Source organism: Cupressus sempervirens, chromosome 3 (genome assembly GCF_028749045.1).
Source record: "Cupressus sempervirens isolate cs-2001-9-10 chromosome 3, ASM2874904v1, whole genome shotgun sequence".
Lineage (NCBI taxonomy): Eukaryota > Viridiplantae > Streptophyta > Pinopsida > Cupressales > Cupressaceae > Cupressus > Cupressus sempervirens.
Window position 1 is genome coordinate 780,193,191 of NC_143120.1, and position 276,208 is coordinate 780,469,398.

Below are 276,208 nucleotides of genomic sequence, written 5' to 3' on the forward strand. Positions count from 1 at the left end.
TGACTTCTCTATTCAAAGGGTTTATGGTCTTGTTTAGATATAGTGCAATCAATATTTCAAAGTCAATATCAAAGTTTACAACACATGAATAAGATGGATGAAGCCATGGGTCTAATTTATTTGAGTGTTTTAGATAGCTTATAGTTTCATCTTGATGAGTATTCCACTCCTCAAGAAATGTGGGACAAGTTTAATGACTTTTTTGGCACCATCAATAAGTTTATAACACTTTATATTGAGGTAGAGCTTACTTCTCTTATACTCGATGATTTCCTCTCTATTGAGGACTTTCTTATGAGGTTCAAACAATATAGAAATTTATTATAGTTATGTGGGAAAGAGAAGGTAGATAAGGAGTGTATCTATCTGATACTATCAAAGCTTCAAGAATTTTTTTTAATTTTCTCTTCTACCTTCCATTCCACTATGGATACCTTGGGTCCTAGACTTGTCATGCCCACTTTTGAGGTCTTTAATGATCACTTGACTAGAGAGTAGTCCAAGCTAACATAGTTGGATACTATCACCAACTCAAAGATACAAGCATTGGTTACTTAGATATCTACAGGGAAGCTGAAGTAGAAACCAAAGCACAAGATAGATTCAATAGGTAGTGAGACTTCCTCCAAGCTTACTCTTAAATTAGATGCTCATAAACCCTCTTTGAAGGGTAAATATTTTTAGTTTGGTGAGTCTTCCTCGAAGACTAAGAAGTACACATGTGATCATTGTAGTTTTTGTGGCAAGGAAGGAGATCCAATTTCTAGGTGTTGGAAACATCTTGAGGCTTTAGAGGAGGCCATGTAGTATCACATTATTAGTTCTCTAGAGCCACCACCTCCTCCTTCAAGGAAAGGATATGCTCTTTCTACATGAGCATTTTTTTTGATAGCTACTTGGATTCTTGATTCAGGAGCTTCACACCATATGACACTCTTACCTAATTTGGTTACCTTACTTGCTCAGAGGTTTACTATACATATTGTAGTTAGTTATTCTATACAACTTTCAGTCATAGGTTTAGGAACTATCTCTTTAGAAGGTGGTTCACTATAGTATGTTCTCTTGGTTCTTGCCATTTCTATGAACCTACTATTTGTCTTTCAAATTTTTCATTTTGGCTCTAGTAAGACATTTGAGTTCTCACCACATAATGTTGTTATTCGAGACGTACATGATCCTAACTTGGTTTTTGCTATTGGAAGTGTTGATCTTCAATCTCATTTATATTAGTTTTATGGCTTTGAGAGCTTTGATTCTACATGTGTTTCTCTCATTTCTCATGTAGACATAGTGAACAAGCTTTGGCATGAGCATTTTAGACATGTCAACTAAAAATATCTACAATAGATGAGTACATAGGAACTAGTGATTGGGCTACCTTATATCTCTTGTACTGATAGTTTGTGTCAAGGTTGTGCACTTGGCAAGCATCACAGACATCCATTTCCAGCAAATAGATCCACATGTGGTAAGGCACCATTGGAGTTGATACACAATGATCTTATGTCACTTCCAACTCCATCTTTTTCAAGTGCTTGATATGTGCTCACATTCATAGATGATTTCCCATAAACATGTGGGTGTACTTTTTGAAGTACAAGTCAGATGTATTTGATTTATTTCAAATATTTTAGATATTTTTGGAGAAGCAGTTTGGTCTTTTTTTTAGGTGTATATGCACTGATAATGGGGCGAATATGTGAACTAGATTGATATTTTTGCACTTAGCATGGTTTACAACATTAGTTCACAGTTCCCCATAACCCTCAGTAGAATGTGGTTGTAGAGAGAAAGAGAAGAGCATTATGGGAGATGGCTGATTGTATGATATAGTCTCGAGCTATGATTTCTTTATTTTTGGCTAAGGCTATCAATTGTGCCAATTATATTCAAAATTAGATGCCTAATAGGGCATTACAACACATGACTCCTAAGGAGGCTTGGACTCATGTCAAGCCAAATGTTTCCACTTTCTACATTTTTAGTAGTGATGTAACGTAGGGAGGGATGAATAACTACGGGCAAAGGCACACCCAACTATCCAAACCACCTTGCAAGAATTGACATAGTGGAAAAACAACACAAAGAACAATAACCAAAGGAGGAAGAAGAGAAGACACTTATTGATTTATCAAATAATCAACATACATGCCTTGCTCTAAAGCCTTCTAGGTTACAACTAGATACAAAATATATTCAAGATCAAAGATCCAACATCAAATTTGTAGCTCTAGATACATATGCAACAAACTTTCCAAACTTTTGTATTCTACTCTAGAATCCCTCAAAAAATTGCCCTAACTCTAAGCCTAAACACTCTATATATATTTGCCAAAATGGCATATAGATCATTCTAGAACATTAAATAAGAGGAAGGCTGACCCAACAATGGTCTAGACACATCCCAAGAAAATATCTCAACATAAATGTCACTTATGAAATAAATCCTGCAAGTTGGCTCACAAAAATCACATCCAAATGTTGAAACCTGGCATAAATAGGAAAACTCGACACATGAAGGGTCACTCGGCATACACTAGGTAACTACAGTAACTTGGCATCCACTAGAGCTACAATGAATCAACATCCATTAGAGCTATAGTAACTTGGCATCCACTAGAGCTATAGTAACTCAACATCCACTAGAGCTATAGTAACTCGGTATCCATTAGAGCTATAGTAACTTGACATCCACTAGAGCTATAGTAAATCAACATCTGTTAGAGCTATAGTAACTTGACATCCATTAGAGCTATAGTAACTTGACATCCTATAGAGCTACAATAACTTGGCATCTATTAGAGCTCTAGTAACTTGTCATCAACATGTAGATTGAACAAAAATAAGCAAGATAACAAGGCAACCTAGGATGCTCGTGCATCAGACAACTGGGGTTGAAAAAATGATTCTCCTAAATCATGTCACAATTTGATTTGAATCCAAATAAGATTTAGAAATCTATGAAGCATCTTCAATAGGCCTATTCTTCTAGTTCACCAAATATTCATAGTAATCTTTTCCTCTTATGCTCTTTCCAACTCTCTAATCCAATATCTATTTAACTTCTTCTATCCGCTTCTTATGATAATCTTCTGATACAACAACTTCATCATATAACTCATGATACTTATACAAATCAAAAATATTTAATATAGGATATATATCCATGTCATCAGGTAACTCAACTTTATAAGCATTACCACTATCAAACTTCTTCAAGATCTTACAAGGTCCAAATTTGTTCATCTTCATCTTACTGTATGTTCTGATAGGAAATCTTCCCTTTTAAAAATAAACCATCACCTCATCACCAACTTCAAATTCATGATGTCTTCTAGACTTATCAACATTCTCCTTATACTTTTGATTATTTTGTTCCAACCTCAACTTCACTTCCTTATGCAAAGACTCCATAAAATTAGAAAATTCTTCTCCTACAATGCTTCTCTTTACTTCACGAACAACATCTTTCAAATTTGATATACCTCTAGGGTGCATTCCAGTAACAATCTCAAAAGGTATTTTTCCTATATTCCTATTCACATAATTGTTATATGCAAACTCAACTTGTGCCAACACTACTTCCCAATTACTTGGCTTATCTCCAACTAAACATCTTAGAAAATTAGCCAAACTTCTATTCACAACATCTGTCTATCCATTTGTCTATGGATAGAATGTAGAACTAAACTTCAACTCAGTACCCATCTTCTTCAACAAAGTCTTCCAAAAATAACCGATAAACTTACTATCTGTGTCAGAAATAATACTTCTTGGTAATCCGTGCAATCTCACAATCTCTTTCAAGAAAAGTTTAGAAACATGCTTAGTATCTATTGTCATCTTACATGGTATGAAATGAGCCATCTTAGAAAATCTATCCACCACAAAAAATATGCAATCATACCCCTTCATTGTCTTAGGTAATCTAAGAACAAAATCCATACTGATGTCACTCCAAGCTTTCTCAGGAACAATAATAGGTGTATACAAACCAGTATTTTGACTCACTCCTTTTGCAATTTGAAAAACTCCACAACTCTTTACAAATTTTTGAACATCCTTATACATTTGTAGCCAATAATACTTCTCTTTCAACAAACTCAATGTCTTATCAATTTCAAAATGTCCAGCCAATCCACCACTATGCTTTTCTTTAATCAGATTCAACCTCATAGAACTTCTAGGAATACACAACTAAATGCCTTTGAACAACATACCTTCTTGAATGAAGTACTCATCATACTTATGCGATCTGTTAGATTTGGTGCTCTACATTCTCTCCATGCCTCAAAAAAATTAGGATCAACATCATACAACTCTTTCATTTCATCAAAACCAAGAACTTCAACCTTTATTTTAGGCAAAAAAGAATGTCTTCTACTCAATGCATCAACAATTCTATTAGTAACTCCACTCTTGTGCTTAATTAAAAATGTAAAATTCTAAAAATACTCAACCCACTTCATATGTCTCTAATTCATTTTATGTTGACTTCCCAAGTAATGTAAAGTTTTATGATCAATATACAACACAAACTCCTTAAGAATCAAATAATGTCTCCATTTCTTCAAAGCTTGAACAATAGCATAAAATTCTTGATCATACATAGAATGCTTCCTTTTAGCATCATTCAACTTTTCACTAAAGAAATCAATAGGTTTACCTTCTTGACTTAATACAACTCCTATTGCATTACCACTTGCATCACATTCAACTTGAAATTCTTTGTTGAAATCTTGCAAAGCCAATACAGGTAATTTAACAACCTTTTGTTTCAAAGTCTCAAAACTCTTATCAGTTCCATGTATCCACTTGAATTCCTTTTTATCTCCCCTCATTGTCTCAGTCATAGCATTACAAATAGAACTAAAATTTCTTATAAACTTTTTGTAAAAACTAGCCAAACCATGAAATGATCTTACCTCACCCACATTCGCAGGTGTAGACCATTCCAAAATTGCTTTAACCTTCTTTGGATCCACTCTCAAACCATCAGTTGAAATCACAAATCCCAAATACACAATTTCCTTTTGCATAAAAGAACACTTTTTTAGATTAATCAACGACTTTTCCTCTTTCAACCTCTGTAATACTTGTCTAATATGCTCAAGATGTTCTTCCTTGGTCTTACTAAATATCAAAATATCATCCAAATAAATAATCTCAAACTTATCCAAAAATATTTTCAAAACTTCATTCATCAACCTCATGAAATTACTAGGTGCATCAGTCAAACCAAAAGGCATAACCAACCATTCATACAAACCATCTTTTGCCTTGAAATTAGTCTTCCATTCATCACCTTCTCTAATTTTGATATGATGATAGCCACTCTTCAAATCAATCTTTGTAAAATACTTTTCTCCTCTCAAAAAATCCATCATGTCATCCATACTTGGCATAGGAAACCTATATTTCACTGTGATCTTGTTAATAGCTCTACAATAAGTACACATTCTTCTTTCTCCATTCTTTTTAGGCACTAATACAGTAGGTAAAAAACATGGACTCAAGTATTCTCTGATCAAACCCTTCTACAACAACTCGTGCATTTGTCTATTAAGTTGTTCATTCTTTGTAGGTGTCAATCTATATGGTGCTTTGTTCAAAAAACTAGCTCTAGGAATTAAATCTATATAATGACTTATAATTCTCATTAGAGGTAAACCATCAAGTATATCCTCTGCAACAATCTATTTATACTCATTCAACAATTCTGCAATTTGTTTTGGTACTTGGTCAATACTACCAGCTATCATTCAGTCACCACTGATTGGCACTTGGTTAACACTATTTCTAGCACTTGGTTACTATTGACACAACTTGGTTTCTTTGGAATTATAGAAAAAAAAACTTGATTCTTTTTCATTTCCTTTTCAAATTGTTTCCCACTAACCATGCAAATTTTTACAGCAGTAGAATTAACCTCATCTGGACTTTTAATTATAGGCAACAAAATTTGTTTCTTCACATTCACCCAAAGAGTATATTGATTCAATCTTCCATCATGTACAACATATCTATCATATTGCCAAGGTCTACCCAAAAAAATAAGACAACAATCCATAGGCATAATATCACACAAAACTTCATCAAAGTAATGTCTAATTTTGAACTTTACAAGGCATTGCTCACTTACCAATATCTTATGTGCATCTTTGATACATGAAACATGATAGGGTTTACGATGCTTTAGCCTCTATAATTGTAACTTTGTAACCAGCTCTTCTGATGCCAAATTTGTAGAATTTCCACTGTCAGTGATCACTTTGCAGTATTTTCCAACCATCTTACATTTTCTCTTGAAAAGACTTCTCCTTTAAATATGTTCTTCTCACCATTAGATTTTCTCCAGCTTGGGGTCCACTTGGTGAACCCTCATCATCTTCTTGAAGCACAACATTTTTGTTACCTTTCCCACTTTTAGAAGATCTACATTCAAAAGATCTATGTCCCTCTTTACAACATCTGAAACAATTACCATGAAATCCACCTCTAGAATAAAAATTACCTCTTCCTCAGTAAGAATTAGTACCTCCTTGGTAAGAATTACAACTTTTTCCATTCGGTCTTGCATTTTTCATCATTCTTCCACTCAGATTTGTCTTTATCCTATACAAATTGTCAAATCTGCCACCTTCACCATAAGATCTACCTTTGCCTCTCTAGAATCTACCACCTCTACCTCTTTGTCTTTGTTCGTGCTTCTTTGTCAAGATCTTCTTAGTCTTCAATGCATATTGGTATACTTTGTCCACACTTTCCAACTTCACCAAACTTATTTCATCTTGTATTCTAGATCTCAATCCATTTATGTACCTTTTAATTTTCTCAACATCATCATCCACATGTCTAAATATGATGTCCAATCCATAGAATTGTTTAGTATACTCCTTCACACTCATGTCTGTTTGTCTCAAGTTTTGCATTTTTCTCAGAAAGCTAACTTGGTAATCAGTAGGAAGGAATTTGTTCTTTATCTTGTTCACCATCTTCAACCAAGTTTTGATCTTCTCCTTTCCTCTCCTTTGTCTATCAGTTTGCAAATGCTCCCCCCACAGTGAAGCATGACATTTTAGCCTAGTAACTACAATCTTCACCGTCCTATTATCAGGACTATTTTCATACTCAAAGAACTTCTCCATATCAAAGATCCAATCCAACATAGCATTGGTATCCAACTTTCCATCATAAAGAAAAACTTCTACAGTAGGCTTTGAATTTGTACTAGACAACACTCTCAACAACCTTGCTTCATCTTGGTCTTCTTTAGGTTCTAGATTAGGGTTTGGTGCTATTGCTTCATCATCACTTACATCATCTATATGTGCTCCTCTCATCTAGGCTATCTCCACAAAATTTGATCTGGCTACAATTTGTCTCAATGTATCTAATATTACATTATCAACATTTCCTCTACCTTAGACCATCTTCACAAATCAAGTTCCTGCAAGATTGTAACCCTCTACAAGTTATAGGTCAAATCTACAGATCTACAACCCTACAACCCAATTCACTCAAGGTTCTACATGATCCAATCACCACAAGGATGAACCTCAAGCTTTGTTACCACCTAACACATGGAGGGATGAATAACTATGGCCAAAGGCACACCCAGCTATCCAAACCACCTTGCAAGAGCTAACATAGTGGAAACACAACACACAAAACAACAAACAAATGAGGAAGAAGAGAAAATACTTATTGATTCATCAAATTATTACCATACATTCCTAGTTGTAAGGCCTTCTAGGTTACAACCAGATACAAAATATATTCAAAATAAAAGATCCAACATCAAATTCATAGCTTCAAATACATATGCAACAAAATTTCCAAACTTTCACATTCTGGTCCAGAATCCCTAAAAAAATGCTCCAACTCTAAGCCTAAACACTCTATATATACTTGACAAAATAACTTATAGATCATTCTAGAATATTACATAAGAGGAAGGCCAACCCAACAATAGTTTGGACACATCCCAAGAAAAGATATTAACATAAATGTTACAATCAAAATAAATCCTACAAGTCAGCTCATAGAAATCACATCCAAATGTTGACACTAAACATAAATAGGAAAACTTAGCACATGAAGGGTCACTTGGCATACCCTAGGTAACTATAGTAACTCGAGATTCGCTAGAGCTACAATAACTTGGCATCCATTAGAGCTACAGTAACTCAACATCCACTAGAGCTACAATAACTCGACATCCATTAGAGCTATAGTAACTTGACATCCACTAGAGCTACAATAACTTGGCATCCATTAGAGCTATAGTAACTCAGCATTTGCTAGAGCTATAGTAACTCGACATCCATTAGAGATATAGTAACTCAACATCCATTAGAGCTATAGTAACTTGGCATCCACTAGAGCTATAGTAACTCAACATCTATTAGAGCTACAGTAACTTGGCATCAACATGCATAATGAAAAAATATGAGCAGGATAACAAGGCAACCCAAGATGCTCTTGCATCATGAGGCTTGAGCATTTATTCCAAATTCTCAACAAAAGCCCATGGAGAGGAAGAGCTAACCACTCATCTTTTTTGACTACTATGAGGATGTGAAGCTATACATCTTGTTTGATCCTAATTCTAAAGATGTCTTGTTATGGTGAAATTTTCAGTTTGATGAGCATTATCCTTAGATAGAGCCACCATCATTGACTTCTCCCTCACTACCCAGTACTTCCTCTACTACTCCATAGGATTATGCATCCTCTAAGGAAGATCTTGTTATTAATCACCCTTCACCACCTTCACAAGTTATTTCATGAGTGTCCAAGTGAGCTTTTGATATTATTGATGTAGTAGAACCTATGGTAGGTGATCCTATATATTCTCATTGCACTCATGCTTAGACCTCTGGTAGTGGCCTCTTGAGTCATGCCGTTTATGATCCATAGAGTTTTTCATAAGTGACAAGAAACTTACAGTGGGATAGGGTTATAGATGAGTAGTATGCTTCTTTGATGAAGAACCACACATGGGATCTTTGTCCTCTTTGGAAAGGAAGAAAGTTAGTTCAATACCCGTGGGTGTATCATACCAAGTATGTTGTAGATGGTTCTATTGATAGGTACAAGACATGACTTGTTGCAAAGATATTTTCACAGGTTGAGGGTATTGATTACTCTGCAACCTTTTCTCCTATTTCCAAGATGAATTCTATTCTCCTTGTACTCTCTCTTGTAGCTTCACATGGATGGACAATTTTTTTGATGGACGTGAAGAGTGCCTTTTTGCATGGTGACCTTCATGAGGAGATCTATATGGAGCAGCCCCATGGTTTTGTGTAGTAGGACTCTTCATTGGTATGCAAGCTTTAGAGGTCTTTATATGGTCTCAAATAGGCCCCTTGAGCTTGGTATGAGAAAATAGATTCCTTCTTGCTTGCTTCACAATTCACTTGATGTCATTCCAATGCTACAGTTTACATTCAACATCATGGGGTTGACTTATTGATACTTGTGCTTTATGTAGATGATCTCATCATTATAGGTAGCTCATCCTCCATCATACAAAGTGTTCCACAAGCCTTTAGAGAGGAGTTTGAGATGACAAACCTTTGACTTTTGCACTATTTTTTGGGCCTATAGGTGTTGATCTTAGATTGGTTTTGACAAGTGAGTGTCAACACACTTAAGCCATTTACTTAGTTCATACTAGCAATACATGTTGATCACAACATGTAAATATTAGACTATGTCGAGCTACAATGAGTGTCGAGTCACTCATGTGCTGAGTCATTTAGGTTCTGGGCAGATAGACCATGCCAAGTGATTCAAGAGCCGAGTAAACAATGGATGTTGAGTCACAGTATAAAGATTAATGCATGGTGAGCATTAGAGACTTCATATGTTGAGTGACATAGTTTTGACATACTTTTTTGTAATGGCACAAACAATTATGTAAACTATTTTTGAGCTGACTTAAGATTATATTTTGATATTATGAAGATAAGGATGAATCTCTATTTGGATTCCCTATGCAATTACATGCAACCAATTAGAAAATGACAAGCTTTAAGTGGCAAAATGGATGTATCTTAGTTGTAAATTCATACCTAACCCTAAGCCACCTAAGTCTTCTAAAGGAGGATGAAGCCCTAAACTCTTAATGGATGATGATGGGGTGAATGTTGGATGAAATAATTGAAGGAGCAAACAAAATAGTTTTCATGGAGAGCATTCAAGGTGACTTGGAGGAAAGAGTGAATTGCAAAATTAGTTAGAGCAGAAGAAAGGATAGAGAAAAGCATACAACATTGATACATCCGATCAATAAGGATCAAGAAGACATTATGTAGAGGTGATCTATTATTAAGAAAACAAGTGCCAACCATAGGATTTATGCTAATATATTTTAATAGGGTGCTTACTTAGTTGTAAGTTGGAGTCATCTAACCAAGCACACTTCTAATAGGGTATTGAAATCCTCTAACTAGGAAATACCTAATAGTCTTTGTAAGCCTTTAATAGGGTAGACATTTCATAGGGTAGATCATGTTTCATGGTCAAATCGTTGTAACCTTCATTGGATACACTTTATTATCGCAATAGTGAAGATTTGTGGGTGTCATCCCCACCCCAATTTTACCTTCTCACTTGGAAGGTTTATGGGTATTCATATATGGTGTTATGTGTGTGAATGCTTACATGGTTATGTGATTTAGATGCATATGCTTTACATGATTATTTCAGTTTACTTATTGAATGCATATGATGAATGGATGGTGAAATTTTTATGGGTCCTAGTATAAACTACTGATTCAACCCCCTAGAAGTTTACTCTTTCCCCTTGTAATTCCAACAATTGGCATTAGAGCTTTGTTCTTTGAAAGAGAAGCTTTTAGCTTTAAGGAAAGATCTTGAAATGGAAGTCTACAAGTTAGGAAAAACTATTGAGAACTAGTAGATTGACATACATCTCATACTACATCAACTAAATGAGGCAAAAGAGGAACTAAAAAAATCCTTGAAGAGAAGGAAAGAGATTGCTATTGCAGAGAATGATACATTATACAAAGAGATATAATCTACAAAGCTATTTGTAGATGGTGATTCCAATGAATTTGATGCAACAGTTGTAGATCTAATGGAAAAGAATAGAGTCCAAGCTGAGGAAATCAGAAATCTCAAGTTAGAACTAGAATCACAAGCTATACTACTATGTGAAGTGATTAAACAAAAGAAGAAAGCTATGGAAGACGAATCTATGATTGAAGAAGACAAAATAATTCTAGCCAACAAATTGGAAGAGAAGTCAACTGAGCTAACCAAGATTTCCAACATGTAATTGGATACCCTAAGTCAAATAATGAATGCCAACTATGAACTGAATGTCAAGGACATTGAGATAACTACATTGAAGTTACAAGATGAACAATTACAAAGTTCCCTAAAGAGAGAAAAGGAATTTTCTAAAAGTTTCAACAACCAAAATGAATCCATCAAAAACTTTGAATAATTATTGAGATCCCCTAGATCCAACAATGATACATTAGGATTGGGCTACACAAGAACTAAAGAAGGAGAATCATTCAAAGTTGCAAAAGAAAGGAACATCAAAGGTAAGAAATCCAAACCTACTTGTCATAATTGTGGCAAGAAAAGACATACTGCTAATGTGTGTAGGAGCAAAACTATAAATCAAAATATCAACCTAAGAACATGACTCATTGTCATAAGTACAATAAGCAAGGTCATCAGGAACATGAATGTAGAACCAAGACCATGCATACACAAATATTTGAAGGATATTGCTACAATTGTCAGAAGTATGGACATAGAGCTTTTGAATGCAAACCTAAATCCATATGGTCATCAAATAAGCCAACAAAGAAACAATGGGAACTCCTATAATTGGGATTATAATACAAGATATAGTTGTCATTATTGTCAAGAATATGGACATATCTCTAAGAATTGTATTAAAACACACTTCAATGGAAATTACAAAATATGGTTAAGTCAAACTACATGTTTTAGCTATTTGAAGATTGGTCACATCATTGAATATTGTCCAACTATGTCAAAGGCACCGAGTTTTGAATTTGATAAAGGTAAAGGCAAGGAAGATGTTTAACACATTAGAGATGAACAAGACATGGAAAAAGAAAAATGTTTACAACACATAAAATGGAGAAGGGATCACTTCACCCAATGGGTCAGGTGATCACACCTCATCAAACTAGGAAAACAAAAGGTATGTGGGACGAATATTTAAAATTATATCATACATTAGTTCCAAAAGAAGATTGTACTTAAAAAGAATACATTAGCATAAATGAAGATGCAAGATGTTATTAGAAGTTCAAGACAAATTTTTAATTTTTTTTCATGTTGTCGAGTATGAAAAATTTCCAATGTATGCCGAGTGGAATGTTGGTTGGTGCCGAGCTGCCGGACTACCTAGTTGATGCCAAGCCTATAGTAGCTGCCGAGTGATAGAAATATCAATGGATGCCAAGTGAACCTAAAAATGGTTATTGCCGAGCTTACAACTATGTAAGAACTTAGCATTTAATGCAAGGTTTTCAAAGGGTATATGACAGATTTGAGCTCATTTCATAATCATTTCAAATTTGAGAAAGAGAAAGCAGAGCAGAACATGATTTAGAAACCTGTTCAAAGCATTTATAGAGATTTTACCAGCAATTTTATGACAGTTCAGCAGATTCCATAAGGTATTTATTAGAAGCCAAGCTACACATTTTCAATTTTCACAAAACCTAGTTTGACGAGATGACATCAAATTCAAAAAATGTTGAAGGGAAAGAAGTTTTAAATGTTTGGCTAGTCATTAATGAAGTTAAGTAGCCTATATTTAAGGCTATTCTTGACATTTCCTATAAACAAGACCCTTCTAGCGCATTGTCATTGATCCTGCCAAATGTGATAATAGTGCAAGATGTGAGGAAATGCTACAATTGTAAGATAGGAATCATTAGAGACATGGAGATAAGAGGTGCATATAATAGATTGTGTGAAAATGGTGTTTTGAAGGAAGAATACAAAATCATGGATAAAAAGGGTTTGACATGAGCTCTAGATTTTCTAAATGTATTTAAGACTGATTGGATACATATTATGCTAAGCCAAATTCATGATGGTTCCTTGTGGCTAGAAGGAGGACCAATCAAAATAACTGACATAATAATTCATGGGGTTATTGGCTACCCAACCCTAGATCAACCAAAGACACTCAGGAGTAATTCCAAGGAAGTGATTGAGAAGAATACTAGAGAAATCTAGGATAAGAGAGGTATGACTATAGATACCATCACTAATCCATTGCCAAACTTTGTTGTAAGGGTAATCTCACATAAATTCTGTCAATATAGAAGATTGAATAGTGTACCCTGCATAGCTTTGGATGTTGGTTACAAAATTGTAAAGAAAGCTCATACATATGATCTAGTAGAACTTCAGAAACAACAACTCTTGGAGAACCTTGGAGCTATAAGGAAAACTAAGAGTGCATAGTGCAAGTTTGGTTCTGTGTTGGTTTGTATATTCTTTTATGTACATAATACATTCCCCTCATTTGGTACTATAGGATGGAAGACAAATAGATTAATTGTAGTGCAGATTAATGAGTACATTGAATAGCTAGGAGAAAACTTTGAAACTATAATGACTAGTTACTTTGAACATTTCAAAAATTCAATGAAGAAAAGATTGAAGATTCCAATTTCCTTAGTGCAGAAACATTATAATGATGTATGTTTTCTTGTTGCTATTGACTACATATTTGTGCAAGCTGCAACACCAAGGGTAAGATGGTTGAGACGATTAGGTTATGAGGTAAATGTAGATGAAGCCTCAGCAACCATAACAAACCTACTTGTAGAGGAAGTAGATAAGATTGCAATTTTTTTTAGAACTTATGAGATGGTGAAACCAAAGATTTCCATGGAATTGAAAACTACCTCCACAATTAAGAAAAAGGATAAGCTAGTTAAGAAGTTAAAAGAAGAACTTGGAAAAGGTGTAGAAGAGGAAGAGGAAGAAAAAACACAAGAACAATAACCTCTAGCTTTGACTCAAGGCATGGGAGAAGATAAGGAAGAAGAGGAGACTGTAGGTGCTGAGGGAGAATAAGCCAAGGAAGCACCTACTATTGTTGAGTCAAAGAAAAGGAAGGAAAAGGCATAGCCAATGGAAAAGGCAAAGAAGATTGTGAAACCAAGCTAGCCAAAACCTTCTATACCTACTACAAGGGACACTACATGAGAAACTACTCAAAAGGCCAAGGAAAAGTCAAATAAAATAGAGCAAGGTGGACAATAGTAGAAAAGACAGAGAAGGAAATAGTGGCTCAATCAAATTTAGATGAAGAAAAGACAAAATTAGATGATATCAACCAATTCAAGGTGGTAAGTCACAAGCCTCTCTCTGATCTTGAGAATTTGTGTGAAAATGTCAAGAATAATGTTGATTTTTAAGATTTTAGACTTGTTGATTTTGATAAGTTGAGTAAGAAAGAGAAACACCAAGTGGAAGAGGCATTATATGCCATTATGTCAAAGTTGAAGAACACACCACTAGAATTTTCCAACTCTATACCTAAAATTCTATACGACTTAGTTGAGAAAAAATGACATTATTGTTTGAATATGGAAAGACAAATCAAGGAGACAACTTTAGCCCAAGTAATGAGAGAGTTGATAAAGGGACAGACTGCTAAGGCAGTGAAGAAATATGTAGTTAGGTTCACACCTAAATACAGAGCCTTCAACATTCTTCAAAATAATATTGAAGATGTGGTCAAGAAATCAACTCAAATATGGAAACTTATCTATGGGTTAACCATTGTGAAGGAAGGAGAAGCTGACCCTTCAGAGGGTAAACATGATGATAAGGATGATGATAATGATGATGAAAAGGAAGATAATGATAAAAAAAATACAATTGGGGAAGAGACAAAGAACCAAAAGGATGATAAGGCAACAATTGAGCAACAACAAGATGAATAAAGTGTGCATGACACATAAGTGCCGAGCATCAGTCCTCCCCATGACACAAAAAAAATCATTGAAATTACAACTATTAAGGATTTTTTTGATGCATTAGATCAGAACATCAATCCACTTACTATAGAATATCTAAAGAAGATATTGGATCAGTCTACACTTCAAGCTAAACTTTGTGAAAATCCTATTTTGGTTAGTGTAGAAGAACTGTAGAGGGTAGTGACTGAAGTCACAAGGGAGAAGGTGAATCCATAAGAACCACCTTCAATCATCCCTTTAGTTACCAATGTACAACCTTTAATTCAAACAACAGTAGACACATCCACCAAGGTTGATACAAGTGTTAAAATTGATGCAATTAAGAAGAAGGTAGAAGAGGAAGACGCTACTATAGGTCAACAACAAGAAACAAGACAGATAGATTCATTTGTACCTACAACACAAGAACAAGATGCTGTCCAAGTCATAGTAATAGAACAGGGCAAGCCTAAAGAGAGTGAATAAACACCAGAGGTAAAGGAATAAGTGGCCATCCAAGCACTAGTATACTTACCAACATCTACCACTCCTACTCAAACTCTTCAAAGGCCAAGCATAGAAGCCATTCCATTACAAATCTCAGTGCTAAACCCCAACTCATCAAAGGTAGAAAAGATAATTCATTATGGACACATAAGCCTTGATGAAGAAATTTTTATTCCAAAGTATGACTATGATACTATGACATTGGAGGAAATAGGCATTTTGCAACAAGCCTTAGAAAGGAAAAAGCATCAAGAAATTCTTAGAAGAGAACATAGGTAGAAGCAAACACATCAAGATATCAAGGACTTCTTTTAAGATGCATTCAGCCTACCAAATCCTAAAGAGACCAAGCCACTCATAGAACAACTGACTGAAATAGTGGAAAAGGTTACTAATGAAGACCTTGATACAAATGCAAAACTTTTAGAATGGTTTGAAAAGAAGTTTCAAGGCAAGGTAAATGAGAAAATATCCAGTGAGATAGCACTACAACAAGTTGCATGGGCAACAAAGGTTGAGGATGTGAAGAAGGTACTTGAGAATATATTCTCACTATAAATAAAACTATGCAATCCTACACTTTTCACCCAAGAGACCAGAAGTCACATTCTAAGTCTAGAGAGAAAAATATCTACATTAGGTGCAATCCTACCATCAAATCTAGCTCAGAGTGAGAAGCATTTCAAAAGATTGCTTCAGACACAAAGTTTGTTAGTTATCTTAATAGAAAATGAGGCTAATATTAGAGCCAAACTAACAAGCATTCAGGATACCCTCACCCCACATATGTAGATAATGCACAAGGAGCTAGGCTATGCTCAAACTTTGTTAAAGAAAGACCCCAATCTTTCTACTTTAGATGGTCTAGTACAACTTACTGCCAAGCTTGCAATCCAAATTAAATCATTAGATGTTGCATGTGATAATTGTGATGCAACTTGAAGGATAATCATGGAGGTCCATAAATCCTTTTTGGACAAACACACCATAAGTGTATAGCCTATTTGACATAAGTGTCAAAAAAAGGGGGAGAGATGTATTATAGGGAGAGATATATTTTTTAGGGAGAAATATCATATGGAGGAGTATGAACAAGAATAAGAAAGGGGGAGTGTAGCAACAAGGAAAACATAATAGAGAAGAGATATATCAAAGGGGGAGATATACATTTTTGGAGAAAAAGAGACAAATAGGGATAGATATTAGCTAAGGGAGAGCATATCAGATGAAAGAGTATTAGATGAGAGAGTATTAGATACAACATATTAAAGTCAAAGGGAGCATAGATTTTAAATACAAATTAGACACATTAACTCAGGGGGAGTTACAAAATTTTGAGGTATACAAGTTAGTGCAAAATTTTGAAATTTTGAAATTTTTTATATAAGGCGAGTCATGGATATGTTATGCTTGAGAAGATTAAGGATAATATTGTATGTTCAAGTGTTTTTGACACTCATGTCAAAGGGGGAGATTGTTGATCTCATATTGGTTTTGACAAGTGAGTATCAATACACTTAAGTCATTTACTTAGTTCATGCCGAACTAGTAATACATGCCGAGCACAACATGTAAATATTAGACTACGTTGAGTTGCAATGAGTGTCAAGTCACTCATGTGCCGAGTAACTTAGGTACTGAACAGATAGACCATGCTAAGTGATTCAAGAGCCGAGTAAATAGTGGATGTAGAGTAATGCAGAGACTGAGTCATAATATAAAGATTAGTGAATGCCAAGCATCAGAGACTTCATATGCCGAGTGACACAGTTTTGACATACTTGTTTGTAATGGCACAAAAAACTATGTAAACTATTTTTGAGCCAACTTAAGATTATATTTTGATATTGTGGAGATAAGGATGAATCTCTATTTGGATTCCCTATGCAATTATATGCAACCAATCAGAAGATGAGAAGGTTTAAGCAAAAAAATGGATGAATCTCAGTCGTAGATTCATACCCAACCCTAAGCCACCTAAGTCTTCTTAAGGAGGATGAAGTCCTAAACTCTTAATGTATGATGATGGGTGAATGTTGGATGAAGGAATTGAAGGAGCGAACAAGATAGTTTGCATGGAGAGCATTCAAGGTGACTTAGAGGAAAGAGTGAACTAGAGAATTAGTTAGAGAAGAATAGAGGATAGAGAAAAGCATACAAAATTGGTACATCCAATCAATAAGGATCAAGAAGACATTGTGTAGAGGTGATCTATTATCAGGAAAGCAAGTGCCAACTGTAGGATCTATGCTACGACATTTTAACATGTGATTTCAGTTAAATCTCTTCATAGAGTAGTCCTAATAGGCTCTATGAAATCTTTTAACTAGGTGCTTACTTAGTTGTAATTTGAAGTCCTCTAACTAGGCACACTTCTAATAAGGTGTTGAAATCCTCTAACAAGGCGAGTCCTAACAGTCTTTATAAGCCTTTAATAGGGTAGATCATGTTTCATGATCAAATCATTGTAACCTTCATTGGATACACTTTATTACTATAGTAGTGAAGATTTGTGGGTGTCATCCCCATCCCAGTTTTACCTTCTCACTTGGACAGTTTCTAGGTAATCATATTTGGTGTTATGTGTGTGAATGCTTACATGGTTATATGTTTTGGATGCATATACTTTACATGATTATGTTAGTTTACTTATTGAATGCATGTGATGAATGAATAGTGAAAGTTTTATGGGTCCTAGTGTAAACTATTGATTCACCCCATCCCCCTTAGAAGTTTACTCTTTCCCCTTGAAATTTTGATAATAGGTTGTTCAATCTTCAGATGGGATAGCCATACTCCAACATAAGTATGCACTTGATATGCTTTAGAGTTTCAACATGCTTGATTGCTAGCCTACTCCTACACCTTTTTAGCCAGGTGTTGTTTTATCTAGACCACTTGCACTACTCCTACAATGGATTCCACTTTATATAGACAACTTATGGGTAGTTTGTTGTACCTGATACACACACACATCCTGATATTTTTTTTACAATTGGAATTGTCTCTTGATTCTCACATGATTCACATAAGATTCATTGGCAAGCTTCCAAATGCATTTTGAGGTACATTTGGGGTACTACATGTTATGGCATTCACTATACATCAGGGGATCCTCACATTGTTGGTTACACAGACTCAGATTGGGCTAGTGATATTGATGATCACAAGTCTACTTCTGGATTTCTTTGTTGTCTTGGTTCTGGCCCTATCACATGGTATTGCAAGAAACACCATGCTCATGCATTATCATCTATCAAAGTAGAGTACAGGAAAGCTATGATAGCTAGTGAGGAGGTTTTGTAACTTCAAAAGTTGTTGAAAGAGTTTGGATTTCCCCCTGATAGTCCTACCTTTTTGTGGTGTGACAATCAAAGTGCTATACACATTTCATGAAACCCAGTTGAGAATCAATGGACCAAGAACATTGAGCTTCAAATGCACTTCATTAGGCATCTAATTTAGGATGACACTTTGAGCTTGGAGTACATTCCAACTACTAAGTAGGTTATAGACATCTTCACTAAATCTTTTACATACCTATGGTATCTTTAGCTATGTTCTATACTTGGGGTTAAGGAAGTTTCCCTTAGGGGTTCTCTATAATGAGTCCTTCCTTCCTTCTTTTCTTTCTATCTCTTTTTGAAGTAGGCTTTTTCCCACTAATTTTTTTCTATTTCTCTATCTCATAGAGATTTGGTTATTATTGGGTACCTCATTAGGCCTTGTTGTTGAGACCCAAGTTTGCTCTCAACATTACATTGTAGTTTCCTTTCTTTTTCTACATTTTTTGTAGCTGCATTATTGCTCATATCAAGGGGGGGAGTTAGAGTAAAGTGCTAATTTTATTTCTTTTATTAAATTTCCTTTACTCCCTTCTTAAGATTTTACTTCATGCACCTTGCATTTCCATTTAATAATTAATTAGTAATTATTAAATGTCATTTACCTCTTAGGGTTTCCCTTTTAGGTTTTCAATATCCTTCTACAAGGATTGATCTTTTGTAATTATCTCTTATCTTTATAGTTTGATAATATAGTTCTCATATTTTCAGAGCCAAACCCTTGCCTCTTCTTTTGTTTTTCTTCTCTGTGATAGGTTCTTGCATGCAAGTGTTCTTCAGGTTTTGTGGATTTGTATTGCTTAAATCTTTTAGAATCTCACACATAATTTTTGTTAAGATTAAATATGATAAGTATACAAAATCCATGTCATAGAATAACCATGGGTAGGAAATAACATGAAAGAATATACAAGTACATAAGATGACACATGACATAACTAGAATGCACACTCATCCTCTGTACACATCGTAGGGTGTGAAATGCTAAAAGAATATACATCATGATAAGATACAACATCCCATAGGAAAAAATAATCAAAGTACAATATACAAGAATATGACCATAGAACATAATCACGAGATCAAAAGAATATGACTACTGCACAATGTACATCCAAATTTGACATCCAATTGTTAGATCTCAATGGTATAAGAAACACTACCACCTGAATTTTTGGAACCTAAATGATCCATTCCCATAGTGTTGAGGAGATAATACCAAGTTCCAAATGGATAACAATCCAAAAGTCATAACAAGAATCTAGGTCAAGGAATATTGATAACAATTTATCTCAAAGATACCAAGTACATTAATAACATCTAATCCCAAAGGCAACAAAGATACATAGGAAACCTAATATGAATGTGGAAAAATGTCCTCACATTAGTCAACTCTAAGGTCACCTTGGCAGTCTCTCTAGACTCTGACTTCCTAATGACTCTATGCGGCATCAATATCCTTTCTTACAGACAAGGCATACTAACAAGGTGAGGTCACAACTAATCATCCTCTCTATTCTCATCCTAGCCTGTACTAACACTTGAGGCATAGGCGAGGTAATACAATGACTCTTGTTAATTCATTTAAACCCCATTAATGAAATGTTATCACTTATAAATACAACTTACAATGGGTTACCTAGGAAGCCTCTTTAGGGCTTCAACCTCCATTTGCAACCACTTCCAAACATACACATAGATAACCTACCCTAAGCTCATAAAATTATATCTCATAAAATCACAATATTCACCTTAGTCTTATACAAAAAATTGCAAAGCACCAATATATAACTAATTGAAAACCTCATAGGTTACAACAATTAAATCACATTGTATGAGCTTACAAGAAAAAACTCAATCTCATCACATAAACATGTAAATATAACACATTGGTTGGGAATGAAATTATCGTGACAAAATAACATCACATAGCAGCATCATAAAACCATGACTTCCCAATCCTCTAGTAAACAATCCTATTTGGTCGAACTATTGGGTTCCTCACCCCCCCCCGCCCCAACAAAAAAAAAAAAAAAAATGATCACAAGATAAAACACAAAACCTCAACAGTTATATAAAACAAGCGTAGTTAATCAACCATTTTAGTTTTCATTAGAATTTCATAAAAATCGATTCACAATAAAGTTTTCAAGTTTTTGGTTTTGAAGTTTTCCCAGTTGATAAAGGTTTCAAGATTAGATCAATCAAAATATAAGTTTCATGTTTATATCTTAATCGTCTAGGCCTTCCCAAATATTATTATGTGTTTAACAAAGTCCAATGATAATCCTCACGGAAAAATTATCCCATATAAACTTTACCTACGATTCCCATTTAATAATATTTTTAAAAGTCCATCTATAGAAATTAAATAATCATTACTATTAATAACTATTAATTTATTTTTTAAAAACAAAAAAATTAATTTAATATTATTAAACTTATAACTAAAGTTTAATTCAATTAAAAAAACTAAATTAAACTTTAAAGGCAAACTAATTCACATAAATATAATTTTAAATTAATAAAAAAAAATTAATAAAAGAAAATAAATAATAAATAATTTTTTTAACCTTTCTTTTTTGTTTTTGTTTAAAGCCCATAGCTTATTATTGTCACGACAGCTCTGCTAACACAACAACACAGTACTACCCACGACAATACCTACTGCTACGACAACAAAGAGTGTTGTGCAATGGGTGGTGGTCCCCCCCCCCCACACACACATAATGCCCCCCATTTGAAAAAATAATCAATTCTATTTTCTAGTTATATTAAATTATCAGAGTAATATATTTATTACTATGGTAATATATAAATAAATATATATATATATATATATATATAGATGTATAAATGTATATGTATACATATATATGTATATATATGTATACATATACATGTATACATCTATACATATGTATAGATATATGTATACATATCTATACATGTATATACATAAACATATACATATATACATATATGTATATATATGTATACATATATGTGTATATTTATATATATGTACATATGTATACATAAATATACAAATATATGTGTATATATATATATAGATATATATACACACACACATATATGTACATATGTACATATATGTATATATATGTGTATAGATATATATATGTATACATATATATATATATATATGTATACATATATATATATATATATATATATATATATATATATATATATATATATATATATATATATATATATATATATATATAGATATATATATATATATGTATACATATATATACATATACATGTATATGTATATATATATACATATACATGTATATGTATATATATATACATATACATATACATATATACATATATATATATATACATGCATATATATGTATACATATATATATATGTATATGTATATGTGTATATATATACATATACATGTATATGTATATATATATACATATACATGTATATGTATACATATACATATACATATATGTGTATACATATATGTATATGTATACATGTATATGTATAGATGTATACATGTATATGTATACATATATATACATATATATGTATACATATACATTTATACATCTATACATATATATGTATGTATACATATATATGTATATATATGTATACATATGTATATATATGTATATGTATACATATACATATATATATATATATGTATATGTATACATATATATGTATAGATGTATACATGTATATGTATACATATATACATATACATATACATATATACATATATATACATATATACATATATATATACATATATATGCATATATATGTATACATATATATATATATATCTATACATATATATACACATATATGTACATATGTACATATGTACATATATATGTGTATATACATATGTATACATAAATATACACATATATGTACATATGTGTATATATATATACATATATACATATGTATGTACATATATACATATGTGTAGATATATTTATATATACATATATATATATATATTATGCTAATTGTGTTTTTTAATAGATCTGATAGGGAAAATATTTGTAATCAGTCAAATATAGAATAATAATATTTTCTCCATCTCCAAACCCTACCTATAAATCTAATTTCTAAAGAAAAAAAAAACTTTTGATTAAAGTTTTTTTTTTCAAATTTGTTTTCACAGATGTTTCATCTTTGAAAGACAATCAATTTTCTAACAAGGGTTTCAATTCAAGATGTGTTTTTCATAAACAAAAATTGATATAATAGGCACAAAGAAGACAAAAGTTTTCCAAGAGATTTCCTACAATGAATTCTATTAGATTCCTACCTTGATTTGATGCTACAATTTGACAATACCATAATGATTGCAACAATTCATGTCTCCCAGGTCTGTTAGAAATTTTATGTCCTTCAATCTTAGAAATTGCTCCTCCAAAACTTGTGTGTGTAGAAATGAGCTCCAATCTCTTAATAAAGAGTTTAACTCTATCGAGGGTTTCCGATTACGAACATGCAAATGCTTCTCCTTAAGATAAACTTTTATTATTTTAATTCCCTTATGCACACTTTTTGCCTTTAATTTGAATAAACTTTATTTAAATTATTCTCACTTAATTTTTTAATAAGTAAGATGTTTTTAGAAAACATATTAATTTAACTAATAATAACATTTAAAGTCCATTATTTAAATGTAAACTCTATATTTATTATTATTAAATTAAATTAATATAATTGTGCCAAATTTAGTCTTTTAATTAAATCTTTAAATTTAACTCTTTTATTTAATTAATTTCTCAATTAATTAAATATAATAAATTTCAAATTTTCTTTATAAGATTTTTATTTAATTAAATAATTCAAAAAATCTCTTTGGTTGATTTAGTTATACTCAAAAATCATAGCATACCCACAAACTTGACTAAAAAGAAAAAGTACAAAACAAACTCAAAGATTAAAATCTTGAATTCACATCACTTTGACGAATTAAAAAAGTAAAGAACTTAGGTACTTGTCCTTTAGTCTAGAACAATTAGGCTCAATTTTAGGATTTGGACTTGAGAACTATCCCCCCTCTTCTACCATTGAGATACTACAACAGGGCACACTCATCTTGGCAATTTAGGGAAGTTGGTACCAGGTACCTACAATCTGCATAAAAGTTGAACATGCACATATGCATTCATACCTAAACTAAATAGGCAATGTAGAGAGTGGTACATTGTGTAGATCCTGACTAACAGTTTACTAGGACTTCCTCCCTCAACCACATTAGGTGTGTCAAACATAAAGTAAAACATACATGTGCACCATACACATGCAAGTATAGGGTAGGTAACCATAAAACCATATATAAATTATCTATATAATTGTCATCATGAAAGTAATTAAAATCATTGTATGAAGTATGCAAAGCATCATCATCAAAATAATAACCATGAACACATCAAATATCTAAGTTCAAAGTAGTTCATCAAAAATATAATCCAAACATGTAAACATTATCAACCAAATTAGGTAATCAAGTATGACTAAATCAAATCATGTAACCATGTTAAATGGCCTAAAAGAATTCAACAAAATAACATAAAAGAAAACTAGGGTTAGCCACTACATGTTATTCATGTGTGAGATTTAACATATAAGTGCAAAACCTATATACAAAGGAGGGAAAATATATGCCCTCATCCTTACCATGTCTATATAATAGACATGAGAAGGAAGAGAAAGAGGATACCTACTTCATACAACAAGGAGATGTCCTTAAAACAACAATGCATGCTACATTCATAGGAAAGGGTAAAACTATTACAATCTAAGAACATAGACAATCATGGAAATGATATATCACTTATGGAAAGAGGATTATAAAAAGGGAGAAATTTTGAATATAAGACATCTATTGAGGATGAGTGTCTATTTGAGGATAACATCTCCAAAAGAAAGAAGAGGGGAACACAAATTTGGCCATCTAGCTCCCAATGGCCAAGGGAGATAGGAATTTTTCATGAAAGATGAAAATTTTAACCCAAATCAAGGTAAAATGTATATAATGGACATATTTTTGATTGATAAAGAAAAGTTGATGAAAAAATACATACACCTCTTACAAAAGAGAGAATTCTTAATGAGGAAATAATAATGTCACATAATAAACAAGTGCCACTTCAACAGAATGAAGTAGATCCTTAGTAAAAACTACCTTGCTCCTCAAGAGTGAATAAAGAGAGAAGTATATGGTGGATTATATAACAAAATCTTGGAAGACATAAAGATGAGTTTTAAGCAGAAACCCTAGTCGTACACAAAATACAAACATGCTATATCCAACAAGAAGTACCATAGAATAATGCAACACTTAGAGGAATTACAACAAGAAAAACCATAGGATAATCAAGCCCAAACAACATAAAGTGCTAGAAAAGATATCACATATGAAGTAAACTATTGATGGTTATTAAATGAGAAGTAGAGAAATCCAAGGCATGAAAATACATTTTTAGGCAAAGACACTAGATCTCACATGTAACAAAGCATTACATACCCACATACCATAAAATAATGAAAAGCTATAGAAACATGAAAGAGATATGAAAGGATATCATGTTATTCTGACTTATTCATCACAAAAGGATAAAAAAAGTGATAGCATATTCTTAAGAGAAGAGAGAAAAAAAAACCAATAGATTCCTTAAATGGTAGATTCTTTATAATAAAGATATACTTACAAGCATAAGATTGTACTCAGGATGCTAATTCCTGCGTAACACAATAAGTGCATGCAAGAGAGAACATCAAATTATAAAATAATGTGAATGCATAAAGGATATTAGATGCATTACACAAGGGAAGAAGGGTACATTATGTCTCCCTAAGTGGTTTTACTTTATACTAGACATGTAATTTCAAGAAAACATAAAATTGCACTAAGGATGCTAATTTGTAAGTAACATAATAATTGAATAAAATAAAAAATGCCATCATATAAAAGGAAAGCACATTAGAAAAGGGAGATAATGGATCGTATGATATAGATAGAAAGAGGAAATAGGGTCCCTTCCCCCCAAGAGAGGAGACAAGGGAAATGGCTATTATTTTACTCATTAACTAGGACAATGATCCGCCAAAGCACAAGTAACAATGTGAAAAGACTAGGAGAAACATAATAGGAATGTAGATGTATAAAGTGAAATAATCAAAGAAAAGATACCATTCATCATTGTAATTCATACTAGACATAATATATAGGCAATAAAATCTTTATATTGAAGCATATAAAGAGAAGATCTCTTAGGTGTAACTATCTACAAATTCAAAGAGAACTATTCAATATGCATTTTCTGATTAAATAAAGGTGTTGGAGTCACAAAGTCAAAATTTAGGACTAGTGTGAAATGTAAGGTTTCCCAATCTTGAAGAGTTGAGAAGTCACTTATAGGATCAATGTTATTAGAATCCTTATGTTCAAAATTTGGATTGGTGAAAGGGAGGTCATAATGAAGACCTAAATAAATTTCACATGTTTCTTGAAAGGAACAAGAAGAAGCATCAAGTGTATGGTGTTCTATGGCTAAGGCACTCTTAAGAGAAGGATAAATGAAACTCAAAAAGCCCTTATGTATAAAAGGAATATCAATGAAATGCATAGAAAGTGGTTGATCATTAGGAGGTATAATGCTATCATTCAATGTTGAAATATGCTCGAAAAGATCATTGATAAGAGAGATTGTTGAAAAAGGGAGATTGTTGAAGAAGACTATGTGTTTCAATCATTGTTTTGTCATTGATGTCAAACCTACTATTTGATGGTAAGACAAGTACTTACAAGATTCAAGTACTATCACTTAGTTGATTGATGAAGAGGATTTGATCAATAAGATGTAACAAAACCACCTAGAGGAAAGGTTGAGTTATGATTATGTAATGAAGTACAAGGATCAATAAAGATAGTGATGATATGATGTATTGATAATCTACTTAAGTTTACAAATGTTGCCTACACTAAGAAATTTTATAAGAACAAGTTACACAAAGTTTGTCTACCAAGCTTGACTGAGTGGATAGTAGGTACCGAGAAAAGTCAGTGCAAGCTCAGTAGAAAAGTCAGTTGGAGCCGAGTAAAAGAAAATTCTAGTGGATGGCAAGAAAGATAGTTGATGCCAAGTAAAGTTTAGTTGATACCGAGCATTAGTAAACTTTAGTTGATACTAATTGATTTTATAGTTGATGCTGAGCAACGCAATAGTGCCGAGCATCAAAAGGTTGATAATGTTGAGCTGCAGCATTATGTTAAAAATTGAAGATTCACCAAATCCAAGTCGACAAGTTTGTTTTCTTGAAGTTTGTGAACTAGGAGGAAGATAAGGTTGATGGGTTGGTGGCATAGAACTTGATGTAAACCATTTTTAGGCAAATTCAAATGGTTTCTAGGAGAAGTTTTTAGAAAAAGACAAGATATGGGGTAGATACATTGTATCCTACCTAATCCACCCAAAAACCCTAAATTGGATGATAGAAAATAAGCAAGAAAATATCCTAATTTCCTATTTGTAAGAATGTCTAGTCATGAAGAAAATATTGTCATGTGTGAGAACCTAAATAGGAGAAGAAGTTAAGCGTTTTGCTTCATCAAGTGACCCAAGAGAAGAGTTTGTAATGGCATGTTAAGCAACAAGGCTTAAGAAGATGAATTCCTTAAGGGTGAACAAGTTTCCAGAGCTGCAAAGTATGAAGGCCAAGAAAAATCAATGACTAAATAGAGATCTGTAAGCTGCAAGAGAAGTTATAAGTTGTATCATATCAAAGCTCTACTATTACTCTCTAACAATTGTATCAGTATAGCATAAATCCTTTGGATTAAGATTGAGCTAACAATCATTTGTAAATCATTTAATCAGGTGGCATTTCGAGTGAATGGCTAAAGTCCTGATCTAATAAGGCTCACTTCTAATAGGGTGATTGAAATCCCTTAACTGGGTCATATTTAATAGTGTGTATTGTCATATTTAATAGGGTTGGCCTTTCATAGGGCATCACTTCAGAAGAGTGAAAAGGAGTAGCATGTTATTGGTGCTTTTTCCCAAATTGGGTTTCCACATAAATTAGTGTGTTAAGTGTGTTGATGAATCTATTGTGTTTCATGCTTTACATTTCTGCAAGTTGATTTGATAGTAACATACAAGTTTTAGTGATTACATATTCCAGTAAGTTGCATGCAAGGGTATGAATGTTTTATGGGTTCACTAAGCCGTGGAAAGTTTTATTTATACATTTGGACCCCCCGAATTATTCTAAAGTATTCCAAAAATTGGTATCAAAGCCATCTGCTCAAGAGGACTAGTTTCAAGGTACTAGAAGCACAAAGATCAAGATGTCTAAAAGAGAAGTACCCAAGTTCAATAGATACAACTTTCTTGCATGGAAAAGTTTGATGAAGCTACACCTTGGAGGACTTGGAGATAATGCAAAATATACCATTACAGTGGAACATGTTGATGCAGTTGGAGCCCTAACTGCTAAAGATATGAAGAAGAAGAAAGAAAATAATTAGATGATGTTGGAGATTGCCTCTTCCCTAAGCTATGCTGAGTTTGATGATATCAAAGGTCTTGATAGTGAAAATAAAATGTGGGATGCCCTAGCCACCATCTATAGAGGAGAAAAAAGTTCAAAGAGACAAATCTGAGAGTCTCAGAGGTAAGTTTGATGATATGAGAATGGAAGAAGGTGAGAATATTTCTCAATATGTTGCTAGAATAAAAGAAGTTGTTAGTGCAATAAGAGGAGCTACTGGTCATATAGATGATGATACTATGTTAAGAAAAGTCTTGAGAAAACTACTACCTATTTATGCTATTAGATTTTCTGCAATTCAAGAGCTGAGATGGATTCTAGGAAATGATCTAACCTTGAAGGTCTAGTAGGTAGAATCATTTCTTTTGATCTATCTAACTTTGATAATTACAAACTCGAGACTCTTAAATCTACTTTCAAAGCTAAGTTGTTATTGAAGGACTCTGACGAAGTGAAGCAGAAGAAGAAGAGAAAGATAAAATATGTATCTAGTGATAGTGATATAGATGAGGAGGATGTTGAACAATTGGAAGCACTACTGGAAATAAGATTTCATAGAGGTAAAGGCAAGTTCAAAGGTAATTTAGCCATCATTTGTTTCAATTGCAATGAGGTTGGTCATATTGCTACAAGATGCACATAGAAGAAGAACTATAGAGGAGGTGACAAGTACAAGATCAGAAGAGAAGATGACAGCAAAGATTACAAAGATAAAGGCAAGAAGTCATGCTACATTGCTTAAGAGGAAGCTAGGGATGATTCTGATGAACATGATGATGAAATAGTGTATGTTGCAATGAAGGATGAATATGATGAAGATGAGATGACTGCACTTGTGACTTGTGTGAACAAAAATGATAGATGGATTATGGACAGTGGATGCTCACATCACATGACTAGAGACAAAAGTAAGTTCATTACCTTAAATTGTTATGATGGAAATAGTGTAAGATTTGGTAATCATGCACCATGTTTGATAAAAAGGAAAAGCTTCTGTCAAACTCATAGACAAAATTTCATGTGAAAATGCTTACTATGTTGAAGGACTAAACTATAACTTGTTGAATGTGTCACAACTAAACAATTTGGGATGGAAGGTTGAATTTGGAAACAAGACTGGTAAGATATATGACACAAATGGGAAACAAATTGGAAAAGGTTATCAAACCAAAAGTAATCTATTCTATCTTGATATAGAGGATGCTACTTGTCTTGTTGCAAAGTTTGATAATGTATGGCTTTGGGACAAGAGATTATGTCATGTTAACTTGATAAATTGGTTAGTATTATTAATGTTAGAGGTTTTCCCAAGTTGAAGAAACTTGATAATGTAGTGTGCAAATAATGTCAACTAGGCAAAATGATAAAGTCAAGCTTCAAGAGTAAAGCTTATACCTCTAAAGAAATACTAGAGATTGTTCATACTAACTTGTGTTGACCAATTGAAGTGCAAAGCTACAAAGGAGATAAATACATAATGCTATTTGTTGATAATTATTCTAAGATGATGACAGTTATGTTTTTGAAATAGAAATCTGATACTTTTCAAATATTCAAGTGGTACTTGGCAAGAGTTGAGAAAGAAATAGGTAAAAGTCTAAAATGCTTGAGATCTGATAGAGGAGGAGAATTCACATCAAATGAGTTTGAGATGTTATGTGATGATAGAGGAATCAAAGGATAGACATTTTCTCCTAGGACCCCTACACAAAATGGAATAGCTAAAAGGAGAAACATGTCTATAATGGACTGTGCTAGAAAACTCATGATGGAGAATAATGTTGCTCTAAAGTACTAGAGAGAATCTATAAGTACTACTGTTTATACCTTGAACCATGTGCAAATCAAAAAAGGTACTCATTCAACACCTTTTGAACTATGGTATGATTATCCACCCAATGTAAAATACTTTAAGGTATTTGGAAGTAAGTGTTACATTCTCAAAGATGTTAGAAATGGAAAGCTTGATGTAAAAAGTGAAGAAGATATATTCTTAGGATACTCCACAAGAAGCAAGGCTTATAAATGTTCAAATACCAACACTAACAAAATTGTGGAGAGTGCAAATGTGAATTTTGATGAATTTATAGAGGTACATGAGTTTGAACCCATGAAAGAACCAAAAGAATAAAAATAATTTGTATGCTTTTATGGAGGAATGCTTGCTGAGGAAGATGCTAAAAATCAAGCTACAAACCAACAACAAGTTTCAGTTACTATCGAGTCACATCTTTTGAATGCCAAGTTACATTCAAGAACCAAGCTACATTCAGATGTCGAGTTATAAAATGAAGTGGGTGAACATTATAATTTTGAGATTAGTACACATGAAGGAGATGTTGAGATACCTAACAAAGATATACACAGTGATTCTAAAGCTGAAAGACAAAATGAAGAAACAAGTGCTAAACCAAGATTGTCTAAATATGTCAAAAGACATCATCTTGCTGATCAAATCATTGGAGATACAAATAATAGGCCAATGACAAGAAATATATTGAGAAGTGAATCATGTTTGCTAAGCATGAAGGAAACCAAAATAGTGAAAGATGCATTAGAAGATGTGGACTAGTACAAAGACATGGAAGAAGAGATTGGATAGATAGAGAAGAACAAAACATGGAGTCTAGTTCCTAGATTAGAAGACAAGAATGTGATTAGCACCAAGTGGGTATTCAGAAAAAGGTAGATGAAAATGGTGAAGTCATAAGAAACAAAGCAATATTAGTTTGCAAGGGATATGCACAAGAAGGAATTGACTATGGGGAGACATTTGCTCTTGTTGCTAGAATGGAAGGAGTAAGAACCCTACTTGCTTATGCTACAGACAAAGGTTTCAAAGTTTATCAGATGGATTTTAAATCTACATTTATGAATGTCATGCTAGAGGAAGAAGTTTACATAGAAAAACCACAAGGTTTTGTTGATGATAACAATAGAACATGGTATGTAGACTGCACAAAGCTCTCTATGGTTTGAAACAAGCACCAAGAGCATGGTATGAGATACTTCATACTTATCTTGTGAAGATTGGATTTGAAAGGATTGGTGATAACCACAATCTATACATAAAGACTGAGAAAGGTAAAGGCATTTTTCTATTTGAAATATTTGTTAATGATATCATATTTGGAGGACAAGATTTTTTATGTAAGGATTTTATAAATCACATAAAGCAAGAATTTGAAATGTTTATGTTTGGATAAATCAAATTTTTTGTGGGATTACAAGTTTATTAGATGAAATATGGTATACACATCACTCATTCAAAGTATGTCAAATAAATATTGAAGACTTTTGGATTAGAAGATTCCAAACTAGTAAGTACACCTATGGTGAAAGGACACAACTTGTCAAAGAATGATGATTCAGCTGAGGTGAATCAAATATTATATAGGTCTATGATTGGCAAGTTACAATATGTAGTACATAGCAGACTTGACATTGCATAATCTATAGGGATAGTTGCAAGATTCTCTGCTAATACTAGGGAAAATCACTTAATGGCTATGAAGAGAATAATGAGATATCTAAAAGGAACAAAAGAGTTTGTTCTATACTACAAAAAGAATGAAAAGTTTGAACTGAGAGCCTACATTGATGCTAATTGGGCTAGAAACATTGATGACAGAAAGAGCACCAATGGAGGAGCATTTTTCTTAGGCAAGAGACTAGTTACATGGGCTAGCAAGAAACAGAGTTGTACTTCACAATCTACTGTTGAAGCTGAATATGTTGCTGCTGTTGTAAATTGCACAAACATTGTATGGATTAAACAACTACTCAAAGTAATGAAGGAAGAAATCACAAAACTAGTGATACTTTACTGTGATAATAAAAGTGCTATTAATATATCAAAGAATCCAGTGATGCACACAAAGACAAAGCATATTGCAATTAAGTATCATTACTTGAGAGAGCTGGTTCAAGATAAAGAGGTGAAGATGGAATATGTTAACTCAAAGGAATAAATTGTTGATATCTTCACAAAACCATTACCTAAGGATGCTCACAAGTATCTAAGAGGTAAACTAGGGGTGATACCCCTATCAAAGGCTATCTAAGTAACAAGAAGAGTGCCCTGCATCAAACAAGCTAATGTTCATATGATACAAATTAATATAGTGGATCTTACTTTAGGATTTGCCTAAAGTAATCATGGAGTTGAAAATTCAGATCAACCACAAGCAAGATGATAGAGGGAGAAGCTGAAGAAATTGCAAAAGCTTATATATGCATTATTTTAGATGACAAGTTTTTGGTATATGTCTTTGGCATTATTATCAAAGAGGGAGAAAGTACATTAAAATAATCATCATCAAAGGGAGAAAGTGTAATTAGAGAAAGGAGATATTGATCAGAGAGCCATAATTTATAATCATAGAGGGAGATATTCCTTATAAATGTCGAGGGAGAAAGTGCAAGAGATTGTTGTCAAAGAACCTAGAGATTGCTACTAATCTTAGAGGGAGATCAGATAAATATTGATATTGTTGATTAGAAGAGAACACATGAATGATGTAAGAAAGAGGGAGAAATCCTAATCTACCTAGTAAGAGGGAGATACAAGAAGGAGCTTAGAGGGAGTTATAAGAAAGAGTTTTGTAACCTAATCAGAAGATGGAAGTTGTTGATAGAAGGATAAATTTTGATACAAATTTTCTTTTTGGTATTGTCCTACTATTTCAACCTAGTTAATTTGCTTTAACAAGATGTTCATCATTTGATTGACTTGGTTGATCAATTTGGTTTGCCATCAATTCCAAAGAGGGAGATTGCTGAAATCTAATTGAAAAGATCATTGATAAGGGAGATTATTGAAGAAGACTATGTGTTTGAATCATCATTTTGTCATTGATGTCAAACTTTCTATTTGCTGGTAAGACAACTGCTTACATGATTCAAGTACTATCACTTAGTTGATTGATGAAGAGGATTTGATCAATAAGATGTAACAAGAGCACCTAGAGAAAAGGTTGAGTTATGATTATGTAATGAAGTACAAGGATCAGTTAAGATAGTGATGACATGATGTATTGATAATACTTAAGGTTACAAATGTTGGCTACACTAAGAAAGTTTAGAAGAATAGATTACACAAAGATGTATTGATAATACTTAAGGTTACAAATGTTGGCTACACTAAGAAAGTTTAGAAGAAAAAGTTACAAAAATTTCTTCGGCCAAGCTTGACTGAGTGGATAGTAGGTGTCGAGTAGAAAAGTAAGTTGGAGCTGAGTGAAAGAAAATTCTAGTGGATGTTGAGCAAGATAGTTGATGCCGAGTAAATTTTAGTTGATGTTGAGCATTAGTAAACTTTAGTTGATGCCAAGTGATTTTATAGTTGATGTCGAGAAACACAATATGTGTTGAGCATCAGAATATTGATAATTTTGAGTTATTGCATTATGCTAAAAATTGAAGATTCACCGAATCCAAGCCAAAAAGTTTGTTTTCTTGAAGTTTGTAAACTAGGAGGAAGATAAGGTTGATGAGCTGGTGGCACAGAATTTGATGTATACTATTTTTAGGTGAATTCAAATGGATTCTAGGAGAAGTTTCTAGAAAAGACAAGATATGGTGTAGATATATTGCATCCTATCTAATCCACCCAAAAACCCTAAATTGGATGATGGAAAATGAGTGGAAAAATATCCTAATTTCCTATTTGTAGGAATGTTTGGTCATGAAGCAAATTTTTTCATGTGCGAGAACCTAAGGAGGAGGAGTTAAGGGTTTTTCTTCAAGTGACCCAAAAGAAGAGTCTACAATGGCATGTTAAGAAAGAAGGCTTAAGAAGATGAATGCTTGAAGGGTGAACAAGCTATTAGACCTACAAAGTATGAAGGCCAAGTAGAATTAAGGACTAAATAGAGCTTTGTAATCTGTAAGAGAAGTTGTAAGTTGTATCAAAACAAAGCTCTAATGTTACTCTCTAACAATTGTATCAATCTAGAGTAAATCCTTTGGATTAAGGTTGACCTAACAATCATTTGTTAATCCTTTAACTGAGTGGCATTCCAAGTGAATGGCCTAAAGTCCTCTAACAAGACTCACTTCTAATAGGGTGATTGAAATTCCTTAACCGGGTCACCCTTAACAATGTGTATTATAACCTTTAATAGGGTTAGCCTTTTATAGGGCATAATTTTAGAAGAGTGAAAAGGAGTAGCATGTTATTGGTGGTTTTTCCCAAATTGGGTTTCCAGGTAAATCAGTGTGTCGAGTTAGTTGATGAATCTATTATGTTTCATGATTTATATTTTTGCAAGTTGATTTGACAGTAACATACAAGTTTTAGTGATTGCATAATCTAGTAAGTTTCATGCATGGGTATGAATGTTTTATGGGTTCACTAAGCTATGAAAAGTTTTATTTATACATCTGGACATTGGATAACTAATTCACCCCCCCTCACACTTATTCTAAAGTATTCCAACACTCAATTGTATAAATTTTTCTTCGTTAGGAAGGAAGTAATAATTGTCTTCATCTAAGGGTTCATCCCAAATAGTAGAATTATCCAAGGAGGGAACAACCCACATATTAGAGGAGGAATAATCATGACTCAAAGAAGTTTCATAAGAGAAATATTTGTCAATATTCCTATCCAAGGGCTCATCCTAAATAGTACCATTATCAAGGTTAAGAACATCATGATGTGCTAAATTTTGATCAATATTATCTTGCAAATAATTATTCTTTAGAGGGGATGTGAATCAATGAAAGGAAAATCTAAGTTCTTACCTTATGCATGAAATAGAACACCATTAAGATCATGAATGAAACTTGAAAACAAAGATAACAACCCCATTGAAAGTAAATGTAATGATTATGAAAGAAAAAAAATAAAAAATAAACTAATTTTCAATGCAAATATATGAAATTCAATCTGTATGAAATAATATAAATGCAAAGGAGCTCTAAAAACCACTAAAGAAAATACTAGCACATAAAGTAGATCTAGATACACAAAGAATAAATGTAACTCCCATAATCAAGAAGATAAGAATCATTGGGTTCACCAAAATGTGTAGGGGGAAATAAATCCTCTACCCTAAGCATAGATTAAGGGTGAAAATGAAGATTCACCTCCTAATGTTGGCCCTAACTAGTACAATATAAAGTGTCATTTTGTAACCTAATACAAAACAAAAAATTACTTGGAATAAATTCTCCATTAACTCCACAAAGAGAGGGTTTTATGAAGATGAATATGTAATGTCAATCTGAAATATGGAATAATGGAAATGTGTATTGAACAAAAGAAGGAAAGATGACACACCTTAAAACACAGACCTGTAAATAAGTTGTGAAATGTTGTGATTTTTTTTTTTTAATAATTCAGGTTTTGAACATGCAATAAGAGAATCTATGAAACCCATGGATATTTATGCTCTTTTTCAAGGTTAATGTGGATGGGCATGATCAATTTGGAGGAGAAGGATCGATCTAGTAAGGTCATACTATGTCCCTACTTTTTAGTCTCTAAACATGAAATAAGTTTTGAAATCTATGAAGTTCTATGAAATAGGTCAATGAATCTCTGCTATTTTTTCCTTTGAAATTCATAACCTACAAGGAAATGGTTTTTTTAATGTGGGTGGGAGGTGGGGGATGGGGTTTTTCCTTGGTTAAACCCTAGTTTAGGAATTAACCTTGAAAAGAGATAAAAATAAGAGAATGTTAGAAATTAGTAGAAGTAGATCTAGCATGAAGTAATGTAGATATATGAATATGCTCTTAAATTTAATATGTAATAAACTATGTAGATGAAATAGCCTCGACTCAACTTCAAAAACTATAAGAAAGGAAATTACAGTAAATCAAAACCTTCACGAATGAATATTCTTGAAATTTTCCTTTGGAATGAATGTAGAAGATTTAACAAAGGACCTCAAATGTATGAAGGGAGATCTTGATTGTTGAAAATGATAGATTTTACACAAACTTTATTAATAGATTGATTTCTTTAATCCTTGATCTTCAATAGAGAGCTTACTTGAATGCCTTTAGTGCTTAAGAATGCTTGAGGTCCCATGAATGAGCTCTTGATTATGATAGATTGATGGATGGATTGTGGATGTTTGGAATGCTCGGTGATGGATTATAAATGGATCCAAAATGTGGCAAAGGGATGGGCTTATAAAGGGCTCAAAATAAACTTTCTCTCGCCAGCCATCCAGACATAAGATGATCACCTTGGATCAAACACAAGACTCAAGAAGGGGCCCCAAAAATGAGTCCCAATCAGGGAACAATACATCATCACAGATGCACTATATTGTTAGGGACACACTATGCCCCCAATTCCCAGGTCTAAAAACCATTAGAGTTCCCTTGAGGTCCTAGAATATGTCCTAATTTTAGGAAATCAAGTGTAGATCTTAAGAAATCTTGAGAAAACTTATTTATAGAGTGGAAAAGATATTGAGTAATTGGAGGAAGCAAAGGGAGGATCCAAGTGGATAGGTCCTACCTCAAGATTTATGACATGAAATAGGAATGCAAAGGAGGATCTATTAATTCCTAGCCCAATTTCATCTAGGAGGAATGAGAAGAGAAAGGGAGAATAAAAAATACATGGAATTTATGAGGAGATTGCATTAAATGGGAGATAAAGAATATTAAATTGAAGTTATTTCAATTTAAGATGGTATAGTTATAAGTGCAATTAGCCAAATCATGTGTGAAATAAACAAAATACATCTAGTTGAAACAAAACTTATTTAGAGATACTTGTGTGACACAATTGGATTTGGCCTTAGACATTATGTTGAAATCTACTTAAAGTTGCATGGATACACAGATGTTGATTGGGATGTTTGTCTCTTGTTGTTGTTTTACTTTAGGTTTTATTATGATTTCTTGGTATATTAGGAAATAGTCTTTAGTAGCAAAAAACACCATATAAGACAAATATATCACAACATGTATGTGAGATGAAGTAGTGTGACTCTAAAAGCTTCTTGTATGATTATTTGGAAAAAACTTAGATCCCATAATTATATATTGTGATAACAAAATTTGTATAAATATTTCTATAAATCGTATGCTTCATGACAAAAAAAACATGTGGATATCACATATCTATGTCATAGACACGGTGCAAATGAATGCATTTCAATTGAGATACATTAGTACTAATAAAAAAATGATGGGCATTATCACCAAGCCTTTATCCAAATTATGTTTGTGTACTTTCAATGTAAGCCTTATCTGGTAGAGAATGAAGCTCTATCTGAAATTGAGTCTCATCTTCATTACTTTCTTTGTGTTTATATATACATACGATATGTATCTTTTGTTCAAAGATGTTTAAAGTGTAAACTCTTGAATCTCCTTGATGAGAAACTTAAGAGTTAAGCCCTTATTGCAACCCTCTTATATGGTTCATGATGGATTTCATGTATGTGATGCCATTACAACACCATGTGAGATAATTTGTGGTAATCTTCTTGTACTTGCATGGTAAATAGATTTGTGCACTGATGATTTGACACTGATAAAACACTTGTAGATTTTACCATCTTTATGAGGTGATGATCTCATAATGATAGTTGGTATCTCATGGAGTAATGTTTATGGATAGCCATATTGATGGATATCACATGAGATGTTATATGTGGATAAGCCAAAATGATAAACATTACATGTGAAGACATGGAAAAACTGTAATGGTGGATATCACTTGAGGTGATATTTATGGATAGTCATAATGGTGAATATCAGGTGGAGTGATATTTCTATTTAAACCATAATTTTGAATATCATGTAAAGTGATATTTATGGATAGAAATAATGGTATACATTATGTAAAGTGATATTTATAAATGATTCATAATGGTTGATAATACACGAGGTGATATCTTTATCAAATATGGATATATAAACTATGACATGATCTAAAATGGATTCCTCCCTTGCTAGAGGGAGTGTAAAGTTAGCTTCACAAGACAAAAATACTAGAATCACTATAGTGTCTTAAGTGACATTCTACATCACTTGAGACAAAAAATTAATTAATCATTATTTATAAATTATCAAAATCATTCTCCTTCATTAAGGAATCAATATCACTCTAAAGATCATTGATATATATATATATATATATATATATATATATATATATATATCACTATTATCATTTCTATGTAGACATGATACCAATAATCCTCACAATAGATTGATGAAAGTATTAATATTATAAAGTTAACAACAAATAATAAATTATAAATTTTATGTATTGTTAAGTAAGTGATACACATCATGTATACTACTAAGTATAATTAATACCATTAGTACCATCAATCTAGAGGATTCTGTTGAATATATATTAGGACCAATTTTTCTTGATCACAATAGAAAAATATAGTTATCAAGGTGTTATGGCAAGTGTTGTTCATTTATCACCAAAATAATTATTAGCCAAGGGATTTTTACCTTGAGAAATTATGTGATTTTCATAAGTTTGCGATGACAATACTAAAACATGTTAATAATATTAAAAGTTCATATAAAATTTATCATAAGAATAGAAATATCTCTTTACAGAAATATTTTCCCACCCAGGGAACCTTAAAAATATTTAGTACATACAAATCACCTCTTAAAATTAAATTTAATGATCCACGTAATTCCATATTTGATACACCAAAGGAAAAACTTGACAAACTATTTTTGTTAAAATATGATAATAGTAATTATGTGACATGATATATAGTACTTGTACTCAAAATCACAAGTTTCCTATGAGATGCAATGACACAAAGGTAACAACAATAATATTAATCTTACCATTGTATTATCAAGGTGATACTAATAAAATAGTTAAAAATTGTGAAACAATTCCACCATGATGAACCTATAAGAGAGGGAACTATACCTAGATGGAGTTTGTATAGAAAAATATGGCCATGATATATTATGAAATACTACAAGGAAAAGATTAGGTAACCATCAAAATTTAATTTTATATAATAAGAAAGAGGGAACAATCAAATGCATGGATGAATAAATCACTTACCTTTTCATGAATTACATATTTCATAAGGAAGATGCCTCACTACATTCAAGAGGTGAATCAAACACTTTAAATGAGATAGAGCCTTCTCTAAATATGTTATTGATGAAATAAGAATGATAAGACATAGCAATGTAAATGATGAAATAGGAAAGTCACTAAAAATATAAAAATAATATACTATAATAGAGAGACAATAAGTAAAAACTTATAGAAATAGAAACCAAAAGATAGATTTGACCCATGACTAAAATTTGAGCTTAAAATGATAGGGATGTGATGGAAATGGAAATATGTTCCTGATGAATTCATCTAAATTTTTTATAGATCATCCAACTGTATTTGATCTACTTGAATTTAACTTGATAGCTCCATAACCTATTCTTGAACACAAAAAGGGGAAAAAGGTTAGATAAAGAGCTTTTCCTTGGTCAAATATTTGTTTAAGAATAAACCATATAAATAAAATTAAGTTGTATAAAGAATAATAAATGGAAAGGAAAATAATCACCTTGTAAAAACTCTCATAGACAAATGTAGAAATCACTCATATCGATGAAGATTCTTGAATTTTTTGAAATTCAAAGAGTTGACCTTGGAATGTAATGTAGAATCAAGGATTGCCTCAGAAATGCATATCTATTATTTGTACTCCTAGATTTTGAATGTAGATATGCTTGAAAACTACTTACAAAGAAAGAGAGAGAAAATAGGCTAAAACATGGATCTTGTTACTTGATTGAAAATTCCTCTATTTAGCCATCATGGGAGAGATACTTGATCAAAGGGAGAAGATATCCTTTGATTTTAATGACATTGAAGAATTGGATATCCTTATCTTCAACATTTTCCTTTAAATCTTAAATCTAATTTGTCTTGCTTATTTGAAAACTTTATGGTTTGATTGCAAAAAATACTTGCACTTGATAATATATGTCAAAATTAGGAGTGATGGTTTTTTTTACTAATCCCATTATTTTAGGATTCAAAATTGATACAAGCCAACCAAAAAAGAAAAATCCCTAAGAAAAACTTGACATTGGGTCCCGAGTAAAATATGGGCCCTAAAACCTACGGACACATGATTTTTCATGACATGTCCCATTAAAAATGGGATAATTTTTTTAATGGATCCTAGGGAGAGTGAAAGGGTGGTATGTCATAAATAAACTTTTTGAGATCAAGCATAATGAATATTCAGATAATGAAATCACCAAAATGGGTCTAATAGGTCCTAATAAAGCATCTAATCATGAGTGCTAACTTTTTAGGATAGCACAAATCCATGCATAGACATGCTTAACAACTCTAAAAATATTGACACAAACTCATATTAATGATGTAGAAACTAGGACCTAACAAACTACACAAGATGATGTAAGTACTAATTTGTGTAATAGAATAAGGTCTCATTTCCATTCCACATAAGATAATAAAAAATAAGGAATACATGAAAGGTTTCATAAATAGGTAATATAAAACTTTCTACATATTAGAATAATCATAGGTCACTTACACCCATTAAAATTATTTTTAAGGAAAGGAGGTCCCATAAATACTAAAATATGTCTCTTGTTGGCAACGTACATCATGGAAAGACTCTAGAAGTATAGTAAGTTAACTTTGATATACAAGGTTTCAATTAGAAATGAGAAAAAAACCTTTTTAAATTATTAAGACACAAAATGGATAAATGAAGAACATTATTACCTATATGGAATGCATACACTTAAAGAGGACACTAACACCCAAGTGATATAGTCCCACTCTAATAAAAGAGTCCTAATCTAGGGTAGTAGCTGAATCCAAGTATTGTAGATCATGATATGGATTGACATATAATAAAAAATACAAACCTAATTTTGGTCTCATGGAGTGCCTTGCACCTAGGAACTATGTCATAGTACAACCAACAAATAAGGACTCAAAACGTGAAAAAAATTGATTCAAGCCCATATAGATAATTGTATCTCCCATTCACTATGCACCTTTGACACATGAAAGATAAGAAGTGTAGGCACATTATGATACCCCAACAACTCCTACATGATTTCCTAAGAAATATAAGCAAGAGAATAGTAGATACAACACTTTCTACCTGCTCCAAGACCATACAAGAAAACCTAGAATGATATACAAGAAAATACTAACCACTTTGACACTTACAATGCCATAATAAATTAGTTCCTAATATATTTTTGGTGCCCCTAAAAAAATTTAAAGATCCTTTAATCCAATTGTGTGAAAATTTTAAAATACATATATGATAACATACATGCTCACTACCAACACCAACACATGTACAACCATTTATATTACTGGTACAACATATTTATCATGTTTTAAAACCACCTATTTTGAATGCCCAATTATTACATTACAAAATTATGACAAGACTCAAGTGTCATATAAATGCACTTTTGTAAACTTATACAAAATGTAAACAAGTGAGTTGAGAAATTTACAAATATGAACATGATCTTGAAACTCCACTAAAGAACACAGATTTGCAATGGTGGTTCCCATGCCACCCAACCATATGATACTAAAATGATCCTGTCCTCATGTTAGGAGATACTCACACAAGATGCAAACATACTCACCCCACAAACATTGTAAGAGAGATTAAACACACACACACACACACACACCACATGGAGCATACACACATAGAATAATTTAAATCAATAATTAGATGGATCAAGAATTTGAATCTTATTGAGCACAAAACTATTAAGGTAACAAGGAACTTTCATTAATCATATTCACAAATAGATAAAATTAAATGTCATCTTTGCACATGATCAATAATGGCATAACCAAGCATGCTCATTTCAAACAAACTCTATTACGATGTCTTGATTTCCTCCATTTTCAAAAAAGATTTAAAAATAATAATCTAAAAGTACCCTATGGTTTTAGAAGTACATAGCCTATTCTATGAAATAAAAATTATTTTTTACATATTTTTATTTTTTTACACATTTAGGTACAATCTGTGTATTTAAAAAAAAATCTATAATTTTTTTGATAAGTCAAAATTATATACGATTTAATTTTAATTCTAATTTTAGTTCAAAAATACAATAGAAGTATTTAAAAACTATGTGATCACATCACTCTAAAAAATACACAATAGAGAAGAATGAAAGAATTTGTCTTGCTTTTTTGCATAGGCAAGAAAACATTGAATGCAAAATATACAACAACGAAGAGAAGAAATCCAATTCCATGCACACTTTCTTCCCCATCCACATCTTGTTTCTTTGAATAGCCACATGTACATTTCCAATTTCAAATTGAAAATAGATCATGAGCAAGGTTTGAAGAACATATTTTCTTTAAGAGAAAAGAATGAATCAAAATGACATTTATTTTTCTATTTTATTCCATTTTCTTAATGTTTTATTTTAAATTCTATATGTTTGTTCAACAAAAAAAACATTTTCCTCTATTTCTTAGCAATTTATAACCATAAGATAAAATCAAATTTAAATATAGTTTTCAACTACATGACTTTACTTAATTTGATTTTTGCTTAACAATACTTTCTTAATAAGAACAATCCATTAAGCATTAATTTTTTTTCTTATTATATACTTCTACAATAAGAACACAATTTCAAATATCATTTAAATGTTTACATTATGATTTGAATTTAAATATGATGAAAGTGAACATAGGACCCCATCTCATTTTTCCTTATTTTTTAATTACAAATTCTATTTAAATTACCTATTGATTCTGTTTGACCTAAAGAACCCTTTCATAATTTAAAATTCAAACAATATCATAAATAATTCAAATTTTACTCTAAATATAATTAAATCATGCAATAAGTAACTCATAACATATTTTTGCATAGAAATGTAAACTTTAAGGCATAATTTAAATCATGTATATGTTGGCGTTAAATAACATATAAGGTTTCTACAATTATTTGTCACTTGAATCTAGGTCAACATAGGGTTAAGCATGATAGATGTCATTGATTAAGAGAGAATGGTTTCTTTGGATTAGAGAGTATCAAGCTATATTGCATCTTGGAGATCACAAAGATGACATAGCAATGCAGCTAGTAATCCATCACACACTTACATAACCTCAAGGTGAGTTGTCATCATGGATTAGATTGAGATCAACTTTTCTCTTATTATTATATATTCAATAGTCAATTTTTTGAGCCTTGCCTATTAAAAATTGATCTTGGATAAATGAGAAACATTTGTACTAACACTTGATGTCAATGTATTTGCACTATACTGCAAGTCAGATTCTAGCTGATCCATACTTTTCCTTTTGTCCTTTGTATAGGTAGAGCTATCATACAATTTTATGAATATAATATTTACATTATTTGAAACTTGCTCCAAATGGGTCACAAGTTTGGATAACTCAACCTAGCTTACAACTATTTCAGCTGTAACCCTTTCCATTATTCTCTTTTCAAATTTCTTCTCAAACTATTGCATCATTTTTTCATTAGCATCAATGTCTAGATCATTTATTTTCTCTACAATTTTAATCAATTGCTCGATAATCGAAGCATTCTCATCTAAACTATCAATAACAAAAGAATCAAAAAATATATGTTTGATGTCATAAAGTTCCTATTTTTTAGCTTTCTTATGTTTGTGATCTCTCCTCAACTCAATTTGTTTTTCCTTCCTTGCAAATAATTCTCTCAAAATTTTCATTTGTTCTTTTGTTAATGTTGTTGTGTCCCACTATGGTAGTGCAGTATCTTCATCAAGCATAACAATCTCAGCCCAAAATGAACTTGAGGACTGGACCTTCTTCCTTTTAATCCTTTTTCTAAGAGTGTTGGAGCTCAACATAGATATTTTCACAGTCTATGTTGGGAGCTCTAGAATTGTCTTTGTACAATTTCTTGTGTGTCCTCGACATCTTGAGTCTAATCCTTGGCCATTGCAAGTTCACCAATGGAACTTGGTTGCATTGTCTCATATTTTCCCTCATTTAGAGGTCTTGAGACATTCAACCTCTCATTGCCAGTAGTATATTTTTCTACTTGATTCTTTTTCTTCTTCTTTATTATTTATCTCTTCATTTATCGGTCCACTCTATTTCTTGACAACTGCAACATCATGTGCTTCATCTAACACTTGCAAATTGGTTTCAATAGTAACTTGAGATGTATCAATGACACTTATTGTTACTTGTTGAACTTGTTGCTGATCACAAATATTTGGATATTCCCTAGTTTCAAAATAATTAGATTAATGTCCATCAATGCATCTTTTATTGACTTAGGAGCTTGCTCCTCTTTTTCTATCTTGGTAAGCACAATATTTTTTGGCTCTTGTGTATCAGTAGTCACATTAGACACTAGATTATCTAGTGTCTCATCCTCAATGGTGACTACCTTAGTCTACTACAAAATCTCGCATTCCATCTTTTGAACTATTTCAACTAGTTTCTCGACATCAATATAAATATCTTCTTTATTACCTAGCTCCACTTTTCATGCATCCTTTTCTTTCTATTCTACATCTACATGCATTAGTCCAAAAAAATTCTTCCATACTATCTTAATTCTTGAACAAACTCTTCAATTTTATTCCTCAAAATTATATATGCCCTTGTCTTTGGCACAAATTTCTTGGTATAGTCTCTCATAGCTATTAACATATGTTGTTTTCTTAGATCAGGCATAACTCAAGCTAATGTAGCCACTCTCATTTGTCTCTCTATAGTCAAAGCCCATTCCCATCTACCATCTATTTTATTATATAACTCTTTTAGTAATTCTTTACCTAGCTCCTTTAGAGTATATTTAAAGTTCACCATCATGTCTATAACTACTTGTTCTACTCTCTTTATCATTCTTCTCTAGAATGACATAATATTTTTAAAACTAGCTAATCCTGTTGAACTCCTTATATTCTCACATTCTTGACAAATGTCTTGAGGCTCCTTCCTCAACACAATTTGAAATTGGATCATCTCATCTGACTTAGTCTACTCATCATCATCATCCTCGACATCATCTAGTATGATAAATAGCTTTCTACTCAACTTCTTATTTTGTTGTTGGCCTTGCTTGGTCCTTGTAGCATCGATTGTCCTCTTCTCAAAATGTTTTTTCTTAATTGGCCTTATAATATTTACTAGCTCTTTTCTCACTAGCTCAGCAACTGTAGGACTTGCTACCTTATATCTCTACTTGGTGACTCTTTATGGTGTAGAAATGAACTTGGTTGCCTCTTTCTTCAAGTTCTTCTTCACCTTAGGCTCAACTACAACAACTCCTTTTCCTTTGGTTGCCTTAGGCTTAGCAATAACAAGTTCTTTACCTTTACTTTCATTTCCTTCATGATAACCTTCATCACTGCTCAGATCTTCACCTTTAGCTTCAGTAATTTGTATTGGTGTTTCCCCAAGCTTATCTTCCAAGTCTTGGATCATGTTATTTCTCTTTCTATCAATCTTAGGGACCTTGGTTTATATCATCATCTTTATTTTTGTAGTCTCATATGTGTCAAATCGCTTGTCATTCTTGTCAATCTCTTGAGCTAACAAAGTTGTGATGGTGGTTGACACTTCATCAATATTGACTTTATAATGCATAGGTCTTAGCCATGCCACCCTAGGTATAAGGGAATATCATAGTAATGATCAACTAATGACTTAGGTATCTTGAACCTATTCTTCATCTTTCTCTTGAAATCTTCAAAATAACCATCCATAATGGTCTCAAAACTCTCACATATCTAAGTAACAAATTCATTTATCTTCTCAGTCACTAGTTTGGCCTTATCCCAAACAAAATCTCCAATAGTGGGGAAATAACTTTTTACATAAAAAAATACATAACATGAGAGAGCCAAACTTACATGATGTATTATTTTCAAACTTACATGATGTATTATTTTCTTTCCTTATAGCTCCAAGGTTCTCTGCAAGTTGTATCAATTACAACTCAGACAAATCATAGTTACAGTACTTCTTGACTAGTTTATGAATGATGTCAACAACTACACATGGCACACTATTTATTTGGCTTGACTAATAAAAGTTTTGAATGATGAGATGAACTAAAAACTTATCACTAGATCCTCAATAGTGCTGATGGATATACCTCAACCATTCTACTTTGCATTTTTGAGGTTTTCGATCACATTCCTCACTTGGCAATGAATAATCTTCACATAGTCCAGAATAGGATAACCTATCATGTGATGAATGATAGAATTTGTAATATTTATTGGCACATTCTCCAACCATAAGTTCTTGTCATGTATCTTGCTCAATACAATCTTAATCCATTCAAGCTTGACCACTTCTGGGAATATTAGGGAACTAGTTAACCCTTTCTCATCCATGACCTTGTTCTTATCCTTCAATATATCATTTTCACACAACTTATAATAAGAATTCCTCATCTCAAAATTTCCCATCCCTCTAATCTTACACATATAACATGATATGACTATGTGGACCATAATAACTCTAGGTGGAATCATAGATAAAGACCCTAATCAATCCCTTGTCAACACAATGTTAGGGTATTCCATAAAACTTAAGTGAAGGGAATACATCATTACAAATAATTTTTACTTTTCTATCCTTCAATGCTTCCCTCTTCTCACTTTCAAACACAACTGATGCCATGCTTCACAATATAGGGTTTTTCGAGCTCAAATAAATTCACAAATACACAACTTAGTTCAAACAACTTTTCACAATTTACTAGTTAAGCCAATGGCATGCACTTGGATCTCTTTGCACTTTGCACAAATTACTCTAGAAATTGCCTTAGTTCTTCACTCTATAAACCTAATAACCTGGTGAGTTGAAATAAATTTCAAAATCAACTATATGTCTTCAAACGATCAAATTTGGCTTCCCTTAAATGCTTTGTATGATATTAGGTATACATTCGGTGTATTACAACTATCTTGGATCACACAATAAAACTTGATGCATACACAACATCTAGCGTTGTTTGGTCATTATAGAAACTTAGTTCATATTGGCATATTCAATATTGGCACTCAGTCTCTACCAAGTTTTCAACTCAGTACCACATTTCATCAAAATATTAACATATGTCCTTGTGCATCTTTAATCATGTTGATTTGGACTTACATGCATGTAGTATTAGGAACTATTATATGATATAACAATTTGAAACATAGTTCCATACATACCTTGTCATTTAGTTTGAGGTGGGAGAATCACTTTATCCATTGGATTTAGTGATCAAAACTTCTCCATTTGCACTATTGCCTTCATCTGACTTCTTTCTCCATGTTTGATTCTTTTCATTCCTTTTTTCTTCAGTATTGACCTTTTCCTTTTCATTCTTTACCTCAAGATTTTGTGCTGATGCTCGGTTCAAATAGTCCTTTCTTAGATGACCAACCTTTTTGACAATTAAAATAAAATTGGTCCAAAATTCCTCTAGTTACCAAATCTTCCTCTAAGATGTATCCTAGCACAATTTTCTAAAATGTGTCCATACTTTCAACAATATTGACAATTTACCCAAGTATTGTATTCCCAATTTATGGTATTACCTTGCTTAGTTTCTTTTCCTTGACCTTTAGGTGTCCAATCATTCCTTGTCTTAGATCTACAATCTTGTGACTTATGTCCATACTTCTAACATGTATAACAGTAACTTTGCAGTCTAGAATTAGTTGGTGCCTTATTGACCTTTGATTTCTACTCATGTGCTTGATGACCTTGTTTATTGCAATTATAGCAATAACCATTGACTTTAAGTTTAGGATTTGACTTACCAATTTTGCTCCTACACATGTTTGTTGTGTGGCCTAGTTTTCTATAGTGATAACATGTGGGCTTCTTATTCTTTGGACTTGTATTCAAATTTCTTTGTTCTCCTTGCTTTGATGATTCTCCTTGCTTGACACTTGATAAGAACTTAGCTTAGCCTAGTCCAACGGTGTCATGGGGTCTCCTTGGTGCATTCATATGTTCATTTAAGAATATCAAAACCTCTTTAGGTTTGTTTAACCTCTCAGTAAAATATTTTTTAGCTTTCAACTCATTTGTCAATCTACCATTCTCAGATTTGAGATTTGTTATCTCCAACTCCTTTCTTACAATCTCATGATTTGCACTTAGCAATTGATTGAGCATATCAAAAAGATTGTCTGTTAACTTTTGTACTTCTTTGATTCTTTCATCAAGTCTTGTAAGAAACTACCTCTTGTTTTCATTAGCTATTGACTTGTCATCTTTATCCCTTGCTTTGTCTTCCTTGACATTTTTCTTTTTTTTAGTCACTTCACATAGCCTTATTGTTTGGATTTCATGTTCTCTTTTCAATGCTCTGACTTCTTCATTTAGGGTATTGTTCCTCTCCAACAGATCGGTTATTGCTACATCAAATTCACTGGAACTTCCTTCATCAAATAATTGTTTAATAATTTATTCTTGGTATTAGGTGTCATTTATTTGTATAGGAATATCCTTCCTTCTCTTCAAGGATTTCCTTAATATTTCCTTTCTGGCCTTCACTTGTTCATATGCAAGCTAAACATCAATCTTCTAGTTCTCAACAACCTTTCCTAGTTTGTAGGCTTGCATCTTCAAGATCTTTTACTCCCAAATGGTTTAGATTTTGTCAAGAGTGCATTTCTCTGATACCAATTGTTGGAAATCTAATAGGGAAAGTTTGATACTGGGGGGGAGGGGGGTGAATCAAAATCTATAAAACTCCTATCACTTAATCATGAAACATGTTTGATATCACCACATACAACCCTCATTAAACATTCATCTCATATCAATGAAACTAATCTCATCAATATTATATCAAATTGACCTTTTAACTACATAAATATAAACTCATAAATAAATAACACAATAACACATAGATTTGGCTACACAAAAACCTTCCAAGGTGAAGGTAAAACTATGACGGGGATGACAGCCACAATATCTTCACTACTATAGCAATAAAGTGTGCCTATTAAGGCTATAATGTTTTGATCACTTGTGGTGATCTACCCTATGAGGGGTCTTTCTTGTTAAATTCTAAAAGAAATACTAGGTTCTACCTTGGTTAAAGGATTTTTACATCACAATGAAGTGAGTACTATGTTAGGAGATTTACATAAGCCTATTAAAGCTACTATGTTAAGATATTTGAACCTTGAAACACCTATTCAAATATTTTGCACCTGATCCTTTGGTTAGAACTTTAATAATTAACAAGAAATCTCCTTTATGCAATAAAATATCACCTGACTATGATGGATCTCCTCTATTTTTGCTAAAGAATCTTCACTCCACTTCTTAGTCTGTACACTCTAATTCACCTTCAAAACTTCACTCTTCACCTATTCACATACATATAGCTCATCCATACTAAATTAGGTCATAGACCCTCCTTAACTAGATAAATGGATGAAGATCCCAATCAATAATCTAGAATCAATCCTTATTTCATTTGGTCCTTGCATATTTCTTATTGATGGATTGTCATGCCTAGGGATTAATTATCTCCCTTTAAACATGTATCAGCTCCTTAGTTACCTTCTCAATCTTCAAAAAATACTTCTAGTTGGATAAAAATGCTCAGCATAAGATTTAGTGCCATTCCAAACAAAAATGTTAAACTACATTACTCAACACTTATATCACATTGGTGCTCTACATATACTATTTCTTCATGTTATCCCTTCGCCTTTACTATGCTTAGCATGAACTGGATAACTTGGCCTCAATATCACTTGACATCCACTAAACTCTAACTAACTTGGTATTCACTCTAATCTCTAATAAACTTGAGAATCATTGGCTCATTTAGCATGCATTAGAGTACTCGGTAACCATTAGCTCACTTGGCAGTAACTACTACTTGGCATGTAACTTGGAATATGTACAAGTTTTTGTTCCTTGTCTCAACTTGTATAGGATGAATTGGTCGCACTAATGACCGAATAACTCTACCTTGTGAATTACTAAGTGTTTGAAACTAATAGACAACATGGATTAGGGATCAACACTACCATGATGTTTAAGAAGAAAAAGATCAAGGTACCTATTTAAGGAGGCACAAGAGAATTTTTCTAAGGTTGTTTTGTTGTTGATTGAAAATTTTATGGAGAACTTGTGAAGTACATAGTAGGAGAGGAAGAGTGAGTAGATTGGTGAAGTGTGTTTGCCTAAAGGGCTACCAAGAAGATCAATGATGGAGATGTTAATTAAATCCAATCAATGAACTAGAAAATCAACCAAATGAAGTTATGAATTCACATAGTGAGTTTTGTTTTACTGATTAAACCTATTGCTACTTTCTAACCACTACCATACTCAAAATCCTATCAAGGTTGATCTAACAGTCATTTTGTAAATCCTTTAATCAAGGCTACATTCTAATAGAATGATCAAAAGTCCTCTAACTAGGCCACTCCTAACAGGGTGATTAAATCCTTTAACAGGGTCACATCTAATAGTGTGTTTTGTAACCTTTAACAAGATTGGATCTTAACCAAGCTCACTTCAGAAGAGTAAAAAGTGGTAGCACGTTACTTGGTGGTTTTTCCCAAATTAAATTTTCACGTCAAAACATGATGTCTTATATGTGTGATGCATGCTATTTACTATTATTTATTTTATTGTTGGTCGGGATATATTGAACAGAGAGTTAAGTAATAAATAAAATGTTAAGTTTATGATGATATGTTGTATGGACCGAGTGATTTAATGAAATTGTTTAAGCTATTTGAAGTTATTATAAGTTGAATTAGTACATTTGGACCTAAGGATAACTGATGGGACTACTCCTATATACAATCTAGAATGATGATTTACCAATACTCTTGTTGATAGAATTATTGTATGCAAATTTTTCTTGTGGTAAAATCAGATCCCAACCTTTTGTCTGATCTCTAACCAAGCATCTTAGTGAACTCCCCAAACTCCTTCACAACTTATGTTTGTCCATCAATTTGTAAATGATGGGATGAACTGAACTTCAAATATGTCTTTAATTTCTTTCACAATGTATGCCAGAAATACCCAACGAAATTTGTATCTCAATAAAAAACTATACTATATGGCATACCATATAGTCTCACCACTTATTTGAAAAACAACTTTACCACATGAACAACATCACTAGTCTTCTTACAGGGAATGGAATGTGTCATTTTTGAAAAAATTTCAACCACTACAAATATTGAATCATGCCCTTATTTTGTTCTTGGTAAACTAAGAATGAAATCCATGCAAACATCTTCTCATGGCTTCTCTAGTATAGGTAATTAATGATATAACCTTGTATTTTTCTTCACTCCTTTTTCCATTTGGCATACTCTGCAACTCTACACAAAATTCTTGACATCTTGCTGCAACTATAGCCAGTAATAATTATCAACAACCAAAGTAATGGTTTTGTCTCGACAAAAGTGTCCAAACAATCCTCTACTATGCTTCTCCTTAATGAGATTCTCTCTCATCAAACATCTAGGAATGCACATCTGACTTCCCTTGAACAACATACCATCTTGGATTATGAAATCCAACCACTTTCTCATGTCAAGTGTAATAGGTTTTGTGCAATATTTTCAAGCCTTGCAAAAATCAAGATCATCCAAATACAAATTCTTGAGTTCCTTGAACTCAACCACCTCAATCTATATTTTTTTCAGCAAAACTTGTCTTCTACTAAGAGTGTATGCATCTTTATTAGACTTCTCACTCCTATGTTTCAAAAATAATGTATGTTCTAAAAAAAGTCAACCCATTTCAAATGTCTTTGGTTCAATTTTCCTTGACTATTCAAATATTTCAAAGTTTCACGATCAATACACAAAATAAACTTTTTAGGAAGAAGATAGTGTCTTCACTTCTTCAATGATTAAATTATAGCATAATTTTTTTGATCATAAATAGAATAATTTCTTTTGGAAACATTCAATTTCTCACTGAAATAAGCAACGATTCTACCTTCTTGACTAAAAAAACTCCTATTTTAGTACCACTAGCATCACAATCTACTTGAAATACCTTATTAAAATTTGGAAGTGCTAAAAAAAGTTTCTTTGTAACTTTCTATTTCAACAAATTAAAAATCTTATATGCTCCTATAGTCCACTTAAACTCTTTCCTATCTCCTCTCATTATTTTAGTCAAAGGTCCACAAATATTGCTAAAACCTTTGATAAACTTTCTATAAAAACTAGCTTATCTATTAAAATATCTTACCTTTGTTGCACCCCTTGGAGTAGGCCATTTGAGGATTTCCTTCACTTTCTCAAGGTCCATTTTCAAACCTTCTAGTGCTACTAGAAATCCCAAGTACACCAACTCTTGCTTCATATAACTACACTTCTTCAAATCTATCAACAATGTTTCCTCCCTCAACTTATCAAACACCTTATGAATGTGCATCAAATGCTCATCCAATGTCTTGCTAAAATTCAAAATATCATCTAAGTACATAATGACAAACTTACTCAGAAACTCCTTTAATAACTCATTCATGAGTCTCACGAATGTGCTCAATACATTGGTTAGTCCAAAAGGCATGACCAACCATTCTAAAATCCTTCCCTTGTCTTGAAGGCAGACTTCAACTTATCTCCTTCTTTGAAGCAAATTTGATGATACCCACTCTTCAAATCTATCTTTTTGAAATACAAACCTCCACTAAAAAACCCCAAAATATCATCCATTAACATTAATGGAAATATGTACTTGATTACGATCTTATTAATATCTCATGAATCTATACACATTCTCCATTCTTGATTCTTCTTAGGTGTCAATACTACTGGTACAACACATGGACTCGAACTCTCTCAAATCAATCCCTTTTATAATAACTCATGAACTTGTATGTTAAACTCTTTACTTTCTATTGGTGTCATTATGTGTGCTACCTTGTTTGGAAAATTGGTTCCTAGAATCAATTCCATCTCGTCACTGATCTTCCTCACCAAGGGTAATCCATTAGGTACATTATTTGGCACAATATCTGTAGAATCTTTGAATAGATCTACAACTTCTTCAGCTACCTCCTCTACTTCTTCTCTACCATCTTTTTGAATTACAAAAAAACACATATGCTCATGCCTCATATCCTTGAGAAAATTCTTTCCATCAATAAAACATATTCTGGCAACACTACATACATTTTCTTCTTTCTCCTTCTATTATGTTTCACTCCATCCTTTGTTAAAGTGTAGGTATTTTCATGTATGTCATGTACAAAATGTCTACAAATTGTCATGACCTACCCAAAAACATATGACATATACCCATAGGAATGATGTCACAAAACACCTTACCCTAGTAGCTTTCATTCTTGAACTTCACTAGGCATTGCTCATTGACTAGGACCTTGTGGTCATACTAGACCCAACCAATACAGTATGGACATTGGTGTTTTTTCCTCTTAAGATTCAAGTTTGTGGCCATCTTGTCTAAAACTATATTGTCAGTGCTTCTAACATCAATGATCACATCACAACACTTATCTTCACATTTTTACGTTGTGTAAAACAAACTCCTCCTTTGATCAGGTTCATTCTCACCACTCAACAAAAATCTTTTGTTAATTAGGGGTTCTCCTCTTTCAACATCTTCAAAATGTGATGATTTTATATCTTCATCAATATATGCTACTCTTTCTTGGTCGTTATTTCTTCTATCGATCCTTCCTTGGCACTTGAAACACTCAAATGCTATATGCCCTTTTTCTACTTAGTGAAAACATTTTCCACGAAAGCCTTTTCTTCTAGAAGCTTTCCCTCTTCCTTCCTCTCTAATCTCTATTTTCAAATCATGGAAATGGTTGATGTTTTTCCCCTCTGGTTCTGACTACTACTATTAGCAGCATCCTTATTCTTTTGATCATCATTTTGTCCTCCAAATCTTCCACTATGACCTCTACCACTATTTTTGTTATCAAACTTTTTGTTCAAGTTTTCCTCAACTCTTAGGGAAAAACTTGTATGCCTCCTCAATACTGGTCATTCAAAAAAACTCAACTCCTCATAAATTCTTGGCCTTAACCCATTAATAAAATGGGCAACTTTCTCTGTATCATCTTCCAATTGGTTGTCTCTTATAAGAACTCACTAGAACTCTTTAGTATACTCTTGAAAAGATCTTATCGCTTGCTTTAACCCTTGCATTTTCTTCAATAGATCAAGCCCAAATCCATGGGAATGAATGTCGCTTCAATTTACCTATCATCCAGTCCCATCTTGTGATTTTTTCCTTCAATCTTCATGGAGGCATTTTCACACTTCCATTGAAACCCAAGTGTAAAATACCTCATAATTAGATATTTTTCCACACACTTATCCCAAACCACGATCCTAGTGCAAACTATCTCCTAGTCAGTGATCTGTTTACACACTCAAGAACTTCCACTCAAATACCACTTGATGAAGGGTCATGCTTTTAATAACACAAAAAATAGTAGAAACAGAGAACAACACAAATTGAGAGAAAAAAAATGGGCTTCTTATTATTACTGTAAATGCATAATTACAAAATTACAATATGCAAACTCACATGGGTGCCTTCCTCAAACCAATCTGTAGTACAAAGTGTGGGGCCCATTTGCCATTGCACCAAAAGCCATGACTGTTAGTGAACATGGAACACCATATAATTAACCACCTGTGGGCAGGGGAGCGCATCGCATCACCCAAAAATCTCCCCCTCGATGCGCATACCAGGCACTTACGTGGGTCGGGAAGGCACCGGGGAGATTTGAACCCATGACCAGGCCAAAACCTGGCTCTGATACCAATTGTGGGGCCCATTTTCCGTTGCACCAAAAGCCATGACTGTTAGTGAACATGGAACACCACATAATTAACCACCTGTGGGCAGGGGAGCGCGTCGCATCACCCAACACAAAGTGTTGAGTATCACCTAGAAATACCCTAGACAACCTATGGGTCTTCCTTATATATGCACTATTTACCACCCAAAAAGGTTTTAGACACTAAGCCCTATACCTTGAGGCTAAAAAATTGCATATTATATCATTTGAGTACACTTTATTATAAAGGGTTGTCTCAAGACAATTTACAAATTACACTTTTGGATGGGTCCACTTCTAAGACCATAACTAGCAAATCTTTGAATGAATGGACTATTTTAACCCCATTTTGAAATAATTGGTTAGTGATCTACAGAGGAAAGTTACACAAGCTTCCATTAGTCAAAGTTTTGCCTCATTTCAGAGCTATTTAGGCCTTCATCTCTAAACTTAAAGTTTGGATAGCCAAAATTCATACAAAAAATCTGCACTAACAACAATAATAAATATGATATGATAATGAAACTCATCCAATAGGATGACATGTTAAAGATGAAGCTTCACATATGAGACTAGAAGAATTTGAGCATATAATACCAACTTACTAAAACTATCAAGCTCTCACAAATAGAAATTTTGTACAAGAATATCCCTTATTAAGAACAAAAAAAATGGAAAAATGGAAATAGAAATATTGTTTGGTGATGTAAGATTGCCCTTACACCTAAGATTCTCTTGCATCAACTAGTGACCTAGATTTGATGACCCACCAACACTTTGTTGATGATGTTATGCTTTTATGGAAAAAATACCATAGAGGAGGAAAAATCATATAACACAATATTAATTCAATACAACAGTGCAATAGGTCAAGAGATTCTCCTGAAAAGTTGAAAATATTCTTCTTTAATACCCATCCTAATTTGGAGAAACAAATTTTCCAAATTTTGAATTTCAAAAGAGAAAGTTTACCTTGAATTTTAATAGACTCCTCAGGGCTTTCTTTTGGTAGGGAATAGGGGAAAAGAAAAAAAAAATCCATGTTAGCTTCGGACAAGGTATGTAGACCAGAAGATGAGGGAGGTGTAGGGATCAAGGACATAAAAATCCAAGGTAAAGCTTTGAGAGATAAAATAGTATGGAGAATATGCATGAATTGACACCTTAAGTGGGAAGAGATCCTAAAAAAAAATTAATCAATACTAATCCGATCAGCATATTCAAGGAGAAATTGCCCCCTAGAGGATCAAGAATTTGAAACTTCATGATGGATTGTAGATCCTCCATCTAGGTTAAAATAACATGGAACTTGGGGATGGGGTAAGAAACTCTTTTCTAGAAAGACTCTTGGGGAGGATATGGTGCTTTGAAAAAGGATGGTAAACTAGCCCAATTATGGTAGAACCTTGAAGTTAGAGGGGCAAAATAAGTTATAGATTATGTGACCTTTGGGGATGGAATAAACTTATCAAATAGGAAAGTAACTTTAAATTTTGGCAAGGAAAAATTAATGTGGGATGGAAGCAAGAGAGAGGAATAAAACTTGAAGGACTAGTATGAATCCCCTAGGTCTCTTGAGATGAGCACAAAGGACTCTATCCCTACAAGATTACGTTGGAATAAAGCTTGTCTATCTAAGGAAGGATTTTTCACCTAGTTAGTTTTAAATAGGAAGGTCCTTACCTCATAAATATTTAAGAAGATGGGATACCAAGACCATAATAGATGTCCCTTATGTGAAAATGAAGAAGAATCCATTGATCACCTTTTTTGGCATTGCCTTTATTCAAATCAATGCTTAAAATGGATTTGTTCACAATTGGGGTGGGTATCAGCATTTTCAAGAGCTATAATAGATATGATAGATGCTTGGCTCCTCCTTAGAAAGGATAGTGTTTATAGCCCTTTATGGATATCTACACCTTCCATAGTCCTATAGGAATTATAGTAGGAATGAAACCAAAAAAAAAAGGATGAGAAGATGAATGTAGAACAACTTCTAATTAAAATTGAGACATTTGTCATTGAAATTACCACAAGTCAGGTTTTTAATTAAAAAAAATAAGGTTATATTATCTCAATGGGATGAGAAAATGAAAGACAAGTGGATAGGTCTAAAATTACCCCCTTTATAGGAACGCAAGGGAAGCCTCAAAAAGAAAACATCAGGTGTGCCATAGGAAACACCTAAGGAGGGATGGTTTAAACTAAATTTTGATGGAGCTTCAAGAGGGAATCCATGAAGAGAAGGAATTGATTGTAGTACCCATAACTCAGAAGGCATGGAGATAGCAAAGTTAACAAGATATATGGGAATATAAACTAATAATTGGGTGGAGTTGACTACTTTAGTAGAATAACTAGAATTGTGTAAAACGCTTAGATGTAAGAAGCAATAGTATATTGGACCTCTATTTTCAACCAACTTTTTTGACCAAAGGACATTTTGGCATGTTATTGTTTATTTATTTTATTCCCAAAAAGGTCAAAGTTTTGACTAAACTAAAGTTTCTCGTTGAAAGTTCAACCAAACTAAAATTTATTGTCGAAAGTTTGATCAATGTCAAGTATAAAAGAAAAATAAATAAATGAAACTCATTTTATTGTAACACTTGGGTGAATTGTGTGTGCATGGGTGAGAGAAGGGTTTGTCTACATGCACCAGAGAAAGGAGGAGCACTAGAAAGCATGAAAAGCAACATAGGAGGAAAGGAAGAAACAATCTTAAGTTAATCCCATCTATTTGGTTTGTACACCATATTCGACCCATTCCATTTCACTAGTTTGTGTGCGCACTCTTCATTTTCAATAGTTTATCCTTCTTGTAATGGTTAATACATAAATTATAATAAAATGAGAAGTGTGATCGCTATGATTTTGGCACCTACAGTTCATAGTGTGCCACATATTATGCTTGGATTAAAGTCTTTCCAATGTAGTAGGGTTTCATTTTCCAATTTTGTTTGTTGTTTTTCTCTTGTTATCTATGTATCCGAGTAATATTTTTCAATGCAAAAGGAAGACAAGGAAAAGGAAGGGTCTTGTATATATAATGTACTACAAGTGGCTTACATACAACCATGTTAAGGGTCATTGGGAGTAGCAGAAGGCTAGGTTAGTTAGTAGTAGTTGTAGTTGTAGTATTCAAGAACATAATAGAGACATAGATCACAAGGGCATGACAAGAGACAAAATATATATAAACTTAAAAAATCTAATTAGAATTTTCACATACAATACCATAGTTCATAGGAAGAAAATAGTGTTTGAATAGTCCCAAGCCAATGATTTTTGAATTATTAAGTACTAGCAAGTTTAATCAATGATACTGAATTTCTTAGGATAAGAGCTTATAACATGGTATCCTTTTAATTTGATTCACAATGTTGCATTTTATACATACTATCTCTCTCAATCAATGAATCATATCTAGAGGATTTAAGATTTTTGTGATTTTTGAAAGTTTTTAACATAAGAAACTGCCAAGTCATAACTTTCCAATAGTTAGAAATAACTGTAGAGCTTATTGTTTGGGTGATAGGGTTAGAAATAAGTCAACTATACCATGACATATTAAGAAAAATCAATATGATAATATATAAGTTGTGGCAAGTCTAAAGTTGAGCAAGGATGACAAGGGAACCATTGTTGATCCAAAATTGTACAAAAGACTCCTTGGTAATTCAATTTATTTGACTAGCACAAGTCCAATTACAATACATGGCATGAGTCATATTTCAAGGTACATAGAGTCCCTAAAAGACCCTCATTGGAAAGAAAGAACACGGATTTTTAGATATGAAAGTGGAACTAAAAATTAAGGTATTCAAGGTTGGATGAGTTCAAACTCATTAGATATGTGCATTTAATAATTGTGTTGATATCTATTTTAGAATAAGCATAGTTTCATGGACATCTAGAAGAATAACTCATTGCTACTCTTTCAACAATAAAAGTAGAGTATGTATCAAGAATAGGAACATGGTGAGAAATTTGAATAAGAAAAATGTTAAAAAAATTTGAGGCATAAATAGGAAGAAACAAAGATTTATGTGTACCAATTTAATGATTACACTATCTAATATTCTTGTAGTTCACAAGAGTATAGACATCAAATGCCATTTCATCAGAGAATTTATTAAAAAATAAAAATTTATTGGTAATATTGCATGTCTAAAGATCAATATGTAGATATTTTTTCCAAACCATTGAGAAAATAAAGTTTTGGATATTTATGAGATTGTTCAAGTATCTAAAACAATGATAGTTGTGATTATCAAGTGTTGGAAAATATAATCCCAACAACTATACTTACCAAAATCTTTGTTCATCCTTTAGCAAGTAGATAATGTAATTGTTTTATTCAATACACAATTCTTTATGTTTGTTATATATTTTTATCTCTTTTTCCCTCCGTTTTCAAATATCATATTTTGATTCTTGAATGTGTTTTCATTCATTCACTATAGTGGAGGCTTTATTTATGTATATATGAATAGAAACTCTAATTTTAAGGGAAAAAAAAGTATTTTATTTTATATGAAGTCTTATCTATTATTTCTTCATTTCTTTATATTGTATATCTTTGAGTGCATATTTTACCTTGGATATTTAATGGAATGAGTTCAAGATATATTTTGATTACCTATCCCCTATTTTTCTTCATTTATACCTCTCTTCATCATGTTAAAGAGCCTAGGTGGTGTTATGTACCTATCCTCTTGTAACATCCTTTGATTAAAACACTTTACATTTATGATTCAGTGTGATGTATCAATTTGCAATAAATTAAATGTTATTACAAATAGAGCTTCAAAAATATTGTAATTAATTTTTATGAAATTTAAATTCAAATTTTGTTATCAACATTCAATAGTGTAGTTTTCAATTCAAACTCGAAGGTTAATATGTTTGACTCAAAAACTACATAGTTGATTCTTAAGGAATATCACAATTTGACTTTTCATGGATTTTTTTTGCTTTGTAATTGCCTATTTTGGATTCATTTTCTCTCTTTTATTAAACCTCTCCAACTATATAGTCATTATAAAACCCTCAAATATGAGAGTTGTAGAGGGATTTTTCCTCTCCATATTACCTATAGAATTGTGTATCTAAATTATCCCCTTCAACCCCCACTCTTTTTCTTTCCAAGGTTAGAGCTCAATGTATGTGCAAAGTTCATAGTTAGAAACTTATAAGTAAGGAAATAGTTTTTCTAATTTTTTTCCATAGCTCCTTCTATTGCCTTATCTAGCTCTTCTACCTCCCCAAAACATAAAAAGGTATTCTATTGAATATCACCATCTAATTGAATTCCTCCCTAGTTTATCTTCTACTTGTCTTCAAGCCATGTTGCATTGGTGTTTATTATTGATATGTAGGACCCATATTCACTCTAAAGAGTTTGTAGCGCATTGTATACACTAATTTTTCAATTTTTATTTGACCAAATATTAGAGACACTTAGAGGAATTCTACAACATAATCTCAAATATTTTTCTATGCCCTTTACTAATTTCTATTTAATTGAACTATGATGGTGCATGTGCCTAATGTTTTGGAAAATGTTTCTTAGTAAAAAAAATACACTTGACATAAATAATGATATGAACATGTGGCTTCAATTTTCTAAATCAAATTTAATTATGATTAAATAGTATAGGAGATATTTATAACTATAAAGGAAAATATTATGATATTTATTTAAAAAATCAATTAGATGTGCTATGTAACTAGTTAATATTGGGTGGATTTAAGCCATGTGACAAATCCCACAAGATCATGTAAGAGCATGTAGACAGATTAAAGTCAACACTTACCAAGAATATTTTGTTTGTTTTCTATACGATGAACATTTGTTACAATGATTCCCTTTAGGCACATTATCAAGGATACATTGTTTGAGAAATTGAAGAACACTTAATGAAACATTGTACTTTCTTCAAAGCATGATTTCATCACAATTGATAGCAACAATCAAGCTTTGGGTCAATGCCTAAGATAAACTTATTATTCAATTTGGCCAAAAATATAATGTAAACCAATAAAACATAATGTAAACAACATGCTATCACTTAATCAACATACACATATTATCAAGGCATAACATTAAAAACACCTAATGGTTACATATTCTTGTACATTTGTACTCTATTTTCTTGACAACTACAAAGAATTATAATTTTATACATAGCATAAAACCAAACTACCAAATCTGAGATACAAGTTCTTCTACCAACTATCTTCATCATTCTTCAAAAGCAACCCAAAATATGCCAATGGGCCAAGATATTGGGTCAAACACCAAAACACAATTTCTTAAATTGTTCATTGGAATAATCGTGCTTATATACCATTCAAAAGTTTTTCCAATAATCAACAAATGCCTATGAATATATAAATGTATATTCCTAATATTACAATGCTCCCAAGAACCTGTAGAACATAACTTCCATACACTGTACATCTTCAAAAAGTAGTATGACCAAACAAAATACATACCCCATTGTTATAACACATAACGAAAAACCTTAAAGTGGATCATGATAGATCTCATAATATATTATCTCATGAGAAAGGTTTTACATAAAAAATTATAGGAAGGGTCATTGTTGAAGTGTCATTCAAATTTGATGTGGTGTTCTGACCATAGGCTCTTCACTCTCTCTTCTTTACATACACATAGATCAATGATAAAGACAAACTAGGGGGATATACAATGGAATTTTTTGTTGAGTTGGGGGAATGGAAGGGAAACAAAAAGTTATTAAATTGAATAAGTTATAAATTATTCCCCCACCTATATTTTCTAGTCATTCATTCATTAAGGATTCAATAATGAAGATATATTTTGTATCTTGTTGCACCCTTGTGATGTATGCCTCTACATTGATCTTTTTCTGATGAAAGGTTTTCTTATATATATATATATATATATATATATATATATATAGTATAATTCATTTAATTTGTTTAGATGTCACCCTTACTGAAGAGATAGTAATATTTTATTATTTTTTATTATATACAAGATACTACTAATGCTTGTATGTTTACATTTGATATAATTTTATAGCCTAAATATTTACCTGTGAAGAAAGTCCATGCCTAACAATATGAACCTAGAACAAAATAAGGAGACAATTATTAGATTGTGGTCTCAGCTCAAAAGAAAAGGTGATGGAAAATGTTATTGTCCTTGCAAATAATGCAAGGGCTTAAAGAATCGAAGAATTCTAATCACAATAGCTTAGAGACATTGTAGGCAACATGATCACATTGAAGGGGGAAATGATTTTCATCCTTTGGTGAATGTGGAGTTCCAATTAGTGGAACATAGAGGTCTGAATATCGAAGTAGAAGGTAATGCTCCCATGGAAGAATATGATCTTAAGGAAGAGAACACAATTAAAGATGTTGGTATTGGTACAATTGATCATGTGCTAGAGAACAAGATTGAAGAAGATGTGACTAGCACAATTGATCAAGATGATGAAGACGATGATAGTATCACATCTAATGATGATGATGAAGAGAACCTTGATATAACTATAATTGAAAAGGTATATGAGCCCCTGTACCAAGGTTCCAAACAATGCTTCTCTATGATGTATTGTTGTTGGTAAACTTCAAGGTTATGAATGGTATATCCAATGTAGCAATCTCACGTATGATAAGGTATGTCATTTTTATCATCTTTCGTACCATTAATGTGCTTTATATTAACAATTTTTTTTTCATAGGTTGATAAATGAATGTTTTTTACTACCATCAAATTAACATTCTACCTCGCTCTTACTAAGAATTTGTAATAGAATGCCCTAATTGTCACATTAGTAGATATTGATTAGATCAAAAAATAAAAAAATGTGCCTCGCAAGGTTCTTCGGTACATTTCCACTATTCCATGTCTGCAACAATTATTCAAGTGCATTGTTTTGACACAATTTATGGATAACCATGCACACAATAGAAGTCAAGATGACATTATGCGAATGCAGCAAATGGTTCTACATATATGGACATAGAAGATAGGTGACCACTATTTAAAGAAGAACCTCGTAATCTAAAGCTTTGCAGTAAACAGTGTCAATCCATTTAGAGAGATGAGATCTATTTATTTGGTCTGGCCTATTTTTGTTATTAATAGTAATATTTCTCCTTGGATGTCTGTAACATAATGTTGGCAATGATTGTACTAGGTATTTTTCTATTTAATAGTCATCTAAATTAATTATAAACATAGTTTCAAAATGGCCATAATAATTATATTTTGTTTATGTTCATTCAACTAGGTAAGTACCAAGTGAAAGATATGAACGTATATATTGAGTCCCTTGTTGATGAGTTATTTTAGTTATGGAATCGGATCACTATGTACGACATCTCTAGACTAATAGGTGAAAGATAATTTCAATTATGTAAAATGCTTGTATGGACAGTACATGATGCCCTTGGGCTAACACATTTTTGTGGTATGTAAAACTCTTAATGCATATTTTTGGTATGTAATAAAGCTAACACAGTTTCTTTGTGTGTTTAAGTTGTACATGATAATTGTAGATATGAATCTTCTACACATGCCATCCAATTATACACGATCTTCTAGGTCTTCAAATAAAGGGAAAATTTTAATGTCTAATTTGTGTTCCAAAGATGAAATCTCGTCATTCAAATTTTTTAGAGAAGTAGGTGTTTGATGAGAATAGGCACTTTCTCCAAAAATCATAAGTATCAAATTACCAATAGACATATTTTCAATGGGAAAGAAGAGACAACATCAAAGCCACAAAGAAAGACACCTAACATATGAAAGTTGAAATACATTAAAATGAATCATAGAGATAATGTCATTCCATCTGATGCAAGTTTTCTTATGAAATTTATATTTGGATACTATGTTTTGTTTAATAATTATGTAATTGATGTTTGTGAAGGTCATCAAGCCATTGATGAGCAACTTTTAAAAGCACTAAAAAGTTATCCTAAATAATTTAGTAGGTTGTCGTACTATGAGAACCTCCCAATTGTGCATTTGTTTGATGCTATGCCTATTGGAAAGAATGTAATAGAGACACTATCGAAAATATTGGATGGAAGGCATGACAAAAAAAATTTGGTTAAAATTTGTAATGACATTCATGAATCCAATCATGCATTAAAGTTTTTTCATTGAATCAAATAGAAATGGAAACCAAATTAATGTGAGTGTCATTCCTTGGTTATTAACACAACAACAAATTAATGCCATTTTTGAAGCCATAAAAAAAAAAACTAAATTCCCCACAGAATTTTCTCCAAACATAAGTAGTATCATATCAAGGTAAGTCATGTTCTTCTCTATTTACAATAAATTTGTCAAACATCATGTACTTTTCATTTTTTTATTTTATAATATATTGAAAAGATAATTTTATTATCATTGTAGTACATTTTACCTCTATCTCACCCACACAACTTCAACAACATGAGTGTCAAACAAGTTTTATATGATCTTGGGAAATACATGAGGTTATAAGTGTTATTTGTTAGATTTTTTGTATAGATATTATTTTTTCATCTTGCTTTTATTTTTCTGTAATTTATTGTATAATTTTATGTAGAATCTTGTTAATATGTTTTTGCATGATGAATATCTTCTAGGTGGTTGTCATCTAAAGAAATTGATAAAAAAAAAGACATAAAACATTGGAAGAGAAAATTTCATCAACTTTTGTGTGAGATGCAAAAGTGTTTGCCTTCAACATTTTTCAATGCGCAAGAACACTAGCTCATACATCTAGTTGAAAAGATTGAATTGTGTAGACCTATACCAACTAGATCAATGTGGATGGATGAGAAATATTTGAAATTTTTTGTAGGGCTTGGTTCAAAAAAGAACACGTCCTGAGGGTTCAAAGGTGGAGGGATATATAGTATACCAGACCATGGTGTACATTAGTGAATATCTTCCCAAGTCTGCAACAAAGATCCATGCAGATCGCAATTGGGATCCCAACTCCATTAATAGATTCAAAGAGGAGCACTTGATGGGGAAAGGTAGATTGAGGAAAGTGAGAGGTAATTAATAAGATGTTATTGTAGCTCATTAATTCTTATCCATCATCAATATAAGTTGTTTCTAACTAGTCTATTAATTTTATACAGTTGCTCGTGAGTGGAATGCACTTCATTTGTATATTGAAAATAATTTTGATTAGGTGATGGTATGGATTGAATGATCTCAACAAAAAGGTCACTCATTAACATAGGAAGGTGTTTCTTCATTGGTTAGAGAAGCTCATCATAAGTAGATTCCAATGTTATGCCAAAAGTAATTTATTTGGAAAATGGTTTTAGAGGTAGAAAGGTACGTATGAGTAAATTTGTCATGATCCATATGTTTAATATCAAATCATGAATGGAGGCATAATTTGACATGTTTGAAAAATAATAAGTCAAGCACCATAAAGCTATGTACTAGAATGGTCATAAATTTTGCATAAAAAAGTTGGATGACATGAAGAGAACTTGTGATTTTGGGATAACTGCAATCTTTGAGGTCACTAATATTTCATCTAGAAACATCATACATCCTCAAAAATTTGAAACAAATACTATGGAATTTTGGATGATATAATTGAGTGTGAATTTGATTCCTTCAAACTAGTTCTATTCGTTGTCAAATGGTATAGGCTACGACTAAATCAAAATGATCCTTATAGAACTATTATTCAACATGATAATGGATTTACAATGATTAATACAAGGTCATTTGAGCCAATTGGAAATGAGCCCTATGTTCTTCCAAGCCAATGTGAGCAACTATTTTACTTTGGCATTCCACATAAACCAGGTTGGTCATTTGTTGTTAGACACAATCCAAGAGAAAAAGCGATTAAGTATAATGTGATTGAAGAAGAAGATATGGAAGAAGTGGAAGACAAAGTAGATGATGATGATGATGATGATGAAGATGAAGGAGATGATGATGATGAAGATGAAGGAGATGATGATGATGATGGAAAAGATGTTCATGATGATGGTGATGGCATTGATTATGACGTTGGTGGTGGTGGTGATGCTGGTAGTGGTGGTGGCGGTGATGGAAATGATGATGATGGTGGTGATGGTGATGGTGATGGTGATGGTGATGGTGATGGTGATGGTGATGGTGATGGTGATGGTGATGATGATGATGATGATGATGACAATGATGATGGTCATAGTGACGATCATGATGATGATGGTGATAATGATGATGTTCATGATGATGAGATGGACCAAGAAGATGATCAATGACATTATCAATGGAAATGTATTAGGTGTGAAAATATGCACAATAAAAAATAAAAATAATGTCTAGGAAAGGTGTGAATATAGACAATGTGAAATTTGAAAGTGGGATGAAAATAGCAACCATGATAATGTGAAGTTTGGTAAGTGTATCAAGGATGTTATGATTTAAAAAACTAATTTATAGCCAAAAGTGTTGGAAAGGGTCTTGCATTAGTGATTGCATCAAAGAAGCCCAAACTAAAGTCATCAACACAAGTGATGCAAAAAAAAAAAAAAGGAAAAGCATAGCTGTATTAATTTTTCTCTTCCATGCATCAACATCACTAGATTATTCTAGCTGCCATATAATAAGGTCTCACATATCATCAATTTCCAATATAACTCAATGTTGTTTCTTCCAATAGACATTAAGAAACTTATCAAAATATTACTCCCAACATAAACCATTGACGAACCTTCTACTGCTTTGAAAATAACTTTAACATGTATAGAATTTGAAAAGCTTGGGTTAGTCTTTTGTCAAATTTTGTGTTCTATGTTTTGTCTTGGCGCTATGCTAGCTTTATGCTCATATAAATTGATCAAATCGTCTCCTTACTTTGTTGGAACTCCCTTAAAGGAAAAACACTCCATTAGTAAGATCTTAGTGTTCATTCAAATAGAAAATATGCCCCAATTGCCTTCATCAATTTGGGTGTTGGTTCTTAAATTAGCATAGATCATGATGCAAAAAAAATACAAGACTTCGGCTAATATGTCTTCATGTTTCCAATTTGTCATTATTAATAACTAGTAATAAAATCTTCCATACTTCTTTTCATCTATGTCTCTCTACGCGATCTCTGCAACCCATATATCAAATTTTGCAAAATGATAGAATGGAGACTGTCAAATCATTATATATTTTTATAATGTTTGTGTGCAGATTGGAGTAAAGATTCAATAATGACGTCCTTTCTTCTATGTTACAAGCATGATAGAAATGACATACAACTACCTTTTCAAATTAAGCATATGTCCCAATGGTCAAGAGCACATGACACATAATTTCTAGAGATATATTTTAGATTTCATTTTCAAAGGCTAGGCATTGAGAACTCTGTGACATGTTATAGTCTTCTCTTAATGTTTTCTATGTTAGTTTTCCAATGCACCTAGTGGATTTCTATAGACTATGTATCTAATGAAACATCATACATTACAAAAAGAATAGGTCTGAATCGTGATGCTCTATCATTGATCAACATCCCCTTAATTCACACTCAACTCTTCCTTTTGACCTAAGGCTTCCCTAAACACATCCATCCATCTGGCTAGTGTCTCATTTCAAGGACTCATTAAATGCAAATCAATATTCACTTAGCAAAATTATCAAAATTATCATAGTAACAATATTGAGATCCTTTACCCAAATAAAATAAAAAAATCCAAAGTCAGGCTATTGTCAAAGTTTTGATGGCCTTTCATTGATCTTTTGACGACATCGGTCCTTGATGACATAAAAACGTCATCAAAATCTCCTAGGATTTCATCATAGTCTTGACAATGTTACATAGAGATTTTGATGGGGCTTTACATTGATGGCATGACAACCTCATCGAAAACTATTAGAAATCATCGAAGTTTCGATGTCTATTGCTAGATGTTTTGATGCTTGTGAGGTGAAATCAAATCATGCTCGACACTACCTCCTACCAAAGATTGGGATAATTTTTGACAATGTTGTTTATCAATAAATAAACAACCTTTTCCTGCGTCAAAATTTTGATGAAATGTTTGACCATTTACTGTTGAAAAATCAACCAAACCTCATTGAAAAATAGGTCCAAAATTCCTAGTGAATGTAGTTTTTGAAAGAGATTCTAAAATTATGATAAATTCTATAACGAAAGGATCCGTCATTGATTGAAGACTGCACTCAATTTTATCTAGAGTCCTCTCACTTTGTCACGCATTTGACAAGATCATAATGAATCATATGCACTGAGAGGGCAATCAAAGAGTAGATGAATTAGCTAATAAAGGTATAGAAGAAGGTCAAACATAGGAAGTCAAATTTTTGATATAGGGTCTCCATTTGAATTAGGGATGGTTTAGATTTTTTAGTATTTCAACCATATAGTTTACATATCATTATCCTAGGGAAGATTCAAGTGTCTTACTTCAGCTTTTACCTACTCTCTACATCTCACATCCAAGGATAACTTTAGTGGCTAATATTCGCCAATTAGCTAATCTCGCTCATCAGGGACCCCAAATTTGGCTTATTATTTTACACTTTTGGGGTGGCCATGTTGCATGCACTTTACAAAAGTACTTGTATTTTAGTGATGAATTCACGAACGCAATATATTTTTTCCAAGTGGTAATGTAATGCCCCACCTAGAGATCCTTGGAACACAACGATAAAACATGCAGTGAATAATTTTTTTCTTAAGATAAGTTACTTCACAACAACATTAAGTAATCAAGTGCAAGAGTGAAACATCAACAAGATGACAAGAATAGGGAACATGGCAAGACTCACATGTTCACCTACACCAACGGAAGTCTTACATCTACTCCCAAAAATCTCCAAGCTCTAACATGAAATTCACAAACTAAGACCACACAAATCATGACAATATATCGATGGGATGTTCTCTTTCAAACCCAAAGTAAAAGCTCCTAGAATGGTTAGACATACAACTCTATATCCACTAAACATATCATAATCAAGAATTACAAGTAGAGACCAACAATGATCATGTAGAAGATGAGCCTCAAAGTTACAACCACTCATCTACTAAACACCATGTTGAAAGATAATTGTTGACTCCTAAAATTTCCTAGAATCTATCTTAAATTGGAGAGGTCTCAAACCTATCTCAAATGAATCATCACATTTATTAAAATATATCTTATGTATAAGGAATTAAATATACGTCAACTTATACTCAAACAATATATTTGAAACCCCATAGAAATTTTTTTTTGAACTGGGAAGGTGTGAAACCAAACAGTGCACAAAACCAACTTTCAAACTTCCCTCGACCAAGCCTAAATGCCCCTTATTACTCACGCAAGGAAACATTGGTTTCCATTTTTTTGCGAGACTTCATTCCTCCACATGAGGAAGTACATTCTCACATAAGAAACTATCCTTCCCAAGTGAGAAAATAACTGACAACATGACCAAAAAGTAAAGGAAAAAGCATAGAAACATGAAACCTCCACATCGGGGAGTACTGGATCCATGTAAATCGAGGAATGATCACTTGAGAACATAAAAGACAAAATAGCATGCAATAGGAAAGAGGAACATCTATCCATCTAATCCATAACAACATATGAAAAAATATGCGAAAAGCAACATCATAATGTATATACATAGTTCATAAATAAAAAATCATATGAAGGAAAGCATAAACATTTAAACACCAACACAACTTAAACTCATGCGCAATTCCTCCCAACCATAATAGAATCATGAGACCTCAAAGGCCCTAGCTATCCCCCATGTATAACATCCCAAAGTGCCAACTAGATAGTCGGAGTTGTCATATGAGGGTGTTACCACTACAAATATAACTAACATCATAAGAACAAGAAGATCTAACATGCTAAACCATCAAAGCATAGATACTCCAACTAATAGTGAATCACATCATCTAATCATATGCTATAACATCATAATATAAAGGATTTTTGTTAACATATCCCTAATTTTTGAGATGGGGGTTTGGGGTTTCACACTGTTACGCTAGTCATTTTTGCATACAGTGTTTGAACGTGATTTTTATTAGATTTCTATGGTTCATTCATCCTTGAGTTGAATGGGTTTTATTTTTTTTGATATGGTAACAAAAATCTAATCACCTCAAGGGTGTAGACCACTCATGGTCCTAATCATGATCACTTCACAAAGAAAGATCAACAAGTTTGCATCCATCAGGATGACTTACAAAAATCAAATGGGAGAGGTACTATAGGTAACTTATATATTTTCGCCTAAAATTTCCAATTCTTATCTTAATCGATGTCATGTTTGCCAATATTTGGCAAAATTTTAAGTTAGGTTATAGGTTAAGTATGTAGATTTGACATGTGTCTCTATTCCAGAGACTTTTCATGGTACTTCTTATCCTTTCTCACTTTGGTCCAAAATAGATTTGATTGGGAATACATGTCTTTACTTTTGGGACTTTCTTTAAAACTTGGTATCCTTTTAAAAGTTTGGCCCAAAATAGGATTGATGCCATTTATTTAGGATTTTCCAAAGATTATAAATAATAGGGATGTTGTCTCCCTATTAATGATTTGGAGGGAAATGGTAATGACAAAAGTGGGATAAATTTAACCTTCAAATTTGCTAATCAATTATGATATGTTATAATAATAATAAAATCATGGTTTCTAAGTATGTGTACTTATGTCCATGATTTTCATTAATAATGAAAGATTCACAAGGATTTAATATTATTTTCATATAATTGAAGAAAAAATTGCCAATAAAATATAATTTTTCCTACTTAAAAATTAATTTTCCAATATAAATTAATATTTTCCCCTGAACTAATGTATGATTCATCAAAGTTTTATAGATTTTTCAAAAGGGGGGTTTCTTAAAGTTATCCCTACAGTCGCATCCCGAGACAATATGATTGGATAGATAGATTTGTTGTGGAAAATGGTGTTGGAGACTAGGAAAATGAGTTTGAGGTGAATTTGGAGAATTTGGAATCATCCAATTTGGATTGAATGTACATTCAAAATGACGAGAAGCATCTTTCACCCCATTTTACGTCAATAGAGTAACATAGGTTTAACAGTATTATATTTTTATGTAACTAAGCCAACAAAACACCCTTCGATGTAACAAACTAATAATCATGTTGCTTGAGATATATCTTCTTAGCTAAGGAATGACTACTTGACTTTATTAGACACATTTTTTTATGATTTAGATGTATACATTATTTTGTTTAAGAAAATACTTGTATCACTTTACATTTCATTTCTATTCCCTTTATGTATTTATGTTTTGTGACTTCCCAAAAGTTTATCGTTAACATAAGTGCAAGATGTAGTGCTTCAATTATATATAGATCATGATTAGAGGTAGAAGAAGGGAACTTAGAACAACCATGAAGAAAGGCAAAAAAATGTAACTTGGGACTGAAGCTAATCATCTAGGTGTACCTACATAATACATCAAGACTTAGGCAATTTATCTATCCAAAAAAAATATTGTTTAATTCTTTTCATAAGTCAAAGGACTAAATTCATTCATAAACTTTACCATCACAATCACCTTTCACAAATACCATATGATATTAACTAGCATAATTAATTATTTCAAAAATGATTTCATTGATTAAATTATTAAACTCGAGACATTAAAGTTTAATTTTATTATTTGTAATATTTTCATCCTCGGAAGAAAATAACTTACCATTGGTTTTTTGCCCACCTTGGCATTACTTCACGATTTAAATCATCTAAATTGAGAAATAAAATTGAATATAAAATAACAATTCTTTAAATAAATTAAAAGTGTTTGATTAAGCTCGTATATGGGCTCTCAAGTGTTGAAATATTAAGATTTTTTCCTTCTTGGAAAATAATAAATGAGGTGAAGTGGGAAAGGCTTCAAGAAGGATGTGTCAAAATAAACTTTGATGGTTTTTCATAAGGAAACCAGGACTACTGGGTGTAGGATGTGTGTGACAAGAGATCCCATATACAACATCTTAGCCATCAAATCATAAAGATTAGAGGATGGTAATTATAATGAAGTTAAGGCAAGTACCACTTTTACCAGTTGAGATGGCAACAAAGGTATAGGTGGAAAAATTACACTTTAAGTGAGATTCACAAATAATTGTAAACACAAACCCTAATGGAAGGTCTCACATCTATAAAATTGATAAAATAATATTTGATCAAACAAAAAAAATTAGCAAGTTTATGCAACTTAAATATTTCACACAATTGTACGGCAATTCTTTGGGCGCTGCCTTATCGACGGAGGCAAATGAAATGAGCCCATCGCAAGCATGAGGCATCTTAACATGGCAAGATGACATGGTAGTACATGTGACCCACTACAATAAGAGAAGCATTCCGTCAAAGTTACTACCAAAAGTTAGGAAGGAAGGAAATTAGAGAGTATAATATATGAAGAGAGAAATAAAAGAGATATATTCCTCATAATAGTTAGAAAAGAAGGAAAATGGAGATTTATATATATGAAGAGACATTGAAAAGAGACATAATGATAATAGAGATATATAGATAGAAATGAAGCATATGAAGCGATTTAAAAGAGAGGGAATGATATGTTATTATAGGGACAATGAATGGAGATAGTTGGAAGAGAATTAAAAATAGATTAAGGATTATGTTATTTTAAGAAATATTTAAATAACAATTATAAAATTGAGTTAAATAAATGAAGTATTTGTTTCTACCTTTTCCAATACAAATTGAAATATTTAATTTTCAAAAATAAATTGTTGACTACTTAATCCAAACCAACAAAAGAAAAAATAGCTAGTTAAACATAGTGCGGAAAAACTTAGCATTTTACGATTAACAAAAGTAAGAGACAAGGTAAAACTAATAAATATATTTAAAATATAAAATATAAAATATTTAAAAGTAAATTAAAAAGAAATTGTAACAAAATTTATAAATATTTTTAGTAAAAAAATTTCAAAATAATTATATTCTTAAAAATATACTTTTGTTATTTATTAATATAATTATAATTTTGAATAAAATAATTAATTTTAAAATTTGAATAAAATAATTTTACATTATTATGAAGAAAAAATTAAATAAGTGTATTTTAAAATGATATTATAATTAGTTTTTAAGTAAGATTTTAAATAAACTTAAACTAACAAGATGTTAAAAATAATAGATTGATATATTTACTATCTTTAGTGAGAAAAATGATTTAGTTATTATTGATTAGACATGTAGTGATGTCTTAGGTAGTGAGGTGGAAGATAAAATAACTGCTTTTTGGAAACTCTAATTAATTTGTCACAATTGTGAAAAAGATAAAGCTATCATTAATGCATGACATTATTGTTGTTGGAAAAATATGTGTATTTTTGTTAAGGAAAATTGATTTTTCTCCCTACCAAAAATAGTATGGTCCAATAGAATGAACACAAAAAATGTCATTTATAAAATAAGGAAAAATGAAAAATAGATATACACATTGTAAGTTTCATATAAACTTTTAAATTCTTTGATTTGATTAGTTAATCTAATTGAAAAATTGCATTCAATGAATGCAATAGTATCCTCCTTTCACAAGAACTAATAATGAAGTGGTGATTACATTGTGCCTTGGTTTTAATATTAGCAAGCAATTTGATAAGATAAGAGGTACACGAAGTAAACATCCACTTTGTTCAAGGATGTATGCATAAATGGTGGTAAGAAAATGCTATTTTCTCAATTGTATTTGTGGCATTACTTAAAATGAACATCATCAAATATGAATGCCAAGGAAAACGAGCAACATATGCTTTTTGGGGAAGAATTTCAGCAAGCACCTAAAAATTGTTTTTCCATAAACAATCCATTTTTTTCTAATCAAGGTTAGGGGTTCTTGGGCACTAATTATTTTCTTGAAAATTTATAAATTATGCACTAACACAAACATTTCATCCACTTTTTATGTGTAGGGGTTAGATTTTAGTGACTCTAAAGAAGTGATTAGGGTCATTACCAAATGTTTACTCAAGCTGAGGCAAGGCCTTGGTGCTCTTCTCTAATGTGTTAAATTAGGAAGGTGATTCAACATTACCAATGTTAATTGGGTTAATGTTTCGAGCTATGCAACACATTCATCCACTTCCTCTTCAGTGAGCTATGATAATGATAAGCGTCAGAAGAAGCAAAACATGAATAAATTGATATACTGAAATACTGTTGATTCCATAATCACAGAGATATAAGCATACATATATACGTAATCACATGCATATGCCTACATCCCTATAATGTTTCATGGATTATCAGTAGTATTGAGATCATCGGCAGACTTCATAATGATCGGGCACTTATGTTTATCATGCCTCATTATCGAGTGGCAATTCTTATTGTACCTTATTATTGTTATCGGGTGTCAATTCTTATTGTGCCTTGTTATTGTTATCGAGCACTTATACAAAGTTGTTTGTTATTGATTAAACTAAACATGCCTTTGAAGAGGCATGTCTCTACATGGCCCTTGGGCCACGTAGAGACATGACTCTTTGGAGTCATATCCTTTTACCTTCATATATATGTGAATATGTTGCCGCAGGGAAAGTATCAATCACACGGCATCCAAGTACCTGTAGTCAACGACAATATTATATAAGCATCACTTTCAATTATCACCATTGTTTCATTTGTAATATAGCACATCAGAGTTATAGTTACTGTTGAAGGAGAAGGATAAGAAATAATATTACTAAGATTGCTGCCATAGAAAAGCAAATATATTTTGCATTTTTCAAGTGAGATATTCTCTGCAAGCATTTATTTGTAATTGTTTTATCTATCAGAGATCCACAATAATTAACATGGTATCAAAGCTTTACTGATTGGAAAACTTTTACAAAGTACTCATTCTAATCTAAATTTCAAAAGTTATAGAAAGAGGTTTTAAAATTCAAAGCATTAAAATGGTGAATCACATAAGAATAGAAGATAGGCTAGATGGAGCATCAAACTTCTCATCTTGGAAAATTAGATTATTAATAGTGCTAAGGGAAATGGAATTGGAAAAATACATTGAATCAAATTTACCCATGCCTGAAAATGAATCCGAGAAAGTAATGTGGAAAAGGCATAATAATAAAGTGATCATATACTTCTATCTATAGATAATCTTCAAACTGCATTTGAAATGTTCTCCTCCATTCAAAATACATTTGAAATCAATAATACAAGTAGATTATTAACTTTGAAACAAGATCCACTTTATATAAAGATGAAAAGTGGAGAATCCATAACCTCATATTTCTTAAGAATTACTGAATTAAAAGATCTACTTGCAACTATGAAAAACCAAGTGGATGATAAGGAACTAAGCATGATTGCTCTTAGAGGTCTTCCTCTGTCATGGGAAACCTTCATTCGAGGTTTAAGTTCACGACCCGAACTTAAAAAAATTTGATCAACTAAAGAATGAATGCACTCAAGAGGATTCTACACTAGCTTCCATAGGTCTAAGTTCAAATCAAGAGGGAGACATCCAAGCACTATACACAAAATCAAATAAGAAAAGAAAGTTTAAGAATAACAAGAAGGATTTCAACAAAAATCACAAATCTCACAAACAACGTGACTGGTCCAAAGTTAGATGTTTTAAATGTGATAAGCTTGGTCACTCTTATTATGTATGTCCAAAAAAGCAAAAAATTCAAGTAGCTTTAGCGGAAGTTAAAGAAGAAAATGGATAAAGAAAACTAAAACTATGCATTCCTCGTAGCTCTCTCAAGCGAATTGAACACTAATCACAATACCTGAATCATAGCTAGTGGAGCTTCTCGTCACATCACTGGAATTAAGGATAAGTTTGAAACCTTCTCAAAACATGAATCAAAAGAAGTAACCATTGGAGATAATTCCTCTCACCCTATTAGAGGAATTGGTTCTTATTCTATACAACTAAATTCTAGAATCACACTTCCAACTCAAGAATGTCCTATATGTACTAGGGATCAAATGAAATCTTGTCTCCATCTCCAGACTTGTTGATCAAGGGTACAGAATTGCATTTAAAGAAGATAGAGTTATATCTTGGCCTAAGAACTCAACTATTAAGAAATCCATCTCCATTGGAATAAGAGATGGAAGTCTTTATAAGCTTTGTAATAATCAAAATCTTAATTTAAACTTAACCCTTAGTAATGATTAGTCAAACTCCTCTGAAATTTGGCATAGGAGACTAGATCATCTTAACTTTCGAGCTTTATCATCTATAGGGAAAATTGTAAAAGGCCTACCTAATCTGAAAGCATATCATTCAAGCATTTGTAAAGGGTGTGCATTAGGTAAAAATACTAAACATTCCTTTCCCAAAAGTGATCATAAATCTAAATCCATTCTTGAATTGATTCATATAGATCTTTGTGGTCCTATGTTAGTCCCCTCTCTTAATGGATGTCTTTTCTATATAATTTTCATTGATGATTACTCTAGGAGAACCTAGATCTATTTTCTGAAACAAAAGGAGTCATCTGAGGTCTTATCCAAGTTTAAAGAGTTTAAAGCCTTAGTTGAAAACCAATCAAGTCAAAAGATCAAAACCCTAAGGTCTAACAATAGAGGTGAATACACATTTGATATCTTTAAAAACTTCTCTATTTCTATTGGGATTAAGAGGGAGTTTTTGTACCTTACAATCCTCAACAGAATGGAATAGCTGAAAGAAAAAATAGATCTATTGTTGAATCAACCAAACCCATGTTACATGATCAAAATCTTCATTACTCATTTTGAGTTGAAGCATCCAATACTACAGTCTACATTCAAAATCGATGCCCTCACTCCATAGTAGAAAATACCACCCCAGAAGAAGCATTTAAAAGCATTAAACCATATTTAAGCCACCTGAGAATATTTGGATGTCCAATCTATATTCACATACCAAAAGAGAAAAGAACCAAATTGGAGCCTTTCAGGAAAAAGGGAATATTCATTAGATATAGTGAAACTACAAAAAGATACAGAATCTACATTCATGGGCAAAGGACAATTGAAATTAGCAGAGATGTAATATTTGACGAAGACACAGCTTTTACAATTTCTAGTAATATTGATGAATCTATTTCAGAAGATCAAACTACAGAAATTGAGAGGGAGGATGATTCTAACTTCTCTTCCATGTCTAATCATATAGAACCTCAAAACATCAACAATAACAATAAGAAGAGACCTCTTTAGGCTAGAAAAATGTTAGAAGAAAATCAAGTTGAACCAGATGAAGTAATTCAAGAAAGCAAAAGAACCAAGAATCAATCTTGTTATGTTGCATTACTATATGAATTCATAAAATCTGAACCTACTAATGTTAAAGAAGCACTTTCACATCAATCATGGAAGGAAGCAATGATTGAGGAATATAACTCTATATTGAAAAATGATGTATGGGATGTTGTACCTAGACCTAAAAGCAAATCAATTGTCTCTTTCAAAAGGTTGTTCAAGATTAAACATGCTTCAGATGGTAGTATCGAAAAATACAAGGCAAGATTTGTAGCCCAAGGCTTCTCTCAAAAAGAAGGTACTGATTATGAAGAAACCTTTGCCCTTGTTGCCAAGTACACTTCAGTCAGAACAATCCTAGCAATTGTAGCATCCAAAGAATGGAAAGTACATCAGAAGGATGTCAAAACAACATTTCTCAATGGTAAGATTGAAGAAGTTTACATTGAACAACCAGAAGGGTTCAATACTTATGACAACAAGATTCATGTTTGTAAATTTAAAAAAGCACTTTATGGAATCAAATAGGCTCCTAGAGCGTGGTATGAAGAATAGATAATCACCTATTGAAATTAGGATATGCCAAAAATGAAGCTGACCCAAATCTATACTTCAAAACTAAAGGTGATGATATGGTTATTCTTCTATTATAAGTTGATGATTTGCTAATTACAAGTGAGGAACATCTCATAAAGAAATGTAAGCAAGAACTCACTGCAGAATTTGAAATGAAAGACTTAGGGTTACTTCACTACCTTATGGGATTAGAAATCTGGCAACAGGAAAATTGTATTATACTAAACCAAGGAAAATATACAATTGATATCTTAACCAAATTTGGAATGATAGAATGTAAACCTATTGCTACTCCTATGGAAATAAATCTACGCAAACTAAAAGATTATATGAACGAATCTGAGGATGCTGATCCTACTTACTATAGACAAATTAATGAATCCTTGACGTATTTGGTCAATACTCGTCTGGACATATGCTATGCAACTCACACCTTAAGTCGGTTTATGTATGCTCCTAAGAAGATACATTTACATGCAACTAAATACATATTGAGATATTTGAAGGGTACTATTGGAATGGGAATCAAATATGACAAAGTCAACATTGAACTACTTGGATATTCAAATTATGATTGGGTTGGAAGCTCCATTGAGCGAAAGAGTACTTCAAGATATTGTTTCAATCTTAGATCTAGTATGATTTCTTGGTCTAGTCGAAAACAAACTTCTGTAGCATTGAGTTCCACCGAAGCTAAGTACATTGCATCTTCCTTGGGTGCTAGAGAAGCAGTATGGCTGCAAAAGTTGCTTTTAGATCTCTTCAAAAGACATTTGAAGCCAACTGTGATTTATTGTGATAATCAAAGTTGTATTACGCTTTCTTCTAATCCAATATTTCACAACCACTCCAAATATATTGAAATTCCATTTCATTACATCAGAGATATGGTGAATCAAAGAGTTATTCAATTGGAATGCATATGTACAAATGATCAAACAGCTGATATCCTTACCAAGCCTCTTGCTAAAGTGAAACTGAAATACTTCAAAGAAAAACTTGGTATGATTAATTGTAATGATAAATTTTTGAAATAAAATATTTAGTTCATTTGATTTTATGCCTCTATTGGTTACTTGGTAGTATTTGATATGTAATGAAAGGTGACAATCTTTCCTGGACATACTCATTTGTAGAAAATTATTTACAAGGTGACGATCTTGTAAATAATAAACCTATGATGAGCATCTCTAGACGTTGCTCAAGTGCAAGTAGAGATAATTTACTGATCATATTGTGTTGATTATATGATGATTCTCACTTAATTAATGTTTTACTTCTCCCTAGCTAAAGAGGGAGTGTTAATGTTTAGCATCAGAAGAAGCAAAACATGAATTAATTGATATACTAAAACTACTGTTGATTCCATAATCATAGAGATACATACATATATATACACACGTATGCACATACATATGCCTACATCTTGTAATGTTTCATGGATTATCAGCATTACTGAGATCATCAACAGACTTCATAATGATCGAGCACTTATGTTTATCATGCCTTGTTATCGGGTGGCAATTCTTATTGTGCCCTATTATTATTATCAAGTGTCAATTCTTATCGTGCCTTGTTATTGTTATCGGGCACTTATACAAAGTTGTTTGTTATTGATTAAACTAAACATGCCTCCAAAGAGGCACATCTCTGCGTGGCCCTTGGGCCACGTAGAGACATGACTCTTCAAAGTCATGTCCTTTTACCCTCATACATATGTGAATATGCTGCCACAAGGAAAGTATCAATCACACGGCATCCAAGTACCTGCAGTCAACAACAATATTATATAAGCATCACTTTCAATTATCACCATTGTTTCTTTTGTAATACAACACATCAGAGTTATAGGTGCTGTTGAAGGAGAAGGATAAGCAAATATATTATTGAGATCGTTGCCATAGAAAAGCAAAGATACTTTGCATTGTTCAAGTAAGATATTCTCTGCAAGCATTTATTTCTAATTGTTTTATCTATCAAAGATCCAAAATAATTAACAAGCTAATGTTAATAGACAAGTGGACAAATCCAATGCCCAAAGGAAGTGGCTTATAATATGGGACCATATTGTTGATAAGAAGCTCATTCAAGAGAAGACTTCGAGATGATCAAGTCAAGTTCAACATGGCCAATTATTTTGGAGCAGATTTTTAACAAGCACCATCTTTTGCGAGATTTATGACATCCTTTAACCACCTCTTTTTTAACTCCATAAGTCTAGTGGTTACTAAGCTTTGGCAAGTTGATCTTCTAGTGCAACAACCACACATGTATCAATTGGTATTCAAAATGTGGATACACATTCAAATTTCTTTCGTGAGTAATACAAGCCTATGACAACTAACACTAGGTGGATTTTTGACAATGCAACATTGTCCATCACACAATTCTTGATTTCATTTAAGCACATCTTGGTAATTCTATAAGCTTAGTGGTTATGCCAATTATTGAAAAGTCGATCTTTTGGTGCAACAATCACACTCGTAACAATTTTGTCCTTGGAAACACAAGTGAACAAGGTGTTAAAGAAGACAACTAGACCAATGACCTAGAAGTACAAAAGTGTTTAAGATCAAGGAAAAGCCAAATGAAAGTAACAAACTATGGGCAAAGGAGGACGTGGTGAGGAGCACACAACACCAAAGAAGGAACAATTGTGGTTATAATTTTGATGAAACACAAAATACAACCCAAGCAAACACAAGCATGGATGATGCCCAATCATAATCTTTCAAATTGTTGTGTTCTTTTATCTACATAATTTAGATCTTGTATCAAGGATGACCTCAATAGCATAGTGTTTGAACATTGATACTCCATTTTTGCATGGAATGCAGATGGGTATGGATGGTTGCACATTTTTTCTAATTTTGAGATACTTTGTGATGCACATCAAAGTTTTGCTAGAGGGGGTCACAAGGATACCAATAGGTGTAGATGTACAAATTTCAATAGCAAAGTCTCATAACAAACTAGGAAGTTGAGCTTTAAATTTGCAATGCATGACTGAAACATATTATATTATTAAAAAATATACAATTTATCAATTAAAAAGTGTTTGTTTAGAAAAAAATTAATTATTAATAAGATATTTATTACAAGAAGATAGTTAAAATCAATGTACAACAATCATAACAATCATTAAATCATATCCATTAACAAACAAGTTCACATAAAAACATTTAGTAGTACTCTTCAAATGTTTAGTGTCATGGTAGAAACACTTCATTGGTAAGATGACCAACAAGATTCAAACTAATTTAAATAGTAAAAAAAATAAAATCAATTCTTCATATAAATAGTAAGTATTTAACTACAAATAATTTTTTATATTAATTATAGATTTAAAAAATAAAGTTAGAATCAATAGAAACTATTCAAATAGAAACTATTCAAAGCATGTATTAAACCATATGCATTAAATTTAATGTTGTTAAGCCCATCATCCTATCTAATGTTTGCTTCTCTAGTATCAATTTCTAAATAAAATATGAAATATTTTTCGTATATTTAAAATTTTCAAAAAAAAAGTGTTACAAGAAAGTTTAAGTCAAGATTTGTAACACACACAAGTTCATATAAAGGCATTGTATAATAGCCTTTAATTTTTAATGTCATGGTAGAAACACTTTGTTGGTGAAAAACTCAAAATTCCTTAATTTAAGAAAAATATATTATGAAATAAAAATTATATGTGAATTGTAATTTCATCACTTCAAAATAATGTTTAAAAGATAATTGAATCCATTCATCAACTGCAAACAATAGTGAGCTTGTAACACTTAGTTCACATAAATTTTACAATGTTTCTATAGAAATACTTACAATATTTCAATTTCAAAAAAAAAAAACTTTCTTAAAAACTATTTAACAAAACTAAAATTTTGAAGAATATTGACTACTTAAATTTTGTAAATTAAAAACATTAATTTTAATACAATTTTATAGATACAAAAAAGATGTAAACCTTTATTTTTTATAATAATTTACACATTAAATATTTTCCAAACCTGAATTTCAAAGCAAAAAATAAATTTAAAAAATCATTAAAATCAAATATTTTTAAATAAAAAGTATAAACTTTATAAATAGACCTTAATGTAAAAATTCATTAATGCCTATTTCAAAATACTTGATTGTACGTTTTTAGAAAGTTTAAATTCAATCTCAAACTTTTATTACATTGGTTGGCTTTGTCAATAGAAAAGGTTATATGTCAAGCTCAAAAATCAAATCCAATCAACAAAGCATAAATACTTTTTAAACAAACATATTGGCCCCAATTTCATAAATCGATGAATTTGAATATTTTAAATGATATAAAATTAAAGATTAACCAATTAATTATTTTCAAATACATTCATTCATTGAACCATTAGTAAGTAGAAGGATATATACATACATCTAAGCTCATTCTATAAACCAATATGAATATTTTAAATTATATAAAATTAAAGATTAACCAATTAATTATTTCCAAATACATTCATTGAACCATTAATTAGTAGGACATATACATACATCTAAGTCGATCCTGTAAACCATGAAAGATGTTCAAAGACCACAATATTAAAACATAATATTAAGTGATGCTCATTTTAGAAGGGTGATATTAATATCCTCATTGTTGTTAGAATTGCAAGCCTTGTGATCACACCAATGATCCCTGGCAAATAAAACATTGAAACCAAACCCTCACATATTAATCTTCATTCAAAATTTGAAGCTCAACAATTATAAACCCAATAGTTATTGAACATCTCATTCATTTGTAACTATTTTTCCAAGCCCTAACATATTAATCCTCATTCAAAATTTGAAGCTCAACAATTATAAACCCAATAGTTATTGAACATCTCACTCATATGTAACTATTTTTCCTACATAGATAAAACAACCTAACCAAAGAAAAATAATTCAAGACTACAGACAAAATCTAAAAATAACTAATTTCTTAATAATTATATAATTTTTAAGATTTATCCAAATAAGCTAGTAATTGCTCCAAAGATTAATCTATTTTCGACAAACTTATATACCTCAATTAGTAATATGACAAAAAAATGATTCATAAAAACTTGGTACTTGCCCTAAGTTATGTGCTTAAAATGAAATTTTAAGAAAATATTTAGTCATTGGTTAAAGTCTAATTGAAAATATGGGTTCAAAAAACTGATTTGTTGGTATGACAAATTTTTAGAAAGGGTTTTAGATTCGTTGGTACACACACACACACAACCTAGAAGCATAAATTAAAATTAGAATGTCACAGTATCATAAAACCAAATTATTTAAACAACAAAAGCACAATAAATTTTAAACTTGTAATCATAGCATCATGAATCCTAATCATGCCATGACAAAATAACATATTTGCACACACACACAGATATATATATAGCCTAGAAGCATAAGTTAAAATGAGAATGTCATAGTATCATAAAACAAAATTATTTAAACAACAAAAGCACAATAAAATTTAAACTTGTAATCATAGCATCATGAATCCTAATCATACCATGACAAAATAACTTGTTTGCACACCACAAATGAGTGTTAGAAGCTAACATAAGTTACATTCACATCTTAGGGTTGTAGAACTCAAAAAATTATAAAAATATCTCCACATAAATAACTTAAATGTTGTTTGTTGGGCAAATTTTGCTCAGGTTCGCTCGAAATTCAATCTAGGTGACAATTCCGCTTGGTTTTGATCTGGGTTAGTGTTGGTTCAAACCATGTCCCCAAAAATCAAACCTTGCACCTATTGGTGTGGTATTCGACGCAAACCACGTACTAGTTTGAACCAATACACAATCCAGAGGGCAAAGTGGCAAGCAAGGGTAACTAAGAGAAAATATAATCCCAATAGGTATTCGGCCTATCTTTTTTTCAAAGAATATATAAAAAATTATTTATTTTTTTCATGTCGGTTGACATGGTGTATCCTTGTCAATATTTTTCTTCCAAACTTCAAATAACTAAATTTAAAATATATTAAATCAAATTTAAATAATTATTATTAGGATAAGATGATTCAATATACCTTTTTGTTTGAAAGATGTTAAATGAGAAAAAATCTTCCATAAAGAAGACTTGAAGCAAAAAAAAAAAACCTTTACTTTGATTTATTCTCTTTTCTTTGTTTTAATGAAAAAGTTGTGTACAAAGAAAGCTTCTAAAATTAGTTGTAAATGTGTTGAATCCAAGTGCTTTAGCAACTGCTTCATTTTCCATGAAAACTCTATAAATGCAAACTGTTGTGAAAGAGCTTGGTGTGAGACAGAGAAAGAAGTGTTTTGAAGAGCCGTGTTAGGCTCGATTTCGAACCCGATTACCTCTTGGAGAGCATCGACTCTAGATATTGTACTATAACTATTTATTTGTATACTACAATTGGATATGGCTTAGGAGTCGTGGGTTTTCTCCCAAAAGGATCTTCTCGTGTATATCTATTGTTATGAGTTTACTTGCTTAAATCTAATTTCATAATGTATTCATCTAGTTTGCAACAACTTAAGGGTTTGAAGACATTTTTCAGTACTCTCTCTCTCATAAGAGTTAACATTTGGAAGCATTTCCACGATTTGATTTCCTTACAACTGGTATTAGAGCCTGGCCAACTTTGACATTGTTACTGATTTGACGGGTTTTTTTTTTGTGATGATCTAGTTTCAATGGGAGTTTTGGCGAGAAATTTTCATAAAATTATTGTAGGTCAGATATGGCCAGCACATCAAGCAGTAGAGGGATAATTTTAATGGTAGCAATTTTAAGTAATGAAAACTCAAAATGGAGGACATGCTTGTAGATAAAGATTTGTGTTGAGGTTTCTTCACCAAAACCCTAAACTACATCGTAGGATGATTGGGATAAAATGAATTGAAAAACCAAGGGCTCAATAAGATTTTATTTCTGTAATTCAAGGCTCCTCAATGTCCATTAAGAGAAGAGTGCAGCTAATCCTTGGAAAAAGCTTGGTGATATTTATCAAGGGAAATCCTTGGTAAATAAATTATTCCTGACAAAGAATTTGTATTCTTCAAGAATAGACAAAGGAGGTTTTGTTGTTGATCACTTGAATGCATTTAATATAATAGTTAATTGAACTTTGTTGGTGATAAGATTGATGATCAACATAAATGCATGCATTTGTTATGTTCTTTGTCGAACTCATGGGATCATCTTGTTATAGTTATTGGAAGCAAAACAAACATGTTTCAAATTTCAAGATGTGGTTGGTTAGTTGTTATTTGAAGAGATAAGAAAATCTTCTAGAATGAGGAATGACACCCTAGTGGCTCGTATTAGAAAAATAGAAAAATGCAAGGAAAAGGACAAGAAAGGTAAATTCAAATCTTCTGAAAGATCAAAATCCCCTGGTAAAAAGTCCAAGGAAAAGTGTTGAAACTGTGACAAACCTAGTCATCTCCAAAAAGAGTGCGAGGAGAGCAAAAAGAAAGGTAAAAGGGATTTTTTTTTCAACTAGGAAAAATTCTCTCAAGGTGTAGTTGTTTTTGCCGCAACTTTGGCAACACATGCATCAAAAGAATGTGTGGATGATACATTTAGGGGCTTCCTTTCGCATGACATCTCATAGATATTGATTTCCGAAGTCTGAAGAGTTTGATGGCGGAAAGGCTTATCTCGGTGATAACTCTCACCTGAATATTAGCGATCACGATAGAATCAAGAGTAGATTCCTTGATGGTAGAGTGAAGGGAATAAATGGTGTGTTGCATATCCCTAGTTTGGAACAAAACCTACCTTCATTTAGCAAGCTTGGTGATTTGGGTGTGTCTATTAGTTCTCGAGTCTTGTATGCAAGATAACAAGAGGCTCTATGGTGCTTGCTAAGGGTGTTATGATTGGCACCTTGTGCAAGCTAGATGCATGAATGATTTAGTGCAATAGTTCTTCTGTGAAGTCCAAGAAAAGAGCCTTGGATTCTTCATCCTCACCAAGAGATCAAGAAAAGAAGATGACTATTATCTCTACATCTGATGGTTGTGATTTCTAGGTACCTAAGGGTGCAAATACTTTGGAGATTAAGCTCCTTGTTGAGAAGACAATGTTATGGCACTAAGAACTTGGTCACATTGGTGAGAAGGGTCTTAGAGACCCGATAGATAAGAGCCTTGTTAAAGGCCTTGATGATTATAATGTGAAGTTTGACTTCTGTGAACATTGTATTTACAATTAACATCATCATGTTTTGTTTTACTCCAGTTCTGATAAGTCTTCTAGGGTTTTAGATTATATTCATTCAGATGTGTTTGGTTCAATTAACATTCCTTCAATATCTATATCTTGAATGAATATAATCCAAAATGTTGAATGTTCCTTTGGTTTAGTTATTGTTCCTTTGACATCAAGATATGAGTTGTCCTTCGGATTTCTAAGACCAAAATCTAACTATTGTGCATACTACAAATATGAAAATGGTCACATTCTTATCATAGTCCTATATGTAAATCATACATTGTTTATTGGGAATGCTAAAAGAATGATTTTAGATTTGAAGTCTCAGATAGCAACACAGTTTGAAATGAAAGATCTGGGTGCAACTAGATATATTCTTTAGAATGATAGAGCTACCAAAAACCTTTGGATGAGCCAGAAGATACATGTTAGCTCTGTGTTGGAGAAATTCAACATGACAACTTGCAAGCAATTAGTTATTCAAATCTTACATCGAACAAAGCATTTTAAGGAGTTAAAGGGATTTTATTTTTTCTCCTAAAGTAGCAAAACTTTCTAAGGCTATAGCATTTGAATCATGTTTTCAAGTTTCTTTTATAACCACTTTACAAAAACCTCTCACAACACTACACAACAAATTTTGACCCCCTTTCAAAGCTTTTAAGTCCTTACAATCAAGTTCAAAGTTTTTCATACCACCCAACCAAAATCAAAAAATTCAATATCTTGATAACCAAACTTGATCTTGCTATGAAACTTTCCCTTCATCCTTATATATCCAAAATAAACCTCCTGAGATGTTATTATGTTGAAAAAGAAAGACTTGCATAAAATAGTAACCCTGCCCAAATTAACCCTTATTAAAAATCAATTCTAGAACATTTTTTGCTAATGCATGATAGTCATTACACCCTTAACGTTGATATATTAATATTCCATGCAAATTAACAAATCTCCAACAATCTCTTAAAAAAAAGACATCATCTACACTAAAGATTATGAGAAAATATCATCAAGATTACTCCAAGGTTCCTTCAAAAGGTGTAATTAACTCAATAGGAAAGATGTGATATGTTATTAATAAAAAGTAGGTGGGGTTGGACGGTTGACAGAGAATGGCGAGTAGAGAGCAGAGCTGAAGGTTTAAGCAACACAATAAATTTCTGTATTCAAGGCATTATAGGAGATTATGGCCTCTCAATGCCCGATTATTGAAAGGTTTCACGAAAGAGCATCATGGGTCAACAAGAATCTAGCATCAAGCCAGCTATAGATCTAGTTTTGAGGTCCAAACCTTACAGCAACCAAACCGAGGAAAAGAGATGCACACGCATAAATGGCTTCAACAATCTATTGTATGGGGCAAGGTCTAACTTTAGTAACATTGAGTAAAAGTTTTGGCGTCACAAGAATAATGTACAAGATACGACTTCAAGTCCTCCCGTAAATTCTAGTTTTGATCATTCACTTGTTAGCATAGTCTTGGTGGAAAACAATAAATGGAGTTAGAATATTAGTTTTATGAATGAACATGCCTTTTTTTGTGAAATGGGAGGACTTTTGATCGGTATAGGCTAATATAAAGGATTTGTGTATCAAAACCCTAAGCTAGGGATGTCAAGTTATATCAGTCTCAGATTGTTTCATTTTTTATTATCTGCTCAGCTCTATCTACTAAAACTTGGGTTTTGGATAATCGTCCTCTCTTCATAGATGAGGTCTTGTGGTTGTAGATTGGTGTCCTAACTTTGACACCCAAAGAGTTAAGATTGATGTTGTCCAAGTTTGGCTCAAATTTCCTAATATACCTTATGAATACCTTGAACTGGTTACTATGAAGCTCAATGTGGAAAAAGTGGGTAACTTTGAAAGTTTGAAGAAAAGGTAAATAAAAAGGATCTTACGACTTACTCTAGGATGTTGGTTGAATACCAAGAGGTGCAACCAATCCCAAATGTCATAGAAATTAGATCTCAAGAAGGAATACAACTAAAAATAATAGTTGTGGACCACCAAAATGATGCAAATCAGGATCAATCCTTCGAAGGGGAAAACAACAAAGGTAAAGGTTTAGATAAGTGAAGTTGTAGGTGATTTTGTGCTAAACCTAATAGAGGAACTAATGAAAAGATGGTGGATTCTTCCCTAGAGCTTCTCTTCCTTGGCGAAGGACTTAGTGTCAGGACATGGACTCCTTGATCTGCAAGAGAATAGAACTTAGAAGACTAAAATTGATAGTTTATTCTATTCTTATGACCAACAAGGATGCTTGCAGGGCACACATCATATTTAGTCCTAGGAGCCGAAAGAAAAGAGTAACAAAGATAGAGAGAAAATTTCTGTGGAGATTCCCCAACAATGGGCATCCATAGCTAATAATCAGACAAATACACCGGCTCATGTTGGTTGCTTCTTGAATAGACATGATCAAGTTTTGGAAAAGTTGATCCAATCAGCACGGTGGCTCTAGCCTTTGTAGAAGGAGTAAGTTTGATTGACATAGTGGAAATAAAATATCATTGGGGTAATAAGAAGGGAAATTATGATGAAAATTAGCCCATTGCGTTTTACAAAGACATTCAAATTTCACCTATCAGGATTTTGGAATCATCCTTTAAAGGTGTACATGGCAGTAGTGTCCATCCATCCTGTACATATTTTGGTAATGAATCCCACTCATTCCTTGCTTGTCGGAGTTCATCTACAATATATGTTACCATAGCATCAGGTGTGTGTGCTGGAGTTTCTTCTCTGAATGTAGCACGTGTGGGTCTGTCAGTTGTTCCAGACTGCGTCCTATGTTGTGATCCTGCTATGCTCCTGTCATCCTAGTCATTATTATGATTATTTCTCCTATTTTCGCCAATCAAATGTTGCATCATAACCATCATTGCCTGTGTACTTGCCTCTATTGACTATAGAAGCCTCTCGTGTAGCTATAAAGTCTCATCATCTCGCACACTTCTGGATGGGCTTTGAGAATGTCTCTCAGCCATATTCTCAGTTATGTTGGTTCTTTTGTAAACTAAATTAAATGGTGGCTGGGTAATCCTATCAGGCTGGCAAGAAACCGCTCTGATACCACTGTAATGACCCTTTCCAATAGGCCACTAAATAAAACCAAAAATTTAATACACTGCTGAAAGTATATTGCTGAATAAAAGAAATAATAGTGCCAATGTATTCATTCAATGAAAACCAAATATTTTTACAAATGATATGGCAATTTTCAGCACTAAAACATTATGACATGGCACATTACAGAGAAACACTAACTGGCTGTATACAATTGAGAACTTGTTGCAACTACAGATTGAAATGAAGAACTTGGATTGATCAAATGGTGGAGATTGAATGCTGAAGAAGATATGATGAAAGTGCAACTCCAACTAAAACTCCACACCAGCAATTAAGCACAAGTGAAAGGACTGAAATATCCTTCCCACAGCTGCACTAATTCAGGTGATCTTTCACACCCTCAAAATTGCGTACCAATTGAGAGTTTTCGTTCTCAATGGCCAATTGTGACTACTTGCAGAAACCCTAGGCTCCACAACGCACATAAGAAAAAATCAACAATAAATCTCGATGATAGGCAATGAGCCCTCAATATGCCTATTTATTCTTTTTTAATTGATAACTTTATAATTAACTCCTCCAAAAAAAATGGGACATTACAAAAAATATGGATCAAGGAGACTTATAAGGATATTTTTCCTGAAAAGTGCAAACTTGACAATGAGTTGGGTAATCTACATTCCAAGGTCACTGAGCATGGTATGAGGAAACTTGAACATTATAAGGAAAAAACTTCTTTTTTTTAAATCATGATTTTGTCTAAACAAGAAATTAATTGGTGACAAAAGTCTAGAGATACTTGATTGGTTGCTAGGGATTGCAACATTATGTTCTTCCATAATTTGGTTAAAGCTAAATGCTTTTGGAACAAATTTTTTTCTATCAACGCTTCCACAAGAGTTTCCTTGACGTCCCAAAAAGATATCAATCTTGAAGCAATAAGGTAATTCCACAATATCTTTAAATCAAACCCCTCTTTTCATGGTATGAACAATGATATTTTGGATGTAATCCCTAAAGTAGTTAAAGTAGATCATAGTGGCGTGCTTTATACCACTATCAAGATGGAGGAAGTTAAAAATGCTTTGCTTAGCACTGGGGGGGGGGGCAAGGCTTGATGGTTTTCCAACACTTCTGGGAGATTGCAGCCAAGGATATTTGGGAGGTCTTTGAAGAATCCAAGGTAGGTTTCTTCATGTATGAAGATTTATATAACACCTTAATAGCCCTTATCCCTAAGAAGGAAAAAAGGATATCTTTTGAGCATTACAAACCTAATTCATTGTGTAATACAATATATAAGATCATTGCAAAAGTGATGGATAATAGGTTGAAAGTTATTCTACCCCTCATCATCTCAAAAGAAAAAAGTGGCTTCTCTTCTAATAGGTCCATTTGTGAGGGTGTTATTGTGGCCCTTGATGCTATGCACACAATTAAATTGGCTAAGATTATATTAAATTATGATAAAGTTGGATAGCAGGAAGGCATGGGATGTGGTGAATAGGGAATTTCTAGAAAAGGTTTTGGAAAGATTCGAGTTTTATAAGGAATAGATTAAGTGCATCAATAGCTGTATTTTCTCTCTGAAATTTTCGATTTCGGTGAATGGTAGTCTATAAGCTTTTTTTAAATCTATTAAAGATTTGTGGCAAGGGAATCATTTATTCGCATTCTTGTTCACTATAATGGTTGAGGCACTTGGGAGATTCATTTATAAGGAGAAAGTTGAGGGAAAATGGAAAGGTATTCGCATTGTGGATTGTGAGGATTACCTCACACATCTACAATTTCTTGATGACACATATCGTGTTGGAGAAGCAACTCTTGAGTGAAGCAAGATCTATTAGACAATTGTTGGACAAATATAGTCAAGCCCTAAGGCAACCCATTAACTGAAAAAAATCGGAAGTTTATTTCTTTAACACCACTCAACATACAAAGAGACATTAGTCATATTTTGCACATGAGAGTTGGTGCTCTACCCAACAAGTATCTAGGTTACCCGTTATTTGAAGGGAAATCCAAAGCGAATTTATTGTAGAGATTGGTGGATAGTTGTTTTAAAAGGATGGAACGATGGAAAAGCAAATGTCTCACCTCAACAAAGAGAAATACGTTACTCAAATCAATGATCTCAACCATTTCAGTTTCTCTATGAGTTGTCATGAGGAGAGGCGGCCATTACTGGGCTGTAATAAAATCTGCAAATCTAAACAAGGGAGAGCAAGCTCAAGAAATTGGAGTTTAATGAATGAGGCCTTGGGGGAAATGTTAGTATAGATGATTTATAACAATCCAAGTTTGTTGTGGGTACAACTTCATGCAAGATGTATTGATCCTCTCGTGGACAACCAAATATTAACCATTTGAGACCCCCGCCCCCACCAAGGGGCTCGGACGTATGGAATTTCATATTGGATTGCAGATCCTTAATCACCAATGACTTAACTTGGCAGATTCGGGATGGGAACTTGGCAAACTTTTTGTTGGATTCTTGGGATGGGTATCTGACTATTGACAAGGATCAAAAGTTAAGAGAGATCATAACTTATTTGGAACAATAATGGGATTGAAGGTGGCAGACTATTTGGAAAAAGTATATACCCCTATGCTATAAAGTGGAGGTGGAAAACTTTAGAACGTGTTCCTCTAAATGAACATCAAAACAAAGCAATGCAATAAGCCTTTGCCAACAAGAAGATACTTTAAATGACAAAGATGATAAACTAGTTTGGTGACCAACAAAGAGTGGTGTATATTCAGAAAATATTGGATTTCATATTCTTAAAAATGAAGTTGTTGATGATGGTTGGCCTGTCAAGTTATTTTCAGGAAAAAAAAATTCTTCCAAAGGTCACTTCATTTGCATGGTTGGCCACCAAAAATATAGTCCTAGCAAATGACAAGCACTAGATATTAGGGGTTCACGGTCCCTCTAGATGTTGTACGTACAAGGATGAATGACAAGATGTTTGCCACTTATTACTCAACTATTAGATTGCTTTGGTTGTGTGGCAAGGGTTCAAAAGAAGCTTGGTTGGCATGGTGAATTACCAAGATCTATAAAGAATCACTTTGCCAGATGTACCCCTCTCATTTTTCTCTAGCATCTAGCCAATTTTCCCTTCAATCATCAATTAGGAGATCAGGAAGGAGTCCAACAAGCTCATTTTTAAGGACAAGAAGGAATCCTTGGATAGAATTCGATTAAGAATTGGTAATGTTATTGAAGAAACAGTGAATGCAACTACACAAAACACTCCCCAAAATGTGGTCTTCTCAAACAAAAATAAGATGTGGCAATCAGCTTGCCCAAGTTTAATATATAGAGTTTGCAGCCAGATGGCAAGTGGGTGAAAGAAGTTGGATAGGGAAAATGTTAAATGGCTTAACTCTTCCCCAAGCGGGGTGAAATTAAATTTTGATGGAGCAATGATGAAAGATGGTGGTAAGACGAGAAAGTTTCGTCATAAAGGATTGCAATGGTGACACACTAGCATTTGGGGTTGTTAGATTTGCCCGCATCACTAGCAATCTAGCTGAGGGGATGGTACCTTTAGCGGCTTTGAGATTTTGTAAAGCATTGGGATTTTTCAACATTTATCTGGAAGTTGACTCGATGATTATGATTGATACCATTCAAAAGGATCCCATATTTGCTTCGCACTTGCAGACAGTAGTGGCTAAGGTTATACGATTACTATAACAATTGGACTTTCTCATGTGAATCGGAAGATGAGTTCAAATTTCAAGATTTTATTAATAATGGTCATATTATTTCTGATTTGTAAATAAATATATAAAGTCAAAAAGTATTAGTCAACGAGGTGGAGGGGTGATTACGAGAGTGTGGCAGATAGGTCATCATGGAACCCTTTACAATGATGTGGTAAGGTAATCAAACCAATGGAATGACCATGTGGTTGAAAAGATAGGAGGCATTTTGTTTTTAACAAGTTACTAGATAATCATCACAAATCTTTCAAAAAGGTAATTCAATGGCATGTGGATTTAATGTGAGAATTTTTGCTTGCTTCAAATGTCTTTTCAGTGAATGGCAATTACAAGTGAACTTACATGTAGCAAATGTTGTTTCAATGAGTAAGACATGACTCTCTTTATATAGCAAGGCTCTTCAACATTTGGCATGAGATATCAATTGAAGTGCAATGTAAGCTAATTTCACACAAGAGACTAAATTGCAACCAAACTCCCTCTCGGGCCTTGTCTCAAAGCAACAAATGAAAGGTCTTTTAAAGATCAAATAGTAGAGCATGGTGAATGTTGTGTTAGAAGATCTAGGGATCAAATTCAAAGACCATTGGCGGATAAATTTGAATATCAATATTGCTTCTATGGTTTTGGCATGTGGATTGAAATTGGAGGACAAGGTGATTTGGTTAGTGAACCCTTTATTTCAATATGAAATATTGTTAGGGATGGACTCAATTGTGAATGGGTTGTTTCAAGAAGAAGAACAGATATCTCTAAATGTTTTAAAGACTTGAATGTTGCGCACCAATGCATATACATGTGCAAGTAAGAACCAAAGTTAAATTCGTAATAATGGCATTCGACCATACCAGTGAAGCCTTACAATCAATAAGTAACTAGTAATTTGGTCTATGATCAAGCAAAACAAAGATGCCTTTACAATTGCTTTTACCCAACTAAACTACTCAAAACAAATTATGAGTATCTAATATCAAATAAGGAATATAGATTTCACTACAATACTCCAAAATACTACAAGTATTCACCATTTTCAAGATAACAATGAATATAGACCAAATTTGCTTGTATATGTGCAACAATTCTCTAATAATATCCTTTACAAATAATGAGAGCAAACCTTCATATAGGGAGCCCTATTACAATGACTAGCTCAAGTTTAAATCTAAATCAATACCCCAAGTTAATCCACTAGAGGCCTAATTAGGGTTTATACATCCCTTGGTTGTATGTATTGAGTACCTACCCAATTACAAAAGAGCACCACCATGGGAGGCCAATCAAAATTAAAATGCTTTTTATGGGCCAACAAGATATAGGTTAAGTATAACCACTAGATGAAGCACAACAAAAAATAAGCCAAAGAAGATAAGTTAGATAGAAGCTTGTAGAAAAGGACCTAACTAATAGGTCGATAGAAAAATTATTTTACTATTAGGAGGCCATAAGAGAGAGAGGTTTCATAGAAACCCTTTACAAGTTGGTGCTAAATGGGCCAATCAAAATGAAGCACCTACTCATTAACCAAGTAAAAAAATTGTAGTCACATGGGCCAACACCAATTCATCATATAGGAATGTGCTCCCTTTATCCTTTTCTTTCCTTGCATATTCAACGAACATGGACATTATCTCATTGAACTCCTCCATGGGGACACTTGGCACCAATCTGAGCTTATACTAATGATATTCAAAATCCCTTATACAAGTGCCACTTGTCTTCTTCGAGTCAACTGCATTACAAATAGCCATGAAATTTTCAAAAATTGAAGTTGTTTTCAAATGCTCAAACATCAATGGGCTGACCTTCATGAAGAAAGTGCCCTTCACATTGTCATGCAATTGTTCAATACCTATCCTTTGATGTCTTCCATCTTCAAGTGAAACATATTTCTCACATAATCAAGCATATCATTCTTGACCTCCAAAAAAGAATCCTTCATAGCCAAACAATTGAATCAACTTGTTTGGGCACATTGCCCCTATGAACTAATGCTTGATATCGTGCTAGAAAATCAACATTTTGTCACTTCTTCAACACTTACTTCTTTACCAATATATGTTAGGGCACTTTCATGATAATTTGCAATAGTGAAAGAGTCATTTTAAGAAATGGAAGAGAATCTTCAAATTCCTTCAATATGGCTTGTACATATTCGTGAAGAAAAAGCATTCTATCATAAGTCTTGCCAAACTTCACCATGAAATTGTTTTCTTCCTTAAATATTGATTGCACTCATTTCTTTGGCTCTTGCCATGTCCGCCCTATCCCTTCTAATGCATCCATCAATCCACTAGAAAATGTGCTAAGAGGAACAAATGTTTAATTGGCCTACTAAAATGAATTCATCAATACTCTAAAATATGACTTTAACCATTTGTTCTTCTCTTTGTAGCTCTTTTTCTTTCCAACTTCCATATTGGTCCTTTCCTCTGAAGCTTGAAATATACATGTGATTCTTCTACCTCTTGACTCTATGTGACATGTCTCAACCCAAGTTCTTTGATGTCAAGTCTCGTGGAAGCATCTCTCCTCTAGCCTTCCAAAATTTTGATTTTGTAAGTGGGGCAATATGGGTACCTAAGTTATCCTTATGATTGTACAACCTTTGGGTTGGTATCTTATGTGTTTTATTGTCATTTCTCTTCACAATTACTTCTATGATCTCAATTGGTTGTGCAATTGTTGTTTGCCTTTTCTCAAGCCTTTCTAACTACCATGAAGTTGCAATAACTTATCCAAACTTATCCTCCAAGTTTTCTTCTTCAAGATTTTGTTTATATACCTCCAATTTGACATGATCATTCACTTCTCACCCCGAAGGTGAACTTCATCATCGTTTGATATTGCCTCTATGTCAATAACCTCATTTTGCTCATTGTGATGCCCTTGATTTTCTTAAGGAGAGTTTATTTCTTATTAACTAGGATCCCAAAAAACATAGTGATAACTTTTATTTGCCTCTAAATCAACTATAGCTTGGTGTTGCAACTCATTCTCTACTATAGAAGTTGTGTGTGTTTTCATTGAAGATGTACCACCTACCTCGAACTTTTGTTTCTCTAAAGGGGGTTTCTTTCCCATGCCCTCTTTTCTTTTCTTCCATTTGGCTTGTGAGGCCTTCCCACTATCTCTCTTACTATTTGGCTTTCCATCTTGGTAAATATTTCTTATGCCTGCTCACTTGATTCTTTCTTAGGCTCTTATCCATCTTTCATCAAATTATATGTTAAAGGCAATCCTCTTGCTTGTAGCTTTGACGCATGCTTGTTCAACCAAGCTTCAATGGATGTTTTGACTACCATCATGATTGCATCAAAACTAACCTCATCATCGTCCATAAAATCTACAAGTAGGATATAATATTTCTTTGTTGTTCATAGTCTAGATGAAGGCATTACATGTCATCTTTAACTTGACCCAAGATTTAGAACCACTTGTTAGCTCTCAAAAATGCCACTAACATCCGAGAGAACGACATCTTCTTTATCTCATAATCGTTAGTAGCGTTTTCTCAAAGATCTTCAATGTGTGTTGAGTGCTTATAATTAATCCCATAACATCTATTTACTTGATTGTAAGGATAAAAATGAGACCTACCATTACATATACCCCAAGAATAATGTTCAAATTATTTCTCTATTGTCTCAGCCACCAAAAGGAATGAACATTTTTCATTGTCAAGATCAAACGAAAAGATTATCTTACATTTATCATTGCACTTTTGGACTTTGAGAATAATCTTCTTCTAGATGAATGTTAAATTGAATGTAAACTTCAAAAAGATTAAAAATTAACACCATTATGATCAAATTTGTGTGCATATGCATAAAAGTTGTGCCCCCTTTCATTGCAAACAAGGCCCTATATATGAGATATGTGGCTTTTTATTAAAGGAATTGACATGTATATTAAATTTGTGCCCTATTAAGATTAAATGTATGCCCTTCAATTGGCAACACAACCTCATATTGAATTTGTGGTTGTTCATATTTGAATTTGTGGCCATCATTTAATGTCACTTCTTATCCTCAATCAACCTTGTTGATATTTTCAACTTCGTTGTTCTCATGGGGTCAATGCTTTAATTAGAGCCTTGTGCTTTATTGGGTACATCATGCTTTCAAAAGTTCAAACCCAATTGGGCAAATTTATTCATTTGAAGATTTTGTCTTTATTAGGCTCGAAATAACCCCTTTTTGTGTTTCTAACTTTGACATTTAATTGGCCCCTTCTATTTGAAAGATCATGTACACTAAAATTTCATAGTAATATTGGGCATATTTAACTCATGAAATATTGTAATTGCCAAGTTAATTGAACGAGATCATACCATTCTTTAGTAAATTCGGAGGATCAAAGACCATCAGGCAAGTTATCATAAGATTTTTTCGGAGCTTAAGGCCTTATGTGGCAAAATTCAGTAATGGATAATCCAAATCCTTATGAACACCATAGGATTTTCACAAATTCAAGGATCAATTCACAAAACATATAACCATGAAAATCAAAAGTATTACCTAATTGGGCAACTTTAGCTTCATCCTATGCGCAAATTTGAAATCCCTACGACTTCCAAGTGTTCCCATTACTCAATGTCTTGGTAATCATCACTCTTAAACATAGTCCTTCATTCATCAAACTCATAGTATTTTGATGATTATTGTTAAGATTTTTGAACTCGAAATGGGTAACTTCTGAAAAACAGTGGAATGTAAGTTTGGCCCCAATCTCACATACTTCATGGCTTTGATGCCTCTTATTTGATTACATCAAATTTTAATCCTACAACTTTCACCTGATCAACTTCAATCTCATTAACTTATCATCATTTAATAGATTCTGATTCTAAAATCATAGGAAACTTTTTTATTTGACCTTATCAACTACTTCATGAGTAGCTTAATATTGTAACATCCTCACTTCAATAAGATTTAATAGTAATTAATTAAATAATATGATTATATTACAAGTAAATAATAATATAATCTATACAAACTATAGTTATATGTCGATGTATTAATAAAAATATCATGCATTATATAATAAAAAATATTATATTACTAATGTATTAATCATAAATAATAATAATAATAAAATTAAAATATCAATTAATAAATGAGATACAAAATAATCTCATATAAAGAAAGAATAGCTTAAAAATAGATCAATAAGAATATAAGCAAACAATATTATAAATAACTTTATAGTGACTAGTAATACTTAACTAATGAAATATAATAGAATATTAAATAAGTTAAATAATAATGATCTATTATAGATATAACATAATTAATAAAACAATTCAGAAGGGCATGCATGTTAGATTAATAGATATATAAAAGGAAGGGGAAAAGGGGGGAAGATGTGTTGAATAATCATGGATATTTTAATCCTTCTACAAAATTCAAAAGATCGAACGTATGGACATTACAAATGGTATCAGAGCATAATATTGTCATCTTATGAGTAGAAATCCATACAAACTATGAGAGAAGAAGAGAAACTATGAGCAATTGAAGAAGAATCATCGATCATTGATCATGAGCAATTAGATTAAGAATCACCAATCATGAGCAATCTAAGGAAAATTTTAATTATATGCCTGCAAAAATAGTTCTAGTAAGTAAAAAAATTGGATGCTAGTAGACATAAAATAGATTGGTTTGCGGTGGTTTCAGGAGTACAAGCCGAAGAGTTCAAAGGAGATCGGTATCTAAGACATTAGCTAGACAAACATAAGTTTATAACAAAAACAATGCCTTTTGATTGCAAGAGTCATCACATACACAACAACCACAAAGACAACAATAGAATATAAGAACGTAGAAAACATGCTTGGACGGGGAACAAACACAAAGAAGATTGGACATAGACACGTTTCCATTCTCAATTGAATCTTCTCAATCGTGTAATTAGCTACATGGCTAAATATTAATTACAAGCATTACACACCCACACATCCAACACAACAAATTGCCACCAAGGGGGACGAAACCAACATCGCTTTACTATTACAAGATAGAAAGAACTCATATCTACATATGAGGGATTAAGACACAAAAGTTAATGGATGAATAGAAAAGTATAAACTATCTTAGACTTCTAAAACAAATATAACAGTAAATAAGGAGAACTCGTCTATCAAGGAAAAGAGGAAGTTTTTAGTCATATTCACCTCTCCCCTATTTGTCTTTATCAAAATACAATTTATAACATATATCTCTATTTGATGTCAAACTGATAAGGACACCAATATTAGATCATTTAATGCTTACGCATAACTGGATCATATTCATCAAAAATAACCCATACCTTACAGTCATATAAGGCCAAATAAAAAACAATTGTTATCATATTCCTAGAAGTGATATTACATATGTTTACGTACTTATATAGGTAGAAAAATATATCGTCACTATTGTAGAAAGAAGACTTACAATATATTTTATTACCACATCAGAGTACATCAACATATTATAAAAGCTATCAGTGGTTGAGAGTAGAGATTTACTGCATGATTCATTTCTTATATTAGGAATAGTCAAGATAAATAATAGATTGAGATTAAGACTATCGAAATTATTCATTTATAAGTGTTGTTGAAATGTGGAATATAGAAATATAAGTGGTATAATTATACACACCAAAGGTAAAAATAATAAATAAACAAAACTACCTTACCTTGATCATGAAGATCCACTAGTAGCCATTCTTGGTCAACCTGAAATGATAGTGAAGTCAATTTCTTAGTTAAGACTTGTCAAAATGATAGGAGCAAAATAACCTATGAATTTGCCAAAATGTCACTTGTTGCATTGATTATGAAAATAGAGGCAAGTGCTTTTGCTGAAATAATCGAAGGGCTACTAATTGGAAGGTAATGTTAATTTTGATTGCTTTGTCATTGTTGAAACTTGTACTAACACTTACTAATTTTTGTGTGTTTCAAGTTAGAGCATATGTATATGATATTAAGAGGCATGTCTTCGTATTTTGTTGGATGAATCGAAGGGATGCTAATTGGAAGGTAATGTTAAGTTTGATTGCTTTGTCATTGCTAAAACTTGTCCTAAAACTTTGATTTTTGTGTGTTTCAAGTCACCTTCTGAAAGGATATGTATATGATACTAAGAGGCATGTCTCTTAACTCTCATTAGTTGTTAATGACAATTGCTTATTATCATGATTAGGAGTGTGATAATAAGTGTTGTTAAATGAGATGAGTATATATATATATATATATATATATATATATATATATATATATATATATATATATATATATATATATATATATATATATACGGACACACACACACAAATATAATCTTCAGTGAGTCTTATCCAACTAAAACTACACAAACATTAACACCCCCTCATAGTTAAGGAGGATAAACATATGAATAGATATTAGCTCAACGTAATATCAAGAATGGTGGAAAATCTTAAGGATGTCTTTGACTAGAAGATCTCCACTGAATTGATCAATTGTGATATCATGAGTATTGATGTCCTAAATATCCACACATGATATTCACCAAATACTTTGAGCAATGGCCTACTAAATATCAATGCATGATATTCACCAAGTACACAATAATAAGGTAATGGCCTTCTAAATATCATGTCACGTAATATTCACAAAGTACCTATGATACATCTGTACAAACAACTCATAGACTGTCAATTGAATGGCATCTAACACTTTGTTGTCAATTTATAATATATAATCTATCATGATATGTTTAAACATTATATAAAAAATAGGTCACGATAGACAGATTGAAGTTGTTGTAAGATTGTCACCTTTCAATAACTTCTACAATTACAAGTGATGATCATTTGAAACTCATCACTTCCTCATGATGCAAATAGGGGGACAGGCCCATACACAGATGACATCAAAAGTTTACATGAAATCACTATGAATACTCTCATGTGGTGTTGTCATGACATCCACCATGAGCCATTTATGAGAATAACGATTTTCGCCTCGAACTTATCTCCCGCAGAAAAGAATGTATTATGAGTGATTGCACTTGGAACTTCTTTTTCACGCCTTATTTTCGCCTCAAACTTATCTCTCATAGAGAAGAATGTATTATGAGCTATTGCACTTGGAACTTCTCTTTCACGAAGAAACACTAACTTTTTCAGCTCCTCATTAAGGTTACTTCTAATGAAGTGCCAAACTCTCTATGAATCTAATATCAACTTTCAAGCTCCTCGTTCAAAGTTACCTCTGATAAAGTGTTTCACTCCCTCTGAATCTAATAGGTCAATCTTTAGAGCTCCTCATTCAATGTTAGACTCCCTCAAATCAACTCAAATATATCTTATATCTACTCCCTCTCTTTATCCAAGGTTGCCTCTAATGAACTATCAAGCTCCCTCTTGATATAGAAGGATACACATAATCTCAATCGCCAAGAATATTCGCTTCAAAAGTCTCACTTTATTGAGCATGACAATCAAATGGGAATGGCACATTGTTTGTTACTTACCCCATACAATGTAAAATTCCCACTCTTATATTGAACAATTTTGCATCATATAAATATGGCAAACTTCTTCCTGGTCTTGTTTTTCTTCTTTACAAAGAACCATTCATGGGGATCAAGGAAAAGAACAAGCCAACAATTCTTATAGTACATATAGAAATACATTAAAGAGACTGCAGTGAGCAAATAAATGTAATACTCGAGAAGAATAAAAAATACTTATCTCATTATTCAATCAAAAATCTACCAGCACATACAACTATTAATGTTTTTAGACAAGCACAGCTACTAGCCTTGCCCCCGGTTCTTTCTTATGGCAACATAAGGCCAATCATTACTCAAGGCTATGCAAATAGCCTTAATGAAGACAAGTCAATATTGCACAACCTTCATTAGACTTGCTTTCAAAGTTTGATAAACACTTTTTGCACATCACAACTCACCAAACATGGATGTGTTGTACCGATTCATATCCCAAAATCCTCAAACCACTAAATAATAGAACACAGATCATGAGGCAACTTCACTAATGACCTTTACATTGTGGTTAGTCAAGCCTTAACAAATAATAACAAAAGACTAAATCACCACCACAAAAACTATCAACTGTATTGATGGCAAAAGTCGCTATATTTTAGAACATTGCTAAGATGGCAAGCCACTGACAACATTTCAATCCTTTATTTGTATATGACATTGTCAAGTTTTCAATCCACTCTTTTCATATTGGATAAACCACTGTCAACATTTAAATTTTCTACGTCCATCTGGAATCAAGCTAAACAACCCGACCAAACCTTTGACCAAAACAAATGCTTCAATTCATGAATTCTTATTTGTAGAAATATCCTATTTTATCAGTAACTCATGTTTGATCCACAATATTCGTCTACAATAACAATGTATAACTTGCTAATTTGATGTGAATTCATTGAAACTTCTATGGAATCACACATTCCAACAAAGTTTATAGTTATATCCAAAACATGTTGTTAACACTTGCAATCGTTATTGTCAAAACTACTAACATTTTGTTAGTAGAATTAATTATTATGTAACATAACAGTAGCAAGATCTGATAACCCTTTAACCCCTACACATTAGTACATTGAATCAATTGTTGCTTCTCAAATATTGTGCAGGAGTATCAAAGCTCTCATGACAAAGTGGAGACAAATCTGGTATGCCCACCTACTGATCTATAGAATTGCATTATTCAATCCCTTAAGTTTGTAGCGTGAAATCCCTAAAGAATTTCACTCAGCACACCAATGAATTCTCTAGTCACATGACCATTTTGTCTTTGATGTCACATTAATTTAAGTTTAATTGTCGCCTCACACTTCTAAATGTTGTGGAGTGCGACTAGAGTGAAGTCTTCTCTCGCCTTGTTCACAAGTTTCCACATCTCCTCATGCTCATTAGTATTACACTAAGCATCTCTATTGCAATTGCTTTGAGTTGCAAGCCATTAGAGCCTTCATAGAGAAAAAATTCTTGCAGATTGCTTATCGTGAACACATTTTTCAATGTCTTTTCTCAACACATCCCCTATCATCTACAAAATCCCCTAAAAAAAACATGAGGAAGAGAAGAGAAGCCAAATGTGTATTGACTACCTCATAATAGCATTAGGGATAATGATTCCTCCTGTCATCAATTTTCTCAGCAACCCTCCTTTCCTTATGCGTTCAACCTTTTTCACAAATTGCAATGAGGTCACCAATTTCTGCGACTGTAGCATGAAGTAATCAAAACTAGACTTTCTATAATTCCTTTCCATCTTGTTGGTCAATGTTATTTCTCAAGGCTCCATCAACCTAGATGTCATACTCTTCAACAACCATCACCATAAATTGATGTGAAAGTTTCTTGGAAGCATTACTTGCGTGGTTAGAAGCTCGTGTGATTCTTAGCAGGTTGACAACTAGTACATATCACATCATTCATGTTCTAGATTTATCATGTATTTGGGACAAGTGGTGATTTTCAATTCCTTTCATAACCCATTTCTCCACCCTTATCTATGTAGTTTGATTGACAATATGCATATAAATCGTAGACGTAAGAACTTGCATTCCTCATTACTTGTCATTTGATATTTTGCAATCTCCCAACTCTGGCACAATGAATCCTCCAACATTTTTTATTAATGAGAGTACAAGCCACCATTCATTACAAATATTGCACCTGATGGTATGGTCAAGAATTAATTATTTAATTTATTTTCATCACAAATAGGAAATGACATGCTTGGATACCATGTTAAGCTTGATTGTTTTGTCATTGTTGTAACTTGCACTAAAATTTATTAATTTATGTGTGTTTCAAGTTACCTTCTCAAAGCATATGTATATGATATTACGAGGCATGTCTCCGTAGAGACAAGTCTCTATAACTCTCATTAGTTATCAATAACATTTGCTTATTGTCAAGATTAAGAGTGTGATAATAACTCAGTATATATATGTATGTATGTATCTTCAGTGAGTTTTATCCAACTGAAACAACACTAACATCAATAGGTAAGACCTGAGACTAATTGCTTTTCTCATATAGACAAGGAAAGGGTATACTAAAATAAGCCCTCATGCATGTTGGTACTCCCAAACATAACATATGATTAAATATGACATCATATATTATTATTAAATATGTTATATCAGTTTTAGTTGATTTAAATCACAATAAAAGATATCTATATTAAAGAATTAAGGAATGTGATTGTTGCAAAATGCAATGGCGCTGCCATTTTGCGGTATGTCTTTCAATTGCAACGTGTGTGTGTGTGTGTGTGTGTGTGCGCGTGCGGGTGCGTGCATGTGTGCCTGCGTGCCTGCGTGTGTGTGTGTGTTTTTGTGCGTGTGAGTGTGCATGTGTGCGTGCGTGTGCGCGTGTGTGTGGGTGTGTGTGTGTGTGGGTGTGTGTGCGTGCGTGCACGCACATGTGTGTGTGTGTGTGTCTGTATGTACATCTTACATATATTAATTATGTATAAATATACATATCTTCACTAGAATTTATTCGACAGAAGCTACAAAACATCAACACAGACAAGTGACGGCATTAAAGAAGTGGTCTTATCAGACCAACAGCAGCATCCTTGTAAAGTTATGAAGCTATATCACAAACAGCAATAATTATCTCATCTTCGTTTCTTAAGGTCAATATTGATAAACAATTGGAAGGAAATCAGTGTATACTCATACAGCCATACCTGAAACAGAAATATCATTACATTGGTCAAAGTTTGCAAGACAAACTTCATAACATCAGATCAATAACGCTTATATACTGCAGATCTGAATATCACACTCAAAATACAAGATATCATTTACATAGACATACAGAAGATATCTGATTGATATAATCGTTTCATACTGCATATTACAAGATCTATAGAGATAGGATAAGTGATAAAACATATTCATCTTGTATATCAGAAATCCAATGCAATTATAGTAAAGTCAATATATATCAGCATATTTGCACCTAAGTTATATATCAGTGGTTCATTACAATTACATTTCATATACATATGGGATCCATAAACCAAGGTGCAACTGGTTGAGTATAGAAATCACAATCAATATACATTTAAGGTCGACTGTCTAGTTGTTGCATAGTATCAAGATAACTAATTTTGCATTTGCCACAACTGAATCTATCGTGAGTAAAGTTTTTGAAAGATATAAGTCTCTTGCAGTTGAGTTTTAAGAACGTAATCCCAGAATCCTAGGAAAGAATATTGCCTTACCCCACAAACAGATGGTCAAACAGAAGTGGCCATCAAGACCATGGTGTAACTCATGAGGAAAACAATCAGCGAGTGTGCTAAGGCATGGGATAAGTCAGTTCATGCATTTTGTACTTTTCTAATAGGGCAATTCATTTTTCCATAGATGAGTCACCTTTCAACTCTTTAAGGCATGCTTGCAATATTAGCCCTTAAGTCCACTTCATGAAGCTTTTAATCAGCAAGTACAAAAAGATATAAAGGTGGAAAACTTCAATGTTTATTATAAGTACAAGGGAAAGCCAACTAAAGATTAAAGCGTAATTGATTTAAAAGCTCAAATTTTACATTAGCAAAGGCAAGATATGCATATGAAGGAGCACAAACTAAGGGTACAATACATAGTTTGGTTTTCAAAGGATGAGATTACATATGAGAACATAAAAAGACAATCAAACCACCAAGATACTGATCTTTCACTTTTTTATGAGGCCTTTGCTGAAAATGCATCCAAAGATGATCAACTCCATTTGTAAAGATGCACTCAATTGTGAGTTGTGGATACATCCAGCTTTATGAGCACTCCATACTCAATGTATAAAAAAACTAGCTTCTATTGTCTCTATAAGACTTGTGCATTGTAGGAGGAAACATATTCAAAAAGCTTGTAAAGATCATCCAAGCAACTAATAATCCAAAGAAAATCTAAGAGAGCAAGTAATCTTTTGTGAAGCACGTAGCTTCCTAAGATGGGAAGTGTGATTAATAAGGATCAACAACTCGTAACATGAACAGCAAGTAAAACTCAAAAAACAGGAATATAAATGAGGAAATTGAATTCAGAAGCAAAACAGAAAAGAACTTGGAATTTCACAAAATTGATAATTTGCAAGGGAAACAAATTTGCCCTTTTCCACAATGCACTCTTCCAAAACATGGTGAATGCACCTTTTACTGTTGAAGCAGTCCAGAAGATTTCAAACAATCTAGCAACTTTCCAACCTCTACAACTCGTAAGACATCTCTCTAAGCCTAAGAAAACACCTTAGATTGATTAAAACCCAATAAATATTTGATGGAATTACTCGATCAGCATGAGTGAATTGAGTAGGTATTGAAATGGGGAATATTACAAGCAAGTTCTGTTGTTTTCTAGTTTTGGGAGAGGGACATAAAGTGCAGAAAGCAGCCATTGTTGCCTCATGCCTGTTGTATCATTTCTTCCAAATTAATTCCACAATATAGTGTGGCATATCACACTACAAAAAGTTGAACTTCCTCTCATGGGGTTTCCAAGATAAGTTGTTCAAGTTTTATGAGTGCTTCAATTCCATTTTGCAAGCATAGTTCTCTGATTTTACAAACTATTCATGCCACTCCACCCACCTCACTTGTTTCAGCCAAGTGGAAGGTTGATTTTATTGTCTGATTATTGGAATCTTCATATTTGAAGGATTTAAAGTTCAGATAACCATCACAAGATACATGTTTACAGCAAACTTGGTAATCATTCTATTGAAATTGTCACTTTGAGAGGTCTAAATTTATATTTGTTTCCAAAATTTCTAACTGGGGTAAGGAAAGTACTATCCAAAAGGCAGCGCTAAAATTGGACCTCAGAAAAATATGAAAACAAATCTCAAACATTGAAAATTCAGATTGTGACACTGCAATGCATGGTTTTATGCAATGTACTAGATTTTCTAATTTTAAAAAGCAGAGAAGAAACTCAACCCAATAGGCTTCATATTTTCACCCCCGACAACTTCTACTAATTAACAAGAATCTTCAATGATAGAATTTTGTTACCTGCATCATATCTAGCTTTGATAAATATCCTTGAAATTGTTTACAAATTGTTGCATATCATCCACGCTTGCCTCGAAACCTTTGGGAGAAACGGTTAACCAAAAATTGAATAACTGTCATTAGGCTAACCGTTAAACCAACAGTGGTAAAAATCAAGAAATTCCAATAACAGCTGCAAGCTTGCTAGAACTATTATTCTTACCAGGAAAATGTTTTCTTTTGATGCTATATATATTTGGGCTTCTAATCCTCTCAATACGCAGATTCTCCATTTTGTCCCTTCTCTCAGTCTTGCATTGTTCCAGTTTCTCACGGAGTACAGAAATTGCTTTTATAAACTCTGCAATTAAAATTGCATGTCAAAGAAAGTAATGGCCAAGCATGAAAATGTCTGTCGTCAATACATACATACATACATATCTATATATATGTATGTATGTATGTATGTATAATGTGTTTTGGCTGATCAAAAGAGCTTCGGGCAATGCAATGTTATGCAATAATAGGATCAAATAATTCAAAACTCCCGTACTACAATTACAAATAGACACACACATGCAGAGATATAAACAAAGTTAATAAAGCATTATTACAAGAGAATAACTATCTCATAAACATACCAAAAATTCAATTCTACTATTTCATATACATAACATACAAAAATAAACTATAAATTAATCCTAATCAATTGGTAGCCAGAAAACAGGCAGCCTATCTGAATCGGGTCAGCAGAGTTTCCATAGAACAAAGCATCAATCCTCAAAAACCACTATATAGCAATTAAAATTTCGATTGCAATTTATTGACAATTAATAAACAGCAATTTGTTTACAAAACTATTGTTCTTTTGCTCAAAATATATGCAATTTTTTTCAGTTTAATCAGTCAAAAATTATAATTTATCAAAGTGGGGGTACATTAAGTAATCGAAACATTCAAACAATAATCATAAATTTTCCAAGCTCCAAATTTATCAATGTGCAGGTACATTAAATAATTGAAACATTGAAACAAAGATCAAATTTTTAAAGAACTGTTAGTATCAATTATTCACATCAATTAGGGCACAACCCAAGACACTTGCCATTTCTACTGTTTCAAATTGATTTAGCTATGTGGCTCTTTCACTGTCTACAATATTCTCGTCCCTATAGTCTTTTTTTGAAGTTTTTAAACTCCTAAGGCTTAGGCTCTTTGATGTTTAGGGACATTAGACATCAGGGTTTAAGTTACAAACAACAAAGGCTAAGGTTTACCAAAAATTAACATTTGAACCTTAAGCCAAAAATTTAAATCAGAAACCTTACTGTTTATAATACAAACCTAGCTGTTAGGATTTCAAGGTAATAACTTGCAATCCTAGATCCCCAACAAGTCCTAACCCTTTTTATTTTCAATCATAGATACCAATCTAACCCTCAACTATTATGATTGGAGCAGTTTTTTAATTTTCACAAGCCTTAACCCTAAACCCAACTCAACACTGATATTTTGGTTTATGATTATAATAGAACATTTTATAGGTTTCCCAATTGACTTTATACGCATATGCTTCACTGATTTTATTTGATCATGATGTTCAAAAACAAATCTCACTTTCTAATTTTCAATGCATTTTTTTTGTAAACGAACACCATGTTGAAATGTGTTGATTCTGAATTGATAATTGATAGATTCAATTGATTATTACAAAGAAGGTAAAAGCTCCATATATAACCAATTACAAGGAGATCCTTCTATAATAAAAACGATTAAGAATAACAATCAAAATAGAAAATTGCTAAACGAACATACAAAATATAGAAATATGCTAACCAAATCAACTAGATAGCTTAAAAGACGTAAATGACCCATTAAAAGCTAAATAGTACACTATTATTATAATGCCCTCCCAAAATGGTCATTCTATGAACTAAATATTGTGCAGAAGGTTTCACAGAATCTGCAGACTATTTGACCATAGATGCATAGAAGGCTGACTCCTCTTCAAAACTTTCTGCAACATGAGCCTCCTTCTAAGACCCTCTCTACTTGGGTTTCTGATCAGACAACCACTTTTTGGAGTACTGGTTAATATGAGCAAGTTTACCACAAAAGTGGCGATATTTTTCTTGAAATTATCATAAAATATTCATAGTCCTTTTTGCTGAGTAGGCACACCTTTGCCTTTGCCCTTGGCAATAAACATTTATTCGACACAAATTGTGTCACTGCTACTACCGAACCGTTGTATCCACCTGGTTTTCTATGGGAGCTTATTGCACGGCTCATCAAACCTTGGGTCAACATTAGTTGATGTCATATTGAGAATTCTTATCAAGTGCTCATAGGATCATGGTAAGCTTTTTCCACATAATGACCATCATATCCCCTTCTTCCATCTTGTAACCAATGGTCTCCAGTTGATCTCAAATATCCCTGATCTTTTCAGGATGCTCCTACACAGACTTCTTATTGTCCATCATGACAGAAAACAACATATTCTTTAACAAGAATGCTTTGCCCTTGTCAAGGTTTCATGGAGACTATGCAAGGGCATCAAAATCTCTATAGCAGTCTTGTGAGACGACATTTCTCGAAGCATATCAACTGTCACTGATAACTTGGGCCACATAACCACTTCACAGTTAGATTTGTCAAAGACATCCTAGTATTCGTCTTTCATTTCTAGTAATAAGCAACAAGTGGCAGCTCTTTCCTCAACAGGTGCAGAATATCGAGGAGCTATAAAAGCAGCATGTGAGGAGATTTTGCTTCAAAGGAAGCTCTCTGGCATGCAATTGTCTCAAGAAGGTACTTGAACATTATATACTAAAACAATCAAGGGTGTTCAAACTTGCAAAAAAATACAGTCTTCCATGAGCACACCAAGCATGTTGACCTTTATTGTCGTTTCATCCAAAACCTTGCAGAAGATGATAAGTATAGTTCCAGTATGTTCCAACTGAGGATCAGACTACAGCAGTCCTCACCAAGTCTCCCAGCTCGGATAAGTTTTTTAAATTCAGGGGGCAACTTGGCACAGTTAACTGAGTGACCATCAAGGAAGAATATCAAAGAAAAAATGTATTATTTAATGGTCATTTAGGAATAGTAAGTTGATTTAGTTTCTATTTCTGTCTTTAATGATTCTTTTTTTAAGAAACATCGTAGTGCATTTACCTATATAACCTATCTTCATTTTTATAATCAATATAAAATCACTATTACAGTTATCCGCAACAATCTGAACTAGGCCTAACCTGAACATAACTCTCATCTCCAAGATGGCCCGGAACCTCATCATAGGAAAGGACTGGTGTAATATTATGCGGACTAAATACCTTAACTGTGGTTCCTTTAGTGAGCTTTTAATGGAAGGAAATCACCCCCAAGGCTCCAAAATATAGAACAACATCCTAAAGTGCAGAAGCATCCTTTGCAAAGGGATCTAATGGCAGTTTGGTAACGGGGCAAGCCTCAGATTTTGGAAAGACAACTAGCTTGATCTTCGGTTTACAGCGGCCCACAGATTACAGCCTCTCTATAATCTGCTTGCCCCTATCCATGGTCAAAAAGTGGTTGGTTACATCACCAAAACGAGATGGAAAAATCAAATCCCTCTACCTACCGACAACCCAAAGGCCCAGAATCTCACCACAAAGCTCATGGCAAACCCACAACATACCAGAATCCCCTTGTTCAGGCAGAATGACAAGGTTATTTGATCACCCACCATGTCTGGCATCTCCACTGTCAAATCAGCCTATGACATGACTTTTACTATTATTAGAGATCCCAGTGATTGGGCCAAGATTTGGGACCTGTGCCTCATCCCCTAACTCAACTTCCTTTGGTGTACACTTATGTATGCAAAAATCCTAATGCAAGACAAGCTTACTAGAAGGAGCTTCAAGCTTGCCAATAGGTGCATAATGTCTAAGGAGGAGGAGAACATTAACCACCTCTTCTTCACTATGAGCTTGCTTCTTTCCTCTGGCAACATCTTCTTAGCAAAATTAACCTCAAACAGGATCTCAATGTTGATGTCAAACAGTTTATCCACTAGCAATGTACCTCCAACCACCCCGTGCTCAAAATACTTTGGAAATAGATATCCCCTCGTATATGCTGGTGCATTTAAAATGAAAGGAGCAACAGTGATGCAAGAGCATCTTGGGTGGAAGGGAAGTCTTGCATCACCCAAAAATATTTATGTTTGTCTTTTTAATAAGGGTTGTTTTAGTGCAAGGTTGTTATTTGTGGAAATATACTATTTTTAGTAAGTTGGTCATATGAACTCAGAATGTTCTCAGAAGTGGAGGTTCACCTTAGATATATCAGCCTATCAATTGAGATTCATTATGATATCATATGTATTGGTGAAGTTATTGAGAATTTTTGATACAATGTAATCGCCCTGTCTGGTTATAGCTAAATCAAGCGTCAATTTATTTCACATTTCGATGGTTTGACATTTTGTCAAACACTTGGCAAGTAGCCCAATTACCACTGAATCTATGATGTCTTAAATTTTCAAACACAACATCAAGATGTATAGCAAACTGATCACAAATTTACTTAATTTTGGCCTTATAAGTTTTGCATAAATAAATACCAAACTGACAGAGTGACTTACTATAAATAGACGTTCCCTCCAACATTCTTGGAGCTCAAACTGAAAGCTTGAAATAAAAATTGAGAGCATCCTCCAACTCCTCTAACTCAACTGAGCTCATCAGAATCAAGAGATTGACTTACTATAAATAGTAAGTCCCTCAAATAGAGCCAAAACACACCATAGGCTGCTAGAAAGCCTATAACCACAGAATTGAGACCCTCAAATCCCACTATCAACTCACAAGGGTCGCAATGGTGAACTAACCTGGCCAACTGTAGGAACCTGTCAAAAATGGGGACATTACATACAAATTTTTGTATAAAAAGTTTCAGCTAAATTTTGAAGGCTTTAGAAAATCGCCTATTTAACGAAGGTTTGTAGGGTTGTCTATATAACCAAGGTCTGTAGAGTTGTCTAGGGCAGTTTTGGGTGGTTGTTCGTAGCTCTTTCTTGCAGAATATTATAACGAAAATGCCCATGTAGCTTCACATACTGTATTTCTAAAATTTGCAATTCCATACTTTGGAGATAATAAGAAGCCCAATTTCTATTCTTGCAAATTGTTGTTGTTTCTCTATTTCCTATTAAGTGCATGTGGTATTAAGGGGGGGAGCACCCTTCATCAAACAGAATCTTTAGAGCTACTAAAACTTCCCCACAGGCCACTCTACACACAGGGTTGAAACCAATCCCGGAGATTGTCTCCACTTGCTATTGGAAATGCCCTAATTCTCCCCAAACTTTTATGGAGCAATGCATTGTCCATGACTAGAACCTAAAAACTTAGTTTGACAAACTTGACAACTCTAAAAAATAGGCCAAAGCCATGGTTAAGTCGACACCTCCTCCTGATTGGTTCAAGCTGAATCTTGATGCCACTACCAATATGCAGGTTAGTGGTGGAGTTCTAAGGAACTTCTATGGCCAACTAAAAGCTTCTTATGTAGAACCCCTAAAGGATCAAACAATTAATCAAGAAGAAGGTATGGAATTGCTATGCAGACTTAAAATTGATTCCTCCATGGGCATCACAAATTTTGAGATTGAAGGTGACTCCAAAATTATTGTTGAAGTTGTCAAGAGCAAGTCTAAGGAAGAAAGAGAGTGAGCCCTGTTCTCCTTGATATCAATACCCTGCTCCATCGTTTCTAGAAATAAAAGATAAACCAATTTACCACAAAGGTGTGACAGGCTCTATGCCTTTGGTTCGTCTGCAGCTAGAAAGCTTGAGGTGTCAGGGTGTTGTTAAACACCTGTCAAACAGTACCTGAATCCTCTTAAAGCATGAGGAACACATCACCATCGCTTTTAACCCAAATTTTTTAAATGATGGGTTGTATGCTCAAGACACCGCCTTAAAGAAAAGGGACACAAGCTATACTCAGAGAATTGTGCTAACTAGATGGATTTGGTTGGACATCTTGGCTACATGAAGTGTGAAGGTGATGACATGGAATGAACCCGTAAAGTATTCAATGACGACTACGACAGGATGTGATTCTTTATGGTGTTGTAGTAATAATTATAATTATAATTAGTATGATTACAATATTCCCAAGAAAAGAGATTATGAAGGATACAGTTATCTTACCAAAAACGCCTTCATCTTTTCCTTAAAAGCTCTCACGTGTACAGGAATGCAGAGCAAAATATTAAGGTATAAGAAGGGATTATGGCAGCCATTATTTATTGACAAGACAGCTTAGGCCTTCACTTCATAAGGTCTTTCTATCATTCTCGGTCACATTTTTACTCTGGTCTTTACTCTCCATACTTTTGCCATGGGTGGTGCTAAGCTAAGAATTGAGCCCTGCAAGATTGATGAAGTGTTTGAAAAGAGTCTTGGGGTGATACATGTGTGCATGAGAGGCAACAAAAATGGGTAAGCAAGGTTCAAGCTTTTGATTTTGACATTGAATGTGAAAGGAAAGAACAATGTGGTTGCAGATGCTTTGTCCAAGAACCCAGCCATCTGCTTACTAACCCAAATTTCAATTGACTAAAAAGCACATTTGTTGATAGAATATTCCAAAAACACATTTCCCTGTGAGCCAATGGATGGCAACACCCGAGATGATCGATACAAAGTGGTGGATGACATCATTTACTATAAGAATTCGATTTTTTTAGTGCCGTAATCCAAATTGAAGCAAAAAATCTAAGGAGGTACACAACTCACCCTTGGCAGGGCACTCAGGTTCTCTCAAAACTTACTTCTCAAGGAGAGGTTTTCATGGAAAGGTCTTGAAGGAGACGAATTGCAGTATGTAAGAAAGTGTGCGGTCTGCCAGCAGAACAAATCTGAACAGACTCTACTCGTCGAGTTACTGCAAACTCTACCAATTCCAGAACAGAAGTGGGAAAGTATCTAAATGGATTTCATTACTGGACTTCCCAAGGTGAACGAAAAGGATTTTATTTTCGTGGTGGTTGATAGACTAACGAAGTACGCACATTTTTTAGCCATCCACTTATACTTTCAAGCCGAACAGATAGCTGATCTATTTTTCAGAGAAGTTTTTTTGTCTACATAGGTTACTCTGAAACATTGTCAGTGATCGAGATGGACGCTTTATCAGTATCTTCTGTACATAACTGTTTCGACTAGCAGGGACAAAATTCTCACCAAGTACTAGTTACCACCCTCAGATAGATGGACAAACGGAGATTGCGAACAAGTGGCTCGAAGGTTACCTTCGCAACTATGTTTCGGCACAACAACGGGTGTGAGTCAAATAGATACACCTAGGGGAATATTGTTACAATACCACATACCACATTTCCATCAGGATGGCACCATTCAAAGCTTTATACGAGTACGAACCCGTTTCCTTCATCGACAAACATCTGAGTGACAGTCACGCACTGAAGATGAGAGACCGGCTTCAAGAGAAACATGGCATCCTAAGATGCCTAAAGGAAAACTTACAACAAGCACAGAATCAACAAAACATGTATGCCGACAGACACCGAATAGACAAGAGTTTCGACGTAGGAGACTTGGTCTATCTCAGGCTCCATCCATATTGACAATCCTCATTGAAGAAAAAGGGAAAAGAAAAACTGAAGCCACAATTTTATGGCCGCTATCATGTAGTTCATCGCATTAGTGGAGTCACCAAAAACTACAACTTCCAGAGGGCAGCGAAATTCATAATGCTTTCAATGTTTCATGCCTGAAGAAAGCCGTGGGACTAAACGTCACGATACCTAGAGACTTTTCGCCGCTCAATGACGACGGAAAGCTCATATTGGAACCAGTTCAGATCATTGAAGTACGTGACAAGACCCTGCGAAACCGCACGGTGAAGGAATATTTAGTAAATTAGAAACACTTGTTGTTGGATGATGCGACGTGGGAGGGCGAGCACATTCTTCAACATCTAGCATTGCATTTGCTTGAAGACAAGCAAAATTTGGGACAAGAGGATTGTAATGTTCCCATTATAAAATAATTCATTAATCAAACTATTGTTAATGGCCCGATTGATTTAATATATCTCAAACCCATTTTTGTTTTGTTTCTATAGTTTGAGTTGCCATCGGCTATCTTTGCACACCCTCAGAAAGTTTTCCCTGATGGGTATTTAAGCACGGCCTTGTAGGTAGTCATTAAGTATATAATTTGGATTTTTTTCTCTGTACTGCGAATTCCCATTGGGATTCTCTATTGTTCGCCATTTCGGAAGTGAAAGACCTTTCTTATTTGGCTCTTCTAGTTTCGGCGGGATTCAATCCTCACCCTATTCCGTCGCCTATAACACTTCGCTCAGATCTGGCAAAGTCAAAGCAGTATCATATAGGTATATATCAATTGAACAATTATTCATGTTCAATCTCTCTTATTGTGTCTGGATTTCATCTAAATCTATTGTGTTTATGTATGAACAGGATTGCATTAACAATTGATGTTTTATCACTTTCGGCTCAAGCACTTACCAAACGATTACCTTTTCAAACATATCTGTACTGCACTTCTATGTACCGTACCGCCTGAAGGCATACCTTAGAATATGACCATCTAGCCTACCGTACTGCCATCATTCTATTGTCTCTACCATACAAAAAACATCTCGATACAGCCATCGTACAGCTTTTTTATGTGCTGCTAACTCTACCATACAACCTTCTTGTTGACACCATACGGCCTTTTCCTATGCCCTTGCTCAGACACAATACGGCCTTCTTGGTCGGCAACCGTACTTCCCCTCCCCATCACCATACGGACTCCCTCATTGCATCGTACGGCTTGTGTTTCCACACCGTACAGGTTTCCTAACTTTATCTCCATTCAATTTTAGCCCCTTCGTACTTAGGAACATTAATTTACTCATGTTCAATCTCCATTCTTGTTTGGCTTTTATTTAATGAATTCAAGACAATAAGTTTGTTTATGGTTGCATGACTGAACCCACCTTCCATCAATACACCATCTGCTACCCTATAGACCCTTGACTCAGCGCAACACGCAGTGCCTCTGTCCATACTGCAGGATTACCATATCGTATGACCATTGGGACCTACCGTATGGCCAATTACCCGTAGTTGTCTCTCCACCATACAACCAGTCATTTCACCCCACCACTGTACGGACTCCTTCCCAACACCATACGGCCAAAGCTTAGACATCATAAGACCCTTTCTTGCCTTGTATACCGTACGGCGTCCCTTCACTTCCACCGTACAAAAACCAACATAGGTGAGATCACCAGCACACCCACCGTACGGCTTCTGCCAAGACACTTGTACAAACCTAAAGCAATCATCTTTGTACAAGTCATGTCCCTCCGTACTTGGGAACATTACAATTTTTTGTCAAAACTCATACCAAAACCTTCAGCAAGCAAATAGTATAGATTGCAATGAATCTTTTTCATGTCAAAATAAGTCCAAACCCTTATGGCACAAATCCCAACAAAATGTAGGTTTAAAACTGGGGGCAATCAACCTTGTAGGGTACCAATATTTTTCACAAAAATCATGCAAAAAGACGAGATACTGATCTACACAAAGGACTGGTTGCAACTTTCAGAAAACTCACAATTTTTGTGCAAAAATGTCTGCACTGTCAAAAAAACCTACTGCAGCTTGCAAGAAAACAACAATCTCGTAAAAAGAGGCCATTTTATGGGAAAAATGGTCAAAAAACATTCACGTGGGCAAAAATTAGAGGTGCGAGAAAGCAGGGACAGCCCCCAAATATTAAAAACCTTAGAGAGGTTATGCGAGCCTATAAAATCCCTTCTTGCGTAGCCAACGCAACACAAGTTTATGAAAACCAAAAAAAAGAACTATGCATGAGCACAATCCCAAGATTCTCTCCTTTGAGAATCAACAAAAAAAACCTACAAATTTCACGTAAGAGAAACACATGATTTGTTTCATTAAAGCATCTTTTCAAAAATAATTCCTAGAAATAAATTCTAGGTAAACACCTACAAACTAATTTGTTACAAAATTCTAACCCGTTATGATACCATAAAATGATAATTGATGCATTGAACTAATTAATTACAAAGGAGATAAAAGCCTCATAAATAGCTAACGCAATGTCACAAGACGCAACACAAGTTTATGAAAATCAGACAAATGAACTATCCATGTGCACAATCCCAAGATTCTCTCCTTAGAGATTCAACCAAAACAACCTACAAATTTCACATAAGAGAAACACATGATTTCTTTCATTAAAACATCTTTTCAAAATAATTCTTGGAAATAAATTCTAGCTAAACACCTACAAACTAATTTGTTATAAAATTCTGACCCGCTATGATACCATAAAATGATAATTGATGCACTGAATTAATTAATTACAAAGGAAATAAAAGCTTCATAAATAAATGTTTACAAGATCTTTCTATTAAGGAAACAATCGTAAAAAAAATACTCAAAATAGAAAGTTACCAAACTAACTAAATGACATACAAAAAATAGAAAGATGCTAACTAGACAACTTAAAAGACTAAATGACCCTTATAAGCTAAGGAATACAATATTATTATAACAACTTCAAAAGGTCTATGATGTAAAAAAATATGTCCCAGTAATGTTACCCACCAGACGTTATTTACTTTTGAGCACTTTATACAAAGAAAAAATAAAAGGACAAGGGCAAATTACTATCACCTAGTACTGCACCCTAGCTAAGCACAAATTAACCTTACAGAGGAAACATGGGAACTGTTGGTTCCCAAAACCACGGATTGGAATCCAAGAGTCTGCCACTTTTCCGACAAGATTCCACAATCAATTTTGGCTAACGAACGAGAATCACCTTGATTCCCTTGCACTCCAAGCTTTGCTACACCTAGGCAAGTAAACCTTCACCCCAAAATTCAAATGCTAACTACCTTGTTTAAAGCTTTTCTATAGCGAATTTAACTTTGTGAGTTCTCCGATTTGCAAGGTCCTCGAACTCAATCAAAATGAAATTGAATGTTGAAAGTTGAATGTTTGAATTCAACGAATGTTTTGTATAATAACTGTCAATAATGGATTTGATGCTGGTAAGAAGGAAGATATATATTTTATAACTTCAAATATAAACCCAATAATAATACTCCAATGATCCAAAAGACCAGTGCATTTTCTTATTTTGGTAACAGAGTCAACTACAATGATGATTATCACGTACAACTTTATAAAGTTCTGTGCACTTATATTGTCAACAATTTAATAATCAAGATGCAACAAATCAAATATATATGCAATCTTAAATTAGTCTAGATTGCACTTTAACTCCTAAGGTAGGGAGACAAACAAGATATAGACACGAAAACTATTCAATATTTCACTATATATATAATGATCCAGTTTAAAATGCCGAAATGACCATGTCCACTTATCTGACATTTAAACTGTTTATGGAATTTTTAAAATGATTATAAAGGACGAATCAACTGGAGTTTACATTTCCATGCCTTCAATTAAAATAAACAATGGGCCTTTTATTTTATTAATAAAGTATTTGAATTCATATTACAAAGCCATATTAAAAATCCTTATCCCTCCATACTTTAAAAAAAAAAATCTTTTACTTTTTTGCTTTTCTTGTATCTTCAGATGTGTCTTGTTATATCTCTACTCAAGACTTTCAACTTTATTTATAAATCAACATCTTAAAAGAATGTGACCTTATAAATTAAAAAGTCATACTCCCTCAAATATTAATCGCATCTTTTCATTTTATTTTGTCTTTAATATATGAATATTTAATCACGTCTTAAGGTTTTCAATATCATAATACTCACTCCTTTTAACAAATTTTTTTATTGGGTTTCCTCCTTGGCATGGACTCGTATGAAGATTATTCAAATCGCTGTTCAATATATCAAAAATAATCTCCGTCATCCATTCTCCAAAGGAGAAAAAACACATGGATGAAACAAAACAACAATTGGATGCAAAAGTGGGACATCATCCATAGCTGTCCAAATAATACTAAAGAAATCACGAAGTTTGTCCGAGAGAGATTTCGTAACATCATGTGGACAAGGCACATGGGGAGAAAAAAGTTCCACTATGTTAAAGAATTTAATCCCAATACTTGTCATGTGGAAAAAGCATATTTAGGCGCGAATATCAAGTGGAAGGCAAAAATGCTCATAGCCTAGCTAGTACTAGCTCTCACCATCTGCGATGCGAGACGAGGAGACGGAGAGTGCAAAAAGAGGAGTGGGAAGATAGGATCTGCCTATTCTATGACACGGGAGCCATTGAAATGGAACAACACATTGTCATGGTATGCCCGACATATAGCAACATCGAGTCTGGGTATTCAAAGATATTAGAAAACAGCAAGTTAAGCCACCTCTTCAAGGAAAAATAATTGTACAAGACTACAAACATGATCATCAACATGCACCAAAGAAGATAAGAGTTAGTCAACGAGTTATAACTGGATTAGGCTGTAGTTAGCAGGCGGGTCTCATAGGTTGCTTTAGCCTTGTTGACGTTATTAAAATCCTTCATTCATTCCCAACTTTCAATCAAATATCTCTGCGGTGAACTTTAATTGCAACTATGTATTGTCTTACAAAGACGTTTCCTATCATCTCGTTCTTCAACCAAGGTTACCTTCTATCGTGGGGCACCACTAGCAGAATGGTGGACGAAGATTTTGACACCTCTTTATGCAATTAAAACTTTTATGGCCTTCTACATTCGTGTCTTTCCACAAGGTGTAATAGCTTTGATGACTTCTTCATCCTTATGTGTGCTCTTTAACTTGCCGCAATTTTCCTACATATCCTTTGACCTTGTTCATGTTCGATTTACCTCTTATTGTGGATCTGTTTCAATTCCTTCTCAATGTTAAACGGCTATGAACGAATGTGGTTTTTTTGGCTATGAGGTTGCTTTAAAATTTTCTACTTTTTGAATATAATGATTGACATGGTCAAAATCTTTGTGTTGATCAAACCGATACGCAAATACAATTTTGATCTTTCCAATTGTGCCTACTTTCCCTCCAATTGTACCCATGAATTTGCCGGGTCTTCAAAAGAATGTTTGAAAAAAAAAATGGTCTCAACATAACCAAGTCAAGAAAATAACTGCAGGCTCCAAAAGCTGTATACAAGTTATCATTGACTGGGCTTCACGTGGTTCTCTTTAATCACGCACCAATTGTGTCTCAACTACATGCTTATTTTGATCCCTCCATAGATTGACTATCGCGAGCTCGAAATTGTTTACCGCATAGGTTAATTAAGAAATACATACAGATAATGAACACGAACAGCAGAACTCCTTAGATTATTCGCATATGCCAAAACATTACATTATGCTTGATAAGATGAATGATGAATGATGGTTTACAATGATCCTAATCGAGATATAAATACTATCCGTCGAACCTTCCCAAAGGAGTCTGTTGGCCACAAACATTATGTCCACTACAAACTGTTTACCCGTCGGCTACAAAATCTTTACCGACAACGTCGGCTACATAATACAAAAACACCGACGACAATCAAGTCAGCTGACACAGTTTCTACCGACAACATTAACCCGTCTGCTACACAATATTTACCGACGACATAATGCCCCCCAAAAAAAAAGGTCATCTCCGGACGACAATTACAAATAAATTAACAAAAAAAATTCATTAACAAAGTGACTACAACAAAAAATCTGCTTCTGTCACATCACTTCCATATTCATCACGTTACATCCGTAGCCTCTGCTAACACAATACTGTCTCCTCAAGCTGACCTTGATAGTCACCTGTGTTGCTTTCTCTGTTTTCAACTCCTCGGTACCCTGAGCCAAGTGTCGCTACACTGCCTCCAACTGGATGACCAGCTCCTCCCGAGCTTTCTATGCATCCACCAAGACAGCCTCTCGGCCAACACCTACTCCCAATGCCTCTGGTACACAAACACTCCATGCCTGCAGCAGCTTCAAGTCTTCTCAATTGGTCAAACTTCACAACTGATATCCGCAACGACTGGGGGTCCAAGGGGCAATGCCCCCGGCCCCTCGTCGCCAAGACCAAATTAGCACTTTCAAATTCACGCAAAACACCAATTTCGTGATTTTCTTTCGATCCCACACTCCCTCGGGCAACTACTGATGTTTTACTACCTTTTATGTGTTTCCCTTCCCTCCGGCATAATGCATTACTCATTTCAAACTGTTCCAATCTATCGTCGTTTCTTCTTTTCATTTTTTTTTTTTAGTTGCTTCCTCTTCCTCTTTCCTACTCCTCTACAATCCACCACAAATCCCTCAGCACACAGAAATTCTTCTCCTTCCCTACACGAATTCCATATCATAACAGTGTCTTTCCTCCTTATATAGTATAGGGTTCCTCCTTTTGCATGCAACCTAAACAAATGAGGTGCGAGCTAAATAACCATCCGTGGAAGAATTTAAAACAATTCGCATAATACCATTCGTGGGAGAGAAAGGCTAGCCGCAGGAGAGCTAGAATAGAAGGCGTTCCTTGATCAGAAAATTATAATACTTTTCACCCCACGAAATCTTCCGTCATCAACTATGAGCACTCTGATCTGATGGAAACCCCTTCTCCTTGCTACTAATACGGCCGAGAAACCGATAGTGAACACATACTGCTTCAAGTCAGAGAATATACCAAACATCAGCGACATCAAAGGGGGCCATTGTTCTCCTAAACTAGGAATAAAGGTAACAATTCTCAATTCCTATTGATGGAGAATAGTTCCATTGTTCCAAATAAGTATCAAAGAATACATATTAGCTAAGAGTTGAGTGAGGCTGTTGCACTGCATCGGGTAGGGAAGTGGCCATCTCATCCAAAAACAACACTCCACAAGAATGCAAAAAAACGCTAAATCTGCAATGGAAAGATTCGAGTGCAAAGATGTTAAATCAGCGCGAAAACATCCACGAGCAACTGCACACAGAAAGCCTGCAGACAAAGCTGAGTTGCAAGCCAAGGTAGCCCACGAACAGTAAGACAGAACACACGGAAAAAAAATGAAGTCATCCGTGGCGGAAGGAAGGAATGAGGTCCGCGTGCGAGCTAGTGATCTTTGGCGAGCAGCCAATCCTCGGGCCAGAAAACATTTTGCGTGGAAGAAGAGTAAAAAGCTCCGCGGGAAAAGAAACTCTGAGGAAGAGAGAGGCTCCGCGAAAAAAGGTTCTGCGGAAGGCAAGATCCCACGAAGAAGAGCCTTCCGCGGACAATCTGCCCACGGGACCTATGTTCGCCGGACAGTTTGCCCGCGGGCCACAGTCCACGGACAAGCTAACTACAGGACCTTTTCTTTTTCTTTTTTTCTTTTTCTTTTGTCCAATTTTTTTCTTTTTTTTCCTTTTTTTTTTTCTTTTTTTCTTTTTTTCTTTTTTTTTTCTTTCAATTTTTTGGAAATACAAAAAATACAATTCTTCAATTTTCCCTCCAGACTTCGCCATACTGTGACGACGGAGACTGTCGAGCTTGGTCATTCGGTGACGACGACGAAATCTTCCTGGCATAGTACATCTTTAGCTTCGATCTGTTAGGTACCTCTTGCCCGTCCAACGTCGTCAACTTCATCTCTCGATTGTCGTCGACCTCTCGGATCTGATATGGTCCAACCCATCTTGCCTTAAACCTTTCCTGTTTGATTTCATTCCGACCGTCATACTTGAGTACCAACTGCCTCAGCTGAATCCTGTTGAGTTTGTCATGCCACGCCTTATGTTTGTTCTGTGTCACCTTCATCGCCCACTATGCCTGTGGTCGTCACACATCTAGCTTATTTCCTTGCTGTCAGCACCCTTCAAGTAATTTTATGGTGTGATTCATTCTTTTTTTCCTGTGCGGTCTGTTCACCATGTACCGGACGGTGGAATTTTTCTTTTTTTGGGGTTTGTATTGTATGTCCTTCCCTTCTTCAGCCGTAACCTCCTTTGCGTCATCTGCTTCTCTGTATTCCTTTGAACCTTCATTTTCCTCTTTTTTCTCACCTTCGTCGACCCTTAGCATATTACAACTCGAAAAGAGTTTGTAGTCTTTTATTTACCAGTGGTAAAGGCCATTCACCGAGTCTAGGTCGTCGTCATTCGACCCTCCTAGTGTCAATACTCCTTCGTCCGGTTCCATTCTCCTCTTCCCTTCGTCGTCACTTTCGCCTTTACCTTCTAAATCTAACGATGCTACCTCCTCACCTACCATTTGTGTGTGCAGGTCAATTATGAATCTTTTGCCTCTGCGCTCCATTGATAGGGTATTTCGTTTCCAATCATGTTTTACTTTTGCTTGCACCAACCAAGTCCATCCCAGAATAGCATCATATCCTTTTCTTTTCAATGGAATGACCACGAAGTCCAATAAAAATAGTTGCGTTCCAATAGTTACCGGTTGCGCCCTCAAGGTTCCCAACGATTTAATCCCGTGCTGGTCTGTCGTGAGCAATTGGAATGTAGGTGGCCATAACGTCGACTTTCCCAACTTCTTCTAAGTCTCCTCCGGTAAGACATTTACGCCAGACCCTCCATCGACTATTGTGTCTGTGAGAACATGTCCGAGGATCCTCATCTCGACAACCGCCAAATGCCATCCGGATGTGAGTGCCAACAGCATTGGGTGTGTTGTCATCACTTCCCTACTGTCCCTTCCTGTGTCCTCCGTTGCTTTCGAAAACGGTGTATGATTCAAAATGGTCGTTCGAAATTGAGGCATTGTGAAAAGGTCACTTATCTTGACCGGTACCTCCGTTGTAAGATCTGTCGTACAATGTTTTGTTCCGCGTAGTTCCTTGCCAAGGTGTCGGTGATGTCTTTTAATTGAGATGTCTCTGTGGACGATGCCTTCTCAATTTTTGCCCGCGCTTCCCCTAGTTTTCTCTTTTCTTTCGCTGAGTCCGGGTACACCTTCGCTTGCCTCCGTGTAATTGCCAGAACCTCCTCTTCATCTGTGCCAACAGTGATCAAATTTACTCCAGACTTTGAGCACTTAGCATCTTCATGGTTGCCGGGTCCGCACCATCTGCATAATAATTTCGGTGTGTTTGCCGTTGTACAATCCCGCGCAAAATGACCCCACAAATTACATGTTCGGCATTGAAAAATCGGCCGTCCATTTGCATCATACTGGATTCGACTTCAATTGCCATTATTATTGTTATTGTTTGCATTGTTGTTGTTTTGCTCTCTGCTATTATTCCTGTATCCTCTTGACGTGGCACCTGCATTATTGGTATTTCCGCTACTACCTGACAAGGACGCCTCCTGTGTATGAAGTACCTGTGAAGATCCTTTGGTCTTCATGTTAAAGGGACATTCCTTTGTCGAATGGCCCATGATCCGACAAATATCGCAGAATTGGTTCTTTGGGCAGGATCCTTTAGTATGACCGTCGATCTTACACTCCATGCACCACAGCTCACTGCCCTTTGTCTCCTTCTACGTATTTTTAAACTCCATCATGCGAATCATGTCCTTCCGTAGGGCGCGGACTTTCTTGCTACTGCCTTCATTGTCGCTGCTATCTTCTCCGAAAGGCTCGTTGTCATCGGAATCAGAGGAGCTAGTCTTCTTCTTCTTCTTCGTCTTCTGCTCGCTTTCCAAGTTCAATGCTCTATTATAAGCTTCTGTGTATGACGACGGCGGCACAATTTTCATTTTCTTCTGCAACTTTGGGCGTAGACCTTCCACAAACCATCTTTTTTGAAGTTCGTCCGCCGGCTTATTTTCCATTTTGTTTATCAAGTCTTTTAATCTCCTAGCGTAGATGCGGACAGTTTCATTCTTCCCCTGCTTAGTATTGAAGATCTCGCTAACAATTTCATTATCATCGCGGAACAGCTGAAGTTCTGCGAGAAACTCCTTTTTAATGTTATTCCAACTGTCTAGTTTCTGTGGACCTGTACTAGTAAACTAGTGAATTGCCACTCCCCGTAGGGTGGCCGAAAATTGTCTCATCCAATCGTCTTCATTAGTTATCCCATTTGCCCTCCAGATCATTTCACATGTTTTGCAGTGTCGAATGGGATCGACCGTACTATCGCCATCGAACTTCGGCAATTTCTCTTTTGGTCCCGCCATCACAATTAGTTTCTGTAAACATGCATTGCTCGGTCCTGCAACACTGGTGCTCTTCACTCGTACACCAGCGGATTGGTCTCCCACACCAGCGGACTGCACTCCCACACCGGCGAACTGGTCTCCCACACCGGCGGATTGGTCTCCCACACCGGCAGACTGCACTCCCACACTGGCGGACTGGTCTCCCACACCGGCGGACTGTTTTCCCACACGGTCAAACTCAACAGCTGCGAAACTTGGTGAAGAAGGTTGTTCTGAAGTTGTCCCCTGCGGAAGTATATCCCGAACGAAGAGTCCACTCCACGCTCTTGCTCCGTCAACACTCCGAGCTGTGCGAGTCGATGCTCTTCCATCTGAATTCTCTTCCCTTGGCGAACACAAATTCAAAAACTCCTGTCGTGCTTCTTCCACCAATTCCACCCGCTACCAAGTTTCCTCCAACAATTCTTCCATGCTCCGATTTCTGTCGGCAATCTTCTAAAATCTCCTTCAACGTTCGACTTGCTGTGTCAGAATTAAATTTTCTTGCGCAGTACGGATTCCATCTTTTCCCTTGACCTTATTTTGATCCTTGTTAAGCTGATTTGGCATTAATCTTCATTCCTCCCACCTTCCAGGTTCATAGGGCAACGACGCCAAATGTTTACCACATAGGTTAATTAAGAAATGCACACAGATAATGAACACGAACAGCAGAACTCCTTAGATTATTCACATATGCCAGAACATTACATTATGCTTGATAAGATGAATGATGAATGATGGTTTACAATGATCCCAATCAGGATATAAATTCTATCCGCCGAACCTTCCCGAAGGAGTCCGTTGGCCACAAACATTATGTCCGCTACAAACTGTTTACCCGTCAGCTACAAAATCTTTACCGACGACGTCGGCTACATAATACAAAAATACCGACAACAATCAAGTCGACTGACACAGTTTTTACCAACAACATTAACCCGTCAGCTACAAAATATTTACCGACGACAGAAATAGTATTTTCACTTCAATTTCTTATCGTTCTTTATGATTGCAGCATAATAAAAGTGCTTCTTGCTCATCAGAACTGTATTTGGTAATCTTCATATGTACATCATACACTACGTGTTGTATGTTAGATGTACAATTATTTCTGGATTAGAAGAAGCATCCTGTAGGTAGCAGAAATATGTGCTGCTATATGACTGTCAGCTATGGATGTTAGGAGTTCATTTATTTTACTGCTACTTCATTTTTCTGAATTAGGAGTCTCTAGTCGTGGAGAGCTGAACTGTTCTTGACAAACACAAAACATTCCCATTTTGCAGAGCAAAAAGTTGTTTTTTTACCAAACTGATCAAAGGTGCCCGAACAGCTTTCCACATTTGCAACAATGTGGTGGATTTACTGGATCAGGGATATCTAAGCCCTGAGAATTCATATGTTCCTGATCAGTAGCAACATTAATTCCAGAATTTTGTCGCCCAAGCTTATTAAACTCATTGAAGCTTCCTTTTATGGAGAATATATCACTCTGTAGAAAATTGATGTCTTTGAATCTTTCTGCTCAATAGAATGTTTTGTCATTAGATTACCACAAGCATAATTGTCTACTATCAACCCAACATCAGAATCACATACCTGTAAAGATTCTTCACATGTTGATACATTAGGTTTCTTTGAATCATTGTGCAGAACATAGTAATCCTGCTTTGTGATACTGCCTCTGTAATCCTTAGTCCCGCCCTTCATTTGCTCGAGAGATTGTGCATCATCAGCAGAAGAACAATTAACAGAATTTATTCCTACTGATCTATCACCCCAAATCTCTTCCTTGTCAACACAATCATCATATAAAGTAGAAAAGAGATTCATTTCCATTAATTTTCCATTCTTGTTTCATAAATGGGGACCCAATTGTTTCCAAAAAACCAGGGCTCCATCAGAAACACCAACATGTTGTCAGTAACATGCAACGGAGATGAACCTCCGGAGAAGGCCAGCTGCCTCTTGATACTTGCCTAAACTACTATTTTTAGGAAAAGGGAAATAGATGCTCGAAATGAAACCTACAATTGAGAGGAGATGAATCACTAGTACAGTTTTGAAATGACTGTTTTCTGATTACAATTGATTTAACAAAGAAAATGGCTTCATTCACAGCTCATTAACACCTAAGATGACCATAAGAATTTCATATCAATGCATATGCTTCCAGTTTACATGAAAGGTGAATTGGATCATACAATAATACCTACATTCCCCCGAGTTTTCGGGACAAGTACAATGGGGGACCGCGGGAGGGGTTTCTGGGACATCAAAAAAAATTTTGCGATTTTGGGGACGGGGGGGGGGGGGGGGGGACGGCTATATATAAAAGGAAATTTTAAAATATCCACTAAAATTTGCAAATATACATGTTAATCATATGAAAGTAAGTACAAAGCATGTCATATAAACATTATAGAACCTTAACATACACTATTTGAATGCCATCAAGGAAATAATAATCGATTTAACTACTCAATTGTCATTATGCATATCAATATGTGAATAAAAATATTTATATATAAATTTAGCAGTGAAAATATGATAAAAATCTGAAAATCTAAATATGCCCAAAGGCTAGAGGGCTGCCATAAAGTTTCATTATCATGTTCAACTTCAACATAGAAAACAAACTACAAAAAAATGAAGCAGACTACAACTCCTAATCTTCCTTTGCCACCATGGAAGCAAAAAAACCACCTCCTCTTCTTGCAAAATGAAAACGCCAACAAGCTGCAACAAACTCCAACTTCAGGGAAAACCAAGCAAAAGTCAAAACAACCACAATGTGATCATTTCTAACCTTTTATAGCATTTGGAGGGGCACAGCCCACTAGACGACCAAGTAGGGACAAACAATATAATTCTTTTTTAAGGAAAAAAAAATTAATTTCCTTGGACATTCACTGCATATTAACAATTGATTATTCAATTTTGATATATTTAACTTTTCTTCCAAATCATCATTCTTTTCGTAGAACTAATCAAAGATTTTACCCTCTCTACTAACTTCCAATTTTTTCAATAACTCTTTTAATTCTCTCGAAATTATTAATTTCATCCCAAAATTTAAATTTTTAGTTTGTCCCCTCTTTTATAAACATTATAATTTATGAATTGTAAATTTCGACTTCCATTTATTAATTTTTTAGAAAAACCCACCTGATAAATTGAATTTTCTTTTTCTTTTTTTCACCTTTTTACCTATATTTTCCATTATTGCAATCCTTCCAAACTTTTGAAAACGCACTCTCCTGTAGATTAAATTATTTGTACGAATTCCAATAACTAACATATACCAAATTGGCTACAGTTTGAAGAGTACCACAATTTAAAATCTACATACAACAAAAGACTATTAAAATTATGCAAAACCTGGTTTCCATTATTACCCAATACTTATTCAATCGACATAAATCTTCAAATGACATTCAACTAAAAATCTTCAACATCTTTCCTTCACTGAATATCTTATCTAATAAAAATTAAATAAATTACAAAAATGACCATTGAAATAATAATATAATAATATTCTAATACCCTCCCTTAAGGGTCAAGCTATCCACAACACGAAGTTGTCCCCTAAAATAAACAAACTTATCTGGACCAAGAGGCTTGGCGAGAATTTTTGAGGTCTGATCTGTTGTTTGAACCATAGTTGGAAAACTCTCACTCGGCAACAACTTGCCAAGCCCCTAAAAGTTTAATTGAGATAAAATTGGCCATTTTTAATAAAATCTCAAGAATCTTAAAAAAAAGCTATAGTTTAATTTTTTCTTTTAAATTTGAAATTTCAATGAGAAGATGCCTTTAATGAGTTAATTAAAGAGAAAACAAAAGAAACAAGAGAAGTTTAGATATATATATATATATAAATGCCTCCCAACATAGACAATTAACTGGCAAACAAAACGATATCGTTTTTTTCCATTTATCCTAACAATCTTCTAACATGGCCGAGTTGTTTTCAAAAACTCACCGATTACTCAGTGATTAAAATGCAAAAAAAAGGGCGAGCTTTTACTTTGCAATTAGATATGTCAAAAACTCACCTGAGTAAAAAACTCGGCAATTAGTGGCATAATCACTGAATTTATCCTACTATCATCTAACGCGGCCGAGTTGCTTTCATAAACTCACCGATTACTCAGCAATTAAATGCAAAAAACGGCGAGTTTTTACTCTGCGATTAAACCTGCCAAAAGATTCACTGAAGTAAAAAACTTGGCGATTAGTGGTAAATCGTAGATTATACGGCAATTATGCCAATTCTGGTTTGAACATATTCCTAGTAAACAATCCCATCTTCAACCAACTGCTGAATATAATGACAATGAACATCCAAATGTTTGGTTCTTTCCTGTAAGACTAGGTTCTTGGCAAGTCTGAGAATTCCTTGATTATTAGAGAGCAAGGGGGTCAAGCCTACCCTAGACAACTACATATCCACAAGAATCCAACGAAGTCAAATTGCCTCACAAGCTACCTTAATAGCTCTGCGATACTCTACTTCTATGGAGATGAGTGAGACTGCATGTTGTATACTACTAGCCCATGTGACTACACCAAATCCCAAACTAAACACATCAAAAAGTTGATGTCTTATCATCAACTGAACTAGCCAATTTGAATCTGTGAACTCACAAAGTTTGGAATCATGAGTTCTAGTGTGAAGAAGCCCATAATCAAAGGTTTATCTTGCACACACTACACTGCTATCCAATGATCAACCTCAGTGATTGTCATGAAGCATGAAATGTGGCTCAAGTCAAATCTAAGATCAAGTCTAGTGGGAATGAGGTAGATAAGACTACCCACTACTTGCCTATAATTGATTTCATCAACCAGAGGAGCGTCAAGCTTGGCTAACAACTTGAGTCCTTCCCCCATAGGTTTGGAAGCAGGTTTATAATCCTACATGTGAAACCTATCAAGTAAGTACTTGGCATACTTGGATTGATAAATAAAGATGCTACCATCAACTTGCTAAACCTAAACACCTAAACATAACGGTTGTTTACCGTACTGGGTAACTAAATCAATGCACACAGACAATAGATAAGAATAGCAGAACTCCTTGTATTATTCGCATATGCCAAAGACATTACATTATGCTTATGATGATGATTTACAATGATCTCAAAGGGTGTATAAATACTTTCCGAAAAACCTTCCCGAACGGGTCCGTCGACTACATGACAATTACCGAAGGGCCCCGTCGGTTGATACATAATTTTACCCACGACATGTTTGAGTCTATGGAGTGCTTTCTTAAGTCTACACACTTGGCTTTTTTTGTCAATAACCTTGAAACTAGGAGGTTGAGCCATGTAGACTTCTTCCTACAACTCACTGTTGAGGAAGGCACCATTAACATCTATCTAATGGACTTTCCATCGGAATTGACCTGCAATGATGAGAAGAAAATGAATTATATTCTTCTTGGCAGGAGAAAAAGTCTCTTCATAATCAATCCCCTCCTGTTGTGTCAACCCTCAAGAAACAAATTTGACCATATACTTATCTAAGGTACCATCAGCATGATACTTGACCTTGTAGACCCATTTGCAGTTGATGGGTTTCTTCCCTAGGGGAAGATCAGAGAGAATTCAAGTTCAATTCTTCAAAAGACTCTAGTATTTCACACCCATAGGATGTTCCCATTGAAGAATCCCTTTGGCCTCTCTAAATAATTGAGGCTCACAAAAAGCTATAAAGGTTGGCCATGAGAACAAAGTTAGTTGCACGTAGTCGCTTGCCCTTATTTCTAGAGGATCTACTCTCAAAGAGCATATCAAGAACATCAAGGGGAGGAATAACTAGGTTGGAACAAGAGATGGAACAAGATCTGCAACAGGTGGAAGATTAGCATCAATTGAAGAAAAGTCAGGAAGTACATCATCAAATTCAGAGTTTGCATCATGCCTTCCTTCAAGAGGACCTAACAGAAGATAAACACTCAAATCAGAGACCTCCAAAGGTTGATCATCTGAATTCTGCCTAAAAGAGGAAGACAAGATAGTCCTCATCCTTCATCAAAGATAACACCACGACTGAAGATAAGATGACAACTGTGTACATCAATCAATCTATAAGCCTAATGGGGTTGTCACTCTAACTTATAAACATGAGCTTTTGAGTCTTGGAATCCCACTTGGAACGGTGAGCATTTGGAATCCGAACATATGTTAACGAGCCAAAAACTTTGAGATGGTTGATCCTAGGTTTCCAACCAGTCCAAGCTTCCTCAAAAGTACTCCCCTTAACAGCATGTGTGAGAACTATTAAGGAGATCGAACGCAATAAACATTGCTTCTGCCCAATATTTCCTAGGAACATTTATGTGTTTCATCATAGACTTGGTCATTTTGTAATGGTGTGGTTGTGATGCTCTACGACGTCATTTTGTTAAGGGGTATATTACTTCCCCCCATTATCAAACCTAAGAGATATAATAGAACAACCAAACTTTTTCTACTAGGCCTTAAATTTTTTAAATACAATAAACACCTGTTATTTTTGTTTAAGAAAGTACACCTACAATTTTAGACTAAAATCATCAACAAGAAGTAAGAAATACATGCACCCAATATCAAGAGTATTCATTGGACCACATACATCAACATGGACCACCCATAGTACCTTAGAGGCTAGCCATGAGTCACCGTCCTTGAATGGCATCTTGTGTTGCTTTCCAGCCTAACAAGATCCACAAAACCGCTGATTCTAAGTTTGAATTTCAAGTAGGCCAAGTACTAAATCATCCAGAACAAGTTGACCAAGGTAGCGAGTGTTCAGGTGACCATATCATAAATACTAGAGACTGCTGCTAGAAGTTGATTTTTTCGCGAAAGCATGCTCAAGAGAATCACCACAATCCACAAGTCTATATAGAGTTTAGACCATGATTCTCAATGCCAATAGCTATAGTGGTGTGTGTTGCACGATCAACAATCGAGCACTTGTGTGAGTTAAATATCAAATCAAGCTGAGGGGAATGTCGCATGATCTGACTCACTGAGAGTAGCTTAAATTCTATGCCAAGAATGTAGTGTAAATCAACAAAAATGAGATTCCTCACACCAAACTGTTTCTGTACATTGCCCTTGCCGACAACAGTATAAACTTCACCTCCTCCAAAAATAAGAATTAGTAAAGGGAGAAAAATCTATAAACCAATCACGACTATGAGTGAAATGCCCATAAGCACCAGAATCTATATACCAAGCACAAGATTTCACATGGTCTGTAGGTCTTTTAGCCATTAGCATATAAAAGGCAGACTCTTTTTGTTTTGTGTGCCATGAAGATCTTGGATTCCCTTCCAACATTAAGTGGTCAATGACGCCATCTTGCGCATTTCCCAATGCATGGAAAATGAGGAATAAAGAAGAGGTGACATCATGGATTCAAGAACACAAATACCATTACAAAAATGAAGGCAAATGAAAGAACGGAGTTGTGAAAACCATTGAAGTACGGCTAGTATGTATTTTAAGAAAAAAAATTCTGCTCACCCAAAAAAATCTATTGAAGACCTAGATGAAATCTCAAAAATCCCAGAAAGGATCTGAAAGCAGAAAAATATTCTGATGAGACAAAAATGAAGATACACAGAAAAACTGAAAACTGCCCAATAAAGATCTCAAAAAAGCCACCGAAAGTCTAGACTTAGATTTTGAAGTCGTCAAGAAAATAAAGAATTTGAAATGAAATCCTAGATAGCTAAAAAGTGAACAAAATCTGAGAAAAAATGGTAGGAGAATTTCAAATGAAATCCTAGTCGGCTTAAGAAAATGAACAAAATCTGAGAAAAAAATGGTGGATCTTTGTCTGAAACAGCAAAATAATGAAGATAATCCTTTTTAAGAGCAGAAGAATGATTACATAGAGGTCGCTTTCAGAGTATAACTGCAAAACAAATTCTGTTTTTGATGAAAGATGGGCTGAGATTCTAAAAAAATGATTTTTGTTTTTAGCAAATGTAGCGAAAAATGGCCCAAAAAGACTGAGAGATGCTGCAAAATGTAGAACAGATTTGGTGTTCTAGGTTGCAGAATATAAAATGCCCATGTAATAAAATGCATGTAGAGGTGCTGAGGGTAGAAAATGCAGAGATGCAAGAAACGACACCCAGATTTTTGCCCATAAAAACCCTACTGGGGTTTCAAAGATCTGTTGCACACCAATCGTAGAAAAGTTTTGAAAAACTTGAGACAATTTAATTCAAAAAATTATTATTTTTTTCGAAAAAAGTTTGCTATGATACCATATTACGAAAAGTAATTAGTAAAGTATTTGATGTACGAACAAATGATAGAAGAGATCATTATATAGAATTTACAGGATACTTAAGAGGGTCAGGATTTTGTGGTTCTTTCCATTTCCCGCTGCTTCAATTTTTCTTCGAGCACCGTTTCGTGCCCTTGCTGTGAGCTGGGCCTTTTTACCCCCTTTGTGGTCATTTGTTGGACATCAATAAATTTATTTTATCATATCTTCAAATGTTATTAATATGTTATTCAAAATTCTGCCAAGTATTTGCTACCAACAATAAATTCTTCTTTTTAGAAAAGAGCAGTCTCATTTAATGACTTATGCTGACTTCTTATTGCAATCCTTGTTTCAAAAAAACAATCCTTCATATTCAGCAGTGGCACATTATTCCTAAAATGACTAGCAGCATAAACTTTAAACCAAGTTTGGCAGCCTCTTCTTTTAATCATCTTTGCGTTGTTGTTCCGAATAACTATTTAGTACAAGAGGGGTGACAAGGAGCAAGAAGAGGAGAATTGGCATCCCGGAGGGATTTTTCAAGCACAAGGTACATTTATGTGACTATTTTCAATATTAATGTTATAACTTTTTTGTAAATTTCATTTTCAAAATATGGTTTGATGTTGAATCTTGATAACAAAATGAAAAATTAAGAATGAACATTGAAATGAATCCATTAAAATGCATTTGCAGCCGTAGCAATTGGTTACTATACACCAATTCCCTATTGAAACAGCAAACTCGTGACCAGTATAGAGAAGCTCTCTCTCACACTCAATATTGTTTGAATCACCTTGTAAATAGATGCCAACTAACATTGCAAACATTAAGGTCACATTGGGTGAGCATGTAAAGGGGTTCTTTATTGTCTAGAGCAGTAAATGGGATTCATTACCAATCCTACTTCATCCAGCCTCGCAACTGTTCAGCAGGTAGGTGAACAAGAATGAAGCATGTAATAACTTAACAAAGTAAAATACTATTCATTCATCAAATGCTTTTCGTACATAACAATAATATTTCATACAACGATGCCAAATGTGTAAGTGAAAGCCACATTTATAATATCCGATATGGTGCTAATGAAATGATACAACCGTATTCGCACCGATAACTACCTAACTACCCATTTTGCCAGACAACATCATCCCCCCCAAAAAAGAAAAGTTCTCTTGGCGACTCAAAACTGACAAAATTAAGAGACAACATACAAACATAGAAACAAGATAGACTTGGGAGGATATTGCGTCCCTGAATTGTTCTGCTGTCGGCGCAACTCATAAACTTGACGAGTGTGGATGTGTAAGTCCTTCTGCGTCCGTATGTTAACTTCTGTTGCCTCTTTTAGGAGAAGTGTTGCCTCCATGGCCTAGGCTTGCGCTATCTGCAATCCATGTTTGGCTGCATCCTTATCTCGCAAAAGCATTGCTCACTCAGTTGCCCATGCTGCCTACTGGCTAACCAATTCAACAGCTAACTTCTCTTGTGCTTCTATCTTGACTGTCGTAGACCTCACAGCTGCAATCCTCTCTTTTTCCATGTCTACCTCCGCACGTCAATGAGCATAGTTGACGTCTTTATACGGCCCTACTATCTCATGTACCAACTTCTGCATAGCAGTGTTGTATGGTCCCAACTTAGGCTCTATAGCCCAATCAACCAGCATCTCCGCTGTTTCCACTCCTGGTCATCCCTTGGCCTCAAAGCAAAACCGAAAACGCTCAACAAAAACCCTCTACATATAGGCTCAGACAAACTGCAACTCCTTCCTATGGGTCAAAGCCAGATATCCAACAATTTGTCCTCCCTCTAGCACAAACCCTAGGGCTCTGATGTATGCCTTGCATCTATCCTCATCCGACCCATAATCCTCTTGTTTCCACAATGTCGACATCCCACTTCATATTTGTATCCATCTCTGCCATTTATGTTGTAACCAAGTCCAACTCTAGTGCAGCCTCCTCATCTTCAGGCGCATCATCGGACTGTGGTACTCCCACCTCCTGTAGCTCTAATATGGCAGCTACTCCTAGGGATACCTCTCCCTGCCTCGAGGACTAAATGGGGGAACTAACCTCTACAAGAATGAGTCGAAACTATTGTCTTAAAAATACACTAGCTCTGTCTATCACCTCAAACTTCTCCAATTGTGTTGCTCGTGGTTGTTCTATCTGGGTCATCTCAATGCTCTTTACTGACTGTGTTGGTTGTGTTGGGTACGTTGGTTGGGCCTTGGCCAACAAAGATGAGGTCGTGGTGACAACAACATCAGAGTCGATCACATCGAGTCGAACTTGAGGCTCGGGCTCTGGCACTTGTGTCTCCACTAATCCTATCGTTGGCATTGTTGCTACCAAGTCTGGTGCAACTAAATCTATTGAAGCGTTCAATGGACTCGTAACATCTCGGGTTTCTATCATGGTCATAGGTAGAGTCATGACAACTGGCACATGCATCTAGCTAAATGGAAGAATAAGCGGGGTGGTGGCTGTCAAGTGTGCTAAAGTCAGCAACCGGGGAGGAGTGAAAAGTGTGGACCCTCCAACTGTCGCATCGTTTACAGCCTCTACCAATGTACTCTTCCTCTAAATCAGTCCAACTACTCTCTGCAGTCAACTCCCCTCTGTTGTTCATGTCACTGTACACATCTAACCCCTGCAATACCCTTTTCTGATCGGTCACTGTACCACCCGTATCTAAATGCGTTCTCCTGGCACCAATTTCCCTCTCGATGGAACTTCAAAGTCGTTGGCTAGAATTTGATGAAGGGTTGCTTCCAGAAACAATCTAATGGCATGAAGCGGCATATAAAATGTTCGATGTTGTAATGTCATAAACTCCATTTATTTGTGAAGACCGTGGCCCAATCATACACAGTACCATTCATGATGTCGTCCATGAATGTAATCTGAGGCAGGGCAATATTTAAAGCCCTACTTGCCTGATTAACCTGCTTTTTACTTCATCCATAATACATCTCCAATGGTCCTCTCATATGAAATCTCGTCGTGGCCCTCAACTCTTGGTACGTTTCACATCAAACTCAAATTCCTCTGGTGTGAGGTCACGCCCTACCAATTTTACCCAATACTCCTTGCGTTCTTGCGGCAACTTGTGATTCTTGGTCACCACTTTGCATTTTCCTTGGTCAGGAATGCCAAGTACCCTACTGAATCTATAGCCTTGAAAGAGACCGTCATCTAATGCTTCTTGTACAAAAATGTGCTTGTTCAGTTATTCCTGTTGTAGGTTTCAATCATAGTTCTTAGGATTGTCTCAGAAAACCTAATGGAGAACATGGGGAGTTGTATTGCCCAATGGACTTGGGCACATATCAGAATTTCCTTGATTAGGTCTGTATCTGTTGTTTCTTTCCACCATCTTCAACACTCATTGTCATTCAACCCTTCGAACTGAACTATGAGATTGGACAAGTCGGCCTTCACCTTCTACTTCTTGCTGCTTGATGTTGTCAACCCTGCGACTCTAACTCCGGAAGCCAAAACTCTCACATTCTATTCCATACTATTTTCCTTTAACTGGTCTTTCCACTAGTTCCTTTTCCCTGTCGACTGCATCGTAACAGTCTCTTGTTTGGTCTTTTATTGTAACAAAACAAAAAGAAGGTTAGGTTTTTTCTTCTCCTTTTCACTTTTTTGTGGCTTGCTTCGGCCCCTTTATGTAATTGCCAACTCTTCTGGAATGCTTACTTCTTCTCGGTGGTAGTGCTTCCTTCTTCCTATTATTGGTTTTGTCTCTCGCGCGGCTAATGCTTTCCTTCTCTTTTCCTGTCCTTCTTCTTCTTTCCCTCGACGGATACTCTTCTTATGATTTCCTATGGATGTTATTCCTGTAGACAGTCACGAATACCTCTACTGCAAACCCTCTTTTTCCTTCCTCAGCGTTACCCTTTTCCTCCTCCCGTAGACTTATACCTTCACTCATAAAACCTTCTACCTTCTCCACAGCCGCTCCTACAATCTTCTCGAGAGTTCATGTTTGCGCTATTCTTTGCGGGGTTTTATAATTTATTGTAGTCACTGCGGGACACTTAGTTTCCACGACCAAATGTATCCAGTGTCCGCAAGGTAGTTCCACATACTCTTTTTTTTTTTTAATTTATTATTTTGATTTTTTTAACTCAATAAGTCAAATTCTTGTCTGGTATTACCACTCATTTCGCCTTCTTGCCATTCGCAATAAATTTTCAGCTTGGATCCATTGATGGCGTCAAGGATTTCTTGCTCATCCAAGGTCCATAGTTTTATGGAACCATTGTCGCCTACTTCTCTCATTTTATATGGTCCAAGCTATTTAACCTTAAATTTCCGCGATTTTATCTTGTTGCGGCCGTCATACTGAAGCACGAGTTGGCATAGTTAAAACCTAGTTCTTTTTAGATGTTTGTCATGCCATGCCTTCCATCAGGTCTACCCCACCTTCATCGCCCATTGTGCTATTAATCTTTGTTCATCCAATTTGTTCATTTGGTATAAGCATTCTCGTAGACTCTCCATATCTCCGAACTTATTTTCAATTGCAATCCATAGACTTGGGACCATAAATTCGGCTGGTACCACGGCTTCTTGGTAAAAAATTTACTTGAATGTCGTTTGTCCAGTTATGACTTTGAATGTGGTGCAGTACGAACACAGCGCCAAAGGAACCTTTTCTTCATAGTCTCCCTATTCGACTCCGCAAGATTTGTATATGATGGCCACGAAGATTTTCTTTGTTGCTTCTGCCTAGCCATTAGCTTGTGATTAATGAAGACTTGACAACAAATGAAAAATCTTGAATTATGTTGTCAGTAATCTGATCACGTGATTGACAAGGTGACCCTCTCTATCACTTGTCAACTGGATAGGTATGCCATACCGTATGATGATTTGTTTATACAAAAACTTTGTTGTACTTATCGCAGAGTTGTCAAGTAGTGCTTGTTCCACTACCCATTTTGTTAAATACTTTGTAGCCACCACCACATATCAGCAACATTGGGCCCTACTCGCCCTCAGCGGTCCCACGAAGTCTAGACCCCAACCTTCAAACAACTCCTGGGCGTGGGACGAGATTAGTTGCATGAAGTCCCTCTTGAGTGGTTTGCTCTCTGGTATGTATCGTAGCTCAACACCCATTCCTATGGATCATTGTAAAGTGTGGGCCACCATAACCCAACAAGTAGGACCTTTCGTGTCATTATGTTGGGTGCCATGTGGCCGCTTGTCGCACCTGCATGTGCTTTCCTCAAAACACTCTGCACTTCTTCCATTACACATCACCCAACACCAAGATCAGGACCCATCTTGTATAGGAAACCATTTATCAGTTGGAAAGTCAGGCTCCTTAACACTGGCTTTCGTCGTTCACCTGACAGCATCTCTCTCGAAAATTGAGATGTCAATAGATATTCCCCGACAGACTTGTACCATCCTGGAAGAATGGCGATTCTGAACAAGTTTCCATCCAAAAAATCATCATTGACCCCTTTCGATGGCTCTCCGAACCTAATTAGGGAGAGCTAGTCCACAATGACATGACTCTTTCGGAGTCGCACAATGATGGTTAAGGTGAATTCCTATAGTAGCAACAACCATCTGCTAATCCTACCTTGGATAATTGGTTTGTTCACCAGGTACATCAACGCCCAATGGTCCACGTAAAAGGTAAATGATGTAGCCAATAGGTAATGTCAGAATTTTTGTACCGAGTACACCATCCCAACAGCCTCCCTTTCAATGATGTTGTAATTCTTCTCAGCCTTCGAAAGTAGCTGGCTTGTGAAATATATTAGGTGATCCAAGCCATGGTCACCATTTTGAGCCAACATTGCACTTATGGCGAAGTTTGAAGCGTCCACATGAATGTGGAACTCTTTGTCCTAGTTCGGGTACACCAAGATGGGCACCCCCAACAATCTATTCTTCAGTTCTGTGAAGGCAATCTACTGCTCTAAACTCCAAACGTAGGATTCTACCTTCCGTGTCAACTTTTCCAGAGCAAGAGCAATTCGGGCATAGTTCTTTATGAACCATCTATAATATCCAATGTGCCTGAGAAAAGACTCGACTCCAATTACCTCCGTCACGGCTTCAATTTCCACAATCACCCTTACTTTGTCTGGGTCAATCTTTAGTTCTAACTTGCAAACAATATGCCCAAGTAGTTTGCCTTGAGGAACTATGAACTGACACTATTTAGGATTCAGTGCCAACCTTGCTCGTCGACACCTCTCCATATATTCTTGGAGTGCCTTCAAGTGGTTGTCCTATCTATTGAAGCTAGACTAATAATCCAAAAATGCTTGGAAGTTGCCTACCGGCATTTTGTCAAATATCTGTAAATTGATCCTCTAAAACATAACAGGTGCGTTACACAATCGAAAGGGCATTCGGTTGTAAGCATACACTCCATCCTCCACCACAAAAGTAGTTTTCAGTTTATCTTCTCCAATAATGGAGATCTGATTATAGCCAGATAATCCATCAATGAAGGAATACATCTCCTGTCCTACCACTTCTTCCAGAATTGTGTCGATGAATAGGATTGGAAAGGGATCTTTTATTGTGACCGCATTCAGGCACCAAAAATCCACACATATTCCAATTTAGATCCCATCCTTCTCCATGGATATCACAATTGGTGACACTCACTCACTTGTTTGAACTTTAAATATTATGCCCACTTCCAACATTCACTATATCTCCTCATCTACATAGCTCGCGTAGTACTTGTTCATTCTATACGATCACTTCCGCACAAGTATCGCTCTAGGCACCAAGGGGAGGTGGATACACATTTTTGGCGAAACCCCTTTTAAATCCTTGTAATTCCACGCAAATTGTTTACCGTACTGGTAAAGAAATCAACGCATACAAACAATGAAACAAAATAGCAGAATTATATTCGCATATGCCAAACATTACATACAGAGCATATCATATCACAAAATGCATTACAATGATCCCAGACGAGATATAAATACTACCGCCGAACCTTCCCGAAGGAGTCCGTCGGCCACAAATATTCTATCTGCTACAAACTATTTACCGACGACGTCGGCTGCAGAATATAGAAACACCGCCGAACATCACCCCGTCGGCTACAGAATACAGAAACACCACCGGACATCACCCGTCGGCTACAGAATACAAAAACACCGCCGGACATCATTCCGTCGACTACAGAAACACCGTCGGAACCATCCAGTCGGCTGACACCATCCCCCCCAAAAAGAAAAGTCATCTCCGGACGACAATTACAAAATATCTAAGACAAATTAATAAACAAAATATATTATCAAAGTGACTACAACAAGAAAAATCCGCTTCTGTCACATCACTTCCACATTCATCCTGTTACATCTGGAGCCTCTGCTAACACAATACTGTCTCCTCAAGCTGACCTTGATAGCCACCTGCGCTGCCTTCTCTGTTTTCAATTCCACTATACCCTGAGCCAAGTGTCGCTGCACTGCCTCCAACTAGATGATTAGTTCCTCCCCCGCTCTCTACGCATCCACCAAGAAGCCCTCCCAGCCAACACCTACTCCAAGTGCCTCTGGTACACAGAAAGTCCATGCCTGCAACAACTTCAACTCTTCTCCACTGGTCAAACTCCCACGACTGAATCCACAACAACTGGGGGTCTATGGGGCAGTACAGGGCGGGGTCGAGGGGCAGTGCCCCTCGCCGCAAAGACCAAATTAACACTTCGCAACCCACACAGAAATGCACGGAACACACCATTTCTGTCATTTTTTGCCGATTCCACACTCTTTCTGGGAACCACTGATGCTTCCCCTTCCCTTTGGCATTATCTGTCACTCATTCTGAACAACTTGATTCTGTCGTGGTTTTTTTTCTTTTTAATTTTTAGGCTACTAGCTTGAGCTCTACAACACGCCAAATTCCAAATTTCGTTCTTCAAGAACGCCTCAATATGAACTCTGAAATCAAATATTCTCCACCTCAAAATCCTTAATTGCGGTAACAGACTCGTAGCTTAAAATAACATTTTGCTCTGCATGCTCTGGTTCGCGAATCGAGTCGCTGCAATGGCTGACACAAAATCCCTTAGCGTCACGTGAGGAAGTGGAGGCACGACAAATTGGAAGATCTCTGGAAACCCTTTGTTGACATGCAATTTGCAAGAAAGCGCCAAATTCTCCTCCACCACGCCGGCAGGAAAAAGCTCTTGCTGTTTGTCTTTACAGCCTCGCGGACTACTGCGAGACCCTGCTAACAGACGTTCAAGTCGCTGTTGTAAGCATCCCCCGCGGAAAGAAAGCAATTATAGTTTTCTGTCCGGAAGCATTTATAATTTTTTGCCCGCAAGAGTCGTTTTATTCCACACGCGGGGCTTTTCACTTACGGCCTTTGCTTCTTTTTTCACCCGCGGACAGACTGTCAGCGGGGCCTTTTTTCACCCACGGACAGACTGCCCGTGGGGCCTTTCTACACCCGCGGACAAGCTGCCCGCGGGGCCTTTTTTCACCCGCGGACAGACTGCCCGTGGGCCCTTTCTTCACACGCGGACAGACTGCCCGCGAGCCCTTTCTTCACCTGCGGACAGGCTGCCCACGAGGCCTTTTTTCACCCATAGACAGACTGACTGCAAGCCCTTTCTTCACCCGCGGTCAAGCTGCCCGCAGGGCCTGTCTTACTTTTTTTTCTTTTCTTTTCTTTTTTTTTTTTGGTTCAAAAATTTATTTTTATTTTTTTAGTTTTTTTTTTCCTTTTTTTTCTTTTGACAAAAATAAAATAAATTAAAAAGACCACACCTCAATTTTGCCTCCAGGTATCGCCATTCTGCAACAACGATGGAGTCAGCTGGCCATCCTGTGACAGCGACAGAGTCTTCCTGGCACCATATATTTTGAATTTGGATCTGTTAACTGCTAAAGGTGCCTTTTGCCCATCCAAAGTTGATAATCTGATCGCTCCATTGTCGTCGACCTTCCGAATCTAATATGGTCCAACCCATCTGCCCTTAAACTTTTCCACTTTGATTTCATTCTGACCGTCGTACGCCTTACGTTTGTTCTGTGCCACCTCCGTTGCCCACTGTGCCTGCAATCGTCGCACAACTGGATTATTTCCTTGCTGTCGGTGCCCTTCCACTAATTTTATGTTGCGGTGTAACCTTTTCTTTCCGCGCAGTCCATTCACCATGTACCGGACAGTGGGATCTTTCGTTTTTTTGTGTTCAGACTATATGTTCTTCCCCTCAGCTTCAGCCATGGCAGCTTTTCCTTCTTCCGCTTCCCTGCATTCCTCTGGACATTCATTTTCCTGTGTTTTGTCACGTTCGTCGACCATTAACATATTGCAACTCGAAAACAATTCATAGTCTTCTATCTGCCAGTGGTAAAGGCCATTCACCGAGTCTAAGTCGTCGTCATTCGATCCTCCATCTAGTCTCAATATTCCTTCTTCGTCCGGTTCCATTCTTCTCTTTCCTTCGTCGTCATTTCTTTCGTCGTCACTGTTGCCTTCACCTTTTGAGTCTGACGATGCTGCCTCCTCACCTACCATTTGTGTATGCAGGTCAATTGTGAATCTTTTGCCTCCGCGCTCCATTGATAGGGTATTTCATTTCCAATCATGTTTTACTTTTGCTTGCACCAACCAATTCCGTCCCAGAATAGCATCATATCCTTTTCTTTTTAATGGAATGACCACAAAATCCAATAAAAATGGTTGCGTAACAATTGTTACCGATTGCGCTTTCAAAATTCCCAATGGTTTGATTCCATGTTGGTCTGCCGTGAGCAACTGAAATGCAGGTGGCCACAATGTCGGCTTTCCCAACTTCTTCCAAGTATCCTCCGATAAGACATTCACGCCGGACCCTCCGTCAACAATTGTCTCTGTCAAAACATTTCCCAAAATCCCCATCTCGACGACCGTCGGATGCCGTCCGGAGGTGAGTGCCAACAGCATTGGGTCTGTTGTCATCACTTCCCTACTGTCCCTTCATATGTCCTCCGTTGCTTTCGGAAACGGTGTATGATTCAGAATGGCCATCCGTAACTGGGGCATTGTGAGAAGGAGGTCACTTATCTTGACCGGTATCTTCGTTTGTAGGATCTGTCGTACAATGTTTTGTTCTGCAAAGTTCTTTGCCAAGGTGCCGGTGATGTCCGTCAACTGAGATGTCCCCGCCGACGATGCCTTTGCAATGTCCGCCTGCGCTTCCCCCACTTTTCTCTTTTCCTCCGCTTGCTCCGTGTAATTGCCAGAACCTCCTCTACATCCGTGCCAATAGTGATCAAGTTTACTCCAGCCTTTGGACACTTGGAATCTTCGTGATCGCCGGGTCCGCACCGTCTGCATAAGAATTTCGGTGTGTTTGCCGCTGTAAAATCCCGCGCAAAATAACCCCACAAATTACACGATCAGCATTGAACGATCGGCCGTCTGTTTGCATCATATTGAGTTCGACTTCGGCTCCCATTATTATTGTTATTATTGTTATTATTTTGCCCTCTGTTATTATTCTTGTATCCTTCGGATGTAGCACCGGCGACATTCGTGTTTCCGCTACTACCCGACGGGGAAGCCTCTTGTGTGAGAAACACCTGCAGAGATCCTCGTCTTCATGTTAAAGGGACACTCCTTTGTCGAATGGCCCATGATCTGACAAATGTCACAGAATTGGTTCTTTGGACACGATCCTTTAGTATGCCCGTCTCTCTTACACTCCGTGCACCACAGCTCACTGCCTTTTGGCTCCTTCTGCATATTTTTAAATTCCTTCATCATGCGAACCATATCTTTCTGTAGGGCACAAACCTTCTTGCTGCTGCTTTCGTCATTGCTGCTATCATCTCCGGCAGGCTCGTCGCCATCAGAATCAGAGGAGCTAGTTTTCTTCTTCTTTGTCTTCTGTTCACTTTCAAAGTCCAATGCTCTGTTATACGCATCCACATATGATGACGGTGGGACAATTTTCATTTTTCTTCGCAATTTCGATCGTAGGCCGTCCACGAACCATCTTTTCTGCAATCCGTCTACCGCCTTGCTTTCCATTTATTTTATTAAGTCTTTTAATCTCCTGGCGTAGACACGGACAATTTCGTGCTTCCCTTGCTTGGTATTGAAAATTTCTGCTACGATTTCATTATCATCCCGCAAGAGTTTAAATTCCGCCAAGAACTCCTTTTTAATATTATCTCATGTATCCAGCTTCTGCGGATCCATATCCGAAAACCAATCAATCGCGACACCTCGTAGGGTTGCCGAAAATTGCCTGACCCATTCATCGGCATCTGTGATTCCATTTGCCTGCCAGATCGTCTCACATGTCTTACAATGTCGGAGGGCGTCGGCTGTACCATCGTCTTCAAATTTCCCGCCATCACAACACTGGAGGTCTGCACTGTCACACCGAAGGTCTGCACTCCCACATCGATGGTCTGCACTCCCACACCGGAGGTCTGCACTCCCACATCGACGGACTGCTCTCCCACACCGACAGACTGCACTCCCACACCGACGGATTGCTCTCCCACACCGGAGGTGTCGACAGCTGCGGACCTTGGTGAAGAAGAAGGATCTTCTGAAGTTGTTTCCTGCGGAAGTCTATCCCGGAGAAAAAGGTCACTCCACGCTCGTGCTCCCTCGGCACTACGAGCCGTGCGAGTTGATGCTCTTCTGTCTGAATTTTCCTCCCTCAACGAACACAATTTCAAGAACTCATCCCGTGCTTCTTCCACCAATTCCACCCGCTGCCGAGTTTCCTCCAACAATTCTTCAGCACTCCGATTTCCGTCGGCAATCTTCGGAAATCTCCATCAGCGTTCAGCTTGCTGTGCCAAAATTAAATTCTCTTGCGCAGTACGGGTTCCATCTTTTTCCTTGACCTTATTCCGATCTTGGTTAAGCTGATTTGGCATTAATCTTCATTCCTCCCACCTTCCAGATTCATAAGGCAACGGCGCCAAATGTTTACCATACTGGTAAAGAAATCAACGCATACAGACAATGAAACAAAATAGCAGAATTATATTCGCATATGCCAGACATTACATACAGAGCATATCATATCACAAGATGCATTACAATGATTCCAGACGGGATATAAATACTACCGCCGAACTTTCCCGAAGGAGTCCGTCGGCCACAAATATTCTATCCGCTACAAACTATTTTCCGATGACGTCGGCTGCAAAATACAGAAACACCGCCGGACATCACCCCGTCTGCTACAGAATACAAAAACACCGCCGGACATCACCCCGTCGGCTAAAAAATACAGAAACACCGCCGGGCATCATTCCGTCGGCTACAGAAACATCGCCGGAACCATCCAGTCGACTGACACCAACAAACTATTTACCGACAACGTCGGCTGCAGAATACAGAAACACCGTAGGACATCACCCCGTCGGCTACAGAATACAAAAACACCGCCGGACATCACCCCGTCGGCTACAGAATACAGAAACACCGCCGGACATCATTCTGTCGGCTACAGAAACACCGCCGGAGCCATCCAGTCAGCTGACACCATCCCCCCCAAAAAGAAAAGTCGTCTCCGAACGACAATTACAAAATATCTGAGACAAATTAATAAACAAAATATATTATCAAAGTGACTACAACAAGAAAAATCTGCTTTTGTCACATCACTTCCACATTCATCCCGTTACATTTGGAGCCTCTGCTAACACAATACTGCCTCCTCAAGCTGACCTTGATAGCCACCTGTGCTACCTTCTTTGTTTTCAATTCCACTGTACCCTAAGCCAAGTGTCGCTGCACTGTCTCCAACTAGATGATTAGCTCCTCCCGAGCTCTCTATGCATCCACCACAACAGCCTCACGTCCAACACCTACTCCAAGTGCCTCTGGTACATAGACACTCCATGCTTGTACCAGTTCCAAGTCTTCATAAAAATAAAAATAAAAAGAAGAAAAAGAAAAAAGGGGGTCGCGGGCGGGCAACTCTCCGCAGGAAAATCCCGCGAGCAATTCTCCGCCGGAGGGACCCGCGAGCATATGTCCATGGGTAACTCACCGCAGGAGATAGCCTGCAGGCATATCTCCGTGGAGGTTGTCCCGCAGTCACTTCCCTGCTTTCTGTCTGGTCCGCGGAACCAACCCGCGAGGTTGTTTTCAAACCACTCAACTTGCAATTTCCCTCCGCGCTCACCCACCGTTTGGTGCATTCAGCAATTTATGATGAACTATCGGCCACGGCAAAGGATCATCAGCAACAGGAGGGTCATCATGTTATGCAATTGATACAGGGCTTTTTACTCGAGCTTCCTCCTCAGATCGAAACCTGCATTTTTGTCTTTCCATCTAAACCCTTGGCGAAGATCTGATGCATGACTGTAGCAGCCGCAACAACACCTCTGCCTGTGTCGAATTTTCCACTCTATGAACCCAGCTCATCGTCGAAGTCAAGCTTTGTGTTGATGAATACGTTCTCTACACAAACATAATGGGATGCTTCACGTTCTCTCAAGCACATACGTCTCTCCATGAGGACCGACTTAGGAGTGGCATGTTGGAAATTAGAAGGCGAAAAGAATGAGAAGAACCTACGGTCACTGAACCAGGGGTTTCTTTTCTAAAAAAAAAAAAAAAACGACGACAGATTCAAGTTGTTTGGAATGAGTTATAGACGATGCCAAAAGGAAGGGGACGCATCTGTGGTTGCCAAAAAGAGTGCAAAATCAGCAGATAATGACAGAAATGGTGTGTTCCGTGCATTTCTGTGTGGGTTGTGAAGTGTTAATTTGGTCTTGGCGGCCCGCGGGGGGCGCTGCCCCTCAACCCCGCCGGGGGCGTTGCCCCCTGGACCCCCAGTCGTTGCGGATATCAGTCGTGGGAGTCTGACCAGTTGAGAAGAGTTGAAGTTGCTGCAGGCATGGACTTTTTGTGTACCAGAGGCAGTGGGAGCAGGTGTTGGCTGTGAAGCTGTCTTGGTGGATGCGTAGAGAGCTCGGGAGGAGTTGATCATCCAGTTGGAGGCAGTGCAACGACACTTGGCTCAAGGTACCGAAGAATTGAAAACAAAGAAAGCAGCACAAGTGGCTATCAAGGTCAGCTTGAGGAGACAGTATTGTGTTAGCAGAGGCTCCAGATGTAACGGGATGAATGTGGAAGTGATGTGACAGAAGCAGATTTTTCTTGTTGTAGTCACTCTGATAATATATTTTGTTTATTAATTTGTCTCAGATATTTTGTAATTGTCGTCCGGAGATGACTTTTCTTTTTTGGGGGGATGGTGTCATCCGACTGGATGGTTTCGACGGTGTTTCTGTAGCCGACGGAATGATGTCCGACGGTGTTTCTGTATTCTGTCGCCGACAGGGTGATGTCCGGCGGTGTTTTTGTATTCTGTAGCCGACGGTGTGATGTCCGGCGGTGTTTCTGTATTCTGTAGCCGACGTCATCAGTAAATAGTTTGTAGCGGATAGAATATTTGTGGCCGACGGACTTCTTCGGGAAGGTTCGGCGATAGTATTTATATCCTGTCTGGGATCATTGTAATGCATCTTGTGATATGATATGCTCTGTATGTATTGTCTGGCATATGCGAATATAATTCTGCTATTTTGTTTCATTATTCTATCCGCTATAAACTATTTACTGACGACGTTGGCTACAGAATACAGAAACACCGTCGAACATCACCTCGTCGGCTACAAAATACCAAACACCGACGACAGTCAATCCGTCAGCTACAGAATCATCGCCGGACCCATCCAGTCGGCTAACAAATATTCTATCCGCTACAAACTATTTACCGCCGTCGGCCACAGAATACAGAAACACCGCCGGACCGTCCAGTCGGCTAACACCATCCGCCCCAAAAAAAAGTCGTGTCCTAATGACTAACAAAATTAGGAGACAACTTACAGACCACAGAAGAAACTAGAGAGAAGGGGGTGTCCCAGAAGTGTGTTGCTGGCAACGTAACTCGTATACCTGCTCAGTCCGGATGCGAAGATTTGTCTGAATCTGAGAATTAACTTCGACGGCCTCTTTTAAAAGAAGCGCAGCATCCATGGCCTGCCTCCTAGCTAACTGCATCTCGTGCTCAGCTACATCCCTATCTCGAACCGCTACTTCCATACCTTGCTTAGCCGCGTCTCTCTCCTGCACCTTTACTGCCAAATCTGCCAGGAGTCCGTCGGCCACAAATATTCTATCCGCTACAAACTATTTACCATTCCGTCGGCTACAAAAACACGACCGAAACCATCCAGTCGGCCGACACAAATACATCTTTATACTCCATAAAGATTTTAAAAGTCGGGGCCTTCAGTACTAGGTTCATGTCATCTCCAACAAGTATGCTCCTCATATTCTCTGGGTCGCTTAGATTAGTAGCCTCTACTGACGGCTCTTTCTATCTTATAGCTTTCCCTTCAAAGCAATGGGCAGGACTCACGTTGATCTCCACTTTGCCCTCTTTGTATTCCACGAACTCCGATGGAAATACCTCCCTCTCATCTTCAGGCTCCTCGATGCCAAGCATGTAAGAATGGAAGAGCTCATAATCTTCCATTTGCCAATGGAAAAGTCCAGTCAGTGAACTGATCTTGTCTCCTGAACATTCTTCCAATTCTAAAATGCCTTCGTCGTTCAGATCCATACAGGCTCTTCCCTCATCTGTTCAATGTTCCCCGTCTAACTTGGACTCAAATGACGCTACCAACTCTTCACTTACTATTTGAGTTTGAAGATCAATGGCAAACTTTCACCCTTCACTTTCCAATGACAAAATATTTTTCTTCCCGTTGTGATTCACTTTAGTGGCCACCAACCCCTCTTCCAAGAATAGCCTCATATCGCTTTTTCTTCAAGGGAATCACTATGAAATCCAACAGAAATGACTACACGCTGATGGTTACTTGTTGAGCCACTAGGGTACCTAAGGGTTTTATCTCCTATTGGTCGACGCCAAGCAAGTTGAATGTGGGCAGCCACGGGGTAGGCTTGCATAGTTTCTTCCACATCTCCTAAGGACGAATGTTCACCCGGGACCCACCATCCACGATGGTGTTCGTTAGGATGGTTTCGAGGATTCCCATCTCGATCACTGTCGGGTGACGACCGTTGCTTAGTGTCAGCAACATGGGATCAGTGGCCGACCCTCCTAATATAGTTGGTTGTTCCTTCGTCTCTAATAGGTTTGCATGGGCATTCAATAATGTCATCCTTAGTTGTGGTACAGCTTGTAATAGGTCTTGAAGTCTAATGGGCATCTCCATTTGGAACATCTGATTGACCAAGTTGTTCTCGCGCTCGAATTGTCCAAGAATAGTATCTTTCGTATCTTTTCTAGCCTCCATTGCCCTTTCTATGTCTTCTCATGCCTCCCACAAACTCTACTTCTCCGTGCGAGCATCAAGATAAGTTGCCTACTTGACCTGGTTACAAGTGACAACAAGACCTTTCTCCTCGTCAATGTTAAGGAGGTTTACTTGTTTTGGGCAGTTGGCATCTTCGTGGTCCCCTGGACCACACCATCAACATAATTTTTGAGTGTCATTCTTCGGAGACTCTCTAGCGAAGTGGCCCCATTGGTTACATCCCCAGCATTGGAATATGGGCCTTCCCTTGGAATCATACTATATCCAATTCTTGTCATCATTGTCGCCCTGTCCTCCTCAGCGGCAATTTCTGTAGCCACCGAATCTGGCATTGTTGTTGCCCTAGGTGTCATTATTAGTGCCAGAGGTGAATGGTTCCTATGTGAACAGTATATGTTGACTTCATGTCTTCGTGTTGAACGGGCATTGCTTCGTAGAATGACCCAAGATTTGACAGATATCGCACATTCCCTTTTTAGGGCATGCTCCCTTTGGGTGACATATCTCTCTGCAATTTGTACACCATACTTCTGGTTCCTCCATGCGACCAGTGGCTCCCTTCATGGAATTAAACTCCTTCCTCATCTGCTCTAAGTCCTTTTGGAGGGCATGTACTTTCTTGCTGGGTTCCTCCTCCCTATTTGCACTACATTCCTCGTTAGAGCACTCATCACTCTCAAAGGAGGATGAGGATTTCTTTTTCTTCTTTTTCTTTTCCGTCTTGCCCTCACTTTCTAAGTTCAGGGCACAGTCGTAGGCATATGTATATGATGTAGGTGAGGCTATCTTCATTTTCCTTCTCAATGCCCCACGGAGTCCTTCGACAAACCAACGTTTCTTCAGTTCATCTACGAGTTGAGTACCCATCCGACTAAGACCTTTGAGCGTTCGATTGTAGGCTCGAACGGTATCCTTCTTTCCTTGTTTACAGTAGTAGATGTCTACAACAACCTCGTTGTCATCCAGTAGCAATCAAAATTCTACTTGAAATTCTTTCTTTAGATCATCCCAAGTGGAGATCTTCGCCTTGTCCATGTCAAAGAACCAATCCACGACCAATACCCGTAGGCTGGCTGGAAATTGGTTCAACCACTCGTCAACATCGATGACGAAGTTAGCAGTCCATATGGTTTCACATGTACGGCAATGCCGTAAGAGGTCTTCCCTTCTGATGCCTGTGAACTTTGGGTGTTTTTGCTTTTGAGACATTGTGTTTCTCTGTGATGTACCCACTTTCCAATTTCATTTGATAGCTGTAACTTGCAACCATTTGTCAATACAATATGGAAAATTGTATGTAAAACATATTAGCAGTATTAGATTTAAGTACTAATCAAAATACTACCCAAGCTACCCTTCCTAATCTTTCAGGAGAGATCCTTTCTCTAATTACCTAACCCTCTAGTGAGACTTTTATCTCGACTAGGTAATTGTCATAGAAAGAGTTTCTCCCTTAGGCCTCTTTGGGATCTCTAATAACACTACTTGGTAAAGATCCAACATCTACCAAGTCTCTTATCTCTGACATATGCATTTGTTTGACCACTACAATATATATTGCCTCTAATTGATCCTCTAAAGATCCCTCTATGGATCCCAATTTGGGAATCCAACATTCTACTTAGAATGCCCTCTAGACCTTGAGTTCTCCTTTAGAGAAACTCGACATTTTAAGAGAATGCCCTCTATTCTTTGAGTTCCCTATTAGAGAAACTTGACATCTATAATTAGATGCCCTCTACCAAGATTAACTTGGTCATTCTTATCTACCATAATTTATATTCCTCCGTCCCCTTTTAGTTGCACTTTTACCCTATAGCTATTGTGTTGCTTTTAATTCTCATTTCTTCCAAATATTTGCTAAGACTGTGATTATCATAGTAGCAATAAAGTATTTACAAACTAATTTCTCTAATCTCTTTATGACATATGTAACAAAGGATTGTCATTGCTCCATAGGGATTCAGTGATCACCTTCTCTCAATTTAATGATATGAATGATGTTTTAATTGTTTCTAATAATGCTCTGACTTGCCGACTCATTTGCTGATTGGTACCTTGTATACCTTTGTCTCTCCAATTGTGATTACTGTCGATTTATAAGATATCACTAGATTTGTCACCTATCTGATTCCATTGTCTTCTGGGAGGTGGTTGTATTTATTCTAGCGTACGTCTCAAGCATGTTGCATAGTCTGAAGATCCACGTTATGTTTTTCCTGAGGATGTGTGTAATCTAGGTCCATTGGTACTTGTATGTTAGTTCGTGGTTGCCATATTTGTTATCCACATTGATGATAATAAAGGCTGACTCTATCAATCTATTAGGAATGCTAGTCTTATGTAGTCAATGTTTGTCTTCCTATATTCCTAAACTCTAAGATGTCATTTTAACTTGCGTGTAATGACTCCTGCCGACGTGTAGTGTCTGATGGTGAGGCGATGATACCCGTAAATGTTGTTATTCCTTATTCTAGCCTCTGATCGATTCCTTCTCCCTCATCATTCATACTTCTCTGTGTATTTATCATTTTACATTATGAGAAGTTGTGTCTCTTCATTCGTTTGGTGTTTGAGACCTAATCATTTCATATTAAAAATCATTAATAATATTTCACACAATCGTTGAGTTGTATATTGAAGTCAATGTCTGATGAGTCTTTCATTGCGATTCAACATTTGTTTCTTCTCCTGTTACATTGTGCACGAGGGCCTCTTCTTATTCGTCCTTAATCTATATAACATTATCCGCAACAATTTAGGATATACATTTTCTATTCATTATCTCTACTCATATTTTGTTCTCCCTTATATTTTGGCATATATCTTTCCTCCTTTTCTTTCATTCAATAGCTATGCGGATATAAATACTATTGCATGCTTAGACTCAAGGGTTAGGACCTTATAACTCATTTGTCCCATCGTTTAGTTGTGTAGTCTGCGATCATGACATGTATTATTTTACTTAGAAATTAGCTTAAGTAAATATTTAATTATTATTATCATTTATTTGGTTTTATTTAATATTAAATAATTTTTTTTGGTATTTAATGACTTATTTATTTATTTATCAATCTATCTAATGTTTGATTAGATATTTGATTTATATATTCTTTGAAAATAGTAACAATAGATCATCTAAGGGGATATTACATTCTCGTCCTTTGATGACCACTTGGTCATGTCCTGGAACTATTAGGAGCTGGTCCAGGCAGGTTACTTTGACCACAGTGTAGTGTCCCTCAAACAGTTTCTTGTGCCCCAGTGTCTTCTATTGGCCTCGCCTCCCTCCCTACTTCTTCACGGGCTCCCTCTTGTAGTAGTGTACGAGATGAATACAAAAACTGTTCCCTTGTCTCCTCAAGCACCATTAATATGTGTCGTGTTTCCTCGAGCAACTCCTCGTTGCTCTATACTCATCGTTTTGGTGAATTGTGGCACCTTTAGGCAGTTGTGGCACCTTCCACTCAATTGCCTTCAATCACCCTCGGTGATTCCTCCAACTACCCCAGAGTTCGATCTTCGACAAGTTGTCTTACACACCGCCTTTGCTCGGCTTGGATTAAATCTCCCCACACAAATTGTAATTCATCAACATTCTCCCTCAAGTTCCTATTTTTGTTTAAAAGATTGGGCATTTAACATATACCATTATATAAAAACAAAAGAACACTCTTTCATTTATTTAATCTGTATACATCATGTGTATACTCAAGTGACAGTTACAGACTCAAGTGTTCTTGGCACCATGGCTCAAATGATCACAGTTCCGTTTTGCAACGTCATTCATCTCTCTCCTCATAGAAATTCTTGAGGGTCTCCTGACAGTGTTCCTCACATTCTACTTCTGCCCTGCGTCTCTTATGTGCCAAGTATGCTTGTGCAATTAGACGGGAGAGTTGGTCTAGGCATTTGTTCATGGTTGGGCTTGCGTGCATAGCATCCCACACATTGTCTGGTGTAACCTCATTCTTCGCAGCTTCTCTCCATACAAAGGTTTCTAGGCTTACGCGGTACAGGATGTGAAAGTTCTGGGCTGCCTCGTGCTCGCCTTCCAGAATTTTTGCTTCGTCGTCCTCATACATTTTTCGGTTGCCTAGTACGGTTATCCCATTTATCCTCGGCCTTCCATACTCCTCCAAGTTCGAACTAGCAACGACACCAAATGTTCAACCCATAGGTGAACAAGAAAGAAACATGTAATAACTTAAGGTAAAATACTATTCATTCATCAAATGCTTTTCGTACATAACAATAACGTTTCATACAACGATGCCAAATACATAAGTGAAAGCCACATTTATAATATCGAATATGGTGCTAATGAAACAACACTACCGTGTCCGCACTGGTAACTGCCTAACTACCCATTTTGTCAGACAACAACAACACCTTTGCAACAACCAAGTTGAATGATCCTACAAAGCTCACTGCCATTCTAGATGCGAAGGCGAGCAAGCTGTCCACCAACAACCTATGTGTCCCTTCAAACCAGGAGGGATCTCAATGAGGAATGCAGAAAGTAATTGAGTAATGAGAGAGAAAAGCAACCTAAGTAAATAAACTTGCAGACGTGTGCTTCCCCGATCAGAACAGTATTTTTCTGTCACTCAGAAGTGGTCCTGAATAACCTTGATCAATCAAGGTTGACATTCAGTGTAAAAGAGTGACAGAAATGGTACTCAGATATAATCAGCAAATGCACCTTTTTTCGCTTTGACTTCAACCAGCCTTGGCAGGTTCTCAGGTATACAGACCGTAAATTTTACCTGACAACTGCTTGTGGATATATTGATTTTACTTATCAGAAAAAGAATCGACTATATCAAATATTAATGGAATCTGACTTGGTAGGATTGCTCTTCCACAACTGGTTACAAGAAAAAAGATACCTGTAGTAAAATCATGTGTGGTATTTTCTTCCAAAGGTTGCAGAGCAGCATCTAATGCCTCCGCACGTCGGGTATTTACAGCAGCCTGTCTCTCTAAGATAGAGAGATCTCCTCGCAACTCAGCAGATTTCCTCCCTGCCTGATCCAAAGTAATCAGCTACATTCATGAAAGTTTTCCCCAAAGACAATATTTAAACATGTACAAATCTTATAGCTTAAGGTATGCAAAAAATTCAATGAAATGTATATTAATATCCAAACAAACAGAATGGAATTCAAATTCCAACATCTGGACATCATTCAATATGCACAATAAAAGTTGAAAAAATTATATTTCTTACTGCAACAGAAATAACTACACTCACAGCAACAAGCTTTTCACGTAAAGATTCTAGCTGACTGTCCAAATCCATGTCTGATGAGTCATCTTTATGTGATGGTTCCAATGGACTGTCATTGGGATAATTCTGCAAGAGTATAAACACAATAAGCATTCTACGAATGATTCCTTGTCTTATCAGCTAAATTTAAAATATGACAACTACAGAAAAACTATACTAATTAAGCACATCATAAAAAAAGGGGGCAGGTTTAAGAATATCATCATAACAAATAAACTATATTAAAAACTATTTTAATTTTTTTACCATTATCCCAGCAAGGTCCTTGTAACTTCTGCACTATTCAGCAAACGGAAAACCTATATATCACAAAGAGAGGAAAAACCTAAGTTGCCTGTCCTCATGCAGGTTTGAGTTTCAGGTGTGGCAATACAGCAATTTTTCATTATGCACAGATTTATATATGTGTGTTAATTTATTATAATATATAGAATAACTGCTATGATGTATTAACATATAATAATATATAAATTTATACATGTATGTATATATGTATGTATATGTATGTATATATGTATATATACATATATATTTATATATATAACACTCAATTGAGCCCAATTTTGTAGGCAGAAGATTTCAGAGTGCTCACGTGCTTGAAATTAATTTATCCACTTTCAGCAATATTTGGAGCCCCAAAACGTCATAAGAACCCTCAAAGCCCAAATCTTTAATATCTTCTTACACAGACTTGATCTTGGCTTCATTATGATTCAAGATTAATATAATCCCTTTGTACAGTAATTTTCTAATGACACTTTTGCTGAGTAGGTTTTGATGCTTTTTCTTATTATCATACGTCTTGTATGCAATCACCCTTTCCTTAACTTGGTAGTCCTTATGTTTAATCCCTGTCATCATTGTGATTATATAATAATTATGTTATTGTCTATGCCTTGTCAGGATAGTTTAATTCTCCATGAACCCATTATAAAGTTGCTTATGGAAGATAATGAAACTTTCCTCTTACAAAATCAGCCATCATTTAAAATTCAACAAATCTTTGGTTTATATTTAACCTCGATCCAAATACAAATCGATTTCTTTCTATGCTTAATGAATATTATGGTTGCTGACTACCGTTTTGCATATTTAGTTGGTTTGCAGGATTAGTTCTATCCCTTTATGCATGTTGATTATTAAGAACCCCTTCTTGATTGATACAATATTTATTATTGGCTATCAGATTACAATGTTAATTATTGGCTATCAAACTTATTGATGGCCCAACATTTCTCTTCAAAGGAGATATCGTGATTGAAAAATGTATCTTTGATGTTTGACTCGTCCCTCACTCAATTTTGTCTTTTTTTTAGGGAATTTTAATCTTATCTAGTTATCAATTTTATATTTGATATCTTATTTCTCTATATTGTAATTATATTATTTAGTTTATTATTATAGATTATTATATCATTACTATAATATATTACAATATTTGTTATATTTTTATGGATATATAATACTATATCGATATTAAATTAGAATAAACCATATTATAGTTTATTATTTATTCTTTTAATTTATTTGTTATTTATTATTAAGTCTTATTCCAAAAGGGGGACGTTACACTTTGTAAAACTTTAAACACAACTTTCCCTATTGCATCTTCAACATCGCGCGACAAATTCGTAAAGAATCACATCACCTTTACATAGGCTTTTGCCGCCAGCATCACTTTTAGAGCTTCTACTAGTTTTGAGCAAATTTTTTGCTGATTAATTGTCGCTTTTTGCCATTTAATTACTTGACAAATCACCAAAAAAAAGTGTTGAAAGTCATTGAAAAAAAATCTTGACTTATTGTGGAATAAATCACTGCATGTGCCAACTCCTGATTAGTCATATAAAATCGTGATTTTTGCCATTTTCTGCTCCTATGCTATTAATATATATTATGGTCAATAATAATTGAAAATTTGAAACTAAATTTTAATATTAATTTTTAACCATAGGGGTTCATTGCTTCCTTGTTAAAGGGCAATCTATAATAGTGCACAATTATTATAATTTTCTAAGTAGTGTATAATATTAATTATATACGTGATCTCATCAACATCTATTGGACAAGGCGTATAGAGATATGGTCATATCGAAACTGCAATTTAGAACAAATTCATTAGTTGCTTCAACACTATGTCACATGCCCCTGACAATTTAGGATGATTGAGGCCCTTTCAAATTTTCTAGATGATTGTCATTGCTTTCACGCTCCTTTGACTAAAGTTTTCCAAAGGTCAGAAAGAAAACTGAAGGGAAAAAACTACAAATTCTTCCAAACCTGATTCCTCATTTACTTCACATTTGTCCTAGAATCAACCCTATTTATGAAGGTTTGTCAATGTCATGAGTTTTTTGTAGTGTTTTGTAGGTTTTTAGAATGATTTTCTCATTTATTAAGGATTTTAATAAATGCAAAAAATTTATTTAAAATTGGGTCAATGATTTTTTCATGAATCAGAATTTTTTCAAGGAAAAAAATAGCAAACTCCAATATTGGGATTAATTAGGTATAATCTGGTTTTTTTGCAGATTTATGCTTCCATGACTAAAACCCTAATCTTTAGTCTTTTGATTACTATTTTTCAAATTTTCAATGGATTTTTTCAAGTTTGTGTAGACGTTTTTCATATTGTTTCTTTATTTTTATTTTTACATTGCAAAAATGGCCAATAGTCAAAGTCCAATGGATATGGAAGGAAGCCAAATATTCGAAATTGATAAAGGATATCCTTTACGGACACATGCCACAAAGGTTTCACAAGTTTTCAAAAGTGGGAGATATATTTGGGGGTGTTATTTTTGTAATGCACAGTATAATAGCTTTTATTCTTAAGTGAAACTTCACTTTGTGGGCCCCAGTGGTAAAGGGATTAATATGTGTGAGGGCCCCAAACAATAAGAGGTTGTCTCTTGTACAAATATCCGGACTCATAAAAGAACAAGAAGATGCTAACAAATCGGTTGCAAAAGAAAAACGAAGTCTATATAGTTTGGAAAAGAAAAAACAATTAATTTACCCTCTCATGTAGGAGCAGCTTCAAAACACCCCTACTTAACTATACCCTTTACATAAGATGAAGATGAAGAAATTTCAGCCAGCCAGAGAGGTCCATTCAACAAGGCGATTAAATGGAAGCAAAAGATATTCAAGAAAAAATTGAACATTGAATTTATACCAATGGTCCTCCATTCAACTTGGTCAGATCACCATATTGGCATACATGGTGTCAACAATATATAAAGCACCTCCTATTTTCACAAGTCCTAGGTATGAGAAGATGTGCACCACCTTATAGGAAAGAAAAAAGAAAATTGAAGAGGCCCAAGTAAAACCAATTAGATATTCTTAGATTGAATCAAGTTTTTCCATTGTTTTTGACGAATAGAAATATTGCAAAAAGCCATTGACAAATGTTTTTGAAGTGTCACCCAAGGGGGGGGCAATGTTTTTTAGGGCAATTGATTATGAAGGGAAAGTCCAAGATGCAAAGTTCATTTTTGGGATCCTCATTAACTCCATAGAGGTGGTGGGTAAATATAATGTGGTTCAAGTAATTATGGACAATGCAAAATTTTGGAAGGCTGCAAGTCCTTTGGTTGAGGCAAGGTATGAGCACAATTTTTGAACGGTGTGCATTGTATGCTCCCTCAACTTGGTGATGCGGCCAATTGGCACCGAAATAGAGTGGATGAAAGAAAAATACCAAGAGGTTGAGAAGATTCAAATATTTGGGACAAACCCACATTTGTCACAATCAGTTTTCAAAATTTCTCGAAATTGGAATTGTTAAAGGTATATTTAATTTATTTAGTTTCATTTATGTCATGATTTACATAATTGAACATTAAAATTTGTGTTATTCACATAATCTTAATGTGTTATTATCCTACTATTAACATGTTCTTAGGTTGTTAAGACCCAATTTGCATGTCATATTATTGTTACGAGACAACTTGTAAAGTTACAAGAGGCATTGGGTCAAATGGTTATTAGCAAATGGGGTATATAGAAGCAATCAAATTTAAAAAGGGCTCAAAATGCTAATTCATTAGTCTTGAATGACAATTCATGGGTTCGTGTAAAATATGTATGGGAATTCACCATTCCTATCATGTTTATGCTTCGGTGTGCTGATACATACGAGACTTGGGGGTTGTCTATGATAGCATGGACATGATGTTTAAGAAAATAAAAGCAGTCATACAAAAGAGAGAGAATAATCCTAAATAAACCTTTTTCAAAAGGGTGAAAGAAATCATTCTTCATCGTTGGAACAAGATGACCATATCATTGCACTTCCTTGCATATGCCACATCTTTGAGATACTATAGCAATGTTGCACTTTACGTCCCAAGGAGAGTACTAGCATGTAGAGATTTAGAAGTTAATAATAGCTACAAGCAATCATTTAGTAGACTCTTCAAAGAACAAAAATTAGAGAGAAGTGTTACACAAAAACTTGGCTTGCTTGTCTCAACAAGCAATCATAGTCCTTGGGCTGGTAAAGACCAATCCAAGATAGATGTGTTAATGAATAGCGCCAGTCAGAGACTAAAGATTGTATATGTATGTTACATTTACATACATATACACATTATAATCAAACTGATGTTATTCTGGCCTGCACATTCATGTTGAACTGAGATGGTGATCTACATATATATTTACTCAATACCAAACCAATGGCCTTGCAGATCGGTCTAATATGCATCTTAATTGATTGGATATAAATAGTCACATTTAGTTAGTATTCACTAACTAATCAGATCATGCATGTGACCAGATTAGTTATTTAATACAAACTAAATTTATATAACAAATCGTGTCTCTTCGTATGAAAGATCATGACTGATATTGATACATGCCTTTTGAATACAATATATATGTGAATTGATTGTTGTACTATTGACACCAAAATCAAGAAATGATCAATACCTTCAGCAGATAGATATCAAATCATATTGCTTATCGTCATCCACTTGATATCTGATTTATATTCCACTTGCAGTTCACATACCATTGTCTTCTTGCAGATCGAGACTCAGAATTAGAGACTAACATTATTGCAGATCGGGTTCATACATTCAGCGATATTATTACAAATTGTGCTCTTACATACAGTCGGAGTTTTATATATATATCAAATCATATTGCTTATCGTCATCCACTTGATATCTGATTTATATTCCACTCGCAGTTCACATACCATTGCCTTCTTGCAGATCAAGACTCAGAATTAGAGATTAACATTATTGCAGATTGGCTTTATTCATTCAGGGATATTATTACAGATTGTGCTCTTACATACAGTCCAAGTTATATATATATATATATATATATATATATATATATATATATATATATATAGTATTAAAGATTGAAAACATTGTTCAATTTTGAAAAAGGTACATCAAGTCTTATGCCTGAAAATAAAAGTGCAAACTAAATTAGTAACCTGTGATTAAGAGAAAGAACATACAGTCTGATATAAGTTTAATTCAATTACAAGATGCTACTAAATAGTGGTACATTTGTAATCAAGGTTATAAGTCCTTTCAACTTCTTGCAATCAAGATCCTCTCACAATTAGGTTTTTCTTTTGTTTTTTGCCACTAACATTCTTGAAATTATTTTGCAAATTTTATTTCTTATTTTGCTGTTTTCCTCTCCAAGTTGCAACCTCTTCTACCATTGAATGTTATTGGAATACATTCTATTTCATTCACTTAATGGAGTGTAACTGGTTAACTGCAAAAAGAGCTTAAGATTTGGCATATATTCATTCCAATTTGCATCTTTTGTCCCATAAGGATCCCCAATACAACAACGGGGCAACAGAGCTTTGGGATGTAACACCCGAGTCTGGCAACTTCAAAGCAATCATCCAAGATCCCACTAGAGTCACTATGGATGATGTGGATGATGATAATGGAGTGTAACTGATTGGCTGCAAAAAGAGCTAAAGACTTGGTGTATATTGATTCCAATTTGCATCTTTGGTCACATGAGGAACCCCAATACAACAAGGGAGCGACAAAGCTTAGGGATATAACGCCTGAGTCTGCCAACTTCAAAGGAATCATCCAAGATCCCACTAGAGTCCCTGTGGATGATGTGGATGATGATGACGACATACCACAGGGTACATCTAGTTCAACTGAAACCGCTTCCGGTTCAAATGATGATAATGATCTTGAACTTGCAATAGCTGAAAAACAAATAGACGATTATATTTTTTATAGTGCTTTTGATGATTGATGAGCCATGATTCATTAGCTACACTTTTAGATTAAGTTATTGTAATGATTTTCATTGGAATCATGAACATAGACATCTATGATACCATTAATATGGCTTATTTGAACATTTTTCAACTATCATTAGACATTGAATCATACTATCAAATGATTTACTTTTATGATTTTGTATATTTCTTCAATCTTATTGTATATATAATACATATACACATGCATGCATCAAAACCCATCCAAACTTGAAAAAAATTCATGCATCCACATACTAGATTTGCATACCCACATATATACCTGCACCTAAACCAGTAATTTATACTATAATACAATAATATAGTATTAATTGCCTTACAAATAATAATAAGTTCTTGAACCAACCTATGCTTGTCAGTTTTTGGAGAAATAAAAAATAACAATTCAGTGAACTAACCTGTACCTTCTAAGTTTGGTACCAAAGAAGGAGATTCCTTCTCTTTGCCTAGCTTTATTTTGTGTCAAACTATGGTATAAAAGCAGCTTTGCAACTCTTATTTTAATAAAGATTTCACTAATTAGGATTTGTCGTTAGTGATTCATATCTTCTGTTGGATTGTGGTGAAACCCCAACATGAAGTGTCTTTAGGTAGGACAAAAGCCTTGCTCAAGATATTATAATTTTTTCTTCAATTCATCACCAGAGGACTGTCTTGGATTTAACAGGATGCAATTGTTCCAAGGAATGCCAAATATCATATAAACAGAGCAAGACCGTGTAATGCTCCTTTCTATAGCATAATAATAATTAAATTCAATAAAAAGAAATGAAAAATATATAAGTATAATTAAATTAAATTTATATTATACATTAAAAATATCTGAAAATCTAAATTATTATTATAATAAAAGAATATTATTTACATATAATTATAATTTTAATATTTATTACTATTAATCTATTATTTATCTCATGAATAATAATGACAAAATAATATTACAATAATCAATAATACATAATGAAATAACTGATAAATATAAATAATAATTCTATAATTTAAAAATTAGTTAATAAATGAATTAATTAAATAATAATATTATAACAGGAACTAACATTATAAAATAATAGATATAATCTATTACTCACAACATAAATTATAAATGCCATGGAATACGTCTTACAATCACAAAAGATATGACTGTTAGCACAAGAGATATAAAAAAGCTAAAAAACTAAAACATCGAAAGGATATAGAATAGATATATTGGGGTATATCTCAGGAATTTACACATTTATATATACTCAGTTGCATCTTATTTTATTGGTTCTCTATTCTCTAGGGAAGCATTGAGTATACTTGACTAAATCAGATACAAATATATGTGCCCATACCCAAGATAGAAGGGTGTAAATCTGAAACTACATAATCTAGTTGAGAACAGATAGGAGACGAGATACAGAAAAAGGACCAGCGGAGCATATATATTAACAATATTAAATCAGACTTGGGTAGGACTCAACATCAAAATTCATAGTCTTCCATTTATGCACAGCCAGTCAACGTTTTATGCACAGCCAACATTGACCTTGAAAGTGCCAATCAAAATAAGAGGATACAGTCAGAAAGGAATACAGTCAGCATTTTTAATCCAAAATCTGCATCAAATATACATCATCAAATAAGGCATGATATAAAAGGAAAGTATAAGGGACGGATATAGACATCTGTTAATCATAATGAATTAGAATCATGTATATAATATTATACGTGGGAAAACTATATAAATGTGTTCATAATAAATAAGACAAAAATAAATAATTGTTAATCAAAATCCTAGTGTGTGCGTGTGTATGTGTATATGTATATATGAATGTTCATATATGTATATATATATATATATATATTAAGTATATATTTGATATATATTCAAACATTCTCAAATATATTTCTGAAAGATTTAATATATCTAATTACAAGAATGTTCTTGTACTTATATCTAAATTACATCCATCTATCAGTAACAATGAAATCATAATTATACGTGTGTGTGTGTGTGATTGTACTTTATATAAATTTTTTTTTTTTTTTTTTATGGATATTTTCATATGCTAACCATTGGAAATTGGCAAACTCTTAGTAGGGAGCATTACAGGTTATACGTTCATAAGGGCCATCCAAACTCAGATCGGGAAGCTTAGGGTAAATCAAGTAAATCCCAAATTGGAGATATTACAGTGGTATCAGAGCATGATCTTGCCATCTTGTAGGGTGAGTTTTAAACAATGATCAGCATATAAGAACAAAGAATCATCAGTGATAGTGAAGTATGTGAAAAGATTGTGGATACTTTATGATAGACATATGCCTGAATTACACTAAACATTAACAAACTTGTGGAAGAAAAAGTGAACACTAGTCCTTCAGCAAAAAAATAATATGAGGACCATTGACACATTACTCATTCAGGATTGATCGTCATCTAAACAAATAACATTCATCTCAGATCAAACCAAACAGGACATGTCCTTGCCATCATACAAGAAAAGAAGAAATCAATAGAAATGAGTGGTATGGGGAAGGATTCAAATAAGAGGAATAGTTAATTCACCAATGTTCTGATGAAACTCAAAAGGACACAACAAAAATGTCAATAAAAAATATATAAGACCAATAGTGATTTCTTACAATTAATAATAAATTCTTGCAAAATATTGATTTGGTTGAGATCAAGAGGAAGAACAAATAGACTACTTCAAGTAGCCACTAATAAGAGGAAAATAAAGCATCATAATTCCTAGAAGGAATTAAGGCAAAGAGCTAACCTCTCTGAATGACTTCACAAGATATTCTACAATTGAATACTATTAAGAAAGTGCGGAAGGGAATCGAGTATTTTTTGAAGGGCAGTACATACTGTTAAGGAAAATCATATGCAAATGTAAGGATGGATACACCTAGAGTAGGTATCCTTAAGACCAAGGTTAAGGAAGAACTCCCTCCTAGGAAGGATGGATATATCAAGATTGATTATCCATATCCATAAGGTTTTAAAGAGAAGCATCATGAGAAGATGGTGCTTAGTGGAGAGTTGTTCTATTAATTAGAACCCCAAGAAGCACTCCCCAAAGTGCTAAGCATCTGATCACAACTTCTCCTTAAGAAGGGCTTAAAATAGGAATTAGGATCTTATATTTTTAATGACTTACAAGATTGAATAATATTCTTATCATGGTTTGGAGTACTAACATATGATGCAGGTCGATCAATCAAGGAGGTAGTCACCACCAATTCCGGTAGCATGTAAATTATAATTAGAGGAAGGAATCTAATAGATCTTTCAACATGTGTATGCTTCGTGTGTGTGTCGTATCTTCATGCATCAATGTGTATACTTCGTGTTTGTATCGTGTCTTCACACACACACACACACACACACACACACACACTATATATATATATATATATATATATATATATATATATATATATATATATATATATATATATATGTATGTATGTATGTATGTATGTATGTATGTATGTATGTATGTATGTATGTATACATACTGTGCACATCCTAGTATATGCTTCTTAGTGAGTGTTAAGAATCGGGGACATTCTCAATGAGTGTCAAAGTAAGGACATTCTTAAGGTGTATCAAGATTAGTGACATTCTATCAAGATTGGATCAAGGACATTCTTAGCGAGTGTTAAAGCTAAGAGGACATTCTAATGAATGTTTTACTTTTTAGAAATGAATGAAGACAAAGACTTTACATCCTTGAAGGCTGGCTTATCTAGAAAGAAAGTAATATAGATTACTTAACACGCATGCATTGAAGTACTACAATATATCAAGATAAGTTTCGTCATTTTGAATTATAATTAATATTTTAAATTTAATAATAGTATGACCTTTATGAGGGTTCTAATCTCAAAATCGACTTGTTGTTTCAGGATTATTGAAATTGGCAAGCAAGGTGATATCAAGGTCCTGAATTGCTTGAGGACGAGCAATTTTGGCAAGGGCGGACTGTAATGCTCCTTTCTAGAGCATAATAAAAATTAAATTCAATAAAAAGAAATGAAAAAATATATAATTATGATTTAATTAAATTAATATAATACATTAAAAATATATAAAAATCTAAATTATTATTATAATAAAAGAATGTTATTTACATATAATTTTAATTTTAATATTTATTACTATTAATCTATTATTTATCTCATGAATAATAATGACAATAATATTACAATAATAAATAATACATAATGAAATAACTGATAAATATAAATAATAATTCTATAATTTAAAGATTAATTAATAAATTAATTAATTAAATAATAATATTATAACAGGAACTAACATTATAAAATAATAAATATAATCTATTACTCGCAACAGAAATTATAAATGCCATGGGATACGTCTTACAATCCCAAAAGATATGACTGTTAGCACAAGAGGTATAAAAAGTGAAAAAACTAAAACATCAGAAGGACATAGAATAGATATATTGGGGTATATCTCAGGAATTTACACATTTATATATACTTAGTTGCATCTTATTTTATTGGTTCTCTATTCTCTAGGGAAGCGTTGAGTATACTTGACTAAATCAGATACAAATATATGTGCCCATACCCAAGATAGAAGGGTGTAAATCTGAAACTATATAATCTAGTTGAGAACAGATAGGAGACGAGATACAGAAAAACGACCAGCAGAGCATATATATTAACAATATTAAATCAGAATTGGGTAGGACTCAACATCAAAATTCATAGTCTTCCATTTATGCACAGCCAGTCAACGTTTTATGCACAGCCAACATTAACCTTAAAAGTGCCAATCAAAATAAGAGGATACAGTCAGCAAGGAATACAGTCAGCATTTTTAATCCAAAATCTGCATCAAATCTACATCATCAAATAAGGCATGATATAAAAGGAAAGTATAAGGGACGGATATAGACATCTGTTAATCATAATGAATTAGAATCATGTATATTATATTATATGTAGTAAAACTATATAAATGTGTACATAATAAATCAGACAAAAATAAATAATTGTTAATCAAAATCCATGTGTGTATATATGTATATATATATATATATATATATATATATATATATGAATGTTCATATATGTGTATATATTAAGTATATATTTGATATATATATTCAAACATTCTCTAATATATTTCTGAAAGATTTAATATATCTAATTACAAGAATGTTCTTGTACTTATATATAAATTACATCCATCTATCAGTAATAATGAAATCATAATTATATATGTGTGATTGTACTTTATATAATTTTTATTTTTTATAATTTTTTATGGATATTGTCATATGCTAACCATTGGGAATTGGCAAACTTTTAGTATGGAACATTACAAGCTGTACATTCATAAGTGCCATCCAAACTCAGATTGGGAAGCTTAGGGTAAATCAAGTAAATCCCAAATTGAGGATATTACAGACCAGATCACAAACTTACCTAATTCTAGAGCATTCAGCAGTTTGGAGCAATCATCTAAATACTGGCCTCAACATCAATAGGAAGTGTTTAACACACTGCAAATGCTAAGAGGTGGGGATGAATCAACATAAACCAAACTCACTTGAGTAATCAACTAACTTCAATATTCTTAACATAAGACATTGAGCAAATAATGAACTAAAACAACAACACATGAGCAGGAAGATTTTTATACATGGAAAACTTGTACAAGGAAACACCATAGTGAGTACAAAGATAATTCGCTGATGTATATAGTTTCAAATATAGTAGGAGCTCATTGCTTCAGGCTTGCCCCCAAAGGCTCACTACCAATACAACACTAAACACATATAGGAGCTCACTGCCCTGGACTTGCAATCAGAGGCTCGCTACCAAAATAGCAAGGTACTACAAAAAACTTGTGCGACCAACACACACACAAGGAACATACAACTATTCAAAATAGAAAAGAAGTTCTCCTAATAATGCAGTTAATCTGCACAACACTATCAACCTTGACAACGAATTGTTATTGCCTTCTCTTCTTTGCCTTCGTCACAAAATTGAAAATATCAACCTCATAAATAAAACTATGCATATAGATCTTTAGTGATCCGCCTACTACACTCTCTCTTACATTTTGCCAAAGCACACACTGTACTTATATACAACATTGATCATTGGCGTATACAACAAGCTCAGCCATACCAAACACATATTACAATAAGTTACAAGTTGGTCATGGCAATTTCAAAAGCATTGGCAAAAATCTTTCTCACAAACTCCAAAATACATACTTGTTTCCCACTTCTCTGAATACATGCTGTCTTCCACTCTCTAAATACTTCCCATATGATTTCTGAAAGATACCAATTGCCTACTTCCGGACAACCTTCCACTTCAGATATACCAAAACATGTCATTAGCAAATACTTCAGGACACAAGTCTAAGAGCAAACAACCAGACATTAGCAACAACCAGACAATAATAACCAAACATATATTTCCAACAGGAAGCACATGGTTGCATAGGTCTGCACAAGGAAAATGGAGCTGGAGAATTCTCTGAGCACTTCATATCTTCTATTGTTCATCGTATTTCAACAATGGCTTGTAGAACTTATCGTGGTTATGGGCTGCAGGGGCGCAATGTTTTAATTAACAGTAATCAGATTTGAACATGTATTCAGCCTATAGGTGTTGATCTTACCCAGTTTTTAGCATTCACCCAAGGGAAACAAATAATCACTCAATTTCTGAATTATTCTTTATAATTCTGCATTTTCAAAGAATCTGTAATTAGCAGCCATTATAATTTGGTATTATTTTATTACTGCATACAGTGATTTCTTTGGCACGCATTTTTCTGAGTATTTATTTATTAGTACACATCTGTATTATTGAATTCATAGAATGATAACGGTATATTGAAGGAATACAATATGCCCTAGGGTCGGTATGATCCCTTGCTAATAAGATTATCAGTTGAAACCTAATCATATTGCTAAACCTTAAAATTTGGGGCTTTGTGGTCAAGCTTAGGAATTAAAAAAATTCAAGGTCTACGATTAGGGTCAGATTCTTTTGTTAATAAGTAAGCCCTAACCACTAAAATCGATAAAAAAAAATCGAGGTTTGGAGCTAGGATTTTTTTAGTGCACCACAAAACTAACACTAAACCCTAAAAAAAAATTAACGTAATAGTAAGAGGCAAATGCCTATAACACAATGGTAACTTGTGAGCCTCTCATGTGGGAGGTCTTGTATTCAAATCTACCCTCATTTAACATATAATACTAATTAATTCCAACAAATAATAATAGTTAATCCAGGCTTCAGCCATTTACCGATCAAAAAAAAAGTCTCGGGAATAGTAAGTAAACCCTAACCCTAAACTTGGACCTTAATTTTCCACGAATTAGGGTTGGGATTAGAAATTTCAATTTTAGGCTTTAATATTGCGAAACACTAACCCTAAACCATAAATTATTTTGCAGGTTTAGGATTATGTTTTGAGGATTTTTTTAAAATTTAACATTTTTGTAATTGTTTCTTATGTTCTAAAGTATTAGAGACATTCACAAGATAGTTGTAGATGACATTTGGTTCTTAAGAGATAAACATTAAAATTTTAAATACATAGATCACACATAGCACGAACCCATCCACATAGGAGGTAAACAATAAATGCAATAACCAAACAAAAAATATGAAGCATGATACACTAGAGGAGAGAGGGGGGCCATGAACACAGTACACATGGCACAAAGCTAAATCCGCAACTTCCACAGCCATCTCAAACGTGTAGAAACAAAATTCCCAAAGAACCACATTAGCTGCCAGTTGTATCAAGACATTCACATGCCACTTCAGAAGTTGTACACTCACCAATGGTCCACGTCAGAATCCATCACAACACATTTTCCAACCAGAATAACAACTGATCATAACTGCAACACTTGATGCCACTTTTCTGAACCACTAGGAACAGATTTTGGATCACCAGGAAACACCACATCCAAGACCAATATTTGAATATAATTCGACTTACATTTGCACAACATCAACTTTGATTGCCAGAGCAAAAACCTTCCCGAAAACAAATCTGAAACAATTATTGTCTTCAACTACATAACTCTATTGCTGAACCACTGATATCTGGACAAAACTATTGGCTTCTGGACCTAGGAAAATAACTCGTAAGCTTTGGCAAATATCTTTCTCACAAACACCAAAATACATACTTGTTTTCCACTGCTCTGAATACATAGCTGTCTTCCACTCTCTAAATACTTCCCATATGATCTCTGAAAGATACCAATTGCCTACTTCCGGACAACCTTCCACTTCAGATATACCAAAACATGTCATTAGCGAATACTTCAGGATATAAGTGTAAGAGCAAACACCTCCAACACCGCTGGACTGTACTATTTCACATTAGCCACACCCAGACAATAAACTGTAGTATTTCTTATTAGCAACACCCAGACAATAATAAGCAAACATATATTTCCAACACGAATCACATAGTTGCAGAGGTCAGCACAAGGAAAATGGAGCTGGAGAATTCTCTGAGCACTTCATATCTTCTATAGTCCATCATATTTCAACAATGGCTGGTAGAACTTATCATGGTTATGGGCTGCACGCATGCAATGCTTTAATTAACAGTAATCAGATTTCAACATGTATTCAGCCTAAAGGTGTTAATCTTACCCAGTTGTTAGCATTCACCCAAGGAAAACAAATATTCACTCAATTTCTGAATTATTCTTTATAATTCTGCATTTTCAAAGTATCTGTAATTAACAGCCATTATAATTTGGTATTATTTTATTACTGCATATAGTGATTTCTTTGGCACGCATTTTTCTGAGTATTTATTTATTAGTACACATCTGTATTATTGAATTCATAGAATAATAACAGTATATTGAAGGAATACAATATGCCCTAGGATCAGTATGATCCCTTGCTAATAAGATTAAACGTTGAAACCTAACCATATTGCTAAATCTTAAAATTTGGGGCTTTGTGGTCAAGCTTAGGAATTAAAAAAATTCAAGGTCTAAGATTAGGGTCAGATTCTTTTGTTAAAATGTAAGCCCTAACCACCAAAATCCATTAAAAATTCAAGGTTTGGAGCTAGGATTTTTTTAGTGTAACACAAAACTAACAATAAACAGTAAAAAAATTTAAGGTTTACAATTATGTCAAGTCTCGGTATTAGTAATAGGCAAAAGCCTATAACACAACGGTAGCTTGTGAGCATCTCATGTGGGACTGGGAGGTCTTGGGTTCGAATCTACCCTCGCTTAACATATAATAATAATTAATTACAACAAATAATAATAATTAATCTAGGCTTCAGCCATTTACCAATCAAAATAAAAAAGTCAACGGAATAGTAAGTACACCTTAACCCTAAATTTGAACCTTAATTTTCCACAAATTAGGGTTGGGATTATATATTTCAATTTTAGGCTTTATTATTGGGTAACATTATTCCTAAACCATGAATCATTTTGCAAGTTTAGGATTATGTTTTTGAGGATTTTTTAAAAATTTAACAATTTTTTTTTTTTTTTTGATAGGTAATCAGCCAAAGCCTTGATTATTTATCATTTATTTATTATTATTTGTGAATATTTAATTAATATCATTCGTTAAGCTTGAGCAGTTTCGAACTCAAGACCTCCCCTATGAGAGGCTCACAAGTTACCATTGTGTTGTAGTCTCTTGCCTAAAATTTAACAATTTTGTAATTGTTTCTTATGTTCTAAAGTACTAGAGACATTCGCAATATAGTTGATAGATGAGTTTTGATTCTTAAGTCTCTCTACACTGCCTTGACCCCAATGTTCGACAAGATTATGTTGTTGTATCTTGGAAAGTCATGGGCCAAATATATATTTAAGGACAAAACAAATGTACCTTGCAATTAAGTTCTATACATATTCTTCTCTCTTCTTTGTGTTTCTTCTTCAAGGAATTTGTTCTTTTTAACTAGATTCGCCATAAAGGGTCTAGAGATATGAATAGCGCTACTACACTACAACCCAAGCCTTGAATAGATTTAAGGCATTCATACCATCTATATGAATGCCACTATAATTCAACATGCTGCCAACTACATCAAAAGTATTGGTATGTTGAATGGATTGCTTTTATGTGTTGTCACTTTTCTCAACATGAATATTAGACAACTTGACATTCTATAACACATGAATATATATAACAAAAGGATATAAACAACATAAAATGCTATTTTTGTAGAATTAAGTGTAACAAAGGCATTTATTCATTCAAATAGCATTTGTCAAACGCTTCAATTTCCGTTACCGAGTTGGGTTTGAGGACGAGTACAAGTACAAAAACCTAGTACATGGGTACATGAAATATTTTTTAGGGATTTGGAAACATATGGTTATGTGCGTATATATATGCATTACATAATTATATACAAAAAAAAAAGAGAAATATTCAGAATTGTAAAACTGAATCATTTCATAGTATGCTACTTGATCATCGATCAATGCCAAATGCCAAAGATAATTATTAAATGCAATTGATAGTTGAAAACTATTCAAATAAGCCATATGATGTACCCAAAGTACCCAGCTTGTACCCATACCAACTAGATACATGAAGCTAGTTCCAAGCCTGAGGGTACGAACCCGATAACTGAGGTTTCAAACTATGATGAGAAAGCCTTACAAAAAAATTCCTTTACATTTCACCCCCTAGATCTTAAGGGATCTTCAGTCATTCAAATAAAGTAAGGTTAAGGAAAGAGCAAAACAAACAAATTTGATCACCTTTGTTTGAGGCTAGAATCAATCATTTTGATGAGAAACAACTACTATAATTACCCATACGAGTCCTATTATGCTACTTCTATATCATTTGGACCTACCACTAAAGAGCAACATTAAAGCCTTCTTAGCATCTTGTACTAAAATAAATGCCAAACAAATTTTGAAACTATGGGGTAGAGGAAGAATATTCATGAACAAGCAAAGAAGGCCATTAGCATTCTTTCATACTATTCTACTCTATCATTCCATAATGTCAAGGCTCTAACTACCATGTCATGATGGAAGTCATTGAAATATTGGGTCCAACGTTCAAAGCTCCCTCATACGAGATTGAGAGTTGATATTGTTGGGAAACAAAGTTCATTTCCATCAGTAACCCAGAGAGGAAACTTTTGTAGTATTCGAACCTAACAAAATTTTAACAATATAATGGCTTGTAAAACCACCTCTAAAGATGTGATGTTCCCTTTTTAGCCCATCAATTCTTGAGTTGTCATCAGCTCGTTTTGCCTTAGTCTCGTGGACAGACTAGGACTTTACTGGGATCAAAAAAAGATTTGGCCTAGGCAATTTCAATTTCGAGCCAATCAGAGTTGATTTCGCAGAGTTTTTAAATACTTACTATTTATACAAAGTCAACAGAGTTCAATATTGGACTGAAGCATCTAGTTGTGACCTTTCCAATGTGTTATCACACATGGTTTTCCCAGTTCGATTGGTCATTTATTTTAATGTTTGTAGATTGCATAGTCTATTAATAAAGTGACTATTGAAACTAAGTACCTACTAGCAGTTGCACCAAAAGCAAGTGCAATCATTATGCCAGTATAAAAATATATTGGATTATTGAAAGAGTAGACTGCAATACACTTCCAACACTAGATTGCATTACACTTCCAACAACCACATGTTGCATAGTATCTTGTAATGTTCCCAAATACAGAAGGGCTAGATGATCAATGAAGATGAGCTCAACAACTCGTACGATGTGGAAAGGACAACCGTGCAATGCAAATGAAGGTGTCTGTAGGGTGGAGAAAGGAGTGAAAAATCAATTTATGACATCCAAGATGTCTATACAGTGCTAGGACAATGCGCAGGAAGGTCATACGATGTCACCATAGAGGATTGTGCAGTGTCAGAAAGGCCGTACGGCAAGTGTTTATTGCCTTCCGTACGATGGAAGGAGTACTTTGTACAGCAAGATATATCTTCAATCCGTAGGGGGGGAGGTAGCAGGCCATACGGCACAAGAAAGTGCAGTACAATGATGAATATATGATGGCCATACTTAATACTGGTTGTACAGCATCAGAGGGAGGCAATGTGTGGAATGTAGGCAAAGTACGGATGGAGGGGGAAGTCTCGAGATGCCACTATAAACTTGGAGAGCACAAATTCTTAGATCAAACCAAACAAGAATGGAGATTAGAACACAAATAACCTTCAAATAGTATTTGCCAAAGGATGGTGCTTCGATTTGCCAGATCTGAACGAAGTATTACATGCAACAACGGAATAGGGTGAGGATTGAATCCCATCGAAACCGAATGAGCCAAATAGGGAAGATCTTTCACTTCCGAAATGGCAAACAATAGACAATCCCAACAGGAATTCGCAGTACTGGAGAAATAATCCAAATTGCATACATAAAGACTACCTACAAGACGTGCTTAAATACCCATTGAGAAACTTTCCGATGGTGTACAAAGATAGCCGACGGCAACACAAACTACGGAAACAAAATAAAAATGGGTCCAAGATATATTAAATCAATCAGCCCATTAACAATAGTTTGATACATAATTTATTTTACAACAGGAACATTACATATCTTTGCACAACTTCTACCATTTCAATTTTACAATTATGTACAGTTTAAATATAGTGGTTTATTCATCTTACACCCTTTATCATATGTCTTTTTGTGGTCATGTTGTTGGAGAGACTTCCAAGATTGTTCTAATACAATCCTAGACAATTCACTGAAGTAGAATCTAATGTCCATGCTACTTTTTCTTCATCTTCTTCAGCTCCTCTTTTCGTCTTCCTCTTTTCCTCCTCCACTTCTTCCTCTTTGGCTTCTTTTCCTTCTTACACATGAATTTATTCAAGATTTTAGTTTTACATAATATACTATTTATTTTAATGATAATATTTAGTTATATAATTATATTTTGATATTGTTAAAAAAAGGAACATAACTATATTATATTATATGAGTCTGACATTTATTATATTTAAATGTTAAAATTTATTATTTAAACATCCAACCAACAAAAAAAATTAAAAGAAAGGTTTAAATTATAAGGACACTAAAAATAACTAACCAATCCAGATTATTGAAGAAGGCGACATGAAAGGATTTTGTTTATGATTAGATAAGATCAGTTGAGTATTAAGTCTAACTGATAACCAACAATGGTGATGAAGCAGTCCGTAGAGGAATGAACATAAGGCATGTCTCTCAGCATCATGACTTATCATTACAATAACAAGATATCAACGCTCATCCACTCACCATCGAATACAGTAAGAATACGATCAAGAGCAGAAGGCTACAGACATCATAATACTGATATCGCTGAGAATAATATCTATATCGCTGGAGATTATAAAGAGGAGTTTGGCTCATTGGAGAAGATTATACAATGATAGTTCATGCTCATCGCAGGAGATTATCCATGCTCATATATATTGCAGAAGACAATGTCATCTCAGAATGTATATTGAGACTGATCTCAATTACATATTGGGATCAATCAAAGTTATATTTACAGAGATAAACAATTTTTAACAGACTCAATAATGTTATTATACTCAAATGAAATATTATTGCTGGATTTTTCACCTTCAAAGTTGAGAGTTTTCTAGGGCACCTCTCAGTATATGTATTGATCTATACTCCTGCCTTCTTCATTTAATCTGATAAAAAACCAGCATGGTATCAGAGCAGACTTAAGAAAAGATTGGATCAGACTCAAAGCAGCAGGGTTATCCTCCCAATTGCCTTCAAATCTAATTGCATCTATGTCAAGATGGTGAATGGACTCAAAAGTCAAAGACACACTTAAGGTGCATCAAACTTCGTCTCTTTGAAGTTCAGAGTCATGGTTGCCTTGGAGTAAAATGAATTAAACAAATTTGTGGAGAAAGTGGTTCCAGGACAAGATAAAGAAGATCAGAAGCCTCAAAGAAAGAAAAAATCTAGCAAAACAAAGAAAATGCTGGCCGACTTTTTGAAAGATCACATTGTGCCAACCATCTCTAAGTTAACATAAGCATACGACATGTTCAAGACATTAGAGAAGATGTATGAGATCAATAACACAAATCAAGCCCTTGAATTAAAAGGAGAACTTCTCAAGTTCCGCATTAACATGACAAAAGGAGAATCCATTACCTTGTATTTCATGAGGATCACTAAATTGAGAAATAAACTCTCCACCATAGGATATACTATAGATAACAAAGAAATATCCATGTTGGCACATAACAGTCTTCCTACATAATGGGAGACACTTATGCAGGGGATAAGTGCAAGATCAAAACTCCATAAGTTTAATCGTTTGAAGACAGACAGCATTCAAGAAAAGCGAAGATTGATTACAAGAGACATTCCAGATGAGATAAGATAAGATAAATTATTAGTGTCCAACAAGAGACCACAAATGAGCCTAAGGGACTCAAGATACAAATAGAGCCCAAAAGGCAGCAAGACCACCAAACGGTATCCGAGAGAAAGGAAACAAATAGAGCAAAAACCAAGTAAAGAGAAACGACACCACATGGGAGAGACTAAGAAATTGTGAAACAACTAGCAATTTGTAGTCCTCCAAAAGTAGCTCAAGACAAAAGGATAACTATTTGTGTGTGGAGAAGTTTGAGCCCGTTGCTGGAGAGAGGAGGTTTGTTGTCATTGATGGTGAATGTGCATATGACCTTTGCGCAACCTTGCCAATTTGGTAAAAGTAACAATGAGCAGATCTCCAACACACTTGGTTCCTCTAGTGGAGAAAACCAAAGTGAGGAAAAAAGTAATAAGCTCGTAAAGGGGTACAAAGCCAAAGGGGGATAACTTCGCAAACAAAATGCCTTCTAGAAGTAGAGAGCAACGCATCATTGCTCATCATACCTGAAGGAGAAGGAGAGGAACCTGCACTCCCTAAATAAGCAATGGAACCTCCCTCTAATCTTGTAGTAGGTCAGACAATAAAACATGAAATGGATCTTAGTCTCAGCCACTCCCATGTCACAACACTAACCAAAGCGCTCATCTCTATTGATCTGGTGATCTATCTCAAGACGGAGCCGATGAGAACCAACTCTGAAAGAGCCTAACTGAATATCTAAGGCATGGGGCCAACGTCTGTAGTCGGAATAAAGTAACTATTATGCTTAGCACTTGTTAAGCTAGTCAGGTTGGGTAGTTAGGTGGTGAGGAAATGCATAGGTTGGTTTCCAATGAACCGACCCTTCTATAAATATCTGGAACATTGGTATTGTACGTGTGTGGGTTTTCTGGTATTAATAAAGAAATCATTCCCTTGCCTACTGGATTGTGGTATTACTGGTACATTCTATGTTTTATGCATGTGTATATCAATTGTGCTATTTTGTATCTATGAACTTGAGTGATATTACCACTCTTCATTTTTGGCACCGTTGCCTAAGTTCAAATCTGGAGGTATTTTACCAGACAGGATGGGCTAATGGGAAGACCATTCATACCTTGCATCCAAATTACTAACAGCAACAGAGAGGAGGAGGAAATAACTAGGGAGGATCAATTGACACACAACCTGGTGATAGCATGGGAAGTTGCAGTCAAACAATACGTGCAAAGGGAAGCCCGTGAGAGGACGGTTCCTAACAGCACAGTACGCGACGAACTCTTCGTGGAACCGGCGGTGCATGATCTCCTAGGACAGATTCCTCAGCTTTTAGCAAGCACCTTAGTACATATTGATGACGAAATAGCACAAATCAAAAGGGAACAAATAAGGCAACAAGTTCTTCAACAATTATCGAGAGGAGGATGCGAAATCACAAATTAGACGAACCTAATAAGCCGAGAAAGGGAGATAGGCATTGAATTACTTCATGCCCCTGATTCCAAATAAATACCAGAGGAAAGCACCAGAGGACAAAACTGAGGAGGAAGTCGCCCTAAGAACCTTACGTCTCCAGCAGTAAGAAGAGAGACGTCGTAACTTGAGAACACAAGGGGATTCCCACCGAAGTCAGGAAGGGTGGATTGAACATACCATTGAGGAACTAGCCAATTTGGTTATTTCAGAAACACCAGGAAGGCAGTTCGGGTGCAAAAACCCAGAAACCCTTGCACGACAAGAATTTCGTCAGGAGGAGATAAACAGTCAAGAGTCTAGTCCATCGAGAAGCGGTGTCCCACTGAGAAGTGGTGTTCCATCGGGAGGTAAAGTTCCATCAGGAAGTGGAGTTCCAACAATAAGTGGTGTACCATCGGGAAGTGGAATTCCATCCGGTGTTGGTGTTCCCTCGAGAGGAGGGGTTCTATTGGGAAGTAGGGAACAAGGAAAGAGAATGGCATTAGATAAACAAAAATTGCCTAAATTCACGAGGGATGGATCAAAGGACCCTGCTCGCCATTGCAAACCTGTATAACTATATGGCAAGCGAACCGGGAGAATGATAGTAATGAATGGTTGAAGGCATTTCCTACCACATTAGGAGGGATCGCCATAGATTGGTATGCAAACTTGGATGTTGGCAAGAAAAACACTTGGGATAACCTGTGTGGTGCATTTGAGGAGGGATGCAAATTGTTAAGAGATGATGATGAAATTGTCACAGAAATCTATAACACCAGGCAAGACACGAAGGAATCGATGAAGGTTTATACCAGGTGATTAAAGGAACTTATCAACAAATTGGACAATAAGCTTGCGAACAGGTTAAAGAAAAGATGGTTTATTGAAGGACTCACCCCATCCTTAAGGAAAAAAATGAAGATAGTCCCACCATCCACTTTTGGAGATGCTTGTACGCGTGCCATATACATTGAAAGTGAAAATAAAACCTCGAAGAGGAGACAGCATGGAAGCTCTAGTGAGAGTTCAGAGGAGAGTGGGGAAGAGTCGAAAACGATCCAAGCCTTGAGGAAGGACCTCAAACGGCTAATGAAGTTGGCGGAACTAAGGATGAGACAAAGGAAGGTAAAGACCTATGGTGTACAAACTGCGAAAAAGAGGATCATACCAAAGGAGCATGCCCGAGAAAGATGTTTTGCGAGATTTACCAGATAGAGGGTCATGCAATCAAAGACTGCCCTTATAACCTAAAAACAAGGAATGCCTAGAGACTGTTTATTGGAGAACTGTCTACACCACCAGCAACTCCCCCAAAGAAAAATAATACAAAAGCTTCACCTGGGGGGGTACAAGAATAACCAAAGAGGTAGTGCCAACAGTAGTAATAACAATAGCAACACGAACACACCCTGACAGGCAACCCAATATGATTCTCGAGGACGAACCATGATCCAATACCGAAGATGCAACAAATGCGGTCATTTTGCTCGAGAGTGTCAAAACGGAGGGGGACAAAATGGAAAAATGCTCTGTAAATGGTGTGGGCCAGGCAATCATGAAGATGCAAATTGCTCGAGACAAAAAGGAGTAAATATGCTAGACATTGAAGATGTAGAAGATGAAATTCATGTGGTCACCAGGATGCAAGCCAAAAAATTAACCTACCCGAATGTTAGTACGGAGACGAAAAGATTTCAAGAAGCAAAGAAAGACATTCAAGCTAGCATGGAGGAGGGAGGAAAGACAATGTCGGAAAAACCTACTTCCAATAGGGGTGTAACAAATATTGTGAGGCAAGTACTGGAAACTAATATCCCAGTAAAATTAGGTGATTTATTAGAAAAATTACCCCAATTGCAGGTAGCACTAACACAAGGGGAAAACCCAAAAAGGACAACCTCAAATAAAGAGAAGGAAGGGGAAGTACACATAGAAGATAATACCCTATTCACCATAGGAATGGCGAGAACGCCAGTAGTAGTAGAGATGGAGATATTAGGGTGTAAGCTTTCAAATACTATTGTGGATGGAGGTTCTAGTGTAAATGTCTTATCAGAAGAAACATGGAAAGAATTAGGGAAACCTACACTCTAGCCCCCTGACAATTCAACTAGTAGGAGCGGACCAACATGGAATCAAGAGCATAAGAACACTGATGGGACAAAAGGTCATTGTTGGTACGCAACAATTTTTTATTGATTATGTAGTTATCACTTTAGAAAAGAAAGGATACAATGCCCTATTAGGGAGGGGATGGTTGGTCGTAGCAAGAGCTACCTATAATTGGAAGCGAAACACTCTATCTATTGAGGTGGAAGGAAGAAAGTACATCATAGATCTCAGGAACCAGTCAGTAAGTCAGGACTTGGCATCAGACTCTGAAGGAGAAAACTATGAAGGGATTGAACTAGATGATGAAGGGTTGCTCAGACTAGGGGAATGCTCAGACGACAACACAAATTCCCTTAGTGGATTATTCCACTGGCAAATGGGAGACTATGAAGTTTTCCACAGAGAATGTAATATGTTGCAAATACAAGGATCTTAGTCGAAAGGAAGGTACTCGGAGGAGTGTGCTGAGTATGACCAAGGAGAAAAAACGAAACCAAGTCCTTATAAAGAGACCAAGTCAAAAAGCACTACCACAATTGACAAAAAAGGAATTGATAGATAGGAAGATGCAACTGAGGTAGCCGTACGAATACAGAAAGGAGCGATCGATGAGGTAGCCATACGAACAGACGTATAAACAGCCATACGAAAGGGACGGGTGGCCGTGCAAAGGCACTTCCAAAATATACCCGTACAGCAGTGCAGTGAAAAAGGCATATGACAGAACAGTGTACGCAAAGTGGACATGTTTGTACGGCAACAAGGAAGTATAGTTGTATGACAATAGCAAAGAATTCCATCCATACGGCAACAAGGAACTACATCAGTACGCTAAGACACACGCCTGTACAACAGAGACACCAGTCCGTACGACAACAGGCTTCAAAAGGAAATCTCGTACGGCACTCACCCGTACAATAGTCATCCTTACGACAGCAAGGCAAAGTACAACATTGGAAAATTTCATTTGAACATGGCAGTATACGAAAACAACGAGCAATATCCATATGACTTCAAACCACATCCGTACGATATCCATTCAAGTTTGTACGGAAACTATTCACATCCGTACGACAAGGGTGTATAAGAGGTAATTCCGCACGACAGGTGGAAACACCTGTACAACAACAGTCTAGAGGACAGCAAACAAAGGTACGAAAAACACAGGCATTCCTAGTACCTGAGAAATTCGTATGGAATCCGGGACAACTTGTAGAAATTGGCTACAAGCAAACCCTGCAGAGGGACAGTTGGTACAAGTGGCACATACAAGCAATTAAATAGGAAGAGACAAGGGAGATGGCAAAGGGCAAGGGTGAGATGGTAAAGAGCAGCGACAGCATTAGCAGGTTATGGCTGCCACCTCTGATCAATGGGAAGTAGAAAAAGTGGCCATGGAGGAAGCCTGGAAGATAGAGAAAGCAGATCCGAACACGTGGATGTCCCTCTTCTTGCAGTCGAAGTTTTTTTTTTTCATGTTTAGCAACCATCTGGAAGACAACTTCTTTTTTTGGGGGGAATAGATGTAGTCGGAATAAAGTAACTATTATGTTTAGCACTTGTTAAGCTAGTCGATTTGGGTAGTTAGGTGGTGAGGAAATGCTTCGATTGGTTTCCAACAAACTGACCCTTCTCTAAATATCCGAAACATTGGTATTGTACTTGTGCAGGTTTTCTGGTATTAATAAAGAAATCATTTCCTTGCCTACTGGATTGTTGTATTATTGGTACATTCTATGTTTTATGCATGTGTATATCAATTGTGTTATTTTGTATCTATGAACTTGAGCAATATTACCACTCTACAACACCGAGAAGAGTAGTAAGGTTAAACAATGATGCCGTCCTGAATGTCAATATAGTGCCCCGCATAGAAGGCCATACGAGGGTCAAGGCCCCCTAGTGGGTTGACCCAAGTCAAACGAATAAACCTTATGTAGATGTCAATCCTAGTAATCTCATTCAAATTCCCCCAAAGTGGGGCAGAGATGAGCGTGAACATCAAGGGAGTATTGGAAGGGACGAAGGTGGTCAATATCAATACCCATGGCACTAAGGAAACTAGAGGCCTAAGCATACCAGCACCGGGCATGACCAATTAGGTCAAAGATCATAACCAACCTTGGGGAACCAATAAGCCAAGTACAAATAACAATGTCTGTCATCAACAGAATCAAATAAACCCCCAAGTCTATGAAGTAACCAAACCAAATCAAAGATCGTACAGAATCTAAAAGGATGAGCACCAAACTTGGCCAAGATAAAATGGGTAGGAGTGGTTAGCTACAGTGCATAAAGCGTTGAAGAAGAGTCTGAATCCTCTCAACCAAAGTCCAGTCACAAGCCAACAGAGAGAGCCCCCAAATAGTCTAGTTACAAAGAACAATAGGTCCAACCAAGAAATATAAGATAGACATCTTAGACTTCGTAACTTCAAAATGGTGTTTGAAGCACTATCTCTCAAGCAAGGCAAGCAAACCCAGTCCCCTATTAATTCACAGTGTCATTGTCGGTCTCATACCAAAACGTGGCCCTGAGAACCTTATGCCTAAATGGGTGTAGTTGGACATCATCTCATATCTTGGTCCCTCTAAAGAAGAAATGGAGATGTGAGGTTTTCAAGCAATTGCAAACCATAACCCGAGTCTTGCCCAAGTTAACCACCAACTACCGATCATCACAAAAGGAGGCCAAACCATCCAAAAGACATTGTAATCCATTAAGGGTGAATGATAGAAGCACCATGTTGTCAACAAAGGGAAAGATGGATATCAAGGCCTGATGGAGGTAACACTCGTCCTCGAAAGAATCTCCTTAGATATGTGTCAAGCTTATCAATCTATATATCAAACAACGTAGGAGAAAGTGGGCAGCCTTGCTTAACCCCAATGGAACTCTGGATGAAATCAAAGAAGCCAAGGGGAGTCATAATATGACCAACAACCCTCTCATAAAGTCTCATAGTGAGCGTGAAAAGAACCTCAGAAACCCCAATATATTTGAGTCGCTGAAATAATGTCAAGAGGAGAACGAAATCAAAAGCATTGTGAAGGTCAACAAAGTAGCAAAAGACTTTGGTTGAGCGATGTTGAGCCTCCTATATAATGGCCCTAAAAGTGGAATATGATTTTTAGTTTGAAAATCCGCTCTTAAGCCAGCTTGACCACTAGCACTGCAACCTAATCTGTCTAGTTCTCACGTGAGACTAATGTGCAAAACTTTGGCATACATTGCTGCAACCCCAAATTCATCCATTACAAGCACACCAGTACACCCAAAAACAAGGGGTTAGGGTATTGATTGGATCTAGGATCCAACGATGTCAATAAAGTCCTATTTATAAGGCAAGGGGACACTAGGTCGTCTTATAAACCTAGTTATTCACCTTAGTCATTTTGGGACAACTTTTATGATAGGTTGGGCTAGGATAGTCTAGGACCCCTAAAGAAGGTTGAAGATGTTCATTTAGCCTTTCTAAGGTCCTTAGTAGAGTCAAGGCTTAGAACTTTACTAGTTTGTAACATTTGACATCATTTTGTAAAAAGTCGTCAATGTTGCAATAATGCATAATGTAACTTTTTGTCAAAAAGTGCAACTCTTGAATCCCAACGCTCACAACCACTTTGATCATTTGGAACTATTTGGGAGATGCATAAAAAGGTTGAGACACCTTGCTCCAGGCAAATGAGGAACCTATCGTAAAGTTTTATGCCAAAATCAATAAAAATCTAACGGATTTCTTTAAAATCCAACTGTATTCTAAGTTGTACAGATCCCCATGCAACATTGAAGGATACTAAAAGTTACCCTGGTGTCTTATGAGAGGTTTGCAAGTGGTTTGAATTCTTGAAGTGGAGTAGAGTGCAAGTTACATAATTTTGATTGTCACTAGTTGCAGGAAGGCCCTAACTAGGGTTTTGAGACAAAATTCCTCTTTCCCAGAGACTCCACCATGGGAAAAATCTAAGCCTTGGTGGAAAGGAGGGAGGATGTACTTTAAGATTTTTGGGGTCTCAAGTCAGGAGGCAATCGATGGAGGGAGAAAACATTAAACCCTCTGGACAGGCATCTAGATGTGACTATCCAAAATTTGTATTTTGAAGCACAACTCGGCCTAAGGATGGAATGAAGACCTAAATCCTTAGATTTAGTATTTTGGCATGATCCTAATTGGAATGATTGGAAGGGGATTTGAAGTTGAGGCACTTGCTTTATAAAGGAGACCTAATTGCCCTATTAGGCCTAGGAGGAAATGGTGAACAGCAAGAGTTAGGAGATTGATCAAGAGTCCTAACTTGGAGGGTGTTGTTGGTGAGTGAATTGAAACATTTAAGGGTGGTTTAGATTTAGTTTGGTAGGCTTCCATGTAAGTTGCCTTCATTAATCCATTTCTACTCCTTGTAGCCCTATTTTGGCTTTGGTGTCGAAAAAAGTGTCTAAGAGTTAAATGTTTAAGTGTGGGATTTGTCATGTATTGCATCTAAGTGTAACATCTAACCTTGATAGAACCCTGTTCCATCCCTGAATTTTTTGGTTCTAGTTGTGACTTAATGGTGCCTTAAGGGTGTTGAAGATTAGGGAGAGAATCTAATCTTCTAGGTGTGGGTTTTGGGAACTCAAAGTAGAGCCCTAGATTGTATGTTGAGTAGACATAGTATACAACCTATACTTGTTTTACTGCTATAGTTTGGAGCTCTGCTCGATAGAGTTTAGCAAGGGTGTATCTAATCATAATGATCATGTAGTTACCTATATCAAAGGTTGGCCTAGGCTTGTGGATCGGGTGAATAATATGCTGAGACCATGATGGTGGAAAGCCGGTACACACCACTCTGTTGAAGAGAGCAATAAGAGACGAACTAAGAACAGAGATCCCCAACTTAATGAGTTTTGCCTAAAACCCTTCCTCATCAATAGCCTAACTACAACTCATGGTTCTAGCCGCCTCAAAAATAGTGGATATGGTAAAGAGGTGGCAATGGGGGGAAGAGGTGAAGCAAAGGGAGGGTTGGCCAAGATTTTCATTAAGGGTGCTATGTGAGAAGCGAGGGAGCTTTAATCTAGTTCAGTGGGGAAAGCGGGGTTATCGTCCCCCACAAGGAGAGTAGATTGTTTGTGTCCGCAAGTGGGGCGGTCAACTGAAATGAGCACGAGTTTTTTGTCGATTTGTCGTGAAGAGCGCTAGCTCCCAAAGGTCAAGGTGGCAAGGGAAAAGAATGTGTCAAAAAATGCTTCAAGGATACCGGAAGGGAACAGTTGAGACACCTGTACTGCTCAAGGTAAAAGAGACGCTTCTTCCAAAGAAAATAGCTACGATAAGAAAGCCTAACCTAAGTAAAGGAAGGATCCTAATGGGTGAAGGTGGAGCAAACAAGTGTTTCATCCTCCTCGGGCTAGGTGTTGCCCTCCTCCAAGGCACTCTCACTCTTTGTGGTATCATGTTGCCCACTATCGTTTTCCCCATATGTATCCATCTGTTTCTGGTATCCAAATGCCTCCATATCATAATGGGGGCTTACCAAGTGCCAACGTTCTAACAAGACTCAAAATTGCAAGTGAAATTCGAGTACCATATTGAAAAGTTTTGCTAAATGAACTCCTATAAATGCTTTTGTGCCGAAATGTCGAGTTGTCATTTTGAGTCATGGGATGTGTTTCAAGTGCTTGTTGTCATTCATTCAATATCTTCATGCACCTCAGGTCATTAATTTGAAGTTTTGAATCATTTCGTGAGGTGTTGTTTTAAGCACTTGTCAAAATTGCATTTTTGGTCAAGTGTCAAACAATGTGTTGTAGACATGAGAGACATATATGGTATCCATTTTGAGCCCCTCGGGACTCCATTTGATAGGTTTCCTATGCCCCTTTAAAACGAAATTTATTATGATATAGTGCTGGCATATTTTGCGGAATTTTAAACACCCTCTTCATAAATTTTTATCTCACATTATTGACCTGCAACTAAAACCAATAATACTACATGATTTTCTACTATTTAATCTACCATTTGTCCAATTTATAGACCCTCAACTCTCCATTTGATAACCTTTTGAAGCTCATACATTATATAGTTTTTGAAAGGTTTCCAAAACCAATGTTTTTAAATGTGCGAAAATGGCTAAATGGGCAACTTTGAAAGTGAATAACTTTTCCGTCCAATATCCAAATGAAATTCATTTGTTGCCGTGGATTCTCCATGTGAAAGATTATCACCATGCAAAGCATCAACTTCTGAGAATGTGATTTGGTCACTTTTTGAAGTCATTTCCAGAGGCTACTTAACTATTTTTCAGCATTATAAAAGTATTGTTCAAGGGATTTATCCTACATTCATCAAGTTGAGTGTTCTATTAGTGTTTATATGTGCAAGTGAAAACATATCAAATGTCATAGCTTAAGGGCTTTTGACAGTGAAGACGTGTGCATGAAGCCTAATTGACTTGGTGGGATATGTAAAGAAATTTTGACCAACCACAACCTCACACTAGGCAAATGAGTGGAGGTGACTTGGAATGATGTGGACCTATCCCAAAGTGCCACATGGTGCTATGGAACACCAAGTGCTCATTCCCATGGAGAAGTGGAGATGTCGAGAAGTGGAGATGTGGAGATGTGGAGTTAATCTCATGATCTCCACAGTTTGCATGCAATTAGTGACACAGGTGGAGAAGTGGAGATGATTGAGATGTAGGCAAGCGGAGAAGTGGAGATGAAGGCTAATCTCTTGATCTCCATAGTTTGCACGCAGTTAGTGACAGAGGTGGAGAAGTGGAGATGAAGGTTTTGATCTCCACAGTTTGCACACAGTTAGTGATAAGGGTGGAAAAGTGGACATGAAGGTTAATCTCTTGATCTCAACAGTTTGCACACAATTAGTGACAGAGGTGGCGAAGTGGAGATGAAGGTTAATCTCTTGATCTCCACAGTTTGCACGCAATTAGTGACAAAGGTGGAGAAGTGGAGATGAAAGAAGATTCAAGGGCCTATGAAATGACGACACATGGCGCCTATAGGTTGGTCAACACAGTTTTACCTAGATTTGAAAATGAGGGAAAATCTCAAAGTGATAAAAATAATAATTTTTATTATTTTTTCCATTTGAATGTGCATCAAGTTTTAAATAAAACTAGGTTATATTATGGAGTTCTGACTTTATAACAAAGTGAATTTTTTTGCAAAATAAGGGCATGGTAATCAATTTTAATCTTGAAACTTCAAACGCACACCCAAGGCATCATTTTTATCCTGATATATGAATATCATACATCGTTGAAAACGAGAGCAGACGTGGAATGTATTTTTGCCATCACTTTGTGAAAAGGTCCAACTAGATAAAAGTTATTAACAGATTTGTAAAACTAGGGCCTTCTTGAACAGACAACCTTGTTTTTACCTTGAAGGTTCAATTTCAATTTTACAACAAATGGTTATCTAGGTTTGTCCCAAATTTGGTGGACACGTTGATAACAGTGTTATTTTACCTTGGAAACTTTTTGATGTGTTTTTTGGAACAATGTTTTAGCAGCAGATCTGGCATCTTTCTAGCAATTTGCTTTCTTTCATCATGGAGTAGTTCAAGTTTGTTTTTCAACAGCAATGATGAAGATTTGACATGCAATTCGAAGAAGAGAGAGAAGAGAGGCTTTGCAACAAGAAGATGAGATTTCAAGTGGGAACATATCACATACAGATCAGATCCGAGAATCTCCATTCTTTCTATATCTTCTTTCTCTTTCTCATTGTAAGGGATTGGTTGGTTCCAATTTACTAAGCAGAGCTCTAGCTGTGTTTCCACACCCTCAGTATTCTATGTTTTATGAAATGCGAGAATGAAGTTATAGTGTTGTAGTTCTGATCTATTTGGTTTGTTTTTTAATTATCTTCATGCATTTTGAATGTATTTGTCTCAAAGAAATGAATACAAAAGCAGAAAATGAAGTTAGTTTCATTCTGATTCTTGTCTCTTGTCTTTGTTGTTTGTAATCTTTTGTGATTTATGGACAAACAACATAAATCTCAGTTGCATCTCCTTTGGGTTGTATGTTGTGATGTGTTTTGCTATTGATTCAAAGAATCAAGTAATGCTTGATATATCTTAATAGGCTTGCGGATTTCACAAAAGGATTTGACAAGTATGAGATTCAGTCTGAACATTGATGTCTGATTCACAAAGTGAAAGGATAGATCTATGATATCTTAATGTATGTTATGATTTATGGATTACCCAATGGATAGGGCACTGATCAATTGAAGGATCTACATGTTTCTTGTTGTTTCATATGTGGATTATGCTGATATCTTTTATAAACAATATCCTTTCCCTTTCATATTGTAGAGCTGAAAAGGACTAGAGATTGGGAATGCATAGGTCATTTTATTAGATGTTTCATGCTTCTGCTATTACATAAGTATAGAAGGATTCGGAGTTTTCATCTGCTTTGTATAGATTTTGATTTATGGTTTTTGAAATGGTCAAATAACATAATCTAAGGTCTACCCGCGTAGGTTTTACAGAGCCTAAAGCAAAGGAGTCCAGCCTTATAGTTGGCCCCGATGTTTGAATAGGTGTGTTGAACATGAGAATTAGGTACATCCTAGACATATTTGTTCTTATCGTTGGGTTATTAAAAAATTTCTTAAATCATGAGCCAACACGGTCCTCCTCGAATCTCCTTAGGAAGCTTATCGTTCAGTAATCATTTCACTATAGCATCAAGAAGCAATCCAATAGCATAATGGGGCATTGAAAACGTTTTTTATCCTGGAGTGTCATAAATTCATACATGTGCTCAGCCTACAATGCAACCCAATCACATTTCCTACCCATCATCAAATTATTCATTAGAGTTACTTGTGGAAAAGAGATGTTTGAGGCACAGGTGGAGCTTGTCAACTGACTTTTCACCACATACATCAAACACTTCCAAGGCCCCTCGCAAATAAATATTTTCATAATTCCTTTGTGGTGTGAGGAATTACGGAGAGACACCTCTACACCTATTAAGATCCTCCCAACAAATCATGGTAATGTAAAAACCCTTTTTCTCTTGCAGCATTTTCTAAGGCTTTATCTCAATCTTATATCCCTTCTTTGGCAGCCTGAAAACCATACAAAATTTGTTGTTGTGAAGGAGATCACTACCTTATAGTGTAGATAAGTGATTGCGCCCCATCTTGAAATTGTGTCAAATGATTCTATCATCTTCAAGGAGTCTTCAAATTCTTTGATGCAAAAGATTGACATTTGTATCAGCTAGTGAATCTGAGCTCTCCTAAAGTGATCTTTGATCAACCAATTATTTGGAGTATCGAAACCATCAAACCACCATTTCCTGCACTCAAGGTCGTTCAGCCCTTCAAAAGTGACTATCTAAGCCACCACAATGTCTTTTGAAGCATTTGTCGATGCCATCTTTATTTTTTGGTCTCACTTCTTATTGGAACCGGTGCCTCCTGCAATTCTCACACCTAAGGACAAGGTTTGGGTGTGCATATTTGCTTTCATACCAGAATTGCCTACCTGGAACTGTGCTTTTTGATGCCTCTTCCTAGCAGATTGCATAGTAATTGTTTAATGTTTTGTCCTTTCACAAAACCATTAGGGCTTGATTTTCTTCTTCCCAGTACAGCTACAAAAACTGTTAAGGCTTTGTCCTTCACCATACGGCTGCAACTCGTGGCGATGTTTGTGGTTCTATAAGTCTCCTTCTATGCGCCTTATTTGCCTTGAAACCTGTCTCTTCCTTGTAACCTCGCGTTGTTCACCTAAGGACATAGCTCACAAAACCTCGTCCCCCGTTCTTGCTATAAGACAGTCCCTATTGTTGTGTCCTGAGACTTGCAGTTATATTCAAATTCCGCCACTGTTTGGGCATAGAGGCATCATTGCTTCCACTGTACGACGTTTATGTCTTCATGAAGATCATACGTGCTCTCCTTAATAAGTGTGGCACACTTTGTTTATACTTGTTGTTCAGTGGAATCAATCCCCTACGTTGTGTAGTCTATGCTATATGGTCTCATAATTGCGATTTGCAATTTCTCTTCAACGCAATATGGTATCCTTATGTTCCACGTACGACATTCTAGCCTTCTTTCTATCGCTAATTATTGCCACCTATTGTGCGTCATACGACTGATATTGCACCTCCGTAATGTCATACGCTGTTGACTTTATTGCCTTTAACTTCGTTGTTTGATGTTGTTTTGTGGATTATAACCCTTCCCTATGCTTTGACAAACATACAACTTAGCTTGCCTTCTCCAATACTACAATACATTGGTTTCACATATATTGCTCCAAGATTTTCATACAGTATTTCTTTGACACATGATGCTATATATTGATGTACGGCCTTAATTTATTTACTCGCAATTTTATTTTAATTTTTTCAATTTTTTTAATTTATACTCCAAGTCTAGATTATTACTCTTCTCAGTTCGTGAACCACAATGCCTCCACTAGTAAATATTGAGTTTTGAACTGTTCACGGTGGATTTCTCAGTTGTCAAGTGTCCACAGTTTGATGGATCCATTGCCTCCAACCTCCCGAACTTTGAAGGGGCCTAGCCATTTTACTTCAAATTTATCAAGCTTGATCTTGTTCCCTCCGTTAAACTTCAAGACTAATTGGCTCAATTGAAACCTCATCTATTGGAGATGTCTGTCATGCCAAAATTTCTTCCATTGTTGTACCACATTAGTGGCCCACCAAGCCATTGCCCTCTTCTCATCTCATTTGTTCAAGGCATAAAGCCTCTTCCTCAGGCTCTCCATGTCACAGAGCATGTTATCAATACCTTTCCACAAACTTGGTACTAAAATCTTCGTAGGTAAACTGCGTCTTGCCCATACAGCAGTTGGAAGGTTGCGTGTCTCGTGGTCACTTTGTAGGAAATGTGGTATGCCCACAATATGGAGGGTAGTCTTTCTTGCCAATCTTCACCCTCAATTCTGCATGACTTATAGATGACCCCGAGCAGAATCTTATCAATTCTCTTGGCCTGCTCGTTCACCCAAGGATAGTACGGACTTGAAAATCTTAAATTCAATGGCAAGCAATTTGATAGCATGGTTAACAAATGTCCACCCCTGTCATTGGTTAGTTGGATTGGAATACCATACCTCGTTATAGTTTGTTCATAAATGAACTTGGTTGTGCTCAATGCAGACTTATCTGGTAATGCTCTTACTACCACCCAATTTGTCAAATATGAAGTAGCCACCACTAAGTATCAACATCTTCGTGCACGACTAACCTATAGGGGTCTGACAAAGTCTAGCCCCCATCTTTCAAATAGTTCATGTGTGTGTGAAGGGTTGAGTGCCATGAAGTCTTGTTTAAGAGGCTTGCCTTCTTTTTGACAAGTGTTGCACTTGACAACCCATTCCCTTGCATCATTATGTAGTGTCAGCCACCATAAGCCGGCTAGGAGCACCTTCCTTGCCGCCATGTCAAGACCCATGTGTCTACGTGTTGGTCCCTCATGGACTTCTAGAGTACTCCTAGTAATTCTTCCATCACGCATTGTCTAAGTACTTGGTCTACCCCCATTTTATGTGGTAATCCATTGATCAATTTATCTTTCTATGTTCTCCTCAAGGCATGTCTAGTGGAAACTAGGCAATGGACAAATATTCCCCTACACTAGTAAAACATTGAGGGAGAACGACAATTTGAAATAGGTGTGCATCAGGAAATCCATCATTCACTCTGACGAGTGCCCCGCTAGACTTGATACGCAATAGTTGGTCGGCAATCACGTGGCTACATCTTGGTCGTGCCACAATTTTGAATGTAAACTCTTGGAGCAACAAAAGCCATTAACTGACTCTTCCCTGAATATTGGGCTTATTGACTAAGTACATGAGCGCTTGGTGGTCTACATAGAAAGTAAATGGGTTAGCCAATAGGTAGTGCCAAATATTTTAAACGGAATAAACCAAATAAACCATCCCGAGGGCTTCTATTTCCGTGGTACTATAATTCTTCTATGTATTGGAGAACAACCAATTTGCAAAGTACATTAGGTGACCTAGTCCATATGCCCCTTCCTAAGCCAAGGTGGCCTCGATGGTGTACTTCGAGGCATCCACGTGAACATGAAACTAAATATACCAATTAAGAATGCTAGAATGGGAGCACCCAACAACCTTGTTTTTATCTCCTCAAAGGTTTCTCCATGTGCTTCCTACCAAATGTACAGCTCCCCCTTTCATGTAATCTTATCCAACGAGTATGATATCTATGCAAAGTTCTTGATAAATCTATAGCAATATCCAATATAACGAAGGAAGGATTTGACTCCAATCATATTCTGAGGGGCCTCCATCTCCACTATCACCCGTACTTTGTTTGGATTTGTTTTTAATCCATCTTTACATACTACGTTCGCAAGCAACTTGCCATGTGGCACCATAAAGCAACACTTCTTCGGCTTAAGTGCAAAATGAGCTCGTCGGCAATGTTCCATGTGTTCCCCCAAAGCTACAATATGCTTGTCTTACCCACTAAATATTGACCAATCATCCAAGACTGTAGCAAACTTCCCTACTAATATATTGTCAAAGATGTGTAGGATGATCCACTGAAAAGTAGTCGGTACATTGCAAAGGCCGAAGGGTAGTGTATTTGTAATACGTATACAATGTTCTCTACTATGAAGGTTGTCTTTAATTTGTCTTCCTCCGCAATGGATATTTGCTTATACCCAGAAAACCCATCCATAAATCAATAAATTTCATGGCTTGCTACTTCCACCAAAATGTTCTTAATGAATGGAATAAAGAACGGGTCCTTGATGGTGACCACATTAAGGCACCGAAAATCCACACAAATGTGGATCTCGCTTGTTGCCTTCTTAAAACGAAATGACTATAGGAAAGCTCCATTCACTTGTTTCGACTCTAAAAATAATGCCCACCTCAAGAATGCATTTGATCTCTATATTCAATCTTGCAGCATAATTCATGTTCATCTTGTATGTCCTCTTGCGCATAGGTTAGGCTTCGAGAACCACAGGAATTCAATGTACACATAGTTCCAAGTGTATACCTTCAAGTCCTTGTACATCCATGCGAACACATCCTCATACTCCATAAATATTTTAAATGCAGCGGTCTTCAATACGAGATCCCAATCATCAACTATCAGAATAGTTTTTGGATTCTGCTCATTCCCCAAATTTATTTCTTCCAATTTAGCTTCTTGGTAGTTGACATGCTCATCCTTGGGGAATTTGTGGGCAGGATTGTCCCTAGCCTTAGTCTCCTCTTCCTTGTACTCTGTATATTCCTAAGGGAATTCATTTTGTTCCTCTTCAATTTCCAATACATTGTAGGATGGCGTGAATAGTACAGTCACCCATCTACCAATGGAATAGGTCGTCCATGGAGTTTGCATCATCTGCGTACTCCCTCAATTCCAATACCCCCTTGCCATTTGTGTCCATGTTGTTTTTCACTTCGTCCACTCCATCGTTGGGTTCAAAATCTGAGGAGGATGCAATCTCCTCTCCAACCATCTGGATCCTCAAATTAATTACAAAGTCACTAACCATCCTCACCCCAAGATGGCATCATATCCCTCACACTAAAGAGAGCTTACCACAAAATCTAGGGTAAATGGTTGTGTCGATTGCGACTTGCTATGGCATTGGGGTCCCGAGATGCTTGATACTATGTTGGTTAGCTCCCAAGAGATTGAATGTCAGTGGCCACGTCGACTTCCCGAAGCTCTTCCAAATTTCTTCCAACAAAACATTCAATCCTAATCCGCCATCCACGATTGTATCAGATAGGATGGTGCCTAGAGCACCCATCTCCACCACGGCAGGGTGTCCTCCATTATTCACTATAAGAATCATGGTATCTATTGCCGAACTACCAGGAGCCTCATTTCTCTTCGAGGAGTTCATTATAGTCGTTAGAGTGTTTAGTATGGTTATACAGAGGTGACTAATAGTCCCCTATAGGTCCTTGACCTTTATAGGAATTTCTAGTTGCATCACCTACCTTAAAATATATTGTTCCACCATTGCTTGGGTAGGTGTACAAGTTGTATCCCTTGACTCTTTACGTGCCAGCATCTCGTCCTCAATTTTACCCTTTGGATTTGATGCCCTTTGTTTCTCTATACGAGGGCCAGGATAGATAACCTTCTTTACTTGTCCATGTGTGATTGACAAAATATCTTCTTCCTTCTTTCTCCCTTAAATGTTAGGGAGGTTGACGTCAGGATTCAGGCAGATGGCGTCTTCGTCGTCACCCAGTCCACACTACCTACACAGCTTCTGTGGTGTCTCTTCCTTCCGACAATCCTAGGCAAAGTGTCCCCATCAATTGCAATTTTTGCTCTGTATCATTGGTCTCCCTTTAGCACCGTACTGGATATAGGCATGGTTATTGTTCTTATTGTTCCCTTGTCCTACCCACCAATTGTTCCTGTAGCAGCCAAAAGTGGCACTATTCTTATTTTGTTGGGTACGCATCCCAAATGTAGAAGCTTGTTCTCGTGTGAACAATACTTGTTGGTTTTTGATGCTCATATTATAGGGATTTAATGCTCCCGTTATAAAATAAATCATTTATCAAACTTTTGTAACGAGCCGATTGATTTAATGTATCTCAGGCCCACTTTTATTTTTGTTTCTGTAGTTTGTGTCGCCATCGGCTATCTTTGTAACACCCTCAGAAAGTTTCTCGACATGTATTTAAGCATGGCTTGTAGGTAGTCTTTAATCATGCTTTGGATTATTTCTTTATACTGCAAATTGCTGTTGGAGTTAAGGATTGTTCGCCATTTCGGAAGTGAAAGATCTTCCCTACTTGGCTATTCTAATTTCGGTGGGATTTAACCCTCACCCTATTCCGTCGATGTTCTGCTTGGTCCGGATCTGGCAAATTGAAGAAATAATTGCATGTGGAAATATCATTACTATTTGGTGTATCTTTCGGACTTTGCTTCTGCAAACTGTGTGTTGGATTCTACATTTTAAAGTGGTATCATTGAATTGCCTTGTACCCTCCATACATTCACCGTGCATTTAGTATCCTCCCACGTTTGGCGTATGGCCTTCTGTACGGCCCCTCCAATCGTTGCCTCAGCTACCGTACGACCTATTCCTCCCCACCATACGAGCCACCTTCTCTCACCGTACGGCTCACTCCTCTCCCACCATACGGATCATGTTTCCCCACCGTATGGCCACCTCTATCTCCCTTCCATTCATACTCCATTGGCACCCCGTATGGCAACTTAGATTCTAGTGTACAACAAGCAAATACCCACCATACGGTTTTGTTTTTTTCCCCTCCAATTTAGTTCGTACATCCTCTCAATCGGTGCACACTTGGCCACTTCCGTATGGCCATTCAGGTTTCTGCAACTCGTTCAACTTGGAGTCGTTTGAAACATTACAGTAAAATGTCCCAAAATCCGACAGATGTCACAAAAAGACTTCTGAGGACAACAGCCCTGTGTGTCTAGTTTCTTTGCAATTCGTAGACCATACTTCACCTTCCTTATTTTTGCCATTAGTTGCCTTCAGTTCTTTCATCATCCGTTGAAGATCCTTCAGTAGGGCATGTATATTTTTTCTTGAGCCCTCATCACTACTTCCTTTAGAGGACTCATCCTGATGATGATTTGCCCGTCTTAATGGAGGTCTTGTACTCACTTTCCAAATCCATGGGACAATTGTAGAAATTCTCGTACAAAGAGGCACAATCTTCACTTTCCTTCAAAGAGATGTTCTAAGTTCCTCAATGAATCACTGCTTCTTTAGTTCGTCCGCCAATACACACTCCATCTAACCCAATAACTCCTTCAATCGTCATCCATAAGCTCTAACAACTCAAGCTTCCCTTGCTTGGTACCATAGATTTCTGCCAGTATCTGATTGTTGTCTCTTAGTAGTTTGAACTCTTTTTGGAACTCTTTCAATGCATCTGATGTCGTCAACCCGGTCTTATCAAGACCAAAATACCAATCAATGGCTCCTTCCCTTAGTGTAGCAAGGAATTGCTTAACCCATTCGTCTAGATCAGTAACCCCATTTGTGGTTCAAATAGTCATACATGTTCAATAATGGCAGACTGGATCCTCCTTCGCTTGGCCCATAAATTTGGGCAATTTTTGCTTGTTTACCACCATAAGCCTCAATTGCGATACTTTTTGTACCATCGGTTGCACTACCAATTTTATCGGTTGTGCTCCATGCAAGGTCTGCATCTACGCCTACACCTGCACACCCATGTTGCACTCTAGTATGGTAGGTTCCAAAAACAAGGTTCAGTTACAAAATTGTACTCGTTCGTTCAATGGGTGAGGATTAAACTCAGTGTCTTAGTTACCTCGCACTCGTGTTGCTTCAACATCTCTAGCCTATTAAGGAATGTGAGATCTTATGGTAGAGTATCTTGATTTACTAATTCTTTGATATTTGTATGACAATTCAACCTCATTTAATATCTTGAGTAATCAAGATAGTGACTAATTTGTCTCTGTAATAACTATGAAGAGTGTCAATGCTCTTTCACAAGATGGTACTTTGAAGAGGTGTATGAGGATGATCACAATTACAAGATTATAGATCTGTGCAAGATCACAATCTATGATATTGGTTTCTATATGCAGAAGATCACAAGTTGTAGTGCAATATATTTATTACTAAGATCAAAGTTGCTTTAGATAGTAACATGGATTGAATTGATGTTTCCTTTCAACCAATCGTATCAATATAAATGAGTAAGAAAGGTCATGTCAATGTAGACATGACTCTACACTCTTGGTAACACAAGATGTTCATTAGTTAAGGCCTGATAACTTCAAGGCATTATAACACTTCATTATAAACCATTTTCTCAGTGCAAAATATGCAAACCCGGTCTCAAAGCAGTATACATATTGATACACAATAATGAAAAGTGCTTCAATCAACATTAATATGTTTGCAAACTTGCATAATGTCAGAGGTCATTGATTAGTCTAACCACAGAGACAAATGCCCGATCTAGCATATGTAATGAATCACTATGTAGATTCATCAAGTCTGATTTCATACACCAGGATTTGCATCATATTAATATACATATATGTTCCTTGATCAGATCCGACTGATACTAAATTTCAACACTCCCTCTTAGAGAGGGAGGAATTGATCAATCCAATAATGTGATTAGCACCAATAGTGTACTCATGAACAAGAGTATCTCAATATTTCTCTGAATTATGGCACATTCCAGGACAACGAAATAGTCTATTAGACAATTAACCTTGATCACAAAACAAAATAATCAATATCATGATATCCGGCTCATTTTGGGACTAACATAGTCTATCATGAGTCTTATTGTCATGGTTTCCATCATAATCATGGGACAACATTTTTAATGTAGTCTTAACATGACAACAAGTCAAGGATTTTAAAAACAACTCAAATAGTATCATGGTATCCAGCACAACCCGAGACAACAACTTTATGAAGTCGACTATGATGCTTTTGTTATCATGCTTTTCACCACATTTCGAGACAACACTTAATGAAATCTATGATAACAAGTCAATCTATAGTTGAGGTCGTCACCAAACAATAGAGACCTAACATCTCATGAAATGAAAGATCGCCACCTTTCATTAGCAAACACGTACACAATAGTAACTCTTTAAACAACAAAGATATAACTGTATGTATTACACAAAATTGAGATTTTTGGTCTCAGAAGTTGCAAATACAATTACAATTTTGTCATACGAAGGTTTCCTCTTAAATATTCCACTTTTAACTTTGCAAGAGGTTTGGTGAATATGTCAGCAAACTGCTCTTCAATGTTGATATATACCAACTTAATGCCATCCCTATCCACCATATCTCTGACGTAGTGGAATGGTAAATCTATATGCTTGAATCTATTATGAAAGACTAGATTCACTGAGAGTTTAATACAGCTTTGGTTATCACAATGTATAACTGTAGCTTTTAGAGGTTTCCCAAATAGCCCAACTAGTAATTTCCTTGACCATACTGCTTCTCGAACTCTCATAGATGCAGCTATGTACTCTGCTTCAGTGGAACTCTCAGCATTAGCAGATTGCTTCTTACTAAACCAGGATGTCGTTACAAATCTAAGACTAAAACAAAATCCTATAGTGCTCTTTCGATCAGTAAAATACCCGTCCCAATCAAAATCTAAATATCCATGAAGTTGTAACTCAACTTTTTCATATTTTAGACCAAGTCCCATAGTGCCTCACAAGTACCTTAAAATTTCGTTCGCTGCCATGAGATGAAACTTTTTAGGTTCACACATAAACTAACCTAGTCCATTTGTAGCATAACAAATATTAGGACTAGTGTTCACCAAGTTCATTAAGGATCCAATTATCAGTCTGTAATATGTAGGATAAGTGGCTTCAAACTCAGTTGCTTCAATTTTGAGTTTATGAAGATTTGTCTCCATAGGTGTGGTTAATGGTTAGCATTCCATCATGCTAAATCTGTTCCATATGTCAATAGTATACTTTCCTTGGTTTATAAAAATATAGTCTTCCTTTTGCCATACTTTTGATCCTAAGAAATGGTGTAGAAGACCTAAATCTTTCATTTCAAAGTCAAATGTAAGGTCTTGTTTACATTTAGCAATAAGGTGCTCTTCTCTTGTTATCCGAAGATCGTCAACATAGAGAACTAGTCTTGGCATATCTCCCTTTGATTCCTTTAAGTATATGTTAGGATCTGCTTCATTTCTTAAGTACCCTAATTTGATAAGGTAGCTATCTATTCTCTTATACCATGCCCTGAGGGCTTGTTTAAGACCATAGAGAGCTTTCTTTTGTTTGCATACATGTGATTTCTTGTCATGAATAACAAACCCTTCTGGTTGTTCCAAGTATAGTTCTTCATCAATAACTTCGTTCAAGAATATCGTCTTTACATCCATCTGATGTACCTTCCAACCTTTGCATGCAGCTTTTCCAATTATGGTTCTAAAAGATGTGTAACAAGCAACAGGAGCAAATGTTTCATCATAATCAATTCCTGCCTTCTGTAAAAATCCTGTGACCACAAATTTGGCTATGTTTTTCAATACTACCATCAGGTGCATGTTTGATTTTAAATAACCATCTTGACGAGACAACTGATTTGTCTTTGGGTCCTAGCACAATATCCAAAACATCATTTTTTAATATAGATTGATATTCCTCAATCATGGCATCTTTCCAAACTTGGGATTTAAGGGCTTCTTCAACATAAGAAGGTTTTGACTTAGTGAGCTCATTTGTGTGAGCAACATAACATGAATGGCTTTTTGTCTTCTTGGTTTCTCTAAAGATTTCAGCAAGAGCCACAATGTTCTCTTCGAACATTTTTTTGGCCCATAGAGGTCTTTTCTTATCGAGTAGGTTTCAATGGTGCTTAGAGTTAGGTGTTGTGGGTCCATTATCTTCTCTACAACTCTCCCTCTCAACCACAGAATTTTCATTTTCCTCAGGAATGGAATCATCATTAGGTTCTTCTATATTTTAAAAGTCTTATATGCAATATCTTCTTCAAACTTGACATCTCTACTAATTTCAATTGTCCTTGACCCTCATATGTATACTCTGTAGGCGTTAGAAGAATCAATATAGCCAACAAATATCCCTTTCTTCCCTGAGGGCTCTAGTTTAGTTCTTTTCTCCTTAGGGATATGAATATATACTAGACAACCTAAGATCCTTAAGTGACTTAAGTCAACTTTGTTTCCTGAGAAGACTTCTTCGGGTGTTATGTTTCCTAGAATTACATGAGGGCATCTGTTTTGAATATAATATACAGTATTGGATGCTTCAACCCAAAATGTTATGTGGATATTTTGATCATGCATCATGGCCTTAGCCACTTCAATGACAGTTCTATTCTTTCTTTCTACTACTCCATTCTGTTGAGAATTATATCGTATAGTATACTCCCTCTTAATCCCAAGAGATATGCAAAATTCTTTTAAGTTTTCAGAGATGTATTCTCCTCCATTATCAAATCTTTAAATTTTGATCTTCTTCCAAATTTGATTTTTGACTAAGGCTTTAAATTCTTTCAATTTGGATAGTACTTCATTTGACTCTTTTAATCTAACGAAATATATCCAAGTTTTCCTAGAATAATCATCAACAAAGATGATGTAGTATAAGTATCCCCCTAATGAAGGTACTGACATGGGTCCACACTGGTTAGTATGAATGAGTTCAAGTATGCTCTTCGATTTGTGTTCACTACGGGGAAATGAAGTTTTAGAGTTCTTTCTTAATGCGCGGCCTTTACAAGTCCCCCCATGATTAGATTTTAGGGTAGGTAGGCCTTTCACAATTTTCTCTATAGAGGGTAGAGCTCAAAAATTTAGGTGCCCTAATCCTCTATGCCAAATCTCATTTGTTTCCACGGCTTCATGGTTTCGAGCTAGGTTTGAGGAGTTACAAAGCTTATACAGACTCCCATCTCTAAATCCAATAGAGATTGTGTTGTTTAAATTTGAATTTAGACTTTATTTTCTTGAAAGTTAGCTAGATTCCCTTGATCTACTAGACCTTTAGGCCAAGATAAGACTTTATTTTCTTGAAAGATAACTCGATACCCTTGATCTACTAGACCAGATATCAACACAAGATTTCTCTTGATTCCAGCTACAAATAGGACATCTTTAACTATAGGGTAAGTCCAGTATTCAATTGCACTGAGTAGGTCCCAATTCCTTACACAAGATAAGTGGAGTTGTCTCCAATGGTCACTTCTTCAATTGAATATCCCTCAAGGTTTTCAAACTGATCTTTAAATCCAGTTGTTTGTCTAGAGGCCCCACTGTCAATTATCTAGGTATTTTTATTAGTGTTTAGCTTGCTTGATAAAGCGAAGAAGAATAGTGAGTTTTCTACTTCCTTGACTTCAACCATGTTGAGAGGATTTTTCTTCCTTTTTGGACTATAGTTGTGAGTGTGTCCAAATTTGTCACATTTGTAGCATTGAACTTTTGATTGATCTCTTTTCTTATAGTTCGTATTTTTCTTTCCTCTTCCTCTCGAATTTTCCCTTCTTATTATTTGAATTTGCATGTAATGCTTGAATCTCTTCCTCCTTATTAGGGATTATACCACTTGTAATTAGTTGAGACTCTTCTTGAGTACAATCGTTCTTGAGTTGATCAAATTTTGGCAAGGTAGGACGTGCACTAATCCCTAGGTTGAAGGATTCTCATGTAAGTGGCAAACCTTTAAGAGCAATCAATGATAATTCTTGGTTGCCAACAATGTTTTTGATGGTTCCAAGTTGATCTCATAATTTTGATATTCTCATAAAACATGAAGTTTCTCCTTTGTTCATTTTAATATGAAGAAGTTGTGTTTTCAAAGTTAGCAATCTGCTACTATTGTTGATTTCAAATGAAGTTTGAATAATCATAAACATCTCATATGCAGTTGTGGCTTTTGCAATATGCAGAAGAATGTGATCTTTTATAGAGTCAATTTTGATTTTCATAGTCTTATTGTTGTGCCTTTTCCTAATTGTTTTATTAGGCCCATCTTCAGACATAGCTTTGTTTTTTTCCACATATTCCTCTAGTTCAAGTTACAGTAAGTACAACCATGATTTGTATTCTCCAAGATATGAAGTTTGAATCTCCATCTAGTCTATCTTCCAACTTCACTCCATTCACCATTTTGAATTTGAGTGGATTTAAAATATACTGGAAATCTTTTACACAGATATCAAATTTTATTTTAAAAACTATATCTACCAAGTAGGCTTTGATACCATGTAGAAAAATTTGAGATCTTATGGTAAGAGTACTCGGATTTACTATTTCTCTGATATTTGTATGACAAATCGACATTATTTAATATCTTGAGTAATCAAGATAGTGACTGACTTATCTATGTAATAATTGTGTAGTGTGTCATTGCTCCCTCAAACAATGGTACTATGAACAAGTGTATGAGGATGATCACAATAACATGATTATGGATCTCTGCAAGATTGCAGTCTATAATACAGTAACAAGTTTATGAATCTATGCAAGATCACAATCAATTATACTGGTTTATATATGCAGAAGATGGCAGGCTGTAGTGCAATATATTTATTACTGAGGTTGCAGTTGGTTCAAATAATAACATGGATTGAATTGATGCTTTCTCTCAACCAATCGTATCAATATAAATATGAGTCAGAAACGTTATCTCGATGTAGAGACATGATTCTATGTGCCCATGTAGGGTCATGTCCCTATGTGAACATGACTCTTGGTCACACAAGAAGTTCACTAGTTAAGGCCCGATAACATCAGCACACTATGACACTCCATTGGAAACCATTTTCTAGGAGCAATATATGCAGATCCGATCACAGAGCAATTTACATATTGATACACGATAATGACAAGTGCTTCAATCACCATTAATATGTTCGCAGACTTGCATAATGTCAGAGGTCTTTGATCAGACCAAGCATAGAGATAGATGCCTGATCTAGGCAATGTAATGAATCACTATGTAGATTCATCGGGTCTGATTTCATACATCAGGATTTGCATCATATTATTATACATACATACATACATATATATGTGTGTGTGTGTGATCTGTGCACATACTGATGTTTCCTGATCAGATCAGACTGAAAATACATTTTCACATAGCCACGCTGGTTCTCTCTTCACTCTTGCACCGATTCTCCACCCGTGGTGAATGAGACAAATTTATGAACTCCTCTTGTTTCTTCAATCCAACTTAAACTTTGTTGTGTTTCTTCTAGTAACTCCTCACTACTTCTCACCCATCATTGTTTCGGAAAATCACTTTACCCTTTAGTCCTTGTACCTCCCATGGTACCACCGTGGTCACTCTCTATGACACCTTCCTAGCTCCCTTCGGCAAGTTGCCTGAACCTCTGTCTTCACTCGGCTGCTTGTGCGAGAATTAGGGCTTGATGTGTGGTGCATTTGGCATCATTTGGATCCGTCTTATTTCTATCCTTATTTAATAGATTGGGCAGTAATTCCAACAAAACATCTATATAACAAACAATTAGAACACTTTTTATTTATTTATATCTTCGTACAAGACAAGTGGGTCAACTATGCGACCTTTGCATTACAAATTTACAAGCGTTCTTTGCCACCCCCAAAGCTTTAAGCTCGTGGGTTGGTCTTGCATCAAGATGCCTCGCATTCCTCTTCATTTTGACGATTGCTTTCAACAAACTTCCAAAGGATCTATTGTCGTCATTGTTCATGCTCAACTTCTTCCTCTCAGTTTCATTGTGCAATAAATGCTTGCACCATTAGATGAGCCAATTTGTGCAAAAGCCTATCCACTACGGGGTTGACGTTCAGTGCATTCCACACGGAGTCCTCGGTAACTTCCTCTTGCACAACCTCCTATCATACTAATGTCTGAATGGCAGCCCGCACGAAAATACGGAAGTCAACTGTCAAAGTGTGTTCCCCTTCAAAAAGTTCTATGATTTCTTCTTTGGTTGTCATGTTTCTCTTCACAAGTAGTCTCATCTATTCCATTACTGTGCTCCCCAAATTCACAACGCCAAATGTTTGCCCTCAAAAATAACTTATGTATTCATTAATCATCGAATGCAAGATTACATTTCCAATGCACAACATGTCCTTTTAGATGAAGGGGATTCATACATATATTATCCGAGGGGGTGTGAGGCAAACTGTCGCACCTGTATAACTTCTCTCGATTACGCCAAACTACGTAGCTACCAAATTTCCTGATAACGAGCAATGAAAGGACTTGCAACCATCATTGAACCAACAATTCTAGGGATAGGAGCTAGGGTGGGAGGGATGGGTAACGAGAGGGGTGGAGAAATGCAAGAAAGAGAGAATGACAAACTCCCGAATCGTCGTAGAGATGAGGTCAAACTCGGTGGAAGTGCAAGACAAGTCCATGAAAGGAGCGGCTAGAGAGAGTGTCTGATGTGGTTGATGAAGAGGTCATGATCGGCATCAACAAAAGAAAAGATGGTGCTTGTCAGCAAAGGCAACATGGAGGGGTAAGAGAGGGGGTGGGGAGAGGAGACCGAAAGGTGAGACTAAGGAATGGTCAGCCAACAAAAGGCGAGGGATGGAGAAGCGGCTAATGAAGGGGATGAAGGAGGTACATGAACAACCCAATGTCCGAGAAGTAGGGTATCCCATTAAGAACTGCAAGAGCAGAAGACTCACAAGGAATCATTGTTAGACTCAAAATTACATAAGGAGTCTATCCGTCGATCATGAAAAGGGGCCTGAAGATCTCTTGCATGGGCATTGAACTGCAATAAGATAACCAAGTTCCCCTAACCAAAGAATATGGCAATCCCGTCACTGAGGTCACCAAAAGGGTCACAATCAAAATTGTGAACTGCATACGGAGAAGTAGGCGATGGGAAATAGCAAACAGCAATGAAGAGATCTCTATCCAAACTACCTCTAATACCAACCCACATGAATCTAGCCAAGCTATCTCAGAGCATAATAGTCATCACACTGACAAGGCGATCACAGATGAGGCAAGCACCCCACCCGAACCCCTGACTCAACCAAAGAATCTAACCTCATCACGATGAACTAAAAGCCACTAATACCCAAGGATATCGAAAAGAGGATTGGTAGGACTCTCGTGTCTCAATAACAAGTACAACATCCACAGTACCAATAACATCCAAAAAAAGCCCAAGCAACGACCAAAAAGTGTCATTACTATTTTAAAAGTGAACAATCAAGGAGTCACTGGATCCTCCTAACCCGCCCTAATCTAAAGAGTGTCATTTGGCCTAGGGGGCTGACCTAGATTCTCAACCAAATGGACGACTATCTCTGATAACTGCCTTAAGGTTGAAGATAACCATCCATTAACCCTCAAGGCGGGCTACAATAACTAATATTTGAGCCTACTTGAGGTCAACAACCTATGATTTGGTAAGATCCTCGTCAAGATAGATTTTAGAGGGCACGGGGAAGAGTTTTCTATGAGCCATAAGAACTCGTACCTTGTCTAAAGCTTCAAGAAATCTAATGAAAAGTGTGGAGTCATATCCAATCCATGCCCTATCAATGCAAATCTCAGAAAGCTCCAGCTGGTCACAAAGGAAGGTGTATGCCTTATCAACTGGGTCAGCGAAGGAAGGTGAGGCCACAAGCTTTGAAATTAAGTTCCCTAGCCCATCATGCCCATTTGTTTGAGAGCTTGGACTGAACAAGCTCCTCAACACCAACCAAAGGAATATTCTACAAATGAAGATGTTCATGATCCTACCTCACACTCAAAGAAGAAGGGAAAGAAAGGAAGCTTCAAAGAAAGATAAATAACGAGTCCACTTATGGTTCTAAAATCTAAAGAAAGAAAGACATTACAAATGTCCAAATAGACGTACGCCTCAAGCTTTCATTGCTGAAACTCTTCTAAAAAGGTACTCAAAAGGTTTCACATTAAATTCAGCCCACTCAAGTTAGATAGATAAGGAATCCAATTACGATTCTAAATTCAAAAGAAGGAAAGACATTTCAAATGTCCAAATAGGGCTATGCCTCAAGCTTCCATTGCTGAAACTCTTTCAAAAAAGGACGAACACTTATAATTCTGGTTGTTCTTGTATGGTGACGGCCTTCAAATGGTTAACTATACTATCATGATGAATATCATGTGACTTTATATCCATGGACGTGTAATGATAATTGATATCTCTTAAGTGATATTAACCTGAATTGTGGATATCATGTGAACTGATATCTATGTAACCATAATGAGTTATATAACGGAGATATTCATGGTGGATATTATGTGACGTAATATCCGTGCATAAGCTATGCACAAGATATATCCTTATGCTGGGTATCATGTGACTTGACGTTTGTGCAAATACCATAATGGATATTGTAAGTGATGGTGAATATCATGTTAGTTGATATTCACGAACATGCCGTTATTCCTGATATAAAAATGAGGTTATATCTTCCTCTCACGAGCTTATGGTAATTATCATGAGACTTGATATCCATGGATATGCCATAACGCCTGATATCACGGTGAACTGATATCTTTCTCTCACACAATAAATGGATTTATTGTCTTAGCATTAGGACAGTAATCATCCTCCCTAGCTAAGATGGGGCATTAATTATTTGTAGCTTCGGTCAGATTAATCTGACTGATGTAATCAAATGTATAATTGGCCTATCTGTCTTGAAGATTTGATTCCTATCCTTCACTGATCTGATTATCGACAACATCATAAGATGTTTATTATGTTTATCATAATAATATCTGCTATTTATGATTTTAGTCGGTGATAATCACTGATTATAGATATAGATATAGAGATATATATATACACACACATATATATAGTAGTGATTATATATATATATATATATATATATATATATAATCGATGATCATATTGATCTTATAATATCAAAAATAATGTGTATGGTTGCAGGGAATATCAATATGATTAATGTTAATCTTGCTGAGATATATTAATGAACAGTTGTTATTGTTAAAACATAATGTATCAAATCATGTCTCACATGGAGACCTGACTCTATGGGAGACCATCTGGTCCACGTAGAGCCATGTCTCTACAGGAGACATCGCACTTCAATCATATATATATTGGAGGTTGTTCTCATTCTTAGTGATGTACAGAAATCGAGAAGTGAAAAGCAAAGATTCAGCAATTCCTCACAAATATATCTGAGCAACATTACATATCACAGATATTGAGATTATAACTGATAGATATAAACTCATGTCAAATTGATATTAATATTTATCCAAGCTTATTATTGTAATATTGTGATCAACAAAGGACATTGAACAGTGTACTGTTCGATCTGCAATAAATAAGCATATGCACCTGCAGAACATTGATTAAAATTAAAATTTCTCAAACATATTAATCTGTTCAGAACTTAACACATATTGGTGTTTTGCCCGTTCCGTCATCCTTGGAGGCATACAAATTATCGTAGCATTTATAAGCAAATGAGTTATGATAGACCTTAGGATCCACAAAATCAAAAGAACGCCTAATTTTAACACAGATTGAAAGACACAATGCAAGATGTGAGTGATCTTGTCAAATGGCAGGAGTGGATGAAGATGAGTAGCAATGTCATATCAAATGGTTTGAAAAAAAGGAGGAACTATACTCTCATAAACTTCTCGTTTTGTATCCAATCTCGGTCGTCTTCCTAAAAAATTGTGAATGAATCAGACAAAGTAAATTGTTTGAGCTATTTGATGAGGTCATTATTTATGGAGGGCTGCAAAAAGTGGTCCAATTTATATTAGAAAATGGTTTTTTAAGGCAAAGTTGGCCAGGCCACATATATTAGAAGGTGAGTGGAACTTAAGACCTCCTATATGGAGGTCACCCCAATTCACTGCTAGACCGCGTGTGGGCTCTCTATAATAGAAAATGTTGGTGTTTGCATTCTTGCCAAGCCATGCATAACACATTTTCTTGATCTAAGCATGGAAGACATTGAGCTACTGGGTTTGAAGGGGACTACAAGAAAAACAATATCAAATTACAAGAATGTTTAAATTGTTAACCATATAGAATGCATATATAGGCGCTGCCAACAAAGATGAAATATATATGAATACATAAAAAGCTTTGATTACAAAACAAAATGTCTATGCTAACATTATCATGTTCCATTTACTCTTAAAAAGATGGATATATGTATACCTACCGTTTGTGGAAACGAAAGTCCTTTCGGAATGTCAAAGCAATGCATCATGCAATACCTCTCCCAAGTATCTAGTTGTTTGTCAAGTTTTAATTGAACTCTGTACTGGATAGTATCTACAGCCTACATAGCCAACACAAGAAATACAACAAAATTAATAATTAACTTTATCAATTGACTTCTTAAAGAGAAAATCTCTAGGGTTAATCGTTGCTTTCACTAAAGAAGAAAAACATTCACGCTCAAAATATCTTCAATGTGGTAGTTTTGAGTCAAACTCAATCACCAATATTTCAAAAGTAGTGAATCAAAAGACCTCTATCTCTCATGACCATGAGTTCTCCACTAGCATTTTTTGTATCTATATGATGCTAACAAAGGTGAGGATCAATACTTCCCAAGAGGTCACCCATCCAAATACTACTTGAACTTGAGTATGTTTTAAAATTAAGTTCCCACCAAGAACAAGCCAACTGCAATTCAATTCCTTGCATATGACTTATGAAATGAATACATTTGTCAAAACTTGGGCATGTCAATTCTGAAAATTTGTTCTCTCACCCAAAGTGGTTTGGACATGCACCTATGTCCCACCCAATGTCTGTGAAATCACACAAATGTGCAAAAGAAGATAAAATATTGAGGCAATGAAAGAAAGTATAGTCTTTGTTCAGAAAATAAATAAAGTATAACATAAATTAGTAAGCCTTCCATGCTTGGGTGGTTTTGCAAATGGGAGATTGCCCAGTTATTGATGACAAATCCTAGGGAAATAATTAGAAATCCATGGATGCCTTGATCTTGGGAAAAACTCCATGACTTAGTGCACTTGAATCAAGATAGTACTAGGACAATGACATAAGAACTCTATATGCTTCACCCCTATGAGTATCACCTAGATGCAGTGCCTACTAATGGACAATTCACAATCGCGAGAGATGGATTCTTGTGAGCCGGTACTCATGAAATAGGGATCAATGAATTTGATTCAAAAATACATAGTTAAACGCTAATGGCACATCACATAGTTTGGCGCACTACACAAAATATCACCTTCTTAATAACTCAAATAATAATTAAACATTTGCATATTCATGTTAATATAGGAGCAAAAGAGTTAAGCAAAAGCCTACAACACAATGGTAAATTGTGAGCCTCTTATGTAGGAGGTCTTGGGTTTGAGTCTACTTGAGCTTAACACTAATCTCAACAAATAATAATAATAAATAATCTAGGCTTTGGCCCATTACCTCTGAAAAAAAAATATAGGAGCTAGAGAGTCAAATTGCCACATTTATGATATATTAAAAAACAAATTAAGCAAAGTTAGTTGATAAATAAGCCACAATATGTATTTAAAAAGGCACAAGAAGATAATATAAACTACATTACAAATTGTCGCAAGCAAATAACATTACATATTTGACACATCAATCTCACATCCCCAAATGCTACTTCATTAATTATAACCTTTATCATTGCTTCTACATGACCACTGGCTCAACATGGACCAGTTTGGACTGAGTTCTGATCATGGTCACTGTCCAGCTTGGACTTGCCCAAGGTCTTCCCTTGGGCCTCTGTATTCCTACCGGTTCCGCATACCAGCCAAATGCTGCTAACCATTAATTGAAACTAAATAATGTTGCTAGTCACAATTTTAATTTTATTTATTTTGGTTTTTCCTTCAAAAACTTGTTCCAATCAATTTCACCTAGGGTCCTGCTCTAGCCTCCAGATCCTTTCTTCATATGTTGAGAAAAAAGAGCACCGAGCCAATATCTAGAGACTGTAGCAGCAACTTGTGTGAAATTGCCTAGAATCCAAAAAAAAATTCTCTTATGAGATAAGCTAAGATAAGATAAGATTATTAATGTCCAATGAAAGACCACAAAGGGTCTATGGGACTGAGAGCATACAAACAAGAGAGCTAACAAAAGCAGGAGCACCAAACGATGTCCGAGAAAAAGAGAGATAAGATAAGATAATAATATTAATCTCCACGAAAAACCAACAGAGGTTTATGGAATTGAGCATACAAGCAAGAGAGTCGACTAAAGAAAAAGCACCAAACGGTGATTGAGAAGAAACAAAAGCCAAAAATAAAACAAGAAAGAAGACAAGGTAAGGACTAAGGGTCCTTCCTTGTCACAAAGAAGTCAATAATAGAAAGGTAAACCTATTGACGATCCATAGGCATAGACTACTGTGTAGAACCGTTGTAGCACTGTCGCTACCTAGAGAGACTGGTACAGTGTCTAATCGATCTAGAATGAGAAATACTAGAAGGCCTTTTCAAACCTCGTGGAGAAGACAAGGGAGAGAAAAAGGCAGTAATGAGCTGGTCTGAAATACGCCCCTAAGGTATAAAAGACTGCAGGGTAATCTCTCGAAGATGGGTGGCCTCCTGAGGAAAAAGTGCAAGACACCACTGATCAATACAACTGAAGAGCGTCGAAAGAGAAGAACAATCTCTAAAAAGGTAATAAAATCTCCCTTTGATCTCATAGTAGAGAGGACATTGAAAAATAAAGTGAATCTCAGTCTCGACCTCTGCCAGAGTACACAACTGACATATCCGATCAGCACAATCCATATGGTGATCAATTTGAGCTCGGAGGCAGTGAGAACCAACCCTAAGTGAGCTGGTCTGAAAAAACTATTGTCTTCTTATTTTGATCCTTCAAAGACCCATTCATTTTTCTCCATACGTAAAGAACCTATAGCCTCTACATGTAAGAGATCAAAGGGACCACTAGAAAAGCATAGTTACAAATAGAGGGGGGATCTTGGTGATTACTACTAGTACTAGTACAACTAGAGCTAATTTTAAAAAGGAGATGAGGCATTTAGAGACACCACTTTTTTAATGAAAATTTATTAATTTCCAGAAAAAATCAAGACAGAGATAATGGGTCTTTGAAAAGAACAATAGTAAATCAGTCACACGAACAATAAATAGTAAAGGAAAATTCTCTTTAGACCATTACAGTGACAACAACGAGTTATACAAATGTTTATGTCCCTCTTAAAATGTTTACACTATCACTAGATCCAATCACTATGACATTTCATGGATTTTTGTATCATCTAAAATATCAGCATGAAACATTATGCAAGATTATTTATATACCAGCCATCCTTGTTTTCCAGTGGGAGTTGTCAATTTCTAGCTAACAAACTTTAAAAATTGTTGGAGATATAAACCAAAAATTACCTTGTGAATCAAGAAGTTTCCAAAGACATCTCCCATACTAGAGAAGCATCTCAAAGGGTGGGAGACGGGTCTCTGATAAGTAAACGGAAAGGCCATTACATAATATTTTCTAGAGAGATTGCCGATAAGGCCTATGCAAATTTGATTAGCATTCAAAGTTTTTTTTTTTAATCAGTGATAAGGTTATGATCTTATCGAGAATAATCAGAGTTTTGCCTAGCTCTAACCAATGGCAGTTATAAAGTGAGAACCGTCTCTCCCAAGGAAACAATACAAACCAAACCAAGACCCATGAACAAGTCTGATCATTAAGTATTACAAATTAGTCCGTTTTCAGTTGCAACTGTAAAAACATATCAAAGTCACCTTCTTTCTTTGTCTTCTTGTCTCTTTTCCCTTTCACTACTTGCAATCCCTCCTATGGCCTACCAAACTCCTTATATGAATCCAAGGGCTTCCCAATGGGAGATGCTTCTTTCCTTTACTAGGAACCTAGCCTACCACGAAAAAATGGCACCTTGCTTCCCCAAGTTGTCCTTCCCACTTACAATTTAAATTAGAGCCCATTCTCAAGCCCTCATGTAATATCCCGAACCGGATATTTACTAAACTTTCTGTTCAACAATTTATTCAAAAATAAAACATCACAGATCTCTTCCAGAACAATCGTAACCAGTAGAAATCCCAATAGATATTTAATCAAATTCTTCTTAAATATAATATCCAACTCAACATAAACAAATATAATATGATGTAACAATAAAACCAGTAGATTCTCCACAAGAAAATAGCTGTCTTTCGAAGATACTATATCGGGATTTGAAAATATGAAAGTACGTCACGAATCAATAATATAAAAGCAACAATGTAAACCATAGGAATAATCCAACAGATAGATATCTGGTTGTTTCCTCAAATTGACATTCAACACTTGAATATAGACAGATGTATTACGAAACACAATAGAAAATCACAAGATTAACCATAAGACATTATCCCATTCTTCTCATAATGGTATTCAAGATTCAAGCATATTAAATGCGTTACAAACTAGTAATATAAAGAACCAACAAACTCTTAGGCAACTCCTTAGAACATGTTATTGGATTATAAATCAGCAATACAATAACCGACTTCCACGTCCAATCCTAAATACGGCTTAACGGTCAAATTGGAAAAACCTAAGGAAAGAACTTGAGAAGCACATGCGAAACACCTAAATTTGATGTCTCCCCGGACAATGTGTTTGCGTCCACTTTCTGTCGACACAAGGGGCTACGTCCTCATACTAGCTGAAAGTTGAAGCTTTACAAACACTCTCACAAGAGAGAAACTGAAATCTGAAATTAAAAATCAAGCATAACTAGCAATGAGCCTCTTTCCCTTTTTAATACACAAACTAATATTCTTCGACTCCTCTCTGGCTTTCATTCTATTCTCTTATGGCTCTTCAACTTCCTTATGGCATTTCGTCTTATTCCTCCTTGACCTTTTTGCCCTCTTTATTACATTAAATTGACCTTTTAATAATTTAAGTAGTCTTCTCATTGTCAATTTTAACATTATATAAAATAAGTCTTCAATATTTCTAATGTCCCAAAAAGGGGACATTACAAATCTCCCCTCCTTAAAATTGCTTTTCCTCAAGCAATCAATACCGGGATCCCATATGAATCTGCAGGTAGCCCTGTAGCCCAAACTAAAAACAATTCCAACCATACTGCAAAGCAAGATGTCATTATGCAATCTATCTCTCAACAGGATCCCTAGATCCCATATAACTCTATGAAAAAACTCTGCACCTGTAAACTAAACAACTCTGATTATCCCTGATACCACTGAATCCAACCTCAAACTGAGAAGAATTACAACAAGGTCTTCAACAAGCCATAAATATGCATGATCAACACCTAGATCCCAAACCCTGTTGTCGTAACCAGCCAATATGATAACATAGAAATGTATAAGTGAACTATGCATAACCCAGTAGATGATGACAACCTGACTGAAATAGATGATGTAGTAAACAAGTTGTTCAAAAATTGAGTGTAACACCCTGAGCGTAACAAATACCAAACTATCACCTTCAATCTGGAGAATCTTTGAGAACATAAGTACTTTGAATAAGAATGAAGCTAAGGAGCATTCCCTACAAACAACACATCACTCTCCTCAATACTGCACCAAAAACTACCCAAAGGTTGATGTATGCAATCCAACCAACTCCTGTATGGTCCAAAATCAAGAACCCAATGTGGATTGATCCTACGATGCACAACCGTAGTCAAATCACCACTTCCATCCTGTGACCCATATTTCATGCTAGGAATCATACCCAGATTCTATATCCTAAAATCAGAATCATCTCCTTTACGATAATCAATATGAGAGTCCTCGTTGACCTCAAACAGGGGATTATCGGAAATCCAATTAGCATCAATTTCAAACACGGGGTTATCAATAAGCTGAAAGTGATATGAAACTTTGGTACTTGATCACTTGGGGCAATTATCCAAAGCATAGGTCTGCTGAATACTATTAAGTTCATCAATTACCTCTAGGAAAAATTCCTGCCTCTCTTTATCCTCCTACTCCTGAGTGTGCTTCATGATTCTAATCTGATTTTTTGCTTCCTAAAGGGAAATCCGAGCATCATTCAATGCCTCTTGTGTTTTCTCAAGCTCTCTACTGAGCTCTTCAGTCTCATCCTTCTCTTTATTCAGCTGATCAACACGTGTTTCAGCAACCTTAAGAATGTTATCCCTGTCGTAAAGCAAATACAAATATTCTGATTTCATAGTTTCAAGGCCTCTTTTGGTCACTTGCAATCCAAAAACAAGTCATTCTTCTTCCACTCCCTTTTGAACCTTCCTATAGAGATCCTCAACCACCTTGTGAGTGTTGTCATAACGTACCAAAGATGCCACAACCATTTCTTCGTTAACCTTCAATTCGTTTCTAAATGTATGCATTTTATTATAATGTTGATACATCACATCGTCTTGTAGTGTCATCTTGGATTGTTCCTCTAAATTCCTGTCATGGGTGTAGGAAATATATGGTTCATCATACAAAGACTCCAACCTGTTATTACCTCATGTGCAGCCAATCTCCTCAACTTACTTGTCAAAGCTAATCTCCCAATCACCAACGTAGAAACTTGCACCTTGTGTCACCTCTTCTACATAATCATCAGAAAGTTGCAAATCAAAATGGGGTTGACTGCTCTACTTTTTCAAAATCCTCTATTCGATGATTTTGATCTGCTGTAGAATCCTCATACCCATTTTTGTACTGGTCTTTTTCAAGGAGATCCTGACTCAATTTTGAATACTTCTTTTTTTCCATATCCATCTTATTTTGCTGCTCTAGATGAAATTCCAAGTAATCGCTGAACAGTAAGTCATTCTAGATTCGAGTTGTAAGTTCTTGATACTCTCCATAAATGTCGAGTATTTCTGCTCTTATAACGGACTCTAAATTCTAGGCTAAGTGTTCTTGTAGTTTCACAATACCTTTCAAGATTTTGTTCAAATATTTTCCCATTGCTAAACGTTGTTATCCCATTACTGTGAGTCGGACAAACAACTATATTCCGTCCCAGAATTGCCTTGACGTTCCTAAACCTCTAAGTTTTGTAGATTGGCTTTTTTTTCCTTTTTTTTTGCAACAATTTTTGAATAATGATGAAGATGTTAAACAACAACTATCAATAGACTCACTTCCCCAGTGTAAGATGTTCTATTCTACAACTTAGAGTCACAATGTCATTTATGAAATCCCAACACTTACTGACCGCTGCTCAAAACCTTCGTTGCCTGTATTAGTGGTAATATGTTGCACGATGAGGCAATGCATGTGTGTGATACACAGTCATAACAAAGAGAGGATGGTAATGGAGATTTCTTGCCTCTATATCTTGTTTTAAAAAAATGAATATAGGGGCTTATCTGCTTATGATCAGAGATGATGAACTTTCCATTAATTTCTAAAGATTCTCACAAAAAGGCTTTGGTGCCAAAAATAAGATTGTAACTTGTAACTGTATCAGAATATGTCATCCATGATAATCCAAATGCAGAAGGAAGTTCGGTTGAGAGGATGGGGCAACTTCAATGCCTTAATGCTCAGAATTGCCAATTCATTATTTGCTTTTTACACAGAGTAGTATGTTGGTATACATGATTTACTTATTCCATCGTATTACTAATTGCAAAATGAATTAATTTGTAAGACGTGTCTTCTATCAAGTGTTCCTATGTGCTCACCCTTTCAAACTCAAAAATGTTTGCCTTCAATATGGAAAGCTTGACTTGAACCAAACTTCGAATATGAATTCCTTACTTCACCTAGACCAATGAAGGAAACTCCTCTTCTTATCTATGGAATTTCAGAGTTTCCAAGTTGTTCGACGTTGTTCCCAAATAATTTCCAATGAAGTCTTTTCTCCGTGTCAATGTGCACCATGATGTATTTTTTTATTCTGCTAATCAACTACATTGATAATGCTTTCTCTAACAAGATCCCATATTATCCTAACATTGGGCTTGAATTTTTTGCTCCTTATCCAATTGGAGTTATTGGTTAAGTCAATTTCCTTCAAAACTGTTGTGTTCGCATTTTCTTTCACCATGGATTATAAATGTTTATTTTGTTTCCATAAACTTTTATCATTAGTTCCAAGCGTTCTATTGCTCTTGTCTGCCCCTAACACGTGTCTCTCTTACCAGAAGCATTACACTCTTTCAAGGGATTATGCCGCTTAGTGAAAAGGCTTTTGACTCCCATTGAGTTGATGACTCATATTGTAACAATGGACACTCCTTGCCACTCAAACTCTGTTACACAACACGCACATTCTTCTACAAACTTCTTTGTTACCTCCAACTCCACACAAGTGTAAAAAGCCTCTAACTCCTGCCAAGATTCGACCCACTCTACAAATGTTTCCGTCTTTGGCAAACTATTCATATTTAGGCAAAAGCCGTTTTTTATTCCTTCTAACTTCTTGAAGAATAGATTGTGTTCGTAGTTGCCACTGCTATAAATTTGGTTCCCTTTGTTTGTCGTTAAAGTTATTAGCTATTAATGGAGTTTGGATATCATTCTCTTGTCATCCTTCTTGGTTCAATGCTTGGTTGGTAGACCAATATAACTGATGGCTCTTTCAGCAATCTTGGAAATGGGTGAATTTTTTTCTATTGGTGTTGTAGGTTACACAACATAAAAAAAATCAAATAATGTTTACTTTTCACAGACACCTCCACACGACTAGAGTTCAGTTATAACAAACTCCCACACAAGAACTGGTATTCGAATGACATTGATGGCAAATATTGTGAAGGGGCGGGCCTTCCTGGAAGAGTAAAGTTGCGCAAAATGTTGACTGTTATTATTGTCGTGAATGAGGAATATTATGCAGTAAATACCTTTAGGACAAATGGGCCGATGAAAACATTACACCTACGTTATATGCACTTGCATTTGTGCAAAGATTTTCCACTTGGAGATGAAAGTCACCATTTAGGCTCCAACAATAGTAGACCAATCGACAAGTTATGGTGGATACTTAATGCCCTTCATACACCACAAAGAACTACTTCCATCATTAGTCTATATCTGACTCATTAATATCTCTGAAACAATGCTATCCTACAACTTCTTCCCTTGAAAATTGATATTGCTCCAAATTGCAACTCAAAGGAAATTTGAACTGTTGTTATAACCGCACAAAACCAGTTCCAACATTCAAAAAGCCTCTCTAGGCAATGAAACATCCTCTATAATCTTCAATTACTGACCTTCGTACAACAATCCCTAAGCATCACACGTGATGAGAACAATCAAAGATATTGATTCCATGGCCTTATATTATTTGTCTCACAAAAATTATTCAATACAATGATAATCTTTGCCCAAATGAATTTATATTATAATTCTTGCTAGAAATATTTATTGCGGCACATTTGAAGTCATCTGTTACAATAACGCCCACGGCTATTAAACAACCTTGTAACTCTTGCATTCGTATTCTCTTCCTATCGCTTCATAGAAACCATATCACTTCAATTTTTTATGTCTCCAATCCAACAAATTACTCAACAAGGTTCCATAGAGTAGGCACTCTTCTAACTTTTGTTGGTCGCAAATAATGCCTTTCTTATTTCCGCCCAATCTTATGACTATAGTTGTCACATACACTCTTCTACGCTACAATATTCTACACAATACTTCTCAGAATTGTATGGCAAAGCTTCCAAAGATATCAATTGCAATACAATCACTATAGTATTTTTCAAAACTCTGTCAAAATCAAATTCAATATCTGTGATGCTTCTACTTGAGTGCAATATTCACAATAATATATTGTAGACAATAAAAAACCCTTATTGCTAAACCAACATGGTCTACGAATATTTCATTTTTGTAAATCAACCCTTCAGGATGGCAAGATAACTAGGCTCTGATACCACTATAATATCCTGAACCGGATATTTACTAAACTTTCTGTTCAGCAACATATTCAGAAATAAAACATTGCAGATCTTTTCCAGCACAATCGTAACCAGTAGAAATCCCAATAGATATTTAATCAAATTCTTCTTAAATATAATATCCAACTCAACATAGACAGATATAATACGATGTAACAATAAAACCAGCAGATTCTCCACAAGAAAGTAGTCGTCTTTCCAAGATACTATCTCAAGATTTGAACATATGAAAGTACGTCACAAATCGGTAATATAAAACCAGCAATGTAAACCATAAGAAATAATCCAACAAATAGATATCTGATTGTTTCCTCAAATTGACATTCAGCACTTGAATACAGGCAAATGTATTACAAAACACAATAGAAAATCAGAAGATTAACCATAAGACATTATCCTGTTCTTCTCATAATAGTATTCAAGATCCAAGCATATAAAATGCGTTACAGACCAGTAATATAAAGGACCAGCAAACTCTTATTCAACTCCCTTGAACACATTATTGAATTATAAATCAACAATACAATAACCGACTTCAACGTACAAACTAAATACAGCTTAACAGTCAGATTGGAAAAACTTAAGGAAAGAACCTAGTAAGCGCATGCGAAACACCTAAATTTGGCGTCTCCCCAGACAATGGGTTTGCGTCCACTTTCTGCCGACACGAGAGACTACATCCTCATACTAGCTAAAACCTGAAGCTTTCGAAACACTCTCACAAAAGAGAAACTAAAATCTGAAATAATAAATCAAGCATAACCAACAATGAACCTCTTTCCCTTTTTAATACACAAACTAAGATTCTTCGAATCCTCTCTGGCTTTCGTCCTATTCCCTTGTGGTTCTTCAACTTCCTTATGGCATTTTGTCTTGTTCCTCCTTGACTTGTTTGCCCTCTTTATAACATTAAATTGACCTTTTAATAATTTCAGTCTTCATCTCATAATCAATTTTAACATTATATAAAATAAGTCTTGAATATTTCTAATGTCCCAAAAAGGGGACATTACACCTCAATCCATGCAACGAACTGAAATGCGTTCACTTCCTTGTTTTTTTATGGCTGCTCTCCATTGGAACTTCCACAAGATTTATCTACATAAGTGACCTATAAGACCACCCTACATGTATCTTGTCGACACAGCTCTACTCCACTCCTCTTTCTAGCCTCAAGATTTACTACATATTAGAGTTTGTCCCATTATTAACAGCCACATCGACACTTTTAGCAGCCCTCTTTGAAAAGCAATCCTAATTCTTCTCCATCAAGTAGAATTTGAGGGAAGTATCCTTCCACCAAGTCACTTGTTTAAACACTCTCTTCTTTGGGCAATTTTCTGCCACATGCCTCATTTGGAAACATCATTTGTAACTCAATGGAATGATTTCATAGTTCACTGGTCAAGTCCACTCACCACTACTAGTTTAACAGACACTTTCACCGAGAGAGCCTCCGTAACATCCAACTCTACCAAAATGCAAGTAAACGTATAGTAAAAGTTTTGTGAGTACACATCCACACTCAATGAATTTACCCCAAGGAGCTCCTAATAGCTTCAAAACAAAAAAAAAAAAAGAATTAAATCAGAAGATTTGGAAGCGTCACCCACAAGGGAATCATATTATAGGCTTTGGTGGTTAGATTAAAGGCTCGATACCACAATTTCAGCAGCAACATGTATTTGCTCTCACAACTCCACATGGATTCACAATTTTCATCCTATACATCACATTAGCAAAATTTCAAAACACAGAAGCCTCGAGCACTCGAGTAGATTTGAACACTACCCTCCAAAATAGGGCCCCAAATGATATCCAATCATGTAGCTCTCCAAGGGAAGGCTAGAAACCCTTAAATCTTCCAATCAGTTTCGTTTCGAAGGAATACTTTGCATTTTCTACTACTTCCTAATCAACTTTTGTATCCAGGCAAACTAAAACTTTCATTGCAAGTGGCTTAAAGCATATTGTGTTCTTGGTGTTCCCATTACTCACAATCTTAATTACTTCCATATGTGTCCCTCGAACTGAACCATCATTCTTCTTCTCCTCTTCTCTAGTTGATCAACATACAGACCCACCACTACTTTTGGCCCTATTTCCTAGCTCAAAGGTGGTCGACTTCACGTTGTTGGAGAGCACATGGGAACCAAACTATGCATTCAAGGCCGAGAAGCTCGCACCCAACTCAATAGCCTTAAAATCCACTCCCATCGTTCTATGTTTAAACTTTCTTCTTTGCCTCCTACCCCAAAACATCCATCCTCACACACCTACAATCTGCCACCCATTAGGTCATCGATACCATCGTTGCCAAAGTAAAAGAAGAAACTCTGCCCCCCATAGACCCTAGAGGTTTTCAACAAATAGAGCCACCATGCTCGATCCCACTACAAGAGAACCTTGTGTCACTAACCCTAGCATTGTTGTGACCCAACTCCTCCATAACCATGGTTTTATCACAGACCGGAGGTTGTCCATTGTTTTTTAATCCATTTTTTATCTTGCAAGACAAGTCATCAATGATTTGGCTTGATGGAACACAACCAATTTAGTAAAGTTGCAACCCAAGAGAAACCCTAGGCATCAAACTTGCCCAAAGCATCTTCATCATCAAAACAATTTGGTGTTTATGTATGTATTCAATGTTATTCATCCACCATATTGGCAAAAAAATGGCGAAATGAATTAATGAGGATCTAAAAGAGTACAAGGGCCCAAGGTTTGAAAAGGTGCATACTACCATACTAGATAAAGAGGGGAAATATATAAAGGATCTACTTTAAAGCCCGTAAGGAATTTCAAATCAAAACAAGGGTTGAATTAAAACCAGAAAATAAGGCCATTGATCAATGTATACAATATCCCCTAAATGGGCAATGTATTTGAGAGTAGTAGACTATGAAGGAGAGATGAAGGAAAGTGCACTTATTACTGACACTCATTGTCAAGCCATTCATGAAGTGGGTCCTTGATATGTTGTGAAAGTTATAATAGACAATGATAAAACTATAGGTTGTTTGGTTATTAGTTGACAAACGTTATTCACAAATTTCTAGACATCTTGTCTTGTCCATTCCCTCAACCTAATGCTACAAAACATTGGCATCAAATTCATTGAGACCAATCGAGTGTATGTTGAGACCAAAGCTATCCAAATGTTCATCACCAAACATCATATGTCACAAGGCATATCTAGAGCATTCTCAAGATTGAAGTTGCTTAAAGTAAATTAAATAACAAATATATTTCACATGCTAAACTTTTTAATTGTGATAAGGCAAAAGATTATTGACTGTTCGTCACAAACTACCACATATTAGAAGACATTTTACAAAATTCTCAAGATTGGATCTACTCAACGTAAAATAAATAATAGATATGTTTCATGTTAGTAAACATTTTATTTTTATAATTTTGTTAATTTTATTTCATTTTATTCTTCAAAAGCATTGCTTAGACTTGTGGGGTTTTCACACCATCGCCCCATTACAAAGTGGGCCCCCTCTTTTGCATTAGCAAGTAGAAGTCGTTATCTTAGGTGGTTTTAATTGGCAGCATTTTCAAGTCTCCAAGTCCGAAGGTAAGTTTGAGCAACTTTGGCTTGCTAAGAAGTAATGTTTGCCTGGGTTTGTGTGAGGGTTTTCATGTCCTTTTAAGGCATTTTTGTAGACTAAGTCCTAGTGGAGGAGTAGAGTTTTAGTCTAAGTGAGAAAGGTTTACATGCTTGGGAAGGGTTGTGAGCAAATTTGGAAAGTGGTGGGACTGCTCCGATTAGAGAATTTCTCAAACTCTAGTACTTCCACTAGCTATCATTTCTCCCCAAACTCTCAAGATTCTACCTTAATTAATGGGGATATGATGCAAACTTGGTTGTTGGAGATCCTTGCTAAGAGAGCAAATTGATCGATGCAATATTAAAACAATGAAGGGAAAGAAAAATGGTGACCTTGTTAAGGATAATTGCTGCAATCATAATCTTGGTGGAAATCCTCCAACCAAAGGATTCCCACTATAGAAATCCTCTCCTTCTACCGTTCTCTTCAATGACTCAAAATTGATCTGAAATCATGTTAGGGCATGACATCTTGATAATTAATAGGAGGGGTGCAAAATGGCAAGTTTTGGGAATTTAAGTGGCAAAATCATGTGTCAAAATCTTCTGACCAAAGGATCTGCACCATGGAAATCCTATCTCCTTAGGATTCCAACTACATTAGTCCTCCCAAGCCCAAAATTCCACCACACTCTAAGATGCCCAAATCTAATCTAAGGCATGAATCCAATGTCAAAAGAAAAATGGAGCAAGAAATTGTCAAGGAGAGGTTGAAATGGAACAAGTTTTGGTAATAACATTGCAAGGAAATCAAGTTGGTGGTGGAAATCCTTTGATTAATCCTCCAATCAGAGGATTCCCACCACCTTAATCCTCTCAAACCCAAATTTTCCCCTTTCACTCTACACCAATAATTGATTTAAACCAAGTGTTAGAGAGGAGGGATGTAGAGCTGAAGTTGAATTAATTTTAAACAATGAAGTTTTGGAAAGTTGTAAGGCAATGAAGTGCTAACTAAATTTGGTGGATTCCCACCCTATAAATGCCCCCATCTCCAAGACTCTGCTTCCTTGGGATGCTTAAATCAGTGCAAAGCAAGTCATTCAAGTGATCACAAGGTAAGTGGGGGAAAAGTCTACAAAGCAGTGATACATCTTAAGTGAAAGAGGAAATGCCAAGTCATGGTGGAAATCCTTTGACTAGAGGATTGCCACCCCTATCCTCCCAACTTGGAATTCCACCTTTCTCTTTAGCCTTATTTTCCTCACACAAAATGAAACACAAATCAAATGGACAGATTGGGGAGATGTGAGAGAGGAATTTTGACACTGTGACTAAAATTGAGATAAAAAAATTATTCTTGGTGGAAATCCTCTTACCACAGGATTCCCACTGTAGAAATCCTCTCGCCTTAGGATTTCCAATCAAAAAAAATTCTTCCAAGCATCTAGAAATACCCAAGACATTGGTTATTTTCACAGTCCAAAGATTGGAAATTCAAAAAATTGTGATCCCAGATCAGCCCCTTAGAGAGATGTGCCCTTTGGGCCCCTTGGATGCCAATAAAATGGGGCTGTTTGCAAATCATTTCAACATCCCTCCAAAGCAATCATAGCTCTGCATTATAATCAATGAAGTTCTCCCCCCATTGCCATGTGGCTGCTTATGGGCAATTTCTGCATAAATTTAGGCAATCAGTGTGTTCCCATGTAACTCTTAAATTAAGAGGAAATGTCATGTCCCCTTTCTAGCGACACAATTCCTACAGTAGATTTGCCTATCATCGACTCTCGTAGGCAAATGATTTTGGAGAGAGAGTCATCCCATTGCCAGATGATTGCATTTTGCTCTCGGAGAGTATAATTAATCCTACATCCAGTAAGTGGGGCCTACATGTTCTAATGTTGAATTGAGATTGCACTTTTAATTTTATAAAGTTATTTATTTAATTATTTAATAATAAAGTGCATTATAATAAGATATTATAAAAGACGCTTCTAGAAGTTTCCAGTGACTTCTCAATAAGTGAATAAATAGAGGACAGGAGGCACCCATTTGAACAAGCGGTTTTGTGGATTCGACTTCTATTTCAGATGGAGCAATTTGTAATCATTTGGTTTACAAATTCTCAAATTATCTTTGGGAACGAAAACTCCCATTGATAAGCAATTTTGAGGGTGTGGAATATCACTTGAATTATTGCAAAACTAGAGGTGACGTTACAGTCATTTCATCAGGGCTGAAATCTATGGCCTAAGGCCAAGTTGGGAACTCTTGCATTTTTGATTGCTGAGAAGAATCAATTGCCATCCACCAAATTATTGCAGAACTGGCAAAATTCGGGCCAGGGCTAGGATGGTCTGCCACACGGTTACATTAGAGGTTTGGTGATTTACTTGAATGAGCCGGCAGCTACTTCAGGAACCCTTTTCCGACTCAGTCTGGGAAACCATTTTCGGCGGATATCCAAGGGTAGGTAGCGGGGGTAGAGACTCATTAATCTCAAGTGCTTCCAGTCAAGCATTTCACACGGGCTGCATACTGCACATCTTCATAGTTTCGGCCACCCACTCCAGTATTGGCAAATCCGTCAGCAAGTACACACATTGTGAAAATTCGAATGTTGATGAATTCGGCAGCAGTAACAATATAGTTTGGGCGCCATTTGACAGGTTACGAATTATAATAAATAAATCGCACAAAATACAGTGGTAATCAGGTCGACCCTGATTCGGGGTTCTAATTGCAATACGGTGGTGAACTCAGGACATTCGTCATTCTAATTGGAGCAAAGACCCGTGCGGCAGTTTGGAATGAATCTAACAGCATCGAAATTGTTCTCCAGATTGTGAAGGGCAGACCCGAATCCATTAGCAGCATTACAGTCAGGCAGAATCCATGGAAGCAAGAAATCTCAGGTTCTTGATGTTGTTCTTATTTGAAAACTAAGTACATTCAGACATTGTTATGCAATTGTTACAAATACTGTAAGGATTAGTCATTACCATCAGATTAGTAACAGAACTGTCCTTAAAGTAAATTTACCTGAATACTGTTGGTACTACCATTGTCCATTACATTTGTTACAGCCAGCACATTTGGTGAATTGATTGAGACATCACTCCCTTAACCATTTAACAGTTGTATGCCCAGTTTTGGCAAATTTTACAGTACATTATCTTTTTATAAGTACAGTTTCAGATTGCAAGACAGGTGTTTTACGAATTGTCTCAATTTAAGCATTGGTTCTTTAGTGACCTTTTTAGTTAGGGTCATCTCAGGAAAGGACAGTTTGGAATCTTTTCCTATTATGAAGGAACAGCAGCTGCTAATAATCAAAAAATAAGCTTTGAAAAAAAGGGGGCCCTCAAAATAAACAACTGCTTATTGGAAAAATGACAGATGTCTTCATGATAGTTTTTCCTCTTGCCTAAATTTTCTCGTCCAAATTTAAGTTGCAACAAATATTTATTTGAAAATTTCATTTAAAAGAAGAAGCTTAAAAATAAGCAGAAATTTTGCTCCCATAAGACCACCAGCTTCACAATTTTTTGCTAAAACAATGGAGCAGCGGCTGCTAGCCAAAATAAGCCTGGCAGCCGCATGGGGACCTCCCCTCAATTTTGGCAGCAACTTCTTCTTAGATTCAAGGAAATTTTCCCCATAGCAACAGCATATCAACATAAGGAAAATAACACTTCTTGAAGGGCAATTGTTCTGGGGCATATTAAGGATGAAAAACCCAATTTATTTTCCAGATTTTGTCATTGTTTAATCATAGATAAGAAGGATGGGAGAACCAAATAAGTACATAATATAGTCAAACTCATTTATTTTTGCAGATTTTAACATCAAAATTTGCAAAGAGAACAATCCTAAACTTGAAAAAATACAGTTTTGCCTCCTTTGATGTTAATGTAATTTCATGGAAACTTTCAAATTTCCTTTCATGTTTTCTTATCAGTTTTGGTAAACTTAATGTTTTTCTCTTTTGTTTTGCGAGATGAATTCAAGACAGAGAAACTAGAGTGCAAGGTGATGATCAAGTCCTCAAAACTTCAAGTGGATACTAGAAGGAGATGATCAAGCTTAAGGTTGCAAGTGAGAAAGGAAGTTCAATGTTCAAGCTATCAACCTCCAAATTCGGATTGAAATCAAGAGGAAATTCAGGAATGCAAAGAAGATTCGGCTACATGAGGGCAAGCTTATCCACTCCACAAATGCAAACAAGTAAAAATGAATTTCAAGTCAAACCAGGAAGAACGATTTCAAAGAATGGAGAAAACTCAAAAGATGAAGTCATAGAGGTCATCACATTCATCCTCAGGAGCAGTTGATAGTTTTGAAAGAGTAAATTAAAGTTTAAAATGTTGAGTATCAAGAGATATTTTTTCTTCATTAAAGGACTAAATAGATCTAAGGAATAAGGATGATGAGGTGGCATCTAGTTGTCCTCTCCAATCAAAAAATTCCAAATTCAAGCACAGTCAATCAAATTATACCAAGTGTACTATTTTCTCATTTGTTGGAAAAATCTTAATAATTTTCTTATCAGCCCATGAATTGGTGCCCTCGTGTAATTGGCATTCTCTCTCAAGTTTATGAAGAGATATCATCTCAATATGATATTCCTAGAATAACATATTTAAGGATATCAACATATATCCACCAACTTAGATGTTAACTTTCAATTTAATCTGAAGAATCTTTCAACACAAAATATTTATCATATGATATTCATCATACTTATATTCTTTTAGTATGTGCACTAGCATCAAATCCTTGATGCCTACCAATAGAGTATTTTATATCCTAGTAGGATATGAGTTGTTTGATTTCCGACACTCTAGGACAACAACTTAATGAAACCAATCAAATAACTAGTAATCAACATGTCATGAACTCTATAATGACAAGTATCATGATCTCTGATAATACGGAACAAGTTAATGCAGTTCGATCGTGATACGTTCATTATCATGACTACCAGCACTCTGGGACAGCAACTTAATGTACTCTGTCATGATAATAGGTCAAGCTATTGATAAGATCGTTACCTAACAATAGCAACCCTCCATATATATATATGAAAGATCATCACCTTTCATTACATAATCCGCATATGCAAAATAGCAACCACCATGAACCAAGTAAGAGGGTGGAACAAAGGACTTTCATCTTAACTTCTCTCTTAAAGAGAAGAATGTATTACAAGGAATTTCACATAGAATTTCTCCCTCATAGAGAAGATATCATTCATAAGGGATTGCACATCAAAATTCTCCCTCTGAACAATGATCGTGGGAAGTTAGGTCCTATAGTTATTTCCTTAGAGGCTCTCTTCGCCCACGAATGCCTATCGGACTCCATCTGAATATGATATCGATCTTTCAATTTTTAGGTGATAAGTCATTACTTCCTCATGATGTACACAAGAGTAGGCCCATCAAAATCATGCAAAACGCATATGAACTTCTAGACTCCCTTTGAGTATCAATCTTCTAAGCTCCTGTGTTACCTTAGATATTTGCTTCAAGAGCCTCACTTTATCCAGCCTAATCACAACTTCCTTGAAGTACTATCATAAGCTGCCTAATGTACCATTCCTCTTTTCCAGCAAGATCAACTTTAGATACAAAGAAAAAGATCAAGGAAAATAACTCATATAGTACATATAAAAATGCAAATGACAAAGAGACTATAATGAGTAGATACATGTAATACTCAAGGATAAGAATTACTTATCTGCACATCATTGATACGAGGTTCTCCAAAGAAAGTCCATATGCATCAAATTAGAAAACGCCTCCATATAAGCATTTTTCATGATAATGGAAATGGAACATCTGTTATTATTTCCCCCCACAATGTATAATTGTCACTTGCTCCATTTTATATAGTTTTCAATCAGTATCAAGTTCAATGAAAGACAATCATGCGAGATGATATCAACCTCTAACTCTGTTAGTCATCAACCTCTATATGTAAAGCGACCATCAAATGACTTCAAACCTCAATTATCCGAACAATCTAAAGTAGTTGTAGATATAAATTATTTTCTCTCAACAATGAATAACGCATCCAATACTGTAAAACAATTAGCATGATAACTTTAGCTTTGTCCTCGAGCACTATCTTTGGTAAGGTGGAGAGATGGCTCTAGAAATCCCTTCTTGTTGCAGTGGAATAAGATGGTTTACCGAAAGAGTTGAGAACATCATATTTATTCTTCATTTCCTGCATAGTTGTAATGACATATACATAGTCCATATGTATTTCTTATGATTCCTCATTTCTTACATTCCAACAATATATAAGCAATTTGCTCCCACTTCCACATTGAGCACATTTAGAATTTGACATGATCAAAAGTCAATCTTCTAGTTTCAACCTTTGAAAGTAAAGCTTCCATAAATGACACATACAAGGATGGGAAGGTATCTAGTATTAGTATCACCGATTTTACATATAATGTTAATTTCTTATGCAATTATTATATTGCTATTCCTGATTGGGATCTTTATGTTATCTTTCTGACCATGATATAAATCTGATTTTTCTTTCTGTTATAACTATATGTTGCTTTCTTTAGACTTTTTATTATTGACTGGCGTGCTTATGAATTGTACTATTGATAACCCAATTGCTCCCTATTGTCATTGATATGTATTTAGCTCTACTCTTTTACAGTCATGTAATTATCCAATAATGCTATGATGTCTTCAAATCAAAACTACTTTGTAGTTTCTCTGTTGTTTGAGTGGAACATGCTAAATATGTTTCCCTTTTCCTATCAGTTCCTCCTTTACGTCTTTATTGCTGCCTTTTGCCCACCTAATTGTTGATCAATTTGGCTTATACTCATTGTAGTCTCTCTTATGTGGTAGTTCTTTACTCCATTTCTCATCTTGGCTTAAATATTTTGATGGCTTCTTTAACATTTTATTGTACTTTTCATTTCCTGTTCTAATGTTTGGTGCTCCTTATTATCTTAGACCTCTTTCGAATGTTTATATCTTCTCATGCTTTGTTTCTATCTATATATTTTCCCCTTTTCAAATGTTGCTATAGTTACTCTTCAATCTCTGATTCTTTGTCGACGTCTCATATGCATCATTGTGTGGTTTTCAATGTCCTGTCCATTGTTAATCTTGTCGTTTGGCAGTATATATTCCTTCAGACAAAGAAATATGCCCGATCATCTTACTACTCTTAGATCTCTTTAATTTGTAATATTTCCATGTCTATGTATTATATTAGAATCCCCCCTAACTTCTATTTTGAGGTTTTCTTTGTTATGATTGATTGGATATGAGGATCTTTCTTTGAGATTCCCTTCCTATTCTTTGACTTCCCAATAATGTTAAGCCTTTTATGTTTTTCTCCCACAAATATGTGTCTTTTCTGATCGTATAAGAGATGCTCCATTGGATTTTTTCGTCTGATATGTACGATGATTGTGATTCAAAAATTGCCCATGCTAGTGTCTTTGGATTGATTCTAAGGAGTTCTAAAAATTAAATTAACTTTTCCTTTACATTGTCCGCTCATTGTGTGTATATTTTTCCACTAATCTTCTTGTTTCCATTTTGAGTATTTATTAAAGGGACACCCTATTGTATCCTACCTTTAATATTCTTATTTTGCTATGAATTTCCTCCTTAGCCCACACACTGTTGGTATGTTTGAAATCAATAGATTCACATAGGAAATATTATTTTCTATGTCACATCTGTCTTTCTGAATATATCTTTTTTGTTGATTGTATGGGATTGATTTTGTCACTCAACTAGGCACGAATAGAAGTGATTCTTTATCTGAGATTCGTGACTAGAACTCCATTTCCTACGTCAACTTTATAATTTCTTTTATGGATATCTCCATAAACTGATCCATTTTCTTTGCCTCCTTGAATGAATTCTTCTCCATATCATTTATATTCTTTCACATTTGCAATCTGGCTCTGATACCATGTTAATGTTATATGGATCATTTTCTGCAGATGTACTAACATTGTCATTGTTATTGGTGTGTTCCAAATGCAGATTTGAAGACTTATAAATATTCGAGGAGGAGACATGTCTCATTAGTCTCTATGGTTAATCATCATTAGATAATAATATTATATTAACAATAATATAAATAACCATATATATATATATATATATATATATATATATATATATATATATATATATATATATTTGTCTCAATGATGATTTACCATCAACAATGTATCTCATGATTGAGTCAATCCAACTGAAGCTATAGACTTAACAAAGAGCAGATCCAATATTGAGTAATAAATAAGAATGAATCGTAGAACTGCCATCCTATATCTTATATGATGCTTCTTTAAGGTTCTTTGATGATGGCAATGAAATAGTTCTCAATTTTTGTTTCAAGAATCTGACATATGAGACTCCTGCTTTAAGTATAGAGTTGGGTTGCAATTCACAATCTTCACTTTCACATCACAGATCATATTGAGAACACAAAATTTGTCTTCCAGGACTATTCAGTTTGGTGGAACAATGAATCCAATTACTATATATGCACTCTCAATGATAACAAATTTCCAATCAAAGGTTTTACAATGTCATTCTAGTTTTCCCGTATTTTTCTTTTGTCAAATAGACATGTCCCTATAGGAAAACTGTGATTAGGGTGGGACCCGATACTTGTGTACTTAGTGCTTATCCGTTCTTGTACCTTTTCATGCATAATCTTCCTATAGCCTTGTCTTCGCATTTTGTATATGTAATGACAATTTCTTCTGTATTTTGTGGATGCCACACAATGTATTGGTGAATGGTTTATTATGTCGTATTAATCCATTAAATTGATGTTCTGTCATATCACTGCATAATCTATTTATTACAAAGTAATTGGTAAAATACTTGCTTGTCATTAACAGTGATCAATAGATCAATATATACAAATGAATAGACAATGTATCCTTCAAAAATGATTGCAAAGAATAGCAACATTCTATTCTAGCTATCAGTTAACTAACAACTAACTAAATATTAGAAATATTCTAATATTTACAATAAATTGCAAATAGAGAACCATTAAATAATAACAGATAATAATAGAAGATATCTATTATCATAATAACCTCCCTTAATGGTTAATCTATCAACGACACCAAGTTGTCCTCTGAATTTGACATGCTTATTAGGACCAATAGGCCTGGTGAGAATGTCTACACTCTGATCTGCTATAGGAAAATACTACAAGTCTATTATCTTGTCTTCAACTAGTTGGCATATGTAGTGACAGTGAACATCCACATGCTTGATTCGTTCATGGAAGACTAGATTCTATGCTAACCTGATAACGCCTTCATTATCAGCAAAATGGTCGGTCCTACTAGTGACATTTGCATATCCCGAAGCATCTGACAGAGTCAACCAACTTCACAACCTACCTTAACTGCCCCCTTGTATTCAGCCTCTATGGAGGAAAGAGAAATTGCATGTTGCTTCTTACTAGCCCATGTGACAATGCTGGATTCCAAACTAAACACATATCCAAAAGTTGACTTTAAATCATCAACGGAACCTATCCAATCTGAATCTGTAAACCCACTAGGTCTAGGATTAGATCTCCGAGAGTAAATAAGTCCATAATCTGTAGTGCCTTTCACATAACAAAGCACACGCTTTGCTGCCATCCAATGATCAGTGTTAGAGCTATCATACAACGTTAAATGTAGTTGACTGTGATGCTGATATCAAGTCTAGTAGAAGAGAGGTAGATGAGGTTGCCTACTTGTTACCTGTATGTAGTATCATCAACTGGAAGAGAATCAGACTTGGCTAATAACTTCAGACTTTTCTCCATGAGTGTGGATGCAAGCTTGCAATCCTGCATACAGAATTTGTCTAACAGAGCCGTGGGATATTTGGACTGAGAAATGAATATACTAGAAGATTGTTGCCAAACCTTAACACCTAGGCAATGATGCATGAGCCCGAGATAAGTCATATCAAAAGACTGGCATAAACTCTGTTTGATTCCCAGAATCAAAGATGTTAAGCTGTTAGTGATGATCAAATCATCCACATAAATGACCAAAAGGATGATGTCACTAGTAGTAGTCTTGATGTACAAATTTGAGTATGAAGAACTCCTCTAGAAGCCTTGATCATTGAGGTACTTATCAATTTTCATGTACCATGCCCTAGAGGCCTCCTTCAAGCCACAGAGTGCTTTCACTAACCTAAGAACCTAATGTTCTTTACCAACAACCTTGAAACTAGGAGGTTGCATCATGTAGATCTTCTTGTAGGTCACCATTCAGGAAAGCACTCTTGTCGTCCATTTGACGGACCTTCCACCCAAACTGAGTTGCCATGGCTAGGACTAATCTGATAGTGTCCATCTTCGTTGTAGGAGCAAAGGTCTCCTCATAATCAATGCGCTGACACTAAGAGAAGCCCTTTGCAACAAAATAAGCTTTGCACTTATCCAAAGTACGATCCGACTTGTATTTTATTTTGTAAATTCCCCCCAATTATGTCCTAAGAGCAATAATAGATTTCCCAAAGTATTTTTTAATTAGAGGCTTGAACTTTTAAAATATTGTAAACACATATGATTTCTTTTTAAGAAAGTATACCCACATTTTTCTACTGAAATCATCAACAAACAACAGAAAATACCTAGACCAAAGAACAAAAGGAGTAGCCATAGAGCTGTAGATATTAGCATGAACAAGCTAAAGTACTTGAGAAGTGCACCATGAATCTCCAATAGGAAAAGTTGTGCAATGTTGCTTCCCAACCTGACTTGCATCACAAACTCCAAGCTAAGTTTGAATCTCTAACAAATTGAGGACAAGCTCTTCCCAAGCAAGCCGAGAGAGAATATGCACATTAGAGTGCCCATACCACTAATGCCAAAGTGTATTAATAGAAGACTGCCAAGCAGCCAGAGCTAAGTCCCGAAAATCACCAAGATTAGTAAGTCTGAAAAGACCGTGATCCTCAAGACCAATTGCAACAACGAACTGAGTCGCCTTATCAGTAATGGTGCACTGATGTGAACTAAAGGTGACCTCTAAATGTGGAGTGTCCCAACAACTGACTAAGAGTAAACTTAGTTCCATCCTTGAAATGTAGTACACATCGAGGAAAATGAGATTCCTCCCAACAGAGTGAATTTGAATGTTGTGTTTGCCAACAACAGTCTAGTCTTCGCCTCCACTAAAAATAATCGAATCTGAGAAAGCTTGGTAGTCAATGAACCAATCTTTGGGGTAGGTGAAATATGAGAGGCACCTAAATCAATTTACCACGCAAATGTCTTCACATGATTTGTAGGTCTTTTAGCCATGAAGGCGTAAAAGCCAGATTTTGTCTGCTCAATGTGCTCTGCACTATTCGTTTTGGGCTGCAAACCAGAATGCTTAGCTTGGGCAGCTAAACATTTTCAACATTTGACCTTCATGTGCCCATACTTGTGGCAGTAGTTGCATTGAATGTTATTTTTCTCCGAGCCTTCTGATGTTGGAGCAAATGACTTCCACTAAGAGGTCTATTGTGAATAAGATTTTCCTTTATCCTTCTGAAATGATTTAGCAGTAAAGGCTTGCTCGATGGAGGTGGAGATGGAATTGCTACCAAAATGTTGTTTCCATCGATCTTGCTAAAGTAAAAGTGTGCAAAGATCTATGAACTTCAAATCAACACCAGTAAAAGTGATATTGAGAGTCTCGATAAAATGCTCGTAGGACTGGGGTAAACTTTTCAAGGTTATTACCACAATGTCCTCTTCCTCCATTGTGTCCAATGGCAAGCAACTAATCACAGATATCCAAAATCATATTCATGTGTTCCTAGAGCAATTTTTGCTCATCCATGACAATAGAAAACAAAGAGTTCTTGAAAAAGAAGGCCTTGCTTTTGCTTAAAGTCCCATGTAGTTTCTTGAGATGCTCCCATTTATCAATAGTTGTCTTGTCGGATGGAACCTAAGGGAGCTTATCATTAGCTACGGAATATTTGAGATGCATTAACACCTCCCAATTAATCTGATCAATACCAATTGTAGTCAAACATCATGTAATACTCAAAACAATCTAAGCAATATTCTAATATTCAAAGATTGTTAGCATCTGCTGCTTCCATGTGCCATAATTTCGACCATTAAATTTTTTATCTATCGAGCAAAATATTAGTCAAAGATGTCATAACACTTTTTTTAGTGAAAAAAATTGAAAATCTGTGAAGGCACATACTTCAAGGCAAATTTTCAAAAGACCAAAAAAAATGAACAAGTAGCCAGAAGAGAGCTAGAAAAACTCAAAAAGAATATGTTGCTTGATTCTGGATTCATCGGCTTGAAAATTGAAGCACCCAAAAAAAACGAATGACAACCCAATTGAACTCTCGAAAAACTCACCAAGCATCTGTAAAAACAATTGATCCAATACAAAAAATTAAGATTTCAAAAAAACAGTTTAAGCTGAAAAAAGTTTCAAAAATAGCAGAACTTGTAAGAAAATATTCAAGTTGTTGGGTGAAGAGTAATAGCAGAGGTTGGTAAAAAACCTTAGACGCCTGTAATAAAGCAAAAAACAACCATGAAGAGGGTTGAAAATCAAAAAAAAAAAGCTACATTTTTTACAAAATGATTTTAGCAGACAGGCACCAAAAAAATTACACATTGTGGCCCAAGAATGTCGTCAATATAGACGCATGTTGGTAGAGGAGAGGCCATGAAAATGGAGGAGCAAAAGGCCGCATGTTGGAACCAAACGAGAAAAAAACGATGCCCAACAATGAAGAGAACGAAACCCAGAAAAAAAACTTATTCAGATTTTTCAAATCACAGCCCCAAAAAGGATGCATGGAACAAAATTCGTTTCTCAAGAAAAAAGGAAAAATTTCATCCAAAATAAACAAAAGATTTTAAGTATTCCCTCTGATACTATATTACAAAGTAATTGGTAAAATACTTGCTTGTTATTAACAGTGATCAATAGATCAATATATACGAATGAGTAGATGACGTTTCCTTAGGAAATGATCGTAAAAAATAGAAACATTCTATTCTAGCTATAAGTTAACTAACAACTAACTGAATATTAGAAACATTCTAATATTTACAATAAATTACAAATAGATAACCATTAAATAATAATGGATAATAATAGAAGCTATCTATTATCGTAATACTATTCGCTTCACCGTATTGTCCTTCCCTTTGTTCATGCATATATGCAAGCAATTGTTCTTTTGTTCCAATATTTATGTCATCATATTTCTTTGATGCTATGAAGGTGGTTGAAGGTGGAATGGCTTCATATGGTAACTCACCGCTCCTATTCATTGCTTGTGTTGCCGTGTGGAAGTCATGTGCCTGTTGGTGTGGGTTCCGACAAGGGTATCTTCAATCTTCATCGGCAAGAGGTTCATTGAAGATTTTGATGGCAATTACCAAGCATTTGGTATTCTTCAAGCTGTGGTATTTGATATAGCTACAAAATAGACATTATCAGTGGATTATCAGTATGTGGTGTTTCATTGAATGAAAAAAAAAATTGGTGAGAATTCCTTTTGGTATGCACATCCGTGATCATCAGGTCTGGAAGTTATTAAATTGTGATTGCTACAGCGATCTTTGTATCAATTAGACACATTGTGTGTTGTAATGTCCCCTCTTTAGTTCGACATGGCATTGATCATGGATTTGCCTATTCCAGACTCTCGTAGGCAAATGGTGTGGAAAGAGAGTCAATTCTGCGGATCAGATAGTCATATCTTGCTCTTGAAGAAGTGTTAAGAGGTTATATTTTATCATTATGTGATATTGGGGCCCACATGTTATAATTTTAATTTGAGTTGCACTTTTTATTTTATAAAATTACTTTATTATAAAAAGTGCATTATAATGAGAATTTATAAAGGATGTTTCTAGAAGTTCTAGCAACTTCTTAGAAAAGTGAATAAATAGAGGGCTGGGCCTCTCATTTGGACATGCTTGGATTGGAGAACTCTTCTACTTCTTCATTGTGAAGACATTTGTGGACTTTGGATCTGCAAATTATTCGATCTTTGGGAACGAATCACTCCCTTGGATTGGCGACTTTGAGGGTGTGAAATATCACCTGAATTGTTGCATAATTGGAGTTGGTATTCAGCCATCTCATTGGAGCTTATTGAGAATTCGTTGTTAGGGTTTGTTTTTGGTTGGAATAAGGATTTCAGATTTGCCCTATCATTGGAGAAGCATTTGACAAGAGTTTGAAGACAGAATAAGTGCATTTTCAGAATTGGCAAAGCAGGGTTCGGAACCACATAATTGCTCATATCTCCTCAACCCCTTGGAGTTATTTTTTATGGTTTTACAGGGTTACTACCTAACCCTAGGCGCCCATTTTTCCTTGCATTTGGGGGTCCCAAAACCCTAATATTATTTTATTTCAGCAGCCGTACAGGTACAGCCTGGTACGGCCCTGCTAGTTTGGGCAGCAGCAGCAAATTAAGGACAGTTTGGGGGTGCGGTTGGAGGTCTTCATCAACGATCTGCAGCAAAACGTGGTGTTCTTCCATAGTTCTTCAAACCAAGTTCTTGCATTCTAAAATATATGTCAATTTTTGGGTAAATTTGCTGTCATGCAGTCATTGTAATAATCAGTCCAAAATTGGTAATAAAATAATTTCAGAATTTATTGCATTGTAATTGAAATATAGTTCAATGGCTTTATATATATTGTAATTCTGTGATTATATTCTGAAAGTATCAAATCTGAAATTACCATATTCTGAATATTGTTACTGTTACACACCAAGTGTTTGACAAAATTCCTAAGTTCAGTTTGAGGGTTTCTGTGGCCTTTATAGAGAGGGTCATTACATGTGTCATCAATGTTTGTATAGAAGACTAAACGACACGATAAGCACCGATTCTTATTAACCTTTAATCAACTTTTAGCACAAATATAAGGAATTCTGAACTGCCACATGAATATTGTCATTTTGCATATTGAATTTGTTTCTATCAAGATGGCACCATAAATTTGGATGGGCTGCATATTTAAGATAGCTTGACAAACATCAAAAAATATTTCATTCTTCAGTTCCAGATCCTAGCTCAAACTTCGCTCCCTCATAATGGACCACAGTTATTTAACGATGAATTTATATTCGCTGCTGCAAGGCTGCCTCATTGGCACACATTTACTGAACACAGATTTTCCTTAACTAGGCTTTGATACCATGTTGATGAAGATTAAACTTCTTGTCAGACTGTTATGGTTATGGCTAATTTGAAGATTTGATGAATGCTAATCTATACACACACACACTTTGCTTGCAGGTAATAATAAAAAATAGGATGGATATGAATTAATTCAATTCTGAAAACTGAATGCAAAGTCTAAATGTAATTCCATTACTGTACTGCAGTCCCGATCTGAAAATATATATATATCATTTATTGATTTCGATGATATTCTCTCATTAACTGTTTGCACATAAATAGCCACCAAGAGGCATTGAAGGAATAGCCATGACTGTTCGGAATTATGTCTCATTGAAGAGACACGATGATTAAGATGTAATTATCAAACAGACCCGATAATTGGGTGTAGTTAAGCATGAACTACTTACTAACTGATGGTGATTGGTTATTTTTATGCACTAAACATCCTTCATTAATAGCCTTCTATCTGTAGTGAATCATACACACGATTCATGTTGAAGCATGCAAAATTGATATTAATCAGGAATATAAAGTCCAATTCAAAACAGATGACTATAATCTGATTTCTCAGACTTCCAAACTTAAATTTGGCCAATTTAATGCAAGGATAATTTCATGACAAGATCATTCATGTATATAAATATTTGTGTGTGTTATATTTGTGTGTGTTTGTGTATATCAGTTCACGTGAGGAACTGATGTACATACATGCACACACAGTTCACCAATTTATCCTTGAATTCTGACCGACACTATTATATTTAACATTCTATTCAGCTCAACTTTCTCTTCACTTAATGCAATAGAATCTAATTCAAGATTGCCACAACAATCTTACATATATAGAGCCCAGCTACTTAGCTTGCAATAAAATAATCTTTCCTTGCTTTCTTTGGCTTTACATCATATATAAAATCACTTCATGTTTTCCTCAAACTTTGAACTATTCTTTTAAAGAATAAAGAACAAAGTTGTTGCTAAATATCCAACTCAAGTTGTTTTAAAGCAACTCCACTCCACCTTCCAAACTAAACAACAAAAAATTGACACTCCCTTTTAGTAAGGAAGGTGTTTTGCACAACACCCAACTTATCCCTGAAGAATACAAACTTATTCTTCACCAAAGCCTTGTCGGGATATATGCTATCTATTTGTCAATAGGAAAGTACTAGGGTTTTACTATCCAGTTTTCTACACAATCTTTGATGAAGAAAACCTACAACCACATTCAGCTTCAGGAGCAATAACATACTATAAGATTGTCACAATAGTTATACCAAAATAACAACAAGCTCACAATCCTCTCTCTACTAAGAAAACAACTCTCACTAAATGTGCACACGAAAACTTGTGCTAAAAGCTGTCTTTAGAAGAATCTAAAAATTCACAGCAGAAAGTATCACAATTTCTCTACAAGAATGATTGCCTCTACTTCCCTCGCTGAAATTTTGTTTCCCCTTCTTCCCCACTTTCTCTTGGAAATCTCTTCCTTCTAATATATCTAGGATATATCTTCCTCTTGATATATCCAAGTAATCTCGTCCTCTCAACATATCGACAGAATCCCTTCCTCAATATCTCCATGCAACACATCCTTGCTCCTTGGATCTACACCATGCAAACCCTACACCAAAGGAAGATTACGATAGCCACTTTACAACCCATCCTTACTCGAATGCTGGTTGCCATAGCCACAAGAGAAACAAGAGAGAGAAAAAAAATCTATAATCAGTGTCACAAGTGTTGCCTCTATAGTCATAGTTTAGAGCTTTGATACCATGTTAATTTATCATAGCTCTAATACCATGTTAATTTCTCATAACTCGGCTATAGATTAATTACACAACAACTTCTCCAAAAAGAAAATTTATCTGATTTATAACAATTAAAAATATGGGTTAGTTAACTAAAACTAAGGGCATGTTTGGCAGCTGGAATTAGATTGGAATACACATATGTAAATTCCTAAAATTTTGGATCTTCTATTTGGGTGCACCAAATTGGAATTGAGATTAGGAATACATATTACAATTTTGACCCAAAACGAGCATTTGCAATTGCACCTAAGAAGGTGGAATATCAAATTCCACCTAAAAAGGTGGAATATCAAATTCCCATTCCTAGTCCCATTTGACTTTTTCATATCTGAAGAAAATTTCAAATCCGATGTTATGACAAAGATCACAAGTTTGTCTCTCCTGGTATACATCTTCCTATTGTAATAAAAAAACTTGATTGTAGAATGGCAAGTCATGTTGCTGCAGTGCTAGGGTTCATAGCCTTGTCAACGATTTTAATGTGTCATATTGTTGAAGCTCTTGTTTTCACAATCTCTAATCACGCCCAAGGAACCACTAGAGGCAACAAATTCAATTAAGTGATTGGTGCGAGTGGAGCCTTTGAAATTGTTTTGGATGTGGATTCTACAAAGGTGGAAACGGGCAAATTAGAGGAGACACTCATCAAGTAACCTGCGCACAAACAGAGGAAAATCAGGTCATTTTCAAAGACTGGGACAATAGTTGAATGAATGCATAATGCACCAAAAATGGAAAGCTCGTACCTCGCCCTATACTTCCTTCCCACCGCCATTGAAATAGGACTTTCCGATACACAAATGTTTTTAGTTAAGGGGATCTATGAAATGAATTTGAAGGCAAATCGTGTCCCCCTATTCACAGATTTTTGTTGTAAGGAAGATCTCAGGAATGAATTTGACGACGTGAAGAGTAATCCAAGCAAAAGTATAGTTCGAACTAGATCCTCCACGCTCTATTCAAATTTCAATTTCAATTTTAATTTCAACTCAAATTCTAATTTAATTTTTGTAGAGACAAGCGAGGTGTGGAATAACAAATGCAAGAATAATATATGCCTATTCCTAATTCCTATTCTCATGGCCAAACAAGCCCTAATAGTAGAAGCAAAAATAACAAAAGCCAATCACACATAAACAATAACACACATATACCCAAGAAACTCCAATTTAGGAAAAAAACCTACAAAAATTAGATCTTCTATTCAACCTAACAGTCAACTTTCTTTTTTTTTAAATACCATAGAATCCAATACAAGTTTGCTATAGCAATCTTACATACATAGAGCCTAGCTGCTTTACTTAGCAAGAAAAGAATCTTTCCTTGTTTCTTTTGGCTTTACATCATATATAAAATCACTTCTTCCTTTTCTTGAACTCACATGCTTAGAAATATTTTTTTAAGTTTTAAAGAATAAAAAACAAAGTTATTGCTAAATATCCAACTCAAGTTGTTTTAAAGCAATTCCACTCCACCTTCTAAGTTAAACAACAAAAAACTAACAACTAATTCATTTTTTTATCCTTTCTTAGTGCCTAGCGACTAAAGATTCTTCAATTGGCTGTAACTAGGTCGGCATTTTCCTGAAGGCACCAGAGTGTAATGATGGCATTAAAGAACCATTTCTATTTGAATTTTGAAGGGATTAAAATATGGATACTTCGGCCTATTTTCTGAGATGTGATGAGTCAATATATTATGGAGTTAAAGAAGCATGATAAAAAGGCTATGTTTTTTGGAGTTGATGCAGAAGAAGTTAGAATGTATGCAATAGTGAGAATCTGCTTTAAGGCAGTTAGCTGTGCATGGGTTTTCAGCACTCTAGTCATGGGTGTTTAGATAATTGGAGAGCTTCACATGGGTTGTCACTTACATTGCTGTTGAAGCTTGACTTTAAGGTTGAACTCCTGTAATTGAAGAATAATGTGTTGCTGCTGTATATTTCAGATTAATGGGGGTCGTGTAATTTTAGTATAATGTTTTGAAGTTGTGATATGTTCTGAAAAGTATTATTGAGTTTTGTGATTGAGTTTGTGCTAAATCTGAAGTTGTTGCTTCATGCTTCACCTGTATCTAGTTTGTCCTCTCAGCGAATTGGTGATCTCTTAAATTATCTGGGTCGGTGCCCATTTTGTGAATGAAAGCTATTGATGTGTCGTGGTTTGATACCCAAAAAGATTTTCTACGTGAAATTTGGTGCTTTATTTAATGTTTTCTCTCGCTACTTTTATTCTTTGATTTACGTGGTTTCATGCATTTAAGAGTGTAAAATACTGATTCACACCCCCAGCCCCCAATCTGACTATTTTTCGTGTGCTCTTCATTTTCTTTGATATAACATCACTTAGTTCTGGGTACCTTTAAAATAAAAAGGTGGAGAATCGTTAATTGATTCTGTTCACAGCTTTAAATGGGATGCTTTCTCTAGGTATAGGGTCCTTTATCCTTGGAAATTTTGGCAAGAAGAAAGATAGATAATTAATTATGTGGTTATGTGTATGGGATGCCAAATTAATTCAGAAAAGAATACAATGAACTTGCCTTTGATAGTTTGTCGACTATCGCATCATCCTTGAGGCCCAAAACATTTGGAGCTTGCCTGCAAATTTATAGATTTCAATTAGATGATTTCACCTTCATTTTTTATCCTTTTTGTTTTCTTGTGCAGAAAAAACTGTCATTGGCAATCTTCAGACAAGAAATTTTCAACAGACATGATATGACGAATTGGATCAATAAAGAACAAATTCTCAGAGGTAGAAATGTCAAGACATACTCTTTGAAGAAACCAAATCCTTCGTCAAGAACATCATCCACAGCATTTCTCACATCATTTACAAAAAGTTGTGGATCAAAATTGAGTGAGTCAAATATATTCTCACTTTTATCCTCTACGGAACTGCGTGCTTGTCCCTTGCTGGTTTCCCCCATTTCTCCCTCCATCGCTCTATAGTGCTGGAATCTGAATGAACAATTTCCAAAGTCAAAAAAGATAAAATTATTGCTCGACGCAATCGAAAAGTGAAATTAAGATAGATTTCAAAAAGATACATGCGAATCAACCTTAGGAAATCGGTGCACAAAACACCTGTGAATATAAGTTCTAATATATGAAAAATATGACTGATCTATTCATTCAGGGTAAGTAAATGGCATATAAATATTCAGGTATATTGCCAAACTAATCCTTGGAAATCCACAGCATTCAAGCGAAACTACCCTCGTCAAATAAAGCCCTCGTGTCCACGCGCGTTGCATACTGGACAGAAAGAAAAAGAAAAGAAGAAGAATTTCACCTGGAAAAAATGGAAGAATGGAATAGCGGTTTCGCCCGCCAAGATTTACGAGATGCTGTTGACACGTCAGGCTGGAGTTTCGCCCGCCCAAATATTTTTGAAACTCGTGTCTAACTCGCATCGGATACAATCGTATATAGTTCAAAAAACAAATTTAAATTTAAAAAGAATTACTACGTTTTTCATGTGGAAAAAATAAAAATAGACTTTATTTTGTTTTTAGGGCATTTTGGATAGAGATTACCCTGTTCTTTTTTAAGTTTTTTTTAAAGAATCTTATATAATTTAAGCTTGTATATACTTAAATGCTTTATGACTAAAAATTACCATTTAACATAATGAAGTGGGGCTTCCTAAAAAATTTCATGAGTACTCTAGAGATATTTTAGGATTAATTTAAAGTGGAAGGTCTCCTGAATTTTGTATTGAAATTATTTTTTAAAAGTTTAAGCGGCATAATTTATAGAAGCGGGTGGTTTCATTATTATTATTTTTTAACATATTTAATTTACTTACTAAATAAATAAATATGTTCAAAAAATTTATTGATAAAAATTGAAAACTGGTATATGATTGATAAGTGGCACAAGAAAAGCTTAAGTTGGTGGGGTAATTTTTAGTCCCCCATCTTTTCCCCCTGCCTAAATCTACACCCTAAAAAGTAGGGACTGCTACATTTAAGAAAAAGATTCTAATTAATCTTGTAGCAACCTTATTTTTGGTTTCATAGGACCACACACTCCACAAAAATAGATCCTACAGCCCCCCTCATGGGACCGCACCCTTAGAGATGCCTTTGATTGAAGTTAGATCTAAGAGGTGTTTGACTAGTTATGTTAGACATCCATCAAGGTATTCAAATATGTAATTTTTTTTTTTATTTTTTTTTTTTTCAATATTAGTATTTCGTATGATCTTATGAGATTTGATTTGTACATTATCACATTATCTATGTGGACACTTGTTTAGCTACCTTTTTACCTACTATAATGTCTTTCAATGAATAAAATGGAAGAATGTGTGTTTGAGGCACGTTTAATGTGGCATGTTCCAACCAAAAGTAGCTAGAAATGAGTATTCTTTTAGTGTCACTCTACTAATATAAGTTAATGAAAATTGGTTCATTTATTAATAATGGATATTTTAGGCAACATGGTAGGCAGTAGACATGCTTAGATGCAAGTGAGGTTGTGGCTCTTGGTCATCCTTTGGCTTTTCAATTTTAGTAAAATCGCTTAAATAAGTAGCTTATGGCCAATGTAACCTATTGCTTTTTATCCTGTTGTGATATCAACTAGGTGATGTAGTGGCTTTTGATCATCTTAATGATTTGCACTTTTAGTAAATCCACTTAAATAAGTATGTTTAGGAAAATAGAAAGATGTGAGCCCAAGGCATATTCAAGGGCTTGCCTTAGCTAGGACTGTTATGGTATGTTTTAACAAAAAATGGTGCATGTTCCAAAAAAAGTAGTTGGAAAAGTTTATGAATTTGTGTGTGGTCTTGTGGTGTATTTCTATGAATATTTAATAATGGAGGTTGACATATGTAATAATGATGGTTATTTTCAATGATTGTATGAGGTAGAGATGTTAGATGTAAGCAAGGTATTGACTCTTGATCACTTGCTTTTCATTTTTAGTAACTTCACTTAAATAAGTATGCTTATGTGACCTATTATTTTTCATCTCATTGGCAATGCCAATGTAAGTGATGTATTAGCTCTTTATCATCTTATTGCTTTAGTAAATATACACAATTAAGCGTGCTTAGAGAAATAGAAGAATGTTTGCCTAAGGTATATTTAAGGGCTCGCCTTGGTTGAGACTATTATTGCATGTTTTAACAAAAATCAATGCATTTTCCAATAGAAAGTTGTTAGAAAAGTGTTTGAGTTTGTGTGTGGTATTGTGGTGTCACTCTAGAAATATGTATAAATCATGAACGTTGGTGTATGTAGTTATGATGGATATGCTAGGTGGGTATAAAAGGTAGACATGTTTAGATGTAAGTGTGGTACTAGCTCTCCATCATCCTCTTGCTTTTTATTTTTAGAACATTTACTTAAATAGTGTGATTATGGCCAATGTGAACTATTATTTTTCATCTTATGATGGTGCCACCTTAAGGTATGTACTAGCTCCTGATCATCTTACTACTTTTTGTTTTTAGTAAATCCGTTTAAATAAGTGAATTTAAGAAATAGCTTAGTTGGGACTATTATGACATATATTTAAAAAATGTAGTTGGGAAAGTTTTGCAATGTGGGTGAGCTCATGGTGTCAATATATGAAGATGTGGCAATGAGGTTTTATGTGTGCAATATTCATAGATATTTTAGGTGACTAGAGAAGGTATATATCTATAGATTGGAGGTGCTAGCTCTAAATCATCCTATTATCAATGCCAAACTAAGTAGGGCACTAGCTCCTAATAATCGTGCTACATCTCATTTATTAAAAAAATCTATTTCAATTAGCATTCGTGGAGAAATGGAAGGATGAGTATTTAAGATATGTTTAAGGGTTCACCTTCGATAAAGCTATCATACCATGTTTTTTAAAAAAATCGTTTGAAATTTTTGGACATGTATGGCCTTGTTGGGTGAATAGAGGTTGTGTTTATAACAATGGTGGATATTTTAGGTGAAAATTGAAGGTAGACATGTATGTAAGGTATTGTAGTGCCCCACCGAGGAACCCTTTGAACAAAGGGTTAAATATGCATTGAACACTTGTTTTTAAAAGAAAGGCTATGCATTAGCATACAACTACATCATTTAATTAAAACAATAATCAAAGGTTAAAAATATAGGATGTGATTCACAATCATCACATGATCATGCACACACAAAAGACTCAAACATTCTTCCAAATGTTCCCAGGCAAACCCAAGCAAGTACACCATGAAACAAGAGATTCGAGGATCCAAAATGCGTGCAAATGGAGATGAAAACTAATCTATATGATAATAATGCAAAACAATGTAAGATCTAATCTATGAAAGCAATATCTAATCTATCAATGCAGGATCTAAGCTAATATGAAAATGCAAGGATGAAACCTCATGATGGAAGCCATGGATGCATGAGAGAAGAAGAGACGAAGATAGAAGTTCTCCATAAAAAGCTTTAGTATTCAAACTCCTTCAAAAATTGCTCTCCAAACCTGCAGCATAACAATAGCATAATAATGGATCCCAAAAATGAGGAGAGGACTCTCCCTTATAAATAAAAATGTGGAGGTGGGAAGCTTCTCACAACCAATATGGGATAACAGAGTTTGATCCATGTGAGACAAAATTCCACCAATGAGAAAAGAGGAGAAGAATTAAATGAGGAAAGGAAAAAAGGAATTTATTTAATTTTTATTTATTTCATTTCATTTTTCATGTAGGATTTATTTAATTAAAAGGGAGCAAGTTCTTTTAATTAAATAGGAAATATTTAATTAAATTAAAAGAGGGGTTTTTCTCTTAATTAATTAAATGTGGATGAATTAAATTAAAAGACAGGTTTTCTTTTAATTAAATGGGGATTTATTTTATTTAATTAAAAAGGAGATTTTCTTTTAATTAAACAAGACTTAGGATAAAATGATCAACCTTAGCAATGAAATAATCGAATTTGATCAAGGAATTTGATTTAAATTGCTTTAATAAAATATTGCAAACCATTGATTCAAAAAAATTGATAAATTAATAAATTGAATAACGGGAGCCCATAGTCTAGGCGACCATTTTAGGCTGCATACATTTGCCCCTTTTTGACTAATGTGTGATCGATTTGGGAACACACGTAGTCAAAGAAAGAAATTGAAGTGTAAGTTTGATTTGGGATCACAAAACAACCTAGATGTGTGGTCGATTCAGGAACAGATCAGGACAAAGAATACAAATAAATTTGGACTTTAAAAAGTTGAGGATAAAATTGATAAAACTGAATCAAGGATTGAAGTTTGATAAGTACTACCCCCTTGTGATTGAAATCGAAATGAGATAGAGGAGAAACAACAAATTGATAAATTTGATCAGATCAAACAAAAGATAAAGTTCTTGATGTAAGATGAAAGATATAATAATCACAGAACCAAGGTAGATCATCAAGCGTGAAATATTATGCCCCAAAGGTGATTTAGAGAAAAAGAAGTGGGGTAAAAGCAAATGGAAGATAAAAGATTGGAAGATATGGAAAGAAACAGAAGGAAGAAAAGAATTCTTTTCATAAGAAATAGAATCCTCCAAAATCAATCAATTGTTTAAGATAGAAAATTCGATTGAGATCACGAAAGAAGATAAGGAAATGAAGATCAAAACATGACCACAATTGATTAAAAGTCCACAAGAATGATGAAGGGAAAACCCTCTCAAACTCATAATGCAACCTAAAAATCCAAACTAACATGAAGTCTAATAATGCAAGCTACATGAAAATGCAAAGGTGTACTTGCAAAACAGCAACTGTAACATAGGATTTTTGTGTTCATCGTTCATCAGAGAATATAAAAGAAATTATTTTCATCATTGGGCTATTATTAACGGACATCGAAAAATCACATAATCATCACTAGTCACAAGCGCAACTATGAAAATATGAATGTGATTTATATCATATTGGAATGTGGAAAGATTATAACATAAGCATCAAAGACATGAAGGTCAAGATGACTGTGATGATAGCTTACCCAATTTAACGTAGCAAAATCATGCTTGCATCAAGGCATAGATGCCAGGATGACCATAAGAACGATCGTACAAAAGTAGTCAAGGATGATGCATCAAATCTCCTAAGTGTTTCAAGGGGACAACAAGAGACACTCTAGAGTTTCAAGACCACACCCACAAGCAAAAAACAAATAAAAACATGCCCCGTGCCCCAAGCCCTCTAGCTATGCATCCCAGAGAGACTTATTGGACAAGGACACTCAACAAAAACCAATAACAATCAACACACAAAAAAAAGGTCATGACATAAGTCAAGCATTAAGTGTTGCATTTAAAATTTAGTGTGTTAACTGATACTAAGTTCTGAGGATAAGGATCAAATGCTTGCAAGTAGGTAAGATCACATGATGAAATTGGGTAAGACCAAATCGATAAGTGTTGAAAAACACTCGATGTCAAGGGTCATATTGAAAAATACAATTGGGGTGGTGTTGAAAAACATCAGTTGCGAGGTGTCCTAAAAACTAACATAGCCAAGAGATCAAAGCAAACATAGTTATGTCCCCTAGATAAAGACTAATTCCAAACCAAGGCAACAAGGACAAGGCATGATGGAGAAAGGCTAACTGTCGAGGACGCATGCTAAGAAATAGGGGTGCAAAGGCGTCAAGTAGCACCTATTTCTAGGTTTTTACCACTTGGATTTTTTATTTATTTTTTTTTTTTAGGACTTTTGATATTAAAAAATTTTGTATTTTTGCTATCAAGGCGCCTATTTCCAGGTTTTCACCAAGGCACTTTTTCTTTTTCTTTTTTTAATATTTGAATTTTTTGTATTTTTGGAATATATTTTTTTTTTGGAGATACATCAAAACACTTATTACTAAGATGATCATTTTTTTCAGGATATTTTTCAATATGTACAAAGATGCCTCTAGATAGAATGGGCATCAAACTCTCAAGCAAGATCACATCATGCAGTCCCAATGTCTAGCAAGCTGGAGGACAAGAGTGATTAGCAAGCTGGTGGATATGATGGATAAGCAAGGAGTGTATGAAGCAAGTGAAAGTGATCTTCAAGGACTGACTCCTTAAGAGTACCCAGGTTAGGAAAAAATTGTCATGTAAAGCACATTTGGATAAGAAATGAAAGGCCAACATAGGATAATTCATGAAAGCATAATGTAAAAGTGGCAAAGATGCAATCCAAAGGAGTAGACATGTCAAGAGGCTTCATAGCATCGAATTTTACTCTTTTTTATTAGATCGAGACCAAAGGGGTAAATGGGAAAAGGATAGTGAAAGACTAGAATGAATGGAGGAAAATAGATATGAAGGCTAAACATGAAAGGAATGAAAACAAGATCATCATAAGATAGCTCACAAGATAGCCAAATGTTTGTGTATAGGTCAATATTGTCAAGATCAAAGAGAGAAGACAGAATGGATGAAAGATGTAGAAGAACTACGCATGATGCCTGATTGTTAGATTTTCATCACGATACTTATCCAATGTGCCAAAAGGGAGTGATTTTCACCATAGGACGAATTTATTTCTCTTTACTTTTGCTACCAAGGTGCCTCATTACCAGGTTTTCACTAAGGCACATTTTCAATTTTTTCATTTTTTCTCTTTCTTTTTTTCAAAATTTTTCAATTTTTTTTGAATTTTTTGGAAGAAGTCAAGCTTTTAAGATAATGCTCCTTGAAAATTTAAACCATGACATGCAAACAAATTGAAATGATATGCTCAAAGATGCTAATAGGGAAAGGAAGATAGAAGACAAAAATGGAGGATATGACTTCATGCAATGCGAGTGAGATTTGAAAATGGAAACGAAGGTAAGATCAACATCAAAACACACCTTGAAGGGTGGTGAGAGGATGGAGAAAATGTGAATGAAGGAATACGTGAAGGAATATAATGAGTGGATAGAAAAGATTGAAGTTTAGGCACATGGAATGGAAGAATGCTTTTGGAAGAAGATGAAGTGGAATTCTTTGGAAGCTTGAATGTCAACTTCAATTTTTGTTCAACATTAGACTCTCTCAAGAAAGACTTTGGAATCCGTATAGCCGTAGGCCTCTTTTCATTTCTTTTTGATGATTTAGAGATAATATATTCAATGAGGGATTTTGGAACCCATACTTGTCTGATAATTTTTTTCATAGATATCTCTTTTGACTTTATGCACCCATGTTGATTAGAGGAGACATGTGGTCTTCTCTTTTATATAGATTCTTTAATTGCTTCTTTTTCTTGTATTGAACATTCAGGTTACTTCCAAAAGACTTGGGACTTGTGGAAGAAGAAGGATGATATGACTAGTTTTGGTAAGTGGGTGGATGAAAAGTATTCAAGGATATGCATCTACGTTGATCTTGAGGAAAGATAGGAGAGTGAAGAACGTAAGGACCCAAGATGGATAATGAATTAGGAGAGTTGGGAAGGTAAAGTTAAGGGACATAAGGACCCAAGATGGGAGGAAGACATGAAGCATTTAGTATTGGCAGGGGAGGTCCAAGAATAGATGTGGAAGATGCAAAAGGGTAATCAATAAGTTCATCAACATCTATATGACAATCAAGGACATCAACATCTTTAGAGTGAGCATTAGGATTTTAAATAGGATCATGAACATCTTGAATATGAGAAACTTCTTTGATAGGAGTACTTGAAGCTTGAGAAGACTTGGGAAGAGTAGAAAGTGGAAGAAAACATGGAGTGGTAGAACAAGAAGATGGAAAACTTTGATCTTGACAAGGATCTTTGGATAGTTAATTAAATTAAAGGATGGGTTTTCTTTTAATTAAATGGGGACTTATTTTATTTAATTAAAAGGGAGATTTTCTTTTAATTAAACAAGACCTAGGATAAAATGATCAACCTTAGCAATGAAATAATCGAATTTGATCAAGGAATTTGATTTAAATTGATTTAATAAAATATTGCAAACCATTGATTCAGAAAATTTGATAAATTGAGTAATGGGGGCCCATAGTCTAGGTGACCATTTTAGGGTGCATATAAGAGCATCATTAGTGTTTGCCTGTCAAGTAGAGTAATTCATCTTTAATGTAAATCAAAACAAGAAACAAGTAAACTTAATACAAGAGAAGTGATTAAAAACACATCCAAATGAATCTAAATTCTAATAATGATGGCTCTAAGGCATCTTGGGAAATAAAGGGTATCCAAACATACAATTGCATCTTTCCCAACCCTAAGGAAGTGCTCAATGTTTTATATGCAATAAATCATATACGCTAAGCTGGGAGACAAATGCACTAAAACATGGAGCAAATGCACAATTTTGGTGATCTATAACTTATAATTAAATATGCTAATTTATATTTAATATATCTTGATTCATAAAGCATATGCACTAAAGTATAACTCGTACACAATGAAGTATGAGTCATATGTGTTGAAGTATGACTCATATACATGAGATGACTTTATGAAACTCCATGTCAAACCAAGGGTCAAAATGAGTTTTAACAATGGGTGGGCTTGTCGACACAAACTTACAATCAAAATGTAAGCTTTACCTAGACTACAATATATGAGATGATTACATATCAAGGAAAATTTTGATGCAAGAGCATCCTAGGTTTCCTTGTTATCCTGCTCATCTTTGTACATTATGTCAGTTATTGTCAAGTTCCTACAATGTTGGCCTAGTTCCTACTTTGGCCAAGTTCGTGCAGTGTTGGTCGAGTTCCTACTTTGGTTGAGCTCTTGTAGTGTTGGTTGAGTTTTGTATTGTTGAGTTCCTTCATGTGTAGAGTGAGCTCGTTGGTTTACTAATGCTCAGTTCCTTCTTTGGTCGAGTTTGTCAGTGATTGGTTCTTAGTATGAGCTAACTTGTTTATTTAATTTGAATCATGAATTTAATGCAAGGATTGAAATACATATAGATCATTTTGAGGTTGATCTTCTCTTATGTAAAGATCTAGAATCTTCTATATGTCATTTTGGAAAGTACAAGTAGAGATGTCTTGGCTTAGGTCAAGTAAGTGCTTAGAGAATTTGAAAAAAAGGAAAATGACCATAGAGGAGAGAGACTAGCATTAGGATTTGCAAAGATAATGGATCTTGAAGTTGTAGTTTGTAATAATCTTGCATTGGCCACAACCCAAAAGGCCTCGTAGTGGGGCATGTTTGTGAATAATTTGACAAATTGATAAAAATATCATTGTTTCATCTCTCCTTAGTGTTGTTCTTTGTTATTGGCTTTCGTTGTGTTTACTTTGCAGAGTGTTTGGACAGTTAAGTGTGCCTTTGGCCCTAATTTATAGTTATCCCTACATCAAGTGGTATCAAAGCTGGAGGTTTAATATTGTGAAGATTGGATCGTATAGAACCTTGATTGATTTTGGTTGTAGGGTGGTAGATCTATGGATTTGACCCATAACTTGTAGAGGGTTATGATCTTGTATGAACTATTGTCAAGATGGTTTGAGGTAGAGAGAATGTTAATAATGCCATATTTGACATTTTGAGATAGATTATAGCCAAATTATATGCTATAGAGACAACCTAGAGGAGAGGAACACATCTTGATGATGTGGGTGATGATGAAGTGATGACAGCCAAACCTAATCTAGAACTTGAGGAAGATCAAGATGAGGAAAGATTGTTGAGAGTGTTGTCTAGGGCACATTCAAAGCCTGTTTTAGAAGTTGTTCCTTATGGTGGAAAGATGGATACCAATGTTGTGTTGGATTGGATCTCTAATATGGAGAGCTTATTTGAGTTTGAAAGTATTCCCGATAATGAGAAGGTGAAAATTACAGTCACTAGGTTGAAAGGTCATGCCTCATTGTAATGGGAGCATTTGCAAATTGGTAGACAGAGCAGAGGAAAATAAAAGATCAAAACTTGGTTGAAAATGGTGAACAAGGTGAAGAAGAAATCCCTTCTTGTTGATTAATAAGTATCTTATTGAGGAAGATGCAAAATTTGAGACAAAAGGACATGACTGTGAATGAGTACATTGAGGAATTCTATAGATTGGACATCAATTATGGAGAGGTGGAGGATGAAGTTGAGAAAGTTGCAAGATATCTAAGTGGATTGAGATCTAGAATTCAAGATGAAATAAGTTTTGTATAATTGGATAGTGTGGAAAAAGCATATCGATATGCCTTGAAAGTTGAGGAGATCTTGATAGAGAAGCAAAACCAAAGACAAAGAGGTAGAGGAGGTAGATCTTATGGAGAAGGTGGTAGATTTGACAATTTTGTGCAAGATAAAGACAAATTTGAATGGAAATGTGATGATAAAGGTAGGACTAAGTGGAAAGGCGATAAATCATACAAAGGAGGTACTAGTTTTTACCATGGAAAAGGTAATTCTTACCCTAGAGGTGATTGTTTCAAATGTGGCAAAGAAGGGCATAAATCCTTTAAGTGTAGATACTATGGTGAGAGTGAAAATGTAACATAAATGTTGTTATTCAAGGGGATCTTGAGGGTTCACCAAATGGACCCAAGGCTGGAGAAAATCTAATGGTGAGGAGAACATTTTGTAATAAAATATTTGATGAGGAATCTATCCCGAGGAGAAGTCTTTTCAAAACCAGATGCAAGATGGTAGGAAAATGTTGTAAATTGATCGTTGATAGTAGTTTAACTAATTTGGCATTAGAAGAGTTCGTTACAAAGTTGTAGTTGCAAAGATTGAGGCATCCTAAACCCTGTCACATTTTATAGATCAAGGATGAGCATAAATTGTTGTTGAGTGAGAAATATGTTGTAAAATTCAAGATTGGAAACTACTTTGATGAAGTTTTGTGTGATATCATGGTGATGGATTGTTGTCATATTCTGTTGGGTGGACCTTGGCAGTATGGCTGACACGTGCATGATGGTAGATTGAATCAATATACTCCTTAGGCGAATGGAGTGAAGAGAACATTGTTTACTTTAATTGGAGTTCCATATGAGGTCAATTGTACTATTGTTAGAGTTTATGTGGTTAATGGGAAACAATTTCAGAAGGAGATGAAGAAGAACCAAGTTTGTTTTGTTGTAATTCCTAGAAGGCCAAGTTTTAATAGTAATGGTTGAGTGATAGATAATAGTAATGGTTGAGTGACAAAAAACAAAAATGACTGAGTAACAGAAGAGAATAGAGGTTGAGTGACAACATGAACTGACTATGTTAGCTAAGTGACAACTAAAACTGTAAACTTGTTGAACAAGTATAAGGAGATTGTTACAAAAGATATTCCTAATGGTTTACCACTAGTAAGAAGTATAACTTATTGCATGGATTTGATTCCTTGAGATAGATTTCCTAATAAATCACCATATATATATTGACACCTTCAAAGATTGAAGAACTTAATGGACAAGTGCAGGAGTTGTTGCATAAAGGTTTGATCCGAGAAAGCTTGAGTCCACATGTTATACCTATTGTATTGGCACCTAAGAAGAATGGAGAATGGAGAATGCGTATTGATTCTAGAGCAAATAACAAGATAACCGTGAAATATATAGGTTTCCTATATTGAGAATTGATGATATAATGGATTGTTTGAGTTGAGCAAAGTATTTTACCAAGATTTATTTGAAGAGTGGTTATCATTATATCAGAATCATAGAAGGTGATGATTGGAAGACTAATTTCAAAATAAAGGATGGGTTGTATGAGTGGTTGGTAATGCTTTTTGGTTTGACTAATGCACCAAGTACTTTCACAAGGTTAATGAATGAAGTTCTTAAAATATTTTTGAGTAAGTTTGTGATTGTTTATTTGGATGATATTTTGATATTTAGTAAGACCAAGGGAGAACATCTTCAGCATATTAAGCAAGTACTATAGAGATTAAAAGAGGAGAAGTTGCTAATTAATTTGAAGAAATGTTCATTCATGCAAAGAGGAGATTATTGATTTGGGATTTGTAGTTTTAGCCAATGGTTTGAGAATAGATCTTATGAAGGTTAAAACAATTCTAGAGTGCCCTAAACTAGAGCATGTGGGTGAGGTAAGATCATTTCATGGTTTGTCTATTTTCTACAAAAAAATATAAAGAATTTCAGTTATGTTTGTAATGTTGTGATTGAGACTATGAGAGGAGATAAAAAGGATTTCAACTGAACATATGGAGCTCACAAGAGTTTTGAGACTTTGAAACAAAAGATTGTTGAGTTAGTTGTATTTGCTTCACCTGATTTCAATTAGTTATTTCAAGTTGAGTGTGATTCGAGTGGTAGTGCAATAGGAGTTGTGTTGAGTCAAGAAGGTAAACATGTTGTTTTATTTAGTGAGAAATTAAATAATGTTAAAAAGAAGTATCGTGTGTATGATCAATAATTCTATGTTGTTTTTCAATCCTTGAAGAAGTTGAGACATTATTTGATTCCTAAGGAGTTTGTGATGTATATTAATCATGCAAATTTATAGTATTCAGGAAGTCAACATAAGTTGAATCAAAGAGATATGAAGTAGGTTGAGTACTTGTAGAGTTTTACATTTATGATAAAGCATGAAATGGAGTCACTAATCAAGTTGTAGATCCATTGAGAAGAAGACGTTCTTTGTTGACTGACATGAAGGTTGAAGTTCTTGGATTTGATGATATCAAGTTGTATAATACTAATGTTGATTTTTTTGAGGCATGGAGAGAGTACAGAGCACCAAATCCATCAAATCAACTAAGTAAGTATGATGAATATTTCATTCAAGAAGGTATGTTGTTCAAAAGAATTTAGTTATGTCCCGGTGCTTCACCCCCGTGAGCATCACCTAGATCTAATGAGTGCTGAGTGTTCCATTTATTCTCATGAGAGATGGATTCATGTTGAATCACTACTCATGAAACATGGGTCATCGAGTTTGACTCAAAAATCACATAGTTAAATCCTGATATTCACATCACAATTTGACTAGCTGTGAAAATCATCTCCTACTTATCAATTGATGAACTTAAGGGGCTTTCTAATGAATGGTTCATAAGGCACAACACTTGGTGAAGGTTTTGCAAATGGGGTTGCAAGCTTTGCGTTTAACTGTGGAGGAAACTCCGTAGTTAAGCGCGCTTAGGCTGGAGTAGTACTGGGATGGGTGACCTCTCGGGAAGTCTCGGTGCTTCACCCCTGTGAGCATCACCTAGATCCAATGAGTGCTAAGTGTTCCATTTATTCTCATGAGAGATGGATTCATGTTGAATCACTACTCATGAAACATGGGTCATCGAGTTTGACTCAAAAATCACACAGTTAAATCCTGATATTCACATCACAATTTGACTAGCTGTGAAAATCATCTCCTACTTATCAATTGATGAGCTTAAGGGGCTTTCTAATGAATGGTTCATAAGGCACAACACTTGGTGAAGGTTTTGCAAATGGGGTTGCAAGCTTTGGGTTTAACTGTGGAGGAAACTCCGTAGTTAAGCGCGCTCAGGCTGGAGTAGTACTGGGATGGGTGACCTCCCGGAAAGTCCCGGTGCTTCACCCCTGTGAGCATCACCTAGATCCAATGAGTGCTAAGTGTTCCATTTATTCTCATGAGAGATGGATTCATGTTGAATCACTACTCATGAAACATGGGTCATCGAGTTTGACTCAAAAATCACACAGTTAAATCCTGATATTCACATCACAATTTGACTAGCTGTGAAAATCATCTCCTACTTATCAATTGATGAGCTTAAGGGGCTTTCTAATGAATGGTTCATAAGGCACAACACTTGGTGAAGGTTTTGCAAATGGGGTTGCAAGCTTTGGGTTTAACTGTGGAGGAAACTCCGTAGTTAAGCGCGCTCAGGCTGGAGTAGTACTGGGATGGGTGACCTCCCGGGAAGTCCCGGTGCTTCACCCCTGTGAGCATCACCTGGATCCAATGAGTGCTAAGTGTTCCATTTATTCTCATGAGAGATGGATTCATGTTGAATCACTACTCATGAAACATGGGTCATCGAGTTTGACTCAAAAATCACACAGTTAAATCCTGATATTCACATCACAATTTGACTAGCTGTGAAAATCATCTCCTACTTATCAATTGATGAGCTTAAGGGGCTTTCTAATGAATGGTTCATAAGGCACAACACTTGGTGAAGGTTTTGCAAATGGGGTTGCAAGCTTTGCGTTTAACTATGGAGGAAACTCCGTAGTTAAGCGCGCTCAGGCTGGAGTAGTACTGGGATGGGTGACCTCTCAGGAAGTCCCGGTGCTTCACCCCTGTGAGCATCACCTAGATCCAATGAGTGCTAAGTGTTCCATTTATTCTCATGAGAGATGGATTCATGTTGAATCACTACTCATGAAACATGGGTCATTGAGTTTGACTCAAAAATCACACAGTTAAATCTTGATATTCACATCACAAATTGACTAGCTGTGAAAATCATCTCCTACTTATCAATTGATGAGCTTAAGGGGCTTTCTAATGAATGGTTCATAAGGCACAACACTTGGTGAAGGTTTTGCAAATGGGGTTGCAAGCTTTGGGTTTAACTGTGGAGGAAACTCCGTAGTTAAGCGCGCTCAGGCTGGAGTAGTACTGGGATGGGTGACCTCCCGGGAAGTCCCAGTGCTTCACCCCTGTGAGCATCACCTAGATCCAATGAGTGCTAAGTGTTCCATTTATTCTCATGAGAGATGGATTCATGTTGAATCACTACTCATGAAACATGGGTCATCGAGTTTGACTCAAAAATCACACAGTTAAATCATGATATTCACATCACAATTTGACTAACTGTGAAAATCATCTCCTACTTATCAATTGATGAGCTTAAGGGGCTTTCTAATGAATGGTTCATAAGGCACAACACTTGGTGAAGGTTTTGCAAATGGGGTTGCAAGCTTTGGGTTTAACTGTGGAGGAAACTCTGTAGTTAAGCGCGCTCAGGCTGGAGTAGTACTGGGATGGGTGACCTCCCGGGAAGTCCCGGTGCTTCACCCTTGTGAGCATCACCTAGATCCAATGAGTGCTAAGTGTTCCATTTATTCTCATGAGAGATGGATTCATGTTGAGTCACTACTTATGAAACATGGGTCATCGAGTTTGACTCAAAAATCACACAATTAAATCCTGATATTCACATCACAATTTAATTATGTTTACCAAAAAGTTCTATGAGAGTTAATTTGATTAAGGAAAAGCATTGTGATGGATTGGCTAGACATTTTGGAATTGATAAGACAGTGAGTTTTCTTAAGGATAAGTATTATTGGCCATAGATGTCTAAGGACGTTCATAAGTTTATTGGGATTTGTGGAGTTTGTCAAGTTGCAAAAGGAGTAAGTCAAATCACTAGATTGTATACACCTATTTTTGCTCCTAAGAAACCTTGGAGTTACATTGGTACATATTTTGTTCTTGGATTACCCAAGACAACAATAGGGTATGATTCCATATTTGTTGTTGTGGGTAGATTTTCTAAGATGACACATTTCATACCACGTAAGAAGACATCTGATGCAATGCATGTTGTGGATATTTTCTTCAAAGAGGTTATTAGATTGCATTGATTATCAAGAAGTATTATCTCTAACAAAGATAGCATTTCTAGAGACTTTCTAGAAGAAGATAAACACTAACTTGAAGTTTAGTTCTACATTCTATCCAGATCGATGGCCATAGATGTCTAAGGACGTTCATAAGTTTGTTGGGAGTTGTGGAGTTTGTCAAGTTGCAAAAGGAGTAAGTCAAATCACTAGATTGTATATGCCTATTTTTTTCCTAAGAAACTTTGGAGTTACATCAGTATGTATTTTGTTCTTGGATACCTAAGAAAACAATAGGGTATGATTCCATATTTGTTTTAGTGGATATATTTTCTAAGATGACACATTTCATACCATGTAAGAAGACATCTGATGCAATGCATGTTGTAGATATTTTTTTCAAAGAGGTTGTTAGATTGCATGGATTATCAAGAAGTATTATCTCTAATAGAGATGACATTTTTATAGACTTTCTAGAAGAAGATAAACACTAAGTTGAAGTTTAGTTCTACATTCTATCTAGACCAATGGACAGACAAAGGTTGTGAATAGAAGCCTAGGTAATTTGCTGAGATGTTTAGTAGGTGATGAGTTGAGTAATTGAGGCATGGTCTTAACACAAGCTAAGTTTGCATATAACAATTTTGTAAATAGGAGTACTCGAAAAACACCTTTTGAGATTGTTACTAAAATGTAGCCAAGAGGTATATTAGATTTGAGGGATGTTGTTGGTGAAGAAAAGAGGAGTGTTTGCTAATTTTATGAAGTTTATGCATCAAGAAGTAAAGTTGATGCAGATACTTAAAATCGTCCCAATAGACTATATTAATTTATTTAATATGGCCCTTGACAGTATAATTAATTAATTAATTATTTATTATATTTTTCATATTCTTCTACCTATTTAAATAAATTTATTTAATTAATTAGGTTCACTTTTCTAAGGTATTTAAATTTAATTTAAATACTTCCATCCTTAGTGTGTTAAATTTATTTATTACATAACCCTCCATACATCCCCCTTTTAAATAAATCTTATTTATTTAAATCCCCTGCATCTCATTAATTCCTCTAAACCTATGATTAAATTAAATCTTATTTAATTTAATCTTAAACCTAGCCTAAAAATCTAGTCTACACCCATCACTTTCATCCTCCTAAGCCTATCCACAATTTAATCTCACTTAATTACCTTAATCATCTTGCTAAACCCCTTCTTAAGCCTAAGTGTGTGCTCACACATGTGTGAGGACCACTCAAACTTCCCACACCCCTCACACTTCTCACACCTCTTACAACTTTGTCCCCCAATCCTCTCTCCAAATTTGATCACACATGTGTGAGCAAACTTTGAATGTTGACCACTTGCATGGCTTGCCTACATGTCTCCTTGTGGCACATATGTGGATGCCACATAGATGCCACCTCACCAGGGCCTCTCTCAAGCCTATAAATAGAGCCTTTGTCTTGAGCATTTTCATCTCCCTCATATGCATTCTTATCATGTTAGTTTGAGTTTTGAGTTTTATAGTGATTTTCTAGAGTTGCTTGCGTACTAACCTTTGGTAGTTGATAGCTTGCATTTGCATTGTTAGATTAGTTTTTTCATGTATTTACATTCTCATATCACTTGCATACTAGCTTGGTTTCTTAATTGCATTCCATCTCCATATCCTTGAATGCTCTCAAACATGGCTTCCTCCATAGCCATTGTTTGAGGTGTTCTTCATTCATATAACATAGTTTCATCATCACATTTGCATTTTAATATCAAGAGATTTACCATAGTTGTGTTTTGGGAGAGCACACCAACATCCCTCTAATCCAACACACCAACAAGGCCTCTCGTGGGTGCCTTTGTTGAGCTATTTGAGGTTGCTTGAGGACTTGATTTTTTGGTTGTTTTGAGTTGCAAAACTCAAGCAAATGTTAGTTAGTTTCTTTCCATTGTTCAACATTTGAAATATGCACATTGGCTAATGTTTGTTTGTTTGCTCTTGCTTCCAATAGGTCAAATTCTCTAGTATACATTTTGGCACGCCCGGTGGGACCCACGTCCCTGTTTTCCTTTCAAAAAATTGTCAAGAAATTGTAGTTTGTCACCAAAAAATTGCACATTGTCGTCTACGCTAAATGCAATGTCATCTCCATTCTATCATCCCCACAGATCAACATTTGTGTATATCAGCATCTTCACACCTTTCTACTTTTCTCCACCAACATTACATTTGAAAACCTAGTTTTAGCGTCTATGTAGGTTATTTTGTTGTTTGCATTGTGGACAAATTTTAAATTTGCAAAGTCAATCTGTCGTCTGCGCTTAACTGGCTATCACCTACGTTTGTTCATATTGTCATCTACGCATAACATTTTGTCATCTGCGCTTTTCAAACTATCGTCTGCTTTGTGTGTTGGGTGTTTTTTGTCGTTTGCATGTTTTAGCATCTCTAATGTTTAAACTATCATCTGCGTCTAACAAAAGTACCAAACTACAAGTTGTACTTTTTTGCCTTTTGTCATCTTCATAGTTCAACATCTGTGAGTTCTGGCGTCTACAGATTTTGTCATCTATGCTTGTGAATTGTCGTCTGTGATTTTTGGCAGAATCATTAAGTTTTAAACACATTTCTCATTGACTGGTGGTTTACAGGGATACTAATGAGTTTTCATGCATGAAATAGACCTTGGAGGTCTTAAAACAAACCCATAGTGATTTTTATCACTTAGGAAATTTGAAGTGATTTTCATCACTTTAGAATTAAAAGTCAATAAACTTGCATGTTATAACCACTTATCTTTTGAATGCATGTTCAAATTAATGAGTAAAATCCAAACACACTCTTGAATGTTTTAAAGGAAAACTTTACATCCAATCTTGAATGCCTTAAAGGACTTTATTCATATTTCATTAGAATGGATGTTTAGGTAGCAAACACACTCTTGAATGCCATTAAAGGAATGAACAATATTTTCATTAGAATGCATGTTTAGAATAGCAAACATTTGGATTTGGTGCTTAAAATGAACTCATACACTCTTGAATGTCTTAAAGAAATTGACATGCATGTTTAGGATAACAAATATTTGGGCTTGGTGCTTAAAATGAATTCACACACTCTTCAATGTCTTAAGGAAGTTGACATTAATGCTTAGGCTAGCAAACATTTAGAATTGGTGCTTAAAATAAAGTCACACAATCTTGAATGATTTAAGAGAATTGGTTACATTTTCAGCAATTTGCTTATGTTCACAAGTGATTTACTTTCTTATTGACGAATTCGTCCTTTTATATATGTTGATGATGATTTCAAGTTGGAAAGAACATTGTATGTTATAAACACGCATGTCTTCAAAGTAGATTACAAAACCTAAAGCTTCATTGGGAAAGAACAAGTGTCTTTTAAACCTCAAGGCCACTTGTGTATTCTCTCCCCTTGTGCCTTTGGGTGATCTTGGGTGCACAAGAAAGAAGTGGTCTTGTTTTTCTTTTTTTAGGAGCCTTGCTTAGGGATTTCATCACCCCTTGGGATGACCTCAACTCCTATATTTTGGCAAAGTATAAGAATTGGGAGGTGAATCGAAAGACACCTCTCTTGGAAGTAAAATCTTGTCACTCTTGGCTAAGCCCCAAAGAACTTTATACCTTTGGGAAGTGAAGGAGATTTGGGTTATCGTATCCCCTTGACTATGTGGCATTATTTTCTTTCATCTACAGATTTGGGCCTCACGTACCTTGCGTATATTGAGGACACCCTTTAGATAAGCCTTGCACATCTTAGTTGCAACCTTATTAGGATTGTTGGCGTGTTCTGCGTGCTTGATTGTTTAAACATTTAAAACCAACACCAAACATTAAACAAGTGCAAAATGAGTGAAATTGTGAGCTAAACTTCAATGAGTGAAACAGTGGTAAGTGGGTTCTCTTGACTCACAGTTATTTTCAAGAGTCCTATATTGGTCTAGCATTTGAAATTGGTTGAGTCTAGTTTGTGCTTGAAATTGAGTCTTGTTTTGTTCCTGGCATGACCAACAAAGTCAAACATAAGAAGGTGAAATTGTCCAAACCATTTGTCTACGAGGAAAGGAAGAACCTAGCACACGGTGACAAAATTTTTTGATACGCTATCAAAGACATCCAAAAAAAATCACAAGTCCATCGACAAATAGTGAGTAATCAATTTGGTATCGTATCTTGACCATCTTTGGTAGGAGAAAGATACTTTTAACCTATAGTCACACTTTGTTTGCTAAACCAAGGTCTTGTGTTTACATTTAGGTTGTTGGTCCCTTTCATTGCATAAGGTTCTATAGTTCTCTCCCACATTCCTCTCTTTCTTCCATAGTATTCCACCCATCAGTTTGGTCACTATTATATGGTATATACATGATCCGACAGATTCACATTTAATCCCATGTCTCACTTATTGGAGTCATTAAGGAAAAAAGAAATGAAGAATCCTTTTCCTCCACACGCAACATCATTGGAGGGAGGATTTCCCTCTAGTTCAAACTTTGGCATGCCTAGCTTATCATCCACACAAGAACCGGAAGATCTTTTTCACAATACAATTTTGGGAAATGATGACAAGGAAGTATACCAAGAGGAAAACCCTAATGACAACAACAATATCCCTACTGATGTCTGAACATTCCTTGCAAATCTATACAATGTAAACTTGGTTAAAGATGGTGTTAATGTCCCTACAAGCTTTGATGAGACCACCTTGTTTAGACAGATTACAAAGGGTGGTGCTCCCATATTGCCAAACACAACCCAAGCATCTAGCCAAGGACCAACAGTGACAACTAGTGCTACATCCACATCAAGTGGCACCACACAACCAGCATTCCAATTAAGTGCAGAACATATCCAACAAATCATTAGCGCTATACCCAATACTACTATGCATGCTAGTATTCCGCAGTCCACCTTAACAAGTTTGACTGTAGGATGCTTAAACATTGGGCAAGTAGCTACTCAACAAATGGCAATTCCAACACAACCAATGTATTTTGCTTATTCATAAATTTTGAGAAGTATGGTAAAAACATCTGTGCCAATTCCAACGACTACATATCAATACATTGGCCAAAGTGGAGCACTTCCACCACCTCATAATACATTTGGAACTCCTTATAGCTCGGGAGGTGGATTTACAAATGTCCAACAATCACAAGTGCAACCAAACCAAGATTTAGTCCAACAATTGCATGAACTTCGAAACTCGGTACATAGCATGACCAACAAAGGGGTGAAATATTTCTCTTTTAAGGAAGTTTGTCCCTTTCTATTTGATAGATCTATTAGAATGATACCATTCCCACCAAACTTTGAGATTCTTAAATTTGACAAATACACGAGAGAAACATGTCCTATCACACATCTCAAATAATTCTCGATCTTGTGTTAAGAAGTAGCTTATAATGAAGATTATCTTAAGAGGCTCTTCACATGAAGCCTTTGAGGCCCTGCATTAGAGTGGCTAATGAACTTACCCAAGGGTTCCATTACCTCTTTCAATGATTTAAAAGGAAGTTTGTCGCACAATACTCTTACAACATTGAACATCATGCGTCATTAAGTGATTTGTGCAACACAAAACAACAAAATAGTGAAACATTTGCCAATTTTCTACAACAGTGGAGGTATCTTGCTAACCGCATGCCCTACAAAATTGAGGATTCCCACCTTGTGGATATATTTATCAAAAACTTGATACCAAATATGTCTTTTCACATGAAGATGGCTAACCTTGAAGATTTCGCTACATTAGTCAAGAGGGGCAAGAGCATTGAAAATGAGCTTTTAGACAAAGGTTTCATCAAACATTATAGCTCATCATCCTCAAACAATGACATGAACAAAAATAGCAAACCCAAATTTTGGTCCAAAAAAAAGGTGTCACACATGATGGTGTCACTGATGTTAAAAATGTGCAAAACCTTCAAGGAGGAAACAATAACAACTATCGTAATCGAAACAACAATAATTTAAACAACGACAATCAGAATCAAAACAATCAGTAATCTCGCAATCAAACACAATTATTTCCTCGCAACAATAGCAATTACAACCATGACTACGATCGAAATAGGAAGTTCATTAACTTTCATGAACCCTTGGAAGCCATATTCCAAACACTAGTGGATCATAATTTGATGGTATTTCCTAACACGCGACCCTTTGATGAAAATTAACCCAAATCAAAATGGTATAAGGAAAATGAATATTGCAAATACCATCTCATCAAGGGACATGACACAAACAAGTGTATAAAACTCAAAGTCTTCATTCAAAATCTTGTTGATGATGGAGAAATTGAGGTAGAAGGAGGAACATCCTCTAAAAATGCTAAGCTAAAGATATTCCAAAAGCCATTTCCTGATCACAACAATGACAATAACAACAATGGAAATAACAATACAAACAATGCAAATCGAGCTTCCACATCAAATGCATTACCCTATGACTATTCTACTAATCACATATCAAGGTTTGACTCCTTGTGTGGTAAAATAGAAACCAACAATATATGTGGATTTGACTCCATGTGTGGTCGTATTGAAGAGGTAGCCACTCGTGTGAATACCCTTGTCCTACAAGCAGCTGATTGTGATGCAACCACTAAATGGGGAAGACTTACTTTACAAGCTGCCACTCCCAATCCCATTAATCCATCAGTTCCACATGCCCCTGCAGCGCCGTCCACTTCACAAACGCTCGCTTCTCGCTATGATGTGTTGTCCCAGTTAGGTAAGACTCCTGCACAAATATCCATTCTTGGGATCCTCACCACATCACCCATCCACAAAGAAATTTTGGAGAAGGCTCTTTTAGAGTCTTACGTTCTTGAAAAAATTAATGCCTCCCAATTGACCATCATGATTAGAAACCTTGCTGCACAACAACACCTTGTCTTCATAGATAAAGATTTCCAAGGTCCTGATCCCCACCATAATTTGTTGCTCCACATTGAAGTCCTTATACAATGAAACAACTTCATAGTTTTCAGGGAAAGTTAATGTCCATCAGATGATTTGTGGCCCAGTTAGTAGATAAGGTCCATCCACTTCACCATTTGCTTCACAAGGACACTAAGTTTCAGTGGGATTGTCTATGTCAGAAGGCATTTGAACAAATTAAGGCATATTTGGCTAATCCTCCAATTCTAGTCCCTCCAATTGTAGGACGACCATTAATCCTATACATTTCAGCCACTTCAATTTCCTTAGGTGCCCTTTTGGCACAACTAGATGACAATGGTAATGAGCAAGCTATATACTATCTTAGTCGAACACTAGTTGGTTATGAGTTGAACTACACTGCTATTGAGCAAGCTTGTTTAGCAGTAGTCTTTTGCACGTAGAAGCTACACCATTACATGCTTAATCATACTACACATCTCATTGCCAAGATAGATCCACTCAAATCTTTGCTATCAAAAGCCTCCCTCACTGGTCAAGCTACAAAATGGGTCTTGATTTTGAGTGAGTTCAACATTGTTTATAACGAACGAAAGGCCATTATGGGACAAGTAATTGTAGATCAGCTTGCTGAAGCTCCTCTTCCAGGAGACCATCCCATACTGGCAGACTTTCTAGATGACACAATCATGACTGTTACCCTTGGTACATATTGGAAGTTATTTTTTGATGGTTCCTTCACACAAAAGGGATCGGGGGCGAGAATTTTGTTTGTTACACCGCAAGGAGATCTAATTCCTAAGTCTTATAAGATATCATTCCCTTGCACAAACAATATAGCTGAGTATGAAGGATTAATCATAGGGTTGCATCAGGTTATCAGATGGAATATCAAAACCCTTCTTGTCTTTGGAGACTCGCAATTGGTAATTAAACAAGTTACTGATGAATACCTTACAAAGGATGAAAAGTTGTTGCCATATCACAGGATAGTTGAGGATCTTAAACAACACTTCTCAGAGATAGTCTTTCAGTAGATACCAAGGGCTAATAACAAAGCAATAGATGCTATGGATACTATTGCCTCCATGATTGACATGCCTGAATATAGTCCTAAATGTGAGTTTCTTGTTGAGAATCTTTCTATTCCTGCTTATGAGCAAAATGATTTAGAGTTGGTGTGTGAGATTGTTGGTCCTGAGTCTCCATGGTACACTGACATTTTTGCCTATTTATGTCACAAAACCATTCCCATAACCCTCACTCTAAATCAAAGTAAGACCTTCATCTGTCACATTGCCTGATATACCATCCTAGGTGACACACTTTTTCGAAAACACTTTGATGGAATCCTCCTCTGATGTCTCAATTCAAATGAAGCCATAAAAGAGTTAGAAGAGGTCCACCAAGGGATTTGTGGTGTCCATTCTAGTGGCCTTATGTTAGCGAAAAAGCTTCTTAGAACAGGTTACTATTGGCCTACTATGGAAGCAGATGCCTATCATTTTGTGAAGAGATGCGTTCCTTGTCAGCAGCATGGTGATATGATACACACTCCCACCCAAGATCTCCAACACACCATTACTCCATGGCCCTTTTTCCATTGGGGATTCGATCTTGTTGGTCAAGTATACCCAAATTCTACAAATGGCCATAATTACATTATTGCCACCACTAAGTACTTCACAAAGTGGGTCAAGGCTATTCCATTAACCTACGTCACCAACAAATAGATTTCAAAGTTCATCTTGAACTACATTATCTATAATTTCAATATACCTCAAGACATCATGACTAATAATGGAATGCTTTTTAAAAATTAGGAAGTTGCCACATTGTGTAGGAAATTTGGAATCACCCAGCATTTTTCCACCAAATACTACCCCCAAGGCAATGGCCAAGTTGAAGCTACTAATAAAACCATTTTGAAAATCCTAAAGAAAACTGTTGATGCAGCTGGCCATGATTGGCACCTCCATCTTGCTCCCACCCTTTGGGCCTACTATAGCTCCATCTGTACCCCCACAGGAGCCACTCCATTTTCCCTTGTTTATGGTTCTAAGGCTATCTTACCCATTAAAATTGAGCTCCCTTCCTTTAGAATCTCTCTCAAAAATTTGATGTCTGAAGAAGAACATAGAGTTGCTTGCTTGCAAGAGCTGCAACTCCTTAATGAGAGATGCCTTAATGTCTTAAACCACCTCTGCGTATATCAAAATCACCTTCAACTTCAGTACCACAAAAAAGTCAAGCCACGAGTATTTGAGGTGGGTGACTTAGTTTTGCAGTATAACATGAAGAATCTTCAGAATCGTGAAAAGAAAGGAAATTTTGAAGCTAATTGGCTTGGTTCATTTATCATTATGGCCAAATATGGTTCCAGGGCATATTAGATTGCCACTCCAGAGGGAGATCCGCTCCCTGAGCCTGTAAATATCCAACACCTCAAGTGGTTCTATGCTTGAGTTTTGCAGTTCCTATACAGTGTCCTTATAGTCCCACAAAAATCCAAAAAGATTAGAAAAATTTAAAAAATCCAAAAAAAATCATAAAATGTTCTTGAAAAAAACTAAAAAGAAGAAAAATTTCCTCAAAAAAGCATTTTGATCCATTATCTACAAGGCACGTTTCACTTCACTCCATTTCACCTTCCTGTTTGTGCAAAGTCTTATCTAGCTTATGTCTTTCATACATCCAATAAAAAAGACCTCTTGTTTGCGAGGCTTCATTTTCACTCCCATTTTTTCAAAGACCTCTAGTTCATGAGACATTTTCCCATCAAGTGCTTGTTCAAATCCCATCACACTGAGCTTTTTCCACAACATGACTTGAACAAAATCACCTTTGAGACTTAATGATTCAAGCAACTTGTTCTTTTCATAGCCCTTGCCAAAACAAACAAACAATTTGCAATAACTAACATCAAACACAAATTTTTTTTCATAAAATAAATCCTTCCTATAGGTGGCATTATGACATTCACTTCTAGACCTAAGGTTCTTGGCAAGAATTGTGGACTGAAAGACCACTTGGTCATGAGGTCTCTTTGTGGTTGATTTCATTTTGTGTGTTAGTGGAATCCTTTTATGGTGTGCCTTGATCTTCCATATTTTGGTCATACCTGAATGGCTCTCATTGACTACACATGTTGTTTGTGGTATGATCTATTTTTTGAGGCTTTAATACATATGTGTTAGTTTCAGGTTATGCTAATACATTGCACACTAGGGGCAACGGGTTAGTACACGTTCCATGAAAGATCCATCAATAGACTTTGGGTGTACCTAGACCTCTCCAGGGCGTATATGACATTTGTTCCATCATGACTATGCAAACTACACCTATTGTTCTAAAGTCTCTAGTCTACGCAAAAGAGTCATGTCATTTATGCTTCTGTAGCATATGATGCATAAACTCATTTGCCAAATCAAACTAAGGTGTGCTCTTTCATATAAACACAACTAAATCTCTTGATATCATGTAGTTAGGGTTCATGTAGTATAAGGTTTCATTGAGCCATGCTTGAGACAAGGATCCTGTTTATTTCCCCCCTCCTATGCTACACTACTTGGTTTCTACAAGTGAAGAGTTTTGACAGATAATCATTCCTTAGGTTCATTCGTATTACATTTTCATTTTAGGTTGCATTCATTAATGTCTTATTAGGATACATTCATTCTTATGTTCATTAGGCATTTTGTATTAGATTGCATCATTAGTTCCTTGCATTAATTCATTGCATACATCCATTCTAAACATCACATCTAGTGGCATATACATCATAAAAACATGTCATAAATGCATCCATACATGTAAAATAAAATAATGCACACATCTCATAGTTGCCAGTACACCTACATCATCCACACATTAGGCATCACACACACACACACACACACACACACACACAGGAAACATCCCAACACATCCTGCATCACAAGCATCAATATCCACATCATAGATATCATATGCATCACATAATCCATGCACACATAGGGCCATCAATTCATGTCATATATATATCATCAAAATAATAATAATGTCTGTACAGTCCATATACATCAAATTATGTAGTACAAATGCATCATCAAAAACTCACTGCATTTGCACATATTTGTCAAAATTGCTCACTATACAAAATCAAGCCACTGGCCATGAGGACCCAACCCCCCCTGTGTCACCCCCTTACAGAGGTCGATGTTGTCCCATAGACTACTTTGATTTGGCCCTGCCCCCTGTGGTCTATGAGCTTGAGCCTCTCTGAAAATCTAGTTGTTGCTAATCGACAAGCATGACATCATGATATAATGATTTGTAGTATGTTACCTCTCTAACTGCTTCTGCTTCTGCTCAGCTAGTTGCCATGGCCTCTTGCATCATTGTGACAACTGCCCCAAGCTGTAGCATCTGTCTAGCTATGTCTCGCTGCCTACAGTACTCATCCAGCTATGCCTGATGAGTGTCTCACTCAGCTCGCAGAGTGGCCACCTCTCATTGGAGGGTCTCTATCTCGGCTAGCTCATTGACCTCCTCCTACATCTAGAAGTCGAAAAACTCTCCAGCATTCACTCATGCCTGTAGGGCTGCTAGGGCCTCCTGTGCATTGTTTGCCCTTGCCCTTTGAGCTTGGACCTCTGCTTATAAGGCCGCCATGGCCTGCTGTAAACTATCTGCTCGGGCTTGCTCTATCTGTGCCATACCCTGGAGTCAGGCAACCTCCATATAGAGACTATCCTGCTTCGCCCTGACTGTATCTATGTCCTTTGCTAGGCCCTGTCCACCTGGTGGAACCTGTACCTATGGCCCCTGTACTGGTGCTTATGTTGGTATTGGCCCCAGAGCTCTCCTTGCACGAGCTTTGCACCCTCGTAGCCCCTATTGTGCTCCTTATGCTGGTGGTGACATCATAGTTTCCTGCCCACTAGCCCCTACTCCATCCCCCTCTCCCTATGCCTACTTTGTCAATGGTGGTGCCCCAAGCACTATCAATCTAATGGGCTGATGATCCATCCACCACTGTGCATATGCTATTGTCACCCTTGCATCTCCTCAATCCTACCCATGTACCTAAGGCACTGGCTGCATTGACATCCACAAAATCTGGGCCAACCATAGGTTGGTCCCGTGACCCTATAATGTGTCATACTCTCGGGACACGTCAGGGTATAGAAACTTGTCGAGAATTGCCTCCTATACTCTATCAAACTGTCGTCACACCCTAGAGGGCATATATTGCATGATCACATGCATCGAGTGTCCGAGAATCCAACATTTTGTTTTTGTATACTAAAGATACATCTAATCCTCAGAGTCATCCTCTTCGCCAACTGCCAAAAATGTACCCCATCACTCCACCCCGACATATGGCATCCAGTCAAACATGATGATCTCATCAAGGCGACGCCGCCAAAATCCCACAGACTCTATGGAGGTGTACTAAATAGGTGGCTGATATCTACAGGCAAATGGCTCGCTAGGATGTCTGGTTTCCTATTTGGTAATAGGCCACATGAACCCAATGTGCTCCCAAGACCATACCATCAATAGTGTCAAACCTAGCCCCATAGTCCTCTGTGTCCTATATGCACACATGTGTAGATCATGATATGACTTCACCAGAATGGTTTGGCCCCAGCAGTATATCACACCATCATTCTATAGAAGGGTGCTCAACACTTGCGTCCACTCAAGGGAAAGCCATGCCCAGCATGGTCCAGTACCATCAGCCAAATCATCAATGTCGAGTACACTGCTAAACTGGACAATCTTTGCTCCAGTACCCCTCTCCAAGTCAGCCATGATCTTTGGATTGGCAGTCTTTGCTGTCACTGCCTGAAACATTCCTAAAAAAAAGGATCTACACCCTCTAGCACGTACTCCAAATACATCCCCCAGATCGGCACTCTCAAAATCTACCACACATCCAGTAGTGTGACTGTCACCTCTCTAGTAGGAAGATGGAAGCTCGAAGTCAGTGTATTCCATTGCTCAATAAGCACTGACAACTATGTTGAATGTGCCCTCAAGTCTGCCACTCATAAATGTACTCTAACCTATATAGTTGGACATGTCCCTAGTTAGCCTCTGTAAGCCTCTCCTCCAGCACCATCATCGGGGGATAGTGCTCCCTCGATCAAACCACCACCAACTCCTCCTGCAGTACAGACATGCAGATGGTCAATTTCTTTAGCTTATGTCGTCCCCAGAATGGGGCATCTTACCTTGTCCTCCGTCAATTTGTCTCAATTTGTGCAGACGCTAATCGGTGCAGACACTGATTTGTATAGATGTTGATCAGTGCTGACACCAATTTGTGTAGATGTTGATTGATGCATACACCAATTCGCAAAGATGTTGATTAGCGCAGATGCAAATTAGCACAGACCACAGTTTGCAGAGATGCCATTTTAGCATCTCCAGTGACTACATAGACGCTAGTTTTCCACTGACAGCTACATTTTGTCATCTGCAAAGATAACAAACCGTAGATCATTGTCTTTGCTTCCCTTTTTGCCCCTTTATCATCTGTACAGACGACAAGATACATCCTTTCATCTTTGTAGACCCCCTTTTCCCTATTTTGTCATCTGCAAAGATGACAGGATGGATCTTGTCATCTTCGTAGATGACACAGCCATTGTTTTGTTGTTTGTGTAGATGATAGGATCGCATTTTTGCCCCATTTATGGTGTAATAAATGCTCCTAGCCTACCCTAATCAACAAATTGATAAAGAGGATCAGACAACTCACTTGTGGGCCTATGTTGGTAATCGTTGATGCTCCTAGATGTGCCTGCCAAGATACAATTGATCAATAGGGTCCATCTTTGCTCTGGATGCCCTACTCTCTAAGTATGCAAATGACCTTCTTTGAGCTCCATGGAGGCTTATATAGGCCCTCTAAGGCCCCCTTTTGAGCCTGTGTCTTCCCTGAGCCGTGTTTGTCCCCTGTCTGCTCGCAAGTCATGCAATATCTTCATTTATTTCTTTTTTTCTCCTATTCCCTTTCTTCTAAAGATTTTTTCACGAAAATTGCCCAATTTTTTTTTTTTTGCACAATTTTTGTGAGGGGGCACCCTCCTCCTCCGTCATCACTCTTGGAACTCCTACCTTCTCTAGGGCAACCTATATTTTCTTTTCTTTGATATGATGTCATCTCGATATCACATCAAAGAGGGGCAAAATGTAGACGCTTAAAATCGTCCAAAAGACTATATTAATTTGTTTAATATGACCCTTGACATTATAATTAATTAATTAATTATTAATTATATTTGTCATATTCTTCTACCTGTTTAATTAAATTTATTTAATTAAGTAGGTTCACTTTTCTAAGGTATTTAAATTTAATTTAAATACTTCCATCTTTAGTGTGTTAAATTTATTTAATACATAACCCTCCATAAATCCCCCTTTTAGATAAATCTTATTTATTTAAATCCCCTCCATTTCATTAATTCCTCTAAACCTATGATTAAATTAAATCTTATTTAATTTAATTTTAAACCTAGCCTTAAAACTTAGTCTACACCCATCACTTTCATCCTCCTAAGCCTATCCACCATTTAATCTCATTTAATTACCTTAATCATCTTGCTAAACCCCTTCTTAAGCCTAAGTATGTGCTCGCACATATGTGAGGACCACTCACACTTCCCACACCCCTCACACTTCTCACACCTCTTACAATTTTGTCCCCTACTCCTCTCTCCAAGTTTGCTCACACATGTGTGAGCAAACTTTGAATGTTGACCACTTACATGGCTTGCCTACATGTCTCCTTGTGGCACCTATGTGGATGCCACATAGATGCCACCTCACCAGGGCCTCTCTCAAGCCTATAAATAGAGCCCTTGTCTTGAGCATTTTCATCTCCCTCATATGCATTGTTATCATGTTAGTTTGAGTTTTGAGTTTTATAGTGATTTTCTAGAGTTGCTTGCATACTAATCTTTGGTAGTTGATAGTTTGCATTTGCACTATTAGATTAGTTTGTTCATGCATTTACATTCTCATATCACTTGCATACTAGCTTAGTTTTTTTATTGCATTCCATCTCCATATCCTTTAATGCTCTAAAACATAGCTTCCTCCATAGCCATTGTTTGAGGTGTTCTTCATTCATATAACATAGTTTCATCATCACATTTGCATTTCAATATCAAGAGATTTACCATAGTTGTGTTTTGGGAGAGCATACCAACATCCCTCCAATCTAACACACCAACAAAGCCTCTTATGGGTGCCATTGTTGAGTTGCTTGAGGTTGCTTGAGGACTTTGTTTTTTGGTTGCTTTGAGTTGCAAAATTCAAGCAAATGTTAGTTAGTTTATTTCCATTGTTTAACATTTGAAATATGCACATTGGCTAATGTTTGCTTGTTTGCTCTTGCTTCCAACAAGTCAAATTCTCTAGTTTACAGTTGATGTTGAAAAAAAGTAATCAAAAGTATAAGGAGAATATAGATAAGCAAGGAAGGCATCATGTTTTTGAAGTTGGAGATGAGGTGATGGTTCATATGAAGAAAAATAGATTTCATGTTGGTACATATAGTAAGCTAAAAATGAAGAAGTTTGGTCCTTGCAGAATCTTGAGGAAGTTTGACCATGGTAATGTTTATGAAGTTGAGTTACATGATGGCATGGATGTATCTCCTATATTCGATATTGTTGATTTGTATAAGTATCATGAATCAAATGATGAATTTTTTGTACTAGATGATTATCCTAAGAAGCAGATTGAGGAGGTTGAACATGTATTGAATAAGAGAATTGATAAAAACACAAGAGGAAAATATTACTATGAATATTTAGTGAAGTGAAAGAATAGACTAGTGGAAGATGCTTCGTGAATAAGAAGTAACTAACTTTAACCTTATAAAATTTTTAGCTGAGATCATTCACATGCATCTAACCTATCTATTCAACATAAAAAATAAAGACATGTATGAAAATAGATAACACAAGATTTTAGTAACCCAGAAACCCTCCAAAAATTAGAAGGTAAAATTGGGGTGGGGATGAAATCGATAAATTATCACTGCAGCAATATGTAACTATTTAAGGTTACAAAATTTGACCACTTCCAATGGTTTTCTCTGTGAAAGGCCCGTCTTATTAAAGACTTTACACTTTGTTAAAAGCAACTTGGTTAAAGGATTTGCAAACACTCACTTGGAATGTTACCCTATTAAAAGATTTAGTACCTTGTTTAAAGGCTTACAACATGGCTGTTAGACCAACCTATCATCATAGGATTTCCATTCCTAACACGATGGCTAGAGAGTATTAGAAAGTCTTGACCTGATGACTTGCAATCTTCAATTGTTGATTCCAGATTCTTGTTCTGCTCTGTGCATTTAGATCCTTCTTTGATCTGATATGTCTCTCCTCAAAGTTCTGATACTTTGTTCTAATCAACTAAATTTTGCAATGTTGTTCTGCTTTTTCTAAGTCTTTACACCCCTTTGTACTTCCCTAGAATTCTCCCATAAACTCTTACACATATGCACAAATAATGGGGTTTCATCCTCCTTTTAAAGGCTTCTAAGACTTAGGGTTAGGTATGAATCTATGATCAATATTTATTCTTCTTTTTCCCACTCAATTCTTTCACTTTTCCTATTGGTTGCATGCTTTCTCCATTTTTCTTATTGGTTGCATGCTGATTACATAGGGAATGCAAAAGATTTGATCTTATCTTTAAGATCCTTTTAGATTCATTATAAGTCATCTCAAAAATGGTTTACATCTGAGTTTGTGAAAACACAAACTCATATGTTGATTCTGTGTTACTCGACACTTACTAGTTGCTAATGCTTGGCACATCTAGGAATTCTATCTCACTCGACTCCTATAGTAATTTTGTTTCACTCGACATCTATACTTTGCTCGGCACCTATAGTGACTTAGCATCACTTATCACTTGGCACTTGATACTTGCTCAACACTTGTTGAATTTCTAGCTCGACACACACTGTAGCTCAACATCTGTGTTATACTCAACATCAACTTAGAAATTGGTTAAGTGTATTGACACTCAATTGTCAAAACCATTTTGAGATCAACAATCTCCCCGTTTGACATGAGTGGAAAAAAAACTTAACTAAACATTATGAATCTAATCTTTATGAATATAATACACATCTTGTTCGTCATATGTACAAAACTTCAAAAAATTGTTCAAATTTTTTGTAGATGATTATATACCTCAAAAAATTGTAACTCCCCCTGAGCTGATGTGCCATTTTTGCAACCAAAATTCCCTTAAGCTAAATTTGTCTCATGCTGATGTGCCTGATACTCTTTCCCTTAGCTACTCCATGTCTGGTCTGTATCTACTCTATTTGTACGCTGCATCATTCTTGTGCCTCTATTTCTATCTACTCTATTCTTGCTCCCCCTTTCACATATCCTTGTAGTTTTTGCATCCTTTTGGCTATATCTCCTTATCACTTCCTCAAAATTTTGAGTATCTCCCCCTTTGGGTCCCATTTATTATCTCCCCAAAAAAAAAAATCTCCCCCTTTATCTATACAATGTACTATCTCCCTTTATCTATGCATCTGTTCTTATTATCTCCTATCTTTATTATATCTCCACCTTTCATGAATATCTCCCCCTTTTTGACACTTATATCAAAGGGTTCTAAGAATGAATGGAATATTTAGCCAAAAATGTTTTATTTACCTCCATGATTGTCTTTAGAGAAGTATCCCAATTGTCTAAGGCAATTTCCAGTGCTTTGAGTTGGATGGCTATCTCTGTTGCAAGATGTACAAGGCCTTCTAATGTAGAAAGATTAGGGTCTTTCTTTAAAATATTTTCTGCATAGGCCATTTTTTTATGTAATACTTCTAGAATTGGGGTGATAATAGACTGAATTTGTATTAGTTTAGCCTTAACATTAGCCTCTTCTACTATTAATATAGCTAACTCCTTATGAGTGTGAAGCATTGTTGCAAAATGCTTCTCACTTTGAGCTGGATCCTTAGGTAGTTGTGTGCTAGATATCTTAAGGTTCCTCTCCAAGCTTAGTATTCTCTAGCTAGTCTCTTATGTAAACTATGAAGAGTCACATAGTTTGGAGTACAATGAGAATAAATTCTCAAGTACTATTTTCACCTTTTCTACATTCTTAGCCAGTTCCACTTGTGATTGTGCTATCTCACTAGATATCTTCTCATTAACCTTCATTTGAAATTTCTTTTCAGACCGTTCTTATAATTCGACATTAGTATCAAGGTCTTTATTTTGTACTTGGTCCACTATGTTGGATAGTTACTCCATGATGGGCTTTGTTTCATCAGGTACTGGCAAGCTAAATGCATCAAGGAATATGTCTTTGATTTCTACTAATGCTTGCTTTTATCTATACTCATTTTTTAGTATCTCCTGCTTCTTCTCTCTCCAGTGCCTCTTGCACTTCATTTATCCATGTTAGGTTCATTGTCTTATAGTCATAACTTAGTATGACTATTTCCTCATCAAGTGTAGGGTCGCCATAGTTATGTACCCTTGCTACCTTGGTGGAGCTCGAGCTTGGTGCTAAGATTTGTAGTGGTACTGCATCAGTGCTCGACTGCTTGGTAGGAGTTCCAATAGTAGGCAGATTGACCAATGTTTGTATTGCCTCTTGCTCTCTTTCCTTGGGGGTTTTCTCCTCTTCCTTATCTTCTTCTTTTCTACTTTGATCAATTATAATGATTTGAGGAGGTGCACCTTGGCTTTGCGGTGTAGGAACCTTTTGTCCTATTTGCTCCTTTGCTGACTCCTCGACAGTTATTGTTACTATCATAGTGGAATCAACCTTAGCAATTGTGTCTTGTGTTGCTTGCTCTTTTGGTTGATCATCTGAGGCTGTGGGATGTTGTGAAGGTGGTTCTTGTGTGTTCACCTTCCCCTTGGTAATTTTTGCTACAACTTTTTTGTAACTCTTCTACACTCACCAAAACAAGATTTGTGCACAACAATGATTGCAATGTTGTTTGGTGAAGGATCTTTTTGAGATCCTCTGCAATTAATAGATTGATGTTCTAACCTGAGGTGTTAGGAACATCCTTAACAATCACAGTTTTTGCAGATGTAGGTATTGTATGTGGAGGATTGGGTGGTGGCAATTGGGTGTCTTGGACACTCTGTTCTTGCTGTTGCTCCTTATTTGTTGCCTCATCACATTTATGTGTCTCTTTCTCCACTATTACCTCTTCTTTCTCTTTCTCTCCTTCTTCCTCTTTTTCATTTTCTTCTCCTTCCTCATCATCATTTATTCCCTCAAAGGGATCTTCTTGCCCTTCCTTGATAGTAGTCAATCCATAAATCAATTTCCACATTTGTGTGAATTTCTTTACAACATCCTCAATTTTATTCTGTAAAATACATAAGGCTCTGTATTTGGGTGCATATTTTCTCCCATGTTTCTTACTGGCCTTATTTATTTGACCTTTTGTTAGGTCTAGCATCACATGAGCCAATGTTGACTCCCTTATTTCCTTCTCCATATTTAGGCAATAATGCCATTTATTTTCTACAATGGAGCCTAGCTCCTTGGGCATAGAATTGTCAAGTTCAAGTGGAGTAGTCTTGAACTTGGCCATCATAGTATAGATAAACTCTTCCACTATGTTTTTTTCTTCTCTGCTCAACTTGTTAAAATCAATGGACTTTAAACTAGTTAAATCTGCATTATCCCTAATATTATCACAAACATTTTCCAAATTAGATTTGGTGGAATGTCTTACCACTTTGAATTGATCATTGTTAGATTCTATCTTTTCTTCATCTAACTCTAGGGGTGCAACATATTTTCTTCATTTCTTTTTTGTAAGCCTCCTTGCTTTGTGGTTTTTTTCTTTGCTTGTTCCTTAGCCACTTTTTTTTTTGCCTTGGTGTCCTCCCTTGTAGTTGGCTTGGTCGGGCTTGGCTTAGCTGCTTTCTTTTTCCCTTTGGGTTGTGCAACATGCTATTTTTGTGCCTTTCTTTTCTTAGGTTCAGCCTTGGGTGCTTCCTGCTCAACACCTTCTTCTTCTTCTGCATCCTCACCCATGCCTTGGGTCAGTGCAAGTGTCTCCTATCCTTGTTCTTCTTCATTATCTTCAGCCTCTTCATCTTCTTCTTCTTTAACAATGCCCTCACCAAATTTTGGCTTTAACTTCTTAACCAATTTATCCTTCTTCTTTAGTGTGGAGGTAGTCTTCAACTCCATGTCCACCTTTGATCTTACCTCATCAAAAGTCCCAAATGTGGTGTTCTTTTGTCCACTTCCTCTGCTAACAATGTTGTTATAGCTGCAGATGCCTGACCTATATTTATCTCATATCCAAGAGATCTTAGCCATCTAACCCTTGGTATTGCTGCTTGTATGTA

At 35.5% G+C, this 276,208-nt stretch overlaps 1 protein-coding gene across 13 annotated transcripts; it reads right to left on the reverse strand.

Annotated features, from left to right (window-relative positions):
• Nucleotides 1–79,406: 79,406 nt before the first annotated feature.
• Nucleotides 79,407–240,944, reverse strand: MIS12 (minichromosome instability 12 (mis12)-like protein). 13 transcript variants are annotated; one of them, XR_016362694.1, is made up of 10 exons: nucleotides 240,559–240,706; nucleotides 240,272–240,457; nucleotides 240,037–240,094; nucleotides 207,196–207,315; nucleotides 155,173–155,274; nucleotides 154,808–154,946; nucleotides 107,354–107,491; nucleotides 107,152–107,230; nucleotides 82,609–82,753; nucleotides 79,407–79,854 (listed from the first exon to the last, which is right to left on the reverse strand). XR_016362694.1 is itself a non-coding variant. In XM_089821893.1 (9 exons), the coding sequence occupies exons 2-8, from the start codon at nucleotides 240,436–240,438 to the stop codon at nucleotides 107,163–107,165; spliced, it is 792 nt and encodes a 263-aa protein (XP_089678019.1). In that variant the 5' UTR covers nucleotides 240,439–240,457; nucleotides 240,559–240,706; the 3' UTR covers nucleotides 79,407–79,854; nucleotides 107,152–107,162. The 13 variants fall into 13 exon arrangements, 5 of the variants coding, with proteins under 5 accessions (XP_089678019.1, XP_089678018.1, XP_089678016.1 ...); XR_016362697.1 differs by lacking the exon at nucleotides 82,609–82,753 and adding an exon at nucleotides 99,787–99,826; XR_016362696.1 differs by lacking the exons at nucleotides 79,407–79,854; nucleotides 240,559–240,706 and adding exons at nucleotides 99,787–99,826; nucleotides 240,792–240,944 and having other exon boundaries at nucleotides 82,501–82,753.
• Nucleotides 240,945–276,208: the final 35,264 nt, after the last annotated feature.

Bases quoted from the DNA above. Each gene is read 5' to 3' on its own strand.
- MIS12 (XM_089821893.1), bottom strand. From the start codon at position 240,438: ATGGAGGGAGAAATGGGGGAAACCAGCAAGGGACAAGCACGCAGTTCC. The intron at 107,492-154,807 runs GTATCTTTTTTC...TTTTAATTGCAG, and splicing joins CACACATGATTTTACTACAG to AGTTTATAAAAGCAATTTCT. The intron at 107,231-107,353 runs GTAAGAATAATA...TTTCTCCCAAAG, and splicing joins CAAAAGAAAACATTTTCCTG to GTTTCGAGGCAAGCGTGGAT.